Source organism: Ammospiza nelsoni, chromosome 1 (assembly GCF_027579445.1).
Source record: "Ammospiza nelsoni isolate bAmmNel1 chromosome 1, bAmmNel1.pri, whole genome shotgun sequence".
Lineage (NCBI taxonomy): Eukaryota > Metazoa > Chordata > Aves > Passeriformes > Passerellidae > Ammospiza > Ammospiza nelsoni.
Genome location: NC_080633.1, coordinates 117431136 through 117674928, shown reverse-complemented (window position 1 = coordinate 117674928; position 243793 = coordinate 117431136). Strand labels below are relative to the sequence as shown.

Sequence of the window (243793 nt, the reverse complement as noted above, 5' to 3'; positions counted from 1 at the left end):
ATTACATGTATTGAATCAAAGACATTTCTGCCAGTTTGCTTGCAAACAGACCTGCTTTGGCTGCATCATGTCAAACAAAAGAAGTCACATATTTCTGTGTCACAGACTTTAATTGCCAAATTGCCAAATTGTCACAGACTTCTGATTGCCTAATACACATCCTCATCCTCTCACTGTGGGAGGACAAGATTAATAGCACAACAAGCACATATACTGCTCCCCTGAATGTTCAGTACTGCCAAGTGTTTTCTTAAGTTAGGCTGCACATAAACAAGAGTTAGCGTGCCTAACTACTTCAAATAAATTAAGTAATTGCTCTTTCAGTTTGAAAAGTTTAGCAAAAAATTGGCTTTTACTTGTTATTAAGTGCAACCATGATTAAAACTCACTAGTCCAGTAACTTTCTAATAGAAATTTCCCAAACTATTATAGTGAAATATTCAGGAAAAAATTAAAAAAACAAACAAATAAAAAAAACCCAACAAAACCACCACAACAAAAACCCCAGGGGCTATGTAAACAAATAGCAAACTGATACCCTTTTGAAAGTGTTCTGCCCCAGTAGGAGGGAAAGACATACCTGTGGAAAACTGAAGCAGATCTAATGGAGACGTTACAGCTGGCAGAAAATGCTCATTGCAGAATGCTTTAAAAAGACACAATTTTTAAAAAAAGAAGCATTCAAATACATTATTTACAGTGTGCAGTAATAGCTAACCAGGCAAAAAATGCAAAGTAATTTCATTCATCTATCTCAAGAGAGTCAAGAAATGCAGTGAATTTTAGACCAACTCCTCTCAGATCTATCCACATCCTACTCACATCATCAAGTTCCAAAGATTGATGAATAATACACAGAACATTTTATTACTAAAAGTCACTTGCCTAATGAATGTAGGACACTGAACATGCCAAAATTCTATTATTAAGTTACATTTCTTCACTGAAAAGTGAATAGGCTTAGAGAGAAACAGCTTCATGAAAACAGCAACTTAAACTGTATTCTTTCACCTTGTAAAATGAAGGACCAGGTGAGGGTTTAGAAATAACTGGAAACTAAGACTTTGTCTCTATACTAAGAAGTCTAATTTCTTGTGGGTTTTGGGGCATGTAGATGTTCTTATCCCAGGCAGAAGTAGTTTTCAGAGGCTGGGAAAAACTCTCAGGTGTGAGATCTCATGCTACAGGGTATTCCCCCCAGAATTACTTGCAAAGAAAGAACATGACAGATTTCTAGCATTTGATCAGTTCTAGTTTACAGAAATGTGTAATTTTGAAGTGAATACTATAATATTATTTGCTGCCTTGCCCCTTTACTACAGTCAGACTGACACTAGCTGGAGGGATCCCTAAGCAAGCAGCCTGGACTAAAAAAGCTTCCTACAGGGCAAGCTCTACCAATTACAGCTCTTTTTAAAAACAATAGTAGCTATTGTTAACCTATTTATGCAGGTGATTTTAATTTTTAAATTCCTCTAAATATGGCTAAGTGAAGCCTTTCGATTTTTTTTTCTAGAATGACAAAGTATGCAAAAGCCTCTCACAGCCACCGAATTTCCATATGTTGAGCGTTATTTATTTATAACTGAAGATACAAAGTTCACTAGAGAGATCTCAGTTCTTTATTTTGCCAGCAGGATGACTAATCAGCAAGTATGTGCTGGCCAGAGCATGGCAGCCATTCAGCTGTGCACTAACCAGAGAGTGCACACTATCTGAATCCACAGGGATGATCACAATTCCCAGTGGAAGATGGCAGGCTACTGAAGCAGAGGTGGGAGAGAATTTAGGGAGACAATGGAAACAGATCCCCAGGAATTTAGGCACAGTATATCCTGCTGTTCCTTGGACAACTTGTTTTCTTTCCTAATGTGGAAAATTCACAAAATTATGTTATTAGACAGAGAGAACTAACAACAGTTCAGACATGGCATCTGGGGTATGCAGCTATTGGTGATGGCTGATTTATAAGAATATTCCAGGTTGATTTTGGAAAGCTGCCAAGTCACTCACAGAAATGTACCATCAATCAGGACAATTTATTAAATCCATTGCTATTTCTGTTCATCTATTCTTCAAGATTAAGAATCCTAATTTATGGCCAATAGAGGTTTTTTCTTTTTAAATAAACAAAACTCATGAGCTTCTGATTAGAAAATTCCTTCTATTCAGATAGCTCTTAAAATACCACTTCTTTAGCTCCAGCAGTTTTACCAAATGCAATTTTAGGCTACAGACCTTCTCAATTCTCTCCTGCTTTTGCTAAACAATTCAGATATCTTGAAAAGAGCAGACAGTACATTGTCAGGAAAGAACCTTCTCCTTCTTATTTTTCCTGCTAATTTCAGTGGCACGGATGATGGCATGTGCTGGGAATGGCTGACTAAGCCCCATTCTCTTGTTGCCATTCTAATGCGGATTGTATTTGTATTTAAGAAAACTGAAATAATACTGATCCTGGTTTGTTGTTGTCTTTATCTGTAGTGTAGTACTATTTGAGCTCTCCTTCTGGAAGGTATGACTTCCAGTTTAAATACTTTTCAAGGCTTATTTCCAACTGTTACATGTGCACAAATAAATGTTTACTCTTTTCTTCTGGGCATCTCATGCCATAGGAAACAAATCCACACTTTACTGTGCTGTTACACAGGGACAGGACAAAAGGCATCACTTAAATTCTAAATACCTTCACAATTTATGCAAAATCTAATCCCCAGATAAAAAATCTTGCTCTAAGAAGTTTGCTTCATTCTCAGCTTTGATTACACTCACAGGGATCAATTTACCTGAATCAGACGTGGCAAAATCTTCACTAAGACCTCCAGAATCCAAGCAATGCTGTAACAAATCCCAGACTACTAGGCCACACCAAAGGCCAAATGATATTTGAGTTACTCCTCAGTGAGGTTGATCAAATCAGCTGAGAGCAATGAGAACAAGCTTTTGACCTACATTTTACCTTTGAAATTTAAAACCAAACTTTACTTTAGCTTTAGCTATGCCTGAACCAGCTTTGCCTAGCTCAAGTTCTTTGTGTCTGATATCCTGGATAATTACATCCTTCTGAATGCCTCTCAAACAAATGGCTGCCTTCTAGTAACACCAACTATTTAGAAATTGTTCTAAGATTATATAAGAATACACAATTGTAATAACAGGTGTCTACTGCCAGAGAAGCACTGTTAAAATAAATAAACATAAAAATAAATAAAACACTTCCTCACTAAGAATAAACAGCTCAACTACACCTTACTTTACTGCGGATTCAACTAGCTATAAGTGGAACACTAAACCAGACAATGCAGTTGTTTATTTTTGGATAATTGAGACACACTTCACTTTCTCTTCTCTCCTCCTCTTCCCAAAACATCTGATCTGTTTCTCCTCAAGTGATTAATGAAATTTGGTTGATAAATGCAAATGTCTGGAGGCTGATTCTTTGAACTGTCTGTAATCAGAAAAATGATCAGCAGTACAAGTGTCAACTTGATAATCCAGAAAACAAACAGTAAAACCTGTTCATCACCCTCTTTGCCCTATATTTACCCAAGGCACATTTTTAAACACAGCCTTCTTGTGGGAACACCTTTTCAAACTGGCTAGAAAGGTGCATAGCTCACTCCCCATGTACAAAAAAATGTTATCTAAGCAATAAAAACTTTAAAATCCTAAATGCCTATGTTTTCAATCAAGAATCTTACACTTTCTTGGAGTTTTTAACAGGGTATTTTTAATGCCATCCTGAGAATTCTCTACCTCTTTTCAATGAAGTGTATTAAGACATAAAATAATTTTTCCTCTCTTGTTGGAGAATGGGCTTTCACTTAATAATCAATTAAAATTCATTTATTAAAGAGAAATATATAATTGAATGGAAAGCTACATGTCGCAATGATTAACTTGAATAACAGGGACACCAACAGAATGAGAATAAATCCTTTAAGCCTTCAATTATTATACTTTTTCATAAAAGAAATGTCACAGCTTCTTGGCAGTATAACAGATGCCTTCATGACAAATCCAGAGAAAAACTGTGAATGGAAATAAACTCAGAAAACTATAGCTCTGATTTTGGCACAGGTGAAGGGGAATTTAAAATGTCTTATTCAGCTGTGATACAGGAAGTGAAAAATATAGGCCTAATTTAATTGTTCCTTTAAGAAGATGTCACTCATTCTTTCATATAAATACTTTCACTCAGCATCACATTTAACTGTTATAGGCAGGTCATATATTCATAGTTCTTTTAGAAATTGGGAGATTAGACATTGAATTCTCTTCTGTAATTGCTTCATTGCTGCTTCTGCATATCACCTTGGAAATGTTTCTTTCTGTCAAACAGCAGAGTCACTCTGCTTGAATGAATCAGGACAGCAAAACAGCTGTGACTGCACTAATGCAAAGGTATTTATGGAAACAAAAGGCACAGTAAAAACATGCATTTGTTTTCCAAGCAAGGCTCATTAATTGGTGGCATTCTTTTAATACAATGATTTATGATATGCAGTATAATTTAAACTTAGTTTATCAGTAGCCTCAACAAGGAGTCAATTAGGACAGTTTGGAGTGAGGGTAAATGTGATTCTTGCCAAGAGAAAGGATTTTTTATTTTCTTTTTTTAAAAGCCTGATACAAGCAGAAAGGCTCCAGCTGACCGCTGTGTGGTCTGTCTCATAGCCCTTGCCTTTATTTATAACTCCTGCTTTTATGGCTTTAATTTCTTTTACCTTTGCCTTACCAACCAGTTGTTACATTCTTTTTCTGCCCTGTTTCTTTTCCTCCTACAAACAAAGCTGATATTTATCTTTTTGTGGTTTCCTGCACACTATTACAACGTACCAAACATGTAGCTCTAAATCAACTAGTACTAATTATGGTTAAAAAGTGAGCCATTCACATGCACTTACACCTAACCTCACTGCCAGCTTTTCTCTTTGTCATCTTCTCCAGAAATCTCATTATAAATATTCACTTCAATTTGCATTACATGTCAGATCAGAAGGCACTGCCATACCATTAGTAGCAACAGCCACCCTGGAAAATTTAAATCAAATTAGGTGTTTCTTTCCCTAAAAAAAGTAATATCAAGCTGTCCTAAGGTTCTTCAATGGCACAACATCCCGTAGCCTGTGCTCAGGTGATCCCAGTAGGAAAATTAGGCCTGCTGCTTTCTGCAAATTAATCTGAATGTCTGCTTCATCTAAAACCATATATCATGATCAGATTTAAATGTATGATCAGAGGTATCAGGCAGAAATATAAGAAAAACGTTCTCTGATCAGTAGAAGACAATAGTCCCTCTTATCTAACGTTCTGTTTCAGTTTACAGTTGCCTGTGGACTGGGAGGAAAAAGTCCTGATGCTATAAGAGATCAACAGAAACCTCCAAACAACAAGATCATGCAGAAGGATGGTGATAAGCATAAACATACAGTACTGTTATGAGCATTTGTACCTCTGGGAGTATATTTTAATCTTGCAAGGGAGATTTCTTGGGCAGAAGAGTGTAAAAGCAGGTACTGAATACACCAATTACAAAGTGCTGGCAGCTGTGGGCCAAAGTAAACAGAAGTAAGGGATTTGACAGTCCATTTAAAGCCAAAAAGTTCATTCACAGTAAAACAATAGCAATATCTTTCTAAGTGTCCCTGCCTGTCCAGTGGCTTCAACGTTCTCAGTATCTTTTTTCTTACCAAAGTGCCATTTCCAGTAGTGTATCTTCAGGAAACTGTGTCCCACATTAACCACAAACAGCTGTTGTCTCAATTGACAGTAATTGCTACTTGCAAGAATATAGTCACACACACACTTATTTACTAATTACTGTATTTTCAGTAATCCCAGTACCAGATTACAGTTTTTTTTGTGCTTTTCTTAGGACAATTTCTTCCTTGCATTGTATTTTCCAATTTGCTGAAATGTTAATAATTCATCCTGTTAGCCTTTCTGTGATAAATTCTATGTAGTCATGAGTACACCTACTCCTCCCTAGCAGCTCTTAAACTTGTCCAGCAGCTTTAGTCTCACCAAACAAAAGAGAAGCATCTCAAAAAATATTAAGTACTAACACATCATGTGAAAATAAGACTCTGGTAGAGTGCCATAACCAAGTGAAAAGTTCAGATACTCAACTGCACTAGATGCAAAATAACTCACATGAGAGTAGGCTTCACTCTTTTTGATGTTCCTAAAACTAGTTGCTTTTACTTCTAATGTCTAAAGTGATATCAGTGTTCCTACAGTGATATCCTGTTACTTGACTAAGTATCTAAGAGCAAATCCCATTTAAAAACACTTATTAATGCTCTCCAGTAAATTACTGTTTCTGGTTAGCTTCATGGCATTACTATCTAAAACACAGTGCTAAACTTTGATTTGAGTAAAGGCTTTCTTCTCTACACATCCACTTGCAAAGCTCTCGAATTTGCAAAATTGTTTATTTCGACTCAAAGCACTGTATTTATGGTTAGGACTCAAAGCTGGGTTTTGCTTTCTTCTTTCAGACTTTTAGTGTCATGCCAAATTGGGTATTTATCCCAGTCTCAAACAATATCGGTACCAAGAGGCATCCAGAACTCCTGCAAAACCCCAGGTTTATTTTATCAGAGTCAATTAAAAGTATTTTTAAAGCCTCAAAAAGCCTTGGTGGGGAACTCATCGTCTGAGGCAACAAACTTCAAACCCTTTCACTCTGTTAGTTGGAAAGGCGCTCTGTGGAAGGTTTGCCCCGCTGTTCTGTAGAATGCGGTACAGAATGGGTCAGGTTGGACGGGACCAGAGCGGGGCATCCGGTCCAACCTCCTGCTCCAGCAGGGTCAGCCCAGAGAACACGGCACAGGATTGTGTCCGGATGGTTCTGGAATGTCTCCAGTGACAGAGACTCTCTGGGCAACCTGTTCCAGTACCTGGTCACCCACACAATCAAGAAATTCTTCCTCATGTTCAGGTGGAGCTTCCCGTGCGTCAGTTTCTGCCCATTGCCTCTTGTCCTATTATTTGGCACCGTCGAAAAGAGCCTGGCTCCGTCCTCCTACACCGTTAGGCATTTATACACATCAATTATGCGTTCCCGCAACCTGGGAGTTTAACTGGATGCGGAGCGCGGTTTGGGGCACAGGGCGGGATGCTTTAGGCAGTGTCGCCATGTAAATGTCACCCCGAGCCTTCCCCCCCCCAATCCTCCCTCAGTGCCGGGGACACCCCCGCTCCCTGGCGGCGCGCGCGCGCCCGAACCCTCGCGAGAGGCCGCCGCTCGCGCCCGCCTGTGCCACGTTCAAATGGGCCGGCGGCGGCGGGAGAGCGCGACGGGCGCGCGCAACCGGCGGGCCGCCGTCCCGCCCCCTCACGGCACCGCCGCCAATCGGAGGCGAGCGGCGCCGCGCCTCTCTGACGCGATTGGCTAGAGGAGGGCGCGGGGGCGGGGCCTCGGAGCACTCGGGGTCGCGCCGCCGGGGCCTAAGTGCGCTCCCGCCGCACGCAGGGCTCGGTGGCGGCGGCGGCTCCCGACGCGCTCCCGCTCCGCCCCCTGCGCTGCCCGACGGGAGGTGCGATGGCTTCCCGCAAGAGCTCCAGGGCCACCGGCGGCAGCCCCAGCCCTGGCTCCAAGAGAGGTGAGCGGCGCTGCTGCGGGAGCGAGGCAGTAGCTCTGCGGGGAAGGGGCGGGGGCTCCAGCGGCGGCCGCAGCCGGAGGGAGGGAAGAGCCCTTCCTGCGATGCGGGGCAGCCGCCAGGCAAAGCGCTGGGATGCTGCGCTTTCTCCCTGCCTCGGCTTCCCTTCCCTTCCCTTCCCTTCCCTTCCCTTCCCTTCCCTTCCCTTCCCTTCCCTTCCCTTCCCTTCCCTTCCCTTCCCTCCTGCCGGCCCCTCTGGTTCCTCCCGCGCTGTGGGAGCTGGGGAGGGGGACGCAGGGTTGGTGGCCGTGATGTGTCTCTCGCGTTCCCGCCGTTCCCTACCCAGGCAGTTCACGTGGAGGAGAAAGTTGTCGGGCCCGGGCGGCGGGGACTCCCCTCGGAAGCTCCCTAGAAGGGGTGAGATAAACACGGGCAGGCCGCAGCATCAGTGGGTACCCCCGAGACCTCTTCCTCCCGGAGATGAGGTGGAACAGGGATGCCCCAATCTCAAGTGTTTCATACTCTCGTATCCAAATTGTGATGTGGAATATCCACTCAGACTGACCTGGTTAGGTCAAAATTATTAGATCTGTTGTAGGTGGAGCACCTAAGCTGGTGGTTTCTGTAACTATCGAGGCTAGGAGGAAGAGTCTCAGAAAAATGCAGGCAGGGTTTTTTTGAGGCAGTGATCCTCCACCCCACCAATAAGGAACCCCTTGACAGATCAGACTGCTCACAGACCGCTGCGTGCGGATATTTTATGTAGGGAAAGTTTTGTGTTCATTGGCATTTCCCAGCATAGCAGTACGCGCCTGAAAGGGCAGAAAAGTGTCTGTACTGGAGTCACCCGCAGCCATGCGCACTGCACTGGAGAAAGGAGGGCTTTTACCACACACCGAGTGTTTACGTGTCGTGGCTTCTCTGGATTCGAGTTCGGTGGGCACAGAGCTCCAGTGATAAAATGTGGTGATGACACAGAAATAATATCTGTTGTCCCTCTTTGAATGTAGCAATCGTAGTGAGAACAATGTTCATTAAAGGCTGAGCCATATAGGATTAGTTTGCCTGTCACATAATGAATTAAGAGGGAAAGATTTCAAATATACTTAAGCTTAAAAGAGTTTAGAAATAATATTGCAATGTTTATAGAAGTGTTTTTTTAAATTTTATTTTAAAATCCCTTTTTCAGTTCCTGGCCTATACTGTGTAGTCTATGTAAATTACAGTTTTTGCTTGGACTGGACATGCTATGATGATCACCCAGTATTAAGGCATGCTAAATACAGATTTTAAATTTTAATGCCTTAAAAACCTACATCCCTGTTGTAATTTTGAATATTGAATATGGTAGTTAATATTTTAAATATCACTTTACATGTTTGTCAATATCTGAAAAATAAATTTATTGCTAAACTATCTCTGACTGAATAAAGAAAGCATTCCATGGGTTTTTATTTGTAGCCTGAGTAAAATTTTCTCTCTTTATATTAAAAGATGTCTTTGGGGGGGATGAAGTAGTATGGGTAATGTGTTAGGCACTCTACTGACATGTAACCTCTTTAATTTGTTTGTGTGCAACACTCCTAGTTAGAATCCCTCAGACAGCCATGGCAATTACAGTGTGAAGCTGATGCTGTTTTCATAGTTGCAGCTGCAGGGAGAGGTGAGGGATGGTACCTCCTCTGTGAATAAAGGAACAGCTGGAGGAGCAGAGTGCTCACAGCAGCCAGTCAGCTTTCCACAGTCAAGGGATGTGAAAGTCAGATGAGGAAATGATTTTGAGACAGCAAGTAATTGAGACTGAGAAGTATGAAAACCTCAAATCTGAGGCGCTTTTTGCTTGATAGAAATATTCACTTTCACAGCAGTTCTTAAAAGAGGATGTGGCTTCTTGCCAGGGCCCTGCTCACAGCTCAAGCCGCTGAGGCTAACAGCTTATTTCAAAATCTGTGCACTCAAGACAATGCCAGCATCAGTAATCTGCTTTTAGGTCTCTCTATCAGAAAATATTTACAGTAAACTACAAATAGATTAAGTTCTAACTGTAGTTTATATAGGTGTTTTCAGTAGATGAAGGACAGTTCTGTTACAGAAACAAATGCATAACACCTGGTCATGAATCAACTCCCTCATATTTCATGAGATGTGAAATGTGGAAATGCTTTGGACATTGGCAGGTGCCTGTGGAGAAGCCATCCAGCAAGACTGAGGATCAGCAGCCCAGCTATCTTTTGAAATACAGATGGCTGAAAAATTATGGATTACTTTGTAACCTCTGCTTACCTAGCCCAGATCATAAGGCAGCAATCATTGTGCTGCTCTGTGGGTACATTGTGTCCTACAGTATGTAAGTGAGGACTTACTTAAACATGATTTTTATTGAAGATAAGTTGTGCAATAATTGTTTTCTTTGCATCTCTGATGTTAAGTGTGAGAGTTCTCCATTAGGCTAGGCACCATACAAACCACACATTTCCAACCTAAAGCATTGTTTGTATCTACAAAGAACTGTATTTTATATTAAAAACTCCATAGTCCTATCTCAGTTCTGAAGTCATGTTGCCTTCAGTCTCTATGATGACAAAGAACTCTTAACGTTGCTTTGGTAAATTTTCTTTAATCTCTACAGTGGTGACTGAGAATCTTCTGACCTCCTCTACTTTTCTCTGCAAGATCCCAGGAGATGTTTTTTTTCCTCATTTTGCTCTTTTAACCATGTGGTTTCCTTACATGTGCGAATGCATTGCCATGTTTTTAACTCCTTTCACTCATCCTTTGGACCCTCTAATGCCTCTTGCTGCAATTCTTTCATTGATTTTTGGTGTTTCAACTTTCTTCAGATTTATTTGGGCCTTTTTTTGGTATGCATTCAAGGTGACCTGATGTACTTATCCAAATGTAATTTTGTGTTATTACAACTTTTTTCACTGTATCACTTTTAAAAAGAAGTTGTGCCTGTTAATTTGCAAGAATTTCCACTTTTTATCTCATCTCTGTTGTAAAGACTACTTTAGATTGTGCTTTTATCTGGGTGAGGATCTCCATTAACTCTCTAGTTGACCCAAAGAGCAGAGAAAATTCATCAACTAAACAGGTCATGTTTTACTACTGAAATTCTTTTGTTGGGAACACTGAACTTCACCTCAGTGCTTCCAGTGCTTGAAGTGGGATTGCCCATCCATTCTGTGATGTCTCTCAGCTACCCAGCTGTGCTGTGGTATAACATCTCATTTTTTTACACTGTGGATTCTGTTTAAATGAGGTGCTTTTATCTATATAAAAATTTGGTCTCTCTAATTTCTGACCTCAACTACTGTCCAGTGTGGTAGTTTATGCTCTTTACAGTTGTGTAGTGTGTCATCTGATTTCTTGTATTACAATCTTTCCATTATTTCCTGCTTTATGTTAATTGAAACCCTTAGGAAAAAGGGTGTTAAGGTGTTGAAGGTCCTAAGTGAGATGTACATTTGGGATGCTCTGTGGAGCTTAACAAATGTTTTGACTTGTCAAACTGTTTGCTGACCAAAAGTGACCAAAGTCCAAGATTTTGCTGAACCAAAAAGAATTCTTATGATTCAGTTAGTGTGCTGCTCTGTGCTTTGATTTGGCTTTTTAAATTTAATGTCAAAGCTTTTTCTTGTTACATTTTTGGTCTTCAGAAATACACAGCGAATTGTTATTACTATGTCAGAGTTTCTGTAGGCCTATTGTGAGTAAATGAGAAATACTTTGTGTCTCACTGGTGGAAACTTTGTATACTGTTTAAGAAATTCTGCAGTGATTTCTTTTGGAAGTTTATCCTATTGCCTAGTTTAGTTGCTTGCAACTATTTGTATTTTTACCGTTAATGCCACATGCTAATACACATAGCAAAACCATGGAAATGTAGACAGCTCTTTATAATTAATCTGTCTTAAGTCTTATTCAGGGTGGCCTTTCTGGAAGACATTTTAAAATATTGTAAAATAGTCTGCCAAATTAAAAAATTGTAGCAACAGTAATGGTCCAAACATCACTAAATTGCATGGTACATTGCAGCAGTTCCACTGGTGAAATTACTACACTTGCTAATTCTCCTCCATTCTTCTCTTTTTTCTTTTTTTTCCTTTTATTTTCTAAATGTCCTGTACAAAACTGAAGGCAGTAACTCTTAAAACAAGTCAGTATTCTAGCTCTGATTCAATGAAAGTGATGTAAAAAAATCTTAAAATGGTTAGCATAGGTATTTCTCAGTTCACTTGAGCAGATTTGCATTGAAATAGTGAATCCTCAATAGACTCTTGATTAATTTGTCTAATGCTAGAGTCAAGTGAGCTCCAGAAGGACAACCCTGAAGGTTTATCTGAATGAAAGTTTCTCTACACCATTAGCTGTTGGCAGGTGCAGTAACTGATTGCCAAAGTTACTCTTTGGAAGTAGAAACAATCAGTTTGAACACAGTGTATGCTTTTATGCCTTTATGGTTTTCCCATGTTGTCAGGTATTTGTATTTACTTCCTTTACTTTTTCTCAAGGACGTATTATTTTGGGTTTTAAGATTGATACTTGAGTGTAGCAGGATGGACATAAATACAAAGAGCCTGATACATTCCTTTCAGTTCTCTTTCTCCTGAAGAATTCTGAAGCACTGGGAGAGTTCTCTCCAAACTTCCAGAGATGCTGCCACTTGATGAAGACACCAAAGTTCTCATGCCCCTTTTGATCCAGTGTGGGCTGAAATCTTGGGCCCGCTCTGTGTTTTGTGATGGAACTTATGTGTATGCAAGAAGTCACTGTGGGCTAAAAGAAATTATTCACAGTGCTTCAGATATGGAGGAAGGTTGCACTTCACATCTGCAAGGATGTATGCTTCAATGTACTTTTTGAGCATTTTGTTAAGTGTTTAAATGATAACCTTTTCAATAGCCTTTTGGAAAACCTAAAGTATCTCTGGTATCAGGGAGACAGGAAGCTGGAGGATGTTTTCTCACATTTTGGCAATTAGTCTGAAAATGCACATGAGGATTCCCCATCAGGGGTCATAGCTACTCAGTGTTCAGGCACCAAGGATGTATATCATATTGGGGGATTAAGAAGTTAATTTTTTTTAACAGTTTGAGCTGCAGGTCTGCAGTCAGCTTAATCTAGTTTGAGGTTGCTCTGCAGCTTTCCTCTTTTCAATGCCCCTTCCCTTTACCTGAATTATTGTCTGTGCAGGTGCGAGGTGAAGCACTCAGGGAACTGATAAGCAGAAAGCTGATTTTTTTATTTCCCTCCCTAGGCTGGCTCAATGCATGATTTTCTGGAAGGTCATCTGGGGAGGAGGGAGGAGATGACAATGAGTGGGTGGGCATTAGGGGAGGCTGAGATTAAATCCAGAGTTTTATGTTCAATCATGTAATCATGGAGCCATGAGTGAACACTGAAAGGTGACTGGTTTGGTTGGCTATGCTGATGTAATAGCTGGATATATAAGGGCTTAAGTAAAGATAACAAAATTTACTAGCAGGAGAAGGCCTATGTGTCAAGATTATTTCTAATTACAGAGTGCATAAAGAGGTGACATTTGAATAATGCTGTCTTTTTGAACTGAAAACCACTTGGCTGATCACCTGTATGAAAAGAAAGGGTTTGTTTTCAGCTGGAATCACTTTGAAACATATAATAAGAATTCCTGTGCTAATTTGTATGTTGAATTCTTCATTGTAGAGAACTTGAGCAATGAAGTTCTGATTTGCCCCAAGCAGTTCTTTCCTGATGAAGATCCCAATCTGGTAATCTGTGTGATAGCCTGCAGCATTCTTTTCCCTAACCGCATCTGTGGGTTAGCTCTTTGCATGGCAAAGTTTGGAGCTATGCTTTGAAGTGGAACTCATAATGTTATGTGTCTTGAAACATGTTGGAAATTAAGTATGCAGATAACTATGTATTGAGTTTGAACATACTGCGGTATGTGTGGTTCAACTTTAAAGATTAAACCAATTGCAGTTTTCTTCATGTGGAGTTGCACTATTACTATGCATGTACTTAACCTGATGTAACAAATGCTACCAAGTTGTTTGCCTGAAGACTTTCTTTACACAACATCTAATAGCTAGAGGGAATTGTTACAACTCAGTAGTGGTTTTCTGGTTTAGCAGTTTTATTTCCTGAGGTTTTGTTTGTTAACTGACAATTAATTACTAATGCAAAATATCTCACGTTCTCATTCCTCATGCTGATGTTTTTTTAAATTTAAAGATACCTAAAGAAAGTTCACATAGTGTGTAACTGTAGTCCTGTTTCTTTCTATAGTAGCTAGAGGACACATAGTGACTAGAAGACACAGACATATCTTTTGAAGCCTGAAGGTTCTATAAACAGCAATTTCTCTGCAACTGAGATCTCCTAAGAACATATTTAAGTAACATATGAGATACCTAAAACCTGTTTTGTACTCCATAAGAGTTGCAAGTGTATAGCACCCCATGGACAAACACCTAATCAAATTGGCTTAGTATCAGACTTGAAAACTGATAAGTTTTTTGGCATTTTAAGCATTTTGAAGTGTTCTTTCTTTCCATGAGCAGAAACCTGTGAAAAGCAGAGTTGTAGGTGCTTGTGTGACAACTGGAGTTTTTCTACGTGAGCTCCCTCAAAGCATGAGAAAAATTTAAAGAACTAAACCAACATAGTCTGTTTTCTTTATTTTGTGGCTTAATTAGGACTTGTTGCTAAACCAAATTGATGTGACCCACATTACAGGATAGGAAAATGGAACAAAGAAAAAATACCCTTAAATTAATGCCAGCATGTTATGTACGGTGATGAGGATTTTCAACCTTATGTAATAGAATCTTTTTTAAAGGTCACCACCAGCAAAATTTGCATGTTCTAGGCCCAAGTATTTCTTGTATTTCCTCTCTACATTTACCTTCCCTGAACTCTGCTCTGTCCTAAATACAGCCATCTATTTAATTAACCTAGTAATTATGTAGGACTGTTGGCTACATTAAATCATTCAAATGCAAGATAGGTAGATTGTATAATTTTAGATCTTATTTCCAAATCTTCTGTGGGAGAGAGCTGGTTAATCAAAATAGAAGCTATTAAAAATCCTTAAGTAATTTGTACAGTTAAAATTAGTAGTTTGTCTGCTCATTGGTGTTACAGAGATTTTGTTCCTACAGCAGGAGGCAAACTAGAATTTCTTTTTAAGTATGTGATCTTAACCTTAAACCTCTTGGTTTGATGTTTGAGTCAAGTAAGTTTACAAGAGGCACATTCTACATAGTTTTGACTTTAATTCTATGCTGTGCTTGTATACACATAAAAACAAAACTAGAGACAATTGACAGAAGTGTTTGGGAAAAATATGGACTTTTCTGTACAAATCTATTTAGATTAGATAAATGTATAACAAAACATTTTTAGTCTGTCTTTAAACGATGCCTGTTTTTGGATTTTTTCTTCCAGTGCTAATTGTCTAAGCTTGTTATTGTACTGTCTTTAAGTTTGTGGAGAAAAGGTTTAAAAGAAAAAGTAGTCCAGAGTATTCAGATAGTGATAGATGCACTAAATATTGATTTAAATATATTGCAGTTGATAGTATTTATTTTAAAAGTCAAGTTGTAAACAATGTTGGTTTTAGTCATTTAAGCTGTGTGCACGTGTGTGTGTATTATTTCCTTGTAATAAGTCCGTCTTGAGGAACTACCTAAAAAATAGTCGTCCAAATAATCAAAAAGTAAAATAAAAAGCCAAAACACGGCTTGGATAAAGTTTGACTAGGTTTTGGAAGTGATCATCTTTCTATCGCATTTAGAAAAGAAGCAAGTGCAGATTCAGGATTTTATCTTATGAGTATGCATTACTGTCTTCTTTTCTCCTTCTCTGACTTGATCAGTTATGCTTAGATAAACAAGGCTTGAGAAGAAAGTTGTTAAGAGCAGCAGCTCTTATGGGGCAAACAGCTGGTCTCCAAATCTCACTGAGAAGGGCGGAGCCAGCACTGCAAGTAGAGCCCACTGCTCTGCTGTATTTAGATCAAGTGCTTTTGACAAGTCTCTTGGAACTCTGCAACCTCCTAGGACAGAATTGCTCACTAAATTTCTCCTTTCATTTCTGTCTGTTTTTCTCATAGAGACAAATCCTTAGGGTTTTAAAAAAACCCCAACCAACCAACCAACCAACCAACAACCCTGAGGCTAGTCATTATTGTGATGGGTTTTCTGAGTAGATTTCTTGGGTATAAATTTTATTGTTTTTGTTGAGTATGTCTTTGAAGAATCATGTAAATGGAAAGCAATAGGATTTGTTTATTGTCAGAAAAAATGTAACTACTGAAGAATAATAAATAAATGTAAAAAACCCCAGCCTGAGTATGACACTTCTGTCAGCCAGATGGTAATCTTATTCTTGTTTTGGAATTATTTTTTTTTCTGAAGAATAAATAATTCCGACTTAGTAACACACTGCCTTAGCTTGCAGCTAAAAAAACTCTTCTAAATATTATGATGTTCCCTGTGAGTCAGAAAGCTATCTCTAGGCCTAAAAGTACTTTGAAATATAGCAGCTTGTATTCAGAAATGGACTTGTTGACCATCTCTTTATAAACTGAATATAAAACAGCTAAAAACCTATATGTGTCTCTTGTACTTGAAGCATATTTTCAGATAATAGGATCTCAGATCTGATTTTTGAGGGACTAAAATGGCTTTAATCTTATACCTTTCAGTGTACTTAAAAATGTCTTTTAGACCTACAAAGAAGTTCAAACAGTGTTCCCTAGAGGACAGAACTGAGTGATCTTTCACATCCTGACTAAGTGAGGAATTCAAGGAGATGTTTCAATGGAATCACTTCATCTCTTTAAGGGAGGAGCTTCCTTTCACTAGGGAAGTTCAACAGGATGCTTATGATCCTAGAGGCTTTTTACATATTTTGTGATGCATCCCTTTTTTTTTTTTTTGCCAACCATTTTTTCCCCCCTTCAGTTGGCCATTCACAGCAGCTCCACAATCAGCCTGGTTTGTTGTCTAATCCTGAATTTATGACTTTTCTCTTGCTTTCAGTATTTATGTTTTTAGATTGTTTGTATAGTGGGTTATTTTACTGTGACAAATCTTGTAGGGACTGAAAATTAAGGACATAAAGGTTTATGTTTGGATTGATTATATGTGAAATAAGGAAAAGTTCCTCAAATACTAAGATAAAAATCTGTGAAGTGTCAGCTGGAGAGCCAAAATTGCATTTCAGCTGGTAAATTTTTATTTCAAATTTATGTTCTGCTCTTTGTATTTCCTTTGAAGTTAGTTCTTTTTCTGTTCCGTGAGTTTCTCCATTCCTAATCAGTAAGTTTCTGATATAGATTATTAAAGTCTTTTGGCTGCCTGCCGAGGTATCTTTATAACCATATAGTCTAGATTATACAAATTTCAGATCAGAGATCTAGTTTTTAATGAGAAAATAGTAATTAGAAAGCTATTTCACCTCCTCCTAATTTCTCTTAAGGTTGTAGTGCTGAAGAAAATGTCTTAGAAACTAAAAGGAAGAATCAATTTTATATTGCAAAGATTTTTTATTGAAAGTGAACCTTTACCTTAAACTTTATATCTTACTCTAAAGAACCTGCTGCCATAACTGTACAACGAACAAAAATTTCTGAGTATGGATATCAGTGAAAATTTAAGGTTGGAATATTTCATAAATATATAATACATATTTTAATAAAAATCTCTGTTCCATCTGTAAAGTGAGCACAGAAAAAATAATTACCCTGTCACCCTTAAAAAAAAAATATAGTTCATAAAAGCACAGATTTGTCCATTGAAAGTGTATTATTCCACCTGTGATGTAGAGTAACACTAAGTAAAAATTAAAGATGAAAATAATTTTGATTTTTGATTAGCACTTGGAATCATTATGGTGTAGGGACTTCTTGGAATGCAACAGTTTAATATGTGCTTATTGAGTCAATTATAAAATACATATTACAAAAAGTCGGTGTGTGTCTATATACTCACATGACCTGTCTCTCTGTAGTGAGAGTGAAAAAAAACATTGTATTTTGATATAAAGGGGAAAATAAGGGAAATCAACAGAGAAAGCTCTGAATTTCCTGAGACACTTCAGTCAAAATACTTGTTACAGACCAATCCAATAAACCCCTCTGTGTAAAATCAGTTTAAAATCTGCAGATCTGCAGTTTAGATCTGTAGATCTATTAGTGGAAGGGGCTTGCAGCAGTTGCTTTATCATTAATCATATTGGACAAGATAATTTGGCAAAAATTTCAAGCAGTAGTGGGCTGTGGTTATAAAATGGAGGTTGTTATTGTCTTTGCACTGCTACTAGTTCTGTTCTGTTGGTGATAAGATGGTTCTTTTGTACCTTATTTTAGCTTTTTGATTCTCTCCTGTATCTGCTTTTTATCACACTGCATTTTGTTTTTAAAAGCATGTGTTCTAAAGTCTCCCTTTAATCCAGCTGATTGATAGTTTTTACTTCTGAAATGTGATTTTTAGTTGTTTCTTTGAGGGTAGTGTTTTATTTATTGCTTTTTCTTTTAGTGTGTATTTCTAGTTTCTAGTGACTGCTTGCTTTTGTGCACTATTATCTTCAAGTGATAAATCATAATTTCTTCCATATAACTTCCTAATCACCTTTGTGAAAAGGCTTAGCTTGATGATTTGACATTTTGTGTTCATAATTGACTATTTTTCCTTTCTAAATTTCTTTGCTTACACTTTGGTAGTGACGTAGAGGTGTAACTAATGCCGCTAGTCTGAATTGTCAATTATGCTTCTGTAAAATTAATTAAAATACATGGGCTGCATAGTTGTAGCACAACTAACTTGAGGATAGTTTTTAAATTTTGGAATGGTTATAATGGTTGTGGTTATTATTCTTCACCACTTAAATCAGGCAAAGAACAATAACTTTGAGTGTTAGGGAAGCAATTTGAATGACTTCAAAAAGAAGCAGCAGTCACAGCATCTGAACACAGTAGAGATATTGTCAGAAGTCTACACTGTTGACTTTGCTGTCCCAATGTCAAATTGCATTCAACTTAACCTTTGTCTTTTATAAAACTAACAAAAATGATATTGTGTGGTATTTTTAGCTAACCTTGATCCATCTTTCTCTTGGTCCTTTCTCCTTTTGATGAATTTGAAGAGTTTCTCCATTTTAGCTGTAGCTCCCCCTCTCAGGAAGAAAGATGTTTGTCTTTCTTGCAATCAATTAATTTTTAAAGGGCACAAGAATAAAACTCTGGGTACTCAGCTAGAGGTCAACATATATGTGTTAGTTCAGATTTGGAATGCACATTTTAAATTAATTTCTTGATTCTCTCAACTCACTTTCCTTATAAGCCTTGTGCTTGTTGTCCCTGAATGGAATTCGCTCACTTAGGTCTGAGTGAAAGGTGCCAAAAGGTGTGCTGAAATCATTAGGGACATTCAGGCAGGTAAGGTCTGGTTCAGAGCAATCCCCCCAAAATACCTATCAGTGGATGGAGAGGTTCCCAGCATCAGTTAAATGCTTTATGAGTACACTTATGGTAAGATCTGGTGTCTGCAAATGCAGGTGCAGCTGAAGTGAATTTGCTCTAGATTGCCTATTCTCAGGTGGTTTATATACAATAGAATAAATATCATTGCTTTTAAGATTAATTTGATTTTTTTTGATTTCTCCATGTTCAGTTACTTTCAATCTGTGTAAATTTCTCTGTGTTTTGCTCTTAATTGCTTGTGCATCAGTTACATTACTGAAATGTATTAATCAGGATGTCTTTCTTAAAGCATCTGATCCATTTAATGTATTCAAGTGGATAGTGGATGATTTAAAGAGACACTAGTGAAATAAAATGATACTAGTGTATCTTTTAAAGTTAAAAGATACACTAGTTACAGAATGAACTGCCCGTAGTTCCTTTTCATCCACATGAGAAGTCTTTTCATCCCTATGAAAAGCTCTAGTTCTGTTTCTCAGTTTTTCTCCCTTGAACTCTTGGGAATTCAAGCATTTGCTGGATGTTAAAACCACAGGAGATACATGTTGTTTTTCAAAGTAGTTGTAGCATTCTTCTGTTCACTCTGTCTGCCTGGTAGCTGTGTTATTTTAAGAAGCATGGGGATAGGAGGGCAGAGTGGTAGATCCTAAAGCTTTTTTTATGGTTGTAGTGAATGAGAAATTAATTTGTTTCTAGCTTCCACCTAAAAGAAGCTGGCTTTTGTTTGATAAGCAATGGGAAAATCATAGTTTGATAAAATTGAAGATGGAAAAAAATGTTGAAAAGTGTATTAGTAGGTTTTTGCTCGTTTTCTGGTCCTTAAGAAGAGGATGAATTGGTGATTTAATTTACATTGGCTTTAAATTGTATAGGCAGGATGCATTTTGTCAGAATTTAAGGGAGGAGTGAGTGAGAGTGTTAACCCTTTCTGGAAAGGGTCTGCCAGAAGTAAATACAATGTGTTGCACTTCTGATATGAAAATTCTTTGGCAAGAATGCATGAGGTTGGTTTCAAGTAACTCTTTTAGAAGACTCAAAACTACATTATAGAAAGTCGTTGTCTCTTTTTTTCTTAAAATAGTTAGCAAGTTTCAAATGAGCAGTCTCTGCAGGGTACTCGGAGCCTGGTAGGGGAATGCCAACATGGAGAAAGTTTCTTGGATGAGGGCCAACGTAACAAATGCAAGCAGGCAAGCTTTGTGTCCAGACTTGTGTTTCAGCTTATGCGAATGGATTTAATGTCCTGAGAGATCAGGCACTGTGGCATAAATTGCAGCAGAAGTACTACAGTACAATGTGCTTGGTTTCATTTGCTGTTGTTTTTGATGTTGGAGGATTAAGGGGAGGGGAAAGGATCAACTACCCAGGATGCTCTGTTAGGAGGAGTAAGTGAATTTCATTGTCGTCAGAACTAGATTGCCATATGAGTTCTGAAAAGCGTTTGGCTCCTGAGGATAACTGCTCTAAAAATAGATTTGGAGGAGAGGTTTCTCTTGGGTCCAGTTTCAGGTTCCAGCTGAGCTGGCTTTAGGAAACCTGTTTGCTCCTGTTGCAAACAGGAGGATAACTGAGGATATTTCTTATTCTGCCTTCAGCGTTAATTTTTGGATATACTGACACACTCGCTCTGTTGGTGGAAATCGAGCACTAATGTTATGGCTGACGACACAGGTATCATCCTAACCTTTTTTTTTGTGAGCAAATGGAAAATGTGTACTTGCAAATAGCAGTTATGTCTGATTTTATGATCAGCAAAATAACTGGCTTACTGTTGTATGTTTTCTTGCCAGTTTGCTGTCTAGTCTGTGTTACAGGCTGCCTCTGTTCTCTTTGATTACGTGTTCTCTGGACTAGAGGTATTCCATGAATTTATGGCTGGTGGTTAATTGTAAATAATATTTTGCCTAATAGAGCATAAATTAGCATAAGAGATACTGTTTTGTCTTCAAATATTTGACTTCAAAGTTATTTTTAGAGAATGTAAAATTGTAAGATGTCTTGAAGGTAAGCTAAAGTAAAAAGTTTTCATGCATTTTTAGCTAGATGTGACTTACTGGGGGGCTGAGTGAGGTACAGGATTTTATAGATTTGCTGTTGAGCGGTAGACCATGCTTTAAGACTTTCTGATGTCTGCATAAAGACATCTGGTGTTGTAAGCACAGGCTTACCAGATATGGCAAGTGACCTACTTCTGGCATGGCTGGCAGCATGTGCAGAGAAAGGGCTTGAGTTGAGAATTAACTGTTTGGAATGAGCTCTGAGCCAGCTTCAGTTCTTGCAGTGTTTTGTTCTGACCCTGCATGTAGCATTATTTGTGCAGATCATAGGTAATTTTTTTTTTTTTTGTTACATAACCTCCATTTATATAAAAGTGTTGCGTGATCAAGCTGCCGTGCTTGAGTTGTTATTCAAGAGTTTGGTAGATAATTTTGCTGTAAGGTAAAAAGCCCCAGAATAAAAATATGCTTTGTGACTATTGTGAACTACATTCTTATAGCAGAATCTATTTTTGAGGAATTTGCATGAAACAATCTCTTATACTGGAAAAAATATGAATAGTTCTGCTTGATTACTTATATAAGTTGTATTTTCTTTCATTTCTCTGTTCTTCTGATAAGTAAAGCTTCTTCCTTGGAAGGCAAATAGCAGTAAATGGTAGAAAGCAGTAAGGCAAATAGTGTGAAATGCACTAAGATCCTCTTTCCTGTTTGCTCTAGAACCAAGGTGCAATCTGGAATAGTTTAAACTGTTTTTAACCTAAGGATTTCATTTTAAATATATGCAAAGCTTTCATTGACTGCCCTGCTACACAGGTGTAGTGAAGCCCTGCTGTTACAGACTGTAATTGTTTATTTCTCAGTATTAATATTACCAGTTCAGAGTAGTGCAAGTAATTCTCTTACAGTTGAGCATATTTCTGAATGCAGATGCTGCTTGTCTGTCCTTCAGACTACCCCTACATTTCCCACAAGAGAAATGTTACAATGAGCTGTGTGTTTAGACCCTGCAGATATGTAATTAGAGGACTGTGCAGTAGCAAATGATATATGCCTGATGTGAGGCTAAGTTACCTCAGTTTCTCTCTGAATATTATTGGGCATTTATGTTTAATATAGAAAAGAAACTAAAGAGTTGGTGTTTGATCTTGGAAGGGAGTAGTGTTAATAAAATAATTCTTTTTTTTCAGTAAAATGCTGAGCTGGATAAGAGTTAGTGTGGGTCAGTGGTTTTTATATTGGTCTGAACTTTGTATAAAGCACAATGAATGTAATAAAAGAGTATTTTATTACAGCTGTAAACCTGCTGGCAAGCAGAGTCAGAGAGTACTTATATATAGTTCCTGTTACAAAAACAAGTCAGTCACCCATCTCATTACTTACCTTTCAGATACACCAACTTATTTTAAAAAACAATTGTGTGGATATTTAGATTCTAAGAGTATTTTTCTGTGATCAGTGTTGATAAATACATCTAACATTACTTTCAATTAGCATAAAGATAACTCCTTTGTTTATCGCAATATTCATGACAAAGCTTCTTGCAATGTTCTTTATATCATGTAAGAAATAGCTTTGCTTGAATAACTGGGCCTGCATGCGGCTTAGCAGGCAAAAATTGCTTTTTAGAACGGAACGAAGTGGAATAGACTAATGGACTTGAAACTGCAGCCAAGTGCCACTCTTTCAGTAGTAATGTCAGGGGGCAGAAGAGCAGACCTGAGCTTTGGAGAAGGCCACAAGCAGGCGTCATTTTGTGTACATATTTATTTACTTTTATATATGTATATGCATATCCCTCTTTCTCTAAAACAATCCTAAAACAACAGACTAAGCAATTTATGTCTTCTGTGGTGACGATGGCCATTTGAAACTTGCTACACATATGCTGGGTCAAAGTCTTTTGCAGTCATTTGTTTACAACTATGTGTAATTTTTAATATATATTTACTTTCCATTTGTGCAGTTATAAATGAAACCATGATTTGGTTATGTCTCTGTGTCATTCTTTTACTTGTATGTTCCACAGCACTGAAATTCTAGAGTTGTTTAGCATGGACTGGAATCTCTGCTTAATTCTAAGCATCAGGAAGGATGGTTTTAGTTGGCAAAGTGTTCTGAATTTGCAGTCTTACCCTTAATATAGTTCAGGTTTTAGAGTTTTCTTAAGCTATTTGAGTTGTCACGTTGGTTCGGTGAGCTATTTTGACTAGTTTTGAAGCCGATTTAGGAGAAATGCTTCCCTTGCAAATCTTTTCTGCTGGCCGCACTGGCCTCTGGTGGCAGTCCGGGAACTGCCGGGGAACAAATGCAAAGCATCTCAAAAATGTGAAGCTCTGTGTAAATAGACATCAAAGGGGGGGAGCAAGGCAGAATTTCCAGCTAACTTTTAAGACAAATTAGATCAGGGCTTTTGATGTTTGGTTGGTTATGAGGCTTTTGCTTAGATAATCATCAAGCTTTTCACAGTAATTCACAGTGAAATGGAGAGCAAATAAAGGTGGTAAAGTTTTAAAAACCCAACCAACCAAAAAACTTCACAACAACAAAACTCACCATTGTTATTGAAATGTTTTGTATTCTGTGTAATAATAAACACCAAGTTTTATAATTCTATCTTCAATAATAATTTTCTAACTCTTACATCCGTTTTTTCTTCTTGTTTTATTTTAACAGAGACTAAGCATGGAGGAGGCAAGAATGGAAAGAAAGAAGGCCTCTCTGGAAGCTCATTTTTCACCTGGTTTATGGTAATTGCTTTGCTGGGAGTTTGGACATCAGTAGCAGTTGTCTGGTTTGAACTTGTAGATTATGAAGAAGTTCTAGGTAAGATCTTAAGATTTTTCTAATAATGTTAATATGCATTAAATGAATGCCATTTTATATTTTTAGATAGATGATGTCTACAGTAGTGTTTGCAAATTATCTACATTATAAGAATAGGCAGTGTAGTTCAAAATGTATGTTTTAATGCTGAGCACTATTATGGTGTTAAAATGGGGTTTTCATAAAAGGGTATGAATATCCTGTAGGATGTCTTTGTGACATGTGTACTGTAGTTAATTTGAGAGGTCAGCTAAATATGCAGTTTGAATTTAGGCTCTCAGAACTCGCAGCAGTGGTTGAAAGTAAGCAGTTAATGTTAGCTCTGCTCTGATGGACTGTGATGCCTGTAGGGTCAGGACAACTGATCAGTCATCCTCTCATGAGTGAGATGTTGAATGACCTCAGTTTTAAGCTTATAGCAGTGTTAGTTCTATCTCAATGAGACAATTTTAAGACAGTACTATTAATATAATATTTAAGGTTACAAAGTAATATCTCAAATTTCAAGATGTATGTCCCTAGGTACATCTGTTTTCTCTGATGTTGTAGGATTCAACATGCACTTTTGCACCTGGTGGCTTTACAAAATTTACACATCTGTTGGTACATGCTTTTTTTTTTTTTATTTGGACTGATTTTTTTCAGAAAAAAAAATCTTCTGATTGAAACTTAACTGGGTCTAGTGATGCAAATAATGTTTTTTGTATTTTTACCATGCATGCAGCCAAAGCAAAGGATTTCCGTTATAACTTGTCAGAGGTCCTACAAGGTAGGATATTAGAGAAGTAAGCTTGCTTTACAGTGCCTTGGCTGAAGTTTTGGTTTACTTTATTATGGTTTTAATTTTTTTTTAAGAGTTACTCTTCTTCTGCAATGACATGAAGCTCAACCATTTCTCATCTGTCTCATTCTTCATGGTTTTGAAGATGATATCATTCTTATTTCTAGAGAGTTATATTTTTGCACCAGTCTGCTATGTTTATCCATAAATAGATATGGCTCCTTTCTAATGGGTTGCTTCCATACAATGGTGATGAACATATTTTTCTATTCTAGACCCAAGTCTAAATTTTTTCTTCCACAAAACTGATTTCTAATTTTCTAACTATCATATTCAGAACTGAATTTCTTTTATTTTGATAGCAAGAAAGTTCTACCTTCATTTAGAGAATAACAAGTGTAGTAAACTGACTATAAGGACACAAAGTTCTTCAAGCTCTGCAGAGTTCGATCCTGTTAAAAGTTGTGTCTGAATTTTATCAAGCCTATAATTACATAACTTTCTACTAGTTTGGTGGTCCCAGGATACTTCAAATCCTGGATACCGTGCTTCTATGCTGAAAATTCTCTTTTAATAGAAACTGAGTTCTCCTTTTGCATATACTTAGGGCTAATAGAGCTGCAGTTTCAAAAACAAAAAGTGAGAAAACTGATTTATTAGTCTTACATGAAAGGATGGACAACTTTTTTTGTCTGCATGGAAGGTTGTACAATTGTTGGTAGAATTTGTGAATGGTTTTCCTTTGTCTGGGAAGTAGGCTGCTTACTTTGTATTAACTTGGCTCTAAAAATTATATACCTATATAGCTATCTCTTTCCCAAGAATTTAGAATTGCAGGAAGCATGTATTCAGAAAACAAATGGCCATTATTTTACAAATTTTTGTTTTGTTATTTTCCCTCAAACATGTTAAATGTTTCTTGTGAACTTAAATTTTATTCTGAACAAAGCATGTCCGTGTCAAGTACATGTTACAGACTTGCTTTAAATCTACTGACTGCAAAATCAACACAGGAAAAAGACAAATTTGTGTTTGGTCTCAAGTGCAGGAAATACAGAAAGAAATTTGAAATATTTCTAGTATTTCCCAGAAAATTTAAAATATGGTTAAGAATATTACAGCTAGATTGTTAAGAACGGATGGTCACAACCTAGCATTGACAGTCAACTATCACACATTGAAAACTGTGCTGGACACAAATGGCCAAATCCCTAATTGTCTTTTCTTCCTCTCTTTGCACTTCTAGGAAAGCTTGGGATATATGATGCTGATGGAGATGGAGATTTTGATGTGGAAGATGCTAAAGTATTGCTAGGCAAGTACAAGTAAAGGGGGAGCAATGTATATAATTTAGTTGGCATGTTCATGTTTCACTTTTTTATTTTTAAGTCAAAACAATATTTCTGGTTTGTTTTTTTTCCTGGTTTGAAAACTTAAATTGATTTCATTGTGATGGGTTTTTTCCTTAATGCAAGTTGTAGGATTGGGTGTGTTTTTTTCTTCTAATGTAGCAATGTTAGTAGAAAACATTTAATCTTACAGAATGTTTTTGAAATTTGGTGGTTGATACTACTCTATTGTATGTTGAAATGTGGTTGTGATTATCAATAAATTTATCAGATGCAGGACCTAAGATGCTTCTAGCATGAAAACATTGTTTATGTTAACATGTTAGGCCAGGTCCATTTTCAAATTACTTTAAATGTGCCTTTGTACTTAGATGACTATTTGTGTAGTGTATTTTTGTATTGTCTTTCCTCTATTCTGAATTTCCCACAAGTCTGTTCATTTTTCTTGCCCTTCAGAAACAGTACATGGCATGAATTTTTCTTCTCTGGCATTGAAACACGGTTTAGGCTTCTGTTCCTTGTAATTTGTGAGATGTCTTTCTGCTGACTGTATCTTCAAAGGGAAATTTCAATATTTCAATCTCTAGACATTTTATGGTATTGTTGTTTACTTGCATCTTTCAAAGCACTGCCTTCTTCAGCTTCAGTCAAGCCTTGGATAGATACTTCTTGCATATCTGATGGTAGAAATTTTAGTTAAGTTTATTTTTCTTTAGATTTTCTTTAGTTGGTTTGTTCAAATTTAAACCTCTACTGAGCACACAAACCTGTAGAATTAAACAAATGAACAAAGCAACGAACCCCCCAGCAAAGTAACTAACACTTGGGGAGAGGACAAAATTGAATGTATCAAACTAGTAGTACATTAGGATGTTATGATTTGCTATTTCAAATTCACACTCCATAAAAATCAGCTTGTCATAATTTTATTTTTCCTACTTTTATCTGGAAAAATAAGCAAGTCTTTGGGAAGATGTGTGTTCATTTGTCTAATCCCTTCATGGTTTATAGAAAACCCATGTAATAACTGAATCAGTTTGCAGTGGTGTGAATGTGAGAGTCACTCCAAAGAATCTCCAGCACTCTAAATGGCTGCAGAGCTACAGATTGGGTGTTAATTATAATTGGTGACTAAGATAATACTTGGGATAATTATAATCCTAATTTTTCTTTTTCTATTATGTAGTGTATAGCAACTGGATATCCTTTTCTTGACAATCATATACAGGCAGAAACATTCTGCTGCTTTGTTCCATCTCTGTTTTATGCAGCCTGATATAGCTGGGAGTTCTGCCAGTACATGAAAGTGTTTCTATTCTAAGCTTGTCTTATCATGCATTCAAACCTTGTACTTCAAGTGTGACCTTAAAAGGTCACATATCAAAATTTATTTGTATTATTTTAGAAAAGTTGTTTAGAAATACAATTTATTTTCATTTAAATTTGAGAATAATTTTTGCACTATAAAAGAAATGATGAATTTTTAAGTTTTGTGACACTGAAAAAATTATGAATATAAGAAGATATTTCTTCCAATAGCAGGCATGTTATATTATTAACTGAACTTCCCTGTAAGTTACAGTGCTTGTTTACATTTAAAATAAAATATGAAATAAAAAATGAGCACCACAATGCAGACTGAAATTACTTCATTGATGCAGAAACTAGAAGGCTGGATTCCCTCTTGAGGAATTTGTCTTCCAGAGTTAAGTCATTGTAGTAAAGGAAACTGAATAGTAAGCCTACTTTCTGAATATTGAGTGCAAAGCTCCTTTTATTTGTGACGATTTTGTTAGGAAGGCTTATTACTTTCTGGGATTTTTTTCTGGGTCAGAATGCCATAACAGCAAGTGGTTTCTCTGGTACAAAAGGAGTTACTGCAGTTTGCTGTTTAATGATAGGAATTCATATGCTTTTTTCCTCCTCTGTTCTTTAGCTATTTCAGCACTTGTATTGTGTATTGAAGTTGTGATATGTACAGTGGTTTAATGTTGTCCACTTCCATAACTTTTAGTTTTCCCTACAAATTTCAAGATTGAATTTCATATTAATAGTAAATATCTTTTAAGTTTAAATTAATTTAATTAACATTTTGAGAAATGCTTCTACCAGCATGAGTTTATTTTGTATTTCAAATAATGGTTTTAATAATTTTCTGTACTACTTGGCCATATCTAAATAGAATAATTAAAATTTATTATTTTATTTCTTGTTTGTGTAAGGTATGATAGGATCTGTTCTTTTTTATTTGTTGGAATCAAAGTGGGTTTCATGATTAGGTTCCCTTGAGGGATTTGTGTGATTTTCAAAAGGATATGCGAGAAGTTTGTTGTTCCCCTCTTCCCCTACTCCCTGTGTAAGAGAAGTAAAAAAAAACCAAATAAAACCCAAACCACCTGCACCCCCTCCAGTCAACCAACCCCAAGTTGGTTTGCTTCCCAGTTTTTGTCCACTTCACTCTGATAGCTCTCAGAAGGGGGTTATTCTTAGGGGGAGTGCTACACATCTCACCTTGCTTTACATCAGTACAGTGAAGCAGTGGCTTTAGTGGTATTACCAAAAAAGTGGCATGTATAAGGGTACTAATGTCTGTTGTAATAGTTACTTTGGACCCAAGGTGTTTCTTGTACTTCTGTCCCTTTTAACAAGCAACAATATTCTGAGAAATTGTCCTTAAATGGTTGCAGAAGTTAGCACAGTTTTGGAACTGCAGCTACAGAAAACAATCCCTTTATTGTTGTTGTGCATTTAGTTCAGAGTAGTCCAGCTATGCAGAAAACGGCAAAACTCCATCCTCGAGTGTCAGCAGTCAAATGGTAATAAGCAGTAAAATTCAAGTAAGAAATCTTCTTTTCCTCTGGTTCACCTACAGAAGAAAAATAAGTTTGCAGGCAGTCATGCTGAGATTGCACATTCAAAAAATCTGTAGTGAGATAATAGGTGTGAAAATAATGCTTTTGCACAGTTTAGCTGTTTAGGATAAGTTTCATGCTCTTTCCTATTTTTCTCGTGTTCTACTGTAGCACTTTCAAATATTAAAGGTTGGCTTGTGCTCGTTTTCATAAGAAGAGATGTTTACAGGAGAAGAAAAGCTTTGTCTTGTTAAATGCATGTAGGGAAGTCCTGTGCCCTACTGCTTGTGGTAACTATTTGAATGGACAAATATTTTGACTCCTTCATTCACTTGGATTTATACTGTCATGTTAAAACTTCTCTTGAGATAAAGTAGCTGTATCTTTTGAGTCCCTGCTTTAGTAGGGTATGGTTGCTCTGCTTTGGTCACCATTTTCAGATACTTGTTACAATGCTTTTGTGAGCTTATCAGTTTTTCTTTTGAAAAGCAGTTCTTCTTGATTATGGGGGTGAATGAGGAACAGAGTATTAATGAGTTGGCAGTTCTTCTGTACTCTTTGTTAGAAAGCAAGATAAACATATGAAATCCTGTGGTTTTTTTCTTTAACTCAGGCTGAAGTGTTGCATGAGGGTTTTTTTTGGTTTTGTTCTTGGGTTTATTTTGTTAAATTCAAAGGCCATTATCTTCATCTTGGATAATCTTTGCAAAGAATTGTAGAGAAAAGATTTACGGGTTTTTGATTGTGGTTTTTGTTTGTTTTCTTTTAAACAAAGACTCTAAGACATATTTTCCAGTTTTGTGGTTCCCTTTGGAGTCCTAGTATTTTCAAAAAAAATATGCTGCTGTACTCTGTTTTATAAATGTAATGGCCTAAAAGTTTTATCCTTGACTTTGTGTAATAATAGGGGCATCTGTATGATTCTGTACGTGTGTACAAAAATGACTTCTTGAGGCCTTTTGGGAGTAGTGTGTTGTTCTTTTTCTTTTGTTGGATTTTTTTTTTGTTTTTTTCCCCATTTTGTTTTTACATGAGATTCTGACAGACTATAATGACAGAAGTATTAATTCTGCATTTATAACTTTGATTTTACTTTTAGGATTTTTAGATTCAAGTTTCCATTCTTATATTGAGATTTTGTTCTTCAATAAATATCCTTACTTCAGTTTATGTCTTTATATCTTGTATTATCCAAATTTTGAAAACAAATTAGAAAAATTGAGTACTGTGCATAAAGTTGTTTATAAAATTTAATTTTATAGAACTAAGCCATGGAAGAAGTTGGAGAGGGATATTTATAATACCTTGATTGCCTCCTGGATTCAATCTGTCATTTTTAAACCTTTGGGCTATCCAGTGAAAAGTTAAAGAGAATGACTGGTCACTCAAGTAGAGGTTCTGGACATCCAGGTGCAAGGATGTGGAATATCATGGACTTGGAAGTTTCTTCAGAATTATCATTGATAATTTCACTATGTGCTGTAAGAAAAACGTGTTGAAATGTGTTAAATGTCTCTGCCATGAACTTCTCTATCTTGAATGTTTCATTAACCTGCATCTAATATTGCTTTGTAATCTGCATGTGCAACACATTCACTTAATTTTATGTTTCAATAATCTGTCTTCACCTTTAGCTCACTTTTCTGCTCGTCTTTTCAAAACAAATGAAAATTTGTTCTGGTTAGAAGTGGGAGAAATTCCTCCCTCTGCAGCTTTAAAGCGTACCAATAATTGTTTGTTGCTGCCTGGTCATTTTGTTGTGCTTTTCCTAGAATGGAAAATTTGAAATGTTATTTAGTGATAATTGTAAAACAGTGATTTTAATTTTAAAAACTCAAACAAATGTAGGCAAGACCTCCCCCAAAGCAGGAGGGGGGGAAAAGCATTAGCCATGGCTTATTTGCACTTTTTAAATGCCATTTAGATCAGTAGTTCTTGTAACATAAAATAATAACTTCTACTATTAGGGTCTTTAGCAGTGATGAGCTCACTCTTTGCTGTTCTGGCCTTCTCTACCTCAGCTCTTTACCTTGCTTTAGATTTTCTATATAACAAAACTTATACCCTGTATTGGCTACCTACTCATTTTTATCTGGTGTTCTGTATATCCTCAGGTGTGGAAATAATTTCTGAGGATCAAGTGCATCCTCTAGAAATCTGTCATAGAAACAAATGGTTGAGAAACATGTTAAAAAAATGCAAAGCAAACAAACTGCAAATTCAGCAATTAGAATCCTCACTTCTAAGCAAAATCAAAATTCTGCATGGATAAGAATGTTATCCTTAACAGTGTGTCTGTGATGAGTTTGTTTTTATACTCTTTGCTTTTAAATGTTATTCTCAGCCATCAGTTGCAAGCTCTCAAAATTGAACATAATGGTTTAAAAAATGAAGAAAACAAATTGAGTGATTTTCAAGTAGTAAAAGATTACTTATAAAAAACTGTCTAAACTGGGGTAGAAAACCTAAATATAAATGGGTTTAGTTTTAGGACTAGGAAGAAAGGAAAGCAAAGCTACTGCTTTTTTTTTCTCCTTTTTTTTTTTAGTCAGATTCAGGCATAATATTTTGCATGTTTATTGCCCAAATTATAGTCTGTATTGGAAAGATTCAACTTTCTTAACATCCTTCTATTTCCTAGTTAGCATTCCTGTAAAGACTTCTGTCTATGACAAGAGATGTCTTTCACAGATCCTCCTTTTACAGTTTCCTCTTTCCACCTAACTGCTGTCTCTTTTTTCCCCTTCCCTCTCTCTCTCTTTCCTCTATTCTTGTATAGGCCTGACCAAAGATGGCAGTAATGAAAATATTGATTCCCTTGAGGAAGTCCTTAATATTTTAGCAGAGGAAAGCTCTGATTGGTTTTATGGCTTTCTCTCATTTCTCTATGATGTATTGACTCCTTTTGAAATACTAGAAGAAGAAGAGAGCGAAGCTGCAGATGATGTTGATGGTACGTCACAGAATGAAGGGGTTCAGGGAAAAAAGACTTGTGTTATCTTGGATTTACAGAACCAGTGACTGAAAGACTAATTTGATTGGCTTTCGAAAATGTCTATGAAATCATCAACCTCAATATAGCAAGAATTTATGGCATTGAGGGGAACCTCCCAAATGGACACTCTAAAGATTGAACTAAAGTTAGCCATGCAATGCTGTTTCAGTAGTTGAAAGCCTTTCAATAATTTTTCCATTTTTGTGACAGGATGGCAAGCATTATGCAAGTGTGTAAATATATGTAGAATAAAACGTGTATCTGTGGCTGTGTAGTTGGTTTCTGTATGTGCTTCAATTTGTGCATTTTGTGCACAAAACTTACAAAGCTTAAGTGTAATAATCTCTACTGTTAACACTATAACATTTGTCTTTCTAGCAAACATTAACTGAAGCATTTTGTAATAGCTTTGATGATAAAGTATTCTAGCATGACTGCATTTTGTAAATACATATTTTTATGTTAATCCTTAATATAGTCATGACAATGATAATTCTCTTGTGAAATATAATTTTAATAAATAACTTATTTTGTGATCCACTGGTTTCTCAGATAGGTTCTTTTTACTTGTTCAAAGAAAGGCACTATTTTATAAGTGCTTGAAAATTCTACAGGAACATTTGTTTCTAAGTTAGCTAACATCATGTATTCAGAAGCTACACTGTCATATAATTTATTCCCACTGATTTGTCTGTTTTCAAACTAAATCTTCAGTCATTTCTTTAATATGACAATCAAATCACAAGGGCTGTTCCAAATTTCTTTTAGTTTTTAAGATGGGCCTTCTGTGGAAGTGGGAAGTTATGATTATGTATTTCTAATGTAATACTGAATATATTAAAGACTAATTGGAAATTAGAATTTTATGTCTTCTATTCCTTGAGAAATTTAAGTATTTAATGTAGTTTTGCAAATTTGAAACTTTTTCTTGTGAAACTGTTTTATGGCAGTTGTTCCAGAAATACTTTCCATGTATGTGAATTCTGTCTGCTGTCATGAAGTTACTGGTATAGAAAGGGCAGTTTATAATTGTGTCCTGCAGTTTGTATCAGGTATCAAAAGCTGAAACTAAGCTGTCCTTTTAAAACATGAATAATGTACTCAAAAAAATTACTATTAAAATTGTATCAAATTGGTTTTTGTAATGCCTGCTTTGCTGAAGTTTATGTTGGTTTCCTATATGAACATGATACCCAAGTTTAAACACAAGTAGTTGCAGGCTGAAATTTTAACTTCTTTTAAAAATAAATAAAATTTCACTTACTTTAGCCATTTTTAAAGCAATTTAACGTGCCTGTTTGAAAAAACTTCGTCTAGATCATCCAATTCAAGGTACTATATAATCTTTTAAAAGTAATAAAAATGTGCTAGTGTTAAGCAAGTGAAATGTTGTGATGGGCTGATACTGCTACTCAAGGTTTATGAATTAATTAGAGCCTTGAGAGCCTTGGTCACATTTTCTTCCAAATATTTGGGTATTAGGATATAAAAAAGCTAACAACATAAAAATTTAATGGGTTTTAAAACAAGATATATGAAGTGTAAGGCAAAGAAAATAAATAAGCAAACCCCTAAACATTATAAAAATAAATGCTAGTAGATCTGGAATATTACTTAGGAATTGTTAGCAAGGGCAAGAAACTTGCAGTGTCTGAGATGTAGGAAATAAGTAAGCTTGGGTTGTTTGTTTTTGTTTGAGAATTTTATTTATCTTAATTTACAAGAAGATTTCTTCTTAATTAGAAGAAGATTTGAATTTGAAATAAGAGTTTCATCACTGTTTTGGGATAATATTACCTCTCAATGTGAATTAAAAAATTGTCATATAACATTGAATTCTATTGTAGATACTTCAGTAATGGAAATAAATAGCCAAAAAGAGAAGGGAAACATCTGCTATAAGAATTCCATATAATGAAGTTTATACAAAATTCTTAAAAACTGAATTGATAAACTGGAAATATTTCTGGTGAAATTAAGGTGGATTGCTTGAACCACTAGAAGGCTAGAGGCACTGAGGTGATCAGTAAACAGTGAATTAGTTTAATGTGGGTGCAGATATGAAAGGTGCACCAACAGCTCTGATTTGATATCATGCAGCTTCCTTGTTGGTTTTATTAAATGTGTAGGCATCTGCTCAAAAACAATTAAGTGGGAATGAAGAATTTGTCAGGGGAGAAGGGGTGAGGGGTGGATGCAAAGACCTAGTGTAAGTAGATATCTCTGTAGGATACTTCCTTCCGGAAAACAGTCTTCTCAGAAGTGTTCAGTCTTGCCTGGGGTTGTTCCTGTTGAGTTAACAATTGAACCCTCACCTGTGGTTCTCTCTGGACGTTTGGAATAGAGGAGTTTGGTTTTCATGTATTCTCTTAATGGTTGTGATTACAAGCAGAACTTGGCTAGTAAGGACAGTAATAACATTTAGTTGAATATTCAGTTATATCAGCATGGCAGGATTTTTGGTTTGTTTGTTCATTTGTTTTATAAAAGGCATTTAAAAGCAAAAACCATTAGGCTGAGTATGATGTACAAATAAGCAAAGAAAACTGAACAGTATCCCAATTTGCTTGTGAGTCTGCCCAAATAATTTGAAATTAGTTGAGAAACTTGAAAACTAGATTTTTAGCTTGATTGTTCGTGACTAAAAATACAGTCACTAAATTTTTTTAAAGTATTTTTAAAGTATGGGTTGAAAGCTGTGGCATTTTGACTTCTATTATCGTAGAATAATTGTTTTAGAGAGCAAGGCTGCTGCTTTCTCCTGAAGTTTCTGGTATGAGAATTTAAAACAGGAGAAAATTAGTAGCAAACGATGTTTTTTTGGAATGTATGTTTTTTCCAATGTATGGAAAATATATTGTGTAATCAAAACTTGCTGGGTTTTATACCTGGCAAGGAATGAAGCTTTACTGATTTTATATTAAATTGGATGTGTGGGTTTTATTAGATACCGTCATATACCTTACACTTAATTTATATTTAGTTTTTGGAATGCCAGAAATAAATATCTGTGACTAAAATTGTAGTCTTCCAGTTTGTCCAGTGCTTTTAGAAATCTGTGGGCTGTTTTATTTTGTCATTTGTTGGTAAATGTTTGATATTTTAATTGCTAGTCTTCAAACAAAATACTGCATTAACCTTCATAGCAAAGCTTGCTTTCTTGTGATACTAATCAAAGTAAATTTATAGGGGTAAAAACTCTTAATACCCATACATCTGAAATGGCCTAAAACTTTTGGAAGCTTTGAACCCCAGATTTCTGTGACCACCTTCAGCAGTATTTAATTTGAAGTAAAAGAGTGTTATATGGCAGAGAGAAATCACAATGCTCATAATGTATAGAATAACTTAGAATTGAAGGGAATAAAGGGTACAGAGATTGTTTGCATATCTGTTAAAATTTTTATTGCAAAGATTTTTACCAGTATTTTCCCCTGCCCCCTTTGAAAATTTTTCATTATTAGTTAGCCTCAATTGACTGACTATAGAAGAAATCGAATTTTCATGACTGTTATTGGTATAGGTTGCATTTAGATGGCAGCATAGAAGAAGAATATATTGAAGCATGTGAAAGATTTTCATTTCATTGTCAGATGGGAGAGGTAAAACCCACCTGTATTGTAAATGTAATTTGGGAGCTGGGAAAAGCTGCTGTGTACAGATCAGTCATTTTGGAGAGATATGTTACTGAATTCCCTGTTTGGTTTCCATCACATAAGCAGCTATCACAATGATGTCCCAGTGGCATGAAATAAATTAGGTATTGTCTTTCTCATGGTCATTTAGGATGTATGTCTCAAGATGAGGCTAATAAAGGCAAGATTTGCTTGTTGGTTTCTTAAATCTGCTCATGCAGGATGCAGCATAAACATCTGTGACTTCAGGGAACAAAAATGCTTTCTGCCACGTGTATTTGATCTGGATTTTATTCTGACGTTAGACAGTTAAATAAGCAAGAGATATTAAAGCAGCGTGTGGAGAATATACTGAATTTTGGTGTTTGGTTGTTTGAGGGGTTTTTATGCTAGTTGTATGAATTAAAATCTGCACTTGGAGAGTTACAGGCTTTGGTAAGAAAAGTACTCTGAGCTCAGTTAAAGGTAAGTGGGTGTTAGCTTTCTGTCAGTAAACTAATTTTGTTTAGCAGATGACTTTGTATGTCTAGTATAGCATAAATGCAAAATCATAGTAATAATTTTGTGCAGGGAGTTATACAAACAATCGTAATTTTTTCTGACTTGCAGTTCTTCTGGAAAAGGAAAATAAAAAGGAGAGAAAAAATGTTAATAATGATTTTGGCTTACAGATTTTTATTTCCTCTTTTGGCATGCAACTTCAACATATTTTTTTAGGTTTTTGTGTGGCTAAGGAGGTTCTTGATGGAACATCATAAATTGAGGCAAGAGTTGGAACACCAGCCCTAGTGTTTTAAAACTTGACGCTTCATATTCTGTTATCGAGGCTTTGCATAAATTACAGAAGGGTAGCAAGTGCTGTCTGTCAGCTGCTTGGTGCTAACCTGGCCCATTTGCTTTCTGCAGTAAATGCAAAATAGCCTCTCCCTTTTTCACATCTAAGTGGATAAACCGCCTTAATTAGCTTTCATTTGTTTCCTGGTGCTGCAGGTTAAAAATGTTTATGCAGGTAGAGGTTGTGGAGAAATTGAATTAGAGGAAATTTTTCACATGGCAAAGCCTTTTGTCTAGCAAGGCTATTAAAGTTTTCAGGATTATTAAGTGAATAAAATAGTATTTGCACATGCCAGGTTGCTAAATATATTGTTAAATATGAGAATGGTCTTTGTCAACTCTGGGAAGCTGCTGAAAAACAGAGAGCCTTTTGCTATTTTTTTTCAATGCTTATCTTTCTAAATAAAAATAGTATTTATGTATTTTTCTTCTGATGCTCAACTTCTAAATCTCTGTTCTCACTTGGGGGTTGTTTGTGGATAATGTTCTTGAAGGGTTTTATGGGGAAAAATAGAGGAAATGATTGGACTGTTGCAGAATAGTAATGCTTTGTGATATTCCTGAGCTTCAAAAGGTGAGTTAAGATAGCAAGTTGACCACCTTTAAGCACTGTATGCAAATGACCACTTTGAGAGGAGTATTTAATTTATAGAATGACTATTTGAAGGAGTTATTTAAAAATATTGTAAACCTGTGTTAACTTTGAACACAACTTTTTAATTAACTAACTCAAATAATAGCCATTTCTGAACTTCCATTATACCCTTTTGATGTTATAAATTGTATATTTAGTTCTTGCGTTGCCAGCATTGGACGTTTATAATGTGGGACTGAATGGAAAAAAAAGAAGGAACTTTAAAACTAGTTCAAAACAATTGTGAAGCCACGTGAATTGTTAGACGTTAGAATAAGAGTCCACAAGTTCAACTACATGATTTATAGAATTCTGGACATTTGTTTGTGTGTCCCCATGCTGTAAGTCTTGGATGGATTCCCTTAGGTGCCAGATTTTGTCACATGCCCTGGACATTGCTGTCTTGGAAAACCAAGTGGTTTGCACCCATCTTGCTTCAGCATAATTGGGGCTGACAAGTAAGACTTCCCTGTGCTGTAGGGATTTCCCTTTTAGGGATCATGATCAGGTGGGAATCAAGATGTAGCAGGATTTTGGTCTTGTGATTATTGCTTAATACTAATGCTTTAAAATATATTATTTTACATACTTCTCTTGTGAGCAGATCTATTAATATGTTAAAGTTTACATGTTTTATATAGTTATGTCATGATTGAAAATATGCTGAGAACTTTAGTGCTATTCATTCCATAAAAGCAGATTGAAACAAAATTACTACTTGTGTGAATATTTAACAAGTGAAATAACAGTAACAGTAACAAGCTATTTTGTAATCTTTCAACATAGTGAATATATGTCAATTTTAAAATAATTTGAAATATCTGTATGATAATTGTTGTGCATATTGATACTTGCAAAATTTTACAGTTTTTTGTCAACATGTGCTTTTAAGAGTATATTAAAATATCCAGGAGTGTTTAATTTTAATATGAAAAGTGGGCAGGGGTGTAAATTTAAATATGGCTTTGTGCAACTTTCTGAGTACCTTTTATTGTTTATATTTTCACTGATGATGTAAATGAAAGTTGGAGTCTATTTTTCCTTTTATATGAAAAAAGTTAACTTATTCTTCCATACACTGCTTAGAAATAGTAAGACCGAATAATGATTTTAGTCAAGTTAGAGCTCTGGACTTCAGCAGTGATGGTAATCTATGAGGGAGGAGCTCAAAAAGACTCATATCCCAGGTATGAATTCGTAAGGAAATTAATCTTGAGCCTGTATTTTCACTGATTAACCTTTTTTAAAACAATTTTGTCCATAATGTCAACACTTGGTATTTTGAAAACATGCAGTATAGAAGTTAGATGCAAGGTGATTACAGTGACTTTACATTTAAATTCTTTGATTTTATTATTTCATTTTTTTAGTATAGGCTATTAGAGTATTGTTTGTTTTTTCAGGTTAAATGTTTATATATGCCACAGTTTAGGTAGGTACTGTTTTCTGGAAATCTAAGCTCATGGTGCAGACGTTCAGTGTAGGTGTTTTGTATGTCTGAATGAGAAGCCTAGTGTTGAGACATAAGAATATCTCTTCTTATTTAATATGATTATGTATGAATTTAAAAATACATAGTTACTGTATCTTTTCAGCTTTTCTTTACTTTCTAGTTGGCTTTTAGATAGCAATTTACATTATTTTTGTGGTTAAAATTGCTGTGTTTGTGGGATTTTAATCTTAATCCACAGCATCATGATAGTGATAATCCAGTCTCTTTTAATGGTATTAAAAAGATGAAGCTAAATGTTATTTGTATTTTTGGAAAGCTTCTGCCTTTATGCCTCTTGTGGTACTAGCTATAAATTACAGTACAATCAAAAGGCTGACTGCTCTCAGTTTGTTAGCTACAATGGTAAAAGACTAACAGTCTTAAGGAGTCTGAAGTAATGCAGTTAAGTATTTTAACTAATGAACTGGTAACTGCTTTTTAGTCCTGAATAATACCTTTGCCAAAACATTTATTTTCCTTTGGATAAAGAAACATATGTTGTAATTTATTGTAAGAAAACAGTTAGTTTATATACTCTACAGTACCTGTGTACTTGAAGGCCTTTTGAGTTAACATGTTTATAAAATATTTATAAAATTTTATAGAAGCATAAATTAGTGCATTTAAGAGGGAACTGGCAAATACTTTGCAGAGAAATCGGAGGGGGGTGTTGGTTATAATTATGTGTCAGCACTTGTCTGGAGAGAACTGACCAATCTCAAAGTCAAGATGCTTCACAAGTAACATCTGGTAATGTGGTACTTTTCTTTGCTTAGTCTTTCACATCAGTACTTGTGATGGTCCTGCAACTGAAGTTGCTTTATTTCTAATGAGTTAATATTTTGTATTTTTCCGTAGCATTATGGTGTGCTATGTAAAGTAAACTTTTTACATAAGATGGCAGGTTGGAAAATTTAATGTCAGGTTTATTAAATACCACAAATATGCTCATAACCTATTTCCATTTTGCAACTAATTAGGTGAGGAGCCAGGAGGGGTAGCCAAGAAAAAAACTAAACTCAAAGGTATTTTTCATGTTCTTTTTCATGCGGAACTTTATGCGGATAAGGATGAATGAAGCGCATGTGCATTACAAATACCAACTGTGGGTTATAATGTTTACTAATACAAGCTATGTTGGCTAAATATTTTCTAATGGTGCAGCAAATATTGTTCTTGCTATTTCTCAGTATTTTCTTTTACTACTGATTGAAATTCAGTGGCAATGCGAGCGCTTTCCTAACTAGAAATGATATTTTGTTCGTGTGGATTTTTTTTACAACAAATGTCTTGTTTGGATTGTAAGTAGTTTATGATAACCTGATATTCTGCATGTTTTTAAGTAATATGTTGCTCCATATGAAATCCTCTTTGTTATCTTCCATGAATTCATAATACCATTACTATATTGTAATTGGCCTTGAGTGCCTTAATTCTTCTAAGGCTGTACTTTAATAGTTTCATCTATTTTTTTTCCTGTGAGAATTGAAATTTAGGCAAAGTCCAATAACTTCCCCTTTAATACTATTTGCAGGATTGATTGCAACATTTTCTGAAAGCTTAGCATGGGATAGCTGCAACCAATTTGTGCCATATATTTGTTTATAATTACATTGCTTTATGAACAGATCATAGTGTTGACGACAAAAAAAGCTAATTAGCAACAGCAAACACCAAGGTACCAGGTGTACTTCAGGTGTGTAGCTTTTTATATCTGCTCAGTTATCTCTGGGCAGCATGAGGCTATGGAAGCAGTCTCTATGTTACATTAACCACATATAGACTGCAAGGTGTTTTTTCCTGGCAGTATATGAAAAATGCATGCTATTCACCATACGAACCTTCATGAAGAAAAAAGTATATTTGCTTAGGAAAGTTTGCTGGTCATTCCAGTGTGGCTTTTCTCAGCATCTTGCATCAAGTTGAAATTTTTAGCATTTGTTCCACATTGTGCTTGGTATAACTTGGTTGCAAACTGCGTGTTTCAGAGACTGTAATAACTGTCACTTAGCAATTCTTTCCTGAGTTTTGGATTATGTTTCAATGTTTGATATGAGAATAAATAAATGAGAATAAATAAATATTTTGAATGTTTTATGTCAAAAGCCATTTGGAAGGAAGTATGATGTCATTCCCTTTAGACCGAACTATGTAATTGAATTGTTCACTCCACAGAAACATTACACAACAGCTAGAGGCAGACTTTTGTGAGAAAGTCTGAATAAAAATAGAGCTGTTAATATGTAAAAGTCATTATTACTTCCTTAATAATATGGGAGTGTTAGTTTCAAAATTAAATACAAATATTGCATACAGATTTAATGAAAAATCTCTGAATTTTATTGAATTAAAATTCCTTATTCTAGAGAATAAGCAATTTGTCAATATCAGTAAAGAATTCTACTGATATTGACAAATATTTTCAAAACTATGGCAAAATGGAAGTAAATATTGAACATTAAACATATTGAACATAAATTTCAAGGCTTCTGTTCTGATTGTTCTTATAACATATTATCTGTATACCCTGTCACAGCCAAATGTGAATTGAACTAGAGAAGCATAAGTGACACAACTTCAAAAGTAAAATAAAGAAAAAAATGTTTATGATAACTGAAAAACAAAGTTGTAAGAACCAACCAATTTACAATTATTGCTTTGATTTATTTCACTGAGTTTAGTCTAACCCAGCTAACTTTTTTGGACTTGATTGAATTCATCAGGACATTGCTGTTTCTTATTACTTGTACTTCTCAATATGTACTTCAGTTACCTTTTTTAAGTCTTTGCTTAATATGAGGTAGCAATATCAGTAAACCATTGTATTATAAATTTGTGTGATAACATTTATAACTGTTGCGCTGTTGTCAAAGGTTCAAAATTTATTCTGATTTTCATGCTCACAGGCAAAAGTGGTTTTGGCATTCTGCAGAAGTCAGCAGCAAGATAATAGAGGCATGGTTTTCTCTAGATTAACACTTCATTTGGATGCCGCTGGAGTATAAGCCAAGGTTATTTGCTGGCTGCATGGTGTGGGATGTTCCTAAAAGTTTAAAACTAATTTGTTTAAATTGCTTAAAGCTTAGGAGTTAACTATACAAGTTTAAATCTAACAAACATTAAATAATAATTTTATCAAAGCTTTTACATGGCTGTTCATAAGATGTTTTTTGGCCTAAGAATGGTTCTCTTATTGAACATTTCCTCTTTTTTAAATGAAAAACTAAAAAGTAAAAGAAGCTATTAAAGAATCACTCAAGAAGTTAAGGGAGAAGCAGGAATCCAAAAAGGAGGAAAATGAAGAAGAAAAAAAGAAAACCAGGAAAGGAAAAGATGCCACTGATCGAAAGGACAAGAGAGCTGTTGATATGAATAAATTAAAGAAAGATTCTGACAAGGCTAAAAGAGACAGAGGAAAGGAAAAAGGCCTAGACAAAAGTATGAAATCCAAGGAGACTACAAAAAGATCAGCCAGTGAAAAGGATGGCACCATTCAGGTGGGGAAAAGACAAAGAAACAAAAAAGATAGTTAAAAGCCAATCCAAGGAAGACAAGAAAGAAAAGAAATAAACAAGAGTTCCTGTTCTGCTAATGAGGAACAGACCTCAAGAATGTAAAATTCAGCATATTATATGAATGTAGTAAAAATGGCAATAAGAAAATAATGTTTTCTGGAAATACGTGTGAACAAAGGCTATATATAATATTTTTTTAAAAACTGTTCAGTGTGTACTGATATTATAAACACAAAGCAGAAACATCTGCTGTGAAACTCAAGTATGTACATATGTTAATGTGCCTGGCTACCAATGTGTATTGAAAACATTCAAATGTCAGATTGATGCCAGTTACTTCAAGTCTACTCTAAATATGGGTTTGGGGTCTTGTGATTGTTTCTTTTTCTTTCCTTGTTTACTTGTATTTGCTTGATGTGGAGATGAAAGTTGAATGTTCTATATGAAATGCAAGTTTAAAAGCATTATTAACAGGCTTATCTGGACACATGTAGTGGAAACTCATACGATATTTCTATTTCACAGAAACAACCAAGAGGTGCATTAATGGACTGTAGTGTCCATTATTAACCCAATAAATGTAACTTATTCTCTGCCAAATTCTTTCCCTGAGGAAACTGGGTTTTTTTCCTGAAAAAACTATTTTGTACAAAAATAGTCAAACCAACTTCAGAGTTGCACTTTATTGTGAGACCTTAGGGTGCAGTCAATCAAAATGTTCCTACATTTTGTCTTTTGATCCCATGACAATATGTTTCTGGTTTTCTTCCATTCCCTATTTACTTAATTATTTTATTTCTCTATATTTGTGTTGGAAATCTTGATTCATTATCACATTTTTTATTTAACTGTGTCCTGATTTTTTTCCAAGTTTGACAGTCTTTTGGTAAGGAATACTGATGAAAATTAGGCCATCTATTTCATCATTGATCAGTATTGTTGTATTCCAATTACATGTAAGATGTGATATGCTAGTACTACTCTATTCTGGTTGAACTTGTTTAGAGAACAGCTTGGATATTTTGCAACTATTATCTTCTTCAACACTTTCAAGTGCATGATGCTTCTATAAGCAAAATCTTGTGTTAGTTTGTTCTTACAGCTTCTGTATTTTCAGCATCAATGAAGGATTTATTCAGCAGTCTCATTAGAGTAAATAAAGTTGCAAAAACATTTCTGCAGAGATAATAGAGAGATTTCAGAATATTTTGAATCTATGGTTGCTGTCAAGTTTATCTAGAAATTAATATTTTCCAAATAAATTTGAAAGCAAGTATATTGTATGGAACTGCACAATATAATTACACAGGATTTAGAGCAACATTTGTAATGGAAGTTTAAGATTCTTTCTTGATGTACTGCAGTGTTAGTTTCAGGAAAACAGAACAATGGAGTGAAATTGACAATGAGTATATAAATATGCATGTGGATGGTAATTTAAGATTGAAGTCCTGAAGGTTAATTCTCTTTTTGGTTTTGCTAAAATTGTGTGTAGCAGTTGGCAATACACTTAGCTCAGCCGTTCCATACATGTGTCTGCATCATGCTTTGATCCCTAGAGTTATAAGATGTGATAATAAGGTTGAAGATGATTTGATTTTATTTTTTTTTAGAGAAAATGAAACATTCAAACAGTTGTGAAAAATGGTTCAAATTAAAGCTGTAGAAAACAGTGCAGTATCTTAAGATTCTGGCTGTGATAATTAACAGAGGTGATCTACTCTGAGGTATATTCTAAATATTTATAAATTCATGAGGAGGGAGGGAAGAGATGTGCATTGTGAACATTACAATTCCTAGCAAAAAATATGAGAGAATGAAGATCTAATAAATGCACCTTCATAATGAACATTCTCTGTTAGTTTTTGGTGATGATAGATATATTTTTTCACCCTTGCTCTGATAAGTGTTAAAATGCATGTTTGACCAGAGGAGCATTCAAATCACACTTCTCAAGGATGGTGGCACAATGATATGGTGCACATCACTTTTATTTTCTCCTGTAATGTGCCAGAACTTTTAACTGTGTGGGAGTGAAATTTCGAATGAATTGCTGTTCTGATTACCATATTGTATCTGTGACCCAAAGTTTATGGGGTTCTGGAAAGATTGGGTTGTTTTATTTTTTCTTTTCCAAAGAAAATTTTATTTGAGCAGCACTCCAGGCTATACAGACAGCCACAAAATAAAGTATTTTTGCTCCAGACATCTGTTGTCTTGTTGTATATCTCTATGAAGTATTGTCATTAAACTGAATTGCAACAAGTCACCACATTAGCTCAAAAAATGCACCAGGCAAGTAAAAGCTAAATGCAATTTTAATAAACAGAGGAGAGAAAATAATATCTTACAAAAAGTAAATTATTTGGTATAATACCTACTTGAAAGATTGAATAGAAATCAGTGTTAAGCACAGTAGACGTGTATAAAAAGCTTGAAGGTTAAATTGAGAAATGAGCAAGTGAAACAAAGACACTCTTGTTGGTTCTTTCTTCCCTGTTAAGTACCCATAGTTCTTGTTTGTTGTGGAATATTAGCTGTCTTTTGAAATGCTTTGAGTTCATTTTTGTTCATGAAGCAGAGTATGTGGTTGTCTGGATCTGAGCATGGGGGTGGCTTATTGAGGGTACAAAAACTTCTTTAAAGCAGTCTATGTGTAAAGTAACTGAACTGTGTTTGTGAAAGCAAGGTGGCTGTTTCCATGGATTCTGAAGTGTGAGAGCAGTTAATATGACTTACTGGTTTTGTCTCCATCCTAAGATGATTGTAGAAGGAAGTAACTTCTTATTCTTGTAGCCATTAATAGTCCTGCAGGAAAAGATGAATGTCTTAATAATATTTTTTAATATTCTAAGTGGGTGTTTTTTTAATGACAGAAGAAAATTGGCCAAAAATTACATGTAAATTTGGCATTTTTCTTTAGCTTCTCATTTTGACTCCTAAGTGGTAGACTCTTAGTTACACTACTTTTGGATACAGCCTAACTACCAATCTTCAAATAATTGAAATTTAAATAATGATAATATAAATGTTAAATAATTTATTTAAATAATATTAAATAATAAGATAGACCTGATTCTGTTATCCTGTCACCATTACCTGAAATAAATACATGCTTTTCCCACAATGCATAAAATATCTCTACACAAATTTGGTTTGAGACATACTAGTCCAATTTGCATTTAGATATGTTTGACTCCAATAGAAATGTGGCAATTACTATTTTTTTAATCGTACTTACTTGAAATATAATATTTATCCATTTAAGAGTTGCTCTTACAAGATTGCTAGTACTACAGGAGTGTTCATTATAGTTTAGCCTCTGCTTTCTTCATTCTATCTTTTCTGTTGGTTTTCATGTATACAACTGTTGAAAAACTAGTTTGCTTTGAGCAGTGGTGTTTGTTGAGAAGGGAGTCTTACCTTAATTGTCCTTGCATGTAGGATTATCAGCAAATGCCATTTGGAAGGGACTTTGGAGATCCTTATTCCAACATCCTGCTCAAAGCAGTGTCATTTCAGAGGAATGGCCAGGTTATTCTGGCCATTTCCCAGTGTAGTCTTTCAAACCTCCAAGGATGGGAATTTACAGTCTCTCTGTGCAGTCCTTTCCACTGATTTCAGTGTCCTCATAGAGGTGGGGGTTGTGGGTGTGTGAGTTTTTTCTTATGCCCAGTCTGAACCTCTTGTATAAGTTTTGTTTGAACCCTCTTAAAGGAGAGTTGAGAGGAGAATTAGCCTAATACCAACACATTCTTCACCATATGGTGTCTTAAGATGAGGCATGATCTATCACAGCTGTATCTTTATCTCCTGCCATGATGATGGTGTTGGTCATTACATTTATTGATTGCTTTCTTTTCATTGTGTTTTGATCTAGAAAGAGACTGTGGTATAGATAGTCACAATCTTCGTCATAAAATTTCATCAGTCATACTTTTTTAATAGTCATTTAGTTGTCAAACTAATCTTAATCAAGTCTTCTAAGATGTAGACATGAATTTAAAGTAGTTCTTATTCTGTGCAACTTTTTGTAAAGTTCAAATTGCTGCTGCGTAGAACCTGTAAAATTTATCATATGAAGCACTTTTTGCCACTTATTTTAGGGCAAAACCAGAGAGAAACAGAGAGAAAAATTTGCTGCCTGTTTTTTTACTGGATACTGAATAAATGTTGGAATACCATAGTCATTTGTTCAGTTACTTTGAAATAAAAGCAAGTGCTTAAATTTGTCCCTTTTTACCTCCTCATTCTATGTTTGTCTTCTAAACATCTTTGTTTACTATCTGAATATGCTTTAGTCTTTTTGTATATCACTGTATATTATGACAACCCTGTAATTGTGATTGTTTGAATGCATTTTTGCAGAGTGTAACATAAGTTAATTTAATTGAAAGAACTTTCTTATGTTATAACTGAATCGTTTCAAAAAGGGCATAAAGTTAACTTTATAACTGAAAAATGCAGGCCTTAAAGAAAGATCTGTCCCAGCACAGCCAGCATCACCAGAATCTGAGGAGACTGTCCAGCCTGCTGAAAAGTCGTATGTTGAATCAGGTAAGACCTTTTGTCAATTTTAGGCAAAACAAAAGACATGATGCTTCATTTGAACTATAGTTCTGTGTCATTAGCATGCAAACTCTTTTCTAGATTTTGTGTTGCTTATTTACTGAAGTTTATTTAACAGGAATCATTGTTTATAACTTCGTATAAATCACTGACCGTGAAAATTGAAAAATGTCATGGTTACCATTGTAGATGTATCAGATCAGAATAACTTTCTGATGATGTATGGTTGTGGTTTAGATTGATTTCCAACTTATATCCAGCCAGAATAACAGCAAATTCTTCACCTTAAAAAGAAACAAAACCCTCTCAACAACCAACTTAGTAAGATAATAAAGTATTCACTTTTCTGCTAAAACTACTATATAAAAAAACTAAAGATTAATATATAATAAATACAATAAATGGAGCTCCTACTGTTAAAAAATTAATCTAAACATTTTTAAAGCCCTATACTATTAGTGGAATGTATTAAAATTAAGTGGGATTCAAGAAGAAATATTTAACGTGTCACATTTCACATGAGTGATTTGCATTAGTGTTATTCAGAGAGTAGATGGTTTTCTGGGTTATTGAAGAGGCTTATCCTTTGTGATGTTTATGTGAACCTGGTACATAAATATATAAATCTAGAGCATATGGCCAGTGAAATCTATGGAATATAGATTTTGCTTCAGAAGACTTGCATTACTTTTCTTAGGATGTCAATTATAAAATATATCAAGACATGGTTTCCTGTTTGAGTGGGTTTTTTTGTATGTGTGTGGTTTTTGGTTTTGTGGGACCGTTTTTTGTAACTGGTGCCATTTTGGATCCTTATTTGAAAATGCAGCTGTTACCTGGTTTACAGCTTTTTTTGTCAGATGTGTCATTGTAGGGTTTCTCAATGTTAATTTCAGGACATTTATATGAAGACAACACTTCATACAAATTCCTATTATGTCCTGAGCTGGTGTGTTGGATGGCAATCACTTGTCCATGAAACCAGTTTGTGATTTCTCCTGGCAGTTCGTAGCAGAACAAGACCTTGATACTGTAATGTATCTATTTTCCCTGTTTATAAAGTTGACAGGACCCTACTTCTGCAACTCACATTTTCTTGTCAAATATGACTTCCTAGTGCTGCTGCCTAAATTGTAGGAAGGTAATGGATGAAAGTGTTAGTAAATTAATTCCTTAGAAGACAGTTCTTGGTTTGAATAGTTACTTGAAGTTGTTACTGAAAAATATATGTGCAAAAAATGCAGTGTAGATAAATTCTTCCAATTCATCTTCAGGTGGACGAATCTGATGTGATTGTTGCATTTCTATATTGGAGAATAAGCAAGACAAAGTTGTTTTTCTAATTGTGTGAGTTGCAGAGGTTCAGCAGGTCAGTCTCTAGGGATCTTTGTGAAAGGGATTAAGAACATTATGGAGCCTACTAAAAGCTGCAAGCCTTGAGTTAATGTTTAGATTTTGCCTTTTGCGCTTATCTTCACTGCAATTTATAATCCTTTTAGAGCACAAGACTGCTGACATAGAATTGGAAGAGGAAATTCAATCTATTCTTCATGAAGCTCTCCATTCCCATCCTGGTAATGCATTAACACTTAGCAATCACTGAAGAGTTTATAAATACTGCCATAGGCTCGATGAATCTCAGAGTCTGGTTTTGGTATGCACTTAAAGTACTTTTGCCTGCATAAAACATTCAAATCCACTCATTTGTCACTTTCAAAAAAATTCAGAAAGTTCAGTCACCAAATCCTAAAACTGTGTCTTCTTACCCAGACTTGTTTGGCAGTAATAGCTTCAATCATTTATTTAACAAAAGCTTCCTCAAAACACTGTATAGAGGGCAAGAGTGGACAGAGCAGAGTTGGCCTTTATTGTGGGCAAAGAAGGTCCTGGCAAGTTGGGTTTATAATGCTGGACTGTGCAGATAAGTTTTCTGTAACTCCCCATTCCCTTTGAAGACTAGCTGGAAAGCACAAAGGGTGTACTGAGGACTGAATATTTGCTGGTAATAGAATATACCAAAGAAAATGTATTCAATTTATTCACTAACAATCTACATTGTTGGTTAGGAGAAAGACATGAAGATATAGATGAAAGTGTAAGTGACCGGTGGCAAGCAAAGGAAGAAATACATGGAGAAACTTTTGACGCTCCTGCAACAGATGACATGCTCAGAGAATTTGAGACTGAAATTTCAGAAGCATATGAGACACCAGACTCAGTTCAGAAAGGTATCTGAATGACTAAATACATTTTAAATAAATCTGTAAAAGAAAACAAATGAAAATGTGTCTCATTAAAACCTGGACTTGTAATTTCTGCTTAAAGCAGAGCCTTAGGAAGTGCGAACCACAGCATTATTTAGCAAATGCATATATTTTAAGTCAAAATGGGATATTTTAATGCTATGTGTTTTGCAATCCAGGTAACTGTACATTATTAATTGCTACTCTGTGGGCTTTCAACAAAGTTATTCTGTGCTCCAATATGCATACCTCTCCCCAAGAGAGGCATGAATATAATCATGTAGAATGGTTTTGATTGAAAGGGACTTTAAAGATCACCTGGTTGTAACCCTTCTGACATGAAGGACACCTTTCTCTAGACCAGATTATACCAAACCCCATCTAGCCTGGCCTTGAACACTCCAGAAATGAGTCATTCACAGCTTCTCTGGGCCGCTGTTTTCTGAAGCACTGTTCCAGTACTTCCTCACCCTCACAGTGAAGAATTTTTACTTTGTATCTAATCTAAACCTGCTCCCTTTCAGTTCAAAGCCAGAACTCCTTTCCTATCAATACATGACCTTCTAAAAACATCCCTCTTCAGCTTCTTTGTCCCTTTAAGATACTGAAAGGCTGCAATTAGGACATCCCAGAGTATTTTTTCCTCCAGGCTGAACCCCAGTTCTCAGCCTTTTTTCACTTTCGGAGACGCATTCCATGTCCAGTCTTTCATGTACCAGACCTCCAAGTGCTTCTTGGTGGGGCTGCTCTCAATCTGTTCATTCCTCATCAGTAAAACCTGTATGGAGTCTGCTTCTGGACCTTTTGGTGTATTAAACTAAATTTGATAGTTTATTAAAACAGTCTTTTCTATATTTTATTCTCATTCTCCTTTCATTCAGATATGGCTCCCTAAGAGCATTAATTATATTTAAGTCCTGCAGAGATGAAGACATCATATAAAGATGCTCATATCTTGTCACCTTGGGGCATTGACTGGATAATGAAAATTGAAGTCAAAATATTAAAGCAGAGTTATATGATCTAAATCCAACTAGGGGGAAATTTTTCTGAATGCTCTTTTTTTGTACTGTTGAAATTTTTACCTATCTCTTGATACCTTTTGATAAAACCCCTGTAATCAATGTCATATAAAAGCTGTGATGTCTGGAAGTGCACTGAGATTGTTTCTTCACAATCAAACTCTTTAGTCCGGGTCTATTAAAGCTCCTTGTTTCTGTATCTCTCTTGCTCATCCACAGCACAAGTCAAAGTAGAAGACTAGAGGAGAAATTCAAATTCCATTTACTTTGAATCTTTGCAATTAAGAAGGCAAAGTGAACATATTCTTCTTTCCTCCAATTTATTCAGAAATTTCTGTGGAGAGTCATCTTTTTTTGAGAAAATGTGTATAGAGTTTATTCATATATACACATTCTCAATATTGTATATAAATGAAATAGTAACTTTTTTTCAGTCTATGTATACATATCTTGCTGCTATTAGGGGAAATTTGCTTAGAATACAGCTTGTTCTTACATGATATCTGTTAGAGGGTTTGTGTTACTGTTTATTGATTTTAAAAATGTTAAAATTTGTGCAAATGTATTTATTTCTCAGATGCTGATCCTATGGTGGAAGATGTTGGAGTAGTGGAGTCTGAATCATATGAAATTCCAGGTATCATTTTGTTTTTTGGTACTCAATAATAATGATTTTCTGCTTCAATATAACAAATTATACGAGAGAGAAAAATAGAAAAGGTTAGACTGGTTTAGAAATAGATAATTTTGAATTTGGGTTTTTTTCTCTCAATTAATAGTTGTTATTGTCATGGAGAATTTTACTTTGGGATGACTCTATCATACTTGCTGTTGAAAGTCTTTATTACAATTAACAGGTGACAGGTGTGGAAACTTTGCTTTCATTGGTGCAAAAACATTTTATTTACTATGTGTTCCTGGCTATTGCGTGTTATTGGGGACTGGGTAGGCAAGTGGTCTGTGGTTGTACAGTCTGAAAAGAGAGAATGAGATTTATTGCTTATATTGTCTTCAGACAGTCTGTATTACTAAGGTTCTTCTAGAATATTTTTGGCATTAGGAGCATCCAGGTTTTTGTACCTTTCCTTCTGGACTGTTTGTTCTTTGTGACTGACTCCGCTGTCAGAGAGTGATTCAACACCAAGGATGTAATTCTGAACTATCCTTGTTCTGTCTTTCTGCACATCTTAATTAATCTTGAAAGCTTTTTGAAATTTGGCTTGGACTAATCTGATTACCTTATAGTCATCTTGATGTTATGCTTGATACCATGTACAATGGCATTAGCTCATCTTTCCCATTATGAAGAAGCATTAAGTGGATATTGCAATTTCCCTACTGTCTTATAAGTGTTTTCTTCAGGATTCTAACCATGTTTCTTTACAGTATGGACGGTCTCTTGCATTTACATTAGGCATTGATTTCTATTTGTACTAGGCTTCTTATGTTTGATTCAGTGTTAAGACTTTGTAAAGACTCTGCAGTTGTGTTTGGTGTCACAGATGTGATGGAAAAATACTTGTATTTGTTTGATACAGCTAAAAGTGTTTATTCCAAACTGTGTGTGGGATAACTGGTTTAGAATCCAAGCTATTATACTTGCAAAGTAAAAGGATAAGCTACTCTACCTTCACTATTGTGTTTTCTCAGGTGTGTCATAGCGAGTATATTAACAGCATTGAAAAAAATTGTAATTATATAGGAAAATAACCCCCAAATTTAGCCAGGTAATGAAAGGAAGTAAATTGGTCTAAATAGGAGATGCCAAAAATAAAGTATGTATTTTGCAAGGTCAGTTTCTGATTCATATCTTCATATCTTCTATAGATCCATCACCAAGTGACCCTCCTGCACATTAGTAAAGAAGATAGTTTGCAATTTTGAAGATGGAGGATGTTTGCATTTTTTATTCATATAAATATTAAAAAATACTGATGCAGACCAATGGTCTTGTTGGTCTAGTTTTCCTCCAGAGAGTATAGCAGAAGGCCGGAAGAGAGAGTAGCCCAACACCTTCCATTAGATTGCCATGTGTCAAGTTGCAAGTGTCAGTATATAAAGTTTTAGTTTTTCAGTTTTCAGCTAAGGAGCTACATTTAGCCATTGATGGACTCATTTTGGATACAAGTTAAAACAATGAAATATTAGACATATTTAATATCCTAATTTCAAGATATTTATTAGTTTATATTTAATTTACAGCTATAGATGATTATGTTGCAGATTTGGAAGAGAGAGTAAGCGATCCAGACACTCCAGGTTTGTAAATCTTCATTACTTCAAATGATAATATAATCACTCTTTTTAAAATGTGCTACAAAGTTATGTGTCATATTGACTGTTTCTTCACAGTTTTATTTTCAAAAGGTTTTTAGATAGTTTAAAGTAGGCCTGAGTTTTATGCCACTATGTTACCATTACATTTGTGAGCATAGCACTCCATGATTCCAATCTACAAATACTTAGACAAATATTTTGTTCTGTCAGGAGTTTCCCAGTCTAATCAGTGGACTGGTTATCCAACACCTTCTTATATTCCTAACTTTAGGCCTGAATACAAATATGCATAAACTTGTTTTTTTATGGTGTAGTTCCTGGCTGTATTTAATAATTTAGCTGTCACTTTCAAATAAGATATTGTAGTATTAAATCAGTATGATTGTTTATTTCATTTTTGAGCTAAATGCATCACCATGTTAAGCTCTCTTGTGCTATTTAGCTGCTTCATGAAAATTCAATTGGAAAATAAAATATTAAATATTTATATTTAAGGTGACTCTGAGATAATGCCAGAAGATGCTGTGGAACATTATGCAGGTACAGTCCAAGGTCTTCTTTCTTTTTATTGAAGATTCACTGAATTTTGGCCCCAAACCAAGACAATCACATACCAAAAAAAAAGACAAACCAAACCAACCAATCAAACAAAAAAAAAGCACAACAACACACAAGACTTTGGAGCTTCTAAGTAATATTTTTTCAGAATGTAAATTAAAAATGTAGACATAATAACTTCCTAAGGAAATGATGCTAAAGCCTGCATGAGTACTACATCACTGTAATGTCAGCTAAATGGGCTGAATAATATTTTGAGGGTTGAATTTCCAGGAGAATGGGTATTGGTATTTTAAATTGTATAGAAGTGATTTTGTGGATAAAAAATAATTTAAATATGCCAGAGATTATGTTGTTAGTGTGATGTCAAGAGGAAAGTAGTATCTCTAAGTTTGTTAAAAAGTGAGTAAACCATAACAAGTAGATGCCAAAATTACTCTGTAGAAGTTAGCTATATATATATAAATGATTTATAAATAATTCAGAATCAAAATATTTATGAACCGTATAAGAAAGCTGGTGATATTGCTTTCTTTTTTAAATCTATCTTTTGGTGCCAGAAAATCAATCAGTTCTTCTACAGGATCTGTTAGAAATCTTCACCTTTGCACTTTCATTAACTTGATTACTGTATGAGCTACTATAGTTTCAATGTTTTTTTTTTTAACTGAATAATCTTGTCACTGTATTGTATTGTTTATGTGTCTTTATTGTCTTAAAATTCCATTAATTTTCCTGCTCATTTTTCTTTTTTTTAAACAGAGGATAAAGTGCATGAAGATTACAGTGAAGACCAAGGTATGACAGTTGCTATATTTAGTGAAATTACAGGATCAAAATCTTTTGTTAATATGCAAGTGGAATTAATTAAAAAAAAATTCCTATGCTGCCACATTACTTTGCAAGTTCTCAGCTAAGATTTTGGGTTGTCTGTTCAAACTCCCTGTGTTTGTAATCAGTCAATCAATCAATCTTTTAACACTGGTCCAAGTGTAGAGTGTGCATACTCATTATATTCCCATGCTGGTCCTAATGCCATAGTTTGTACATATGTGGAAGAAGAATGTTGAAGGTTTTGCCATGCCTTTTTCCTTGTGAAACCCTGCCCAGGTCAGATGTGGTTTATTGCATCTGTTTAGCTCAGTATCACCTTTTCATCTTGTCTGTCACTACCAGTTCTTTGGGAATTACCATTTTAGTTTGATTTGGTTGATGATTTGCTAATGATTGCTGAGACCAAATCAAAAGTAAACAAGAAGAACAGTAGTCACAGACTTGAAACAAAGGTGTGTGATTGTGATTCCTGTTGTGATATCCTTCTGGAGACTACCACCTTCAAAAGAGTTAAACCATTAAGACACTCTTGTTTATTTCCCATGTTTATGTAACCTGAGCAAAGGACAGGATTTCTACAAAATATTTGCAACAGAAAACCTTGAGGTGCATTCTTTGTTATCAGGAGGTAAATTCCAACATCCTCCTTTGGGACAGAAGTCAAAATTCCATTGAAAGACTTTCAATGGCCCAAAGGTGTAATTAATCCTTAGCTGTGTCTTTCTCAGTGTGCAGAAAATAATTATTTACCTCAGTGATGGTGCCCTTGACAAAATGCCTCAGCAGTAATAGGATAGAAAAGCAAGTGACTCTAGGTTTTTCCCAGGGCTTATTTTTTACTTGCTTTTCCAGGACATAGTTATTTTATGATCAGTTCCTAATCAAGAATCACTTCTCTTGCTTCTCACACCTTGATATGAAGAAGTGCAACTTCTAATCTTTACTTTTCATGCTCTTTCATATGTAGTGGTAACACAAACAGAAAATGCTTCCATGCCCTTGTGAAGAGACATCTGTATCTCCTTTTTGACAAAGTTGATCAGGAAGGTCACAAAGTAATTCGCATCAGCTTTTTTTAAAATCAGTTCCAAAAGCATTTAATATTCTGCAGTCTCTTCTGGCACGCCAATACAATAACAGTGAATCACTGTATTTTGTGACTCACAAAAATACAGTGATTCATTTACTTCAGGAAGCAGCAGTGCCTCTCTGGACTGTAATGAGAGTTTTAAATAGTATCAGATAAATCCCCCTACACTTTCTTTATTCTTGCCACTCCTCTGATTTGGACAATAAGGAGAATAGGAACTTCCATTCTTTTTCTCAAAAGGAAATTGTAAGGTAGCATGTGACTGTCAAAAAAAACTATTATTCTTCGCTATTAAATTGTCAGGCTTCTTTATGTAGTAGATTATTTCCACAGTTCAACATAATCCATGGAAAACTGCTTTCCTCTTGATAAAATTTGCCTTTTCACAACATAATTTTACCTTGCTTTTAAGTTCCACCTTGAAGGCATTCTGGTTGTGAGAGAAAGCACAATGCATCCTTTGTACTTTTTAGAAGAATTTTATTTCAGAGCTCCAGCCTGGAGCAGTGGAGAAGAAAAAGACCAGTGAGATGAGGCTGCCTTTCTGTCACACACCATTTTTTTCCTTCTCAGTTCAGTCTGAGTGCAGTCCATGGAGTTTCAGGGCATGTTCACGTTCATGTGCTAGACACCATTTTAGCAGTTGCACCTGTTTTTCATCCCTTTTGTCTCTAGGCCCATCTTTCTTGTACCTTTTGACATGGTTTTGGTTGGATTGAAAGTGAAACAGCTTTACTTTGTTTTTGGGGAAGAGCGATTTTGGTTCCGTTTTTCTGAAGTGAAAGAATGCTTGGAAGCCATAGTGGAGATCTGAAATCCTTGCTCTCAAATGTGAAGCTTGTGTTTTTGGCATGGGCTCCAAAATTGCAGTTGAACCCCACAAGAAGATTCACATAAAAGCCTTCAGATGCAGTTGTCTGTGAAATCAGCAGAAGTACTGCTTTGAGTCAATTTCTCTTCCCCATTTCTATCACGTGTTTCCCCTCTTTTTTTTCTGGTGAAATATTTTCTTCAATCCTGGTGCTTTCTAGAGTTCTCAAAGCTAAAGACAGTGCAAGATGATTGCTAGCCAGAGCAGTCCAATTTCTTTTGTGATTCTGGCTTTGTAAGGCTTGGTTATTAATTCACATCAGGAACTGCTCTAATAGGATCACTGTAATCACATCACTGAGGTTATTGCTAATGCTAAAAATTCTTTAGTGGAAATAAGTGCCCACAGGAGGGTGTAAATGATTGATCATAGCATTTGGAATACAAGAACTCAGTTATTGTACATAATTTCCAGTTTGAAGAGTTTCCTACATTTTCTGGCCATGAAACTAGAGAAAGAAAGCAACCTTGAGATTTTCATTAGAAAGAAAGAGTTCTGGATGTTTTTTTAAGGATATTCTATAAGAACTCTTTTTCAAAGGAGTATGGGGAGAGCCACACAACCATTAGTAACATACAACAATATCTTAAATGATACAATGATAATATAAAGGTGGACTTTTTTTTTTGTTTTTGTTAGTGTTATGTAAATGGCCTTTTTCAGATGAGGATTAGTACCTGTTAGACAATTTATTTATCCAAACTGAATGAATCTTTTTCAGTCTAAAATTCACAGTAAGTGTATATTGAAAATTCAGACAATGGATAGCATTTTGTCTATTTTCAGACATTATCTAAAATTAAATAATGAATATTCTTGATCTGCTTCTTCTTCAGAATTACAAAAATTAGACAGTGCAAAGATTAAATCTATGCAAAGGTTAAGAATGTAGAAGAATTGTAACAACTCTTCTGAGTGATAGATTTGTTATAATTGTTTTCAAAATTTCATCTCTGTGATAGAAAGTCTTGAAATTTCAGCAATATGTACACATATGGTTTGGGGTTTTTAATGTAGAATTTCTACTACAAGCTCCAGAAAGGCTTCAGGTATCTATTCCCCCAAACCAGGGAAAGTTTTTTTTAAGGCCTTTGCTTTTGTCATTAACAAAATAACTGTATGTTTAACCAAATTTTTAGAATACTTTGTGTGTATCAACCACCCAGGAGCTTTATTTTTCCTTCCTTTCAGAACCAAAACATGAAAAGCAGACTGAGACTGAAGATACAGGTATATATCTATACATATATATCTATCTATAAAAAATATTTTAGGCAAATTAGCATAAAGATAGTAGACTTAGTTTTGCTGTTTATACATATTGAAGTACACAATCTGTGTGTGAGCTTCAGTCATGCCATTGCCAGTTATGGCAAAGGTTCATTACAGCCTGTGTTGTTATGAGGTCAGATTTTTACTGTGACCTGAGAAACTTTGTTCTAATATGCCATCCTTGAGGATTCATCTTGAAGGTCTCAGCTGACACAGAGTGGGGTGTCTGAGGCTTTTAGTGAACAGCTGGACCACAGTAGTTCATCACAGACACTGCTTCTTGAAATGAGCCCTCCTCCTGATCCTGCAACCAGTGTGTAAGATCATTCAAAGTGTACAGGCTGTCAGTGCTTTGATGCAGACTTCTTGCTGGTGCATTTGTCTAATTAGTAGAAGCAATCTCAAATTATTTGTCTGCAGATTCTCTCTGAGTTCTGTATACTTTGTTGTCTTGAAATGCCTGCTCTTCTGAGGGTCATCTCAGACAGCTGACTGAAAAAACCCCACAATCATTTAATTTAGAAGGAAGCCAAGAAGTTCTTTAGTGTAAATAAATGGTAACAATCTGTTTTGTCACCTTTGTTATCATAATCTTAAGAGGACAGTCAAATGAATTTTAAAAGTGCCATATTAAGAGAAAACAAAAAGAAATTATTTTTTCTGTAGAATCCATTAAGTTGTAGAGTTTCTTTGTTGTGCTTCAAGAAAGAAATTAGGACTCACAAATGAATTGCATGTTTATCCAAATAAGACTTTTGAGGTTTATAGCTATGCAGGTTTTTTGGTTGGTTTTCCCTATGTCTAGGAGATGGAGTTGGTGCTGCAAAGCAAGAACATGGGAGTACTTGAATGTATTTAGAAAGATTAAGAAGTGGTTTTAAAATTTCAGTTATTGTATCATAATCCAGGCAACAATTGTTGAAAAGGTACAATTGAAATTACTAGCTGATGAATAGAAGAGCTTATTTAGTGAAACAGAAAAGAATATTTAAGGTGTATCTTTCCCCTGGAATTCATCAAAGTGTCTGCTTGTTAATGTCAGGTAAACATGTCTACCTGCTAGTTGTGTTCTTTTGTGTAGTGTGTAAGTTCCAATGCTTGAGGGCTTGAATTCATTCTTGCTCTGAATGGAATGTTTTCTTAGCTGTTGAGGACCTTCCAAAGGGGGTGAATAAAGCCACAGGTATATATTTTATAATTATAATTGTGATCTTAGTGTTTTGATGAAATAGTTATGTTTGAAAAACAGGTTAAAAAAACCCAAGCTGATTATACATTTTCCTTTTTATACTTATAGAGGAAGTTAATGAAGATTTTGATATTGCTAAAGACCTCTCAGGTATGAAAATTTATAGCTTGAAAAAGCTTTTTTCTTCAATTTATACTTATTAATATATTTAAAAAAAATAAACAAAAACACAGCTGAGAATAGAATAGTGGAATATATAGAAGGGATATTTGAAGTTCATCTAGTTCAAATTCCCTGCCATGTCTAGGGACATCTTATTCTTAGTCAGCTCGTTCAAAGCTCTGACTTTAGTCCAGCCTGAGTTTAAACACTTCCAGGGATGGAGCATCCATTATTGTGCTGGTCACCCTGTTCCAGTGACTCACCACACTCTCATAAAAAGTCTCCTTATGTCCAATCTCTGCCTCCCCTTTTTCACTTCAAAATCTGTTGTTCTGTTGCTACAGTTATGAGTAAAAAAATCTCTCTCCATCTCTTTTACAAGATCCCTTATTGAAAGGCTGCGGTAGGGTCTCACTGGGGTCTTCTTTTGTCCAGGCTGAACAGTCCCAGCCTGTCAGCCTGCCTTCCTAGGAGAGTTGCTCCAGCCCTCTGATCATCTTCATGGGGCTCATCTGAACCTGTTCTAACAGGTCCATGTCTGTCTTGAGCTAAAAACTCCAGAGCTGGATGCAGCACTCTGTAGGGTGTCTGGGGAGAGACTCCTCTTTAGATGCATCCACAGATGCAGCTGGCCTTCTGGGCTGGGGGTGTACACTTTTGGCTCATGTCCAGTGTTTTATGCACCAGAATATCCCAGTCATTCTCCAAAGGGATGCTCTCAATCTCTTCTTTCCCCAATGTTTATTGATATTGGAGGTTGCCCTGACCCTGGTGCAGGATCTTGTACGTGGCCTTGTTGAACTTCGTGGCGTTCTTATGAAGTGCTTATTCCATTGCTCAAATTGAGCTCTCTGGTAATTTCCCACATTGCTACTCAGAAAGGTTATGTTGTAAATTTTTGTTTGCTGTATTGTTCTTGAAGAATTTTAAATGAGTACTGTGTTAAATGTAATTTAAAGATCTGCTCTAAGATGTTAAAAATTTTGTTAAAGTTTTTCTCAAGCATGATGTTGGTTGAGTCAGCTAGAGCAAAGTCATCTAAGCAGTTTAGCCTGAGCACTGTGTGTAGGATTTGATTCTATGTTTATTTAGGTTTTCTATTTAAAACATGTATTCTTGTATGATTCAAAGGGATAACCTACATTGTTTCACTCAAACAACAGTTGTAACTAAAAACCTTCCAGTGTGTGCAGTAGAAGTCCTAGTAGGTAAACTTTTGGATGTGAAATGCAATTAGTACCATTTTTCCTACTCTTCAGATAACTGAACTTGTTAGTTTGTAATTTAAGTCTTCCTTTTTGTTTGATACTAATTCAAATGCGTGGCTGCTGGGAAATAAAAACAAAATTATGAATGTAATGTGAATAGCTATCAACACTTCTTTTCTGTCTAGGAATAGAAAGTAAGCAAACAGAAGATGATGTGGCCGTTGAACCAGAGGAATCAGGTTTGTAAATTGTTTTTTCCATGCCTTTGCTACTTTAAAAATTATTAATTGGGAATGATAAATACTATGGAATAGGATTCTATGCTGCAGTAAAAATACATTCATAACTTTTTCTGCAGCTATTTTCTTTCAAGGAGAAACATATCTGTGTTTTTGGAATCTGGCATCTTGGACTTTTTAATGACATATTTAATGGCTTAGAAAGCACTCTTCAGTTTTAGAAGTCAAGAGTGCTTTTTTACAGAAAAGCTGGTACCGATAAAAATGACCGTATTTGGTTATATGATGGAACTGAAAATTTCTTTTCCATGTTCTGTTTTCCACCAGCCAGTCAGGTGTGCATACTCAGGAAAGAGGGTATATGTAAGGAATAAAGTGGAGTGTCTCCTAAGCTTTGAGCTCTTTATTTATGGGCTTCCCAAATCAGAGACAGTATTTACCCTCTTCAAATCTTCCTATTATTTACAACCAGCATCCTGGCTATTGTGAATTTTTTCTGGGGAGCTTGTGTCCTTTCAAGCATGTGTGCAGACTTCAGTGATGTGTGACATGTCTAATTTAAACATACATATAGAAATAAAAGTAACTGAATTTTGAAGTCAAGTATTTGACAGTTACACCTAGAAACATAATAGCTATATATGGATGTTTTCTAAGCCCATACTGTAGTAGCATGTGAAACTGGGATATGTGTGCTTTGGATAGTATAGTTTCAGAAATTTGAAGTATCATTTTTGAAACTGTACGGTCTTACAATATTGGCCTACTTAAGTATGAGTCTTATCCTTGGAAAAATTTAGCCAAAGAAGTTTGCATCCCACTTCTGCAAAAGTAGTATTACAGAGCAGTCTTAATAGGTCACTGTGGAAAAATAAAAGGGGGCTTTTTGTAAATATTTGGGAAGTGGTTGAGTTTGAATTATATTTACATTTTTCATTTACAGAAAAACCTGTTAAAGCTGAAGATTATTCAGATGATGTTCAAGTAGGTAAGTCAATATTGGATGCTTGGTTTTTTTCCTAAAAAACTGAAGCTGTAACTACATGGAAATTAGTAATCAAATTACTTTGCAAAGGGATATCACTATTGTCAAAGTTGCTTCTTGGCTTAGAAGCAATAATTTTTCTGTTATACTTGATAAATGCCAATGATAATTACTGGGTTATATGAAAGCATTCCAAATAAGCTAGGTAGTTTTAATTTCGAATTTATTTTTAATGATTTCAGATAGAACTGAGTACTTTTGAAAGGGAAATGCAACAATTTCAGGTCTCAGTATGCATGTTCTTCCTCTCCAGGGCAATTATCATGGACAATGATAGTGTTACTTCTCTGTGTGTCAGTTGGATCTATTGGAATCTGACTGTGGCACATTCTTTGGGCACTGATCTGGAAACAGGGACTGTTTTGTCATGTCATCACATTTTTCTTGGCATAACTGATTTTAAGAACAGGAGCACTTCCAGTTTTTCCATCTGTTGCCTGACAGTAGTAGACATGGATTTTACCAAAACCATTTTTAGCATAGATAAGTGGTTTCTAAATTCAAGAACTGCATATTGTTACATTTCTTGGAGTTAAGTATGTCAGTTGCTTATTTGCTTGTTTTACCAAACTAGTTGTGTTGAGTGGAACTCAGAGTTGTATCTCAGGGCAGTACATCAGAGAAGCTGCAATCCAAGACCTCTAACAGCTGTATTCTTGTTTTGTGTTGGTTAGCCTGAACCCCCTTTCTGGGTTAGTTATTCTTTGTACTATGCAGGAACTCTTACAAGATGTGGTGCTCAGAGTTCTGCTTTGTTGTTTTGTTTTTTTTTTTCCTTAGACTATTTGTATTTGGTTCTTAGTCATGCCAAAAGGAGCCAGAGAAGTGAAGAAAGCACAGGAGGCCTTTTGTGGTTGTCCAGTACACATTGGAGGCTTGGTTTAGTTCATGTTTCAGTTTGTGTGCTGAACCTTAGCTGAGGGGTTTGAAATGCTCCTATTGGTGCATAACTGTGTTGTCTGCAAGGTCTTTCCAAGCTGTTTATCACAACAGCCATGTGGTGTGTTGGAAAGTTGAAGCCACAGCTATTATTTAATAGATGCATTAACTGAAAGTGTTTTGTTTCATAATAAACATGAGGTATTCTCAAAGCTTATAATCAGTGTAGAAACAAACAGTAGCTATCTTTGACAGTATGGGCAAGAAGTTCAGCAAAGCTAATCTTCACTCAGTTTGTTATGCATTAAATTGGAACTGGAGAAGAGGAAAAGATGTTTTCTCTCAGAAGAGGTTGCTGTTTAAAGTTAAAATTACAAAAAGGCCCTTAAAGAAGTATTACAAAATTTCAACAGTAGATAATTCCACCACCCAATGTCAGTTAAGGATATTGAGATGATTTCTTGAATTACACATTCTATTTTGAAATTCAGTTCAGCAGAGAAGTGCCAAGTTAAAATCTTGGGGTTTTGGACCATATTTCTCTTGGGTTTTGTATTGTAATTTTAAATATAATAATTTTAAATTTTTAAATAATAATTTTAATATTGTAATGGCTCAATCTTGCAGCTGTAAATTAATTTTTCTACCTTCACCAAAAAATAAAAACAACTTAGGTGTTTTATATAGTAGTGGTGGATTTTGAAATACGCCATTTTGAATCATAACATCATTTAGATTGGAAAAGACCCTTAAAGTCAAGTCCAGCTTTAGACCTAAAACTGTCAAGTCCACCACTAAACCATGTCCCCAGGTGTCATATCTGCACATCTTTTAAATGCCTCCAGGCTGGGGACTCTACCTCTTCCTTGGGCAGCCTGTTCCAATGCTTGACCACCCTTTTGGGGAAGAAATTTTTCCTCACAACTCATTTAAATCTCTCCAGGTGCAACTCAGCACTGTTTTCTCAAGCTGTCTCTTGCTACTTGGTGGAAGAGGCTGACCCTCACCTGGCTACAACCTCTTTTCAGACATTTTTGGAGAGCAGTAAGGTTCCTCCTGAGCCTCCTTGACTCCAGACTAAACAACCCCAGCTCCCTCAGCTGATCCTTATGAGACTTGTGCTCCAGACCCACCCCCAGCTCTGTCCTTCTCTGGACAAGCTGCAGCACCTCAGTGTCCTTCTTGCAGTGAGGGGCCCAAAACTGAGCACAGGTTTCGAGATAAAGCCTCCCCAGTGCCAAGTGGTGGGCAATGATCACTCCTCTAATTGCAGATGTATTTGCAAATCAGATGGTGGAATTGAACCTAGTTATCCACTCTCATTGTGTTATATTGTGGTACTGAGAGACTCCTTGCCATTTTCAAACACTGCTAGAATGAGAAATAGCTTGTTCTACTTGGAAATTGTAGGTATTTCTGACTGAATCTTTTAGATTTATTCTTTTTTTACCTGTGGTTGTTTTCAAAATTAATGCAACACACCATTTAAATCACAAAATTATCTTGACATCTATCATGGCATAGCTTTTGGAAACACATAGTAGCAGCAGCACTGGAAGGAAGGAATTATTAAGGAATTAATAATTAAGGAGGGAAAAAGTGAGAGAATCAATCAAAATGTGTTTTAAAGACAGTTATTACAGTTATTAAAGACACAGGTAATTATTAGATGTAATACAATGTTCATGATCCTTTGTTTAGGAAGTAGAAAATGAAAATAATTTGATCACAATCTGAGCACAAAATTGAGCACTGCACTAAGTTAAAAATCCTTATAATTTGTGTAGTTATGTGGGAACGACTCTGAAGGCAGAAGAACTAGTATTTATAACTTTTTCTAAAAATCTTATTGTTTCAGCACATGAAGTTCAAGTAGCATTTTGGGAAATTGACAAAAGAAACAGAAGACATAAACTATTGACAATAACTAAAATTTTATTAAATTATTAGTTCTTCTGCTATTAAGTATATTTACCTGGGTTTTTTTAATGTGAATATTTAATTTTGAAAGCAACATTACTCTCAAATTTTCCTCTCAAATTATGACATTCACGTTTTCTGGGTTTCTTTTATATCTTCTTTGTGATGGAGGATTCAGTATGGGAGATCTTGTTGTCAGGAGACTTTCTTCTTTGTTTGATTTTATTTCATCAGTTGTTCAAAGCTAATATTTCCTGTACTAAGCAGTGGCAAACATAACTTCAGATAGTGTAAAAGAAATTCAGAAATGTCACTATGTATTCCTTATTCTTCAGTAGTTTAAATTATGCAACTGCATTTGAAGCATGGTGGCACCAGTTTGTATCCAGTTTGGAGCAGTTGTTTGGTTTTTAGCTAAAACATAGCTAGTTTTTTGGAAAGAAAGCAGGAGATAGCTCAGAGATTGAATTTAGCTGTTAGGAACATTCTCATATCACCAGGGAAAACACTGGGTGTGGGATTTGAATATGCTGGAGTGCAAGTCAAAAGTTTTTTGCTGACTTCAGGACATATCACAAGAAAGTTCACACTAGCCAAGTACATCCTTAGGTACCTGTAAGTCCAGTTTTCCAATTCTCTGAGTTTACTTCTGAAATTACTGCCAGTATTCTTTTCCAGATGTAGCATACTTCTGCTGTTATAATCTGCACTTTTATAAACTAATGGACTTTATAAACTAATGATTTGATAAACTAGCTTGAAATATTACTGATTTGGATTTTCTGGCTAATCCTGCTTTACACTGGCACATAAATTGCAGTGGTTGTGATAGAGTGGTACTTGTTGGACATATATTTTAGGGACATTGCAGGTTTAGGGGATACCATTATTTTCTGTATGTGCTTTTTTGTGTTTAGATTTAAAATATCTAAGGGTTGCTCCACTCCTCCCCTTTGCCTTGTATCCTTGCCATTTTTATAACTACATTTATTTTACCAACTGCTGAAACCCCTTATATGTAGAGAAATTTCCACTTTAGAACCTTGACCCTTCCTCATTCCCTGGCTCCTCTTTTCCAGTTGCCTTTGACTTTAACAAATAAAACCCAAAATCAAACCAACACTGAAAACCAAACCAAAACCAAAATTAAAAATGTTTAAATGGATTTTGTGGCATGGCCTAGATATTCTTTACAAGGTAAATAAAGTGCCATATGGTAATAAAAAATTTACTGCCTAGAAAAATACTTAAAAGTTTGTTTCCCACCTTATACAGCAACTTTGTGAACATTCATTAAGGTAGCTCTTAGAAATGATAACTTTTTCATATTAACTAGTCTGATACAAAGTTGCATTTTTTAGCATTTAAGATTTTTTGTTGTTGTTTTAGAGGAAGTTGTGTTTTGGTTGGTCCTTTAATATAGATTTCCCCTTATTTTTTCAGATACTTAAAGCTTCAAAAGAAAAGTCCCTACATCAGGAGGACCAGTCCTAACCATACGCTACAAAAGGGGAGCAGATGGTTGAAATAGACCTTATGATGTAATTACCAAGCAGTTCAGGGTTTGGGGAATGAACACTAAGATGTTGTAAATGGGTTTTAGCCAACTGTCATTTTAGTAAGCATTTTTAACACTTGGATGTTTAGTTTACATTCCTGTCTGATATTTTTTTTCCCTTGGTCAAGTTTAGTGAATTCATTATTTTTCTTCTGTGTTTGTGACAAAGTTACAGCTTAGAGCTGCATTTCATGTACTGTTTAAGCAACTGTTAATATTCTATTTATAACATAGCAGCAGGTACATTTTTTTCAGATTTTAATATATATCTTTTGTTGTGGATTCATACAGTATGTACAGAGCAGTTTGGTCAAATGAAACATATGATGTTATGAATTTTTAAATGTTTCATAACTGCTGATATAGAATACAGCCTAATTGCATTTTATTAAAAAACACTAATCAGGCACACACTATGCTGTGAAGTTTGACTTATATCTCTTTGCACTGATGTTATGTCAACAGTTAACGACATGAATTTCAGGTGATTTTTAAAATACCCTAACAAGGTATAAAATTTGTGTTTAATTCATTCTTGTAAAAGACCAGATTACAAAATTAGAATTTTCAAAAAACTGTTATGTATGAATTACCCCTTTTTATTTATGCTCATCTGAATTTTTCAAGCAAAAATGTCAAGAGACTAGATGCTAGCCTGACAGGGAATCAGTGGAGATTGCAACAAGACTGAGTTGCTGGAATCAGGTTGAATTCAGTAAAATTATGCTATTTTGCTTCACCTACCTATAATGATCTCAAAGCTGGCTTTAATAAGTTTTATATTCAGTAAGTTATTTTGAAAGTCAAATTTGCATAAACGCTCGATTTGCAAATTTTATTTTGAAAAAGTATTTGGAAATTCAACCTTAAAAAAATATGATGTCAGAATTTAGGACCTACAGTTATGAATGCTCTTAAAAATGGTACATCTGAAATTTAGGTACTGTGAGTGATTTAGAATTTGAATATAACAGGTGTGCTTTTTACCTGTTCTGTGCTGCTGTTCCACAATTACAAAGACATATTTTATTCTTTGATATTTTGCATGTGTTCTTTTTTGGCTCAGGAATAATTGCTGTGATTTTAGGAAGTTGCCAAGCCTGTTACAGGAGCTTAGGAGATATAAAGTAAGATAAATTTATAAAAAGAAAAACCAATTTGGTAACCCTAACGGTTGCCTTTTGGTTTACAGGAAGGCTTTCAATTTCTGTAACACTGTTTTGAAGTCAGGGTTTTAGATGCTTACATTTGTAGTGAAAGGGGCATCATATATGCTTGCCCTTTTTTTGGGTTTGGGATGTCAGTAAGACTCCATATGTTACATCTGATCAACAAATACAGATGTCCCAAAGTGATATCTTTAGACTTTTCAGGAAAGCAATAATACTCTTAGACTGTGATGTGTTTTGGGATGGGATATTCTAGTAAAATTACCTGTGATTGTGAATTGCAGAGCAATAATTTTTACAAAGCCATATTTTGTGAGGTATCTTGAGAATTATTTTAGAATGGTGAATGGAGGACTTTTTATATAACAGTGGCAGCCTATTTGTAGAATCATGGGACTGTGAGAGTATATTACGCTGTGATTGAATTTTAGTATTTTGTAACTGGGTATGTGATTTTACGTGCTTCATGTTTACAAAAAAATGCCAAGCTAAGCAAGGTCAAGTGGACTATTAAAAATATGTGTATTTAAACCATTTTAATGTTTGGCTGCAATAAAACACAGAAGAATATCTTTGTCGTTCTAGTGTCATTATTTATTCCCAAATGTATTAAATATTAGGTATAGGGATAAATATTTGACTCACTAATTAATATGCTTTTTAATTGTGAATTTGAATATTAAAAAATGTATTTGAAAGTATTGTTCACAAGGGGCAAGTAGCAAGTAAAAGAAATTAATTTTATTTCTGGCTGCTATTATGTGAAGGAAATGGGTGCTATGCTAAGGTCTGTGTCTTCTATAATTGTGTCGTGATTATCTTTTTGGAGTATTGACATTCTGCAACCAGCTAGGCCTGAATTTTTTCCATGAAACATCATTTCTGTTTGTAACTCATAATGGATGTGATAGCACTTCTTAACAAACACAAATGTCTGGGAAAAGTGGTATATCTGTTTTGCATACAGAATATTATGGTTATGGTCCATAGTTTAAACCAGAAATCTGATAAGGTCCATGCAATTCTGTGAAAGCAAAAATCTTCCTTGACCTTTTCAGTTTTCAGACACTTCCATAGCTTTAATGGTCTGGTATTGCTGAATAGTAGTTTAAGAAAAAGTCAGAAGATTACCTTTTCCTTAGTATTTTCACATTGCTACCTAGCCACTTGTTATATGTCAGTGAATCTATGAAATCTTGGATTCAGTTCCTTTTTTTTGGAAATCCCAGGAAGAAATACCAGTAAGCAAAGAGTAGCATACTAAAGTTGTATTTTAATACTGCCAATTTACTACAGTTTAAGTGACTTTCTAACGTTCTCTGTAATTGAAAAATTACCATATCATGGCACTTCTTTCTAGGAAGTAAAGAAAATAGCTGAGATTTCACATAGTAAAGATACTGAAAAAGATAATGATTTTACTGAGCATCGTTTGTAATTTTAAATGTTTCAAAAATTACATATCTGTAAATAAATTGTATTGTGAATTTACAGTGTTGATTGAGATTCATATAAAATCTACAAGGTCTGAAACACATTTTTAATTGCGACTTGGGTCGTTCTCATATGCCGTCAAACATTTAGTTGTAATATGAAAAATAAATTTATCCTTCCTGGTAGAAACCTGCATGGGAGTCCCTGGTGCCTTGTTATGTAGTGATAGCACTCCTAGCCTACAGAGATTAGCTAAAGCTGTTTTGTCAGTCATTTTCATCTTGAATTATTTTGCTGGAAATGAAGACATTGCATAAAGGATAAGAGTGGTTTGAAGAGCTAAGATTTTTTTGTTTGTTTGCTTAGGCTACAGTTGGTTTAAGTTGATGAAAAAATAGTCTCGAGATTTATTATCATATCCCTTTCTTTGAGAGAGCACATTTTTAAGCCTTTGTCAGAAATAGCATAATTAAAACCTTTTGCACCATTGAAATATGCTAGGGATCAGTGTGGAAGGAGCAAAGCAATATGTGCTGAATATGATGCTGAAGTGAATTCTTAGTGAATTGTGAATTCTTTGCTTCAGAGCTAACAAGATCAAGTTGTGATGAATTTCAAGACAGCTACATAGGAGGAAAAGTGGGAGTATTTAAAGATCATTGGAGAGACTTTGGTGAAGTCAATGGCAACTAATCTTGCAGAATGCAGGTTGAAAATAGTCTGAGAGTTTGGAGAACTGATTCTAGTGCATAAATAGCTATAGAGGGCTGTAGGTTATATGTTGCATGAGTCTCAGGAATAAAGATATGTCAAGCCAGACTAGAAATGGGAGATGGGAGCAGGCTTTAGAGTGGTGAGGTCATATACATTGTTGTTCCTCTAATGACATAGAAGTTGCAGAAATAACATGAATGTCCAAGATTGGACAAGGTATGGAAGCAGGTTATCCAGTGACCTAGAATGAGAAGAGGGCCAGGTGAGAATCTCAAGTGCTGCTGATAAAGGAGAGAACATGGAAAATGGGTGGCTAACTAGCATGATGTGTCATGGTAATGCAAGGTGGTAAAAATACAGATATGAGTATATGAACAGGTTTGTGTGAAAACTGTAAAACTAAACTATTATTTCATCTGGTGCTGCATTGTTACTCTTTTTAAAATGTAGTGTTTTGGAGGACATATGACCATTTTATTTATTGTGTGATATGTGCAAAAAAATACAGTAGCCAGGGTTTTAGGAAATACTGCACAGTGCTTTCATTAATACACTGCTACAGTAATAATTGTTCCTAGTATGTAATTCACCCTATAGATCTTTTGTCATTTCTTGCAATTTAATTGACAATCTAGATCTCATGATGTAATTGAAGAGGTGAATGACTTTCAGCATGACCATATTTATTTAATTTACCATATGATCAAGTTAATGCTCATTTTGCCTTGTACTGAATATAAATTAGAGTTATAGTGTCCATACATTCAGGAATAGCAGTTGTCAGCCTATAGTAAAGGATGAAATTAGACTGTTGAAAAATTTGATTTCATGTGTGTGCATAATCCAGTTTCTTCCTTAAAAAATGCAATGTTTTTCTGCATTTTAAAATGTCATATTCACACTATAATGCTTCTGAGCAGTCAGTTTAAAAAGCAGTAAAGACTGAGTATTCAGAGAAGGTGTCTCTAAATTACTTGGAAATTAAAGAAAATGTTTTTTATATATGTAAGAATACCTCAAAATTAACCACTCTATGTTAAAGAGGATAGTAACTAGCTAAAAAGGCAACAGAGCTCCCTATTTAGTGTTCTCTGAGTTTATTAGGAGGAAATATTGGAAGCTTATTGGGAAAAAAAATCGAAATGGAAACAATAACAGTGTTAGAATTGCGAGGCAAGATGCTTTTTATGTTACAGAGTAGGGCAGGATCAAAAAATGTTTGGGAGGGGAAGATCTTTCTGTATCTACCACCTTCATGAAATATGTATACATGATTTTTGTCCAGGATTTAGTTTGCCTTTTCTACAGACTGTCTTAATGCTTACTTACATCTACTTCTGCAGGCAGATGTTTGCAAAACACCTGTTACATTGTTTTAAAAGTTGAAAAAAGGCAAAAGCTTCCATATGCCCCAGTCACTTCTAAAAATGAGATTAAGTTCCCAACTGATTTTTTTCACATTTTAACCAAATGTATTGAGTATTAAGCTAGTGTTTCCAATATCTTTTAATTAGTGAACAGATTTTGTTTCTTGCAAAATAGCTTGCATTGTAAGTGTATATCAACAAAATTTATTAAATACATAGAGGAGAAATTCTGTGAAATGTTTTGTGATGGAAGCAATATTGTCATATTTGAAGCATCTGCAGGGAAAGACCTTTTAAGTAACCAAATAGGTAACTAAGAAAATAATCTATGGTTATTTTAAAAAATAAAAACTAAACAAAAAAATCCTGTTTACTCAATTATGTTTTGAATATAAATTGTCATTTTCTTATATCTCTTTCTTATCATAAAATGTTAACATAAATTTATTTCAATGAAATTATATTTTTAATGTTCTAGGGAAAAGTGAAAAAGAAACTGAACAAGACAAAACAGAAAAAGGTAAGTCTGAAAGTAACATTTTGTTCTGAAATTCAAGACCATGCTTTCTGGGAGGATTGATTTAAATCAGACTAAAGACTAGTGAAGCTTTGCTCTAATACATCTCATGTAGATAAACTGCAGTTGAATAAACATCCAGAGAGTATGTACTTTTATAGGCAAACATTTGGTTGTTTCCAAGGCTGGCACCAATGTATGCCAATCAATCTTACCTGGTTGCAGAATGGAATGATAGAATTGTTTAGGTTGGAAAAGACCTTTAAGGTCATCAAGTCCAACTCATAATCTAACACTCACTGAACCATATTCCTAAGTAACATCTTTTAAATGCCACCAGGACAGCCTGGCAACCTTTCCAGTGAAAAAAATTTTCCTAATATCCACTCTAAACCCGCCCAGGAGCAACTTGAGGCCATGGCCTCCTATTCTGTCCCTTGTTACCTGTGGAAAGAGACCAACTTCCACCTCACTGCACTCACTACAATCTCCTTTCAGGGCACTGTAGAGGACAATAAGGTCCTTCCTGAACTTCCTTTTCTCCAGGTTAAACACCCCCAAACACTCCCAGCTGCCTCATCAGATTTGTGCTCCGGACCCTTCCCCAGCTCCGTTGACCTTCTCTGGACACACTCCAGCCCCTCAATGTCTTTCTTGTAGTGAGGAGCTCAACACTGAACACATTTTGTTCATTTTTGGGTGGAGGATTTGGGTGCAACCTCACCAGTGCTGAGTACAGAGGGACAGCAACTGCCCTGCTCCTGCTGGCCACACTAATGCTGGTACAGGCCAGGATGCCATCGGCCTTCTCGGCCCCCTGGGCACACGCTGGCTCATCAGCTGCTGTCGACCATTGCCCCTGGGTGCTTTTGTGAAGGGCAGCTTTCCAGCCACTCTGCCCCAAGCCTGTAGCATTGCACTGAGTCATGGGATGGTTGTGACAACTCCTGCAGTTTCAGGACTAGAATATTCAGTGTCGTACTCCTAGATTAGTATTCTGGAGGTCGGAGTTCCACCAAGCTCTTTGTACCTCTGAGGGCAAGAGGCAATGTGAGCTACCTGGCCCCTGGGGCTGGGCTCAGCACTGCCGGCTATGCTGAGTGTGAAGAGACAAGTGACATGCAAATCAGTCCTTGTTGAGACCATGATTGCATGGTCTGTCTTAGGTTAGGTAGGAAAGTGCAGAGACAGATTAGATGGAAAAGAAGTGAAGTTTTGCTGAAGAGCACTGTGAATCTGCTCTCCCTGCAATGACATTTGTTCTGGCCCCATGCGTTCCCTGTCACTGCACAAAGCTTGCAAAACCTCCTTCACGGGCTCATGGCTGGTTGCTGACAATGCCCAGAAACCTCAGGGCCTGTGCCAAAGGATTCAGTGGCTCTACTCCTTTTTCATTCTGTTTCCATTTTCTTTGTGGCTGTTATTTTATATTTGAGTATTTAGAAATGCTACTTTTCCAATATTTCGGTATGGTTTATTTGGTTTGGGTTTGTATATTGCTGGTTTAAACACGAGTTTCTAGGACTGGCAAAGTTCAGACACTTTATATTTAAATATTAAATATGTCATATGTAAGCATTACATATAAAAAGTAAAAAAAAACCAACCAAAACAACTTGGAAAGCTCGGCAATTATGCCTACATTTCCATTTATTGTCAGGGAATATCTTACTGCAATGGATTTACCTACTTGATAGTAGGAAAAAACTCACCATTATGTGCTGCTTTTTCTGACCTGTTAGAAAAGCATAATAAAATGATGTTCAAGAGCCATCCAGTATGGGAAAAAGCAGTCATAGGTAAAAATACCAGCTTGTGTAAGAAACATACTAGTATGCAACATTACTCATCAGAGCCTGTACAAGAGCTTTAGGTTCTGAAAGTATGACAGAGTGGAGCAACTTCCCTTTTTTACCCTAGGTGCTTTGTGGCTTTGTTTCTTTTTGAACAGCAACTAAATAAATGTCTCTGCAGATTACAGAATTTCTATAAGGTAGAAAAACGGATAGTTTTGTTTTCCAGGTTAAATTGTTCGAATTTTTCATCCTACCAGGAAAAACAACCCTGCATTTTAATGAACTTTGTTTATGGGTACACTGCTTGTGTGATTTTCATACAAGCTGAATTTTGTTGAACTTCTTTCATAGTTTGAACTGTTTTAAGTTTCCACTTTCAATAAAAGTGGTTGGCTATAGATATCCTAGTCACAGGAAGTGGTATAAGGTACTATTGAATTTGTTTATTTTAAATTACCCTGATAAAATGCAACAATAAATTGATGAGAGATGGATTATAAAATATACTGTACTGTGACTGTTATATGTAGGAAACTTGGAAATCTGAGGAGTTGGGAATTTGAAACTTCATGTTTGGCTTGGGTTTAGGGTTTGCTTCTGATTCTGAGAGTACATTCTGATGTGCAAGTCTGCATTTGTTTTGTGGTATTTGAACATACATGCTCCAAAGAGCTTCTGTGCAAAAGTATTTATAGCTTTGAGTAGCTCTTGCAACTAAATATTTTTCCTGCTGCAGCCTTGATAGTACTTGGTTAGCAAAGTGTCCTCCTAATATGTAAATTTTAGTATTCAACAGTAATTCATCAAGTTTATTAAAAGTCTTACTGAAAATTCTTTGATATTAGCAAAACCCTTATCTGGAAAGTTATCTAAAGAAATAAAAATTAAAATAAACTTGTTTCTAACATACAGTTGCTTCAAGGTTTCTCTGTTATATGTAATTGAGGTGGATTCTTCATCTGCTCCATAAGAATGTAATCAGACTTTATATTTAAACAAGTAATTGAAATGGGATGGGTATTCCAGGTGTATATGGGAACTAATTCTTTAAAAGGTTTCACAGGTAGTACAATGCGGGATATTCATGCCACATCCATAAGTTGTCTTTCCATCTGACGTGGTTTTAGTTGTTTTGGATCACATAGTCTAAAAAAAACCCAAAATTAACTAAGCAGCCTAATTTTTTAAATTTGATTTATATTGGACATATATGAAATACTTATTTATATGGCTGAACAGATATAGAAAATGAAAATATAATTTTCAGCTATGGACCTGTTTGTTTCATATATTGAATTTTAGCATAGGTGTATAAATAATAACATTCCCTTTTCAGAAATGATGAAGCATGTCAGTAAAAATGAATGCTGTTTGGCTGGAGCACTCAGCTGCATTGCATTAGGAACAGAAGTACATGTAAGCCAGGCTTAGGACAATATCATTCCACACATGGCCCTGCCCCTTGGTGTCATTTTGATAACAGGTCAGCATTCACCACTGTTCACTCTAGGCTTTTACCTTTGAAGATATGTAGGATTCCACTGTGATACCAGTAGAGACCTAATCTGAGGAGATTAAAGTGCCATTCTTCTGACTAAATGTAGGGCTTTGCTGCAGGGATTTGCCCTAAATTCCATTGAGAACAGCTCTTGTCTGGAGAAAGAACTTACATGGTTAGGTCACCTCCAGCATTGTCTCCTGGAGTTAGGTGGGCTGAGTTCCACCCTTTCAAGCTCTGCTTATAACAGTATACATATTACCTATTGATTTGCAAATTTGATACAGGTTACAATTAAATACCTGTGAGCTGTGTGCAGAATGACCAACACAGAAGTGTAGTTGTCAAAGTCCAAAACTGCTGCATAATGCCATTCTGAATGAAATATATAGGACATTAGAATGTTACAGTGTAATTTTTTAATAGAAAGTCAATGCAGAAATTTCTTTCTGGTTTTGTCAGAGGATTGCTCAAGTCTAGCCTTTGAGTGAATCCAAAAGTCTTAATGGTGAAAGAGAGGTGAATGATAGAAATATATACCAAAATCAAAATTATCATTCTGCTGTTGTTTCTTATGATCAACATCTAACCAACCAACCAACAATAATTTCATACAGAAAGCCCTGTAGAATACTTTTTACTGCAAGGGAAATTGTCCTGGAATAACTGCAGTTAAAGATTTATTATAGTAATTAGATTCCAGCTTTATTAGTCTCTAAAATGCCTCAGTTTTTATTGTCTGATTGCTTCCCCAGATAAGTTAATTATAGTGGTTTTGCCTGTTCTACCAATAGAGTTTAGAAAGATCTTTTAATTATTCTAGTGCTCCTGGCTTAAATTGTGTAGCTGCAGTTTACTTGGGTTTATACATTTTAAGTTATCATTTATAGAAGCCCATAAAACAAGTAGATAACTTACACTCTCTGTATCTCACCTAATGAGTTTCCCAAACAACAGGACAATGACAGGAGTTTTTCATCATCATCAAATTCTCATTCAAGTGTCCAGTGAGATGCAGCACAATTTCCAAAACTAATTTGGGTAATGATATGGGGCTGGTATCAGGAGGGAGGACAATTACTTGAGCAAATTTTGAATTCCAAGTAAAAGTCTACTAATATATGTATGTTCTTCAGAACATCATTGAAACTTTGAGCTGGGAAGGTGTAGGGTTGTTAGTGGGTGCCAAAGGGAATTAGTAAAACAGAAGGTCATGAAATTAGTTGGAAAACGACTACAGACCATCATCATCAATATCTACTTGTCATTGACCTACACTCAGAAGTTGCCATTCACAAGTTGCCAAGAGCATTGTTTTGGAATTTGTATCACAGCAGGGATGGGAGGATGTTTAGAAAACAAAGCCTATGACCCCCTCTGGAAATTGCTTCCTTAGTTTTTCAAAGTTTAAGACAGAGAACTGACAGGAGGAGCCTTTGCTACAAGTGACTTATGAGATTTTATTTCAGATTAACTTTAGAGATGGCATAACATAAGGAGACATAACTATATAGCTACTATATAGTCTCTACAATTAAATAATTATAACTTCTATTAAAACTTCATTTAAGACTCAAATCATACAATTATAGAACAGTTTGGGTTGGAAAGGACCTTTAAAGGCCATTTTGTCCAAACCCTGCATTGAGGTCATTCAATTTTCTGGCTAGCAGTAAGCACAACATACAGTCAGTGGAGTAGGATTGTTCCAGTGTACTTCAAAAATCAGTAATTGGGGACCATGTGTCCTCAAGGTGGCTGTAAAGACTAGCTTTTATCTTGAATCACTTATATCTAACAGAGTAATTAAACTGGAGTCCTAACTCCTCTCTGTTTTGCATGTGAGTAATAGCAGATGTAATATCAAGGAAGCCACCAGGAATGCTCCCTTAACATCATAGTGACAATATGAATGAATCAATAAGTGAATAAAAAAATCTAATTACAAGAACCAAACAACATTTATGAGGTGGTTTGTTAGATAGGGAATAGTGTCTTTCCAACCTCATGTTTTCTCCCCCAAGTCCACAGAGGGATTGTAATGTTATTCTCTCACCGTTTCTGAGGACCTAGAAATTTCATTAAAGACAAGTTTAACAAGAAGTACTTATGCTAATATGTAATATGGACTCTCACAGAGCAGGCCCCTCTCAATTGACTGTAAATCTCACAGCATTAGTTTCCAAAGACTGAAGCAAGACTGTTTATCCTGTGTGGAAGGCAACCTTTCCCCCAAAACCCCAAGTCAGGCCAGCAGGGCTGTCACTCATTGTTCTCAGTGAACAGACCAGGTTCAAAATGTCAGCTCCAGCACTGGAGGTAAGCCTGCCCCACAGCCACACCAATATTCTTAGGCTCTGAGTATAAGAAAGGGAGCAGAAGGCTTAAGAAGGGAATCATTAGGGCAAGAGGGAGGAGGAGAAAAGGGCAGCAGGTGGAAAACTGCCTATGGTGGTCCTAGTTGTGATTTCCTCCTGGTCATGGTTGCATATCACCTGGCAAGCTGTTTGAGGTGTCCTTCCTGGCATGTCTGTTGGAACAGAATAAAATCATAGAATTGTAGAATATCTGCTCCAAATATTTTACAAAGCACAGGAGTGAGAGATGATTTGTATTAAGTGTATGGAAGTGCATACTGTTTTTTAGATACAAACACTAATTGTTCTGGAAGTGTTAATAGCAGCATGATGCTATCTCCTACTCACTTTGCTCTGGAAGAAAACTGTATGTGCATGCTTTGATCAGAGGCTCAGAGTATGGCAGCAAGGACAAAACAATTCATGCTATGTGTTGTGGTAAAGATGCCCTATCTTTTAAATTATCTTCTCAGGAAACAACAATTTGAAGCCTTTACAGTGTAGAAAATACCTTCATCCACTTAAATTTGCTATCTGTTAAAATGCCCAGTGTGTGGCATCTCTCTAGGGTAAAAGAAGTGTGTCAGTTGTCAAAGATAATCATGATAGCATTCAATATTTTTGTCCAATTATGGCTAATGTTAACTGGTTTGACATACCAGACTGATATCTTATCAGGCAGGTCATCAGTGTTTTCTCTTTTAGGAGAATGAGGTTCTCCTTAGCCTGGAAAATGGTGTTATATTTCTGATGAAAAGATGAAATGGAGAGATTTCACACACACAACCATTCCCACTTCTCTGGAAGCTAGAGAGGATTCATTTGCTCCATTATAGAAGTGGCATTATTAGTTATTTGTGACATTTCTGAGGTTTTTCTCTATTGCTTTGGACTTAGGGTCATATGTAATCAATTTTTTTGACATGTACTAGTTATCTCTTTTTGTTTTCCTTGTTTCCATGTAACTGCCTTAACATAATTATCTAGTTGGTGTTTAATACCAATTTCCAACCTTGGGTTCTGCTCAGTTACACAAGAATCTGCAGACATTTGATCATGTGAGCACATTAGTCTAGAAATTATAGAAAGTTTTAATTCCTTTATTATTATATCTTTAGGCAGCTTTTCACATTAAAAGTTATCAAGTATCAAGAAATGTAATTTTGTGATTAAATCAACAGTTTGCAAAATTGCTTTTCTGGTGTTGTTTGGATGCTTTCTTAAGGTAAATAGATCTGCTTCAAATGAAGATTTACAGAACTTGATTTTTTTAATGTTATTAGTATTTTATTTTTTACAGAAAAAGCTAATAAGAGCAGTGGGAATTGAGATTGCTTTCTATCAAAAGACAAGTTTTTAATCACTTATGGCTTTTCTGGAATTATAGCACTGCAGTGAAATTTTGCATTGGGAAAATTTTTGGAGCTTCAATATTCTATTGCTGGCATTGGGCTAGGAGGAATCTCAGCTACTGAGATGACTGGCACAGTGAGCTCCTGTGAGGATTTCTTTGGTTGTCAAATGAGGGAGTGAAAGTTCCTTGTGTAGTTACAGTGTTGGCACTAAAGCACATTGTCTTATAATTATACATTACAGAAGTTGTAGAACATATGACTAAGTGGGACCCTAAAGCTTACTTTGTCTCTTTAGTTGACTGAAGGCCTTATCAACTCTGTGCATTGTTCTTGGCAGATGCTTACACATCTTGTTAGTTCAAATAAACAGAATTTTCGGTAATTAGAATTCCACAATTGCCCTCAGCAACCGGTTCTACTGTGCTTGCTCAGAGATAGTAGTTCCAGATGTTCAAGCCAAATTTTCTGTTATAGCCTTTTTTAAGCCTTCTCTTCCTTATCCTAACTATGACGATACAGAAAATTATTTATTCTTTTCATCTCTGTAGCTATGCTTTACAGGGTAGTGTGTGCCTGTCTTCCCGTGGCAAACTTTTTATTACTGCCTTTTGGCCTTTCTCACTGTTCTTACTTATTGTTGCTCCCCTCCCCACTCAGTTAAAGGCAAAATACTTTTACACCAGTCTTCAAGAGTGATTCAATTCTGTTTATTAATTTGTTTACTTTTCCTTAATTTTGGTGTGATTCTCTTGTGGTCTGAAGAGTATCTAGCAGTGTGTTCATTATTATTCAAAAGTAATTTCTCTGTCCCTTGTAGAATTAAGACTGTCACTGCTTTTGGTGATGACAAGGTGCTTTTCAACATAAAACCAAAATATGCCTGGTATTTTAGTTTGCATTTACCAAAACAGTTATATGAAATATTTTGTCAAGTTTCATTGGATTATATGACAGGCTATTAAGTTTACTGTAATGTAATACATTGTAATACATTGCTACTTCTATTTTTTTTTAATTCTGTACCTTGATAAATGAGATTTGAGATTGCTTGTCATCACTGGTAATAAAACAACTAGCATAGAGTTTCTTGTGAGACTTCTTCCCAGCTTGCTGCTTTTTCAGTGGAAACTGTTTTCTCTGAGGAAGTCTTCAGGAATCCTATGACAGCAGTCCTAGACATAATGCCTATTCTCCAAGGCTATTATTGAAAATCCTCAGTAGTATTCTTGAAAGTCCAGGATTATTACCATTAGGTAAAAGGATTATTACCATTTTAATGCTCAACCTAATTTGGACCACAAACCAACCAAGCAGTTGTGTGATCATGCACAACTTCAGTGTCATGATGAAATTTGTCATTGAAGAAAAATTACATATATTTTCCTCTGAAAACAGATAAGTTAACTTCTTTGTATCATTGAATTTAATATATTGGGTCACATCTGCTAAAGGATTATTGCACTAGAAGGAGGCAATGGATAATTTATTAAAATACCCCTGCAGGGAGATAGCAGGCTATCTGGTTAATATAGAGGAATGCGTGATGGTTACACTGAAAGCTCCCTGGTGAATCCTTTAACATAGAATAGAATGGGGGATGAAAATGATTGCTCGTTATATAATGTTTACTGTGTTATATTGGTGCCTAGCAGATGAATAATATTTATGTTAACAACTCCTTTCCAGCTTTTCATATTGATCTCCTGCTGGTCTAGGGCTGATATATAATTGTACTGAAAATAGGAAGATAGTACTTTTTTTTGTAATGGAGGATGGTAAATAGGTTCTTCTAACATATTACCCAAGTTGGATATGAAAAGGAAGATATTGTATCTTTGTGCCACAGACTTGTAAGATTTTAATTTACTTTTTTTTTCTGAGCTCTTTCTCACGTCCTTGTAAACTTAAATGAACTGTAGAGAGTGTCCCAGAGGCAGTGGGAGTTTCCTGGTGGGTGGGAAAGCTTCTTTCCTTTGCCTCAAAGGAACCTCACTGTTGCCATGCTTACTGAGTTTGAGGAAGACCAAATGACTCTGTCTTTCCACGAATGCTCAAAGCTAAAAAGCTGACAAATAGCTGTTCTGCCTCACTGAAATACAGTTCCTGTGTAGCTGGCCGACCTTAAATAAAGATTTTCATTCATGATGTAAGAACTGAGAACTCACATTTTAGTTGCTGTTTATGTTACGTAGAGAACAGAAACTAAACCAAATGTTTGGTGGCAATATCACATTGGAAGCTCCCCAGATACTGCACCCAGAGGAACTGACAAGCCTCAGTTTTCTTCCGAACAGCAAAGCACAGTTTCACACGGCAGCTAAGAGCAAAATGAACCTAAAAAGTCCTCAAGGTCACTTGCTTTCATTGGTTCCTTGGGTTGATGTTTCTGGTTCTTCCACTCCTGCTGTTAAGCACGCCAGGCCTTAGAAACAGCAATGGTTTCTTGAAAAACTGAGCTGGCATATTTTTTAAAAAGAAAAAAAAAAAAAAAGCGAAACTCAACAAACCTTTTGCATGTTAAGGGTGTTCGTTTCAGGCCCAATGATATTATGTGAGAAACTTCTCACCTGTCAGTCACTGTGGACTGAGGGTTTGGAGTGGAGGGCTTCTCGCACTTGTAATAAGAGCTGTTCATGTGAATTTTACTGGATTTTACCTGGAAGAGAGCTAGTGCTGTGCCCCTTAACCATTATTATCATTAAATGCATGAAAAGGCAGTGAAGACATTGCTTTCCTATGAAATGGAGGATAATAAATAAGACAGAAAAAGACTGGCATCAGCGACAGATTATTAACCTTGGTGATCTGCACAGTAAAGTTCTTCCTTTTGTTCAGGTAGAACATCCATGCATTAGTTTCTGCCTGTTGCCTCTTGTTCTATTGTTTGGCAGCACTGAGAAGGGCCTGACTCCCTCCTCTTGTCATCTACTTTTAAGATATTTATACACATTGATGAGGTCCCCTCTCAGTCATTTCTTCTCAATGCTGAGCAGGCCCAACTCCCTCAGCCTTTCCTCATAAAAGAGACACTCCAGTCCCTTAATCATCCATCTTTATTGCCCTCCACTGGACCCACTCCAGGAGTTCCATGTCTCTCTTGTCCTGAGGAGCCCAGAACTGCACACAGCGCTCCAGATGCAGCCTCAGCAATTGCTCTAGGCAAAGCATATAGTCACAACTTTAAGAAATTACTAGTGTGCTCTGATGATCATGTTTTTCATGATACCATATAAGTGTAGGAAAATAACAGTTCCCTTTGCCCTTCCCTGTCAGTTGAACCATTTGGGAAAAAAAGATCCTTGACTGTAATGTGATGAAAACTGCTTTATTCTAAACTTAACTGCCAAGTTACTCAATTTGAATGACTGAAGTTTACTTTTTCAGATAGGAGTTTGTGACTGTAATAAGTAAGAAATCAGTTCCTTTTCAGAGTAATTTGAAACTGCCTTACTTGAAAATGATGCACTTTGCCAGCACAGTCCTGGCTAAGTGTTACTCCAGGCAATTGAAATAAGAAAGAAGTAATGAACTGTCTGTTTGTTCAATCTTCTAGCTAAAAAGCAGAAGAAGCCAAAGCTCTTAAACAAGTTTGATAAGACCATAAAAGCTGAACTAGATGCTGCAGAAAAACTACGTAAAAAAGTAAGTTTTGAATGTTTCTCTCAGTACTGTACACAGTGGATAAAAATCAATAAATTAAATATTTGTAAAAAGAGAGAATGAATTTTAGATTACTTTTTGTGAAATTAACTTTTTGAAATAGTCAGTACATATTTGTGCTTCAAGTTTAATTTCCGCTGGATAGTTTGTCTTAAATTTTTTCAAGTTGTACGTGAATGTCTGTTCATGTGTGTTTGTTAACCTTGTTGATGTGTAGCCTAATCATGTAGCCTAATTTCTGCTTAAATGAAACATCAAACAGGGTCAGTTCTGTCCTATCACTCTTGTCCAGCTGACTACTGAAGTCAAACGCTACCAGATAACTCTGTGTGTGTTAGCAGGGATCTCTCAGTGAGTGTTCTGCTGCCTCATTAGCATTAGGTGCAAATCACTGGAGTAGGTATTGTTTCTGTTGAGATTCTGAGTCCTGGGAGTGCCTAGGCTGCTGTACAGCTGCTTAGAGGATGAAACAGATGTTCCTGCTTCTCACCAGGGGCAGCAAGACCTTCACATCAATCATTCAGTTTGGGTAGTTCTGAATGTAATAATTTGACCATGAAAAAGAAATAAAAAGCTCACCAAGCTCCTCAGTCATTTCCCCCTTATAGCTTCCAATTTTGTACTTTCATTTTAATTTTTCAGAAAATAATGCCTTTGCAGAGATGTCCCTTTTCCAGATAGGAGATTATGTACTAAAGCAAGATTGTGGCTGTTAAAAATGAGGAACTTCAAGTCTTTTGAATGTATTTCTTGTTAAAACTCTGATATGTCTCACAGACAGTCCTAGAATATAAAGAACAACTGCAGGTCTTTGCTGTACCCTAGATTTGAGGTGGATGAGCAGTGGGATATAATATTTTCAGTACCATAAAATAAAAGCCAATTTGATCATTGCAGGTGCAGGATATGTTTGATTTTCAAAACTGGGCAGTTTTGACTTTATCTTGCCACCCATGCAGCCCCAGAGTTCTGGTAGACTGGAGGGCTCTTGCATAGGCAGCACTAACTTCTGGCTGCCACTGCTGCTGTTCCTCACTAGAAACCTTCTTTACATGTTAGAATACAAAAACAAAACAAATTTTCATGCTTCTTGTTACTTAAGCAATTGGTTTATCAGAAATAGGCATAATAGACACATTTGATAAATCTGTAGAGTCAGCTTGTTGACTCCCTTTTCCTGCTGTATTTCTTGATATGTTACAGATAGTTCTTACATGTCATGTAGGAATCAGGATAAATTTAGGAGCAAATCAGACATGTATAATATTTGAAGATAGCAAGGCAAGTTGTGTATAATTCATACACATATAACTCATATTTATAAAGCTGTAAAGAGGTGGAAGTGGCAGCAAGATCTATCGCCAAATGTTGCCAAGCAGTGCTGGTACCTTTTTGACAGTGGGGCTGGTTCTTCTCAACATCCATCTGAACTTGCTAGTCAGTGTCCATCACGGGATCAAGATCCATCATGAGAATACCACAGTTACATTTGGACTTGTGTGACATGTCCTGAGGGACATTGTCATGCAAAAAACTTGAAGGAAACAGCCATACATTGTGGTTGAGTCTACAGTATTTCCCTTAGAAGAACTGTAGTTGTGATGCTGTTCATCATGAGAAGTATGCATTTCCACCTGTCTCCAGAATTTTCTTCCTGTTCTCTATTATTTCTGGTCTGGAGTTTGTTATTTGTGACAGTGTTCACAGGGGTTTTCAGTTGAGGGAAGAGACAGAGATCTGACTCTATATTTTAGAAGGCTTGATTTATTATTTTATGATATATATTATATTAAAACTATACTAAAAGAATAGAAGAAAAGGTTCTCTTCAGAAGGCTAGCTAAGCTAAGAATAGAAAGGAAAGAATGATAACAAAGGCAGCTGTCTCGGACTCTCTCTCCGAGCCAGCTGTGCTGTGATCAGCCATTAATGACAACAAGCACATGAGACCAATCACAGATCTATCTGTTGCATTGCACAGCAGCAGATAATCATTGTTTACAATTTGTTCCTGAGGCTTCTCAGCTTCTCAGGAGGAAAAAATCTTAAGGAAAGGATTTTTCATAAAAAGATGTCTGTGACAGTTATTAGCAGTACGGTCTTTACTATTCTATGCAGACAGGTTATTTTAATCTCAATATTTTGTTCAGCAAACAAGGAAAACTGAGTAAAGTATGAAAAATCAAGTTATTATTTTTCACCATGAAAATTAGATTATATTGTTTCATAAATAATGTCAATTCCTCTTAAAAAGGCAATCCCAACAAAAGTCTGAGTGAAAGCCATTGATTCAGTCTGCATTGTTTGGTGTTTGTTCTTTAATTGTAAAATTAATGTGTTATTAGGTCCTGCATCCTTCAGCATTTTTATTAGATAGAATTGCTGATAAATATCTCTGCTTTTCAGGGGAAAGTTGAAGAAGCTCTAAGGGCCTTTGAAGCATTAGTGAATCAATATCCACAAAGTCCTCGAGCAAGATACGGGAAAGCACAGGTACTTAAAAAAAAGTGATAGGTGTTGAAAAAAGCTAAATTAAACATTTTGTTTTACCAGTAGTTATAAACACTATGTGGAATTAATTTATAAATTTATGCTGGTTTTGTAGGTAAAAAAAAGAATCGTGATCTGTCATATCTATCTCTTCAGTCAACTGTCCTTCCTCAATTGCTTTGGCAGCTTTTGTGGAACTTCAGTGGGAAGTACTGTAAATAACAAAAAAAATAAGGTACATCCTGTAGATCTCAGGAGAGCTGTGAGGTGAATGGCAAGAGATAAATACCGACTAATGGCCCAGTGCAGGAACAACAGGCAGAGCCTACCTGTTACATACTATTTGTTGTAGCTGGGAAATCAGCATGTGTGTCAGCCTGGGATAAATGCTGCTTTTTGCTCTAGTGGGAATAGAGAAGAGGATTTGGAGTTTTTAGAGAGAAAGAGTTAAGGGATAAAGAGCACAAATTCTCAGGCAGTGAGGCTTAATTAGCTTTACTTGTAGAGTGAGTTATATTTCAGGTGTTTCCCTTCAAAAACAATACTAAAAAAACCCAACTAAAACCCAGAAGGCATCAGAAAATAATCTCTGCATTTATAATACTTTTAGTCTGTGTTGAGATGTCTCAAAAGGGAATAGTAGTAGGATAATCCTGCTGCACTAGGAGTAATAAAAAACTCCTTGAAGTCATATTAATCAGGATAAAAAAGTGAAGCCCTCACTGCAGGAAGGAATGGTGCTGTTAGACAATTGATGCGGACCTTGGAGTCACAACCAGTCTCCACTTGGTTAATAATAGTCATGCTAAAATAATAGTCATGATGTGATTATCGAAAAATCTATCACACAGGCACTTGATAGAGAGCAGACCAAATGCTTCAGTGCTCTCTGTGGTGACAGTTTGTTGAACACTTTGCCTTTTTACAGTAGGAGACAGCTTTGTTCATACACATGATGAACTTACCTCTGTTAAGTTACACTTTTAATATTTACCAATTTATACAAATCATATTTAATAGAATATGCTTCCCGCCTCCTCAATGGCTTTAGGGAGAAGTGCAGATCGCTGCAGGCAGTTGTGAAATTTATTCTCATTCAGAATTCCCATCTCAGTGACCCAACTTCATTTGTCCATTTACAGCAATTTGTAGCTGCCTACTGCTACTTTAGTAATCCATGAAAGGTCAATACAGACCAAGATCTGAAGAGATAATTAGGTGCATTTCCTGGGAGTGTGTAAAAACAATAATAAATTCGTTTTCTGTAGCCTTTGAAGGTTCATACTAGTCATTTTGCTGAACAGTCATATTAATATTATCAATGGCAATTTTATTGAACCCAGTATGTGTAAGTTTAAGCTGTTTGAAGGAAGAGGAAAACCATGGGCTACAGACAGATGAATTATTCTTAACATTTGCATTGTAACACAGATTTATTTTTAAATGGGGATTCATACCAACAAAATTCATTTAAATTTGCTACTTCTCATCACTAACTAAAAGTAAAACTGCAAATGATAAAGTTAAAGGCCTTGAAGGTTAAAGCTAAAGAAGATCAAGAATTCACCACAAAAGTGTAGTTCTCCTTTTCTTTGAAGAACAAAACAGCATTACATGCTAATTTTGTAGATTCAATTTTTAATAAGACATGAGGATTGATTTGTTCTGGATCCTTTAATGGCTTTAAAAGGCAGCTGTTTCCCAAAAAAACCTGCAAATTATTTAATTGTTGGTGTGTTTTTCAGAAATATGAGCAATTGTTTATTTGCTGTCTGAATTACACATGAGCCAGATAAAATGATACTCTACAGAATTCTTAACATCTTTAGAGCTGGAAAGAACCATGGATAAATTTTTAATCTCCTTATATGATTTATACTGGTGGAGTCATGCAGTGCTGACAATTCTTGCTTCTTTGTTATATTTCTGGAGTATTCTTTGCCCTGCAATACCTTTGAAAAAAGGATAAATAAATTTCCTAGTGAATGTACATCAGAAAAAATAAGTTATTGCTTTAAACTGATTTCTGAAGTTGTCTCTGAAAGCTGCTTGATGAACTGTTTGTCTGAATACCCATTTTTTTTGGTATTTCCAATACTAAGTTTTAAAACAACTCAAGGAAAAAACTAAAGGACAGAAGTGCAAAAAGATTTCAGATACTTGTTATAACATATAGAGAAAACAGAGGTGAAGCAATTTAATTTAATGTGTGCATCTTTGATGCAACAGTGAATTTAAATAGACCAACAACAACTTCTGCACCATCATGCTTGCAATACATGCTCCATGACTCTTGTCTTAAGAACAAACATAAGCCAATAAATTTAGAAATATTTGAGAAAAATGCATTAAACATGTGAAAATACATACATTTCTATAAACAATTAAAAGTAAGGCTTTAAAAATTCTGCATTTGAGACATAGTCTTTTTCAGCTATGGAAGCAAAGTATGAACATGCCTTACCAGAGGTGAGATCAGTCATAGCTTCTGTTAGATTCACTGAAGCTGTAATTTCACTGTAGAGAGCTCATATTTCCTTTGGTCTGCTTCTGAATTTGATGCACAAATTTATGTTTTGAAGGAGTAGCAGGATACATATTCTATCAATGTATGGAAGGCAAAAGGCAATTCCTAATTCATTTTGCAATAAAGAGTGTAAACAAATGTGTCAGAATAGATAAAAATGTTTGTTGGTGTGTTTTGACCCATGTATTGCTTTCAAAGTAAGGCTTAGTATACAAATAGTCCATGGGCAAAATTTTGCATTTCTCCTATGTTATTAAAACAGATTGCTTCATCTGGTTTTGAAAGCAGGGATTATGAATTCTACAAATATTAATCAAAAATCTGTGTTAATCTATGTTTTAGGTGCAAATTTTCTCATCCTTCTCCTTTCAAATAATCTATAGGTAACAAGATTTAATGGTAGTTCTAGTGTGCTTTGCCATAAAGCAGAATCCATATTCTAACAATTGCATAATTTCCTGGTAAGAAAATAGTTGGTTTTAAGACTAATGGGTTATAATGGTTTTGTTATTGTTTCTAGTCTGAAGATGACTTAGCTGAGAAAATGAGGAGCAATGAGATGCTGCAACAAGCTATCAACACCTATGATGAGGTGGTTAGTCTGCCAAATGTCCCTTCAGACCTGATAAAACTGAGCTTGAAGCGAGAAGCAGACAGGCAGCAGTTCCTTGGTAAGTTTTGAGGATGGTATAAAAATGTTATTTGGTGGTATAAAAGTGTTATTTCTGCACTGTGAAGGGTCCTCCACAAGAGGCTGCCATAGCACTGTGTGATTGCAGTGATTCTCTGAGATATTCTTGCTACACTCTCAGTGACACCCAGGCAGCTGAATGTGCTCCTGTCTGCTCAAGTTTTTCCAGGTTCTCCTTGATTGTCAGTGAAAGTGAATCACTTGCCTCTGATTTGTGTTTCCTTTGATGCTGTGTAAACATCTTACTACTGTTTCTTATATCTGCACTGGTAATTAAGTCTTGTTCAATCAAATCAGGTCGCATGAGGGGCTCCCTGGTGACTCTACAGAAATTAGTTCAGCTGTTTCCCAGTGAGACTTCATTCAAGAATGACCTTGGTGTTGGTTACCTCTTGATAGGAGATAACAGCAATGCTAAGAAAGTGTATGAAGAGGTGAGTTTCCATTCCAGCCAAGGAAAATTGCTATTTACATTCCTATGTTCATTTGAAAGATTGATTGATTCTAACTTTTTTATATTGTTAGACATGTCACATGAGAGATTTTTGAAGGGTTAATACAGATATAAGTTTTTTTCCTAATGCGGTTCTCCTCTAATTTTAATTTATTTTTCCTGATACTGTCATGCCATCCTCTCATTGGCAGAGAAATGCAGGTTATTTCCATATGCTTAATAATAAAAATCTTCTATCTTCTGGTAATCAGGTCTGGAATATATTGACGACACATCTAGGTGTGTTGTATGTAACATTTAATACTGAATGCATACTATAAAAGTGATAACCAATCTTCAAGACAAGGGAAGGAGAAGTAAGCCAGTTTATTTACAGGAAGAGCATTTCTAACCATGTAATCAAGTAGATCAGTTCTCACAAATCTATTTTACCTTAGTTTTTTCATCCTTTTATAAGTAGCTTAAAATCTGCTTTTCTTTCATGATGTTTGTAGTGTGGACAATTCACTGGATTTATATTTCTGTCTTATGCTGTGGTTATCTGGCTGGGGGAACTTCACTGCCAGGAAAAGCCACTCTGCTCCTGTGATCTAGAAACCCTGTTAACATCTGGAAGCTGTCTGACAGATGTGGAGTCTGACATCATTGGTAGAGCACAAATCATCACACCTGACCAGGAATGGTCCTGTTGATGTTGGCACGCTCGTGGTGCTTGCTAATTGTCTGGTTAGGGAGGCTGGAAAGGGATCAGCAGGGTTAGTGCCACCTCCTGAGAATAAAGGCTCAGTTTTCCATCCCCCACATCTGGGGGGCTGAAGAGATTCTCATCTCTGATAGCTTCTGAAAGAGAAGGATGATGTTCAACCACATGGTGGGAAGCAGAAGCCAAACACTAGGAGTACCATTTTTTTTCCTCAAGCTCCTCTGGTAGTCTCAGATGTTGCCAGAATAATGTTTGCTTTGCTACTTTGGCTACTTTTTAGGTCCTTCCATAAAACATTTCTGTCCAATAATTTTTGGCTTGCTGTCAAAATTTCTCAGAGGATTGGAAATATTGGCTTTTAAAAGTAGAATTTATTAAACAAACCTGCTACTCAAGCTGCAAGGAATTTGAGAAAACAAAGCCATACTCCTCTTGGGCAAGATTTTCCCATGCAATTATTCAGTGTTTTGTTGCACACAACATATTTGCTAGAATTTCTCAATAATCACAGGTATTTTTATACATGGAGGAAGGTCATGAATTTGCTATATAATTACTTTGATACTGAGTTTTATATACTTCAGAAGAAATACATAGGGCTCTGATGAAGAATAGATATACAACTGGTGTGCTTTTAACATATTGTTTTCCATTCTTCTTTATCCAGTGTAACTATTCTATTTTATAGTTCACTAACACTAAAATAGAATAGAGCAGAGTGATGTTCTGTCGTTGTAAAAGGAGGACAAATATTTTTGGTTTTTTTTTAAAGATTTGGATTCATCTTTTTAGAAAATCATGGTGGGTTTGTCTGTATTTTAGGTATTACTCAGGCTGAATTCCAACACAATAATGTAATTTTTTATTGCAGTTCAGGATAAGTTTGCACTAAGGATTTTTAAAATAATACCCAAAGAAACAGGGAGAATCTCATGTGTGTCTACTTTGGTTCTTGGTTCTACTTGCATGATTTTGGGCAGATTGCTTAGGGGCTGCATGGCCTGCTCTGGAGTGCTTTGCTCAGCTGTTGCAAGGCATATTTATAAAGTGCTTGCATTTCAGCTCCTACCATAGGTGCTCAGATTCTCTGCATGGTAGAGAAAGGGGCAAACTGAATAGTGGCTCTGAGGGCCTCATGGAGAAGTCTTGCTCTTCCCATGATTTTTTAAAAAGCTGAGAAACTTCTGCAGTGTGACTAACTCCTTCTCACTTGTGTAATCTTTTGATACAAAAATGTTAAGAGAGCACAGACAAGAGCATGAACTCATTGCTGCAAAGTAGATACCTCCAATATTTATGAATTCTGTGTTCTGTTTCCCAATGTAAGGTTGTTCATACATTTTATTCAAGTGTTCTTTAATGCAGAAGGGACAGGCATCTTAGACTTCAGTACACATTTTCAGGAGAGCATTCCCCTTATTCAACTCAAAGTCTCAGCTTTTTGTTGATTTCCCTCTAGCCTTATTCATGGTTGACTAAATTCCTGTGTATGTGGTACTTGTTTCTGCTGCTCAGGAAAATTCCCAAGTAGTTAAACACTCTTCTCTGTGGAGGAACTTTAACTCCAAGTTTCCCATTCCCTGGGAAGCTGCTAGATTCATGGGCAAAATCTTTGCTTCCTGGTGTAGCATTTCAATCTCCATTCAGTGTTACTGATCTGTGTTAAGCATGCACTGAGCACATGGAACCAGATGAACTCTGCACAGGTACTGTTCCCTACATGGGATCACAGTACATGCCATTTCAGATCAGCCATTTCAGATGCAAACCCAGGCTTGCATCATCTCCAAGGAATTGAATAGAAGCCCAGGGAATCCTAGAAGATGAAAACTTTCTGCTATGCTTTGCATTTAATAGCCAGTTTACATATTTGCCTGTCAATTCTTATTTTTCTTTCTAAATTTGTTACATCTGAGCAGCTTATTTTAAAAGTCTTTAATATATGTTTCTTCTTTTAGCTGCAGAAGCAATGTGTATAAACACTGAACTTCAGACCAAGAGAGTTTTTTTGCTTCCAACTGTAGTGTGGTATAGTATAACTTGCCCAAAATGCACTTTTCTAGTTTCTGTTTGCCAGAATTTTTTGCTGAACCACAGATGGAAAATAGTGTCCAGCTGGAGAGGATCTCAGTTTTGCCTCTAATATTAAATAATTTTCTTTTGAATTCACTTAGGGACATGGAAACATAATGTTAAGTATAATCCTAGTAGAATTCAGAACTATTTCTGTTTTCAAAGAGAGCATAACTTTAAAAGTAGTTCTGGTGGAATTAGAACTATTTTTTGTTCAAGCATCCACAGATTATTAAAAAACACAGCAAAAGACAACATTTTAAGACTGGTTACTCAGCCAATAGCTCTTTTTCTGCCTCCTTGCTGGGGCATGTGTGCATGGTTCAGTGCAGCATTATAGAGACAGGCTTAAGCCAGCTCTGATTGAGCTATCTCAGGTACCAAAACCAGAATATCCACATTAACACAGTACTCTGCCATGGCTAATTAGTATCTGATAGCCCCAGAGGTTAATTTCTATATTCATGATTAATATTTAATGGCCTATGAGCAGTTTAGTAAAACTTATTTCTAAACATAATTAATATTGCACACAGCAACAGCAACAGAGTAATACAATTTACATTAAATACTTCCAGTGTAATTTCTGCTGATTGTATCTCTTTGCTTCTCTTTAGGGGCCCTGAATGTAGATCATTCCTTAATGCAACTCGGCATAGTTTAAATGAACCGTAATACAGAAAATTCTATTCTGTCTTAATTAATCAGATAGCTTTATCCTATAGTTAAAGAAACTGTAACAAAATTATGTGGCTAATAAATATTTCTGTCAGTCATTTCATTTCACCCTGCAGGTACAGATTCTTGGATCAAAATAATTATACACAGAATCCTGTAGTCAAAAGGCATAAGATGCAGAAGGTGGTAGTGTAGTCTTATCCTAGGGATCAAGCTCATCCTTACTATGGTATTTTTTCCTAATAATGCCTCATACTATGGACTTCCAATTGATTCTCAAATTGTTTGTTCCTTCATAATAAGTAATTTCTGTGAAATGTTGCTATTTTTAACTCATAACATTTTGTACCTTCATGGCTGTGATTTTTGGTTTTGCTTGGATGTAGTTGGTGTGTTTAAGATTTGAGAAAAGAAAGAAGTTGGTCCTGAAAATGTCTTATGATTTTGCTTGTAATTATTTTGATTGAAAAGTGATGTCAGACAGTGACTGGAAAGGGCAGAGGGAAATAACTATAATGTATGCAGGCATTTTATCCCCAGCATAAGTTTAGTAGCTTCAAAAATGGATTTAGGCAAGATAAATTGCTCATCTGTCTGTTGTTTTGCATTTACCAGCTATCTAGACATTCAGTGGATATCAGCTTCTGTAATTCCACTGCTGGCCAGGCTCCTGTGATGATCCTCACAGGCTGAGGGTCTATCTTGATAAAACTGTCTACCCTTATTTTAAGGAAAGAAGAGATGTGAAACAGATTAACTTAACCATGTAATTGATATTGCATAGAGCTACGAATTATATTGGATATGTACATCATAGAAATGCTGAGCTGGAAGTAGATCAAGACATTTGCTCTAATTTTTGCCCTTGGCTGAGGAAGACAAATGCACTTAAATTATCTGACTGGTGTCGGGGGTGCATATTTCAGAATTCAGGTTGGCAGCTTCACACTTCCTTCCCCTGAAACACTGCCCCATACACTGATCCTTCCCTACATCTGTCCCTGTACTCACAAATCCTTCTCTTCCACAGTCCCCATGAAATATCCATCTCTGGACATGTGCCCATGAGTTTCCCTTTTCTGCAGAATTAAGCCAGTTTGTAAACTCAGATACGATCTGAATCTTGTTGAGGGTACAAAATCTTTTAGCTGAATTTAGCATGCTTGGTCTTGGTCAAAGAGTGCAGCACACAACTACACAAGAATAATGTGTGCTTTCACATTGAGTCACTAGTGCAGTAGACTTTTTATTACCTTCTTTCCCATGTCCAGAAAAGTGCACAGTGTTCCAGAGAGTGCTCCAGTTCACCACTGTGCTGGCAGTGCCCTTGGTGTTCCAGAGCTTTCACATCCCCATCTCATGATGCTGGCATTACATTGCAGCTTCTTTCTGAATTGTGGTCATCATGTTTCACATAATTTCTCTTGCAAAAACTAGTTTGCTAACACTGGAAATCTAATTTAAAACTATTTTAGGTATGTTTCTGCTGCAGATTCTTTCAAGAGTAGCTGCTTTCCTTCTGATTATTCCAACCTAGAATAAGTAACTTAAGTGTTGATAGTGGGTTTAATTCTGTAATGAAACATGCTATAACTCAAGAGAGAAGTGTAGAAAAGGACAAGTGAAAAATAAAGTAATTTCTGTGGAAATAATTTTACTTCTGAGACTTCAAAGTTTGGTTTGTCTGGAGAGAGCGCAAAAGTGAACGAGGAAAAGAAAGCACAGACAAGCCAAGGGTTTACCTGAGAATCTGTAATGGAAGAAAATACAATTGCATTACTGAACAGTATTATGTACACAGATTTGTTAATTTGCATGGATTCATATAGGTGTATTTAATCAATTTTCTCTCAAACAGGTTCTAAGTCTGGCTCCAAATGATGGCTTTGCCAAAGTACATTATGGCTTCATCCTGAAAGCAGAAAACAAGATAGCAGAGAGCATACCTTATCTACAGGTACTTTTTCACCCACAGTAAATGTTTTACCAGCAAACAGTAGAATTGGAATATATAAAATGTGTCAGACTAGAAGTGTGCTAATTACAAATCACTGCTTAAACTATTTGTTGGAGTTATACTGGTGTATCACTGCTTATGAACTGGAACAAATTTGTACATTGAAAATCATCAATTCTTAAACATCAAGTGTTCGTTTTATTAATGATTAACCTGAAGTACAGAGCTCTGAGCCTCAAATTCTTTGAGGTTGGTAGTATGCTGCAAACCTAAGAGTCTTGAAAGATCCAGAGAAGCCTTATGTATACTTCTGGGTGTTTGGGAAGAAATACTACAAAATAAAACCTTGGTCCAGCTTTATAAAATGCTTGTGTAAATGTTTATAGGGTCAGGGACAAGTATCCATCTCTGAATATGCCTCTGTCTTAGAGGGATTGAAGGGAGAGGTTGTGGGATTTGGAAAACTGGTAACATTTCTCAATGACTTTCTACTTACATATTGTATTTATTCAGCTCAAATTCCAGGTTACCATGGTGGTGACATTTTTTACCTAGTTTCATAGCCTGTCTCTTGCATAGGATTCACAGATTATTTACAGCAATCAAATGAACTCTTTTAGAAGTCCTCTAAGTTTTCTTATAAGTTTCATATTTATTTATTTGTTTGTTTGTTTGTTTGTTTGTTTATGTAATTGTTAGGAAGGACTGGAGTCTGGTGACCCTGGCACAGATGATGGACGTTTTTATTTTCATCTGGGTGATGCGTTACAGAGAATGGGAGACAAAGAGGTACTGTTTAACCTGTTCTTGCTTTAAAATCTAAATCTGTGAGTGGCTGCAGAATCCAGGAAAGCATTTAATGATGGGTTTATTGTTGAAAACAAGAGTAGTTTGATTGCAACAACAATCCAGCCTGTGTGTGTAGAAGTCAAGATGATCAACAGCAAAAAATCCATTTGTAGGCATTACAGTACAATCTCGTAGCATCCCTTGCTTTAGATTTAACTGAGAATGTTTAAGCTGGCATAGGGCAGCTTCAAACAAGGGACTAAAAATTTACAAAAATTTTAACTGTTTCTAGAAACTGTGTTCTGCTTATATCACTTACAACACAGATTTTAATGAGTTAAAATAATCAGTTACTTGTATTTTACTGTATAGAAGTTCTTGTCTAACACTGTTTTGTAAATCTTCCTTAATTTCCAAGGAAAAAGCACCAATGTTTATGAGATAAAAGAGGATCATGAGAGGACTGAATGTGTGGGCTGAGTTATGAATTTTTTTCAATAACTAAATTAGCAAATCAATCAGGAAAACAGAAATTTGTACTATGTATCTGTTGAGAGCCGAACGAAAACAAACATATAATGCTGGAAGCCATAAGAGTTTCTCTTTTGTTTATTTGAAATCAAATTATACCTAATAGTGAAATTTAAGTATGTGACTTTCCACTATTGTCGTGGCAGGGGAGCAAAGGACCTTTTCTGAAGACTCTGATTAGTCATGGACTTTAAAAGGAGCATGAATTTAAAAACAACAGCAAAAAAAATCCAATTCCTAGGTGGGAAATATGAAGAGAATAAGCATTAAAAATCTGAGTAGAAATAGCCATGAAAATCACTGCTTTTTAATTACTTACTTAGTAATGTAAGTAATAATTAATACCTTAAAAACTGTAAAATTAATACCTAAAAACTGTAAAAATATGAATACCTAATTATTAATAATTAATACCTTAAAGCTGTTAAATTAATATTAATACCTAAAAACTGTTAAAAATGCTGACCCCTTTAGTGCTGTGGCCCAGTCAGGAGGTGCTTCTCCAGTATGAACTGCAGACAAGTGGGCTGTGGTGAAGCCACTGTATGTGATCTTTCTCAAGTCTAGTTCATCAGTTTACCTTTTTTTTAAATAATTCATGGAACTTTTATTACAATACTTTATACATACAGTAGATCTAGAATGTAATATCTGAATTTTAAGCTAGATTACCTTCCCTCAATACTCTTCCAATGACTTTTTTTAAATTGTTCATTTATAAGTGAGAATTAGTTTACTTCATTTTACTTAGAAACATATGGACACACAGAGTCTGCTTTCACACTCTATCGGACTCTGTCTCCTTCTCTCAAATTCCCTGTACATTTCCATGGGACACTTCTGGGTTGAGTTGCTGAGCCTAGAACATCCCATTGCCATTTGTTTGAATAAAGATACCACACAGATGTAATTAATGTACAGCATCTCTAACTCCAGGATTATTATGTGTTAATGTTTATGGAGTTAATGGCCAAATCTGCTGTAGAAAAAGTTTAATTAATGACAAATTAACTTCTTGGGATAGAGGAGACTTCTAAATTTATCAATGGAAAGTCCATTGTTCAGCTAAATTTTCCTCACTGACCTTGCTAGATTTGCTGAATTTCAAGATTTAATCAAGGAAACCAATCAATATTTAAGTTAGATGTGAAATTGTTATCACTGGAGGTTTGTTGAAGGGAGATATTCATCTATTAGAGCTAAATTAGGAATTATGAATGTGGCCTTGGGAAATGTGAGGGGAGCAGTGTTGAGTATGCCCTTTCCAACTATAATTTGATAAAACGCCATGTTGGCTTAAGAAAAGAGAAGTTAAAACCTAGAAGTTGTTACACAACAAAGCACTCTTCACATAGATTGGATAAACTGAGTGCATCTCCAACAGTTTCTCTCCTGGAAAGGAGAGCTACACTGTTGTAGCTGTCCATGTTCCCCTGCCAAGACCTGCATGAGAAAAGAAATCTTTCACTGAGTCTTGGGAAAGGATGAGTGAGGCAGCCTAACCCTACTCCATCCTGATAAAGGCAATTTCTTTAGCACAATTCTTCTAATAAATAAAAAATAATTGTGTTATACGTTGTAATTATAGCTAATGTATCTTAAACAGCAGCAACATTCATACTCATCACTCAGGGGCTGAAACAAATAATTCATTCCCCTTATCATTTGGGCTAACTCCAGACATTGCAATTGATTGCAGGCAGTCAGCATGAACCATCACTTGATATCTCACTGGTATTTTAACAATTGGGGGAACAAATGTTATAAATCCTAATGCTTCCATTTCAGACAGTTAACCAAGATAACATCAACATTTAAATATATGCTGTGTATTACCTTATTATATTTTTGACCCGTGCACAATTTTACTGAGCTTCTCTAGGCAAAAAAAGATGATAGTTTATAAATGATCTGCTGTTATTCTGTTCATCCACACTATTTTTGTGTACTTCAAGTAAATACTGTAGAGCAACAATGTATTGCAGACTTTGCTCCATACTTTGGGAGACTTATAAAGATCAGAGTACAACAATTTTCAAAAACTTGAAGAAAGTTTACAAACTCTCAGTGAGGACTTTGGCCAGTTGTTCAAGGCAGGGATTGCCACCTGCCTCAGTCCCTCGGCTCTGGAATGATTGTTCTCATATTTCCCTACTTAGCTGTCTTGGGTTTTTTTTTTTAGTTTTTGGTGGGGGTTTTTTAGTTTGGTTTTTTTTTTGGGGGGGGGTTGGGGGAAGGGTGTTTATTTTTTTGTTTATTGGAGGATTTTTTACAATTATGTTGTCTGAACTATTGCAGCTGTAGCAGCAATGCTGGGCAGGAAGGAGGCAGCTCTGTATAACTTTCTCTGCGTGTGGTTTCTCACAGTACTACAAATGCTGGATGTTTTTTTTCCAAGCATCTCATTTTCTTGCTTTGCTTTTTTTGCTGCTATGCAGGGGTAAAACAAGTTGTGTAAAGGGAGAGTAAAGACAAAAAAAGGTCCGGTATTAATTTCAGCAGGTTTCTGTCGTGTGATCAGTTAGGGTGAGATGAAAAATATTTGTAGAAACTCAAGTGCATGTAAGTATTAGATTATTAACACTTTAAGTCATCATTGTTTTCATCATCACAGCATCTCCACTGGCAGCAGAAGACAGTCATCTTTCACATGTAGGCAGAAGATTGAAACAGAGAAAATGCAATTGAGTAAGATGAGAAACAATTGGATATTCCAAGTCCAAGGGCATGAATTATCAGCCCGTATTTGATGTGAATGGTTGTGAGAAGATTATCCTGTTTTGTTAACGTTGAACTGGACTCTCTTGGCCAACTGATCTAATTTGTCATTTGGGTTTTTTTGTTTGTGGTTTTTTTTTCCTAAAGTATTCATTAGTACATTTTATTGAAAGAATAACCCCAACATCTGAAGAGACAGTCTCTGTCTTGCAAGGAAATGTTACTTTTTTCCTGTAGGAGCTTGGCTGATGTGAGTTTGATTGTTTACAACTGCAATGTTTTAGGCATACAAGTGGTATGAGCTTGGGTACCAAAGAGGTCACTTTGCATCAGTTTGGCAGCGCTCCCTCTACAATGTCAAGGGACTGAAGGCTCAGCCTTGGTGGACAGCAAGGGAAACTGGATATACAGAACTGGTGAAGGTAAGGCTTCATTATACTTTTGTTTTTATTAAAATTGCAGCTATAATTTCAGTTATTAAGCAGAGAAAACGCTAATCAATAAGGTCAGAACTACTGACTGTGAATTCCAGACAGAGCTGTCAGACTGAGCACAAGAATTAAATAAGATGCTATAAAATAAGCTTAGACATTTTCAAATTTGAGAATGGGAACAGGCTGGCTGAAATTATTAATAAATACAAAATTTGCATGGTAGACAAATGTAACATCTCAAGTGGAAAATGACAGCACAATTTGGTAATGTCTAGAATACCCATTGTGAATTTTTAATTAGTCAGGAAAGGCTGTGCTTTTGAGCCCTTTTCTAATATTTAGTGACTATAGAAGCTTTTAATTGCATGAGAGAAACAAGTGTAGGTTCCCAGGATGGATTTAACAAAAGATAATAATGCAGAATTTCAATTCTTTAAAAGGTTTTTGTCTATTTAATGCATGCAAGTAGTGTGGTTATTGTTCATAACAGTACCTTTTATTTCCAAATTTACATTGTTTTTTATTAATTTACTATAATTCTAATAATAATTCATAAAAATTTAGGAAGACCCTTTTTTCCTGTATGTTTCAATTATTGGTGTGTCATTTAGAGAATCCACTATGATAAATTATTTAAACCCAAAAAAGTATATTTGTAAGGAACAAACTCCTTCAGAGTGGTTGTTTCTTTATACTTAGTTACATAGCATGTTTAAAAAAAACACTGTGGAAAGATGGTTATTTAAAAAAAATAAAAGTAGTTTAAAAAGGAAGATTGCTCTTTGTTATGGTTTTGATGGCAACAAAAATAAAGCTAGAGATTTAGATTAAAGTGGGATTCTCCAATGTGATCTCAGCCACACCAAAAAGCAGTGAAATGTTCTCATATTGAATTAATTCTTGAGGTATGTGTGGAATGGATGCTTCTTGCCATAAAAGATATGGAGAAACTGGGAACTTCTTAATATGTTTCTGTCAAACAAAAAGGAAGTAGGAATATTATTTGACTAGTGTTTTAGAGCTACATGCAGTGTTGTTTTACAGTTCCTTACATGTAAACCTTTCAAATTCCTATGTCTCAGAACGTAATGATCCATTCACCCTTGGCATGAGTCAGCTTTGAAGGGTGAAAGAATTCACTTGATGTTATAAAATGGACAGAGCTTCACCTTGAAGGTTTTTTTCAGGTGAATCAGGTCATATATGAAGGTCTTGGTTTGGATCAGCATCTTGAGTGGCTTCTAGAAGAGCTGCTCAGAAAACCAGCAAGGATAAAAATTCACCCCAGACCTCCACAGTACAACTGCCTCTCTGGAATTCAATAATACCTTTTCATTTGGTGGTACACGTTTTGGCTGTTTTATTAGCAATATGTCAGTGAATCTAGATTAAATTGTCACTGGTAAATTGCTTCTACAGGTATCATAATTTGGGAGCAGTAAGGTCTTTAAAACAACACTCACAGTTTAAAGTATAAAGCCAAAATGTAGTTATTTGCGTCAGGACAAATATTTGTATTGTTGTGTTTTTTGTAACTCAAGAAAATACTTGAAGTTCTGAAAGAAAGAAGGTTCAATTCTAATTACATACAATGCTGTAAGCAAGCAAGACTAGAGGTAGTATTCTTCAGGAAGCAGCAAAACCTTATTGATGACATTAGTTTTCTAATTTCTGAAGTACTCCAACTTCTGTACATGGTTTAGTTGAAATAATTATTTCCCCTTCTCACAAAGCAGAAACCAATCAACAATTAGTTCCTACTGCTTCATTTCATAACATTTCTCTTTTGTCTGTGTGGGAAATTCTTCCAGATACCATGGTAGAATTCAATATGTATATATACTGTACAAACTGGTATATACTGTGTACACTGATATATACTGTACACAGCACTGGAGGCCCTGACCTTCTCTCTGAGTTTCACTGCTTGTTACATAGGAATGAACTATTTTTAAAGCAATAACTTGGTATCTTAATAATGCTAAATGAGCATTTATATGGGGCTGGAGCAATAGTAATGCTGAACTCTCTTTGGTTCATTCCATTTACCAGCACAGCTGTGGTCAGTGGCATCTTACAGCACAGACCTGGCTTGATTTTCTTATAAAGGGTCATCTAGTTTCTTGGGCCTAGAGATGAAGATGTGAATTTTGATGCTACTTTGCTTTTTCCACAGAAAGCCTAAAGAGAAAATTGTCTTTTTACAGTATTCTCAGTTTAATAATTTCCTTCTGAGGGGCATTCAGCTTGACTAGCTGTAATCATACATATTGAGACATACTGTCCATGCTAGTGGCATTGTTTGCAAGTGAAAAAAAAGGGTATTTCCACAGGATGATTCATTTTTACAATGCTAAATAACTGTCTAAACATGGCATGTCTCCTTTTAACTCCATGGTGTTAACTGTCCTACTGCTTTACTTAAAAAATGGGTCCTGACGCTTAACTTCCTGGTGGGTAAGGTTAAAAAAAGACAATCTCCTACTTTATCTCTTTTAATATTACCTGGTTGCCTGGATGTCTTAAGGAAGAGGGGTTTGGGCTGGGTTTTTTGTGGGGGCAAGGAGGCAGGGAAGACTGAGAATCTCAGTAATACTTATCAAGACATTGTAGATCTTAATTAGTGGAATTGTGCTGAAGGGGAGTTTTGAATCTCTCTGCACCTCACTGAGGCTTAATGTTTTTCCTTGAAAGAACAGGGAGAGGCACCTGATTTCTCAGGGAGAAGAAAATATAAACCTTTATATTAGGAAGGGTGTGGTGAGTGAGTTATGTAGAGATGTTCTACTAATGTTTCTTGAATTCCCAGATCCAAAGGCATTTTAGGCCTTTGGATCTGGGAATTCAAGAAACTGTCTTCCTCTTTTGACCTCAATTGAAAGGAAACTTTACTTTCATCTTTGACAACCCATCCTTTTCCCTTGGAATGATTAGCTTTCCTCAGCCAGTCTGAGTCATTGCATCTTTCTCCAGTACCTTCTGTAGAACCTCATTTATAGCATTATTCTATTCTGGTGCTCATTAAAAAAATAATAAAAGAGATACAATGATGTTGGATCCTAGAGACTTTCCACTGGTCTGAAATTAATATGTAGGCAATGACTTAATTAATTTTGTCCTTTCTGCATGTTGTGTCCTTTGACATTTGGAAAGGACCCAGACAATGCTTTGCCAATAATTTACTACAATTTACTGATGGATTAAAGTAGATCTTGTATTTTGCTTTTCTCTGATGGCTTAGATTTTATTATATAAACTTTCAAGTGCATCAAGAAAAGTGCAGAAAGACAGTGAAAGTATTGGCAACAGAGCATATCTTTATAGTTTTCCATAGGCTGACAGCTGGGCCTTAATGGTTTTGGTAATAATAGCTAAACATTCATAGGCAAGGGAGAAATTTAATTGAAATGTGTACTTAAAGTGTGGTTGGATGCTTTAAGGGGAGCCTTGTGTTGAAAAGAGCAAAGATGATGCATACAAGTGCTGATGTTGGAGCTCTGTGGGTGATTGGATGGGTGCAAGGAATCTATTTTGAACAGTTTAAAACACTGCCCCCCTTGCTTGGAGGTTATCAGCGTTACCCAGTGGAGATGTGGTAACTGATTGTGAATGCTTTCCTATTCTGTTCCATAACAAAGTGAAGTACATTAAACTCTTCACCACGATTTTATTTTATAGTTCAGTGAATTAAAATGGATGTGTGGTCAGTAGTTATGCCTCACATGAGGGGTAGCCACCTCTTAATCTCTTCCTGTGTCATTTATAACCACACTTTGAAAGGGTTTGACAGAGTAAGGATACTTTCAATGTAATAGTCTCATATAAAAACCTCCCATATTAAACAATCCCTATTTAAATAAAATCTACATTATTGCCAGATGTACAGCAACTGTAAACTTCAATTGTTATTAGAAACTGTGTTTAAAAAGCCATATGAAGGTTTATGGGAATCAGCTGCTAGCAAACAAGTACATATGCTCCCAGTGCTTGTTGCCTCCTGATTTTTCAGCTGTAATCAGGATACTGCATCAAATTTAATAATAATTTTTTGCTCTAACCTGGAGCTTGAATCCTTTCATATCATGGAGGCATAAGTACATTTAACTTTTTTTCCTGCAGATACCAATTCTTAGATCAGGAGCTGTAAGTCCAAGTCCTGGACTTAAACATGTTTGAATGTTTTTTGTGTTCTTACTGTTCAAGATATCCCTGAGAGGCTGCATGGTGTTTGAACTCCCCACTTTATTTCTCCCAGGAGTTTTCTGTTGGTCAATATGAAGAACTGTCAGTGTGTTTTACAGATGGGGGTCTGTGTTTTCAGGACAGAAACCCTATTGATATCTGAGCAATTTATGTCTAAAACCACTGAGGATTTAGCTCTAAATTGATGGGGGGTATTCAAATAAATTTGTATCTAACATGTTGGGGAGGGAGCCTTTAAACACAAGGACAAACAGTCACCTTTATAGGTTAGCCTTCAACCTGTGGCACTTGAGGGACAGTAGAGGGGACAGAGCAGCTGTTGCCTACAATGCCTTGGACCACCAGTGCTCTTCATGTGTCATCTTGTCTGCATGGATGAATGCTCCCTCTTACCTTTTTTCAGCTGAGGAAGTAGGAGGAGTTTGAGGAAGCACAGAAGAACTTGGAATGTCTTTGAAAGTTTTCCAGTTTTGTTGCTCTATATCACTTTAAATTGGGGCTGGTGTGAGTGTAGGTTATTTTCATCTTTCTCTTCTCCAGCCAGTGCCAAACCAGGTACTCAAGCTGGCATTTCCTTTTGTAGATAGGGCAGTGCTGAATAAGTAGCAGCACTGTTCTCATATACATCTCTGATTAGGTGGAAATTTTCGATCTTTTTCTGTACCCTACACTATTTGGAAAAGTCAGTTTTCCAAAGATATTCAAACAAGTCTTTGCAATTTTACTTAATGCCAGCTGTTAAATGAGTGTTATAGAAACCATCAATGAGGGAGAATAATGTGAATACACTAGGAAAAATAAGCATTCTTCCCCATTTTTTGATAAGCGAGAGAAAAAAACAATTTGTTATGATAGAGATTACTGTAATAACAGAAGTGAAATCCATATTTTCATACATTTTAGCCTAGCTAAAATTGCTCTAGTGGGAGAAAGTAGCTGTATTATAGACGTGTTCTAGGCAAAGTTTGCTTTGTTGAGCCTTTTATGATATAGCAATACAAACCAATTTTGTCAGAGCAACTTTTCCTTTAAGTAAAAAGACCTCAAGTGGAAAATGCAACTGTTTATTTTACATGAGGATGGCTAATAAAGGGGGCACTTATATCACCTAGCTATATCACCTTCTATTCATCATATAAGGAGGTAGTGTGGGAACATACCATAGGTTATTTCAGTGTGAAATGGATTGAAAATGTCTTACAGAAATGCATTGTTCAAGAGCACAAAGGAATAATGAAAACTATTCACCCAAAATAAGGTTTAGTGAGAAAAGTAAGCTGCTGGGAAATTGAAGTTACTTTTATCCAGACCCATTGTTATACTGTGGGTTTTCCATTTATAGTGCTATAACATTAAAATTACTTATTATTGGTAGAATAAAAGGTTTTCTAAGCTATCTGATTTCTCCAAATATAATGTCCCAAGGCAGAAGAGAACAGAAATTTTAATTCTGCTATTTTGTGGGTTTGTATGTATGAAGTATCAGGCAGCTCACACATTCTCAATCATTGTGTCCATAAATGATCACCTGGCATTTCAAGTTGTATGTGACTTTTGCAACAGCATCAACACATGCAAGTGAATCTCAGCACAAGCCTTTTTGAAAGTTTCAGTCATAAACTTCAACTCAAGTGGTATGTTTTAATTTGGCCTCTTTGGCCTGTAATATTGTGCCAACACCTGGAGTTCCAGGTTATGTATGTGGTTTTCCAGTTGCAGGAATGATTCCAGGTCACATGCACATAATTTAGGAAGATCAATACATTTAGCTTGCAATACAAAATGATTACTTAAAGAGCCCTTAGGCTCATCAAAAAGCAAGTCAAAGTGAGGCCTGGTCTGCAAAGAGGCTGGCTATTGTTGAAATCTTACAATCCCAATGTAATTGAATCTGAAGATTTCAAAGTGAAAGTTATTTTTCCTGCCTTAACATGTCAGAAGGGAAGAGAATTTAAAGCAACTTGATAATAACGCCAAATGCTTTCTTTTATTGCTTTTAAATATATAAATAAAGCTAATAATGGCAGGAAAAACTAAAAATTATACTAAAGCCAAACACAGTAATTTCTCAGTGCAGTAACATGTCTCTCACAACAGTCCTTAGAGAAAAACTGGAAGCTCATTCGGGATGAGGGTCTTGCTGTGATGGATAAAAAACGAAGCCTCTTCCTGCCTGAAGATGAGAACCTACGGGAGAAAGGAGACTGGAGCCAGTTTACCTTATGGCAACAAGGTAAAGCAGTCTGTATTTCTTGTCTTTCCTCAATTTCATGATCTCAGATTCACATAGTTTAGTAAGGACTATCAATACAGCTTTTTCTAAAACTGTTTTTCTAATCAGTATACGGAGGAAGGGAATTGATAAAACAGTGTTTGGGATCCCTGTGACAATGAGCAGGAGTTCTTCACTCTAAACCATGTTGTCTCCAAATACCTCTGAGGGTCCCTTGAGTATGGTAACTGTTCAATGAGTGCACTCCTCTTGTGGCATAATGCATAGTACAGGGTAAGCCTGAGGGAAGATGGGGACCTGGGAGAAGGCACATCCTCAGTTCTGGGTTGCCAGCTAGGGGAGCTCTGTCATTCAGAAATGGTGTGAGCAAAAGAATATGGCTTTAATGAGCCTGCTGCCCTGCCCCTGCACTCTGCATTGGGAGGCTCAACTCTTGGAATGACCTTAAATTCTTATAAAACTCCACATATGAAAGAGTACTTTAAAATAAAATACTAAAGGCAAATTTATATCAAAATATAATCTGGTGTTGAAATTTTACGGTACTGGGGGCATTTTAAATCTTTTTTCTCCTATGCATCCACATTAGTGATTATACATTTAAAATAACACTTTTTAAACGGAAGAAAGCCTGCTGTTCACAAATAATGTAAAAGTAAAATGTGTAGGCTGCTATTACAGCATGGAGGTACTTAGGTTGCACGGTCCTAAAATGAGAACAGTAATATTTACCTGTCTCTCAGTGTCAGGTCTTTGGCAGCTTTGTTGCTCTTCTGAAAAGCAGAAAATGGAAAGGTTCATTCATTGCTCTTACCAATGCTCTATCCATTATTTTCACTAGGAAGAAAAAATGAGAATGCTTGTAAAAGTGTTCCGAAAACCTGTGCTTTATTGGAAAGATTCCCAGAAGCTACTGGCTGCAGAAGAGGGCAGGTACCTGGCAAACTTCTTCATTTTTGCAAATTCATAATGCTGGGAGCAGGTGATTTTGGGGAATAGAGGGACATGTATAGAGGAATGCACAATTTTTATATATTTAATGATGCCTCAAGCACACGATAAACTTAACAATAAAAATATGCCCCTATTTAACTGTCAGCAAATACCAGGTGAAATATGTTAGCTGAAGCCTTTCTGTGGACTTCTTAGTTGAGCCATTTTACCTTTTGTTTCCTGGGAGCTCATGGTAGATAAGTAGTTATTTGCCATGGGTCAACCAATAAGTAAAGCCTTACTAAACCTCAGCCTGAAGTGACCTGATCTGACCCATAGCCTAACCTCCTTCGAGCAGGAGGTTGGATGAGGTCCTTTCTAACCTGAGCTTTATTTTCTGATCTGAACCTAACTTCACATGACTAATTTAGTGAGCCAGATTCTCACTGTGATAAACTTCACTTGTCCACCCCAGCCTGGCTGCATTAGACAGAGGAAGAATCACCTTGTGGAAGCCAAATAATGCTGCCACATGCTTCTTTCCTGAAGGTGAAGGAAAGAAATTGTACATCCATGAGTGTGGGTGCCAACAACATTTGTTTCACGTGCCTACAATGACTATTCAGCTATCAGTAAACCTCACTTGATCATGCAGTAGACCTGTATAGGTCAATGCACATGCATTGGTTGTGTAGGACATAAGTTTTCATTTTTTTCCAAGTTATTATATTTTGTCTACAATAACTATGTGAGAATATCCTTCACATGGTAAAATAAGGATGCAAAAGTTGAAAAGCCCAGTGCTAATTTAGCCCTGTTTCAGACCCTTGAGTGCATGTATTCATCTTTTTGACCAGTCCCTTGCTTTTGATGTGCAGAACTGCACTGGGTGGTTACTGCTGTGGTAATGAACAAAGCTGTTGTTCCATGAATTGGTTGCAAAGCCAGGTTATAGTGAATATAACTGATTAGAAGTCATCACACTCAATGTGGCTACAATAAAATTGCTCTCAGTCACATCCAGAGCCAAAGTGGATCCCTCCCTGAGAGCAGATTCTCTTGGAGAGCTACTGTTTTGTTCATAATTTCTTGGTGCTCTATAGTTATCACCACAATATGGTTTGCAGAAATGTTGCTTATTTAAACCTGTAACTGTAGTCACATATTTTGAACATATAAATGTAAAATAATCTGAAAAGTTGTGCTCTTGAAGTCCAAAGTTTTACATCCACTATTATGAGATGCCTAGGGCAATTTTTGTTTTATGCTAGCCATGACTGAGATGTTAGATGACTGCTAAAATAAACTTAAAATGCCTGCTGATCCCTAGTCACATACAGAAGCACCACTAAGCTATGGGAGCAAACACTATCAGGAAATAAAGAATTCTGTGGTGAATAGACTATTTGGGTGCTTTGGTCACCTCATGTAGTGACAAAGATAAATGGAATCTAAAATAATCAACTACCTGCTCAGTGCTGCTGAGACACTGTATAGAACAATAGGAGGTGATCAAAATTGTAACATTCTTCTTAAAAATAGCAGTAAACTAAAAGTATCACAGCTAGTTTTAATTCTGGACATTTCTTACATTGCAGCCATAGTAGAACTCATTGGTAGTTTAGAACAATTTACCTCTAGCACTTGAGCACAGCAGGCAGATATAATTCACAGACATACCCAGACTGATCTGCATGGGCAGATCATGTACATGACAGCAATCAATGTTCAGTGCTGGCATATTGGCATTACAGAATTGTTTAGCTCAGATATTAGTAAGCATCCTGCATCACCACTTGTCTGCATTGTGTCAGGGTCTAACACATCACAGTGTAGCAGAGTTGTGTGGGAGGATCTGTGTTCAGCACAGCCACTGGAGCTCATCACTTGCTGTCATAAGAAACTGCCAGTAAGCTGAAACCTCAGCTTAGAGGCACAAAAAAAGCTCAGACAAGAGGCACACGCTGTCTTCTGCTGGTTCTGTTAACAGTTGAAGAGCATGCAACACCTTAATCTGTAACATTTATCAAAACTACTCTGTTCCAGCCAAATGTGCAGATTTCTCAGTTGAAAACGTACTTCTCATCCCTGTCATGCATTATTCATGCTTCCTGTACCCTGAGTTGTTGTAGAATTAGTCAGAAAGGTCAAGGTGAGAAGGGAAATGTGGAGATTACCCTTGCTTAAAGTATGATGAATTAGAGCAGGTTGCTGTGTCCAGCCATGTTTTGAATGCCTCTGAGGATAGAGACTCTACAGCCTCTCTGTTCCTGTTTTCAGTAAAAAAAAGTGTTTCCTTATGCTTAAATGGCATTTGCTGTGTTTCAACCTGTGTCCATTGCCTCTTTGCCTTTCCCTGGATGCCTTTGAGAAGAGCCTGCCTCTGCCTTCTTCACTCCTCTCATCAGGTATTTAAATGCATTGATAAGATCCTTCCTTGAACCTTATGTTCTCCAGGCTGAGCAGTCCCAAATACCTCAGCTTCCCCTTGTATGTTAGCTCCTCCCATCCCTTAATCCCCTTTATACCCTTCACCTGCTCCAGTCTCTCTCACAGTAGGTTGCACAGAACTGGGTCCAACATTTAAGACATCTCATGAACTCTTAGGGGAAGGATAACCCCCTTCAGTGGGCTGCCAGAGCTCTCCATAATGCAGCCCTGGAAGCTGTTGGTGGCTTTGCTGCAATGCTGGCTCCTGCTTAATTTGGGCACTGTGAGGACCCTTTGAGGGCCCCTCTGTGAGGACCCCAAAGTCTCTTTCTAGAAAGTTGCTTTCCAGACACTTGTCCATCAGCCTGTATTGGTGCATGCCTCCCTAGGGCAGAATTTTATGCTGCCTTTTGTCAAATATTTTAAGATTAGGTGTTTCCTGCTTTCTCCATCCTGCCAAGGTCCTTATGAAAGGCGGGAAAGAAAAAAAAAAAGTAGTGTATTGGCCATTCCTATTCAATTTTCTATCATCTGCAAACTTGCTGAGGGGGATGCATTCTGTCCTATCTTCTGAGTCACTGTGAAGCTCTTAAGCAGTGCTGGACCCAGTACTGAGCCTGGGATGCACCTCTGATGAGTGGCCTTCAGCTGGACTTTGTGCCTCTGATCATAACTTGTTGAGCCTGGCTTAAATGCCAGCTTTCAATCCTCTTCACTGGGAACTTATCTAGATTCTATTTCCTCACCCTGTTGATTAGGATGTTTATGGCAGACTTAACGTTGAGATAAACAATATCCACCAAGCTAGAAACCTCACCACAGAAAGCTGGTAAAGTACAGAATCCCCTTCATAAACCCATACTGGCTACACCCAGGTATTCTTTTCCTTCATGTGTTTGAAAATTGTTTCCAGGATTTCTTGCTCCATCACCTTTCCAAGGGTTGAGGTGAGGCTGACTAGACAGTACATCCTCAGACCATCCTACTTGTCCTTCTTGAAGATAGCAACGTTTCCTTTCTACCAGGGGACGTCTGCTGGTGGCAGTGACCTTTCAAAGACTGCCTGGATTATGTATGGATTCACATCATCCATTTCCCTCAGGCCTCATGGATGGATCCCATCAGGACCCATGAACCAGGTTGTTTGGTTTGTTTAAATGTTCCCTAACCTGATCCACAGAAGATCAATCATCAGTGCTCCAGTCTATTTCACTGGTCTCAGGTGCCTGGCGCTCCTGAAAGTCAGACCAGCAAAGATTGAGGCAAAGAAGACGTGTAGTGCCTCAGCCTTTTCCATGTCCTTTGTCATCAGATATTCTGTCATGTTTAGTAGGTGGGCATGTTTTTCCTAGATTTCCTTTTATTGCTGAGATATTTGTAGGAATCTCTCCTGTTACCCTTCAGTTCTATCTCCAGATTCAGCACCAGGAGAGCTTTGACTTTCCCAACCTCATCCCTGCCCATGCAGAGAGTATCTCTACAGTCTTCTGCGTGGCCTGACCCTGCTTCCACCTCCTGTTTGCTTCCTTTTCGTGTTTCTTTTTTTTCTGGTTGCCTTGCTTCCTGCACATAGGAATTATTGAGTTTGGACAAGGTGCTACTTAAAAATCAACCATGTCTCCTAGACTCCTCTTCTCTCATGGGATTTTTCCCAGCAGATCCCTGAGCAAGACCAAATCTGCTCTCCTGAAGCTGTGGATAGTAATTCTGTTTTTTTACTTTCTCCATCCACTCATGATCTTGAGCTCCACTTTCTCATGATTGCTACAGCCGAGGCTGACAGTGACCTCCACAGACATGTCATCTGAGAGGGGCTGGCCAGTCTGATGAACACAGATTTGTGTCTCCTATTGTCCATCCTTTTAAATCTTGCCATAGGAAAGAAGGTATTTTTTCTGACTGTAGGCAGAAGATATTTTCAGCCTGAAGTATGAATACTGGTTACTTTAAGTAAAATTAAAACAGTGTACTTTCACTCACAAATACACCCCTGGTTTCACACACACACACCACAAGACATATGTTTTGTAGTATTAAATGCCTTTAGGATGACACAGAATTGCTGCTGAAACTCAAACAAAAGATGGCATTATACTTTTCACCCATCACCAAGGATGAGACTAAATGAAGTCCTGACTCCCTGTAGCATAGTTGTGAAGTAGAATGTGTTAAAAAATGTGCCTTTCTCTTCTTGCAGATCAAATATTCTATCATGCACCCAGGGACTCATGTCTGGCCCCACACAGGGCCCACCAATTGTCGGCTGAGGATGCATTTGGGCTTGGTGATTCCTAAGGAAGGATGCAGAATACGCTGTGCCCAGGAGAACAGGTATGGCTCCAATATTGGGGTTCTTTTTAATGTTTTGGGAGGAAGGGAGTTGCTTGCTTGCTTGCTTGTTTTGGGGTTTTTTTCCCCACTTTCCTCAAGGCTGAAGAAGGGATGGGACCGCATGTAGTTAAAAAAAGAAAAAAAAGGGGTTGTTTTGATGACCAGGATGTGTAATATATTTCATTAAACAGGCAGTTTGCACTCTGATCCATGGTACAAACTTATAAATATCAGTTCTGAAACAGTGCCAGGAGAACCTTTTGAGACAAACCTGCTCTTCTCTGCTATGGCATGGAAATAACAGTGGGTTTGGTCTATGGGGTCTCTGTTTGCTTTTACAATGACAGCCTAATGTTGCTGCCAGCAGAGCTCCTGTATTTATTTTGACTTTGGAGAGATGTAGAATTTGTTGCTGCTTTGGCAGAAGCTGACTAAGTTATACCTACCTTTTCACTGCTGTGCCAAAATACCATGGTACCTCCAGAAGAAGCCTTCTTTTCAGCTTGTATTATTTATTATACTTAATTTGAAATATTCCACTTGAAGTTGATCTCAGGATGAAGACATCTATGAAGTTTTAGGCCCAATGAATTACTCAGGTGGCAATTTTATTTTAAAGTGTGCTTTAAGGGAAGTTTCTTACCCATGAGGGAAAAATTGTACTGAATTTCAAGTCAGTTTTATCTGTGTTTGCTCAGTCCAAATGAAATTAAATGCAATAGCTTATACATTTACAATCAGGGCATATACTCCCCTTAGAAAGATGGGAAAATGCTAAGTTTTTTGTATTATATTATTAAGCACAGAAAGAAAAATGTGTGTTAACTATATTGCTTATTGCTTGCAGGCTAAATTTACTGGACTTAAGAGAAGTATTAATATCTCTACATATATTTTGATTAATATATTAATTAATTTAATAGTTTAATATCTGTACACATATTTTGAAATATTCTGCAGCTTCTGAGGGCAGCAAGTGCTAATTTTGAATTCTTTTCAATGTAATAATATAATTAATGGTAGAAATAGAATTAATTTGATATTGAGAAAGGAAATGCTACTCCTGTCTGCATGACTGCAATACATAGCAAAGGAGGGTTTTTTTTAATAACATTTGAAAACAACCACAACCGGAAATCTTTGGAATTTTTGAGGCTAGAAGTATCCAGCTGTTAATAATAAAAAGTGTTGTTGCTATACTCTCCTGCCAACATGTAGCTTATAATCAGTGTTACAACCTACACTGCCTACATCTAGAAAATGACAGACTTTTTTTTTTTCCAGCATTCCAAGCCAATATCCAAAACAAGTTGGGTGGAGGGAGAGGTAGCTAATTGCCCTAGAGGACTGATACAGAAGCATGGAGTCTTTTCACTTTAAGACATTATTGTGAGTTCAGATTGGTGGTGACTGCATGGCATTACCATTGCATGGCTGTTTAGTAGCTAGTGAGAACAAAATAGTGGTTTTGCTCTGCTGCCAAGAGAGCAGGTGTCCACAGCTCACCACCTGTTATAGAGCTGGAACCCTTCTTTGTCTTAACCTGGACAGAAGGGATAATCCTGTGGAGAATGAACTTAACAACCTCCTTGGTAGCAACACTCCCTCAAAGTCAAGAGCAGAAAAATGCCTGTTGCTGCAGACAAAACATAGAGCATCTCAGTGTGCAGATTCCAGAACCTGGGTCAGTCTTATGCATCAGACATATTCATTTCACACACAAAGCACTTAAGAGCTGACTCCAACTTCTGCTGAAATGTGTTAAGATCAGTTGCTTACAGCAAGAGCTGTACACTCAGAAACAAGGGCGAGATTTTCCCTGGAAGCACTCACAGTGTGTTTGCTGCTGGCAGTGAAAGGGCTTTTACATATCCTTCCCCTCTGGCAGAGGGGGTGTGTGAACTACTGGCAGAGGGAATGGTGCCAGGAGGAAGACTTAGCCTCAGAAATTTCCCTTCCTTTCCCCGTGGTGCTTCAGAGCAGTGGTAAACTGGTGGTTTCCAATAGGAGAGCTGGCCGGGAGAGGAAGATTAGCATCATGGCTTTTCTGGCCTCCTGTGCTGCTGGTGTCTGCATGAGAGAGAGAACAGAAACAATGAGAATTTTGTGCTTGGTTACCTCTGTGCCAGCCTCTCGGGGGTCTCTGTGGTCATGATGACCCTGAGATGTGTTAGAAAGTCTCTTTTTCCCAGCCCAGCAGCCGAAGACGGAGTCAAGATTCTTCTGTTCTCGTTCTCAAGGTTATTTATTATCTTTTGTCTATAACATTCTTTCTCTGACCCTCCGAGGTCTGTCTGACAGGTCGGTTCACGGCACACTGACTGCCTTCAGAGGTGGTGTTAGCCTCCTGAGCCCCCCATTCTAAAACCCCAAAATTCTACATTTCACCCTGTGATAAACTCACTAACATTCTACCCAAACTCTTGTGGCTTGTACATCTTCATACAAAGTTGGTAATTGTTTTTCCCAAGGGCTAAAATCAAAGGCACAGGTGTTTTTGAATCCATGCCAAGGTCTCCAAGCCCCCTGCCGGGGTCTCGAGTCCTTCAGGGCAGCCAGAGGAATTTCCTGGGTTCCAACACCACCCAGCATGGTTGTTTAGAGGGTTACAATGCAGCTCATCATTTGATGGACAGGCAAATCAGCACTGTCTAGTGCTGTGTTTTACTCCATTTGCAGAAGAGCTTTTTGCAGCTGTTTGGAGTTGGTGTGTCTTGCAGTTGAGGGCCTCAAAGATGGTCAGAGGGCTGAAGCACCTCTGCTATGAGGAAAGGCTGAGAGAGCTGGGGTTGTTTGTCTTTGAGAACAAAAGGTTCCAGAGTGACCTCATGATAGCCTTTAAGTTGAAGGGAGCTTTTAGGAAAGATTGGGACAGTTTGTATCAGATAGGTAGCAACAGGACAAGAGGTAATGCTTTTCAACTAACAGAGGGTCAGTTTAGATTATATATAAGGGAGGAGTGTTTTATAGAGATGGTGGTGAGACACTGGAACAGGTCACCCACGGGAATTGTAGATGTTCCATCCATAGAAACATTCAAGACAGGGCTGGACAGGGCTTTGAGCAGCCTGATGGAGTTGAAGATGTCACTGCTCATTGTAGGTTTTGCCTTTAAAGATTCTTTCAACCCAAACTATTATGATTCTATGTTTCTTGTTCTGTATAGCATCAATGATTTTAGGTCACTTGGCCATTTTGAAGTCCCAGCTCTGTAAAGTGCAGGGCATAATGCACAAAAGTGGTAGGTAAATAATATCTAGTTATCATAATCCAGCATCTCTATCAAGGAAGGTAACCTTATCTTGAAATGAAAGTGAAGATAGAGCCGTTGTGCAGAAGCCAGTCTGAGATCTCACCTTTAACAGGTGACACTAGAGCTGATATGGAGAATTATCTGGAAACTACCCCAAAGTGGCTCAGCACCAGACTGGAACAATATGGTCCCTGTGTTACCACTGAGAAGTGTTTCTCACACCATCAGGCTTCTAGAAAATATTTATTTGCATGCTAATGGTGGGGTTTGTAGCCTTTTCAAAAGGGGCTAATAGTCCCGTCAGCTTTATGACTTTTTCTTTGTTGTGCAAAACAGCCGATCCTATTATGATGCAAATTATCGATCCTGGGTTTTAACCTCTGGAGCTACTTCATCTGGGTGCCTGGGTTTTTATTGTCCTTAACTCAGTTGCACGTTCGCACTTTCAGGCTATTTAGAGCAGTTCTTTTCAGGCTTGATTTAATTAAAAAAAAAAAAAAAAAAAAAAATAGAAGCAAAAAAAAGAAACTCAAAAACCCCCTAAACCAAGGGAAAACCCAGCTACTCCCCCAACAAGAAAAACAACACTAGATCTCAATTGCTCCAAACGAAGCAAAGCCAAATCCCCCAACCCTCCCCACCAAACACCCCTGGCGCCACCTCCCAAAAAAAACCTACTCAAACCCACCCAAAACCAACCCCCCCCAAGAAAACCCCAAAAAATAAACCAACCCCAAAAAACCAAACTAATTATACAGTCCAAAGTCTGCTTGATTTTTTTTACCACATTATAGCATTGCAAGTGGTTTACTCCCATGGACTTTATTAAAACAAATGTAACTTTAGTGCAGCACCAGTAACTCAGGGTCTGTGTGACATACAACAGATAACTGATGTGGTAGCAAAAAACCCCACATGTTCATATCTAAAACCTGCAAAAGGCTGTTTATCTGGGCCTTTAAGGCATATGCAAGTGTGAAATTTTTTTACTATGTTATGCTCTCTGGTTTCTCTGCTCTTGTTTAAATTATGTTTAGCTGATTATTTCAATTGATCCTATTTCAATTTCTTTTCCGAACATTACAGCACAACCCCATAAATTTTGATGCTTACTTTTTCCTTTTGCTGAATTATAAATATGGAGATGAATTGGAAGTATGAACCTAGTTTTCACCCTGTTTTTGAAAAAGAAAATTGTTTTCCCTGGAAATGAATACAGCTGAATGAGCTTAAGCAGTGCATTTCCATCGTTGATGGCAACACCTTTGTTTCTTGACCATTTTTACTGTTCATAGTGCTTACTTTCTTCTGAGAGTATCCATCCTCTTGGATTGCTTCAGCTCCTGAGGGATCCTGTTATAAAAATTGAGTGTGTGTTCATGGTAGAGGGACTTTAGGAAGGAATATTCCTTTGACCATTGTTACCTTGACTGGTATTCATGCAGTCTCACCCGGAGGTGTATAATCAGGTGTTCAACTTCTCTTCAAAATTATGAATCCAGGTCTCAGCAGGCTGGAGAAGCTGCCAGCTGAAATGTGATGAAGTGCAACAAATGCAAAAGCAAAGCCCTGCAGCTGAAAACAGATAAACACCTTGCAGCTGCAGTGGCTGGGTGATGACTGCCTAGAAAACAGCTTTGCAGAAAAGGCCTTAAGGACCCTAGGGGCCAAGTTGAACATGACTTATAATCTTCTTTTGTATTGATGAAGTCTAGCTGTGTACTGGACTGAGTTAGTAAATTTGTAGGAAACACTTTGAGCAGTACAATTTTTTCCTCTCTCTTCTGCATTCAAGACACTGCCTCTGGAGTACAGTATCCAGTTTGGGAGGCTTTAGTACAAAAAAAGTCTTTGATAAACTAGAGGGACTCCAGTGGAGGATGGATAAGATGATTAGGAGGAGAAACTTGACAAACTGGTTTGGAGTCTGGAAACCAGAAGGCTGTAGAGTAGCCTAGATACCTCTTAACTACTAATGGGTGACTGTGAGGAAGACAGAGCCAGACCCTTTTCAGAGAGCTGCAGTTGTAGAATGAGAGGCAATGAACACAAGTGACAGTGAAGGAACTTTTACCTAGGTAAAAGGGAGTTTTCACAAGAGGAGGGTAGAGTGCCCATGGTCGCAGATATCTCAGGCTCTTCACTAGTGGACTTTTTAATATTTCATCTAACCTCAAAGTTGGACCTGACTTTGCAGTGAGTCCTTCTATGAGCATAGGCTTGGACCACATGACCTTCCAAAGGCGTTCTTCTGATTTTTAGAAAAAGCAAATTGATTTAAAGTAATTTCTTTTTGAACCATGTCACCATGTTACTAGTCATTCCCTCAGTTTCCATCACTTATGCACATCACTGATGTATCTGATTAGAAATGAAGAAAAGTGGATTACCACACCAGTACTATACTCACTCAAGTAATTAAAAGTATAATAAATAACATACACCATAAATGTTTAAATGTGTTTGGGAGCATAACTGTGCAGAATGTGGGGGAAGGATCCCTCAATGATATAAAGGTCCATTAGACTAATCTTTCTGTGGTTTCTTTAAAGCTCCCATGCTCCAGTCTCTCTGGATTAGGCAGTGAAATCTTGACTATGCAATCTGTTCTATTTAAATCTTTCTCATATATCAAAGGGCATCTTCAGAGCTGATCTATGGCTTACCTGCTCCATGGCCCTTCAAGTACTACACTAAAGTATGTTCTTTTTTGTTTTGCAGATACTGGGAAGAAGGGAAAGTTCTTATTTTTGATGACTCCTTTGAACACGAAGTATGGCAGGATGCTGAAAGTTACCGCCTGATATTCATCGTGGATGTGTGGCACCCTGAGTTAACAGCCCAACAGAGACGTACCCTTCCTGCTATTTAGGGGCTTCTTCTGATGTGTGGAGCAGAGGAGTATTAATTCCTTTGGAGTATGAAAATGGGATTAATTTATCCAGCATACAAAGTATACAAGCATTTTAAGGGTAAGAAAAGATAAGGATGACATTCAACAATCAGAGTGGACTCGGTTTAAAAGCAGAAAGAAGCCATGTTTTGTTTCATACTGATACAGCACTGATGTGTATTGTTTTTCTGGCTGCAAGTCTGAAAACACAAGTTTTGCCAGCCAAAAAGCCAATAGGTCTGGATTTTCAAGCTGAGGAATGTGCAGATGTTTTTGCCATGCCTTTGCCATGTATTTTCTATACAAAACCAGTCGGTCAGTCAGTCACCTGCTTGACTATGTTTATGCACATGATTTATGATTTTACATCTAGGGAATACTTCCTGGCCTTCTGTCTGGGAAGCAACATGTAAGATATTTGCAAACATATGCACACAACTGACTTTGAAAATCAGTATGCAGGTGTAATGTTAGCTGCTTTAGGCATAGAACATGTCCCTATGTTATCACTGCAGATAATGTGAATGGATTATATGTGTTTTGTACTTTTTCTACCTGAGTAACTGTATTTTTCTAGCTTAATTATGAACAAATCTTCTTTAATTAACCACTATTTTTTAAAAAGGTGATATATATATACAAATGTGTGTCTAGCTATCAGCAGAAGGAAAACACTATATATGAACAAATTTAATTTTTGCCAAGTGTGGCCTTCTTTTGCCTTCCTGGAAATGTAAACAGAACCTTGCATAATAGCTGCCTAGTGAAGCTTTGTTCTTCTAAAACAGAATAGTTCCCTTAGTTAGCAGGTGACTTGCAGTTTGATAATGTGATTTTGGAAAATGCTGAGCAAATCTGACATTTTGAAGTACTTGACCATTCTTAGGATTATATGGTGAGCTGCTGTTTCTCATATCATTACAAAAGCTTCTGGTGTGATATCCTTTACCCACCAAGGGTCTGGGGCCCCTCCTCCCAGGGGCTCCTCCATGGCTGCCCTTGGGTGATCATTCAGCAGAAAAAAAAATGTATGAAGAATTTCTTGTGCTTTGGGCAGAGGGACAAGGTCCAGCTTGGCTTCCTGCCGGAACGCAGAGCAGACAAAGACCTTCAAGTTATTATCTTGTATTAACTTCCACTGCCAGCATCCTACAGAGTGCTAGAGTGATCCTCTAATTGACCTCAAGGCGTTTTCCTTGTCTTGAAATGAATGACAAAATGCTGAAGTAGTCTGATCCTGGTACTGTTTACAGTGTACTCTGTGTTTGCCATACAGAATTTACTATAGATAAGAAGGCCTATTTTCAAGAAACAAAACTAGTTAGATGTTTAAGCAGATGGCAGATCTTTTAGGTCTGTACTGTTTAATGGGAGCTGGAGTGTGCAGGACCCACCACTTTTAACTTCTAAGAACACCAACAGGAGAGAGAGAGCAGAGCTTGCACTGCTGATGTTTGTGGCTGGCTGTTTTCCCCTCAGCCACAGCGCCAGCTGGGCGTGGACAGGGGTGCTAGGATGCTCTGGGCATCATTTCTGAGGGTTGTGAGTGACAAACACTAAGCAAGAAGGCACTGAGATTGCTTATGCTCTGCAGCTTTGACTTTCTTGTCCAAAAGACATGGAACACTTTTTATTTGTGTAGTACTCAGTGGTTTATTACTGCAGAGTCTACATCGAGGCATTGGAGTATCGTGACCTGAATGTCACATTTGCTGAAGCAAACTGCAGATAAGAGCTTTGCATTCCCATAAAGTGAATGCTTTTCTGATTCTTGTATTTTACTAGGTCATTAAATCTTCTAATGCCATATAACACATGGTGACTGCACCATAAATTAGTGTGAACAGTTTCTGGAAGTGTGCACTTTAATTTCCTTTTTTTGAATATTAAACTGATAAACCCTGTCTATTCAAGAGTCACTTTTAGACAGCAAAGATAATTAGGTTTTAAGGTGTTGTCCATATCAAAAATAATGAAACTATACACAATGTACCAGAAAGTAACAGTTCTCAGTAAATAATAATGAAAAACTGTTAAGATTTATAAGTTTCACATAATAGAAAAATGCTTTTGGAGATCATTTGGAGAATCATGCAAAACTGAAAATAAGGTACTTTTTGTGGGGGATAAAAGAGTAAAAATATTTTTTAATATCCCATTAGCTGTCAAGTCAGAGCCTATATTTTATATCTTTTTGAAGTGATCAAGCAGTACAAATTATAAGATAATTCTCTAAAATAATGACTGTGTGTATAAAGAAAAAGATCAAGAACTTCTTAAACAAAATTGATGATTTAGGAATATTTTTATTATTGTTGCATTGTAGTTTCTGTAGCTCAAAGTAAATGCTAAAGGAGTGGTAAAAGCTTTGGAGCTTGTTTTATGAAAATCCATGCCGTCCTTCAGATTGTTTCATTGTTCCTTTTTTAGGCTCATACTTTATCTTGTCCAATTGCAATTGGCAAATAGATAAAATTGGCAAATAGATAAAAGTAATGTCCCCAAGATGTGTGTGTGCCAGAGCAGCACTGTTTATTAGATTGTGTAGTGATACATTAGCCATTTAAAAATCTTAAGTGCCTCAAATAAGACAAGGTGTTCCTGCAACACTGACGGGAATCTATTCTATGCCCACCTGTCAGGGAGCAGAGAGTGGATAATTTTGTTAGGTACAGTTACTGGATTAGCTCTGTATGTGGGGAGAATATATAGAGCACAAATTCTGCAGTGAATTACTGGCATATTATTTTAGGTGTTCCTGTTTGCCAAGTGATATTCTGTCTTGGAAAGGCTTTTCAACATTGGAAATGCCAAGGGAGGGAGTGAAGTGTTTTGTGTTTTTTTTTCAATGGAAATTCATTGCAATTTGCTTTTTTTTTTTTTTTTTTTTTTGTGTTAGATTTATTTACAGAAGGAAATGGCAGACAAGGGCAATGTAGTTTGTAACACAGTATGTACTCATCACCATGCTCCTCCCTGCCTGTTGTTACCTTGCTTGAACAGAATCTGGGTAAGAGTCTACAGTTAAATGCAGGCTTCAAACAGTTATATACAAGGCATATGTATTTATTCGTATCACAGTTAAAGAAAGTAAATCATTTATCCTTTGTGAGGTTTGATCCTCAAGGACTAGATTTCAGTGGTATTTGCACTTCTTGGGCAGGACAAGACCCACTTTAATGAACAGTGATTGTAACAGATCATCACAAAGATTCAATGGCAGTGGGGGTAAGTGTATTAACAGAGAAAAATTGTAAACCAAAGTAATTCTTCCTCAATGCTGCAGTATAATAGCAAATGTCTGTCTTTTTTTGTCTCATTTGGTTTTTGCTTTCTGCGTTAAGCACGTTCTCTTTGACAAATCCAAATGCCTTTTAGTCTCTGTGAGCCCAGGGAAGGGGAAGGAGCTGCTGCCAGGCCTTGACATCCTTGTTTCCTGTAATAGGTGGTGATGATGTCGGGTGGGGGGGAAATGGAAGAAACCCTGAAGATAAATGGGCTCAGTCATCTTATTTTTATAATGTTCCTGCAAGCTTCTGCTTCTTTTTCTTATTCCTGTGTTGCCTTGCTGGGACCATCCACAGCCTTAAAAGCTGGCTCTCTGTCATGGAGGCCAGGCTTTGTGTCAATGACATGTTGCTGCAGTAAGAGATTAGTCTGAGTGAGGTTATTCTGTACAAAAACTAGGGGGTAAATCCCAGGTGTGTTGATAGAATCTGGCAGGATGTCCTTCCTGCCCTGTGCAGCCATAAAGTGTTGTTGTAGATAAAGGCAGTATTTTGTTAGTCCATCTGTTAGAGCTGGCCATGTCCACTTGAACTGTATCATCACTACAGCCTAACACTTGAGAATTCAGTGGATGTTCCAGTGCACATTAAAAACCCTTGTGCCCATTATCATCTCATTTTCTGTGTATGGTTTACACTGCTACCTTTGATATATTGTTGCCAACTGCTTGTTCTAGTGAATTGTCAATGTATGGCAATTTGATTGAAGATTTAAAGTGTGTACAGTGATTGTAACTGTTTTAAAAAATAAAGTCACTGCACATGCAATTTTATAATGATTGTTCTTTTATTTCTTTAATCCGGTTTCCATTTCAATGAAGGGATGGTACTCTCTTTGCAGCTAGAGCAAACAGAGATAAAACAAGCTGATCTTTGGCATTTCAGTTCTTCTATTCTTCAACATTTCCTTCTAGCAGAAACTTGTACTGGATAATTAATTCTAAGTTTTCCTTTTTCATTTTAACCATGGCCCGTATCTGCAATCAGCATACGTTTCTGGCTACACTTTTCCCTGACTGCAGGAGGGAAGGGGGTAAATGGTTCTGCAGAGCTTTCATTTGCTGTTGTGACCTAAAGGAAACAATCTGATTGAATCATTAATCACTGCTGAATTTGTCCAGTGTGTGTCCCTGGAATCACCCCCTTCACACGTGCACACACATGCACACGCACATGTCTTATAGGCTCCTAAGTTGCCTGTGGAAATTTGAATCATCATTAAAATCAAATAATTGCATTTCAAATCGTGTGTGTCTGCTGCTCACACAGCTCATTCCACTTAGCTGGCAGTTTTAGAAGGGCTTCAAAAGTTGAGAACAATTTTTGCTAGATACTGAAATGTGACCCCATATAAGCTGCATGGATGAGGCAGTCACAACGTGTCATGTTGAATGGCTTTATGCTGGCACTGGGGTTCTTTATTAAATGCAAAATCCTTCTGTGAAACTCAGGTACTCTATAGATGCTGATGATTCTGCCCTCTAACCCAGATTACACTTGCTGATTACAGCGTAAAGTTTAAATTTGAGATGCTTTTCTTTAAAACTCTCACAACCTTCACTTCTATAAAATGAACATCCCTGATGGAGTCTTCAGAAACACTATGAACACACCCTGGTTTCTTTAAGCAGAGAATGCAGTCTCACCATTTCCAATATTTTAATGTCACAAGTCAAAGAAAAAAAAAAAAAAAAACAACAGAAATCCAATTCTTTGTGTATGGACAGACTGCTGTGTCAGTAGAAGTTTCTCAGTTCTTGTTCAGCACCAGCCCTGGGGACAGATGGCTGGTGACAGTTGTTACTGGTCAGGAAACACGAAGGACTTGTCATCGAGCGGAACGCGTGTGTGCGTGCGTGTGTCTGAGTGTGGTGTGCTCTGTGGGGTTCTGCCATGGTGGGGTCTGCTCATGGATCTCCCTGGGGCTCCTGAGGGGCTCCTGAGGGCTCAGTCCAGAGCCAGCAGTGGCTGGGTGTTCTCACTCTCCCCCTGGTCTTCGTGTTTCAGCGTGCCGGCTTCCACCACGGACTGGGACCTGTGTGCAGAAAAACACACATGATAGGATAGCAGTGACTGCTGCAGACGCACTCACCTCCCTGGGGTCCCCGTGCTCCTTTTTATGATCTTTGCTTTAGTCCATTCTCATCTTTATGGCTTTTTGCATGAGGAATTCGGGAAACACTCCTTTAAATACAAGCAGGGAAGGGAGTCGTTGAAGATCTCAAATTCTTTCAAAATATTTAGTGCTTACCTACTATCCCTAGTGCTGAACGTGCTCAGCAGCCTTAAGAGCTTCCAGGGCAGAGCTTCCATGAGCTACCCAAGACCAATAAAGAAGACAGGGTTAATATGATGATGAGGGAGCTTCTGGTGTGCCCAGTCCTGCTGTTTATCTCCCTGCCTACACCCTTGAAGTATAACTTTCTTTAAAATTCATTTCTGTCTTCAAGATGGGAAGCATAGTTTATACTTTGTTATTAATGGATTAAAAAATTCCAACACAGGAAAAATTAGTAAGCATTAGATAAAGAGGAGCATCATGATTTCTTGCGGTAACAAAACTGAATGGGATCAAAATTGTGGGAAAATTCAAGACTATTTAATTTTCTGAGGTCTGTGTGCTGTGATGTTTGCTTGCTGAGCTATGGAAGGAGGATCTGAATAATTTATTGTTACAGAGATTTGTTATCCTCCATTTTGTCTGTTTTGGGCTAGGAGTTGCCTCCCAATTTGGAGAAGACAATGAGCTTTGGAGCAAGATCTCTGAGTGAATCTGGTACTTTTAGAAAGGGAACTTTTTCATAAGTGAGGATAGAGTCATTCAGACCAGGCATTCAAATGGTGCATAGTATTGTTATAGAAAGCCAGTTTTCTCATGGTTAGCTTTTAGAATTAGGAGTAGCTGTCATTCCATACATGATGCATTTGTAGTTCCCAATTGTTCATTTATGCTTTAGCTATTTTGTGAGATTAGATGTCACCTCTCTTTTGATAAGAATCCTTAATAAATTACATCCTTTGCTACTGCAGGACTGAATATCATGACTGTGAATTACTTGTATGATAATTATTCCTATTCTTATGCCTGGAGCTTTCATTAAAGCATAATAAAAAATTTTCATTTAAAAAAAATCTCCAAAGAAAGATAACAAAAACTGGATGCTCAATGGGAAGACTTTATGCCATAATTTTCAAAGAAATTATGTTTGCCCAAATGTTTTCACTGCATATTTTTTACAGATATGTGACATGAATAGTGATTTATGGTTGCATTTTAATATAGACAAGCAACTGATTTGGGAGAGTATGCTAAATGGCAATTTACATATTTCTAGTATGAGGCAACAAAAAATAATCATGTGGCTTTCAAACTGTTATGGAATGGATTGAAGTCGCAACATCACCAGGTTTTTATTTTCTTTTTGACTACCAGATTAAATTATTATTAAATAGTACCTGATTAATACTCATCACCAGTGTATTGTTTCTGTCTGACCCACTGCCTTCAATGGATATAAAAAGTTGTGTGTCCTTTGCAGCATTTCCCAGCTGCAAGCTGAAAGTTTCTGCTCTAAGTCAACTGTGAAAAATCTGAAAATTTTTCTTTTTGTGATCACTGCTGATCATCTCCGCTTTCATCTTATTACACACAAAATTTCTTGCATTCTGTAACAGCAAGATACAGGTTTCTCCACCATAATGGTACTTGGATGCCCACCACCTTGGGAGCAACATAATCCTAAATTCTGTGTTCAGGTGCTATGCTGTTTCTTTTTACACAGAAACAAAAATCCAGAGCATTGAGTAAATGTGTTGTAACCCACCTGACCTCCAAAGCCCAAAAGCCAAATAATTCAAATGCTATGCCCAGACCTTCTGAATAATGTGGGGAGGGATCCAACTGAGATTTTTGTATCTACTAAGCTCTGCAGCAACAATTTCTTTTTTGTTTCTGCTAAAAGCTGCTTAGATTGCTATCCTAAAATTCTGATATCTATCTGTAGGGCACAGTCATGGTTTGAACAATCGCTGCTATTTTCTAAGACACAAAAAAGGATTTGTGTTTGGATTTCCATTTTCCAAATACATCAGGGGTTTCTTTGCTGAAAAGTGTTTCCAGTTTTATTTTTAACTTATTTTTTTATGTAGAAAAATAAAAACATCAGTCAATTCCAAAAAAGATTCCAAAATAATTGTGTTCACATTCTTCTTACTATGGTAAGTATTAAAAATGTAGATTGTCGGGTTTTGACGATATGAATCAATGCAACTCACAATCTAATGTAATAACTTACCATGAGATATATATTTCATTGTCCTAAAACATCCTGAATTCATTCTATAGCTTTACTTTATTTAATGATAGAGAAAAGATGATTTGCAGTGTTCTCAGCCACTGCTGCAGAAAGCATTTTCAGCTGACCAGTAAATGTAGAATCACAGTGTGCTGAGTTGGAAGGGACCCACGAGGATCATCGAATCCGACTTTTGGCCCTGGAGAGGACCATCCCCAAGAGTCACACCCTGTGCCTGAGAGCATTGTCCAAATGCCTTTTGAATCCTGTCAGGCTGGTGCTGTGACCACTTCCCTGGGGAGCCTGTTCCAGTGCCCAATCATACTCTGGGTGAAAAATCTTCTTCTGATATCCAAAATAACATGACTCAGCTTCATGCCCTTTCCTGAGGTTATGTGGCTGGTTAGGAGAATGAAGATATCACTACCTTCCCTTCCACATCCCCCCATAAGGATGCTACAGACCACAATGAGGTCTCCCCATCTCCTCCAGGCTGAAAAACCAAGTGACCTCAGCTGGTCCTCGTGTGGCTTCCTGTCCTGTCCCTTCACCATCCTCATTCCTCCTTTGAACACTCATTAATAGCTTAATAGCTTTATATTGTGGTACCCAAAACGGCCCCCAGCACTCGAGATGAGGCTGCCCCAGCTCAGAGCAGAACAGGACAATCCCCTCCCTCACCTGGCTGTGATGCTGTGCCTGATGCACCCCAGGACATACTTGACCCTCCTGGCTGCCAGGGCACTGCTGATTCATGTTCAGCTTGCCATCAACCAGGAGCCCAGGTCCCTTTCCACAGCATTTGTCTCCAAGCTCTTGTTCCCCACACTATTCACACAACCAGGGTTACCCCATCCCAGGTGCAGAATCCTTGTTAAATTCCATATGGTTGGTGATTGCCCATCTCTCTAATTTGTCAACGTCTCTCTGCAGGGCCACCTTGCCTTCAAGGCAGTCAGCAGCTCCTCCCATTGATCGTTTTAAGTATTCCTTCCAGTCCTGCATCCACCTCATTAAAGAAGCTGTTGAAGAGCACAGGGCTGAGGATGGAGCCCTGCAGAAGCCCACTAGTGACAGATTGCCAGCCTGATGTCACCCCATTCACTGTAATTCTTTGTGCCTGACCCCTGAGCCAGTTCCTCACCCATCACATGGTGTGTTTATCCACCTGAGTATTGGATATTTTGTCAAGAAGGACACTGTAATAGACAGCATCAAAAGCTTTGCTGAATTCCAAAAAGATCTCATTAACTGACTTTCCTAGATCAGCTAGGTGGGTTACTCTGTAGTAGAAGGAAATCTGGTTTGACACACAAGATTTTCTCCTTATCACCATGTTGAACGTGACCAATGATTGCATTATCCTCTGGGTAGTTTTCAGTACTGCCAGAATATTTTTTCTGTGACTCTGCTGGGCACTGAAGGGAGACTAACAGGCCTGAAATTTCCTCCTTCTTGCCCTCCTTGAAAACTGGGACATTTGCCAGCTTTTGGTCAGCTGGGACTTCTCCAGATCACCAAGACCACTCAAAACTGATCTAGAGAGTCATTGCAGTGACATCAGATAACTCTTTGAGGATTTTCAGGTGAATCCCATCAGCCCCCATGGATTAGCAGGGATCCAGCTGGAGCAGCAGATCCTGCACAAGTTCAGGGTCAGCTGGGAGTTGATCATTCTCACAGTCATGGTCCTTCAGCTCTGGGCAATGAGATTCTCTGTAATTTTTGGCTCTAGAAATTAATATAAGAAAAATACTGTTTGAAAGAAGCAACCTTTCTGTTGGTTTCATCTGGTTTTTGTGTATCTAGCACACATGTTTAGTTCAAGGAAAGCAGTCACACTCTAGGTATGTGCAAGTTTACACACTATTTAGGGGAGTAATGTATACTGGCTCTAGCACTAAGCCTAGGACTAATAGCAACCCAAGAATGTTTATTTCTCTGCCATTTATAGCACGGAGTGACATAGATGTCTGATGATGAGATGAATCAAAACACAAGTGACTTATTTTAAAAGTACTGCTACCTGTTTTAGCTACATTAACATTTTATTCAGAGGACTTCACAACCACATTTCACATTTTTGAGACAACCTGTTCATGGTTCTTGAAAAGGTGTGTGTGTATCTAATTGCACCTTAACCTATTGAAAAATAAATTGTAGTAAGACACCAAAGTACCTTTGCCCTGACTAATCTTTGTAAATTGCAACTATCTTTGCATTCAAAGCACCCTCTTGCACAACAATTTAAGCCATTTTGATTTTAAATGGTAAATAAGCAGTACAAAACTTCCCTTGTTTGGCAAGCAGGAGTTAGGCTTTGGCCCTGCCAATGCAGTGGACACTGCTCTGGTGGTATCCCATGGCCAGCAGTAGTTGTTCATGGCACCAGACAAAAGCATTTCTGTTTTGCTGTCTTTCCATATCAATATTTGGGATGGGGTGGAATAGTAGAACACAAATGAATAATCTCAGTTATACTCAGTGACAGAAGAGGCAACAGGCATAGATAAAAATACAGGAACTTCCAATTTTTACTGGGGAATGTTTAAACACAGAAACAAATTGCTCAGAGTGGTTGTGGAATCTTCATGCTTAGAGATATTCAAAATCCAGATGGACACAATCCTGGACAACTGCTCTAGCTGACCCTGCACTTAGCAGGGGTTTGGGTAGAAGATCTCCAGAGATTTCTTCCTCAACCTTTTTGTGAATCTGTGCCCACAGAAATACCAACTTTTCTTAACCATCCCAATTCATCTTTCTCTATCCTGACAGGGCAACTATTTTCTTTACAAGTCAATTATGCCTTTGGGGTGTCAGCCTTCACAGTGTGGATGACATTCAGCTGCTAAACATAGATATCTGTGTCCATCTAAGGCACCATAGGGTATCCAAAACAACTGATTAGATAACTGAAGGTTATGGCTCTCGGTGTTATAAAAGACTTGTAGAGGATTCATGTCGTCCTGGAGTAACAGATGGAGGCCAAGAGGCCATCATAGTGCCTAAAACCATTTCATTATACTTTGCAGCATGAATGCAGCTACTTTGTCATGTTCAAGAAATGTCCAGGTCATTTTGACCTGAGCCAGATATGAACTAATCATCTAAGCAGGAAACAGAAATAGCACTGGCCTTCTCCTGTCAATACATTTTAGTCACTTGTGTTTTGATTCATCTCATTATCAGACATCTATGGTCACTCTGTGCTGTAAATGGCAGAGAAATAAACATTCTTGGGGTGCTGTTCATCTGACTTGTTCTAAACATATGGTAGAAAAATATGATTCATGGTTTACCTGCATTGGAGTCCCTGCTCTGATGCTTTCTCATCTGTTAAAACCAGGAAGAACAGATTTCATGATTTGTGAGGCAATGTTTCCTACATATCACAGCCACAACTGCCTCACACCTTCATTATTCACCTTCACTATATTACCTTCAGTACTCACCAGAAATGTGACACTTGTCCTGTGTGTTCTGCAGCTCTGGAATTATCAGTGGTTATATGTGAATTCAAAACCTTCTGGTTTCCTTCCTTTCTCAGCTAAAAATTCTCAGTAATCAGTATGAAAGATCCTTGGCTGTGGAGAATCTGGTTGACTTAAATTTTAACAGAAGTAGACAATTGTTTGTATCACACAGATAGGGTCACTGCCCTCAGCTGGCAGACACTGTGCCTGTCTTTCTTTAACCTGATCCCTGTGGGAGACTTAGCTCCTGTAAGAGTACGTGATCACAGTGAGCTAAATCTGAAGTAATTAAAAGACAAGCCAATGCCCATAGACTTTACTAATCTAGATTCCAAGTCTAGGTAACCTTTCTTACGAGAACAAAATGAAAATGGAAAGAGGAATGAATTCTCAGTCTCACTTCTGAACCCTAGGTACCATTTGAGTGTGGTCCATTTAAAGCGTCAATCAAACCCCCCATGGTTGTTTTACTGCTCAGCAAGAATATTTGGAAGTCTGGAAAATCAACAATACCCAGCTGTTTCTCCAGCAGGCTGGTCATATATTTCAGATGACAGCACTGCATAGGTATGTACATCAATGTCTAAGAGAACAGATGGCTTTATGTGTGTGGCCACTTTTATGCAACTCTCTCCAATTCAGTCAAAACCATGCAAGAAGACTGGATGCAGACTCCTAGCTGTGCTGTTTTCAGAAGGCTCTTCTTAGAGTAAAGCTGCAGTCAATCAGCTCACAGGAATTGATGTTTGCTGGGTATCAGGTTTGTTTCCCATAAAAAACACAGTACAAAATCCTGGGCTGAGCCAACAGTAAGTGCCAGTGTATCACAGCATGTTTGTCTTTAGAGATATCCTCCAATTCTCTGATCCCTCATTATATGCTCTTCTTCACAGGAATGCTGATGTGCTGCAGCCCACAGGAGTGAGGATGTCTTTGTGCTGGACTTCCTTTCAGGGGGTTTGTGAATGAAAAAGGAGGGTGGCATGTCTTCTTCCCTAAATTCTGAGGATTCAAGCTCTCAGAATGACACACTGCAGATCACATTGAGTGACTGTTTTCTACCTCTCGCCTCCCATCTGCTCATTTCACTTACATTCCATTCAGATTTCACCAGTACCTTAGGGCTGTTCATCTCCCAGTCATTCATTCCCTTTACAGAACATATTTTTTTAAATCACACTAGTGAACATTTATGCTGACAAGGTCTGAGGGATATTTTTCTCTCTGCCTTTCTCCCTCCATCAGACTGTAGAGGTGGGTGTAGCACCTCAGAGTGTTCTGCAACACACCTCACTCAAGTGTATGGCTTCACTGCATGGGAAAAACAAGGATTTCTCCTTGGTATCACAGAAACAGTGGAGATGTATATCTGTGAAGTGATTGTGGCCAAAGGTACCCTTTTGTTATTGAAGGTGCTTGGAAAGGAAATGCTCCCAGGTGGTGTGGGCAGATTTGGCAAGCCCTGCTCAGCAGGGCACAATCACACTGCAGCAGCCATGGCGTGGGGTTCTGTGCCCAGGCCCACAAACACTGCTCAAATCTCTTGCCAAAGCAATTTTACAGCTTCTACACTGGTGTTGGCTCACAGCTGTGCATTAAGACAGCAGAGTATTGTGTCATAGAGACCTGCCCAGAGGGGCAGCTTTGGTACACCAATCTCAGCACTGCAAAGAGATGCAGCAGTACCAATGTCTAGGGGCCCAGGGGCAAGAGCAGTGTGAAAACTCTGGCATTATCTTGCTGCCAAGGCTCTGCCCTCAGGACTGTGGTGTCAAGCTGCTGCACTTCCCTAATGGAAGCTGACTTTGTGGCCACTCTGGCAGCAGTACCCATCTTCCTCCCTGGCGGTGAGCACACCCTAGTAAGAGGTCTCACTGAAGAGGCAGCTGCTGCAGAGTGAACCCCAGCACAAAACCCCTGATCTTCCCTGCACACACCAGCTCTTGCCATGTCCCTTGGTACCTGAGAGCTGGCCACAGCTGCTTCTCTCCACACAAACCCTGAGCACAGCTCACTGCAGGGTGTGCACAAAGAGGGATAGGGATGGCACTGCACCACATTTGGCTCTAACCATGGCCTGGCTGTCTGAGCACCCAGCCCTGACCTGTCCCTTAGCCCACACTGCCCTGCAAGGATGCAGTGTGTGTCCTTTGGCACTTGCTGTAAAAACAGGTTTCTGATGGGCTAGGAGAAGTTCTCAGCTTATTGCAGACACTCTGAGTTATACAGAAATGCTTAAGTGGGTGACACAGCACATGCAGTCTCATGCCTTCAGGCCACTGAGACCCAGATGGAACAAGAGCATATGCAGGGCAAATGCAGCCAGTGTCCTCTGGGCGGGGCCTGTCCCTGAGAAATGAGGACAGGAGTTGGTCTGTGCCAGCAGCCTTGGAATTAAGGTGCATATCTCAGTCTTTTTTCATCAGAGTGGATTTGCCCAATATCTCCTTCTCCTAAGTGTTCTGAGCCTCTGTGTCAAGATCTTGCCTCAGTCCAGGGCAGGGGAAAGGCCTGTGTGGGAGCTTTTCCTGGCCATTTCCCTTCTCTGCTATAGACTGACTTTTCCACATGTTTTTTTTTTCTCATAGAAGGAATAGCAGCATCTGCTTCAGCAAGGATTTCCTGGAATACCCTTAGTCCTCTGGAATCCAATATGTCACCTATCACAGGGTAAGCCTAGTCACAGGATCAAACAAAGACAACCCTGCAGCAGCAAACACCAATTTACATCAGATTCAACAGAGCTATTATGAAGTGTGCAGAATTTGATATCAAAAAAAAGAAATTCAGGCCAGATAATGAAAAAAATTTCTTCTCACACTTTATGAATATTCACACATGAACACACATGCACTTGTCATGAGCACTCACGCCTTTCCTGCTTATTCCCATTTCCTTGCCCACCAAGCTCTCTGTCAAGCCCAACAGCTTCCTTTTCCCAGACAATCCAGCGCTTTACTCCTGCCCCATCTTTCAGTCTGCCATTTCTAGCTCCCTTTCCAGTGACTCCAGTTCTCAGCATCTCAACCAGATCTGCCACTGAGTCATACTCTCTTCACTGCTGTGCGGCAATACCAGGGAGGACAGAGCACCAAGAGCAAAGGGGATAAGTCTTTCTACTTCCCCATCATACATCATAAGTTTCCTGTCCTTCAGAAGAACAGCACTACAGCATGAAAGCAGCCCTGCAGATGCACTATTTAGAGTGGAAAGTCAAGCACCACCACAGTATGAAAAACTAAAATGTAGGTTGTGGGAGCAACAGTCCCTTGGCCAGGTGTGTGTGGGTGTTGAGACCTGTGCCTTGCACCCTGGCCCCAGGAGCACACTCTGTTCTTTCCCAGAGGGCTCTTTCCTCCCTCAGTGCTCAGCATACACTGTGCTGTGCTAGTCAGTGCCTTTTCATGCTGCTTTCTTGTGGTGATTCAGTGTGTGGCTCTGTGACACATTTGCTGCATATTAGTCCCAAGCCTGCTCTGAAGATAGCCTTTTTTAATTCCCTCCTGAGCTTTTCTGTGGAGTTTATCAATGCAGTACTTGTGTGCCTCCTAAATGCTCATTCATTTACTGCCATAGCATGACTGTGAGAGTGGGTTTTCTTTTGATTTTCATTTTGCATGTGGAGAGCTGAAACATAGTGAGGTTAGGGTGCAAATGTTCCTCCAATGGGGTGCCCAGTGTTGAAGGTCTGGTTTTGCAGAGCCCTCAGCCTTAAGTGGCAGCTTGTGTTTTCAAAGCACATGTCTCATGGATTTCTGTTGCAGGCAAGTGCTGAGTATTTCTGGAAATTAGACCCCACAGTCTATAGCTTGGCATGTTGAAAACAAGCAATGTGCAATCTCACAGCCTGTGTGAAATTTGGCTCAAGCTACTTGCCAGGCTGACACAGGGGTCAGGGGGAGAAGGAGAGCAGGGTCTGCTCCTCAAGGGTTGTACCCAACAGACTGAACCCGGTCTCCACCAGACATTTGTTGCCCACCAAGTGTGTGTCCTAGTCCATCTGCTTCCAGTCCTTTGTGCCCCCCTCATCTTTCAGTGTCCCTTGTGGCTCCCATCCCAGTGACACAAGTCTCCAATACACAGATGGGTTCACCACTAAATCCTCTCCAATTCTCCTACCAACAGCAGGGACGATGAAGCTCTGCAAGCAAAAGGTGTCAGTCTTCCAAATCCTGGCTCCATGCCATGGATTGGCCTAGTGCAGAGACAATTGTGATCACAAGTAAAAGTTGTAATTACAAAAGCCCTCTACACCCCACGGCCTAGGCAGGAGATGCACATTGTGGGCATTGAACCATCAACACAAGCTGAACAAGTTTATTTATGTTGGGAGGCCAAGCTAAAGCATGAGGCAATCTGCGGGGCCATTAAATGCTAAAATTAAATATGTTTCTACAGGGCATGTGTGAATTGCCCTTTCAAAGGCTTGTAACTCAGCCAGATGTAGGAGGATTTTTCACAGGACAGCAAAAGACATAAGCAGTGTAAAACCATTTGTTTTATTAAGTGTCATGTCTCTAATCTAAACTACTAAACTTTTGGCAAATTTATAGCCAGTTGAAGACATAATTTACAGCACAGTATTTTAGGCAGCCTGAACAGCACTGGTTCTGCCATTCTCACCTCTAGCCTGTGTTTGTGCACCCATGCACTGGGAATTGAGTGCTGCAAACAGATGGAATGAAGCCCACACTGCCAATGCCCCCAGAGAGCAACTGATTTCCTACCTCATCCCAGGGCATCCCCAGTACCAAGCTGCCCATCCCTCCTGCCCTTGGTTCAGCTGTGGCTGTGCAACTCACTTGGCTTCTCTCACTACAGGTTCCTGAGGATATTCTGCAACATCTCCCCTGTAGCCTCCCTAGGAGCGGCTGATGTGCCAGATCCAGTGGCTGCTTTCCACTTCTTTCTGATGTATTAACTGGATTCTGTTTAAAAGCCATAAATTTTAAAGAGAATATATAACTTTAAACTCTATATTACTAGATAATGCGTACATTACACAATATACATGTCCCTAGGACACCTTCTTTACTACCAATCCATGTCTCATTCATCATCTGTGTATGGGGGAAGCACTTCTGCAGAAGCATTCAGAAATTCTCCTTTGTTTGAAATAATTTATAATAAAATGGTGAATGTAAGCCTTATGTTATAGGTCTTGTGTATTATAGAGTTATTTTAGCACAAGTTTTTCCCTTTTGCCCCAACAGAAGTAGAAATGCACCCCAGCTACAAGAAGAGCAGCCCAGCTGCCATCCATGGGCAGTAGGAAGTGTTCACACATTTTCATACTGATTTTTATTTGCTGGTATTTTACTACTTGTGCAGTAAATTGGTGCTGACTGTGAACCGGCATAAAACATGACCCATAAAAGCAGAAACATATGGCCAAGGAACATTAAGGTCACACTAAGGATAACAACTAGAAAGGTCTGCCTTGCAGAGCCCAGCTGGGCATATGGAGAAACAAGTCTGAATAAATAAAAACCTTACATAAGTCACCCCCATGAACGGCCCCTTTTGGTTCTAAAACTGTTCCAGTCGGCATTAGTGCGGACCAGTTGTAAAATCCTTTCTGGAAGCAGGATCCCATTTCTGAGAAACAGCAATTAGTTTCAGCAGTGAGTTCATTTGAATATATCAGGGCTTTTGAAAACACACATCAGGAGGCAATAATGGCTAAACCCTCATCTGTACTTTAAAATCCTTTCACTCTAATCTGGGACATAAAAATCCACATGCTGTAACTCAGCATCATGCATTCCAACAGACTTTTCCACTGCATTTTCAAAATGCATAATATGGGGACTTTTGGTGAGCCACTAGTCAGGCCATTGAGTCTTTGATTGCTCAAGTCCTTTAGGAAACAGCCTCAAGTTCTACCAGGAGAGGTTAAATTAGATATTAGGAAAAAATTTCTTTACTGAAGGGATTGTAAACATTGGAACAGGCTTCCCAGGGAAGTGGCGGAGACACCATTCCCTGGAGTTATTTAAAAGATATATAGATGTGGTGTTTAGGCACAAGGCTTAATGGTGGACTTGGATTAACTTGGACCTAGTGATCTTAAAGATTTTTCCCAACCTAAATTATTCTACAGTTCTATGATTCTTTAAGTTTTTATTTTACATAGAAAAACATAATGCACCGATTGTACATGTTCATAATTAGTGTACTTGGCTCTACTTTAAAAGTTTTACCCTACCTCTGAATTTACAGTCTCTGATAAGCTTGACTCTGTGCTAGTAATGCTCTTGCAACCCATGTTGTCCTAAGAATAATTTTTAACCCCAAATTTGAATAAAGTTACAATTAATTATATTTTGATTAAATAAGTTTGATTAAACAACCCAGGTTGTTTAGCCAGAATATACATGTAGTTGTTTGGTAAAATTTTCTTTCTCTGCAAGACACTTTTAAATTTTCAAACCTGTTTGCACTGGCAGCAGGTTAAAAGCTAGTGCTCTTTTGATACCTGGGAGGGCAGAGAAGGAACATTCAGCTCCCAGGCTGTGCTTGGTGCCTGTGCAGGGAACAAGCAAAGGCAGAGAACAGTCTTCACCACTTGGACTGAAGAGCAAGTTCAAAAATCAAGTGACCCAGATGCAGCTGAAGAAGGGCTGTTCTTGTAAAGAAAAGTGAGTCAAAGAGAGGGAACGTGCTGCTGCAGCTCACTTGTTGCTGCTGGACCCCAGTGTAAGAGCAAGGGTGACGCTGGAGAAAAAAGAAAGTTCCAAAGAACAGACCTCTTTCATATCTTACCCAGCCACTGAATCCATACCTTCACCTGGGGATGCTCACCCACTGCTTTTAGGTACCCAAATAGCTACAGACCTGGATCTCCTACTGTTGGGAGAATGGGGCAAAAAATTGTGCCCTATTGGCACAGTGATATGCTGAGAGCAGTTTCTGACTCTTTAACTGCTAGGCTTAACCATCCACCATAACTATTTGTTAAACTGCACACCCAGATAAAACCTCCAGCTGCTCCTAAAAACATCACCTCATCAACAAAAGCCAGCATGAACGCCTCAGGCAAATGCTTTGCTTTTGTGTGAGCTCCCTGTTGACTCAAGGCCCCTTTTTGACCATCAGAGATCACAGAAGACTTGGCCACAGCTGAAAGGGAAGTCATACTCTTCCCTGTGCTCCAAATTTTGCACCATTTACATGACTCTGAAATCCCAAAACTCTTGAGTGACAGGATTCCTGGATGGATGTGGACCCTTCAGAAGAGATGGCTCAAGATAGAGAAAGGGCCTGTTGCCATTACTGCCCCCAGAATTGTCTGACGGATGCAGCCAGGCTCTCAGATTAAACTAAGTTTGCTGGGTTGCATGTTGTATTAATGCTGGGTTGCATGTTTACTACCTTGCACATTTCAGACTTCACTGAGCTGAATGCTAACAAACATACATTCTGAATGGATTTTTATTATTGTTGCTCCCCCTACCCTCCCCCCCTGGTAATTAAGACTCATTATGTGGAGTCATCATCTGTTTTGCTTTGTTTCCCATCTGTTCATGGTGTACTTGGGATCCCAGACAATACTGCAGATGGGAATGCCATTTCCGCTGGTTTGGTTTTGCTCCAGTGGGACTTCATGTGGCCACTGGTGGAAAAAAATGCAATGGTTTTGATTAAAGAATTTCCATACTGTAGACTCTTGTCAAATCTCAAAATTTTCAAGATTATGTCATTGACTAGAGTCATTGGCAGCCTTTCCCTAAGAGGATTTTAAATCCTTTCCCCATCTACAACACCTCCATTTTCTGAAGTCAACAAGGACTCTTTCTTGAGAACAAATCTTGTGCAAGTCACTGGGAAAACCACCTCTGCCTATGACTGGGAAGAAGATAATGTTCTGGTTCCGTTGCTGTTAAATGGAGCAGAAGCTGGAATCTAATGAGACTTTGCTATGCAAGTTTAATCTCCTGTAGCCCCTTCACATTAGTCTTTCACTCCTGTATCAGTCAGACTGTCATACTAGCACACTGTTTCTGGCCTCTGATGGCTAGCAAACCAACCCTGAATTGCAGCCAAGGTATACTTTGATCAACTTATACCCATTTGATCTCATGCCTAATGCCTAAATGGTCCTTTTTCTCAAATACTTCTTCTCTCTCCCCAGATTTTATTCCCTTCAAATCCATTTCAACCTTTGCTATCTGAAGTTAAACAAACCACTGTCTTCTATAGCTTCTTGATGGAAAATTATGCTCTCTGCTTTCCTCATGCTCCCCAGAGTTCTCAGGTGAATTTATTTCAATTTACATGTCCCTGCCATGGTGACAGGAGCCGAAGCACTGCTGTCAGTCCTAAAGCCAACCTACAGGCAGGTACCTGCTCTAGCTTCAGCCCCTCTCACTGCTGCTTAGTGCCTCATTTTTTACTTGGCCTGCATTTGGAGATTTATTTTAGTTCTCAGCTTGGTCTCAGGAACATCTTGAAAATGGCCTCCTTGCCCTCCTTCCATTCATTTGCTAATACAGGTTACATGGCTACTACATTATTTTGGTCAGTCATTCTCTGATTCCATTTCCTGGCAATTTTCTTCCAAATCTATAATTCCTACCTTGATTTCTCAGCCTCCCTGCTACTTAAATTGCCAGACACTATTTTTGGAGTAGGTGTCAAGGGTGAGCTTCTCTCCAGGTGTAGAGAATGGGGGCATTTCATTTCACAGGGACACATCTATGTGGTCACAGCTCTCAGCTGTTATAGCAGCACTGAGCTCAAAGATTCCAGGTGCTTTTACACTCCTCAGGTCCAGTGGCAGCCTTAGCAAGGATGGGCTTGTGTGGCTTTACAGCCAAGTGGCCACAGAGCCAGGAGGGGCTGCAGCTCTGCATCCCATCACAGAGCGGGACAGTGCCACAGCTGGGAACAGCCACTGCAATTTCTGCCCCCAGACAAAGCCAAAGTCTCACAAGCAGTGCCCTGCCCTGCAGCTGGTTACAGGGCAGGCAAACTGCAGTGATGTCTGGGCAGTCAGAGAGGAAAGGTCCTGTAATTGTTCAGGCTTTTCAGCCTTAAATTGCAGAAACCTAAGAAGGCCCAGTCTTTGCATATTTGCCCTGTTCTGTGGAGCATGATTGCTGATGAAAAAGTCAGTGACCTTTACCTTTATTTTTTGTTAAACTGATCATTTCATCAGAAAAAACCACAAAATTAACATGTTGCCTTAGAGTGTATGCCAGGGCAGGAGGACCAGAGGAGATATTTTCAATAAAACTAGAAATTGTTTTAATAAGGGAAAGAAATGATAGAAAAATTGTGAGGGAGTTATATTTAAGATGAAGAATAATGTCAGAAGATCACCTATGCCTAGTGCAAACCTCTCTGGAGTATCCAGATATCTCAGTCATAGCCCGAGTTTCACATTGTGTTAGAGATATATGAACCTAAAGAGGCAAGGAGGGGAGATATATAAAGACAGGTAATGCTGGTAGAAGTCTGGAGACCTTTTAAGATGCCTTAGATATAAATCTGATAAAAAAATAAAATCCTATAAAGCACAAAATCATGCTTTCTAAACATAGGCTTTTACCTGTGATTGGGCCAAACCATAATTTCAGGAGAAGGAGAATCAAAGCAAATACTCATAGGAGAAAATCTGTTAGAGCTGTGAACTTTTCACCTTTAACAGCAAGTAGTGACCACGGGGTGCAAGATCAGATGGCTGACTTAACCGCCGAGTAACGAAATTAGGCTAAAAGTTAGATCTGGTCTGCCCAGAGGCAACATGACAAATTAGATTCATCCCCTGCCCGCATTTGTATTAGTGCACTTTTTTATTAGTGAACAGATTATAAAAGAAGGCTTTGCCTCAAGGCAGGGTTTTCTGGCACTGAACTAATTTTCAAGCTGAGGCTCTCCCCTGAGGGCACAATAAGACCCTCCCTTCTTTGCAGTCAAGGATCAGATCCTCAGCAAAGATTTACCTGTGAGCAGCTCTCAACGTATTTGGAGCTTTAAAAAATGGCAGATTTCTTTCTATAAACCTACATAAGTGGGGATATAATTTATTAATAAAGAAATATTTAGTATTTTCTAAAATAACTCAGTGTATTTCACTGGAAATATTTATTAAAAATAAATTGGTTTAAACTCAGCTCTCTGGGGCAGGCTTTGTAAACTCATGCTGGCTCCCAGCCTCAGTTGGTGGTCAGGAGTGAGAACTGCTGACAATGCAGGTGGCCACCCCACTTCATGACAAGGCTGCAGGCTCACACCCTGAAAGTCTTGTGGCTGTGAGCTCTTGCAGTCAGTCATAAGTGTTAGTGTTTCCAGATACAGCTGCATGGCATCCCTCTGACCTGGAAGGGAGCTGTGAATCAAGGATGCATTTCTTTTTTCCTCTGAAGATGAAAGACTTTCAAAATTAATTGCATGACATTATGGCCTGTCTGTGTTGTCAGCTTTGATTTTGCTGTGACAAAATGATGGCCGCTCCCTGTCACGGAGAGTGACGCCGTGCCTGTGAGCATGGCACTCATCAAGTGGCAGCAGCGAGGAAAGCATCATTGCAGGGAAAGCAGTTTCATGGAGGGGGTGCCAGGGGTGAGGCAAGTGCAGATGTTACACTCACACAGGGAAGCCTGCATGGCCATGGCTCACTGCAGCTGGTGCTGGCTCAGCCATATCACCCATAGCTCTGTGCCAGGTATCCGACTTCCTGACCCCATCCCCACAATCAGTCCAGCTACTGAGGGCAACACACTCCAGAGGTGTCATTTTGAGCACTCAGAGCTGAATGCACAATCACTAGAACTAAAATCAGAGCATGTAAAGAGCAGCTCTGCAACTGCCTTTGCAGGGCTTTGCAGAGCCAGTGGAAGCAGAAGCAGAGGCAGGAGACCAACTCCTTTTCCCTTTAGAGGGCAGTGGTGTTCATCGTACAAAAGCTGCTTTTCAAGGAGGTAAATCCCTCATGGATAACAAGCGGGTCAGCAGCAGCAGAGGAGCAGAAGGAATTGGGACCAGTGCTGAAGTGCACTGGGTGCACTGCACCGTGCAGGCCAGCACCTCACCCTGATGTACTTTCTGTAATGCTTTGTGCAGGGGCTCATTAATTTCCCCTCATTTTCATGCACAGTAATCAGACAAGTAATTACGGTTCCACTGAGACTTCCTTTCTCCCACCACACCACGAGCACAGTCCAGAGTGAAGCGCTCGTCAACATCAATGTTTGCCAAATTACTGCCTCCCTTTGAGCCAGATGAGCCCTTCCTGTGAGATTTAACCTGTTCAGGGAGCCAAAAAAGAGCTGATTTCGAGGGCAGTACCAACCTTTTCATGGGCTTGGGCGAGGCCTCCCTCTCCAGGTTGGAGGAGGCGTGCTTCACGTGCATGGCATTGTAGGAGGTGTGGGTGTACTCGTTCTCATCGCTGTAGTCGGGACCCAGCAGCGTTCGAGCCCACGTCCCCATGTCATAGGGAGGCAGAGTCCCCCCAAACTCAGAGGGCAGGCATTCGGGGTGTATTAGCTGGTGGAGGCTGTTCAGGTTGTTCCCGTGAAGAAAGATCTTTAACAAATAAAAGAAAAAGTTCAAAGTCGTCACCCACTCCTTACTTCATTAAGTACAATAGCAGCACTATTGATGTCTGGAGCGTCATTAGTTGACTCTGCAGTTTCAGGTGGGAATTTCAAAAGCTCTCAGGGTTTACTCAGTTGGCAGAAGAGGGGGGACTAATTCGGGGTGGGCAGCTGAAGAATTAGGCTGGCACTACTAACACTTCTGATTCGCTTGCTTTTGGCACTTGACAATTTCAGTTTCTTAAGTACTAGATCAGGAGAAGCAGAAGTCAGGAATTATGACTGATTATTGCTACTGTAAGAGGATAGACGCTTACATGAAGAGCAGTGAGAAGAAAAGGGTGACAGTGGAGCTTACTAAAAGCAGGCATAAAGAGCAGGACTTCAGCATCTGAGGGTGCCACTAGCCCTGTACAGACACTTCCAGGGGGGGTATCAGGCTGTGTCACCACTCGGTGCTGCTTCAGCGACACTTGGTTCTCTAATCCCTCTTTGCTTTCAGGTGGGTCCTACCCTTTTCTTGCCTAGTCAGACCCACCTCAGGGTGGATTCTGGGGGATTATTTAGCTGTTGTTTGACAGAATGCAGAGAGCAAATGGCTAGGATGACTGCAGAACCCCCAATTCACTTGGGTTTCAGTGGAGAGGATCTGCCTCTTCTGCAGTGTGAGCAAACAGCTTCAGGCATGGGTACTTTTGGTGGAAGCAAGTGAGTTACCACCATGTGAAAACTGTCACCCTGCTGAAGGAATGTAATATGAATTTTTACTCCTACAAAAAGAGTTGAACTGAATTTTCCCTTGCTTGCAAGCAACTTCAGCCAGGCCTGATAGTCCCTCTACATTGCCAGTTCTCTCTATCCCTGAGCATGTCCCAGTGAAATGTATCCATGCTTTGTTAGTGATAAATTTCTGGTCCCTGGCTGAGTTATTAATTCAATCCAGACCATTCCAAACTCTAATTTTTAATAACAGCAGCAATTCTCTTATACCACATGGAAAATGGAGAGGGGAAAAAAAACCAACTAGAAAAGAAAACAGGCAGCTACTCAGAAAATCCAGGTCTGCAGGTTCCTCCCCACCCCCACTCCAATCTAGTTACCCTTTTCCTTGTCTTGTCTTTGAGGAATGGTTTGATTAGCGTGTACAGGGCATGGATGTACCAGGGCTGATTGACAAAATGGACTCCTCCAAAACGTGCAGGAAAGCTGTCCTATAGAAAGAAAGAAAGGAAGGCAGTTAAGAGATGCAGTGCTTTACTCTGGCAGTCAATTGGATAAAAGTCGGAGGAAAAATCTGTCTCTTTCCATCTGCAAACGAGCACTGGGAGGGGGCAGGAGGAAAATGGAGAAACAAAAAAGATGCCTGTAAGCGTTTGTATCAGTTTCCTCTGCGGACAGAGGCAGTCCCTTCGCCCCTGCACACACTGGCACATCAATTGCCGAGGAGATGCTGAAGATTTAAAGTCGGGTCTCCAGCCACTTCTCACGAACATTTTTTAACTCCGTCAGGGCATCTGACTCGGCCGGCCTGGGAAGTGAGAGGGGGGTGACGAGGGGAAGCTCTCTAATTTCTCATTGTAGAGCGCAAGGCAAGCCCCCGGTTCCCACGCACAGCGCTGCTCAGAGCTCACCTTTTCACCCCTCGGCCTCCCTGCCTCCCCCTGCTGAAATCATCATTACAATGGCTGACCTTTCGGGGTGAGCAAGCAGCGTGCTACAGGGAGGAGGATGGGTGGGAAATGCTGATAAGGGAAGGTGTGGGGAGAGCGCACCATGGCAGCGCCATGGAAACTGCGGGAGCCGCTGCCCGGCTCGGCACGAACAGCCCGGGCATCATTGAGATGCAGGGAGCGTCCCGCTGGAGCGGCGCTCGCACAGCATCCCGCAGCATCCTCCAACAGCCCGCCACGCCCAGGACAAGGGGAGGTGGCTGCTGGCCTCTCTTTACAGGTTATTGCACATTGCGAAGGGTGTTTTGCACCTACGAGCTTACCCAACAAACGCCAGTCAAGGAAGAGGCTAGGATTTTTTTTATTTTTTTTCACGGCATAAATAATGGGACAACCGCTGCGGCTGTGTGCAAATACGCTCGCAAGGGGAGGAGAGCAGCCTGTCTCTCCGCTGTGAAGGGAGATTCTGATGAAGCCGTCCTCATCCTGTGTGTGTGCTCCTAACCCCTGCAGCTCAGCAGGAAAAGTAGAGTATAATCAGGTCTCCTCCTTCAGGGCTTTGGCTCTGGGACTCAGGCAGGTTCCTTCCCCCCACAATTAGCACAGGGTGTCCTGGGGCTTTCTCTCGCCTTCCTCCCGAGCATCAGAGATTGAGCACAGCTGGTGAGAATACAGGGTGGATTTGTGAGATGATATGAAAAAATCCCCTTATACACCTGCTCTGCTGAGCTTCTCTGCTGCTTCAAGGTCAATTTTTCCCCCAGATTTAGCAATATGTATGCATGCAGCACCTCCTGCAACCCAGGGCACATCATCAGGACTCTCCACACTCTCTAGCTGTGGTTTGCCCTGGCTGACATCTAAAACCATACTAGAGTAATGTTTGTGAGCAGCCTCAGGCATTAAGTGATATCTTTTTCTTTTGCTATACAGTGAAATAAGCCATTTCCACCTCAGACAGGTCAGTAGATCTGAAATCATTACAAATCTGCATATTGGATGTTCTGTGAAGGACTATGGGGTAATCAGGCCAGCACACAGGAGGACAAGCAGTGTAACATCACAGGTGATCCCGTTTTAAACTCCAGTAAATGATGAATTGAGCTTTTGAGACCCCACCTGGTCTGGGGTCCTTAGCCCATGAAAGATGTCAACCTGCTAGAATGAGTCCAGAGGAGGGCCAAAAAGCTGATCAGAGGAATAGAGCACCTTTCCTACAAGAACAGGCTGAGGGAGCTGGGGTTGTTCAGCCTGGGGAAGGGAAGGCTCTGGGGAGACCTCATTGCAGCCTTCCAGTGCCTTAGGGAGGCTGCAAGGAGGGAGAGAGACTTCTTATCTGGGAAGATAGTGATAGGACAAGGTTTTAAACTAAAAGAAGACTGGTTTAGATTAGATGTTAGGAAGCAATTCTTTTCTTAGAGGGCGCTGAGGAACTGGAACAGAGAAATTGTGGATGCTCCATCCCTGAAAGTGGTCAAGGCTGGGTTTAATGGATCCTGAGCAATGTGATTTAATGAGCAGCATCCCTGCCATGGCAGAGGGATTGGAACTAGGTGATTTTTAAGATCCTTTCCAAGCCTATGATTCTCTTCAGTAATTCTATGATTCTGTAATTCTCTTTAAGGATGACATATGTCCTGTTGGGGTGTTCATTTTCAATAGAGTGTATTTCCACTGCATTTCATGGGAGTTTAGGATGCAGATCTGACTGAGATAAAGTGCTGCAGTGCTGCATGTTGCAGTGGCTTCAACTGACTGCTGAGAATCTGCTGCAGAGTCTGAGCCCAGCTAGCAAAACACATGGACTGACAGAAGTGTGAAGCCCAAAGTGATTTTCTACCATGTGATAACCTAAAATTGTGTTTTATAGCAGACCAGAGCCATAAAATGCCCATCTCATGCAAAATTCACAAATTCAGTTGCCTTCCTCACACATGGGAATGAAGCTTTTAAGATTTGGAGCTTTTCACAGATTATTCTAAAAAAAAAAAAAAAACAAACCTAAGACAAACTGGGAAGTTCCATATTTGCCTTTCTTTCTTTATTTATTTATTATAATTCTATATTTTTCAAGCTGGCTGCCATCCCACAAGCTGTATCTATAAGGAAGAAGTTTCTGACACCTTTGCTCTTTGGAAGTAAATTGTCACAGCTGTTCTCAGGCTGTACTGTGGCAGCTAATGTCAGTGTAGAAAGTCCAATCTGAGCCTGAACCACAGGAAAGTAAAGAAATTAAATATTGGAAGCAGGGGAATAACTTTAAGACACAGAGATTTATACTGACCTGAAAAGGAAAGGTTTTTTGCCTTCCTGCTGGAATGCACAAATTATATTAATCATTTTTAGTGAGAAACATCAGTCTGTCTTCATTTTCAAGGGGGAACATGTATTTTTTAGGACATGTTGACCAGCTTTAACAATATTCAGAATGGCCCAAATACTGAGAATTATAGGTACCAGCCAGAGCTTTAAGCTAGCAGTCTGCCTCTAGAAAAAAGGAGCAGGATGCACTTTCCTATATAGAACATTAATTTTATGTTCACCCAACATAGATTGTTGAGTCTATAAGCTAACTTCTATCTCACACGTCTGTGTTATAGAAAAGCCCTTAATATATCACTTTTATTAATTTTATTTAAAGGCAATTGCTTTCTTTTAATTTTGAAGGTACACCCAAAAGTGCACAAAGACCCTTGAAAAGGAAGCATGACAGTCAGAAAAAAAACCCCAATAAAACAACCCCCCCCCCAAAAAACCAAAACCAACAAAGAACATTTTTTGTGTGTAACTTTCTTCTAAACTTTGTTCCTTGCCCTATTAAGCACATTAAGTTCAATTTGACCTTCATCCCTCAGTCCACCTGCTTTTGTAAGGCTGTCAATTAGCACAAGGACAAAGACTTTTTTTTAAGGAAAAAAAAAACCAAACCCAAAGAAATTTGATATGGGAATCATCCAGAACTGTTTAGAACTGCAACATACTAATTTTGTAGAAGTCCCTAATTAGAGCAGAGCTGTCTTGGAAAGTAAAGCTCCTGTCTGGAGGTCTGCCTTGTGCAGTTCCAGGAAGATGTATGAGACATTTCCCACACCCCACTTAGTGTCTCTTCTGCTTTCCCTGGGGCGAGGTGAAAGTAGCTGAAATTGATTTTCTGCTGGAGAGCTTTTGCTTTTAGGAATTCTCTTTTGATTTCTCATGTCTTGTGATTCCTTGGGAAGGTGTATTTTATAATGAGGTACATTTTTTGGAGTCTACTGTGAAATGGACTCGGGGATCATGGAGCCTTTTCTTAACCTGATTCCTTGTCAAAAATACCCAATCTGAGGATATACCTGGGTTTTATTCCAATGCTATAAATGAAACATAGCACACATTAATTGTTCTGATTATTTTTGGGCACTACTGTCTTCTCTTCTGAAAACAAGGTTGAACACATTAGCACGTTGCTCAGCCATGAAATTACAGAGTAGATAAATACATCCAATCCAGTCCTAATCAAGCTAACCAGCTCCTTAGCAATAGCAAAGAATCACAGAATTACAAAATGGATCAGGCTGGAAGGGACCACAGCCATCAGGCCCAAACTCCCTGCTCCAGCAGGGTCATCCCAGAGCACATGGCACAGGACTGTGTCCAGATGATCCTTGAGTATCTCCAGTGAGGGAGACTCTACAATCCCTCTGGGCAATCTGTTCAGTTCTCACCCTGGAGCACAGGAAAGAAGTTCTTCTGCATGTTTAGGTGGAACTTGCATCAGTTTTTATCCGTTCCTTCTTGCCCCATTGCACTTGCTGAGGTGGCATCTGCCCCTTCATTAGAGTCATTGATGAATAAGTTAAACTGAACCTTGTGGGACACCACTAGTGACAGGACCCCAACCTGACCCTGTGATTCTGATTATGGCCCTCTGGGATCTGCCCTAGAGCCAGTTCTCAATCCACCTCATTGTACACTCATCCAATCCACACTTCAGTGAAAGAACCTCAGATATCTTCTTGGACAGCTGGCTCACTCCCCAGTCAGACCAGGCCTTCTTCACTGGGACTTAAAATGATCTAAAACAAGGAATATATCTATCAATGCTGCAGGGGCGCCTTCCCAAAGCAACATAGGCAAAGTGAGAGAAAGAAAATAGTCCAAACGGAGTCTGAGTTGATTTAATGAAACTGGGGCCACTGATGGGCCTATTCTTTTGCCTGATTTGTCTTTGTTTTGCTTTATATATTTGCTTCTTTGCTGTTTTCAGTTATTGTCCTCTTTATCATGCCTAAAGATAAAGTAATGAACACAGTGGAGCTGCAACAGACCCCCCAAACCCATGCAGGCTTCAATACATCTTTCATTTCAGATAGAAGAAGGGTCTCCAAGCTTGCAGGTCAGAGCAAAATGTTATGGGGATCATCATTTCCCATCTCTGCTCAGACCTCCTGTTCAAGAAAAATTCTTGAACTGAGCCTGGAAAACCTTTGGTACATAATATTCCATTTAATAGCTTAGGAGGGGTGCTTGGAAGCTATGAGGTCGATTAGAGAAAATTGTTCTTTCTTTCTGCCTGTTCTTGCCATGAAAACACCTATTTCTTTTGGCATGAGTATGCATCAGAAACCTTTTATTCTGGTGTTGTTTGGAACTGCCTGGAAGCTAAAAACCAACATGATTTTCCAGTAGCTCCTCACACCAAAGTGTGTCGGGAACACAAACCCATCTTTGGAATATGAAAAATAGGAATGAATCCAGCCTGATGCTCAAGGTCATTCCTTTCAAACTACATGAATTGACATCATAGACCAAAGACTTGAGCTCAAAATCCATATTACAGCATATTTCTAGGTTACAGAGTGTCTGAATTTTGAGAAATAAGCATTTTTAAAGTGCTTTCGTAACTTTTACCCTTTCTAATCAGAAAACCAAGCACACATCCCAGTGAACTTCTATCTCAACTATACTTGACAGTTCACTACACATCCAAATTCCCCTGGAAAGAAAATAATTGCCCCCAGATTCAGGAAGATATCAGTCACAAACAAAACTGTTTAAAGTGAAATGTCATGTAAACTGAGGATAAAAACAGCATATTCAGGCTTGTCCACTTACATAATCAGTTTCCAAGGTGGATTAAAGCTCCCAGTGATGGTATTAATAGTTCAGGAAGATTTTATTAATAGTTCAGGGGTATTTTCTCTATGGAGAATTTTCATGAGTGTGTGATTTTAATGAATTGGCGCAATAAGGGAAGGAGGATTTCTACTCTTCAGCTCTTCAGCTTCAGATCCAAATTCAGCCTCTGAAAGAGTGACAGTTGTTGAAAGTCACTGATTTTACAACTTTGTCAGATATTGGATAGCTTGTGTCCATCAACAACCTGCTCCTGAGCATGTTTGAATGAATTCCGTGTGATGCCCTTGGTATGGACAGAGTGGGCTGTTGAACAGGGCATGCTGGGCAGGAAGGGAAAGCGTCCTTCCATTGCTACAATTTCAGCTTCTAATTTCAATGCAGCCCCTAAGAGATGGATCCTTAGTTTGGCAGGACCAGGGCCATGAGGACACTCACTAGGGCTGGTCTCCTCCTGCACCTCTACAGGTGTTCCCTGGGGCTGCGGGAGCTGGGGCTGCTCTCCCTCACCCTCTGCAGTGCCTCCACTGATCCCAGGCACGTTTCCAATCTCCACCCGACAAGTTGCTTGTCTTTCTCTTATCTCTTTTTGCTCCCCTGTGTTTTTGAAGAGATGGGAATGCAAAATTAATGTTGCCGGTGGCAATAACTGCAAATCGCTTGCTTCTACCTTGGCATGCCCTCAGAGTACACGGGGCTTGAAAATTGCTGCAGAGCAGGGGGAAAACAGTAAAAAGAAAGACATTAGGGATAGCAGGATAGCAATCCTGACCTGCTTGAATATAACCATAAAAAGAACTCTTGCAATCATGAAGAATTCATTGATTTTGGGTAAGCTGTGACTGTAACTGCTCCCACCAAAATGCTCTCTTTACTTTGAAGCACATAATAGCAAAGGACTGGAGCAAAATCATGGGAAATTGTGAGTTCTTGGTTTATTTTTGCATCTCATATCCACATATATAGATGAAGATGCTCTGAAGTACTTCTGTCAGAGAACCAGAACTGCAAAATGAACACTGGGATACATTCTCCAAGGCATTTTTACATTATGTTTGTTATCTCTCCTGCTACACTCAGTAACTTTAAAAATTCAGTCATTTGCGGTGGGTTTCTTCCAGTCTTTATTGCACACTAGTGAGGTCCTACAGAGCATCTGTTCATGGGTATTGGCAGATGGCACCAATAAATCAGGTTATAGAACACAGATTTGCTCAGTAAACTTTGATTTGTCCTGATAGAATCATGCTGTCATGTCATCTGGTCTAACAAAATAAGTTGTAACCTTGGGGCAAAAGGGGGATTTCTTCACTACCTTTTTGCAAGAAACCCTTTTGTGAACCAGCTCAGAATAATTTAGTAACAGAAAATTTTCCAGAAGCAGTAACTCTGTTGGATTGACACCATGTCCTGGTGCTACTTTTTTGCTTGGCATGTACCCCTCTTTTATACACTAAAGTTAGAGAGTAAGGCTCCCTCCAGAAACAACAACAACAAAATAGATGAATAAATTATGTTAATAGAGAAACAGCAGGTTCATTCAGGGGCTTGGTTTAGGAGGTTCACAGGGAAGAGAGGAATTCAAATGTGATTAAAAAGTAAAATCCAGAGCACTGAGACACTAATTTGGAAGTAGCTCATGCACGTGTGCAACTGGGGTGCTGCAGATTGCTCTAGATTAGGTCATATTAGGTGAGGCCAGATCAGGATGCTTCTGGTGGAACAAGAAGAGTGACAGTCACCCACTAAGCTAAGCAGGGGTAGTTTGGGTCACAGGCAGCTTAGGAAGGGACATGAATTGGCTGGAGGCTATTTTTCAGAGTTAGTTTAGGAAGTTGGTATGATCTTTGCAGCCAGCTCCAGCAAACCAGGCTGCATTGTCCCCGGTGTCCTGATTTCTGGTGTAAAGTGTAGAAACCTGTTTATATTCAGCTTTCCTCAGGCAGGGCGACTGCAAGCTGAGTTGCTTCTATTCCTGTATCTCACTGAATGTGAACGTCTGAAATTAGTTGTGGGGGAAGGAAAAAGCAGCAGGAAGATCATCAAAGCTGAAAGCAGTTTGGGGCTTAATTAGAAATGGCAAAACGTGCTGGGCACAGAGCAAGCCTGGCCTGCAGACCTGCTGGGCGAGCACAGCTCAGCAGGGATGTGTTACACACCAAGCCCTGGGCTGAGTGTGACCCCTGAGCTTTGGCTGCTCATTCTAAATCATTGTGGCAATAAAGTCCCTGTGCAAGATTCGGGTTACTGAGAGAAGTGACCTCCCTCAGTCCTTTCTGCCCGGCACCAGGAGATAAAGTGGTGTGTTTTATCTCCACTTGAGCTGTTGGTGGGCATTTCTGGGTGTGAGCTGCTCTCAGTTTTGGGGGTGTAGTAAATAAGTAGGTGTCTTATTTTGAGCTAAAATTTTAGCTTTTATTTTAATAAGATTTTAGTGCAGGGCATTCTAAAGTAAAATGCCCACCAGCAGAATGAGCACCTCCACCAAAGAAAGTAACAGCCAGCATTAAGAGACCTTTAATGAGGGAGCATCCTAATTCCCTAGCACCTGGAAAAGAAACTACTCAGGAGCGCTGGGGTTGGAAGTTTGGCATTGAAAATTTGACCCAAAACACACTCTATTTTTAATATATACTTTTTGAAAAAGAATAGAGAGAATAGGGCTTTTTTAAAAGTAATTTCTTAGAGTTAAGCTTTAGATAAAATTAATTAATGCCATTAACCACAATAGTAAAGAACACCGCCATTTGCTTTAGCTGATCTTATTTGAAGCTCTTTCCTAGCTATTTCTATTTCCATAGACAGGCCTTGGACTGATCCTGAAGGGCAGTAGATCTGTAGGACACTGTGATTGAAAGCACAGGGAGTGAAGGAGTTAGGGCAAAGTAGATGGCACTGAGGCAAATTCAGCAGCATTTAAAAAGCTCTTGAAAAGAATTAATTGAGTGCATGCAAAGTCATTAATGAAAAGCATAATATACAGCATTTATGCCTTATTTCTTCTTGTCCAGTACTGAGATTTTAAACAAAAACCCCCGTACAGAGATTGACTCTTTAGATATGCATTGTTTTGCTGAGATTTTCTACACGGTCTTTGTAAAATATTTATTCTATTTTTTTTTCACACTGTCACTTGCATGTATATATATATATATATACACACACACACACACACACACACACACACGTGCACATATATATGTATATACACTTGCTGTCTATTGAAATAATGGTTCCTGAGCACAGGCCAAACTGCCATGGTGAAGACAAATGCCCACAGCATTAGTTAAAGTCAGCCAAAGAAAAGCAATTAAAAGGGTCTTGTGGTACTTGCATTGCTTCTCAGGAGACCTATTGACTTTGCAGAGAAGCTTTTCATCTTTGCCCATGGAAGCACCAAGGTATTAAACAGAACTCCTAAAGTCGCATTACACTTGTGTTGTGATTGAAAGCTGATGATGGAGGAAAGGAGATTTTGTTATTTATAGTGTTAGGCAACTTATTTGCTGCTGAACAGAAGTCTGATCTTGCCTGGCTTGAACAATGCATGGAATCATCTTAAAAGCAGCATGGAAAGGAGATTATAAACCATCATTGTGATGAGATTATACCCTAGCATGGTCAGAAGAAAATGATCAAACAATTTTCTTATTGGCAATTGTTGATGGACTGAAACAAAGTATTTGATGGAAATTATTCCTTTTCTGGTAAATATCTTTGCATCTAGCAGTAAGTTAAAATAATCCTTTGTGTTGACTCCTCCGTACAAGCCCTTGCAGGTATCACAGGCTCTTGGTACTCATTTTCTCAGAGCTATCTGTTAAACAAGAGCTAGATACCTGTCTTATTACACTAAGAATTTTATATTTTACTCTAATTTGTTTGAGACAGAAATCTCATTTTAAAATTCAAGGTTTCCCTTCATCTAGCACTTGCACAACCCCTTTTTAAAGCAAGTTTTTTGGTCCCTGTCAGCTTTGATAAATGTCCCATAGCAATAAGTGTCCCAGGGTGAAGATATATTTTCCATTTTTTATTCTCTTTCAACAGGAGTGTGTGAATATGAGTGTATGCATCTGAGAGCAAACCCCATGAGCTAATCTGTTTTAAAGGGAGTGAAATTGCCAAGTGCCTGCACACTGGGGGAGACCCAGCCCTTGGTGGGTGCAATATGAGGCAGCTCACACTGCCTCGGATAAACACCTGATAGCAGCATCACCTTTGCCTCATATACAGCCTCTTATTCTTCAGACCAAGAGAAGCCTAAGGGAAAAATCCCCATCCTCTTATTTTTTGTGTGATTCAGTCTCTGTCCTTGTCCAGTCTCCGAGTGAGATTGCTTTGCTATCTTATCCTTTCATGCTGAAGGGAAAATTGTTTTGTGGATTTGTATTTCACAAAGTCCCACATAGTCACCAGACTGATTTAACAGAAGCAGACCAATGTGTCAGGTCTGCAATAAAACATAATCTCTTTGTGTCTGCCCTTTTGTGATCTCTTTCTCTCTGTATTTTTTTAATAACAGAGCAGTGCCTTGGTAAAGAGAAACCTGACCATAATTTAATGTCCTTGGAATAAGTTTTGATAATAAAAAATACGAGTAGTGTCAAAAATATATGTGGAAAGACTTAAAGATACATTGTGGAAAAGATATTTTTAGGAAAGCGATTTTTACAATATCAGACTGCAATTCAAGTTTCATGGCGTTTTCAACAACGTGTTTAAGAAACCTGTCATGAAGACCATTTTCTTAGTGAAGAGCCTTGCACTGTGCAGCACAAAGAACTGATATTTTTCACTGATGTTTTTCCCCTGTGGTTATAAAAGCAGGCATTGCTAATAGCTAAGATTGCCTGATTGTCTGACTTGTTGCAACTTTGCTGTAGTTACACATTTTGGGCCCAAAAATTTCAACAGAGAGCCAGACATATTTTTATAGGAACAGTGTTGAAGGCTGGGGGTGGGATGACAGTTTCTCCATGGCCTTAGAGAGAAAAATATTGTTTTCTGCACTTTAAAGTATTTCTATGATTATTGGAGTCTGGAGATTTAAATCTTAGAGTTTTGGAGCATGGACCCAATCTTTCAAAAAAGGTTTTCCTGGCACAAGTGGATTTAATGACGCAGAGAGAATTTGCAAATCTGTGTAAGTCTGTGTCCAAAGTCAGTCAAGGAAGTGTGGAGGCTGTTTCATAGGCCAATTAGTCACAGCCTCTTGCCTTAAAAGCTATGATCAGTCAAACTTCTTGGAGTTCATTAGGTATGTTCTCCCAACAGAGAGGGAGGCTGCAGCCCCCACCCACAGGTGGGAGGTAGAGCTCTCTCTGCGGTGGTTTTACCAGAGATGTGGTAAAGCACTGGTGTAGTCAGGGCCCCCTGAAGCTGCGCTTTGATACTCAGATTTTTCCTTTCCTAAGTGCGTGACTTTGCCATTTGGATGTTCTTTTTGTGCTGTGTTCACCACCTAAAGCAATGTTAGGCAGCAGTCAGTGCAGCTCATTGCGTAATCACTCAGAATCAGGACTTTTGTCAGTTTGGCAGCATTAAATGTCACCTAAACTTTGTACTCTTTGCTACACAAAATACATGCTTATACTCTCTGCAATGGCCCTTTCATTTCCACAACACATCCTCCCTTCAGTTCACACTTTTTATTCCTCACTACCTGGCTTTACTGCCACCTTAACTCTGACTTCAAAACAGCTTTAAAAGAGAGCAGTAGAAAAATGGTGATGTCTGTGTAGGTGCAAAAAAACTTCTGATGTCTGTGTAGGTGTAAGAAAAGCAGAGCATTAATGAGTGCAGTTCCTGTCTTTCCAGCATCATTACCCAAGCATGGATATCAAACTGTGGACGTTGTACCAGGTCACTGTTCAGCCCTTTGGCATCCTATATATTATCTGCTCACACTACAGACCCTAACAGGAGCAGTCTGAGAGTTACCTGCAAAGATTACTGCCTGAGTAGTGCTTGCCCTGCCTTCTCCAAAAGTTATTCTAAATTGTGTTTCAGGCACCACAGCATCATGCAAGCTCATGATTCCTTAACACTCTGGTTCTACTCCTTAAAAATTTGCTCTGATTATTTTTTTCAGGGCCAAGAGCAGGGAAAAAATTTCTCTGAATTTTCTAAAACTGCCGTTCACAGGAAGGTGTGCAGAGACTGGAATATCCTCTCTCATATCACTGGAGGTCATTAAATTTGCTAGGTAGGTACTGGACAGCCTGTCTGTACCTTCTTTTTTGAAGGCTTCCCATCAAGAACTCTTCTCACGTAATTGTAGGCAGCAGCAAGTCCTCCTTATTAAACTCCGAACACAGGGTGCCAGTGCAAATTTGCAAATTACTTGGTGTCATTGCAAGATTTTTGTCACAGTGGCATGTATTGTCCCTCTAGTAAATAGCAGAGGTTTTGTTTGAAGTGGTAGCGCTTACTTCTAATTTCAAAGTTTGCCCTGCTTTAAGCTATGAGTGGGATCTGATCTTTCAAACTTACTTACCCCATGATTCTGTGGTATTTCAGATGTTAAGGTACATGTGCATGTCAAGTTGTCAGACTGTTCCTGGCCTGTCACGTTCCACACTTACTGTTGACTGATCACTGGTTACTCAGGGCTTCAGGTTACAGCCTCCATTTAAAGCTGAAGCTTTTATCATCTTTATAATGTGCCACAGAATTTATTATAGAAATGGGCAGGAAGGTAAGGCTTATTTATTATCTGCTTTGCTGCAAAACCCATATTATGAGCATAAACGACAGCAATAAACAAAAGAAGATAACCTGTTCAGACCAGAAGAAAATCTATACCACTAACTCACTACATTGAATGGTTGCTCCAAGAATGAAGGATTTCCTTGTTATTAGAAATGTGCCAGGTGAAGAGAAGTTATCAGAAAAGCTGCATTCCCTATTACCTGCTACAGAGTGTTGCACATGTGCAATGCATATTAATCCCACTTACGTCCATCAACTCAATTAAAACCTCCCCATTACTGAAATCTATAACTGGCACAGAAAGATACCGGAGCTTAGTAAAGAGTGTTCATTATGCTGCTCACTGGACAGCTCTCCAGTAGAGCCAGGTTATTTCTGGAAGGAAGTAAAATATTTTGTCTGAATATCCAGAAATTTGAAAAACATTTGGAGATTACAATCAAGGCCAATGCTTGTCTGCAAGTGTTAGTGAGAATCTAATAGTATTACTGGATGCTTTGCAGATGCTTCATCTGGGTGCTTTGTTTTTGTTTTTTGCTTTTTTTTTACTTTTGGCAATGACACACTTTTATCATATGTATACTGTAATGTGCATGTACAGTACATCTTTGCACAAAAATTGAAGATAAGGTCCACTGACAACACACTTACAATGCAGAGGTGAAATTAATATATTTCCCAACTTCTGTCAGGATCTGTTTGGGAAGATCTGTTCACCACTTTTTTGGTATTTGATACCATCAGCTTCAAAATTTTACAAATGAAAAGTTAACAAGCTTTTTTTTTTCCCCCAAATTGTCCCCTCTAGGTTCTGTGTTGTTTGAGTTTTTCAGTTGCATCTTAGATGGACTGTGTTGTACAGCCTGAGAGATCTCTTAAATAGGTTCTGCTATTTGAACTGAGTTGTGAATGAGTTCAGACTACAAAAGTCTGCTCAGTGTGAAATCCACCTCTGCATGCAGCAAATTCTTCATTCAAGATGATTATTGAACAACTGATTTTCTCAATAAGAAACAGCAAGAAAATATTCTAACAGAAAAACAGAGTAGTTAAACAATTTGTCAAAATCAAAACTCTTCCAGACCACAGAAGGTAGTCAAAGTAATTTGCCCAGTACTTCAGCCAGAAGTGCCAGTGTTAAGGTAGCTCATTTTCTGACAGAGAAGTTGTGAAGCAACTTGATTGGTGAAATTATTTTGGGAAAAGAAGGTTTATTATGAAAGATTATAAAAGCGATTTAAGCATTACAGTCAAGACAAAGGGAAACGTGAGATGTTTGTTTTCAAACAAATAAAAAGTAAAAATAAAAAAAAAAAAATCCTAACCCTAAAGTAAAAGTAAAAAGTAAAAATAAAAATCTGGCTGTGATTTATAGAAAGGTAAAAAAGTCTAAAAAATTTTGGAATTCAGTTTGTGAAAAAATCACAGATTCTGGGAAAAATTAGTCAAAGAAATGCATACTGAAATACCCAGAATCTACTTAGAACAAAGCATTTGAAGGACCTGCCTGAAATTTGAGAAGGTTAAATGCTGCTTTGATGTTGTGAACATGAAAATACACCCACAATTTTTCTGCAAATGAGACTGAGGCAGGAAAGCCTAACACCAGCAGTGTGCAGTGTGGGAATCCACAATCCCATGATGGAGAAACACAGGGTGGACAAACAATTCACACAAGATAATATCTGCAGTTTGTAAAAGGATCACAGCTCCTCACAGGCATTTAAAAGCATCAGCAGAGATCTGTAGAGGAAGGAACACCCTTCTTCCTCATGGCAGCCAAGGAAATCAGCACAGCATCATAGAATCATGGAATATGTTGAGTTGGAAAGGACCCACAAGGATCATCAAAATCCAACTCCCAGCCCTGCACAGCACCATCCCCAAGAGTCACACCAGGGAGGGGGACTGAGAGCATTGTCCAAATGCTTCTTGAGCTCTGTCAGGCTTGGGGCTGTGACCACTTCCCTGGGCAGCCTGTTCCAGTGCCCAGCCACACCCTGGTTGAAAAACCTTTTCCTTATATCCAGCCTTAACCTCCCTGGACACACCTGCAGGACATTCCCTTGGGTCTTGTCACTGGTTACCATAGAGAAGAGATCAGTGCCTTTCCCTCCCCTTCCCTGTCCACCTGAAGGTTCACAGAACACAATGGATTTTCCTCAATATTTAGGCGCACCAGAGATACCAGTATTTGCAAAGAAAATTCACTTTTGATAGGAGTGAAACTCTGGTCATATAGAGGTTAACTTTTATAATATAACAAATTTGTGCCAGTGAGTGCTCAGATAAGGAATAATATTAAAATTTATGGAAAAGTGAAAATTTCTAATTGTACCAGAAGTAAAAAAAAAATGCTTATTATTGAGCTAAAAAGATGCCAGTTCTGGATCACAGAGACTGAATTCATGCAATGGAATTCAGACAATTGTTGGCATCAACTAAAAAGGAACCTAAGGATGCTTCTGGGAAATAAAGGAGCTCTCAACAGAGTATGAAATAGAGATGATAGGGTCAAGATGGTCTACAGCTCATCTACCCAAGAAAGTTTCTCTTGCCATAATTTGGGCTACAATAAGAGAAGCCTATTGCTCTAGGGAGGAAAGTATAATGAAGAAGAGCAAGTGAATGCATTGTGCTTACAGATCATGCAGAAAGCAAGCAAAACATTGACATATTTCATTTGCATACGAATGACTTGAAAATGGCATCTATCACAATGTCTCTAATGAGAAACTGAAAAAGCAGTAACACTCTGGGAGGTGACCTTATGAAACTGAGGCATCCATATATGCATGATCATAATCTCTTCATTAAATTATTTCCTTTGAATGCCATTGGGTTGCACTTGGAGCCACAAGGCTTTTTCTTGGAAATACAAAATATTTGACAGTGTAACAGTACTAAGTTACACTCAAATGATGGGGGGAAAGTGTAAAAAAATCCCATCTGGAGCCCTCAAGTAACTCAGAAATGCTGACATAAACTAAACAAATTAGGATGTAAAGTGTAAAGGTATATTCCAGTGGAACTCCCTGGGAATGTCTCCCCCAGCAGACTCCACACATGAGGGAGCCATAAGGAAATTTGCACCTATCAAGCCGCTGTAGAAGCAGCTCAAGAGCTTCTAAGACACACAGAGGAAGAGTAGGTCACAACCCAGTCTGAATTTAATGTGAAATTACCGTGGCACCAATGATGCACTGGAGGTCACATGAACTCTGAAGACAAGATGCCTGTGCTTGTCAGGCAGCTGTCAGAATCACTTTGGTCTCACAGGTGTATTGAGACAGACAGAGCAAAGCAGCAAGTCCAGTATGGTTTGAGGAACGTGCTAAAGGTGGGAAGCAGTCATGGCAGTGTGCAGTGAACCTGTCCTGGGTGCGAGTGACACTGCTGCACCAGATGGACACAAGCAGAGGAGGAATGGGTTTCCACATCTGAGACAGCTGAGCTCAAGGACCTGGGACAGCAGGAGTGAGAGACCTGGCTGTGGCAGAAATGACAGCATGGATATTAAAACTGAGATCCAAAGCTCCGTGTGAGGCTACAGCACACCTTAGGAGTTAATTGGACATGGATAGCTGATGGTCTTTGGGATTCTGAATTACATTAGAAATCACTGATGGTGTGGCCAGAAAGGGGAGTTGGGGGAAAATAGCAAACTTGCAGTAGGACCTTGAAGTAGATACATGACAATAAATGATTACTGGTTCCTTTTCTACTTCCATCAATCCAGAAATAATTGGTTTATAGTCCCCTCTGTTGCTGTGCTCACAATTTGGAGTGGAAAATGTGAAAGAGCACTGTCTTTGCGTTTCCTTTAAAAGTAGCAGGAACAGCCTCTTCCCTTGCAGGGGATAGGATAAGGTCTCCCACAACTGCTTACAGAAACCACATCCGTAGGAAGTAAAAGCAAGGAAAAGAATATAAGAAGGAGGCAGTAAATGTATTCTCCCCAATGGCATTTTCATAACAGGATAATTTCTCTGGCTTCAGATCCCCTGATCATAACAGCAAACCATCTGCTTGTGGAAAGAGGGACACTTCAGGAAAGGATATTTGGTTTAGTCATCCTGTCACATCATATCTCTGCAGAGTTTCTTTTATTCTAGTAAAGAGGTTTTCATTTTTAATCCTGTTTCTGCACTCTTCAAAGAAACATTTAGATGTTGTTTTCATAGTTTAATCTGACAATTCTAAAAAGCATCATGACACAAATAATTGAGCATCCTACAGAAGTATAAAGCTAGTAGTACCAGCAATTGCAATAACAATAAAGCACAACTGCAGTTAAAACATTATGGAATCAGGTTTTAAAAGACAGTTTCAAGCATGCATAGACTCTTTACAACAGGAATATCAGCCATGTTTAACACCAGTGGCAACCAAGGATATGCACAACACTGGTGTTTACAGGCATGCAGGACTCAGCTCCCTGTGGCAGATCCAACTCCTCGCCAGGATGCAATCCAAATTATGGCCCTGTGTGGGCTAAATTCATAGGGATAGCTCCTCCCTGTGTGATGGGTTTGTCCTGTGCTCATGGATGCATACACTTGTATGTTGCACAGTCCTTCATTTTCCCTCTGACCCTCCCTCTTGTCTCCTCTGTCCTCTTCTCTCTCTGAGCTGGCAGTGTAATGTAGACCAGCTGGAGGCAGAGGTGCAGGCTAATGGGACCCTTGTTTCATTTCTCTGATTTTTGCTGCCTTTTCCTACTCCTCCAAGAAAATTCCTCTCTAGTAGATTAGGAGTATTTGTTTCTCCTGTTCTCCAAAGCTTGTCATAAGTTTCAGACTGCAAACAAGGACCTGATGCTAATGTTCATGTGCCTTTTTGGTGCCTTCCCCTCCACCCCTTGTTGTCATTCCTTCACACTTCCTATCTCTAATAGTCCTCTTCTGGCTCGGCTAAGTTTGTTGAAACAAAATCCGTGATGATATATTTCAGTCTGCATTCTGTGTTTCATTTGATTGACTTCACGTGTGTTTTCAGAGCTGTAGGTCAAAAGCTTCATTGCCCCCACTGCTTTATAAAGCATTCTTCTAAATAAATAGCACATACCACAGACATGCCTGATCATTCTAGCAAAATACAAAGCTATCCACACCAGCTGGAAGCTGAAGAAAGCAGCACCTGCCTGCACTCAGCAATTCTGTGTATATCTAGAGACAAAATGAAAAGTCTTGCCTCTGCTCAATCATGGGAAAATCTACTGTGAAGTGAGGTTCAACATGAGAAAACAAGCATTTCTTGTTTCAAAAAGCAGCAGAGGTTACTGTCCCATCACTGCTCATAACCTCCTTGAAGCAGCTGGTTGCTAACCCTTGTAGAACCTGGTCCTCTGAGGGTCTCTACAACATTACCTATTATCCTTTCACCTGAGGATGGCTTAGGTGAACCTGATATTTCTGCCCTGAGACATCAGAGAGTACTTATGATCCACAGCTGTGGAAAACTGCAAGATGAGGGGTGGATATTAATATGTGCCCATCTCTGGGTGTCCTCTAAGTGTACAGTCATGAAGATTGAGTTCCTCAAACCAATATTTGCAGCATTGTGCTGGGTTAAAAATAGCTACACCATAATTTTTCACCTCCCCCAATTAAAACATGGTAACATCCAAATTCTTTTTAATTTCTATCTGTTCAATCATATGTTTATTCTCTAAGTGTTTGTAAGAAAATATCTTCTCCTGTACTTCAGTATTTTAGAAGCCAGGTAGCTGAATAAAATTTTAATACCTAGCACTTGCTCATTTTACACACAGAAGTATGGACAGTGCTTTCTCTATTTAGAAGAGGACCTGAATACAATATGAAGCAGTGAAATTTGCTGTGTATGACTTTTTTCCCTGCCTGATGGGTGTCTTGGCTTTATGACAAGGTTTTAATGTCAGTGGAAGCTGTAGCTCCAAAGTGCAGTCCCAGCTCCAATGACTTCAGGTTACAGATTTGTTTGTCAAAACAGCAAAGTTCTGAATTACTCTGGCTGCAAGGCTCTGTTTCAAACAGGCAGAATTAGGAACTTCTCCGTCTAATTCTACTTTCCATCTGATTTTACATATTAAGCTCTGCTTCAGCCTTTGCTTATTTTCTAGAATATAATACAAGTCAAGTATGTTTTGGTGGGACTGGCAGCAAAACAGGAGGGAAGATTTGAGCCATGAGTTTTTGCCGTGCTGTTCAGCACTGTGGTGTGACTCCAGACATGCTGACAAATGCAGTAGGCAGGACTCCAACATCAGGTGGGTTTCAATGGTGAGCCAGGGGGCTGGAGAGGTGGCAGATATGACTTTGCATTTTAAACATATTGAAAACTGTTGCTGCAAGATGCATGCCGTCTCCTAAAGAACCTGATATTTCTTTTCATACTTTGTGGTATCAGACTTTGAGGAAACACCTGCAATATTAAGGCAGTGTATTTTAAAAGGTGCCTTCATTGTCATGAGTTTGGAATGATTAAATAATCTGACATTTAAATGGAACTAACACTGAATGTTGATTATGTGATATCCTGAAGGACTGTATTCACCTGTAGATGCCCACAAAGGAGAGCTGACATGTCACCTCAATGTGAAACCACCAGAGGGAACATTCATCAAGCAAAATGAAAGGGATCAAACATGTCTGACAGAAGAGTCCCTTGATGGCTTGACACCTTGGACATTTGCTTGAGAATCTGCTCACCTTCTGCTTTACTTTTCATTAAATCAAAGTGCACATTGAAAACTCTGCCTTGCCATCTTTGCAACCCCTCTCCATTGTCTCAGTGGTCTCCATGTTCTCAGAAAATTGTGAGACCACCTTCCTCTCTAAGATTGCCTTCTAGTGCTCCCTTCTTTGCTCTTCAAAGCGCATATGGCTCTGGTAACATTTAAAGGTGGGTCTGAACAGGTGATTGATGACCCAGGTGCCCTTGGGTTTGGTACATGAGTGTTACCTGGTCTTTCTATTGTCAGGGAAAGCAGGAAATACAAGATCAGGAAATTTCACAAGTCACACAACTAGATCTGAACATTTCTTCCATCCTTTGGCTTTACTTGCTTGTGTTAATGACTGCTGACACCAGTGTGATCTCTGATTGCCTTTTATTTGCCTCTGAGTGATTAACAACAGGACAAATGCTCAGGACCTCAACACTTTCTTGCTCAAATTCAATTTTTGAAAAAAAACTTTCATAAAAGAATAGGAAGATCCTTGCTGAGCCAAATCCAGCAAATCCCACACCCTATCTCTGGCAGTGGCTAAAGGAATTAGTTCAAAACCAGGATAAAATTTGGTATGTTCACAGAGGACTCTCAGTGTTCAGTTAAGGGCTTCCTGTATTTGCTTTTTTCCTGAAAGATCTTTTTCTGTCTCAAATTATGTCTCTTCTTTAATGACAATCAAGTCATAACTCTCCAATCTATGGATGGGAAAAAAAAAAGAATTGACTAAAATGATGGAAATTTTAAAGATGTTTTATACCTTAGGAGTCCAGTCATCCCGCCTGGGAATAAATTGCAAGGTTTAGCTTTCTTAATCAAAACATTTCTTACTAAAACAGAAGGGACCCAGTCATCTGAAATGCTCTCCTGGTTTTGTTATGAAAAGGGGAAGGAGACACCATAATGATTTCCTTTTCTCTGGTTTTGCCTTTTTAGCATATTTTAGTATTGCCACAGTCAATACCTAATAATTTGTTTCTCTGAAATACTCTTTTGGGACACTTTGGATCTTGTAGGAGATTTTCCGCTGGAAAAAAATAACAGGAGGCATTTCTGTGGAGGTGGCCAAGCCTATTACTTCCTGAGAGCATGAATCAGGATCCCAAATTTTGTAATACAAAGTTCTTTCAGTTCCTCCTCCTTCATGACTCAAGTAGGGTACCATCCTGTGGGTAACACCATGTGTGCTCCAGGAATATTTCAGTGCTAGCCAGGAGAATTTTACATGCACTCCTCAGACACTAGTGAATCCTGTGAGAGCTCTGCATTCCCATGCAGTGCTTAAACAGCAAGGTACATAAACTTCTTTAAAAAAATTCCGGATCTTTATGATCACATTGGTTATTTTGCATGTATAGTAGATAATTTTGCAAGTCATCCTTGGAGCTGAGAGCTGCTGAGCAGATTTCACAGTGTGACAATGACCTCAGGACCCAATGGCAGCAGATCTCCCCGGACTACCTGAGAACCTGACCTGGCTCAGCACTCTGGTGTTGAACATTTGCAAGTACAAACTGTGACTTTTCAAAACACTTGCTTGTTTTCCATTAGGTTGACATTCCCTTTTTAGATTCACTTCTGAGCCTGAGGCATGTGGGCTTTCTAAGGTGAAAAAGGGTTGAACAAAAGCAGATTTTTTCAGCTTTTTTTCATGATTAACTGTAAAAAAACAATTTTCAAGGAAAGAGGAAACAGCATGTCACTTCACCTGGAAGCACTTGCCATTTGAAAGCTCAGCACTTGCCATTCTGTGATAATCTGCTGCAGTATTTCCACACCTCCTGATATTAGCAAGTGTTTAGGAGAACTCAGTGTAAAGTAAAGGGTTGAAAAGAGTATTAAAGCTATCTCAGTTTACCAAAATATGACATATTTAGGAATTCCTTGCAATTTTATTATACTAATATACCTAGAATGGTAGAGGAAATATTGACTCTGTAAGATCATAACTACAGTAATTTCTAGAGGGTAGAATACATCCCTCATTCCAGTGCTCTTTATTTTTGTACCTGTCTATTCCTGGGAATGCAATAAAGTGTAATTTCTAAAAATTCCACTAAAACCACTGCTGCATTTACAGCTACTCAACACACCTTCTGTACAGTTTCACAACAGGTGAAGATAGAAACAAGCAGTCATTAAAAAAAATCTATTCTTGTAAAACAGAATGTCTCATCCATAAAACCCTTTGGGTTTAGTTAAAAATCAACAACCCACAACACCCATAAAGCTTAATTCTGCCTCTTGGTGGAAGCAATTCACTGAAGCCTCCCGGAATGCTGGAGGGTTGCAGTGCTTGGTTGAGAGAAGCAACGTGGTGCAGTCTTACTTAGTGCCCTAGTAAGCCCTGCTTACCTAGGGCACACACACAGCCTTCCCTCATTAGACATGAATATCCTCACCACAGGTCAGCCCTCTGTCTCAGGACTTCTCTCTGTTTCCTGATCTGCAGGGAGCACTTAAACACTCCTCTCCCTTGGCCCTGGCAATACCATCTATTCTGCAAAGTAAACAATCTCCAGATTGGGAAACCACAGGAAGCCCTTTATAACACTTAAACACTCTTACGTGACCATTTAACCCTTTAGACAGGCAAACAAGATTGTTTTGCAGACCACATGACAAAATTGAAACTCTGCATCCCTCAGTGAAGGACATCAACTCTTTCACCCACTGCTATCTCGTTTTTCACACTGTAAGGAGATACGATTTGGTACCAATTTGTTTCAGGCAGTAACAGCTGGATCACAACAACAAAAAAACACTTATTTTGGAAGATAGCTTCTGGCAACATTGAGCATTTGCTGTGTGAGTCAAAAGTTGTTCAGGAAAGCTGCATAGCTACACTGACATGGGAACATATTTTAAATAACACATATACACACAGCTCAAGGGGCTTTCTTAGCTTGGGTGGTTGTCACCAGAGAAATTATCCAATTTTCAGACTGACACTAGCAAGTGGGGTGATAGAGCATCTGTCTGCTTCAGCTGTAGACACAAGACCCATGTGGTCAGAATTTGTTAAGAAAGTGGCTTATTCACTGAAGAAACAAAAGATTGACTGAAATTACTTGTATTTATCTGATGAAGCATCTTGCCAAAAAAAGGATGAGGGAAAAATCAAGCAAATGCACAAACTGAATTGTTTCCAAGTTTTGTTTTGATGTGTAGCTTCAGTGTGATATGAAAAGGGAGAAAGAAACATTCAAAAATTACATGAAGACTTTTGCAAGTCAAAGAATGAACTGGATATTTTCTGTTTTGTTTTGACCCACAACAATTGCTTTTCCAACTGTAATAGTGGGACAACGACTTAGAAAATCAATTTGTTCATCTCTAGTCATTAAGTGTGTAATGAAGCATTCAGTGTGGTTTGTGGCCACAATGAATAAACAACTTATTCAATGTCATTAACATTTTTGGTCTGTGAACTCATGAACACCCGATAGTACTCTTTGTTGTGCAGATCATGGGAGCTGTCGTTCAGCATGAATCACTGTCAAAATTCAAGATAATATTTTACTTTTATTGAGCATTATAAGTACTTCTTTATGGCAGAATCTGAACAAAACAGTCTGGGAATGTCGTCTAATGATATACATGTCTTTTTGGCCAGTGGAATATTTGTTGGACTGTGCTGAATTGTCCATTAAACTAATGAGAAAAAAACAGGTATAACCAGGTGTAGCAGGAAAAAATGTCTGCATCATCCTGCCATGTGGTTTTGCTGCATTGTGTAGATGTCTCCCATATTAAGCTATTGCAGGTATCCTATGGTCACCCTGAGGATGAATTTTAATTAAGCACTGTATTGAATAGTTTAATTATTAAACTTATTGCATGTATTTTATATGGAAAAGATTATATGTACAGCATGAAATTATAATTTGATTTCCAGATCACCTTTTCCATAATAGCACAGAGGGACTTAAGATTGCACCCACAATCCATCTAGTCTGGTATTCTCTGATAAGCTCTCTCAGTTACTGATTTTAGTAATGATACTGAAAATACAGCTATTATTCACAACTCTATAGCTGGTATATATTCAAAATCTGTCCAGACACCAGAAACCCTCAGCATGATTCAGGCATATGACTTGAATACATGTTAGAGGGTAAGGGCTGTTTAACACTGAGGAGCTGCAGACTGTGAAGTTCTAATGCTAAGCAGATATGTCTGACTGAAAACCTTGGAAATTGGGAAGCAATCCTGTTCCTGTTTCCCTCATTCATCTCTGAGCACTATAGCATGGGGTGGTCTAAAGTTGGAGTTGTTCCTGACTGGATGCTTTTTTTATATTATCCAGTAGTCTTAACACAGCTTTACTTGTTATCTGGACAAACTAACTTTGAAATGTACTGATATTCTTAAATTGGTATAAATGTTTTAATGTGCAAAGTTGCTTGGTTGAACTGGCTTGAGCAGTCTCATGATCCCATTGGCAAATAACCTTGATTGGAAATAAATTCAAATCTCCTCTTAAAAATCCATCATTCCATGTTGATACAAGAAATCACCTGCCCAGACATGAACAGATAAGGGATAAAGTTTTGCTTTAGTAACAATATTAACACACAACTTTGAATTAATCAGGCTGGTTATTATCACTTGAAAATTGTACCATCCCCTGTTGAGTTCAATTTCTGATATAATGAATACATATCTAAGCATCTTCATTTTCTTTCTTGTCACGGCTGTTTTGCTTTAAACTATTTTGCCTGGGACATTTAATAAATGCAAAATAATTTTACAATCTCTATTTCACTTAGGACACAAAGATTTAAAAATCCAGAGAAAAAATACAACAGAGGTATTACCTAGGCACATAATTTGAAGATATGTAGTTTATAAATCAACATGCTCAAGGACAACTCAATGACAGAGATTTTCTTCAAACCTCACTAGGACAGGGATGACACATGCCCAGGATGTTAACATATATTTGATATTCAGAAAAATAATTTGACTTGTGAAAGGGAAGGAAATGAGTCAACAAGTCCAAGAGTACCAAAATCATCCCTACACCTCATCACAGAGTGCATCCCTTGACTACACATGGCCTAATTTAGTAATTCCACATGATGCTGTGTGGATGTGCCACACCACACCTGAAGCAGCACTCTTTCCTTCACATCAATCTCATTTAGCTCACAACTAGGTCTTAAGTTGATTATCTTTTGTCCCTTCTCTTGCAGTATAGATAAGCTGTACTGTGTACCTCTCCTGACTCAGTCTCTGCTTCTAAATGACCTGTTTGTCTCTGCCAGCATCTGAAGTTCCTTAGGCTGTGTCCTGCACAGGCATAGGAAGACCTCCTGATGGGAAAAGTGCTGAGTGCTTTCACTCTGCATCATTATTTTCTGAATTAGTAGGCATAGTTTGCTCTGTGTCCGTTCAGTCACCTTCATGCTAGAATAATGGGGATTTTAATTACATGATGTTAAACCTCTCTCTCTGATGTTGCCATGTATTGGAAGGCTCATCATCAATTCAGCAGTCGATTGAGGAAACCTTGGATAATGAGAGTTTATTAACCCAGGTTAATGAGCCCCAGGCAAAAATGAGGGATTTTGCCCAGCTGAAGAGGAGCACTGAACACAAACAAGGCTACATGAGCAGAACTCAGCCCTCTTGAGATCTGCCCAGGAAATGACAGAGCATTTGGTAGAAATACCAGCAACTGGATGCTGAAAGCAGAACATCTGTGTTCTTGGGAGCTACATTTTTTAATCATGTCCTCCAGAGCTCTGAGGAGAGGCAGTTATTCCAGCAAGTGCACTGGCAAACAGGGAGGAGCATGGCTCAGAGGAGCAGCAAGCAGGATGAGTGTTTCTCAAGAGGTCCCTTAGACTCTTCCTCAGGGTCTCCCTGAGGGGGCTCCTTCTGTTGCCCACCTTGGAACTGACAACATCTGTGCTCCCTCTTGGTCCTTGGATCTCATATGCTGTCCTAGGTGCAGAGACATGCAAAAAATCTGTGGTACTAAACATAAGCAATAAGCTACCTTCCTTCCCTGGGGGACAAACTTCTGAGAAAACAATATCCCCCTCCCATAAATTCACATAGGTTCTGTAGAATGACTTACCAGGGATAGGGAAAAGGGAGAAATCCCATGACATCTGAACCACTATCAGCTGTACAGCTTCAGCCTCTCATGCACATCTCCTGCCCTGCTCTTCCACCCTGACCAGGCACCAACAGGTTAGGAGGTGAGGAGCAAAACATCATTGCAACAGGAAGAGCATTTATTTAATGCTCTTTATTACAGCTACTCACTCTCAGTTCATAAAGGAGTGTGGATTTTTTAAATTTGTTTTGGCTTTTTTTTCTGCACTTTTTTGAATAGTTGTATGTGCAGCTGCAATAGCAATAATATTATTTCAGAAGTTGTTTATTTGCAAGTTGTCATAAATGTCAATCACAGCTAGAAAGAAAGACACACACTAACAAACAAAGGAAAAATGCATGAACTTCTGTGATGTGAAATACTACTCTTTCCTGTAATAAATGTATTAACCATTGAAAACATAAATGAGTATCTGCAGTTCAAAAAGATGGTACCAACAGATTCCTGGATCCACATTTTTGTGTCCAATCCCTTTACTATGAAGTGTGAGAATGGCAAATAATTCAAAATTACTTACTAGGCTGAAATCTTTGGTTCTGAAGTCAGCAAAAGATTTGCCCTTGTTGTCAGTTCTGGGAATTTGTGTATGTGTTACATTTACTTGTCAGCTCTTGCTGTTGGCAAAATTCAAATGGATACAAATTCTTTAAGCTAGTGGATGGAAGGCAAAATGGCCCTAGAGAAAATGACTCTTGATTTTATGAACTTAAGAAAAAGGAAGTTTCTATTTCATATTTTTGCATCTATTGCAAAATATAACTCATGAATCAAAGTATCTTACCACCTTCCCTGTAGGGAATCTTATCAATATTCAAAGAAGGAAAAAAGGACTGCCTAAAATATCAAATGCTATGAAATACCTGCAACTTTTGAAATTAAAATAGCTGGTAAATGGCTGAATGAATCGTATATGGCCTGAAGAAAATTAGGTGCATATTATTCTTATTATTCTTAGTCTCAAAGTATGTAAAATTTAAAACTGTGATTCAATGGAAATAATGGCAGCTATGCCAAAAATGTGTCTGAGACATATTTGAATAACTTTATTGTAAAGTCAGCTGTAAAATTTTCGCTGTGCTGCTTCTTCAGAAGGCAAAATCTTGCAGTTCTTATTAAAGACCTCTGCTAAGCAAAGCGCACACACATACATAGAAATGGTTCACAGGTGTTTTCCAAAATTAGAAACTTTTAAAAAAAAGAGTTATACAGTTTGTCATACAGTCAATGACAAACAGAAGCTCTGCATGTCCATGGGTAAAACCTTGCCTGCACAAGAAAGTTTACTTTTGCAATTTTTCTCATAACACTTATGCAAATGTTACTATGACAGGAACACACCAGTGTATTTGTGAGGATGTGCCACTTTGAGATGACAGCAGATCCCACAGGGCCTTTGAGCTCTTGGAGAACAGGAACTGAGGTGGCTGATCCATGTTCCTGACAGTCCTGCAGCAATTCCAGTAACACAGAGAGAGGTCTGTGTGGAGCTCACTGGAGCTGCAGCAGAACATCAGTGCTGGAAGAGACCTCCATGAAGCCACCATCACCTTATGTACGTGCATACGTATGGATATATGTTTGTATTTATAAAATATCTGAACAGACTGGTGTTTGTTCCTTAATTACTGCTGTCAGGAAGGTGGCAACTGCTGAACAGTGCCATTTCATGAGCTGTGTAGGAGTGTTTAGAAAGGCACAGAGGTTTTATACTAGATTTACAGTGAAGAGCTCCTGCAGCCCGGAACATGCCTGCAAAAGGGGTCTTGCTTTTCACCCCCACACTATTAATCCAAAAGGTAGAAAACGCAATTGCTTTCCCATGCTATAAGGCATGACAAAAGCTATACAAGCCCATGTGGCAACCATCTTTTCTATAGTCTGGGGTATGTGTGCATGTTGTAGAATAATTTCCTAGCTCTCCATGAAAGACCCCAGAAGTCAAGTACTCCGGTGAGGGAGGGAGGGGGACTTTGAAGGTTTGAATTGGAGGATATAAGGAGCAAAATAAATAGAGTAACACAAGGAGTATTTTTAAGTCTAGATTAAAATAGCCACACACGTCTTCAAATTTTCTGATGAACTTTAAGAAATGTACCTGTACTGTAGTATTGATAATTCAATTCATAAAATCCAAAGGTAGAAAAAGAGCTAAGGGTATTGATTAAACTGTGAACAAGTATACCATTCCTATTTTTATGGCTGTAGCTACAATAAACATAGGGCAGGTTAAAGTTTTAACCTGTTCATTACCAGCACCCAGAGAAGGCTCCAGATCAGGAGCTGAGAAAAATTAATAATTTAGGAATACAGAAGCACGTGCAGCAAACCATTAGGGTTTTTGAGATTACAAAGCAGAAATCCTTCCAATCTCAGTAAGCAAAAGATAAAATACAAAGAAATACCAGTTCCTTGGTGTCTACATTATGTTAAGAGGCTTATGAATTTGTGGGGTCTTTAGGAGGCTGACTGGTGGAGAGCGAGGTACTGTGGCAGAGAGGCACGCTCACTTCTGTCCTCAGAACTTGTTCTGGAGCTGACACTGCTTTCAACTCCAATTAGCTTACTCAAAATCATAGCCCTGACCTTTTTTCAAAGAACTGTTATGTATGAATACACACAAACTGTGCTAGAAAAAAAGTGATGATTCAGTGAAATACGGTCCTGTGAGCTTTTGGTACTAGAAAGACACTCCTAGGAGTGATAGAGGCCAGCTGGTGCTGAGCACTGCTGCCAGAAGAAGATCTGGGGAGTGAGAAAAGCCCCCCTGACTGTTCATAAGGATGCTAGCTACTTAAAATACTGATGGCATTTTCCTTTCGATGTAGTGTTAAGATCCTTCTGGCTTCACATGCTAATTGAGAGAGTGATGAAGGGAGGGTAACCTCCACACCCCCCCTCCTGTTTTAAACAACTCTTTTATATATTTAGGGTGATCAGCAAGGTCTAGATATAGACTTTGTGCAATATTATGAAATATTAAAGTTGACTAAATGCTTAATTGCACTTGCAGGCTCCTTGTAGACCATCTGACAGGCCCTAGTGGTCCTGGTGATGTGGAAAAAGGAAGGTTCCTTTGCCAAAGGATGTGATGTGTGTTTCCCATTTCAAACCAGGATCACTGCAAGAACATCTGAGTCATGTGCCATAGATATCCCACACAACCTGTTAAACTTTGCCTATCCCTTCTGGCCTAACAACCTTGGAGACCCCTTACCCATTCCACTGAAGCACAGCCACAACTCTTATTACTCCAAAGTTGAAGCTCCTGTTTATTTCTAATTCCACCTATCCATCTTGGATCAGAGTTTCACATAAGTTCTTGGCACATACCAGAACACCCACCCCCTTTGGCTCAAAACCTATCTAGAGCGCCACCCAACTCTGAGTCTCCTGAGCTCTTCCAACCTTCTGCTCCAAATCTCTTTCTGCCTAAGCCCCTCAACTTCCCTGCACTTCCCTCCCAGACTGCCACTGCCACTGCCATCCCTCAGCACTCCATGGTCAGGAACCCCAAACACTGGTGTCCTGGCAGTGGTGGCTGCTCAGCTCTCCATCTTTGGACCCCTCACCTCTGCTTGAACATTCTGCCAACATCTACACCCACCACAATGAACTTCCATGGGACTTTGAGCCCACATTCCTCCACCACAGCACCTCTTCCCTTACCGCTCCCCCAGAGGGAATCACCCAACTCCTGCATCCCACAGGGAGAGGCTAAATACAGGTTGCAGTTCCTAGAAATATACTTTAAAAAGATGCAAAGAGTAAAAAGTAATATCTATTTTAGGAAAATCAGATGTATTTAGACCCTGTATTTCCTTACTTTTAGTCTACAATTAGACCTGGAGCCTCCTTTTTTATAGGATTTGAAAAATAAAACTGGTGAAAATGCACATGTATTATTTTCCATTCCCCCCCACTCTCTGCCTCTAACAACAAAGAAAGCATTTTTAGGTTTATTTTCCTCTCTTTAGTCCTGTGTTTGTGAAGAAGGTGGGGGAGGTGAAAGGCAACTAAGACCCAAAGAATTAGAGGTTACTTATTCTTCTTTGTAAATAATTGCCATGCCATTGACTGAGTGTCCCGAAGCCCAGCTGCCTGCTGACAGACTGTTGTGTCAGCAAAAATCTCTCTTGTTTTGCAGGAGGCTTTAAAGTCCTGATGGGTGGAACACAAGGCAGAGTACAAAAACTCACTATCAGTTCTGGATAGCACACAGTTGCTTTTCAAATTAAAACATTTTTTTCCTTTCCACTTACACCAGGGGTGCTACCTTAGTGATGCTTGTTTATCCATTCTTCCTTTCTCATGGAGGATACAGAGTTCTCACTGAACCATTTTTTTCTTCCCATTGAGATCTAGCATTGCAATCAGAATTCAGCTTATTTCACCACTTTATTAAACCTGTTTTCACCTTTGGAAAAGACATTTTGTTCTCCTCTATTTATAGTACATTAAGATACTGTGCAGATACAGTTATGGATCAACACCTTATTAATCCATTTTTTTGTGATAAAATAGCTGTGTGAGGGGGTACAAGCACCTCACAGATAACAAAACCCTGCTAGGTGCCTCATTTCGACCTTTTCCTATTCAAAAACTCCTTGTTCTGGCACAGGAACATGTGCTTCCTTTTAAGCTGTACATGCTAATTTTCCTCCTAGCCTCACATTGCTGCCAGTGTTAAAGACTGGGACAAAAAACCTAGGGTACAACAGAGCTTACAGCAGTAGAAGTACACTGTGCATTTGAAAAGCTATGGAGTGAAACTGAACCAGTAGAAGATCATCTTTTCCAGCCTGTAGAGCTTTACATGCTAGAAAGAAGCAAGATGGAAACCTGGTCTGGAGTTCCTGAGTTCAGCAAAGGTCTGAATTGAATTTTCAGCAGTGGTGGCTGAAAACTGCCCAATAAATCCAGCTAGGGATAGCACACCCCTTTAAGTAAGCCTGAAAGCCTTCACTAACACAGTTCAGGTGGTGGAGGATCTACTGCACTCCTAGACAAGATGGTGTTGTGGCTGATAGCACAGATCACTCTTTTCTGGTCAGAACTGGTCTTTCAACAGGAAGAGTAAGGGCTCTCTAATATCACTAGAACAACTTTCTGAATGTATGGTCTCCAAATCAAACTTTGCCCATTTTTTAATGGACAAGATGAGCTGTTTCTCCATCTAAATCAGCAATAGAGTGAGGCTCTTCCCTGCTCAATTATCCCCATTCCATGGAAGTTCCGAAGGTGTGCAAGTGGCAGTAAAATCAAGCTTGATGTTTTGGTCTGATTCTTCAGTGCTGGTGTGAGCAAATGACAACATAGCACTTCATGCTCAAGGTAAGCCCTGTTCCTCTGATGTAAAGAGGGAGAAAATTATTTGCTAAATATTAACCTTTCAGTCTGAGAGAAAAAAAACCACCCTCATTGTCACTGCAAAAGTAAGCATTGAGGGTCTTTGTACATCTTGTACACCAGAGTCCTTTTGACTACATCCAAAGCAGGATGTCTTTTGCAATGAGCTACTTTAGCTGAAAATAAACAGCATTTCCAATTAGAAAAGACACTGATGTGAATTTCGTGATGAGGGAAGTGGTGGAGCTGATCATGAAACCTTGCTTAGGGCAATGGATGTTTTGTGTTATTTGGCTGAGAGAGGTTGTGCCTCTCCATCCATCTCTCCTCCTCCTCCATCCAACCAAACCACCACCCCATTCCCATCACAACCATATCTAATGCAGCTGTCTCGTCTGTCCACCAGCAGCAGCCAGCTCACAAGTGTGCCCTTGCAAGGGAGGGAGGATATATATAAAACATATTCTGTGGAGACATAGAATCAGCACTGGCACTGAACTTTGTGATTTTCAAAGATTCTCTTAAAGCTGAGCATTAAGTTCCTGTGATATTGCACGAAAGCCTGGCTTTTATCGAAATGGAAATGAATTTTTTCCAGCGTTCATGCAGCCAACAAAATCTTGAAGGCATTAACTGCAAGCACCTCAAAGACTCAAAACCTAGACTGCAAATGCAAAGTAAGGGTTTTAAATATTTTTTTTGCACTTCCATATCTGTTAAAAAAAAAATCCATGGGGCTAAGGAGATAAAAGAGACAAGGAGTGTTGTGGAGTTTTTGGAGGTTTTCAGAGGGAGACAATAAGTGTATTATGAAGCAGCTGCTCTGACTGGCAGTCTGTTGCCCACCTGGAGGAGAGGACCTGCTGTGAGCTTTCCATGCACTCCTCAAAGAAAGCCAGGTAGAAAGCAGCAGCAGCACGAGGGGTCTGGGTGAAACTCTCTCCCCTTTGATTCCTGTGGTTTGCGCAGAACTCCTGGAAGGCTGAAAAGCACTGGGGAAAACGGTGTGGTTTTCTGCCAGAGCACAGCTCCAGCTGGGGAATTCAGGGATCTTTTGCTGTTCCTGGTTTTTGGTCAGAGGAGTAATAGTGCTGCAGTCCACCTTTCACCTCATGGTCACAGTCTCTGGTTTCCCTGACACCAGGACACCGGGGGTGTGTGCGGGGCTGCTCAGAGGAAGGGAGAAAAAGGCTCTGTGGTTCTCCCCTCCCTGCTCTTCCCATCAGCAGTGCTCACTCCAGTATTACCAAAGGAAAAATAGACCTTCAGCTCAGCAGCTCCTGCCCCCACCACCAGGCCTTCACTCTGTCCTCTGCAAAAGAGTCACAGTGCCTCTCAGGAGCAGTGATGGATCAGTGGGGATGACTGAATGCTCCATGCTTTTGATCCACCAAACTCTGCCATGGTCATGCTTAGATAAGCATGGGGAGAAACACTGTCAGTTTTCCACTGAATTTCAGAATTTACTACATTTTTACTAGCATCTTGTTTGCTTGAATATGTTTATTTTTATCCCTCAGGCAAATATTTCTGCCTCCTGTGAACCTTTCATGTAAATCAACAGAGGCATTTGGCAAGCTATATCAAAACTGCAGCTTTACATATCGCTGAAGCGGAAAATAAATGGAAATAATTACTGATGTCTCCAAGTACAGATTTGTTTCCAAATGAAATGTGTAGCTTGGAAAGGGTGGGCAGTATATATCTAATGATTTCCTGTTAGCTTACATAGCATTGGCTGAGACATTTTTATTTCATTCCAGGATTAGTTTTTTGCCTCTTTTTGGGGAGATGAGGGAGAGATAGTGGCTGTTTGTTTTCTCATTTCAACCATATTGAACAGAATCAGACCTTCAGCTAGTTGATGAACCACTTCCCAACAGGAAGCTTATGTTTGATGTGTTGCTGTGGAGCTAATTTACATCATTCTGACACTGAACAAAAAACCTGCCCAACTAACCAACCAAAAAATCCCCCAAAACTCAACTAAAAAAAAGAGAGATGGCATTAACTGTTTTGCTTCACAGAATGTCCCATTGTGGCAGTGTAACAACAATCCAGCTTGTGAAGCTCTGCTGTGCTTTAATGATTGCAGAAATGCAAGGGAAAAGTCAGCTCATGACTGAAAGTACAAAAAGGTAGATAAAAAGAAAATTACAAATAATTTTCAAGTTGATGGTTTCCTGCATTTTATCATGTTCAAACAGCATTTTGAAACTTTTAAAGGACACAAGATCTGCTTCACATGCAACAACAGCTGAATGGCAAAGAAATCAGAAGGGATGCAAGTCTTCACCTGTGTCACATCTTCCAAATCTGTCCCTACTGAGGTGGCAGGTTTCTCAAAAGGATGTAATCTATGCAGAAATCAACAGATGTTTCATTGTTAGTGAAATGTTCCTGCCAAGAGTTACTTCACATCTTCTTTCAGTGTGCCAACCAGCCCAGATCAAAGAGGCCTGCCTTGAAAACACACCCTCCAGGGTCTGGGGAGAGGTGGCACGGGCTTTCCTCTCTGGGCTTGGACACCACCTCCCAAATATACAAAAATCCCAAACAAAGGAGACAATGATTCTTGCCTGTGGTTACCACAATCAGCTTTGTTTTGCTGGTGACATAATTGAGCATTCACTGCACTGAAATCCTTGATTGCTTGCCCCTGTTTATGCCAGAGGCATGGATATTTACTGACCAGTCCAGGGCAATTTGAGCAGACCCAGATCTGAGGTATTGCTCTGAGTGGAAACTGCAGTCTGACAGCAAACTGCTCAGAAGTGCCTTTAATTCATGTATTTATTTTCAACAATGTGAGTGTCCAATAAAACACTCTGCTGCTGACAGCTAATTTCTGAAAATCATGTTCTGATGTTATTACAGAATTTGTTCTATGTAAAACTTCCAATTAAAAAAAAATCATCAAAGATTACTAATGTGCAGAATCTCCTTTAAGCATGCAAGCTTATTTCCTTCCTGATTTTTCCTTTCACTCTCTCTAAACCTGGTATCTTACAGATGTACTTTCTGCACAGGCTTCAAAGAAAAGGAATGCATTACTACAAAGGGTTGTTTTTTTCTCTTTTTTCCCTCTGTATACACAAAGCTGGGCAATCCTTAGAGGTAGATACCAAATAAATTTACTCAAGCTAATTAAAATGTTCACTTATTTTGTTAGTTTAACAAACATTCTATATCTGTTTTGCCTAGAATATCTTTGCAAAATAAGTGAGCTCAAAGGAGTGCAAGCAGTCAAAATAAAATAGTTTGAACATTTGAATTAATTTTACCACAGTCAGCAGGAATTTAGTGGTAAAGTTATTTATACATTCTCAGGCAATACTGTTCAGGTGCAACACCTCTGGAATAAAGACAAATCTAAGTTATTTTCATTGTCTTTTAAGACAATTCAAATGGAATGTATTTGTCTTCCTCACTCAGGAAAGTGGGTAAAGGGTCTAGCTCTTTAAATGCTGTTGTTCCAGTTTCAGAGTAGAGAGGCTGTAAAACAGGGGTGCTTCATTAAAATACCATAGCTGGCACCTCTCAGAGGCACAGGAAAGGAATATTCACTGAGTAAGTAACACATTATAAATTATAATTGAGATTCAATTCTCCCAGGGAGAAGAGAAGGTAACTTGTCATTTGAAGTGTTGTGAGTTTCTGAGAGTGGACCAGGAGTTTAGAGGGTATAATGATATCATTAAGAAATGCCCTTGCAAAGCAAGCAAAATTATACTGTGCTGTTTCTTGAAAACCACAGGAACTCTTTATTGTTCTGTCAGCAGCAGTTCAAAGAGCTGTGTGACCCCATTAACATTCATTCAGGCATGTATAACAAATTGGAGGGGGGAAATTTCTTGAATAGTTAATTATATTTTGTGTGTTTGAATAACTAACACTGTTAGCCATAAGAGCTCAGCACCATAGAATACACACCTTGCACACCTGTTTTACCTCACAGATTTATTTTTCTTCTAATATTTACAGGAGAAAGCAGTATCAAAGGTAGAGAAATAGCTGGGAGGTTGGAAAGTGGAAAAAGTAGATAATGGCTAGCTGATTTCATAGCTGTGGTCAAACTCCTCTAGTATTTGCAGTCCTTCTTCCATGGGCAGCAAATATTATATGATGAGAAAATCCTTTGAACATACATATCCATGTCAGATAGGAATATGTGGGGTGATACACTCTAAACATAAGCTACAATCTTGCAGGGAAACTGAGCTATCTCACTTTTGATAAGACACAGCTCTTGTGACCAAAGTATGTATGCTTTTTTTTTTATTATTCATTCATTTATTTATTCATTTATTTATTTATGTGTGAAAAGTTGTCCCAGAAGCTCTTTCACACCCAGTGGCAAATGACTACAGTCCCCACACTGCAGCGATCATGGACTCAGTTTAAGCAAAGACAGTGGCCAGCAACAGAAACTGAAGTTTGCCTGGTTGGTTTCGAATGCAAAAGTTAATTTTTTAATTTTTTTTTTAGAGAGAATGATTGGTAGATATTGTCTCCAATGCTAACAGGAAGCCCAGTTACAGTGATTAATTAAGTCAGAAGCTTTATCTGTGCCAATTAATTAATTTCAGTTCCACTGCAGATTCAGGAATCCTTATCTCTTTAGGACCGTCTCCTTGCAGCTTCCCTTGCACTTGGCAATGAGATTGATAAATTATGTGATAAAGGCAAGGACCATCACAAGGAGTTTAATACTGTCTGTGTTATACTGAGCAGATGTTGTTTCCTCAGAATTCAGTTCAGGTTCTCTGTATTTCTAAGAGACACCAAACAAAGTTTGAATTGTTAGTGGGACTCTTCAGGAAACTTCTGTGTGAAGTTGGACTGGATCCTTTGTAGCAACTGCAGGTGTCCATTTACATAAAAATTCCCACCAAACCACAGGAAACCATTTCTTCCAGACACTGGGCATATATGCTACTGAGCACACTTACTAATTCAAAAATACTAAATTCTAAATTCTCTTGGAAAATAGAAGAATAAAATTTATCTTACCCTATAAGCCTAGGCAAGCTTGCAGTCTATTTTCATTTCATTGAAATTTCTGCTGTTTTCCTCTGTAATTCTTACACAGCCATCAAGTACTTTGCTCATCACATATATATTCATACTTCTGCCTTTCTTCTGAAAAACTGTCAATCTAATGACCTTCCAAATGTATCTGCTGTTTGAAGAATATTTGCATTGGAATTATACTTGTGTTAGCTGTGTTGTTTCTTTGCTGCATATTTATTGCATGTAGATTGGAGTTGTTCAGAAAGCCTCCTCTGAAATGGAAATTATTTTTATTACCCTTTGGCCTTTCTTTAAACTGATTCCACTGCAAACAGTTTGTAACAGTGGGAGTGTGCTCCGAATGAAAATCAGAATGTACATTCAAATGGTCTAATGGTCTAATATGTCTACCAGAAAGGGACAAAAAACACATCCTCAACTAATAACAGGAAGTTTTGAATTACAGGGAAGTAAAACTACTGGATGAATTTCCACTGAAATACTTTTTTTCCTCAGAAAATGTCCATTTGCTGAAACCAAAGCTTAGTGGGGGCAAGGGGTAGAGATGAGGGGAGAAGGAAATAGGCTGAATATTTCTCTTGGTGTTTTCAACATTCCTTGGAAGACTGTGGTGTTTGAGGTTGACATTTTTGCATCAAGAAACTCCTGTTATTCAGGAATGTTTGTTTAATTTTAAGGTTCCACATGGTTAAGAAGAGACGCAAAAGTATTTGAGAACAAAATGGAGTTCTTCAAGATCACTAGGCAAATGTTCTTATTGATGTACAGAATTTCCAAAAAATGCTCAGACATTGAGGGACATTTTGTGCAAGCCTAGAAGTCTCTCTTGAAGTGGAAAATCACTTTCTGCCATGGCTTAATAGGGATGGAATTACAGCCTCCATCAAGACAATGGTAAAAGTTCTATTTGCATCAGCTGGGACTTCACCTCAAACTTACTGAAAGCATTGTAGTCTCTTTTGACCATGTTGATCATACACATATTTGCCATACAAGCATGTATAGCCATACAAATATGTATGACCATAAAAGATTTGAGGAATTCCTAAGTTCATTTGTTGAGGAGGAGATAATAATACCCAAGGATTTAAAAAAAAATTGATATGTGCGCAGAAGAGTCCTAGTTTTCTGCACATAAGTCAAACAACAAGTAGGCAAATGTTTCTAAAAATCATTGCCTTTCTGCAGAATTTTAAAATGTTTCTGACAGCAGCTTTTTTGTTAAAAACTTGCACCAGAAATTACCTTGCTTAGAGGAGCAGAATGAACAGAGAGTCCTGCCAAGAGCCCTTTCCTGCAGCGGTGTGAGCGGAGCTGCTGGGTGCTCCACAGCAGCAGTCGGGGACCCACAGGCAGTTCCACAGCACGTCCTCGAAGGCATGTGCTAAAGACAGGGCTGTGAGCCAGGGGTGTAAAGGAGCAGCTGATCTTACCCTGCCACAGCTGCCTTCCCTGGAGATAGGAATTTCAGTTCTGCAGTCATTAGTGAAGGCTCCAGCATGAGTCTTCTCCTAGAGAGAGCCAAGTCCTTGTCTAGCTGTGCTCAGGGGATAATCTATGCCGCTGTGTGCAGTCATAGCAGAATGATGACTCCTCCTGCTCTGCCTCCACTCCCTATACACATGTACCTCCATTGCCACCCCACATCTCAGACAAAATAACACCTATTTCAACTCTGTTGTCACAAAGCTCTCACTGAACTGTCACTATTCCTGTCTATTTCTAATCTAGTCTTGTGTATGCAATCTCCTTTCTATTTTTGCATAATCACTGGGTATATTTGTCACGGCAAGAAATTACCTGTAAGTAAATAGTCTCTTCAGGAAGCATTCACTGGTTTCCCATGCTAAAAAGGAGAAAGCTTTTGGAATTGTAAAAAAAGTTAAACATATTACAGATGGATCATTCCTGAAATTTTATGAAATTATGAAGGACAGGAATAATGTAATTTATTGCAAGTACATTAGACCAGGTTCATATTTTATGAGAGAAAGAAACATTCAACATATAACATGATCTATTTGTGCACATGTTAGTGGGAAGGTTTGAGCATGACTGATGTTAGCTCTAGGCTTTTTTACTATCTATCACTAAGACTTGCTGCAATAAACTTTCACATTTCCTTGCTGGGACTAAAAGAGTATTTTCTTTCTTTCTAGTTCTTATCAGCAACTTGGTGAGATCTTTATGAAAATGTAATAACTGGCATTAAAAAAGACTTTCCGTTTAATATATGCAGCTTGTCCTTTACTTGGAGCCAAAAGCCCCAAAGCATCCAACTGATAAACATGGCAGGGCTGATCAATTCTACTAAGCAGTTAATTCCAGTTTTCAAGTGAAAAATGTGAGTCTGCAGCCTGCTATCCTTTGCTTTTTCGTTGTTCCAGTCAACTCCCTAGAGATGATAGACACACAATGAACACAGGCCTTCTCTTGGAGAGAGAGAAGTCTGTTTATCTACCTTTTTTTAATATAAAATGAGTCAATCCCTCTTCTCATCTCCTTTAATTTCAAAGGCTCCCTCACTGGCAGCTCAGAGAGTACTCACTCTACATATCTCAACAGCTGCTGGAGACAGATAGCATGAGCATTTCTGGAATGATCAAACTGACCTTCTTTCAATGGATTCTAAGTGCTCATCGTTAGCTGTGGCTTCATGTTCCAACACAGGTCTCTTACATGAAGCACATTCTAATGCTGAAGGAAAAGCTAGCAAGGTAAACAGATTTGAGAACTTTAGAGGCAGCCTTTAATGAAAAAAATTGTATGCCTTTTATGTGTATATATTGCAAATTATTTCATTCCAATACTTGTGTATATATGCAGTTTGATGTCTCATACGAGTAGTGGCCTTGAAACCAAGAAAGTTTTTTGCTTCATATGTTTAGGAAACAGAATATCCAATTGCATCTTAAAGCATCTACTAAATTCTGATCTTTAGGCACGTTCCAGTGCTGAAGATCATTAGAACTTGAAGTTGTCTTACTTTAGGAACAGTTCAATCACTCTTACTGGGAAGAGGTCTCTATTTCCTTCACAGACCAGATTTTTTTTTTTGTAGACCCCCTTCTGTAGGTTAACCCATATTTATATAGCTCATATTGTCTCTATAGAAACAAGCTTGAGTTACTCTTCTGGAGTTACTAACAGGGACTCTTTGGGAAGCTGCAACATGCCTTTGGACACATGAACACTTGTGATTACCCATCTTCAAGGACCCAGCCTGGGATATCCCCTTTTCTTCAATTTCCATATCCTGAGGAAGATAATGACAAGGCTTTTGCAAAAATCCAAAATCTAAGTATTTCCCTAATTTTTTACTAGTCTTTAACTTCTGGACATAAATATGCAAAAAATGTCTGCCTTTAGGTAGGTTTCTTTCTAACTGGGGAAGGGAAAGAGGGACAGATTCTCAGCTGCCACAGATCATCATTTCTCTGCAGATGTGCACAGAACCACAGCCAGTTACACTGTTCCAGCAACTGGCCTCAGCTCTCTGCTCACTTTTCTCAACATGAAAAGCTGAGGAGAAGCCAAACAATTGAATGAACAACTTTTGAATCTGCAGTAATTTTTCAAGAAATAAAGTGTTAAATCTACACTTAGGATCTTTTTATATGAGGTGCTAAGGTTTTTTGGTTTGTCCCTGTGCAAGCCAGTGGATACATGAGCCTGTATATGGTTTTCTTTGCATAGCTTCTGTCACTGAGGATTTTATCTGTTCTGACTTCAGTAGGCAATGACAGAGTTCTGTCTTTCTATTAATATGACCTGTTGTAAATACCGGTGGAGACATAATAGCATCATAGAATATTTATAGCACAGGCAAACTTAATCTTACACTACAGAAAGGCTGAGTGTTTATCAGCTTTTTACAATGAGGATTCTCATTCACTCTAAATTTTCAAGTAGCAGCAATATTATGTTCAGAAACTCTGTGGAAAGAAGAGTTTTATCTTATACTCACTATGCCAGGCATCTTATACCCTACATCCTTCCCATGACTCATGAAGAGTTCCACTGTAAGTACTTATTCAGACAAAGGGTCCACATTTACCTCGGTTTCAGAGTATAAATGTGTTTAAACAAGGAAAGAAGAGTCAGTTCCTTGCTCCAGTCTGGAGATTCCAGCCCAGTCTGGGCTGGTGAAGGAGACATCAAGTTTTCAGGGCAGAGGGCTTGGTGAAATCTCCAAACACTCAAGGACTGCCTGGATTCTTTTCAGATGCCCAGTTTGACCATAACTAACATTAAATTATGTCCATTAAGCCAGGCCATGATGCTCTGAGATACTGTTCCATTACCTCCACTTGAATTCAAACTTCAAAAAGCAGGAAATACTAACAACTAAGGCAGAAATCAAATGCTTCCTACCACTCATAATGAAATAGATTATTAAGCATTTTGTTTCCCAGATTAAAATTATTGAAACAAACCTATTTCCAGATAATTTTGGAAATCTGTTCCACTGTAATAATGCTATTTTGAAAATACAGCATAGTTCCAGAAAAAAATAAAATGGTTCTGACTTGAAAGCTTTTATCAGCTCTAAAGACTCATATTTTTCAGTAAGATTTGGGAAAAAAAGCATACAAAAATATTACACCTCTGGCATAATATTGGACTGCATTTTTTTTTCCTTTAAGATCTACATTCTCCTTCGCTTTTGAGCATTTTTTAATACTATAGCTTTTCCTTCTGAAGCACAACATGAAAAATATTTGATCGTCTAAGACAATGCCAAAAGACAAACAATTTGCTGTTATAATTGAACTAACATTAGGTTTCTTGATCCTACAAAATTACAGTAGGAGGAAAGAAAAAAGACTTTTAAAATCTATTGCTTATGTTAAAGATCAAAAAGCTTCATATAGTTCTTAAGAGCCACAGTTTTTTCATAAATTGGCATCTCATTCTAGATTTTGAAGTGAAATAATCTCCAAACAAACCTGTTAGCTTAATTTTTCTGATTTCATCTAAACATTAATGCTATCCTGTAGCATTAGCAAATATACCTTTGACAATTTTCTAAGAGAATCTTATACAATTTTCCCTTATTTGAAGATTTTTTTTCAAAGATTTTTTTATCTGTACCACTATCTGATCAAAGTGTTTTAAAGCCAAACATCATTCATTTCCTTTCCTTTTCCCCTCCTCACAGAAATACTAGCTTCAAATTTTGTCTGGATTATGATAAACTGAAGATAACTTAAAGAAATTTAGTTGTTCTCCTAATGTCCTTTGTTGGTCAAATTTTCTGTCAAGTTATTGCCAATGAAACTCCGGAGACAAATTCCTGTTTGGAGATCTCGGTTGCTCCCTCCTGTTACTGCTGCTCAATGCAATGATTGTGAAATTTGAATCAAAGCCCTGTTGAACCCTAAAGACCACTCCTGCAGTGATTCATCATTGTCACAAAGTGAGAATATGGTTTATTTCTTAAGAGTGACTGTAATCACATTTGAGGACACCTGCATGTGACACAAATATCAAAGAAAGAAAGAATACAGCCAGGAAATAGCCGTCAACCCTAATTCTTGTTTCACTACCTTGAGACAGCCTTGGGGAAAGTGATCTGTTAGGTGAGGCAGTATTAGGTACTCTGGAGTGCAAACCTGACCTTCAGGTCAGTTTTGAATCCAGTTTGGTGATTTGTGTCATAAGCCACTCAGCTGGGTCTTGGTAGACCATAGCCCTCTGTCTTGGCTTTCATCAAAGAAACAGCAGGCAAGATCAAACCTTCTGCTGTTTGGAAGGTTTTGGAAGATTTCTGGATGCTATTGAGAAGTAATTGCATTTCTATTCAGAGCACTGGCTGGGGCAATTTCTAAATTGCTATGTGCATGCACATACACGAACTGCAGTACATAGCTCTGGTGTTGGATAAGGCAGGAACAGAGTGTTTCTTTATACTCGTTGCTATACCATAAAATCAAAAGTCCTGTCTGGAGGCCAACCAACTATATCCTCAGAGCAGAAACCAACCATCCTTACATTAAAAAAATGTCTGGGTTTCACTGTTCATGAAGGCCGTGTTCACTGCAGCACTTCAGCCTTGGTTTCCAGGATTATTGGAGTCTTTGAATGCAGTGGTCAGTAGCAAACATCCTGTGTACTGAGAAGTGACCATTTCTTACATGCTTCACCTGCATCATTATTTTAACATGGCTTTCTGACCTTTGCTGTTGGACTCTGATGCTTCTACTCTATCATGCAAAGTGCCAGAAGATCAGTCTTTGGTTAACTTAAGCCACAGTTAAATTTTGTCTACCATTATAAGATAATTACAAGGTCAGCATGACACATGAAGAACTGTGACTTCACAGATGAAGAGAAAGAGGAAAAAACATGCTGTGAAGGGGGAAAGCTGTTCACATTAAAAGAATGAAGATTAGAAGTGAAAACTTGGAAAGTTATTAGCAAAATAGGTTTATTTTAGACACATCTCTCTCTCCACCTTTCCATCCACATGAAAATCTTATGTTTAATGTGTTAGAATTCAAGAGATCTGTAAGGTCTAGGAAGGAATACAGCATGAGCTCAAAGCATACAGTGACAATTGTCTTGTGCTAAAACAGCAGAGCTTGTTAATCAGAGATGGCTTAGGTACTACAAAGACTTTTGTCCCCACACTGCTGTGACATGATGAGAATTGCTATACTGTACAAATAGTTATTTAACATCTGAACTACTGTTGTTTGAAGTGGAGGCATAAGGGCATTTTTAGGTCATTAAATAAAGTAACTGAGATACAATGAACTGTCTTGTGTGATGCAATATATGGAGAAATCCATACAGAACAAGGAGTAGTATTGAGCAAAATGTGCATTCAGCAATGTGGTGATGCAACTCCTACTTCATCTTTCTAAGTATTTACAGGTTTTACAGTGTTGGAAACTGAGCAGCCTGAATAAAATTAATTTCTGCAGCCAAGTCCACTAGATTTGACTAGTGTTTGTTTTACATCTCAAGATGAATTAATATATGCACCTGTGTAATACTTGCTGTCTGCACTTTAGTTGTAATGCATTGTAGCAATAATTTGAGAAAAAATAAATTTAAGGCAAATGCAAAAATATAGAATTGCCGAAAGATTAATTAGCTGAAAGCAACTTGAATGTAAGAAAAATACCTAAATGCATAAATTATTAAATACTATTTTTTAAAGTAATTAAATATGTCAGAATGTGATGGTCTGAGACAATGAATGACAGTTTAAAAAACTATAGGAAAATTGTTCCTCTATGGCATTAAAATTGCCATTACATAGGGAGAGGCTGAAAGTTCCTGGCACAAATAGCAACATATGGGTTCAGCTCCAGTAGAAATTGTAGGAGAGAATTATTTTCCTTCCATCTTCTTAACTAGACTTACACAGGACTTAATATAACCCAAAATCTCTTCATAGAAAGGAGGACTGAGATAGCCATGTAATCTGCCTGTCTGAGGATTTGTACTTGCACAGCGCCTTAGCTATGAGAAAAAACAAGGAACTAAAACAATCTGCTTTTATTTCTGGACATCATCATCTCATGGGAGTAGGACCTGACTTTTTTACTTTCAGTGACCTCCAATGCAGTGGCTCTTTTTCTGAAGTATGTAGGTATTGTCTGCATTTCAACTACATTTCACACAAATTTTACATTAGGATGGCACTAGTTCTTTTTCAATAATAATAGAACAAAGTCTCAGTGACGGGACTTCAACAGCAATGGTGAGAACCCAAAAACCCCCCAACCTAAAAAGCCCCCAACATCATTGTATGCTAAATATGTGCTTGATGAGCATGAATGTCTTGCTTCTAGAACTGGTAAAAAGGAATGCAGCTTTCACAACTCCTACTACTCCTACTACTCACAAAGCCAGTGGTTAGCTAAGTTTAGGACACATTATCCCAATTTGTACTTTCAGAGAGAGTCACATTTTTGCTAATCCTGGACAAGACAGCAGTAACTCATCTTCAAAGAGGAAAAGAAATGCAGTTGCATACTCAACTAATGCTGCCTCCTTCAATTGCACAGCACAGGATGTCAGGCTAATGACAGAATTATAAGATTTGGTACTTCCAGGCTTCAGTACTTCCAGTATTGCTGCTGACAAATGCAAACAAACTGGAGGCAGACAACCTGGCAGTGCCATGGCCAGAAATTGGATGGGATGAAGGCTTTACTGGCCTCAAACTGAATAGATGGAAAAGCTAAATTTGGACATGCACAAGGATGCTTTGCTAGAATTTGATTTAGTTATGAATGTCACTTGGTTTTATCTTCCTTCTGACTAGAAGGTTTTTTTGAACCAAGAATGTTATTCTGTATGAAGTGATAATATCTGCAGAAGATAAGGTATTGTGCTAAGGACTAATTGCACAGCTTGACTTTCTAATTTGTTAGAATAGATGAAAATTCCTCACAAAGGGGAATACAGGCTTAAAATTGCTGGCAGATTTTTCTACCTAATTTTTGAATAATAAAACAAAGCAGATACAATCATGATCTAGTTGCAGATAATTTGCTAGTCAAAAAAAATAGTTGAACATATTGTTCCTTCTGGAATGTAAGTTAAAATAAAAATGAACACACTAGAGAGAATTTTTCTTGAGGTGTTTATGACAACAGGATATCTGGTAAGTATTAAGCAAGAAAAAAACAATTACTTTTCTCTCCTTTTAAATATGTAGCCACATGAAAACATGGTCTTTAAGCAAGCTGGTATAAGATTGAAGTCATCCCTGCTTTGAGCAGGGCGTCAGACAAAGTGATCTCCATCTCTCCTTCCAACTCAAATAGCCCTTGGATTCTATCAAATGTCCTCAAATAGTAAGGTTATGTAAAAAGTCCTTCTCAGATCTAACACCAGAGATGGGCTCGGACTTTAGTGGAAGGGACTGGAGTCCTCTCTGACCACCACAGTTTCTCCTCATCCTCAGGTTGTCCCTCAGTCCCCAGCTGCCTTGTTCCTCACCTCCTACCTAACCCCATGACAGCACATGGTTTTAGCTTGTTCCTATTTATCTGCAAGCACCAAGTGGAAGTGCAGCCCCTCAAGAGTCTGAACCATAAACCAACAGGATGCTGTGTGACAAATGAGGGCAGTCAGAATGAGGCCACAACAGGGAGCCTGTCCTCCCTCTCCCTCCTTTCCGTCCTACTCAAACGCATTCCCATGAACACAGCACTGCTCTTCCATCTGCTGAGGGAGCTGCTCTCATCTCCTGTCACCCTCCCTCTGCACACACATGTGCTTGCATGTGGACTGCACACTCCCGAAGGCAGACACTGCTGGATTCTAATCCCCTTGAATTCTCTCATGGATTAAACCTCAAATCTCTAACCCTCCTTCCTAATGCTGTGGTAAGTAACACACGTCCTGGCTACATTGATTTACAGCTGAAATAAATGTGAAAGGCAGACAAAATGAGATGTCTGAAAATCGATCTATGCAGCAAGTGGATGGAACATTAAAGCATTTTAGATTATTTCTCCTCCTTTCACTTTGCCCAGGGCCTGATGAAGCAAAAATCACTGTCTGCAGCAATAAAAGTTGCAGGTACATGTGTTACCCTCCACCTACCTGTAACCCTTCAATGGCCAGTTTGAGGATAGAGGGTGTAAGCTTGGAGGCTTGCTTGAAGGAGAAGTTGCTCCAATCTATAATTAGAATGAAACCATTTATCTGAAGCTCCTGATCTTCAATGAGCACTTCCAAGGAAAGCAGAATAGCCCGAAGGATATCTATGAAGGAGTTCCTAAAGCAAAAGCAGAAAAAAAATCAATGGTTGCTGTTGTCTTCAAACCTCAAGATTCTCAGTTTTGCTATGGGTGGGGCATGAGTGAAGGACAGGGATTTATTCTGTTAGAATCCTGAAAAAAAGTTGTTTCAGAGGTGTCTTTAAAGAGTTGCTGCTCCAAAACTGCTTGGTGTGATAAATCCTGGTCACTGACGGATGAAATAAACACTGAATGAGATCTCCTTAGTTTTGCTAGTAGACCTGTCAATAGATTTTAGCTAAGCTACATTGGGAAACTATTTTTCTGTAATAAAATGAAACAAATTCAAGCTATCGATTTAAATCCTTGCTCGTTTGGATATACTTTACCAGTTTGTTTCCTTTCTTCTTATCAGTTTTTTTTTGTTTCCTTATTTTCAGAAAAGGAAATAAATCAGTACAATATTAATATAAAAGATATCATACAACTAGATTCTGTGCTTGAGTATAGGGAATGATGCAAGGCTTTACACAATGCAGTTTGACAGTTGCCTTATTTTTGCAAACCAAATACAACATGAAAAATGGCTACATATGCTCAAAATGAGAGCTCTTTATTAATTACCAGCTACAGTAGGCTGGCCACAAGGCTTCCCTCAGCTCTGGGAGAATAATTAAAAGCTTTGGAGGGCCTGAAGCATTTAACAAGTAAAAGGGAAGAAAGTGCTGAAATGCTTTCTTTAATGTGAAAGTCTGCTCTGGGAAGCCTGGGCTGCTCACTCCTTCCATTTCCTCACTACTTCCATTTCACAAAAGCAAGACTTGGACACTTTAATGACTAGTCCATACTTATACCCCAGCGAGCTGAATTAGGTGCTCTCCTCATCTGTCCTTCTCATTAAGATTATTTACAAACAATACATTCCATTAGAGAGTAACAAGTAAGGAAAGCTTCACAAAGTGCAGTATAACCTTGTGTAAAACAAAATTGTAATATACTGCTAGTGCAATCTGTTTTACCTTAGCATTGTTCTCAAGTTTTCATGAGATCTGAGGTCTTTACAGGGAAGGTTCATACCATGTTCTCCCATGGAGATTTTAATTTATTTCTTTTCTGCTGTTTTCATCAATTTAAAACAAATCCCCTCAAACATTCAAGAGCATTTGTTTCAAATTCTGCCTGAGATAAAAAAACATATGTGCAATCAAAGCAAACTTCTCTACCATTGGCCTCTACCCCTGAATGGCATCAACACATGTTAAATTTCTATTAAAAGTAAATGGTGAATTCTTCTCTGATTCTTTCTCTTTTCTCTCAATAGGTTTTGAGTGGAAATGTACATTCCTTCTATAAAGACCTGATCCCTTGTAAAATCTGCTTCTGCACTCTGCCTTTCTGCAAAAGTTAGAAGCTTCTCTTAAGTATAATTATTAGGGCAATAAATTGAGCTTATTGAGCTTAAAGACACATAATATTGTTCTTGCTGCATACCAAGTCACCCCTCCCTCATTTATAGTTACAAAACAACCTTGACCTTTTCAAACCCTATGGGGAAGCTCTACTAAACAGCTAAAAGGAGGAGTATTTCCTTAGCAACATCAGGTGAAGGCATACGGATTGGATTGGCAATTGGCATGTACTTTAGGTCTAAATTTATTTTGCAAAACCTGTGATATACTACCTACTGCTTAGCTGAAATGGTGATGACTTTCAAGCAGCAGCATCAGATGACCACATCTGGTGAAAAAACCCCAAATACACCCTGCTCTAGGGTGACTTTATGATGCTTCTATCCCCAGTGGTCTCTTCTGTCTATGCTAGATATTAAGTTGTGCACCTTTAAGACTGGTTCCGAGAGCAAAGCGGGGGGAAAAGAAGCATGGAGTTTGTTTTCAGAAACTACACTCAATCCTCCACATTCCTGCTTCTGGTCTGTGATGTCTGCAGCATGGATGGACAGCGGGACAGAGCTCTCCTTTTCTTTTTTAGTTAGTTTTTAGCTAGCTGAGGCAGTGAAGTTCTCTAGACTGTGGCTTTTCTTTTTATTGCAGCTGTTCAAACCTGCCCTGGACTGAAAACCCAGAAGAAGACCAGGAGCTCACACCTGGGGCCCACCAGGGCCTGGGATGTGGCATTTCCAGTGCCAGAGGGACTGATAAGAGACTGAGTGAGCTGAGCTACAGACCACAAAATGACTTCTGAATTTGCCATCTCTTCAGAACAATGAGATGTTTTATTGTTTAATATTATTAATTTTTTATGCTTGTGAATACTTTGCCAGTTAAATAAATAGGTTTTTTCCCCCTGTTCTCCAAGGAAATCTCTTCCTGAACCAGCTGGGGGAGAGGTCACTTGAATTTACTTTCTACAGGGACCTCTTTGAAAGTCCTCCCAAATTTGCGCTAAACCAGGACACAGCCCTAGACCATATCTATGTAATATATCCTACACTATCCCAGCATCCTCCTTTAGGGCGGTCAGCCTTCCACAAGAACTGCCCCATGGAAGCTCCCAGACATGTGCAGTGGCTCCAAAAGTGTCCTTACATACATGCCAGCCTTCTTTGCACTCTTGTAGGCATCAGTTTGAAATTATATCATTGACTGGCTGCATTGGGGAAGATGGAATAATCATGATCTCAATCTCACAGCTGCAAATCCTAGAATGAACTGGATGGGTTTTATTGACAAAGGTGTTAAACACGGCTACATTGTGACAAAAAAAAGGTTTCATCCTTCATTTATGGGAAGAAGTTTTCTTAAGAGTACATTCAAACTTATATTCCTGATGCTGCTAGCACTGATGTTTTTAAAGTCTGTAGTGATTCCAGTGGGGCTGTCTGGAAATGGTGGATACAAGACATCTTCTGTAATCCACTCAAACTCTAAATGGCAATGGAAATATTTCAGTACCAAATCTTCCCCTTGGACTTCGTGCTGAGGAATTCCAGTCTTTGTTTGAGTGTCTACATAAATTGCCAATTTATCAAACAATTACTCACCTGTACCTTCCTGTACTTTCAGTAGAAATTATTTACCTGGGAGATATGGCACTCAATTTTCTTAGTTTGCAACTAATCTGGCTGTCCCTGCCTACATCCCTCCACTCTCTATGCATTTGCAATTTGAAGACATGGTGTAGGAAATAACTCAGAGTGAGCACAAAGACGTTTTTCTGATGAGTACAGGGAGTTATAAAAGCAGCACACAAGTCCTCCAGGTGGGTTGTTTGCAGACACACTGTTCCATGAATGCAGAGCCTGGATAGAAATCAGACAGAGTGCCACTTGAGTCTTAAGCCCTCTGCTCTCGAGTCTTGGGGCTTTGAGACAAATCATTCAGCTGTGTGACTGATTTGCATCCAAATAATTTTCTATGCATGAACACAGAACCACTTTTTATTAGTCCATCACTTTTGTTCCATTGCTTAACGTTCCCTTCCCCTCCTCCAATGCCCCTCCCCACCAGTTTAACCCTCTCACACAGAAAAAAAAGTGAAATAAATTACAACTACACAAAGGGAAATGTATAAGGTCCTGTAAGGATTCAGCATGAAGCTTACTGAAGTGAGCCACTAATGAGTTACAAAAGATTTGCACAAGCCCCAGACAGAGAAAAAGGAGGAGGGAGAGAGTGTGCCTATCTGCCTTGGCTGAATGGAAAGGTACCACAAAAGAGACTCTTCAAATTCCCTTTAGAAAATGGGAAGTTAGCCCAACACAAGCTAGTGGTAAGGAACAATAATGTAACGCAAAAAATGAAGATGGTTTAGCTGAGGGATTTGGTGGGGAGATTAGCCAAAGGCATAACATGAAAATAAATAAGAAAAAATTACTTAATTATGAGAGGTGTAAGCAGGCTGTGAGAGAACCAGAAGGCTCAGTGGAGTACCAGGGTGCAGTGGGAACAATTAAAGGGGATAAAGACATTGCAAGGAAATTAAATGCTCTATTTGCATCTATCTGCCACCAGTCATTTTGAGGAGATCCGTGGATAACAAAGCTGAGGGACTGCTGGAAAATAAGGGGGCAACTAAGACATACTGAAAGGTGATACATTTTGGAGAAGACAGCATCAGTAAAGGCTTTTGACATTACTCCTTCTGAAAAACTAAGCACTTTTAGGCATGCTAGTGAAATTAATTGGATTATTCAGATAGTTAAAAGTAAAAATGTACAGAAGTACTGGCAGCTGAAGCCATTAAGATTGTCTGGTAGTAAGCAAAAACAAACTGTCACCACAAATCCTGACTGTCCCACGAGATAGCAGACTAAAAACTTTGGATGAGTGCCTCTATCTTGGCAGTTGCAGATAATTCAGCTTAATATCCCTCAGTTAATATGCTGTAAGAGCCTCTCTTCTCTAATACTGAAAAGGTGGCCAATGCTCCATAACATTTGGCAAGCTGCAAACATGGCATAGATACAATTCAAGTAAGAGACCACATCTTGCTTTGTTCCCTCCATACACAAAAAATCACCAAGAGTGCAAAAATGCATATTTAGCTTCTAAATGGGGAGAGCTGACCCTGCCCTGCAAGGAGGATTCCCAGTGAGAGTAAAACACAGAAAAGGAAGCAGAAAAAAGGACCAGAAACACATCTTCAGATTGCCCCAAATTATTTGAGCTAGTCCAAGTTCAAGAAGCTGGTTGCATTTAAAATTCTGTGTTTTGGGTCTCTCACTACAAGAAGGACACTGAGGTGTGGAGCAGGTCTATTGAAGGACAGGTGAAGTCCTGGTGAAGTGTCTGGACCACAAGTCTTGTGAGGAGTGGCTGAGGGAGCTGAAGGTGTTGAGCCTGAAGGGAAGCAGACTCATGGGAGGTCTTACCACTCTCTACAACTTCCTGAAAAAAGATATCAAGGTGAGGGTCAGTCTCTTCTCACAGGTAACAAGTGACAGAACAAGAGGAAATGGCCTTAATTTGTTCCAGGAGATTGGATATTAGGAAAAGCTTTTTCACTGATAGGGTTGCCCTGGAGACATAAGAAGCCGTGTATATGTGGCACTAAGGGACATGGTTTAGTGGTGGACTTGGCAGAGCTGGGTTAACAGTAGGACTCAATGATCTTAAAGGACTTTTCCAGACTAAATGATTCCATGATTCTATGAAAAGCTTAGAAAGGGAGACATGAGCAGCACAGCAGATCCATGCAGGTGGAGAAGGAGAACCCAGGAAGGCACATTTTCAATTGTTCCCAAACACAGCTGAGGTATGCTGTCCATGAAATATGAATTAAACAAAGCCTCTGGAATCCAGTCAACAGTGGGCTTTGAATAGGTGTTCATAAATCATACAAAGTAATTTATTTCATCAGATTAAATTCTCCTTTCTGCTCATGAAGTATTGATAAGAAAGCACCAAACTTCCATTGTTGTATTCTTGGAAAACATCTGTGTTTTTTTAATGTACATATTTATTTTAGAAAATTAAACCTCACCCCTACTGGAATCAGTACTGGAAATTATTAACACACAGACCTTGGGGATTCATGTCTTGATTCAAACTGATGATCCTGAGCAACTCCCCTGCCTTTCTGGCATCAGAAGGAAATGGCAATCACTCTAGCTGCTACAAAACCTGATCTTCACAGCTTATCACTTTTGGTGAGGATGGGTCTCTCATGTGCACAATTCAGGCCAGCCCTTGGCTAAAGAATAATCAGGAAAAATAAGTTCAGGATGAAGAATCACAAATGAAAACGGTGACTCACTTGATTAATCCTGCTCTAGAGAGGATGAAGAGTCAAACAGAGGAGCTCACAGCTGAGTCATGCCCTGAAGAGGGCTTGTCTCCTCCCTCTGTCTGAGGTCTGAATAGCACACATATGTGCAGGAATTAGCAAGGCTTGCCTGCAATTCAAGGAAATGGGTTGCATGAGCAGCAAATGCTCACAAAGAATATTTTGGCCTGCTGTAGGTAACTTTCTTCATAGAATAATTCAAAGCCATATAAACTTGTTAACTGCAAGAAATATGAATAATTCAGTGACATGTAAACTGCAAAAATTATTAAAGAAAAATATAAGGGCAAGTTTCTTATTTTGTGGGGTACCATACCCTTCTTTGTCATGCCCAAGCTAATGTTTTTTTTTCCCTCTGTCAAAACAGAATGCATGCACAGGAAACTCCTACTGAGTAAAACACGGGTTACATCAAGTTAATGTCAGAGCTCCAAATTAATTCTTCTGTCGCATCCAGCACAGCTATCTTTGGTTGTTCCAGTATGTCAGCTTCAAACAAGCATCTCCCCTGTTTTGTAATGAAAAGATAGCAAGTTTTTTCCCCACAGCATCTGTGTCATTCTATAAATAAAATTTACAAGTAACTTTACATCCAGGACAACAGACTGGATAGATGGTGTTTTTCTTCAGAAGTGCTTAGTCCAGCAATGCATTGGATGTTGGAAAGAAAAGCATAGACTAAGCTGACACCTGAACTGTATTTCACATTTCTAATGTTAGAAATGCATGGCTTAGTTTATAACTGAATGAAGGCCATCCACACACAGATATCTGGCTAGATTTGAATTCCTGCTTAGAATGAGCTGGAAGCCTCTGCCACAGCCAGTGGAGAGGAAATGTACAAGCCTGAGAAAAAAAATGGCATCCTTTTTTTGTCTTTTTATCAAGAAAAAATTTCCTCTCAGTGACTTCCTTGAAGATATAAAAATTTTCTCTTGTTATGTTTCTGCTAGAGGTTTTTGTACATAAAATTATTATGAGTTGGTTTTTTTTGCTGTCAGTTTCCACTTCAGTTGGACTCCATAGCAACCAATAGCTCACGAATTACACATTCTGCATTCAAGTCTGTGCTACGAACCTCCTCCCACACGCTCTCATTCATATTGCAGGCGCCCTTACCAAATGAATACTTTGTCCCTGATGTTAATGTGACTGAGCAAGGACCACATGTAATTTGGCTGACAAACAGGGACCTTCACAGACCCTGGGCTTTGGGAGGGAGGCTTCTGGTGGTGGGGCTCTTCAGACAAATGATAGAACCAGCTTCCACCCAAGGGAAGCTGGCATCTGTTCTTCCCTTGGCCTCAGCCCACAGAAGTGTCACACCACTTAGCAGGAGATGAGTCCAAGATAAAGCACAGAATTTTTACACTCCCGAGACTTAAAAAAAATCCCTCCCAGAGCTCTCCAGAAACTTGATCCCAAACAGAGCAGGCAACTGATTGCAACCTATCACAGCACAGGTTCTTTGACTGCTCCTAAGGAGCTCTTGGGGATGCAGCAGAGCTTGGCTGGCCTCCCATGAGCAGTGTACAACTCTCCTCAGCAGCCTGCTGCTGACAGAAAAGGCCAGAATTCAATCTCAAGTGCAAGAGAACTGTTCCTCTGGTTGTGGGTTTGGTTTATTCTTTTAGGAATTAAGTATTTCTGAGATTCACATTGGTGATTTTCTCACCTTTTTAGCACCCAGGGCCATGCCATGCTTGCACACCGTGTAAATTTCTCTGTTGAGAAGGAATAAGTGACAATCACAGGCAGTGTGTTATGATATTGTGGAAATTATTAAACGCCCTATACTACAACCCCTAAGTGCAATCAATAAATCAGTTTGACAGAGCCACTGCTGTAATTTTCCTGGCTATTCCCAAAGGCAGTGTCCCCTGTGAGGAGCATTGGGAAGAGAGGCAAAGAGTTCATTCCAGCCTGAGCAGAGCCAGGGAGTCCGTGGGGCTTTCAGGTTAGTGGCATCACTGTTGGGAATTTAGAAGATAATTCGTGGTAACACACAGATCAGGATCCCATTTAGGAGGTAGTTTTTAATCTCCTACGGTGATCTCACCAATGTTGTGATAGTTTCCTCAAAGCACAGCTGTAGTAATAATGAACAAAACAAATGGCTGGCACATGAATGGCTATTGCCAGAATCATTACGATTGATGACCTCTGTTGTTTATTTTACTCTGTGTGATTGCATAGCCTTTTCTTATTCCCTCTTGCATCCTTGCATCACTCTAAGCCATTTGCTCAATTTCTTGCACCATTGCATTTCACAAGTTAATTTTTCATTACAGAAAGGGAAGGGATTTTCTTTTGAACATTATGAAGCTACTGCTTAATGTCTGAAAGCAATTATACAGCTCCTTTGCTTTGTTGTTGGAAGGTACAAATGGCACCACTGATTCAGTTTCCCTGGCATCATGTTTTCTCTGTGTGATTCTACTATGTCCCCTCTAGTTTTATCTCCCCTGCATCTTCAACATCTTACCATCTGAAATAGCTGTGAACTTTTTGTTCTCTCCTGATGCAATCACCTCACTTGTTCATAACACTAATGAATTCCTTTAATTGCCTTTTCTTTTCTTTGGTCAGATAGTTGTATTTTTCTACATCCCTTTCTTTTTTAAATAATACAGGATAAAGTTAAATTCATATTCAAGGTGAGTTTGGAATATCAGCATGCATAAAAGAAATCATTATGTTTTTTCTATTTGTTCTCCATCTCATTCTTAATGCAGCATAACAATTAACTGTTCTGAGCACCATTGCACAATAAGCACACTTCTTAATTATGGTGTCCATAATGACACAATGCTTTTCTTAAAAGGTTAAAAGTACTTGAAAATCCAGACAAAAGTGCACAGAGTTAAGAAAGGGTGAAAGATCTCCATATGTGGCCACATATTAAAATCCAACATTTTCTTTGACCTTTTTGCAGAGTAATGCTGCTTTTCTAGGTCATTCTAGAGTTTTCCACAATGTTTGCTATTCCTCACTAACCTCCATGATTTTTCATTTATTTTTTCTCACACCACCATTCACCTCACTTGTCTGTCAAAAGATTACTACTGGGTGTTATGATAACATAATTTTGCCACTTACAAATCCTACTCTCTGTCCAAAGTATCAGGACTCCTTTTATTTGCAAAATGAGAGACTTCAGCTGTATTTAAAAAAAATAATAAAAAATTCACAGGAAGATCTTTTATTAGCTAACCAAATGGCATATTTTCATATTTTACATTAAAGAATTCCAAGAAAATTGTCTAATTGCCCCTTTGCTTGCAAACAGTCACTCTTACACCAGACTTCAATGATGACTAGATCAAATAGCAAAGTTAAAATCAAATAACTGCTCACCAATGCACATATTTTGAGAGTGCTGTGTTCAGAATGACAAAAGTCATATTATTGTTTGTGGACATTCAAACAGCACCTGGTTACTCATCCCAGAAAGCCTCAAAAAATTTATCTCTTGAGATACATTTGGGGTAAGAGGTTACCAGGACACGAGAAGAAGTGGCAGAAAGTAGAAATGCAAATATACATTAGTAAGCACCTAAACTGGCTATTAAATGAGGCAAAGAACATATACTTGGCTGGACTTAAATCCAGGCAATGAAAGCAGGAGATATTAGAAATATGTACAAAACTCACGTCAATCACAATAAGCTTTATAATTTGTTTAAGTTAGAGCCCTCCAGGGCACATGAAAGACAGACATGAAAATATTCTAATAATTTCTTATAAATAAATGAAAAATGGTGTCACGTATTACATATCATAGAGGTTTCCCACTGGAACAATAAGCAACTTTGATATAGCTGACAAGATGGAGGAACTTGATATTATTGATGTAGAAATAATCACTGGGGAGCTCAAAACAGATGCAATAAAGATTGGTAAGACAGCAGTCTAGAAAAAATTACCTGCATGTCTCTGCAGAAACAATGTTGAAAACTTGTTATGATGATTCGAGTGAACAGGAGAGAAGGACCAGAAAAAAAAATGAAACTGTGTAGATTTATGTAATAAAGACTGATAAAAGTATACAGAATCATGGTGCTGCCAGCCACAAAGAAATCACTTTGTACAGTTATACTGAAAAGGATGTACAGCGCCATGAAGCTCAAGAAAAATGAGCATTTTCACCCTAGCTCCTTTTGAGAGGATCATATTTCACACAATTTCATTGAAGAAAGTGAAGGAATGAATAGCAAAAAACATTCCCCCTTAAAAGGCAGATTTATTTTTTCTCCCCAGAAAGAGCAAATCAACCACTTCTGTAGGAGACTGCATATTTTATAGAAACTTTAGCAAGGCAAAAATAGGTTAGGATCCAACCAGCAAAATAGAGTCTGGTGACATGTCACCAGTGAAATTTAGAAAAAGGTATGTTTTTTACTCCCATTCTCCACATTTGCCCCAGATTTCATGGGATATCGAATTTCCTGTGTGGACAACATGATAACTGGATGAATTTTATAAGTAACTGGTAGAAAATGAAAATTATGGAATGACATCATCAGTCTCAACCGTACAATGTTGCAGTAGAAACCTTAGGCATGTAATTTTGTATGTTGCATAAATGACCACCACTGTAACATCTCTGGCAAGTGCAGCAGTTCCCCTTTTTGAAGGGGAATTACTGAATACAGAAACCAAATATCATCAGTGCTGTTCTATGTGGTGTTACAAGTCTTTCACCAAGGGTATTTTTGTGTGGATGGCAGCAATGGAGCAAACCCAAAGCCTAACAAAAGCTTTTTTTTTCTGTGGATTTTACTGCCACTTAGGCAGAATTAGTTGGGTTTGATGAAATAAAAAATGTTGAGGTCCTGAGATGGCTGCAACCACTTGATACTGTGAAAGTGAGGATGTGAGTATTCCTGGGATGTGCAAGGCTCCTTTGAAAAAATAGTCCTTTGTAATGAGTTGGGGTTTTGGGGATGTATTTTTGGCCTTCAGATTGCAAATTACAGTTTCCTGAGAGAAATGAAAGTCAAAGGGAAGAAATGTGAGCATAACTCCCCTGAAATTTTTCCAAAGCAACAACCTGAACAAATTAATGTCACTGGCCTAGCTCATTTAGAAATACAACAGTGCTGAGACTGGCCTTCTCAAAATAGATGAAACAATTACAGAATAAAAATCTTAAATTTCAGGCTACAAATTGAAAATTAGAAACTGCCAGGGTTGCAGTTGTTTTCAAAAGGCCTTTTGTGCAGGATCAGTGGACAAAATAATCTAGAATCAATTTTTAAAGTATGATTTTAGATAATCACAAAAGGGAAAATTAAACTTATTTTAAAACTCCAAGACCAGTATTCATAATTTTTGAGTACTTCAATTTATGTGAATGCAGAGGCTTAGACATTATTTCTCCATTGTTAAAAAAAAAAAAAAAAAAAAAAAAAAGAAAAAAAGGATTAAAAGATCTGTCAATCTACCTGAAGAAATTAATCAATGCTTTACTTATAGTTCAGTATCTGGATTTGAAACCTTAAATTTCTGAAATAAACTCTGCCATTTAACTAAGAATTCTAATTCTATGATCTAGCATCATGAAAGGTTTTTCTTGAATGGGATAGGGTAGACCTTGGTGTAACATGCTAACAGCAGTAATGGGTAGTAACTGCTTAAGCTGAGATCCCAAAGGCAACAGAAATAGAATTGTGGAGTCTTGCATTGGGTGTATGGTAGTGGAGAAAAGAAGTCCAGCCTGATATCCTAGTTTCCCTGAAGCCAGTAGAGTTTTATGGCACATTCCAGCAGTTCCCAGCAGGGTACAGATGAGGGTTGCAGGTGCAGTGTAGTCCTTGCCTTGGAATAATAATATTACATCATTAGTTTGGGGAGACCATCAAGTTTTCTCAAGAATTTCCAGAGAAAAGTAATCTAAGTGGTTCATAAACTATTAAAGTGAGTTGAGCTGAGAATAGAATTTCATATGAATTTCAATGTTAGGGATTCTGAAATAAAAGTTTCACTAATTTCTTATTAAAGTAGTTATCAGCAACCTCCTAAATTACTCTGACCTCTAAACAATAGAGTATATTTATATGTGTGGAGATTAAGTCTCTTCTCTCAGGCAACTGCTGTTTTTAGTTTGCTGTTTCTGGGGGAAAGGGTTGCATTTTAAGTTTCTAACCAACTGGAAACTGTAAAATGACAATGTAATTCATACTCTTTTTTTTCTGTTTGTAATTCTTTTTATTATGAAGCTAAAATAATTTATTTGAAATAATTTTTTCACACCTCTAATAAGAACTTTCATATAGTCAATACAGACAATTACTGAAGAAATGTGATAAGTTGAAGTCATGACTCATGTTCTGCTAATTCAATTATGAATAATTGTTAATGAAGAAACATATGCAAGAGTTAAGGTCAGGACATACTAGGAAAAAAAATCAGTGCTTTTGAACTCAATACACAGTGATGTCCTGCCAGACCCTGCGCTGGTATTTGAGGAAAGCAGCTTTGGAATGAGGTAGCTGGAGCAACCAGGACTTTTACTCCAAACAGAAGCACTGAAATAAAGATAAGACAGCAGGGAGGTCTGTTTTGTCAAAAGGCAGCCAGAAAGAGGCAGAAAAAGGATCAGCAGAAATTGCCACAGCAAACATAGTTACATGGCCCAGAGAAAGATTTCAGAAGAAAATTTTTATATTAGGGACAAATGTGTAAATCTTGAACAAATAAATCACTGCTCTTTTTTAATTCCTCTTTTTTACGGAAAGCATTTACATGTTTATATTTGTGCTAGCTTTTTTGCAAAGGATACCTAATTTTTTCATCTTTTCCTTTCCTTAAAAAATAACCAAAACAAAAAAATCAACCAACCAACCTACCAAAAAAAGAAGCAAACCAGCAAATCTTTAATTCTTTTTTTAATCTTTAAACTTTTAACCTTTTTTTTAGGTTGCAAAGCCTGCTTTTCAGGAGACGTCATCAGAGATGTTTTCATGGTGTCATGGGATGATTTGTTAAATTTCCATGTTTCTTAATACTACATTGATTATCCTTTTTTTGTATGTTATTGTCTCACAGTTTAGACTATATTGAAAGGGGAAAATCAGGTAGGGACAGTCCATTTTATAGATCTCTGCACAGCCTTAGGACACATTCATTACAACAGCAGAATTAATTTTCATAAATGTAACTGTAGTGCATACTTCTCTTTATTCTAGACAATATTTTGACTTCACCAAAGGATTACTAAAAAGGCCTAATGCAGTATCAAAGAATAACTACAAGCAATCAGGTCTTTGCAAAATTATTCCAATTATGTTGCAGTTAGTTTCACTCCACAAAAACACATTTGAGACTCTCTGGGATTGTTCATCTTGATCTGGCAGAACCCTTGACCACTCCATTCCCTTGCATTAGTCTGACTTAGCTTTGGTTAATAATTTTTGACAGTGTTTAATGGCCAAGTAAATGCAGTGCTTTTGTTTCTGCATGAGAAGTATACTGAGTCATGAGATATTTAAGCAAATGTCTGAAGCAAAACATATCAGTAGTGTCATTGCTGATGAGGAGCCCACAGAATGCCACAGTTGCCTGTATCTTAGTCATTGCAAACTGTTTTCTAATATTTAGAAATAGAATTCTGTTAAGGATTTGGGATAATTTTGCTGTTATTCTATGTATCCACTGTTTACTACCACATTTTGTTAAGGTACATTTTTATATAGAGGAATAATTGAATCCCACCTCTTATTATCTTCAACTTGTATGACATTGTCATTTTTTTCAGACTTCTTGTTGCACTATTCTTCTGACTCAGCTCAGACTTGGCTCTTATGCTTGTACTTGTGTTGCAGGACAGTTGAGGTGGGTAAAGGTGAGTAACTCCTGCTGTCCTGCTGACAACATTCCTGTAATACAGCCCAGACTCTTTGCTTCCCCAGTGATATCACTTTGCCATATATAATTTCATTTGTAGTCCATTCTTTACCCTCAAATCCTTTTGTGCCCAGTCAATATTAGTTACCCATGAGCACCTGATTTAAGAAATCAAGAGATGAGAAAATCCCAGCAGAGACAAACCTGTCAGCCAGGACGAAACCAATAATGGCAGGTGTGCCTGGTGTCTCACAAGCCTCCTTGGCTTTTAACCTGGAGCCTACATCTGCTAAGCCTCTGTCTGAAGTAAATCCCAAAATGATCCTGAAATACTTTTAAATGATTCATACAAAATGTTCCCTGAAAGACAGTGAATGCGCATGTACCTGCGAATACATTTCAGCAGAGAATAACAATAAGATGCTGGAAAAAGAAAAGACTCATTGGCAGCAGAGCACACACAAATTGCCATTTTCCCCAGACTTGCAAAACTCTTTTATTCAAACAGAATTGAAGGCTTTATCAGAATAAAAGTGAATTTAAATTGCAGGAGACTGCTAGAAGTGGCTTACATGTAAATGAGAATCTAAGAAATTGAAAGATTTCCCACCATCTCTCCCTAGGTCAGAGTTTATTTCTCCTCTTTTTTACTTAGTTTTCGAATGAATATTGCAGTAGATTTGGAAGCAGGATTTTTCATTGGTCTCCTTCTCTTTCACTATAAATCACATTTCTTCTTTTGTAGCTATATGACAGCCAGGTAGGATTAACCCTGGGAAAGCAAGGCAATGCACACTTATGGAGAAACCTCACAAAGTGGGAACAGCTTAGAGGAGCACAGCTCCAAGATAACAGGAGAGGATGAAGCTGACTAAGATAGGGTTATCACCCCTAGGTGTAGATTCTCCTGGTTAGAAATACCCATACAAAGGCAATCCTGTGTGCTATCACATAGCCCAGCACCCTGAAGTGGTGTAGGCAGCACACACACTCTATAGATTGATCTGTGCATATCTAAAATACGTGACTGGCATCTCTTGGGTTTGCTGTGAAAGTCACTCAGGAGGAAAGAAACAGTGAAATGTTTGGCCCTGGCAAGGGGAACAAATGTTTCTGATCACACCAGAGCAGTAGCCTTGTGTTGTTACCCCTTTTTTCACCTCTGTTACTTCATTCATAGCTGAATTTATGGAACTCTGTTCCTCTACTGACATGTTATAAAACCAGAGAAGCTGAGATTGCAACTTTGTGGAAATGAGCACAGGACTATCTGTAGGAAAGAAGGAGGAAGATATGGAGGTATCTTGTAGCTAGAACAGAATGAAGAAAAGCATATTGGTTTAAAAAGGTCTAAAAAAAGTCTTCCTGCTTCATTAATTCATACCATCAGGCCTTGGTGCAGTATGTGAGACTATGTGTGTTTTAAAGTACACTTGGGAGTGGTTCTATGGGATCAGACCAAAAGGTCTCCTGCCAGGAATAAGAGTTTTGATACATAGCAGGTTAGCAAGGTTAAAATAGAGACCATACTAATCTTACACTGAAAATCAAATATTTTTTCTTATGTATGTCAATATGGCAGTCAACACTTTCAATAAAATATTCAATTTTGGTCCCTAAAAATGTATTATGGGACAACCTTGTCAAATAGGTTGTTATTGAATCTCTAGCATCATAACTTTACATTGTGCTATGATTTACATTGCATGTGTGAAAGAAAACTGGCACCACATGTGTTAATGAATGCACAGACAAGTGCCATCCTCTGCAATGGAATAGTGGGAAAGAGATATCATCTCTCTATAAAGAAAAACATATTTGCATATTACCTTTCTCCTTAAAATGAATCTTTACTAGCTTTAGTTTGCCCAGCATGGACAGTTTTCATAAGCAGTTACATAGGAAATTGTGTCAGCAGGAGGCTAACTGGCTTGCTTTGCCCTCTGTCCCTGCAACAAATGGACCCTCTAGGAAGTTTCCAGAGCTGAGTTTATCATGATCTGTGTACAAGGGATAGTTGTTTTTTGCTGCCTTTTTGGTTGCTGCACTTATTAAAAACAAAAACTGTGAGATTGCAATCAGAATTTAAGACCAACATTTCCTCTCTCTTAAGAAATTATTCCATTTTCTCATTTTTAGGAGTCAAATCTCTTGCCATGACATATTAATTATGATGCTCCAACTCTTTTATTGTTTTAACCATGACAAAAGAGGCAAAATACAAAAGACCTTTAACAATTCAATTTTTTAATCTGATTTATTGGAATGACTTTACTCCTCCATCCTTCCTCCTGCCCTCTATTCTATCTGCTTGGTTAAATTTGCACGTGGCAGCTGGGTGCTTGTACCACTTAAATTCCCACATCACTGAGAGCTTCCCATGGTCATGGCGCTCTCACCAGCACAACCACAGGACCAGCCATGTCTCCTTCATCCTCCACCCTCATCGTGGCCGAGAAATGCCCTGCAGCAGGGTGAATGTGGTGACAGGGTAGAGTTTACCCCAGTGTGCTGTTCAAGTATTTCACAGAATTGAACAGCCACCACAACATTCACATCCTGACCAAATTTATGCTCTCTGCTGTAACTCCTGTGGCATCACCTGGTCTGCTAACAGCACCAATTCCTAAGCATTCCTTGTGCTGTTCTGAGGGTGCTGGAATTGGAGGATGCTCAGCACTTGCCAGAGTGAAAAAAGCAGATATTTCAATGTAAAATGCAATTGGTATAGGGCTCAGAGTTCAGAGAAAATAGTCTAAAATAAATCATGGCCTGGGGAAATAATATATCAAGAAAGTATTAAAATTTTAAAATTTCAAATGCATTTAAGGATTCCAGCTCAGTATTTCTATCCTTTTCTGATGCTTCTACTGCATGTAGCTTATTAAATAGCTGGCCAGAGAATTAATGTTTTTTTCCTTCCCTGACTCGTTTCAGTCTGTTCCTGCTGCAATGCCTGAATTTGTCTTGGCTGCTTTTAGGTAGGTTGGCAAGTTAGAAACTGATCAGAATATTAGATATTTAGAAAACTTGATTTGAGGAGTGCTGTGACAAAAAAGTGTTCTGGTCTCTTCCTACAAAGCTTCACCTCGAAAAGCTGCTATTTATAAGAGCATTAATTCATTCATGGTTTCCAGCAGTTTCCAAAGTTCAAAAGGGCAAGGAACCACGTGGGATGTCACATTGCTTGGCTTCCTACTATTCTGTGGATGTAGCTCTGTTGTGGTGCTCTTTTGCAGATCCCATCTGTGAGGATGACATATATAGCCCACATAGGACTGTGGGTCATTCTTTAATGGACATGTGCAATCACAACTGTGTGCAGCTTCTCTTTTCTTACATCAAGGCATAAACCCTTATGCAAAAATTGAGTCTGAGAAGAAAAGCAGGGGATGTGTATGTGTGCCTATGTGTTTGCTGTGTATGTGTGTCTGTATATTTTTCTTTATCAGCTGTCCTTCCTTCCACTTTATGAAGCACAGGAATTGGATTGCTTTCTTTTCGCCACAGGAGGAAGGTGACACAGAGCCACTTTCCAGTCTGCCCTACATTTTCCTGTGTTATTCTGGGGGAAAGCTCCTGCAACTGTGTTTCTCACCCCCAGGCACTGTCCTTCACAGCTCTTCAGCCAGCCCTCAGCCCAACACCATCCAGTCACCTCTTCCCTCTAAAATGGGTTTGATTGCCAATCCCTCTCCATGGATTTGTTTTTTCTTTTCAGTCAGGCTTTTCTCATTCTTCAACATATGCTTCATAACTTTCCCAGCTGTTGTTTTTCTTTCTCTTTTTTCAGACATTTTCTTTGTCTTCTTGGATTCCCTTTGCAGCACAACACAGGATTCTCATTTGTGTATGTCATCCCGCTGTCATTCAGATGGGCTACAATTGCCTTCCCAAATATGGCTTCTGTAATAAATGGTACTAACTGAATTAAGATGCTGCCGGCAAGCAAATGAAAACATTTCAAGATAGAGCTTCTTCTTTTCTTCCTTGTCCAACATTTAATTTACACATCTGTTACTCTTCTAAATGAGTATTATGCTTATGCTATGCTGCCTTCCCATACTATCCTGAATTCTGCTACCATTCCAGATCAGCTCAGTAATGTACTATGATTTTTTTTTTTTTAATGCAGCATGCTTCTAAGCTTTTTATTGGTCAAAGCAATGTTTGAACCACAGTGCCAATCTGCATTACTGTAAGCATCTCCCAACACAGAATCACTAGCTCCTAACCAAACCCAAAGATTTGATGTGCAAAAGTCATTATGGTGTCAGGGCTGGCTGCACTTCAGCTGTAATCCCTCATGATAAACAGACATGAGGCTGAGTTACTGCCATAGTTTGCCTGTGACTATAAATCAGTCCCAACAGATGTTTGTTACCTCATATTCTATTAAGCATCTGAAACTATGCTTGAAATATATTAGAACAATCAACACTTGAGATGAATTCTTTTATTATCACCAACAGGATCTGATGATGATAATATCCTTGTAATTACACCACTTTGAGCATTTTCAGGAAGGGCATACTTGGGTTTTATTATAATCCTTTAAAATATTTATAGCTGTTGGTTTACCTCTGTGTCAGAATATATCCTTTCCCTTTAGCCTCAGTACACTGTCCTACAGAATGGTATCTGGTATTAGAAATTCCCTGGGTAATAAAAGATGGTTTATGGCTAGCAGTTGACTTGGGATTGTATGTTGTAAACAAAGCAGCAGGTTTTCTCTGTCTGACTCACACAATTTTTGGAGCTATGTGACAGCTAAGGCACAGACATGAAGACAGAAATTAATTACCATCTCACTGAAAAAAAACTATGAAAAACATTCTGCTCCCTACTCCAAGTCCTATTTGCAGAGTATTGTGATTGGAGTCCTTCTTCTGGCTCTCTAAACAAAAATAAATTTTACGTCGGCTGAACAACCTTGAAAGAAACACTTTTGCTTGGAAGATTAATGAACACCTTCTGCTGAATTACATGTTCACCCAAAGCTCCATCTCCTTGGTGTATGGGCAGCTTTATGAGAAGACAGTAGCAGATATAGGAACAGCTGTGGAAGTTACTGAAGGCTTTCCTCAATCCAACAGATGAGAGGACCCTCTTACCTAACTTCGTTAAAAGCTTCAGATTCACTACAGGTGAATCAGAGGGGTGAGGGCTTAGATTTGGTGAGAGTGAGGAAACGAAAAAGTGAAAGAGTATTTGTTTTCCAGCACATGAAACATTCTTTTTTTACATTAAATCCTTGTTCAGGTCTCATCTAAACTCTGTGTGTGTATGTGTGTGTGTATTTGTTTGTTTTACAAACTGGAATTTTTTATCATGCAAACTATTTAATTAAAAATTTTCATTACATGATCAGTTTGACATCCTTATCTGTCTTTACTGCTGCACAAATTTGCATTCAAAATAATGTGCTCTGTAAGAAGTGGTATAAGTAAAGTCTTTGTGGGTGTCAGGTGGGTTCTCACCTTGAGTTCTGATCAAAGTGAAAAATGTCCCTCCCCTGTGCTGGTTTACAGTAATATAACTCGACAGGTTTTTTTCCCTCACTATGGAACTTATCTGATCTCTTTCTTTTCTATTCATCTGCTCATTTTCATTTATTCAGTACTGAATAAGTGAAAATGAAGGTATTGAATATGTGATTAACTAACAGATCCAAAATATACTGTGCAGGACCTAGAGAGAAAGTGATGACATCATCTCTAAGAAATCTGCTGAACAATGGAGAGAAATCAAACCTATGCAGAACAGGCTGAATTAGTCTAGCTCTGGAAATGTGATAAATCTCAGCTAGTAATTTGGCAATAAAAATTATCATCCCTTGTGGTTTTTTCCCTGTCATCAAAGAGGGAAAAGATTGTCATCAAGACAATCATCATTATATTTTTGAACTATGTGGAAACAAAAATAAAATTCTTTACCAGTGAACTTGGCAGATGTCACAAACCTCCTGAAATGATAACTGGGGAGCAGGACTTGTTTAGCTCTGCACAAGAGCGTGAATCACATGCGAGACTGTGCCCACATTATGGATGAGAATGTATGACACATTTACCAGTGGCATTTGTATTTTAGGAAACTGACTTGAAGGCAAATTTGAGCTGAACATGAGCTCAAAATGGGATAGAGTAGTTAAGAACAGAGTGACAATCTTGCATCTAAAAAGAGGAAACTACTGAACAGATGAGATAGGGTTATCACTTGATGATTTATAATTTTTAAAAATAAAATTTTTATTTAGTTCATCCACCTGCACCTTAGCAACAACACTTAAATGACAGGAACAGTCCAGAAAAGAATCATGAAGAGTATTTTAAACCTGGAAAATCTCCCCAGTTCTGAGAGTAAAGTTAAAACTGTTTAAGTTCAGGCATCTTAAGTGTATTGAGATACATTAATCTAGTGGATTGCTCTGCAGAACATTATCTTTGCTGCGCTGGCTCTCAGAGGTGTGTTCTTTACCTTGTGGACAACACACAGTTGTTATTTTCCTTGAGGACAAGGGTGTTAGCTGTTTTGCTTTCCCCATGGCTGAAGGTGAACACAAGAACCTCTGCTGCAGAGTCGCTAATGCAGTTTCTTCTTGCCTGGCAGTGACTTACCCTACAGTGCTGCCTCCCCAGCGAACTCAAAAATAGGTTAAATGTGACGTGGTCAGGACACAAAAGTACGAACATGGGAAGCTGTCATATTTTTGTGGTACATTTAAACTAACATGATCTAGCAGCTGGAAGCTGAAGCTGGAAATATTGAGACTGGAAATTAAAACCTAGTTTGCTAGAAATGTCAGGCCTATCAGTTGCATTCTGGTGGCTGAAATTACAAATGTTTTTAGAAGCTTACATGGAAATTCTATCTTTGATACAGGAAGAACCTTAGAAACATCTTGGATCTGATTTGTCCAAGAAGTCATATTACACAAATAATGGCAATTCCTGTTAAAAATCAAGATATTTATAAGCACAGAAAGTTTCATGATTAACCTCTTTGACATGTGCTAACAGCAACCATACTCCCAGGCACATAAATGGTAAGGATGTCTGAACTAAAAATCAACTTATGGGCTATAGCTATTCTCATTTTTAATAGACCCTTTAAAATTATTATTTCTTTATAAACAACCCTTCATAAATTAAATATTGATCATAAAGAAAGAGAAGGCAAAGCCAGGGGCAAATGAGATTAAAGTAAGGAAGGGCAGGCTGAAGGATCAGCTCTTACTCTTGAATCATGGCCGATTCCATTAGCATTCAGCTGAAATGTGAGCTTGTGAACATCTTGCCGTCACTCAGAAGACATGTCTGCAGAAAGGTTGCCCAAGATACATTTATGTAAGATGTGCACAATGCCTTTTTGAACTTCTTTTTAAAATTTGTGTTTCTTCTGGTCAATAACCTGCTCCCATGCTGCTTAATAGGACACTGCACTCATCGTTTCCTCTCCTTAACAGCTTTTCCTCTTGTTGATGTCTCTAGACAGCAAAAAAGGAGGAGGATATCCATTTACTTACAGCCCAAATCCTGTCTCAAATCCCTGTTGCAGCTGGAGTGCCACAAAAGCCCACAGAAAAAACACTCCTTGTCATCTGAATCTACAGAAGATATGAGGTTCAGTGGCTGAACTGAGGTAAGCTTTGCACATGATTTTTAATGCCACTGAGGGTTCTTAGGAAAGTACATCCTATGGTATTTGCCTCAGCTTTTCTTCCTTGAAAGTTAAAATTATATCTTCAAAAATATGCAGGGTTGCTTTGGTTTTTGCACACGCACACACACACACACACACACACACACACACACACACACACACATCATGGATGCATATTTAAAGGGCTTGCAGAAAATATGAGCCAAAATCTGACCAGAGTCATTATTCTGTCAAAGTTTCATTGCAGGAGCCTTAGACACCAGCACTCTCAGCTTTCCAAGAGCAGGACCTGATGTACAAGGTTAATCACAAAGATTCATTTTGTTGAAGGATCAGAAACCCAAAGCTGGCTCTATGTAATACCTAAATCCCTTAATGCAACCAGCAGTTCCACCGTGCTTCTGTCCTCTAAAGCTGATGCTTTCTATTAATTCCAGATACCTGTGCATTCATCTTTCTTTTCAGGCCAATTGCTAACAGAAGAGTTCTGTGGTTTCTGAAAGAAAGGCAAACTTGCAGTTCAGAAAGACAGGAGAGAAAAATTGCTGGCCTGTTTGTAGATAATAGGACTTTTATTACTGGCCTCAGTTCACCATTTAACCAAACATGTTTGATTATGCAAAGTTACACTTCTGTATCATTTTCTGGACATTTATTCACATGTGAGTGGAAATCAGAAACTCTTTCACATGGTGATGAAAGGTTTTCCCAGAAAACAAATAACATGAAAAATTGCAGGCGTGTGTATTGTTCTCTAATAATTTTTATGCTGTAAAACAAAGCTCCAATCTACTGACTCCTAAGGATAAGACTTTTTCATCAAAGACTTTAGACCATGGCAAGACAAAATCCTACCTGGAAACCATCAGAACTGATGGTACTTAAAACCTGAATCCAAATTTTTTTCTTTCTTATGATGTTTATCAAGATCCAACAGAACACATGGTAAACCTACAGGTGATTACACTTCTCTATCTCACCATGAAGTCAGGGAAAATGGAATGGAATAACTTACAAAGATGAGGACAATGTGAACATGGTATTCCTGGACTAGCCCCCTTTCTCTGTACCACTTCAAATAGGTAATGAAAGCTGACTAATCACATTAAGTACATTATTTTATAATAATGATTAGGAGACATTTTTGTTAATGCCACTCTGTAAAGAAATGGCCTGAACAGAAAATATGCTTTTTGTGAATGTCCCATTTATTGGACTAACAACACAGAGCCACCAGAGTATGTAGAAATCTCAATGCAGATTGTGGAAATAGAGCAGAGGCTGCAATTCCCATAATAGTTCAAACAAACAAACAAACAAACAAACAAACAAACAAGCAATCTGTTAGAAAGTCTGAAGATAGAATAAATATTGTCAGTTTCCTCTGCACCAGGAGAGCTACAGGAATCTCCATATGTTTTGAGATGCTTTCTGTCAACCTGTTTGGCTGGTCCATGATACAGCTGAAGTAATTGTATGATAGATGTTAATGTACATATAGCAAAAATATATTCTCTGGATAAAATTTGGAAATATTTCTTTAAAAAAACCCAGATATGAGCTACTTATATGACACACTGATATAGCCTTAACTCTCAATGGCCCTGTGTCCTAAGAATGAGGACTGACAGGTGATCAGGTGAGATGGAAGTTATGGTGTAATGGAGATATGGCTACAAAATATTTTGCTGAAAATGGCCTTGCTGTTTCAAAGATGGCCAAAAAATTCCATTAGGAGTTGGGGGTGAGTGTGTGTAAAAAGATAAGGACACTATCTACATTTACCTACTCTGATCCCAGTTGGCTGCAAAAAGCAGAAGAATCTTCCTTCCACAGTGGTCGCGATTTTCCAGCACTCCCGGAAACCCGTCAGTCAGAGCCCGTTTGATTCCTGGGTCATCAGCCTTGAAGTTTTTGAACATATCCAGATTTAATTGGCGGTATTGGAAGTACTGAGCCAGCAGTCTGAAGGCCTCCGTTTGGTGAAACTTTCTGGCTCGGAGAAATCTCAAGATGAAGGCATCATCTGTACGTAAAAACCCAATGTCAGGCCTCGTGATGATCATGTCCCTGACTTGCTGGATATCCTGGTGCAAAATGTCTGGGTTTTCATTCAGTTCCAGGCGGGCTTTCTCTATAGTCTCTGGACTAAGTCCAGCTTGTAAATGGGTCATCTCTGCAAAAACCTCTTTTCCAAATCCTTAACTTCGGATATTTTAGTAGAAGTGCTGATCCCATTCAATTGATGATCTGTGAGCGTGAGCCATTCAGATGCTTTTTGCTATCAAGTTGATATTTAACAAGTAAAAGCAAAGGGCTTTCTTATTCTTGCAGAGTAACAGGCAGTTCACATGTACTATAATCCATCCAAAGGAAAGTGTTGTTTATTCCACCACTTACTAAAAGAAAAAGAAAATATATAAAAGAAAGATTAAATGTGTATATAAAGCTTGTAGGGATGCATTTCTGAATTTATTTAGCCATAAAATTTCTTTGTGTAGGAGGATACAAGTCACATAATTTCAGAATGAGTGCATTTTAAGATAAGGCAGTGACTAACATCTTGAATGTATGTTTTCAGGCTTTCAGAAAAACAATCTGATTCATTGACAATTAATACTAAGCTGTATCAACTTGCTATTGGAATACACTTCTCAAAGCTGTCTTACAGAAGTGTGGGAGTTGCAGCATCCCTAAGTTCAAGCCAAGGATGATAGCAGCAAAAATAATAGTATTTTTTTTTCCACCATTAACGGGAGCAACATTTCAGCTCCATAAATAGACAGATTTACCATCATCATACTAAGCAGAACACCTGTTTGATTTGGCTTTATCACATGTACTATCAGCTTTTAGCTCTCCTTTAATAAGATCATGAGCTGTCTGTAAAGCTGATTTTTAAAAAAACCCAAAACTCTACCAATACCAGGGATAATTTCTACTTTTTAGAAATTCACTGGAAAGATTTCCCATTGAGACTCAATATGTCTTCATTGGAAACTTCCCACAAATAAGGTTCTTGATGTATCCAGTCTGGCAGGATTTGTGTTTTAGTTGAAAAGAGACATATTTTATTCAAAATTCCTTTTTCCAGTATATTGTAGCTTTCCTGAATACCTAGTTCTGAATTTCATTTTGATTTTGGTGCTTTACCTAGAGTTTGTTTTTACAAGTGTTAGAAGAAAATCTGCTTAAGCTGTTATGTATGAGCAAAATGGTACAGTGAATCTCTTAGATTTCAGTGACATAATTAGCAAGAGGCTGTCATCGAAGTCTGTGTAGCTACACTTGTGTGAAATAAGATCAAGGTCTGTTCCAATGTGATATATGTGTGAGGAAAGATCAAGATCCATACAATTTTTCAGCCATCACAGAAACAGACGAGCAAACCACCCCCCTCCCCAGCTTAACAGATCTCTTTTTCTAATTTCTGAAAAGGAAAAATGGGTTTTAAAAATTTAAAGGGAATCTCTCAGTAAAAGACATACTTTTTGTATTTGAAGAAAGCTGTTTGGAAAGTTATGAATTATTTATAGCAAAACAACCATTTCATTCAGCTACTCCCCTGGGTTCAGCATTCTCAGATCAAACAAAGGAGAGAGCAGCAGCCAAAGCATTTCTTGGTCCCTGATTTGCTCAAAGTTATGTTGCAGGACCTGGAAGTCAATGAGCTCAAGGGATGCCTCAGTTCCCTGCTTTGTGACCTTGCATGTTATTGATAAAAAACTACATTTTAGATGCCACAGCTGCAGCCCCAGGATGAAATCCCAAAATTTAAATACAGAGGGTTTCTGCATATTTGCTTAAAGGACATTTGTGTTGGGAGATAAGCTTTTCATTTAACAGCATTACGAATTGGACTTTTTGTGGGTGACACAAAGGAGAGTTTATTAAGCATCGTCTTTCTGTATTCACTGTGGAGCTGGAGCTGAAAAGAGCTACCTGCAGAGCAGAGTATCTGATGATTGATCAGCCTGGGAAAACTCGAGGAAAGGCAGAGCTGGGAGAAAAGAGGGCTTTGAAAAGGCACTACGGAGTGCAAATGATTCCAGAAAACAAGTCCCCAGGTTTTTCAGGGTAGCCCATGAGTGCAGCCTATTCAATTCTTAAAGAAATTAGAGCTGTAAGAAAGGTGGATTCCTTATATAAAAATAAAGTAACAGTTATTTTCTTTACTCTTGACTTTATTAGACCAAATTGGAGCAATTCCAATGGTATCAACCAAATTCCACTGATGTAAAATTACAGCAGGCCATAGAGAAACCAGGCTAATATTTTGTGACTGAGATCTCAAGCTAATGGTGATATCAGCATTTTTTTGCATAAATCATGGGTTTATTCACAACTGCCTCCTTGAGCTAGTTAGGAAAGCTAGAGGTATTTAAGGGTGACGCTCTCATTAGGAGACTGTGGTGCCAGGATTGTCCCTCCCTGGTTTTAACAGCAAGTGTAGAGTATGGAAACTCTGCTCCCAAGAGTGTTAAGCAGAGATCTGGAAGCAAGAAGCTTGTCTGGGGTCTGCATCAGCTCTGGCTTAGGACCTAGTATGAATTACAACACCTTTAGCGTTCCTGTGGCTTAGAATCACAAAATTGTGGAATCACAGAATGTTTTCGTTTGGAGAGGATCTTTGAAGGTGAGCTGGTCCAACCTCCCTGTTGTGGGCAGGGACATCTTTCACTGGATCAAGTTTTTCAAAGCTCCTTCCCACCAGGCCTTGAACACTTCCAATGTTTGAGCATTCACAACTTCTCTGAGAAACTAATTTCAGAGATTCACCACCCTCATCACAATAAAATAATTCCTCTTTATATCCAATCTTAATCTGTCCTCTTTCAGTTTAAAAATGTTAGCCCTTGCCCTGTTACTACAGGCTCTAGTAAAAAGTCTGTGACCATCTCTCTTGTAGTCCCCCTTTAGGTACTGGACAGCTGCTGTAAGGTCTGCCTGGAACCTTCTCTTCTCCAGGCTGAACCACCCCAACTCTCAGCCTGTCTTCATAAGAGAGGTGCTCCAGCTCTCTGATCATTTTTGTGGCCCTTCTCTGGGTCTGTTCTATAGCATCCAAGGATTAGCAGCAGACAACAATGACAACACACACACACAATTCCCAGTGGTTCATTCACGTTCTAAGAGTTTATGGGAGTAAAACTGTCCCTTCCTCTGCTACTTTTCTGTCTTCCACCTCCACCAAGATGCTTCTTTGGCAATAAGGCAAATTCTTAAAAGGTCAAATGCAGTCTGCTCCAGAAGGAAGGATATTCCTCTGCTCCAAGGAAATAAAGTCTGGCCTTTTTTATTGGTTCCCCAACTATTTAATGTCAAAAATGATTCTGCTTATTTTTATTAAAGTCTCCTACTGTTTTTAACTAATTTAAATGCTCAGGATTATCCCAAGGTGAGGGAGATACAGTTCTTTCTTGTCAGATGTTGCCGAAAAACAACTTGCCAATACTCATTCTATCAGCAGATCCATTTTTAAATGCATTTCAGAGTTTTGTGATAGTGAGCTGAGCTATTACCATGGATTACAGTTATCTATAGATTATCCTGACTATCACCTGGAACAGACTGCACTAAAATACTTTGTTGGTGGGAAGTTATATATTGCAAAATAATCTAAAATATGTATGAACAATTTTGTCACTCTCAGAATCGTAGGGAAATCATGAAGTTAGCAACCCACACTAGCACCATTGCCGTCAAGGAGCCTGATAAGCCTGATATACATCAGTGAATGATTTGGTTCTCCCACTGCTAACCTTGACAATAAATTTAGTGCTCCATAACTACCCAGTTTAACTGTCACTGCACTTTCTCAAATGGTTCTGATTTATTCTGATTCCCAAGATATAACAGAAGCTTCATCTCCATTTTCACCTTCTCCCACACATGGCAATTTCTCCTTCTCTTCCAGTGTTGTGTACAGCTCTGATCCATCTGCCAATTTTTTAGATGTTTACATCTTTGTTCAGTTTGGTGCAGGGTTGTTTTTTTCTTCCGAATAAAGATACTGGCCTTCTTTTCCTATTTTGAATATTGTTGCTGTTTATTGGCACATTAAAATGGGTTATAGTCTCAACAGCTGTTTTCCTATCTTGTGACTCTTTGTTCCCAGGGGACTATTTGCTCTTCTAATGTCTTTTCACAGCCACTTATAATAATTCATCCCTCCAAAGGAAGAAAATTCAGCCTTAAATTAAAAAAAATTATAGAGTTTTGAACCACAACATACTAAAATCAAAACAAGGAGGGAGATTTCCACCAAAATTGTGGTGTCACATACAATTTTGGCTGATTCATTTTCAGTCCCAGCAAGGGAATGACAAGGGACAGTGAGTGCTCAGCATGAGTAACATACTGCAAGTGCGATACAATTTTCAGACAAGCAGCTTATATTTTTTGCATAATCCTCAAAAGAAAAAGTTAATAATAAAATGGTAGTAATATTTACTATACAAACTAAAATGAAAATAATATTTTTCCACAGTATACAAAGCACTTTTCATTCAAAGGTTTTAACATGCCTTACTGCTCTCTCTTCAGAGACAGTTTCTGGGTCAGCATTCAATCCCTGTTTGCACAGCATGCCCTGGAAAATTGGTCAAAACCTGCCTGCAGTGATGATGGCAATTGTCTGGATCACTTTGTTCCTGCCCACTAACCAGCCCCTGCAACACCACTTGCTTCTTTAAACACCTCATGTCTATTTGGCCCTTCCCTATCCAATTCAGTTCCAGAAAGATTTTAGCTGTCTCTCAGTCTACCAAATGTTTTCCATCCAGTCTAATGCTATCTGCCATGTGAAATTTCATTACCACAATTTTTAAATTGAGAAGACACTAACATTTCATTCTCACCTGGTATTAAGAGGCATCACTGCTAAGGTTTGGCTCATTATATAATTCCTAACTCCTAGCATTTATACAGATATTAGCTGCTGAAGTTATGCCAGAGAGGAAGGGAGTGGGCAGGGAGGGAGAGAAAATGGTAATATAGAATGATTTTATCTCAGAGCGTGGGTGTCATCTCATTAAATTTCTTTTTGAAAAATATTTTGATGTTAATTCTGGAAAATCTCTTAGGGCTATGTTCTGCTTAGCAGGGGTTGCTCCATAAGGACAGGAGAGGATGAATCCATACCTATACCTATAGGAATGGTTCCTATGGTCCTTTGTGGCCTTGTGGTGCCTTAGTAGAAACCTGCACTGGAAGTGGAGTAGTCAGACCTAGAAAGGAACCTACCCCAGTTCCATGAAGCAATTTCAAAAGAGCAATGAGCAAAACTGCCTCCCTTTCATCCTTGGCTGTGAGACCCTAGCATCTTCCACAGACTGTGGGGAGAAGCACAGCCCTGAGTGGTGTGTCTGAGATCCCAGAGGACACATTTCCCAGAGCTGGGGGCAGATCATATCCCTCCTGAGCCATAAGCCTACATGCTAACATCCAGGGAATCTTTCCTCATCATCCCCTGGACCCTTTGTCAGACTTTCTCTTATATGTTCTTGTCTCCCTTGTACTGAGGAGCCCAGAAGAGGATCCAATACTCCAACTGTGGCCTCACCACTGCTTCTCTGTAGTCTTTCCCAAGGGACCAGATTCTCCCAGTGCACATTAATGAGTTAAATATTGTAAGGCTTTCTTCTCCAAGTACTGGTGCGCCTGTAAACCTTCATGAGGGATTTGTTCCTTCTTGTCATTATGAAAGTAGTGAATGTTTGTGACTGTAACAGCTGTGTGGGGAATTTGATGGTTTCTCACATTTTCCCAGGGTAGAATCTCTCAACTCAGGTACAAAAACTAATATTTCCTTCAGTTCAGTAAAAACAACACATCATGCTTTCCTACTCATTCTACAATCTTTTTTCTAGTTTGAGTTACTTACAGATTGCCCTCAGGATGCATCTAAATGCCCAGTGTGCCAATTTAGCCATGGCACAGCACAAAACACGGCAGAAACTCAACTGATCTTCTCTGCTCTCTGCACAGTATGTAGGGCAGGCATGTCTGCAGCACCAACCTGAAGCTGTCCTGCTATTCTTACAAGCTGCTAGGCAGGAGGAGAGACAGGCAAGGTTGTCTAGCAAATGTAAAATTAAAAAACTGCCCCGTTGTCTTTTGACCTAAAATGTGCAAAACCTATTAATTACCTGAATATTAAGGAATTGGACCACATGCCAAGGAGGGGAACTTATACAATACAGAAATAAAAAAGTTAAATATAACAGCATTAACCTCAAGAATTTGGTTAATTTTTTTTTTTCAAATCATAGTTTTTAAGTTGCAAGTATTCACCAATCACAGATAATCTGCAAATCCCTATGGGAACATATGGCCTGACCTGTGGCATGCCAAAGAAGCAGCAGTTTATGAGGAACTTCCATGTCAGTCACAGTGCAAGCATCACCAAGCAAAAGCACCCTGGCCACTATGGGACAGAGGTCAGTTCTTCCAATAACACAGAAACATCTTGCAGCAGAAATTAACAGCATGCAAAGGATAATTCTGACTCCCAAGCCTCATAAAGAAGCTATATGTAGAAATCTGACAGCACACAATCATAACATTGGTGTCCAAAAATGCCTAAATGCTGTAGGAGCTGTGTTACAACATCTGCATGAAGATATACAGAAGAAAGAACAAAACATATTAACAAGATATTCAGTATGGCATGTTTAATAACATGAGGCTTATCTAATTTTGCACTTCTTTTACTCCATGCTTTGGAAAATTATGTTCTTTCAAAAAAAATGAAATGCAATGGTGATATATTACTGTTGACTTCTGTTTGCTATATATGTCATGCCAGATAAAAGCATCTCTGGCATATCACTGTGGGAGGAGAGGGAAGGGAAGGGAAGGGAAGGGAAGGGAAGGGAAGGGAAGGGAAGGGAAGGGAAGGGAAGGGAAGGGAAGGGAAGGGAAGGGAAGGGAAGGGAAGGGAAGGGAAGGGAAGGGAAGGGAAGGGAAGGGAAGGGAAGGGAAGGGAAGGGAAGGGAAGGGAAGGGAAGGGAAGGGAAGGGAAGGGAAGGGAAGGGAAGGGAAGGGAAGGGAAGGGAAGGGAAGGGAAGGGAAGGGAAGGGAAGGGAAGGGAAGGGAAGGGAAGGGAAGGGAAGGGAAGGGAAGGGAAGGGAAGGGAAGGCGGGAGGGAAGGGAAGGGAAGGCGGGAGAGGGGAAAAGGGGGAAAGGGGGAAAGGGGGAAAGGGGGAAAGGGGGAAAGGGGGAAAGGGGGAAAGGGGAAGGGATTTCTGCCTCCAGGAATTAATGCAGTCCTTCTGGGTTTTTTTCTCTCATTTCTACTGAAGTCTCAACACAAACAGAAAGCATATAGAAATTTCTCCCAAACTTGTAGAAATAAAGCTTATGTAACTTCATAATACTGTGTGGGTTTGTTTTCTCAATATAGAAACATATCATCTTTCAAGGGGTTTATTTCTATAAATATTACTGAAGAAAAAAAACAAACAAAGCAAACCAAAATTCCACTAAAGTATTCGGAAATTCTCAAATTAAACCATGGAGCAGGATTAGATCAAGAGGGAAAGGAATTACAACTCTTCTGATGAAAACCATGTGAACTTCTGTTCAGTTTTTCCACTCTGTAAGAGACTAATGCTGCTTCCTTTTATTCTTGTTTTGTTTTGTTTAACTAGTAGCACCCAATTGTCACATCTTGTTTGTGTCTATGCCAGAGAGACACTACAGTACAAGGCTGTGAGAGAAAATAAAACTCACTTGCTAAGCAATAGCACAATGGCTTCAATTATTGCATGCTTAAGTTAACGACTGCATGAGTTTACATCTTTTTGAAGGAAGTATTCTCCATCCTTTTATGAGGCTGATCATTACTATTTCAACTGACATGGGCCATTTTTGGAAGATGAGGAGGCTGCTGTTACATATTTCAGTGAAATGATGTCTGTGTTCAAGGCATGTAGAGTTTAAGGAATCATGACCCAGTGCTATGGCGCGGATTCTGCAGCTCCTCCACTGCTGAATTCAGCTGCACTGCTTACTCTACTACTCAGCAGCACTCAGTGCTGCTCAGAATATCCCGTCTCTGCAACAGATTTTGAGTTATAATTGTGATATAATAAATTAAGAAGGTTTTCTTGAAAAGGTGGCAGTATCTTTCATTGTTTTGTGTTTGCCTTACAAAAGTCTATTTTTTAGAAAATACTCAATAGTTTTTAGAGGTAGATGAGTCAACAGAATTCTTAAAATCATCAGCACAGATACAGCACAAGCTGGCCCTGTAAACTTCAAGGTAGGATACAGACTGCAATTAGGAAAAGCTCTACAAGGCTATCTGACTTATTACAGGAAAAATTAAACCAGTACTTTGGCTATGCAGTGCATGGCATAATACTGTTACATAATGGCTCATGTAAATGTCAGCATTGTATTAACTTTTAGTACTGGAGATAATCTATGTTATCATCTGATTACTCAGACAGCACATGAAAGCAGACTTTCTGTAATTTAATTTTTTCTTCCAAATATAATCCTGTCACTATTTAGTGATGGACATCAAGTAGCCATCTGCTCCTTAATTATTCACAGAGCTTGTTAAAATTGAGGAATCAGCATTTTGAAAAGGGGAAACTCCCTTTCTCCTATGACCTTCCTCACCCTCTCAGGATTAAACCATTGCAAACAGAATTAAAGCCAGGCCAGTAGCATGCATGGTGTTTCTCCAGCTGTTATTTGCTTTACATTTATTTTCTGTATGAACACCCTCACTTCTTGCAGAGACCAAAACTTAATTCTTGACTTCCCGCAGCAAAGGACCCACATGCTAGACGTGATTCACCTCACTTCTTCCCAGCACCCATCACTGTTTACCACCAGGAAAGCAATACCATTGACTGACCTGGCACATTCCCCCCTCCCTTTAATCTCTCCTCTCTCTTTGGAATGACAGCAACTGGTCAAAACAGGCATCAATGTGCTGAGGAGCAAACAGGTATCTGCTGCTCTTTGACAAGCTCCTCTATGTCAACCCCTGGCTGTATCTCTCACTTCATTAACTAAGCTTCCAGTTTTAGCCCTTTCCTCTGCATGCCTCTCATCTCTCCTGGGTCTCAAATTGCATCTGGACTTTCCCTTCCAGCCTGTGCTCTTTTCCTTCCTTGCCCAGCACCTGGGCTGCTGAGTTGATCTTTACAGTGTCATGCCCCCTTGCAGGAAGGATGGAGACTGGTGATGGAGAAAGAAGACAGGAGGGGAAGAAAGGGCAGGAAATTGAGGAATGTGGGGAAACAGGGGCGGGGAGGAAAGGAGACAAGGAAGTGGGGCAGGGAGGAGAGCAGACAAGGAAGGTAGAATGGAGGAAGGCAGAGAGAAGAGAATCAGAGAAGCAGGGCAAGGACAGCTGGAGGAAGAAGAGGCAGGATATATAGGAGGCAGGAAGCAGTAAGCAGGGCAAGGAGAGGCAAGGGAGACAGGTGAAGCACAGGAGGGAGGGGAGGTAAGGGAAGTAGAAGCAGCAGGGCAAAGAAGAGAGGCAGGGAACAAGATAAGGAGACAGGGACGGAGCAGGTCAAGTAAGAGGCAGAGGAGGCAGAGAGTAGGGAGTCAGGGCAGGCATGAGGCAAGGAGTGGAAGCAGGGAACGTAGAGACAGGGAATGCAATGAGCAGCAGAAAGAAGCAGTCAGGGCAAAGAGCAGGCAGGCAGCAGGGATGCAGATACCGGAGAGGTCGGTTGGCGGACAGGAGAGGTATGTTGGGAGGCAGGAGGTAGGGCAGTCAGGGAGCTGGACAGGCAGGAGTCAGCAGCCAGCGCTGGCAGGAGGCAGGGAACAGGAGTAGCAGGACGGGAAGCAGGCTGTGCAGGCAAGGAGTAGGGCAGGCAGCAGACAGAGAGCTTGGCTGGAAGGAGGCAGGAGACAGGAGGGAATAGGGCTGGCAGGAGACATGGGGCAGGACAGGGAATAGGCATAGCAGGCGGGGGGGAGCAGGGTAGTCAGGAGGAGGCATGGGAGAGCAGGGCAGGCAGGAGGGGGCAGGAGGGAGCAGGGCAGGCAGGGGGAGCGGGCAGGCAGGCAGGGGGAGCAGGGCAGGGAGCAGGGGGAGCAGGGCGGGCAGGGGGAGCAGGGCAGGAAGGAAGGGGGAGCGGGCAGGGAGCAGGGCAGGCAGAGGGAGCGGGCAGGGAGCAGACAGGGAGCCGGGCAGGGAGCCGGGCAGGGGGAGCGGAGCCGGAGCCGAGGCCGGGCGGGAGCGGCCGGGGCCGGAGCTGTCCGCCCCGCGGTGCTGAAACGCCGCATGCCGGGCCCGGCGGGGCGGGGGGAGCGCCGAGAGCCGCCCTGCGCAACCCGAGAGAAGGCGAATCCAAATACCTGCACAGCGCCGGCAGCTGCCGTGGGGCGGCGGGGGGCTGCGTGGGGTGGGCTTTTTCCCCCTGTAGATGTCCTTGCTGCTGAGCTGTGTGGCGAGAAAGATCTCCTGGCTCCCGGGTTCCGGCTCAGATCTCTCTAGAAAACTGAATGAGCGAGCGCCAGCTCCACGGGGCTGTGATTTTTTTTTTTTTTTTTTTTTTTTTTTTTTTTTTTTTTTTTTTTGGTAGGAGGCGTGTGCGCCAAAGCCTGGGTCCTTCCACTGCCGTCCCCCTGGGTCCTGCCGCCCGCCCGCTGCCGGCACCCGGGATGCGGGATGCGGGATGCGGGATGCGGGCTGGGAGCTCCGCGCCGCCGCGGGAGGGGTGGGAAGGGGCTGCTGGCGGCCGGGAGGGCTCAGCTCGGCGGGCTCCCACCCAGCGGCATTGGCTCCACCGCCTGTTTGCTAGCATCGCCTCTTCCCCAGCGAAAGTCGGGCGGAGCGCAGCCTCCTGCGGCATTCACAGCAGCCATGGAAAGGTGATCTCAATGGGCCGTGCGCTGCCCGTGGGCTGCCTTAATGAACATGGCAGCCTGGGTTTAGAAGAGAAGTTTCTCTGGGTCAGACTGCAGGGACTGCCATCAACAGCACGCACAGCAAACGTTTAGTGAGGAATGTAAAAAACAGGACAAGCTTCACCCCTGAACTCTCTCAGCCCCTCTTCCAAGTACTTCAGGTTCAGGAATTTCCCCAGCAACATAGTGCCTGAGTTTTCAGGATAAATTTGTCCTCCTAGAATTCTCACAGTGTCTCCTAGAATACTTTTACATTTCTAGAATGTCCTTCCATAATGCCCTTTGATTAAGCCATCTACCTACTTCACAAACTTTCATTAGAGGAATGTGTAAGCTTTAGCTGGTGGTGTGGAAAGAACAGGAGAAGGGAACTTCTGTCATTAAATTAAGTTCAAAAATCACTTTCTGTTCAAGCTGCATAAGACCTATATTAAACTGTACTTGGAAGACTTTGGGTGATGCAATGACCAAATTCACACCCATCTGTTCCTATCAATATCAAAATAATATTAAATGTACCAGCAAAGTAAATTTCTTCTTTTGTTATGGCTGTGCATTGTGGAGTATAATTCCTGGGAACTGGTGGATTACAGTCAACTGATTTTCTTGGTCTCTGCTTTGGACACGTTTCCTGCCTCAGTTACTGAAGGATCTTGTGCAGAGAAGAACTAGGTGTTAAATTATAAAGACCAAATTCTGCATAGGAAATGGCTAAATAGAGTAGGATTCTTCAGCATGGAAAAAAAAAAGGAGAGGAGTAAGTGTAGATAAAATAGTAGTGTGGGGTGTTTTCATCATTCATAGTATTTCTTAATAAAGAGCACTGTGAGGAAGATAAACCTGAATATCTCAGTAACATTTCCAGTTTTAGGAGTAGGAGAAATGAAACCCACGAGGGTCTAGTTTTGATTTAAACAAAAGGACATACTTCCTCACCAAATACTTAGTGAATCTGTGGAATTCATTTCCACAGAAATTCACACTTCAGAAAATTGTAGGATATATCTGTGGAAGAAAAATCCATTAAGACCCTTTAAACATGAAGTCATGGCCTGTGGCTCAAGAAAACCCTGTTCCACAAACTACTGAAGGCTGTAGTAATATTTGGGAACAGATGATTATATCTCTGCCCTGCTCTTATTCTTTACCTTAACCATCCAGTGATGATCACTGCTGCAGGTAGACACTGGGCTAGATGCACCTTTGATCTGACCCAGTACTGGCTCCTCTTATATTCTTACATACAAAGTAGACTTTGAGAATGTGAACACAATTGGTTTCCTTTCAACTTTGCTTTCCATTAAAAGGGGAAGATCCAGTGGTTTTGCTCTTTTTTCAAAGAGTGTACATCCAGAGTCACTTGCTTTTTAGAGGAAACACCCCCATATTAATGAGCAAAGGCAAAAAGAATCTGTGGGGATGCTGACTTGTGCTTTTAGGATGATTTCCATGCAGAACCATGAATTTAGCCCACAGCATGTGTAAAACTGGAATATGAGTTTTTTGCATCCTATGACCCAACCACATTGACTGGAAGAGAAGAAGCAGAAGCTCAAAGGCCAAGAGCTCAAAACTCTCACAAGAGCATTTGTCCCAGCACTTGATGGAACAGCACTTCTAGCCCCAGGGAAGTTCATACTCACTTAGTAAGAAGTCTCATTAGATCTTTATTTTCTGCATAGAGATCAGTTTGGAGATAAAAGAATAAGCACTCTGTTTTCATAATCCTGTTCTAAGCTTGCACTCTTGCACATATGATAAAGATTAATGCACTAGCTACTGTAACTATGCCGTACTTCCCTGGGAATTGTTAATAATATTAAGTGGAATGAACATGACTCTATAAACCAACTGCCTTAGGCAGTCAAATGAGTTGCCAAATTGGATGTATGCTTAATATTTGGGGATTTAATATTTTTATTCTGTTTAATTGATGTGTTTTTTTCCCTCCCTTACTGTTGTGTTAAGTGACCAGTGCCTGCTGAGGCCCTGGATGATTGACATGTACCACAATGCTATGATAGAAGCAGATCTCTGAACATATTACAGCAGGGCCTTATATTGATCCCAGTGCAAATATTCTTAGGTTTCTTTCTCATCACCACTTTATCACTTCTTCATCACTTTTTTTGTACAAAATCTACTCTGTACTCTGAGACCATGCTCCAGGTCATATCATTCTTTGCATTTTCCCAGTCATTACACCTCATCTGACATTACAATCTCAGAAAAAAAAACCCCACAAAACAGTGTTGAAGGTATAAAACTTTGAGTTTCATAAAGGTATGTCTGGGACATTAGGAACTCCCTTGCTGGTGTGCTCAGACTGGAGCTGCAGCCCTTTCTCAATTACAGTAGGGTGTACACAGCTAAGGGGAGAAAAATGTGCTGGTTATCACAGTTTGTCACTGAAGGCATCAGAACTGACTGCACACATGGAGGAAATAGATCAATTTTGAAGGGGAGGATATTTTATGCAGCCTTTTCTGAAAGTAAAGCAGAACTTTGATATGAAATTTATTCTAAACTGACCTTCCTTACTGCCACACATGCTGATACTCTGTTAAAAAAAAAAAAAAGAAAACCAAAAAACAGGGAGGTAACAAACTTGAAAAGGAAATGTATATTTTCACCACCAGTCAAAAGGATCCAAGTACCTTTCCTAACCAAGGAAACCGTGGAAGGTCAGAGTAGCTGATTGTTCCATAGTCTAGGCATGATAAATAGTTTCTACTCTATCTGCAGTAAAATATTCTGTCTTAACACAGTTTGACTAGACACACAATCTCACAGCATTTTTGATTCCCAAGATGTGTCATGAGACTAGGGGCTAGTCTGAACATTTATGCATCTCTGATATTACTGATATTACTCTCTCATTCATACAAAGCCCAAAACCACTGAAACATTTTAATTCATCACCGTAAGGAATGAATTTTTTAACCCTAAAAAAAATATTCCAAATAAGTGGAAATCTGGTTGCACTCTGCCTTAAGACTGAAACAGAGATATATATCTTTGTGTCACAGACACATATTGATCTTCAGCATTTTGTAGGGTTAGTGTATGTGCATGTATATTCCTTAAGCAGGGATGTTGGACCAATTAACCTCACTAGCTGTCTCTTCCAACCTTACTCATTCTATGATTTTCTGATATAAAAAGATCCTTGATGCAATTCAGTATATACCTGGTGTCATTCACTTTCTCCATGTGATTTCTCCAATATTTAGAATGTTTTTTACCTCTTGTGAACAGGGAATTTAGGAAATAATATAGTATTGGATGTTCTTGTAGCTTTAAATTTTCTTTTGAGAACAATTTGCTGCAAGTTTCTAAAATTAACAGTCAATTTTAATAATTAATTGGGAGTTCATTCTTTTTCTCTAATCTACAATTACCGTTTGGTTTTATTTCCTTTGAAAGTAACAATATTGAAAGCCCCAGTAGGTTAAAAAATAATAATGCTAAAACTGCTTAGACCCAGTAAATCATTATTCTTAAGGGACAAGTAACTCTTGGATCACAGTTCAGAGGGATTCATGTTTTAAATCCTCCCAGGTTTCCTGAACCTTTAAAATATTTAAAAATTTATGCCCAAGAATGCAAAACATATGCAAATTGATTGTTCATATGATTTATTTAATGAGAAGGGTCCAATTTTGCCATTTTTAGTCTTGATGTAGAGAATTCACTCTTTTGCTGAGTTCACATGCAATCACCACTTCTGCCACTCTCAGAATAGCATGTAAGTGGGACATGAGCAAAGCTTTGGCCTCGAGCATGTAGAGGGGTAAAGATGAAATGTTCCCAGCTCCATGGGAATTACAGGAGCTGGTGATGAGATCCAGCACAGAGCTGGGGGCCAGCAGCAGAATTCAGGTAAAGTCAAGCTCAGAACTGCGATCCAGAACTTTCCCCCTCAGCTCTTGCCTGTCTCTGAACAGTCTAAACCCCACAGATAGGCTTATTTTGGGATTGTAAAGTTCACAGTGTAGACCTAGACTGAGTAGCTTGGATCTAAAGATCAATCAGCATTTGAAAAACTACAGATATCTCTCTGACATTTTGGTGTTGGAAACGTTGACTTTAGGCCCAGATGTGCTGTTAAAGTAAGGAGCAGATTTGGCCTCATGTCTTCAGTTGTTTTAACTTGGCAGCACTGAGTGTGCTGACTTAAGTGAGATAACAGTGATTTAAATCACCTGGGGACCTGCTTCTATTGAGTGCAGTTACTTACAAAGTCAGTGCTTCTCTGTCTAAACAATAAGGCAGTGTCTTGCTAAAAAACTAAGTGTCCTTTTGCAGAGAGAAATAAATTGTGAGTTTTCAGGTTTTGCATAGCTACAACATAGATTATATGACCTTTAAAGAATAGCACAGCAAAACTTTGCCATAATGTCTAAGATGAATATCAGAAATAATGTTCTTCCTGATGCAGGGGTAAGGTAGCCTAAGGTAGGCTGGTAGGGCAAAAAAAAATCTACAAGGAAGTAAATAGTCCAAAAAGTAGATGAGTTCCTCAAGGTTTAGGATGACTGTTAATGAATTGATTCAGAAAAGTCCTCTTGGGAAAAACCTGGCTGATAACTGCTGCCTTGCTGCGTTGGGATCAGTTTGCACATAAGCAACACTTCAGTCTGATTTGTAGCATACTGGTCTCATATATGATTTGTTAAAAGCTTGAAATATGTAAGCTGTTTAATGGCAATTCTTCAGTGTGTTAACTTCAGGGTTCCTTAGCTTCCCAAAATCTGTTGTATATTTCCCTTTCTGTATAATATTTGCAACTTGCTCCTATGCATTTGGGCAAAGTAGCTTTAACAGTGGGCTCAAAGTGTGAGAACGGAACATGTGAAGTGATAAAAGATGATTTGAAGGTTGGTAGTTGGATTGGAATAGTTAGAGATGAGGCAAATAATAGGATACTCATCTGATTTCTTAGTTTGTTATGTGATGATTTATTTCTGAAATAGTTTTAAATTAATGGTGTACATAAACACATGCAGCTTTGGATGGCAATAACATAAATCAGCAACAGTAATAATGACTGTGAGTTCTTGCATGTGTAAACAAGCATATGTGCAATATAAATTCTATTATCTCAATGCCACTGAGGATATAGAATAATCTCACATTTGTGACCTAGTAAAAGCATAAATTTTTGCTGGAGATACAAGCAGATGGAGGACACAGTGCTGCGCTGGATAGCTGAAGTCTGTTGAAAACTGAAGAATGCGAGTGTATTTGTATACATGTACAAAAATAGAGACAAGACTTATGGCTGCAATCCTGAGCAGATATAAATCAACACCATTTCACTGACTGCGGTGGAGGTGTGCTAACTAGCCAGCACAGGAGTAAATCTCTGTATATAAACAAGTGTTACACCCATCAGCAGTCTGATGTTTTACATTACTACTTCATCCAGGAGCATAAAGGATGTATCAATCTGCTGAAGCCACTCCACAGAACCATTGTACTCTTCCTGGGATTCAGCACCGGAATCAGGGTGTAAACAGCACCAATCTCATCTTACAAACACTGGATATGCTTTAATGTCATCGAGGAGCCCTGCCACAATCCATTTGGAATATATATCCAACAGTGGGGCATACGGCAATCATGTACTTTTTAACAGGAGGGAGGTATTTTGCTTGTCATAGCTGGTGAGCCCCGAGGGAGGTGCGGCTCCTGCCATCCTGGTTCCCAATATATGCTGATTCAGTCATTAAAATGTGCATTCATCTTCCTTCTCCCAAGACCTAGCTGTGCACAGCAGGTTTAACTAAATTGCCAATAAGAAAGCCTCTTAAATCATCTGCAGTCCTGACTGGCAGCCTCACAAGCAGATGCAGCAACTGATCCTGAGGCAAATGGAGTCTGTTCAGCAGCAGTTTTGCACTTCTGTGTGCACCAGCTAGGTTGGTTTTGTTTTTTTAAATCATTAAAGGGCCGGTACCTTGAAGACAGCTGGGAAGGGAAAGGTGAGACTATCAGAAATTCCTCATTTCCTTTTCCAAGGTGGAACCCTCTCTGCAGCTGTAGGACAAAACAACAACCCCTTCTCTTAAGTGCCCCTAGCTTTAGGGTATGGATAACTATTAATCAGCTTGTTCTCATGCAGCAAGGATCTGCAGGAGGGCTGGCTGGAGAAGTGCCAAGGACTGTCACTTCACTCATCCTGAGAAATCTCCTCCCTTCAGCCGAGATTTTGATGGCTGTGGGACATGCCTGTCTGTGTATGTGCATGTATGCATGTAGAAGAGAGAGGAAATGTATTCTCTTGTCACTCTTCCATCTCTCACATACACTGCTGCAAATACCTATTTTTTCCTCTGTGTACACGTGAAAAGTGGTTTCAGCAACTGTTTGCAAAAGTGCTGGAAAGACCTGGTTCTGGCAGGAAGCCCTCACTGTCAGGTGTTGTTGGAGTCTATCACAGCTGCCAGATCATCTCTGGAGAGGCATAAAATCCCAGAAACTCTTTAATCAGGTGTTCAAGCTCAGTTATTGCCTAACTAGCTGGGCACGGTTAGCCTTGCTTCTCCTTCAGTAAAAGGTCAAGATTTAACTGCGGGCTGTGATTTTCCAGAGGGGATTGTGTCTGGCCCTCCTCGATACAGGGCTTACCATCAATCCCATGAAGGCATGCATCAGTTTGCTCCACACTAATGCTAGAGTTAAATTATTGGTCTGTCACTCTTCCTAGGATGTGGTGCCTGCACTGGACAAAAGCCGAGAAAGCATCATTAAATTGGATTGGCTCTCTCCATGTGCTGGACATCTCGTTGCAGAGCAGAGGCTGTCCAAGTCCTGCTGTTGAATGTTAAGTGCCACAGACCTGCAGCAGCCTTCAGGAGGTGTCAAATACCCTGCATGAGTGAATAACCAGGTGGTGGGTGAATAACCATATGATGGAATGGCTCAACATGGATATTTGTGTGTGACACAGTTGCAGCCTCTCTCCTCTCGCACGTATTTTTTTCCTGCGGAACTGCAGTAAAATGTGAAGAGGTGGCAAGTATCTACTTGTCTTAAATTGTGCTAAAAACCATGTGCTTTTCAGCACCTCTGAAAAGCTATAGACAAATGTAAAACCTGAGGAAAAAAATTGAGAAGCATGTAGTACTCAAGATACATTTAAAAAAAAATCCCTCCTTGAATTTCAAACTAATCCCCTTAATCACATAAGCTTATGAGATCTGGAAAACACGAAAAGGAAAAAAGAAATTAAATGTCTTCCAAAGGAGTACTCAAGATGGAAGGACTTTGCTAGCAGATTTATGCATTGCCAGACAGTAACTTGTCTCTAGGAAGATCAGAAGGAAGACAGGTACTTTAGATCTCCAAAGAAATCACTCCACTCTAAGCCACTGAGAGGGAGGCATCTGGTAAAAATAAACGAGCCTAAGGGAGACCTCATGAAGAACATTTGTCAGTATAATTGGTGTCCTAGTGATGAAAGCATCAATAGTTGATGTTAGTTAGTGGAAAAATTATTTTGTCTCTTTTGTACCATCTTTAGTGTAAAAAAGACTCCCTGTTTGCAGAAAAAAATTTCCATGCACATGGTATTAGCACTCTATGTCTGATTGCCCAGTTCTGTTTGCTGACTTTTCTTCCTATAGGCAAATGTTCATCACATAAAATGGCAGATCAGAGATTCACAGAATCACTCAGGTTGGAAAAGACCTCTGAGATCATCAAGTCCAACCTGTGACCAAAATCCAACACATCAACTAGACCATGGCACAGAGAGACACATGCAGTCTTTCCTTAAACAACTCCAGGGATGGTTATTCCACCACTGCCCTGGGCAGCCCATTCCAGTTCCTAGTCACCCCTTCTGTGAAGAAATTCTTCCTGATGTCCAATGTGAACCTCCCTGCTTGAGACTATGCCCTGTCACCCTGTCACTAGATCCCTGGGAGAAGAGGCTGCACCCTGCCTGGCTACAACCTCCTTACAAGGGTGTAGAGAGTGATAAGGTCTCCCATGGGCCTCCTTTTGTCCAGGGTAAACAATCCCAGCTCCCTCAGTTGCTCCTCATCAGACTTGTTCTCCAGACCCTTCATCAGCCCTGTTGCCCCTCTCTGGAGCTGCTCTCATGTCTCAATGTCTTTCTTGTAGTGAAGGGCCCAGAACTGGTCATAGCACTTGAGATGTGGCCTCACCAGTGAGGAGCACAGAGGGGAAATCCTTTATAGATCACTGTAAAGGGTGTAGAAGCTACAAGACAGATTCAGTAATTTCAGCTTGTTTTCTATGACAAATGTTCTGTGACAAGTTTTCTTTAAAAAAATCAGTCACAAAATCTTAAATTAAATATGTATTTTTTCCTATAAAGTAGGGATAGCTTCTCAAAAATTAGCATATTCCCTAACAAGTAGTAGATTTAAACCAACAAGTTGGCAATTTTTTGTTCCAGAATAAATCAAAGATTAAAAGCTTTTTCTGGGACCATTTAGGAAAAGAATGAATAGAGGATGGTAAGGAATTTGAACTCAATTTTAAAACAAATTTGTTTTCCTCCTTCAGTTCACAGCTAAATCTCTCTTTTCTGTTGGTTACAAAGCTCTCTTTCTTGTCATCCTATGTGTATTTGATTTTCTCCCTCTTTGTTGCTTTTTTTTTTTTTCCTAAAGATTGCTTTTCTAAGGGACAGGACAGCTACAAATGCCAGTGTTTCTTTATACAGAGCAATGAGGTTTCCAGCTAATTTTACTTTTTTAGGCCAAGAAAACGATCTCAGGGAGGACACACCTCTGTTGCACCATGGACTTGCACTGTCTTGGGCCTACCAATCCATCGAGCCTGGCACAGCACTGTACAGGGAACCAGTCCAGACCCATGGGCATGATAGGGACACTGATGTAGCTATATTCTCTTTGCACTCACAGAGAAAAAATTCCTGTCTCCAGCTCTAAGAAAATCCCAATAGCTGATTTGACATCCATTTCCCATTTGAAACTTTTCAAATAAAGAAAATAGGTGATATTTCACATGGTTTTTGATTAATGTCTTGCATATTATGCTATACCAGGAAATTTTCCAGCTGTGGCATTTTTTTTTCATGACCACACTGTACTGGTTGCTCATAATCCTCCTGTAATCAACAAGTGCCCCAGGGTCTACCTCCTTCTCTGTCATTTTCCTATGAAACTCCCAATTTGCAGAAGTTCATGTTATAAGCTCATTAAGTGTATGACTTTGCACATTATGCAATTAAATTTCATCCCATTTCTAATACTCTACTCTCAAGGTCATTTAGTTTTTCTTGTACAATATTACATTCTCCCTCTCTGTTGAGCTTTGTGTCATCACCAAACTTCATTAGTACATGCCAACTTCTTATCAGGGTCATTAATGAAGATGTTAAAAAATCAATCCCAAATGTTTAAGGATTTCCACTAGTGGCAGTTTTTTTCCAGACTAATTATTGTTTCTTTTCTTTTGCTGGCTCTGAACTCATATTTCTGTTAGGTGTTGGTAGCCAGCTACAATGCAGGTAGATGAGATTTAGTCTTTGATTTAGTGGTTTTTTTCCTGTATTTTTGTCCTGTATTTTACACAGATTTAGTCATCTTTGTTATCAAAAGGTAAAATAATCATCTAATAAAACTGCCACTATCACTACTAAATCCATATTATATGTTGTCCTGGTTTCTACTTAATTTCCTGCTTTTGAATATTCACCACATCAACACCTGTGCTAATCTTACATCTAATTCAGGTTAAAATCTTAATTCTGGATTATTTGCCCCTCCCTATTGTATATATGGGTAGTGTGTTTGGTGTTTTCTAATTAGATGATGCTATTCCATACTCCATTAAAAATTCACCTTTTTTTCACATTTCAGTGTGTAAATCACCTTGTTTCTCAAAGGAGCATATTAAGCATTCTTACACCCAGATGTGGTCATCTCTGTGTCTGTGCATTTCTGCCCATTAGCCATTTGCCCTCTGCATTCATCCCATCAGTGTTATATTTCTTACTGAAAAATGAGGCAAATAATTTGCTTGGATTTTAAGTTCTATCCTTATTACTTTTCATATTTTGCCTGAGCTCATTACACAGAGGACTCACTTCAGTATTTATTTGCATGATGGGATTTTCACTACTTATTTTAATTTGATTTGCAAAATCTAACTTTGTTTTTCTTATCCATTTGTACTCTACAGCTTTATTGTTTAGAACAAGCATGGATTACACTCCTTTCCCCAAATGATGTACAGTTCTTCCCTCCACTGTTGCTTCTAGTGCACTTTCTCCACCACCTTTTGTTAATAATCTTTAGTGAGACCACTGGTTTGTGGCACCTCAGTAATGCAGCTGGAACTACAAAGATGTATGAACTGCTGCCAGCTCTCAGAAACTGCTGGAGCTGCCCTTGGTTCCCTCTGGATCCACCAACCTGTGGCTTCCAGAGGAGGGGCAGAACGAGCAAGAATTTCTGGGAAAGGGTGGGATGGTATGAAGTGTGGGCTCATTAAAAAGAGACAAAACCTCTTCAAATGTACACTGGAATGTCTGAGGTTTGTGACATATTTCTACCCCAGAAATAACATTTTCTCTTTGCTGCTCTTGGTATTAAAATATTTAACACAGGCACATTACCACAGGGCATGAGAACGTGTTATGTACAAAGGCTACTACGCAAGCATTTGGAAATGCTGGGAGAACCCGTTGGCGTGACACGTTTCAAGGAGCAAAATTAAAACACTGGTTTATATTCAAGGCTCTGAGGGGTGGCTGAGCATATGCCATGAACATATAAAGTTGCCACCTCTCAGCAGAGAAACCCTAACATATAGGATATGAATATATTCACCAGTGTAGCTTGTTTCCTTTGGCTTTAAAGCTCAATGGAAGAGCAACACTTCATAGATGAAGTGCTCTAAGAACGCACAACTGGCTGGTCATTCCAAATTCCTGCTAACTTGCCATAGCCTGATGGAAGGCATGGATCTTCAGTGTAGTTTCTGATAATTCAGCGCCAGTTGTTACTGCTTATAATAGTAAAAGGAGGTACTGACACCCCAGTTGTGGGATTCAGAAGGTCTGTATCTTATCTGTGAGATCTATCTCACAGATCTGCTAAATAACAATGAATAAAATTGTTACTCTGATCTCTTTATATTTCCTTCTCTGTAGACTGAGAATAGGAATGCTAGCCTATAGTATATAGGTCCTAATTCTTTAATGGGGATTTCTGAATCATTAAAAAAAGTGTAAGGAAAGGTCAATATATTATAATGGTAAATAAGCTACACATTTGGAGGACTCTTTTTTTTTTTTTTTTTTTTTTTGAAAGCCAGTGTTTTAATTCTTAAATAACAGTTTATCTTCAGCAAATGCTTCTGTGTCTTATAATAGTAAGAAGTGACACTACAAAACAACAGTTTGAGACAGAGCCAAGATAATTTCTACTCCTTTAAACTGGAACGAGATTTTCTCAGCCTTGAAGCATGACAGCTATTCAGGAGTCGATTTTTCTGGCTTTGAAATCTGAGTTGTACTTAGCTATGGGATCTGACAAGTTTCTGCTGCCTTATATCATCCCTGCTCACCTGACAGCACAGAAGAAGGTGTCTCACACTAATCTTGTCAAGCTGAAACTCCACTGAGAGGACAGTGATGAATGTCAGTTTGAGTCTTTGAGCTTGTGGTGGGTGGGCAATGGATAAAGGTTAGATAAATAAAGCAGCAAGAATTATAAGATGAAATATAGTCTATTCATTCTAGTGTATTGCATATAGTCTGATTCTTTGTGTAGTCAAAATGAGGTTTTCTTGACCAAACAGTGATCTTTTTTAAATCAGCTGTCCCTACAAGCCCATGTTCCAGTGAGGTTTTTGTCTGCTTGAATTACCAGCCCTGGCAGAGAGTTCCCTACCTCTACTAGGAGGAATATGGTTTTGGGAAAATAATAACCACTCTGCAAGAAAACAATCATCCTTTGACTTATATATCCCCACACCCTGCTGACTGTTCAAGTGAGTAATCTCCAGCTATGCACGAAGGCTCAGTGTATCACTCCTTAGGCGAACAAATTTCAACAACAAGATGAGCACAGTGAGTGATTCTTAAACACTTCTAATGCTGCCAAGCCAAATAAAAATTCCTTCAGAACAAGGCTGCTCATTGATGCCCCTCCAAAGGTATTTTCATAATGTCTTCAATTAGGTTGTGGATCAATACAGTTGTACTCTGTGGGAATATTTTAGTTCATCACATGGTGCAATTATCCATGACCACAGACACAAAACCAGCAATCACTGGCCAACTGAACATGTGTTAATTGGGAGCGTGAATGCTCTAAAACAACCAACAGCACCAGTTTCTTACATAATCACTGCTTTTTTATTTTCTTCTTGTTGTGGATACTTCTTTGCTGTGGATGCAGTTAGGGTGAGGGTTTTATCCCCTACTTCCCTATTCCCAAACTTTCCAGCTTCCCTACTTCCAGAGGCATTGCTCAATGCCACATGGTACAAGACACAGCCTTTCCACGAAATCTCATCAATCACTTTCAGTAAAGGGTAGTGCCACAGCTACCAGTAAGTTTCAACTCCCTGTTCTTGTCTGTACTCACTCTTCCTTGTTTAAAAAAAAAAAAAAAAAAAAAAAAAAAAGGAGGAGGCTGTTTCATTAAAGCAGCCTATTAAAGCAGCCTGGTAAATTTTTTCACAGTGTTATTTTGGTTAAGCATGTATAGCAATTCAAGTCTGTATTAAATTATAATAATGTATCTTACAAAAAATAAACCCTGGTGTGTTCCAAAGCAAGGAAAAAGGCGTCCCATCTGCACCAAAGAAATTCAGTTAGACACAACCCCAAAAATCTGCTTGAGATTGAAAATGAGAAGAAAACTAAGTTCAGAAAATGCTTTCAGTATCAGAGATAACTGCCTGTTACTGCTACATTTATTGTGAAAAGAGGAGGTAGTCAAGCCAGTTGATCTGTCAGAAAGATGATCAGTCACAGATGACAGAATCTGGCTAGATAGGGTGGATCTGCCACTTTTCTAGTGTGGAACGTGTCTGAGCGATTTTAGTCATTTAATCTGGAAAACATCCGCTGAAAGGCATATCCTGTTAACCTGAACTGTTCTTACCATGTAACCAAGATGTGGTTAAGGACCTATGGACCTGAGATGCTCTCCTCTCCAGCTCTTGGCTCTGGATTGCTGATCCCTGGGCAGAACCTCCCCTGAAGTCAGAGTTCTATCCCCCCTCCCTGCAGGAGGAAACCTGACTAACTTAAGGAGTCTAATTGACTCCAAAGTCAACTCTCTTACTAATAAGAAAAATCATGAAGAAAGCTGTAAGAAATATTCTTCCCACCAAGCTTTCCCTTGAGAGTTGGGGCTCTTTAGTTTGGCCACATCTCTTCTTCATTACAGCTCTGTGAGTCCAGCCCAAATACATCCTTGGTCCTGACCCCGACCCTGATCCTGGCAGATTGACTTGACTTTCCCTCTGGGTCTTGAACCAGCCTATCTATAGTGGGTTAGCAGGGCTGTTCCTGGGCTAATGCTGAGCCTCATCACTGTCCCTGGACCTGATCCTGACCCTGCCTGGCTAAACTTCCTGACTTCTTGTTGGGAAGGTCACAGACCCTGCTTGTCTTGTTGCCACCCTCTGCTCCTGCCCTTGCAGAGCAGCTTGTCCTTGCTGCTCCCTGACATCTGGAAAGCATAAACCCACATTTCTTTTTACAGAAAATAGATCTTTAAAAGACACTTTGCGGCTCTAAATATATACCAAAACATCCCAGAGGTCACAATCTAAGGCTCTGTGGTTGAATCATGAGAATACCAATGCAGCAGAATATCAAAGACTCATAAAAGCATTTTCTGGGAAGGACCTCTTGAGAAGTCTAGTCCAGTCTCCTGTTAAAAGTGTTAAGATCATGTCAAATCAGCTGTAGCTTTGTCTATCTCAGTTTTTTAAATACCCAAGGATGAAGAGTCTCTGTACAACTTGTTTCATCAGTGCATTACCTTCTTTCTTCTCTTAAGCTTCACCTCCCACGGTGCAATTTGTGGTCATTTACAGTTGTAATCAGCACAATACTTGAATTTCTCAAGTTCCTCCAGAATCCTTCAAATCCTTTATTTATAGAATCACTAAAGTCCTTCTGGTACAAAACTCTGAGTTATCCTCTGGGCCATGTCAATGCTCTCTTTCATTCTGGTCACTTCACTGCTTGTTTGGTGTTTGTGTTTTGGTTTTTTGGGGCTTTTTTAGTTTTAAAAAGATTCAAAGGTTTATAATTTCTTTCAAAATACACATGGAAAATGAGACCCCAGCAGTACATTTATACCTTTCCAGCAGGCTGCTGAGAGGGTGGACTGCATATAGCAGGCTCGGATTTTACAACACATGGAAAGGTCCATCACACTGGATTCCTGCCGGAGTCCTGCGCTAGCAAGAAAGGCACAGCCCTGGCCACAACACCTGGTGGAATTGCCTTTGATGGATCTAACCATCAACACACTCATGGGTTTTGTTTAAGAGATACTCAGTTATTCCCACTCAGAACAGATTCCAGGACAAACCTAGTGTGCACACTGTGCTCCTGGTCAGGGAAGCGGGACCCCGGAGTGAAACAATGAGTAATCCAAGCTGACGGGCCAGTGACCTGCTGACCCTGAGATAAAGAGCTCATTATTGATGCTGTTAACACAGGGAAAAGAGTGATCCAAATCTTCTTAAGTATTTCCACTAGATGGACAGTTTGTCAGGGAGCAAGACATCTTGATTGACATCTCTTGGTGAGTGAAAAGGCTGCATTGGCCGAGTGTCACTTTTATTTCAGTCATGTGACAATTAAGCCGTACTTTACCAATTTTTCATTGCTGTATTTTGCTCAAATGTTCTGTTAAGAATTTAGTAAAAGAAATATCATAATGCTGCTTATTCTTTTGGAGTCAAATGGAATTGGAGAACTGCAGAGTTTACTCTTGATGAGGAGTTAATACAGCCTGATATGGATGTTTTGGAGCATGGAAAAAATAATGACAGGAAAAACCAGCAGAAGTGCTCCCTTTCAGTATTTCCTGTGTAAGAATTCTGAATAGAGCCCTCCATACCACTTTCTTTCTGAAAACTTGGTGACAGATTTTGGTAATGCAGAGATGGTTTTTGCTGATGTTGTAGGACCTCATCAAAATATCTGAAGAATGTGATGAGGGACTCTCCAGTCAGTTATCAAGCTAATAACTATTCTTTCAGGAAGGGACTCCATTGCTTTGGAGAATTCCAGGCCAACAACTCTGAGAGGGCTAGTGGAAATTCTTCTCTAAGTTGTGGCAGCTCTGAATAGCAAACCAACACTGAACAGCAAACAGCAAGTGATGCAGCTGAGAAAAAGGGAAAAGAAAAAGCACAGAAACATAGTGTTGAGTGCTTCAGACTATGACAGTCAGACTGTTGCCAAGAGTGAAAAAATGTTTAAAAGCTTATATAATAGACATTTACGACTAATATTATCACTGGATTTCCCAAATGTAGGCTGTGTTCCTTTCAGGCAAGCACATTCAGTTTCTACCTTATTTTTGCCCTCAATGAATCATAAATACTGACTCAGAGAGACGGGAAGTGCTTGATAGCTATTTCTCTTCCGCATTTGGAATAAAGCAGGCACACGTTTCTGTCCCTTAGGATATGCTGGATAAAGGACATCTGTGACAAGGAAGGATAAGAAATCTGTTAAAGAAGCCCAGAAAATATAAATTAAAGTGGAAGTTGGTGAAGATCTTGCTGAGCATGCTAATGGTTAAGCAACTTGAAGAATGTAGCGTACAAAAGACAGAAGGATTATTGGGTCAAATCCTCATATTTGAAAGGGGCTTGAAGACTTCAGCATTTATTATCAGTTAGCTTAACATTACCAGCATGGGAAACAAGGAATTTCATCTGAAGCAATGTACCATAGAACTTAATTTATAACTACCCCCAGCTGAGCCCTCCCACCCAAAAGCCCCCAACCTTAAACCTTTGAAAAGACCACAGCATAAAAACTTACAGGTTTTTTGGGTTTTATTCTGAAAACAAAATAAAATAAAACAAAAAGAGATTCATTGGTAGAAAAATTCTCTCTGCTGACTATCTCAAAACATGGATTCAATGCCATATTACATCTTGGCTAAAACTTCACACCCTAAGAATGAGGTGCTCTCTTATAATGTGATGCATCGCTACTCTCCACGTCTCTAGGAGACTTTGAATGGATCTGCTCTTCCTGTCTGACCTTGAGGAAAGTATAGTGATGAATAAAAACACCTTTAACCATAACAAACGAGTTCTATTCTATCCAGAAAAGGAGAGGAAAAATTAAGGCACAGCTATGCAAGTTATTGTGAAAGGCTCCTGCTCAGCTCAGCTTAAGTGTCTCTCTACACTGCCAACATTTGGCTTGCACTTATGTGTATTTGAATCTCTCACCTGCATTTATCTAGCAAGCCTTTTGTTCATGTGTCATAGAGCTAGAATCTTACCTCAGGATTATCTTTATTGCTGGAGTGCCCAGTACAGCAGATAAAGCTCCTTATAAGTAAAAAATTCACATAAATAAAGCAGCTTAATTAAGTGTCCAAAATGGAGACCAGAAGTCAGCTGTAGATTTTATGGACTGTTAAGAAGCAGTGATGGTTTTGAAAGTTGTGTGGTCACTCTGCAGGCACTGTCTTATTTTAGAAGTCTGAATAGAGGAAATGTGAGATTTCAGATGGGGACTGCTCAGCAATGTGCCCTCACAACTCACATTAAAAACAGTTGCTGAATTCTGCATTTCTCAAACATCTGGGGAATCATTTAGCACACACCCTTTAAGGCCTCTTAAAATCCAGCGTAATGAGGGACATGCAGGGATGGGCTAATACAGCCTCTAGATGTATTTCTGGAAGAACATGCCTCCATATAAAAAAATGTGAGGAAGATTTGACAGTGTGTTCACAAAGGTAACAGCAGGTTCTGAAATTAAACGAGGCAATAAGCTTTCAGCTCAGAAATCTCCTGTGAGCTACTGTAAAACATCCACAGCACCAGGCAGTGTGATATCCTCTGATCAAATGAACTGTAGGAGATGAACACAGAAAAAAAACTGGATCAGATAAGCAGCCTGCTCCAGGCTGCTTCCCTCTGTGACAAAAATATGTGCTTCATCCTGTGACTTTCCTGCATTGTCTGCCACAAAAGTCTTTTCTTTGTTAAGGACAGAAAACACCACACAGCAATGGGCCACTCCCCACCTGATGATGCCTGTCCAACATTCTTATCCTCAGCAGCCAAGAGCAGCTGCATCTGCCTGTGTCTGCAGTGTATCATTGTAGAAAGCATTTCAAATGCTTGCAAATGCTGGGTTGGCCAAACCTAGCTGTAGGTGTGAGGTAATTCCCCATGTGAATGCAGAATATTCAAACAAATACACCTTAGCATGTGTGTGAAACCATGATGGAAAGGCGTGCACAGTAGCTACAAAAATAAACACAATGATTAGACAAAACCACTCTACCTCTGTCTTAAATACAGAAAAATCAAACCTAAGGAGTCCTGACTGATTTCACAAGTTAAGTTTCAGGAAGCAGACTAGATATTTCTATCTAATATTAAATATATAAATATGTTCAAACCCTCCTAACTGCTTTAGGCTTATTCTTTCCATTTTCTTCCATGTTAAGTTTCATCAGTAAATTCCAGCATGAGCAGCTTGCTGACACTTTGATTAACACCAAACTGACTATAATAGCCACAACTATATCTTCACACAGTTATAGCCATTTCAAAATAGTCAAATACTCAGCCAGTATGGCATGTTATGCGCTGCTAGTTCAATATGGCATAACCCTCACAGCCCCCAGCAGAGCACTGAGCAGGGCTGTGTATTGCATTGCACACAGAGCCAGGCATCAGCTGAGACACTAAAAGCAGTGGACACACTTAAGCTGAGATAAAGTACAACCCTTAAAATGCTGCTTGTCACTCTTCAGTCACTGTAAATGTAACCAAACAGAAAATACTATCAATCTTTCAGCAGCTACAATAAGGAATGTGTTGGCATGTTGTGCTAAAATACCCTTGTGCCGGGCTGTTTTCAACACACTGTGTTATTACTGGTAGTCTTACAACCAGGGACAGGTGGGAAAAGAAAATATTTACCACAAGCTGCTCCAAAGAACTTCCTAATTGCTTTTAACAGCAGTGAACACCCTGTTCCCTGGTTTTCAGAGTGACTGCTATGGACAGAGTTCCACAGGAGACCACACAAACCCTTAGGTCACAGTACCTTGTACTGTGATAGATAGATAGATAGATAGATAGATAGATAGATAGATAGATAGATAGATAGATAGATAGATAGATATAGATAGATATAGATAGATAGATAGATAGATAGATAGATAGATAGATAGATAGATAGATATAGATAGATAGATAGATAGATAGATAGATAGATAGATAGATAGATAGATAGATAGATAGAAGAACTGGATATAGAAATGGGGTTTAGAAAACCCCATTTTTTTGCATTCTTTCATCTGCTTATGTTGACAGACATCAGTTTTCTTCTTATCTATAAGATTTCCTTACTAGAGCTTGATTTCTTGCAAGCATGAATCCAAATTGATTTCCTTATGGGAGCTCTTTGGGAAAATGGAAATAATTTCAAAGCAAAACAGATGAAAGCAAAGGGTGGCTGTAGTCAGGTGGGGGTTGGTCTCTTTCTCCAGGCAGCAATGGACAAAAAAAAGAGGACACAGTCTTAAGCTGTGCCATGGGAAATATAGATTGGATATTAGAAAAAAGCTTTTATGGAAAGAGTGATAAAGTACTGGAATGGTCTGGCCAGGGAGGTGGTGGAGTCACCACACCTGGATGTGTTTAAACAAATGACTGGCTGTGGCATTCTGTGCCATGGCTTAGTTGGGGTGTTAGGGCATGGGTTGGACTCAATGACCTTAAAGGGCTCTTCCAGGCTAGTCATTCTTTCTGTGTGACTGTGTGTGTGAAGCAAATGAGGAAAGAGGAGCCTGAACACTTCAGGTTGACTCCTTTCTGTATTGTTCCAATTTTACACTAGATCACAAATCTGCAGTGAATGGCAACTGAAAGGTGAAGACGTCTGTTTCATTTTGTCATATTGATCATTTGCAGAATCTTTATGTTAAAAGACAAAGGAAGACATATTAATTTATGTTACCACACCAAAATTTATCTTTCATTATAGAAATTATTTTCTCATTAATTATTAGGGAAATACCACTTTTATGGTGAGGTTATTAGAAACAGTAATTGGAGTATGCTTCATGTCATAAATTTAGTACATTGTACATGAGCAGTCATCTGTATTAACATTTAAAAGAATCATTCCTACTTAGTAATAACCCAAGAGGTGCAGGACAGGTTCAGTGAATTGATGGAGAAATGGCAATAGTTGATACTTGAAGCAAAGGCCACTTATCCCACTCAGCCAATAATCCCCAGGAAGAGCACTGTGCCAAGATTTGAAAAAATAGAAGTAGGGTGAGTGAATCTTGCATCTTGAACACATTGAAGAACAGATGCATGCTGTCACATAAAGATGTTGCAAATTTTTCATGTTTTTACATTTGTATGCTATTGGATGGAGCTGGCTGAATACTAGCTGATGTTTAGGGCACCTACCTTCTAAGTTCAAAGATTTCCACCATTTTGGAAAGCAGAATACATGTTTGGATGTAGCTTACAAAGCACTGGAATGAGAATCAATAATGAGTTTTTATCCAGAGTTCATTTGTGACACCCTGTAAATCAGTTCTGTGAGTTCATTGCTAAACACCTGCAGAATGAGGCTCAATAAATGCAGAAAGAGAAATTTAACAAATCTTGGTCATTATGTTAACTAGCAAAGACAGTTACAAAGGATTTTACCATCTGTAGAAAATGAAATATAGAGTAAATAACCAGATAGGATGAAAACAGAGAAATTCAGTTACAATTAATACAGCTAGCTCAACTGTTATGTCAAAGCTCTGTGGAAATCAGTGGTAGTTTTTAGAGCAGTACATATGAATACAGATTTATAGCAAATATCATATTCCCCTGATGAATTTAGTCTCAAAAAGATCCTAGAAAATTCAGAAAAGGTCTATGGTAGGAGAGTGTGAAGGTTAAAGCTATGAGGAGGACTAGGCACAAATTAAAAGGGAAAGGTACAACTGAGAGAGGCAATGTCCTGAGTGTATGAAGCAACAAAACATGAAAAACAGGCATTCAAATACTGTTCAGCCTATAGATTATGACAAGGAAAAGAATGAAATGCATACAGAAATGCAACAGACATAAAATAGTACAAGCACTGCATTTTCTACCATTTACAATTAACCTGTGTGGATTGCTGTCACAGGACTCTACTGAAGGAAAATAGAGTAGTGAATTCCTGAAAAGAGGAGCATGTGCAGCTCAGCCTGAGATGACCATGGAATAAGAACTATGAATACTCATGTGTTGCAGCCTCAAGCCAGGGCCAGCTGGGTCTCAGAGGAAAGTTCTTTTGTGGTCCCATGAGAGAGGGAGCAGAAGTGCCATGGTTGAAGGGCAGATGTTACAAGGGAAGAAGAACTGCTGCTTTGTAATGGTATCACAGCTTTTGTCACCGGTTTTACACATCTGGAGGATAGGATTTGGTATTTACTGAGAAATGTAGTATTAAAATGCCAGCATGCATGTTGTGCCTTTTTAGTGCTAGTGATTCATATTCTTCTAAATCAGTAAAACTATGAGAATATGTTTAGCTTTTTATTGATTGAAGTAAGTGAAAAAACTGAATGGCACTGAGGACCTTGCATTGAAATCAAGTTAGCTATGTATTGTAAATTATATTGAGTTTTTTATCTTTTAATCCAAAAGCAAAAGCTATTTTAAAACAGATTGTTGCTTAGTGGTTAAAATTAAGATGAGGTCTTGGTTATTCTAAATTATATTCTCAACTCTGAGTCAGAAATCTTGTGTGAATTCAGACAAGTTATTTAACTTCTATGCATTTAAACTTCCTCATACCTGAAAAATGGATCTGCCAAATGAAGATGCTGCTGAATCATTAAGTGCATTCTGTGTTCCAGACATGAAAACTTTATGAAAATGCAAAGTGTTATTTCTGAGCTTTGTTTTGAAGTTGACAAATGAGTCAGATTCCTCTAGCTGTCACCCCACATAAAACAAATGTAATTATATAGTAACATCATAGCTGGGAACATTTATGTGAGTGAAATTCTAGAGTTGCCTTCTGGTATCCCAGATACAGCTTGGCATACTTACACAGGTGTACAGTGGGAATTATGGTACACTGTTCCCTTAAGACCTATGTTTGTTTGGGGTTTATTCTGCCTGTCTCTCTCTTAGTCTCTCTCTCAGGTCATCTCCAAACAGTTCCCAGGTCACTGGGCTAGTCACAGTTTTCACATTGAAAAAGCACCAAAGCAAGGTGTTTCCCCTGCATTGCAAGAAGCAGTGCCGTGGATGTCAGGTGAACTCAGGACAGGAGATACATTCCTGAGCTATCCTCCCTTTCCTATCAGTAGACAATGCAATTCCTTAATAGTGAGGGATATTATGTGAGTGCTGCTGATTTTACTGGTGTATATCACACAAAGGCGACCTGCAACTTGTCTGCTCACAATTACAAAAAAAAAATGGAATTGAAATAATAATCCTTTTGGATTTGGCAGATTCGATTATACCTTGCTGCCATGCCTTTTGGATCCAGGCTGGCTCTTTTCCTCCTACAGAGAAATCTTTGCCTGCATCCTCACAGGTGCTGGATGATGCTGGAGGGGGCATTTGGGCAACCAGGAGGAGACACACAAGGCTTGGTATTACAGCTGGGAGCCAACTTACTTCTGTCTGCCCAAGCTTGCTGTAGGCAACAGGATGGGATGGAGGTTGTATGCAGGAGATAATCAGAATAAATGCTCCCAGCAATAGCACCATGAGGAACAGACTGTGTAGACAGCACAAACACAGGGACACTTCAGGCAATGTTCATGGTGACTAGATGCCTGCAAGTGAAGATCTCTGTGCTCTTCTCTATGAGCAATGCCATCTCCTGGCATGCTGGATCAGGCCTAGGGGAAAGATCTTTTCTACAATGGATTAAAGAAATAATAAAAGTGCACTGAAACCCACACAGACACAAGAACAGCTTTCTGTTTGTGTGAATGTTGTGATTATTGCTGTTTCATTATTGCTGTGCTCCTCTTTTCACATCTGCAAAAATAAACTAATCACCCCTCTTGAGCATCAGTGAACTGCCTGGGAATTGTAGATGCCCTACTCCAATTTGTGACAGAAATACCAAATGTAAGCACCAATTCTAAAATCTTGGTTCTGCTATCTTGTGTAAGCTCCAGGGTTGAAGACCATGGAATTGCACCTAGCAAAAGAGTGTTATAACATAGGAACTAAGGCACAACATCTTTGTTCTGCATGGTTCAACCTCAGCCTGAGCAGCACTGCCACTGGGGGAAAATAGTTCAGATTCTCATTAAACATTTGCTCAAATGCTGAGAGAGCTGGAAATGTTGGTGGTGATACAAAGTGGAGAGCAGAACAGATTCCCTCATCTATTTCCCACAGCTGATAAACAGTAATGCCCTTCAGTCTCTCCCCAGCTGGCCCAGCTTCAGATGAGTGGCAGAGTAATGAAACCTCCATATCCCATTAGCAGCTCTCGGGCCATCGTGGCTCACTGGAGGAGCTCCTGCTCCAAGCTGAGATGGATGGCTCCCTCTGTAATGAACACAGAGCCAGGCTGCACAGGGAAAACCTGCTTCCATCTCATTCCTCGTGCAGCAGGAACCATGCTTGCAGGGGGGAGTTTTGGTAAGGATCTGGTACCCTTGTTTCACGTAACAAAGGAAAGACAAATGGTAACACATTCATAATTCTAACACCAGTTTTGACACACTAGGACAAAATGGTGCCCGAGGATTCCTGTGTATCAGGCAGATGGGCCATCCATTATTTCCCCTCAGGTCAGGGGTCATCCTAAAACGAGAGTCAGCAATCATTTTGCAGGGTATAACAAAACCATTTTTTTGCCTGCTTCTTAATCCCACAAAGCACTACTGTCCTCTACTTTTGTCCACATACATTATCATTTTTGTCTATTATCTGCATCCCCAGAGACCTAATAGTCTTTTCTTCTGTGTAGCTTGATCTGGAGCAGCTGTAAGCTTTGCTGCAGGCAGTGTCTGACAACTGCTTGCCTCTTGGTCAGTGTCGGTTCCCTGGGGGAGGGCAGGCATTCATTTCATTATTAAAGCACGGAAAAAAATCCTATATTCATTTAGATCCAGAATGAATACATAATATTTGGAACAAAGGGCCCATGTTCCAGTCCAGCTGGCAGTGCTTTTACCATTGCCATTCTTCAAGGCTAGCTCCTGCTTAAAGCATGCATTAAGGTCATTTATTTAAAAATAATGGAATGTGTTGCAGAAGCCCTTTTCTTCTCCGTCAGTCTAAATTTCACCTTCCAACATCTCCCATTGATCCTCAAGCACTAAGAGCTTGTGTGGAACAGCACTTTTGTGGAAATAAAGATTGTTCAATTACAGCACCTAGGAGAAGAAAGCAATAGCTAAGAACAATCTCAATGGTGTTTTGTTGTGGTTTTTTTCAAAGCCATGGCCGAGTCTTATTTTGCCATATGTGTTCTCATTCAGGTGTTAGGTGAGTGCAAATTTTGTCTATAAATGACCTCCTCCTCTACTAGGGTTAAAATGGAAGTTGATAAAAGGGTTTATTGTTAGCTTACTACAGGACACCCTAGTACTTCACATGACTAGCCAAGGTAATACAGTGAGCTTCAAAACTGTCCAGTGCTTTTGCTGCAGTTGTCCAGAACATCTGTTTATGTTCCCTTTGATTTGAGACACGGAAGAAAAAGGCTCTGAACCAGACAGCTTCTCTTGATTTCAAGAAGCTAATCCTGAAAATGTGCAGCATTGTAGAGGATTGGGATGAAATCTTGACCCTGTTGATATTAATGGACGCAATCATTTACATCAATAGGATGAGAAGAATCTCTGTGGTAAAACACAACCAATATTTCAGCCAGATTGCCTTCCTAGGGGCCTCCAACGTGAGTGAGCGGACGGAGGCTCCATTCTCAAAAGACCGTGCAGAAAGGTAACCAAAATTGAAGTGAAAGGCACTTCAAAGGTAAAATCAAACATCTGTGGGTCATCTGTGGGTCATACCAACTTTAAAAATTTAAGCTGAGATTTTTCTGAAACAATGATAGCAACTAAATGCTAAGCATGAATTCTGAATTACCATGTTCAGAGAGTGATTTATCCCTCCACTTGTCCTTACCTCAGATGGTGGGATTATCCTTATTATAATTTATGTTGAAATGAAACCATATCTGAGATATTTTTTTTAATTCTTAAATGCTAGACTGACTGTTGAATTCAGTTTCTTCAGCTTTTTACAGATTTTCACCCCTTGTGAAATTAACTAATCATGTTACAGGAAGGTAGGAAGGTTTTTTTTTTACACTGCTGTTTTTTATATAATCTTTTTGGAAACAGAGGCAGAGAAAAAAATCCAATGAACATAGTTACTGATATCTTCATTAAGATTTGTATTTGTGCAGGTATCGTATACATTTTGTGTAAGAAATCATTTTCCTCAACTTTCAGACATGCAAACATTGTCATAAATAGTACATTGTCATAAATAGAACCAATAGCAAAATTTTTTACCTCACAAAGGCAATTTCCAAACCCTTCTGAAGACATTTTGCAGGCAGACACTTCAAGCTATAAGGTGGTGATAACTATTTGGAGGGATTGAGACCAGGCTTGCCATCTCTTCATCATTTACATCTGTTTTCCCTCAATGCACATACTTCATTCTAATTACTGTTAATAGGAACTGGTTGTGCAGTCTGAGGAAATCTGAATTAGTTGCTTTTCATTCAGCAGAGATAAAGATGTTTGTGACTAAATAAAGCCCTGCCATTCTGCATGCCCAGCACACAGCATTAATTGGGCCACCACCTTGACAATATTGAAAGGGCACGGAGCGGGGGGAGCAATTTTGTCTTTCTTTTGTGCAGTCCACATGAAGGTCAAGAAGACTTGCAGCTGCTTTACTCTGGGAAACATAAGAGTGGCTTCCTTCTTGCTTCTGCCCTTCTCTTCCCTTTCATCTCCTACTTTCAACAGCAAAACATGGAAAACATACCCAAAGCGAACAAACCAAGAAAGGATAGTTGAAAAGAAATCTTTCAATGGCCTTAGATTCTATGCATTACAATGTCCTGGGGGAAATAAAACTCATCCCAAAGAAGGCCAGCCCTGAAGGCAGGAGGTATCATGCATGGGTTCTTGTTTCTGCCAGCTGAGAGTTCAGACATGCACAGAGCTCACTTACAGCGAGAGCGTGTACTGGCAGAGCTCTAGTGGCTGCTGGAGTTGGCTGCTGTAGCAATAGGATGTAAACTGTTA

At 38.6% G+C, this 243793-nt stretch overlaps 2 protein-coding genes across 7 annotated transcripts; one reads left to right on the top strand and one right to left on the bottom strand.

Moving 5' to 3' along the window:
- Nucleotides 1-7425: 7425 nt before the first annotated feature.
- ASPH (aspartate beta-hydroxylase) lies at nt 7426-119112 on the top strand. Of its 6 annotated transcripts, none has more exons than XM_059479781.1 (27): nt 7426-7610; nt 23754-23903; nt 24628-24672; nt 25931-25999; nt 46458-46547; nt 48059-48133; nt 48626-48787; nt 50402-50461; nt 52027-52083; nt 52597-52641; nt 53422-53457; nt 56646-56684; nt 58024-58065; nt 59471-59524; nt 60468-60512; nt 70089-70130; nt 80687-80775; nt 83199-83285; nt 86330-86480; nt 86798-86934; nt 92267-92365; nt 93065-93154; nt 96688-96825; nt 103138-103273; nt 104115-104206; nt 108834-108967; nt 114942-119111. In XM_059479781.1, exons 1-27 carry the CDS (start codon nt 7550-7552, stop codon nt 115090-115092), a joined length of 2376 nt encoding a protein of 791 aa, XP_059335764.1. In that variant the 5' UTR covers nt 7426-7549; the 3' UTR covers nt 115093-119111. The 6 variants fall into 6 exon arrangements, with proteins under 6 accessions (XP_059335764.1, XP_059335853.1, XP_059335940.1 ...); XM_059480037.1 differs by lacking the exon at nt 7426-7610 and adding an exon at nt 20497-20751 and having other exon boundaries at nt 114942-119106; XM_059479870.1 differs by lacking the exon at nt 58024-58065 and having other exon boundaries at nt 114942-119112.
- Nucleotides 119113-119168: 56 nt separating this feature from the next.
- CLVS1 (clavesin 1) lies at nt 119169-207785 on the bottom strand. Its single transcript, XM_059480337.1, has 5 exons — nt 207183-207785; nt 184006-184180; nt 138815-138925; nt 137468-137703; nt 119169-120435 (listed from the first exon to the last, which is right to left on the bottom strand). Exons 1-5 carry the CDS (start codon nt 207569-207571, stop codon nt 120348-120350), a joined length of 999 nt encoding a protein of 332 aa, XP_059336320.1. The 5' UTR covers nt 207572-207785; the 3' UTR covers nt 119169-120347.
- Between the last annotated feature and the right edge of the window lie 36008 nt (nt 207786-243793).

What these genes read in the sequence shown, in the direction of transcription:
- ASPH (XM_059479781.1), top strand. Translation starts at nt 7,550, where the DNA reads ATGGCTTCCCGCAAGAGCTCCAGGGCCACCGGCGGCAGCCCCAGCCCT. An exon ending in AAAGTCGTATGTTGAATCAG is followed by an intron (nt 46,548 to 48,058) that starts GTAAGACCTTTT and finishes TAATCCTTTTAG; the next exon opens with AGCACAAGACTGCTGACATA. An exon ending in AGACAGGCAGCAGTTCCTTG is followed by an intron (nt 86,481 to 86,797) that starts GTAAGTTTTGAG and finishes CAATCAAATCAG; the next exon opens with GTCGCATGAGGGGCTCCCTG.
- CLVS1 (XM_059480337.1), bottom strand. Translation starts at nt 207,571, where the DNA reads ATGACCCATTTACAAGCTGGACTTAGTCCAGAGACTATAGAGAAAGCC. An exon ending in TGGCCATTGAAGGGTTACAG is followed by an intron (nt 138,926 to 184,005) that starts GTAGGTGGAGGG and finishes TTCTTTCTATAG; the next exon opens with GACAGCTTTCCTGCACGTTT. An exon ending in AAGACAAGACAAGGAAAAGG is followed by an intron (nt 137,704 to 138,814) that starts GTAACTAGATTG and finishes TATTTGTTAAAG; the next exon opens with ATCTTTCTTCACGGGAACAA.